General features: G+C 42.9%; 5 protein-coding genes and 3 long non-coding RNA genes across 57 annotated transcripts in view; 5 read left to right on the top strand and 3 right to left on the bottom strand.

The window, feature by feature from the left end:
* The window catches only part of FMNL2 (formin like 2), a 151,613-nt gene extending 127,349 nt beyond the window's left edge, over window positions 1–24,264 (bottom strand). For all 4 annotated transcript variants that reach the window (XM_080400058.1, XM_080400060.1, XM_080400061.1 and 1 more), the window contains exon 1: window positions 24,128–24,264. In XM_080400058.1, coding sequence (XP_080256184.1) covers window positions 24,128–24,244 — 117 coding nt within the window. In that variant the 5' untranslated portion in view covers window positions 24,245–24,264. The remainder of the gene's footprint in view (window positions 1–24,127) is intronic.
* A 766-nt stretch (window positions 24,265–25,030) lies between these two features.
* On the top strand, window positions 25,031–28,326 carry LOC308068827. The gene is made up of 2 exons (XR_013930148.1): window positions 25,031–25,169; window positions 25,288–28,326. It is a non-coding gene; the product is annotated as an uncharacterized lncRNA (long non-coding RNA).
* Window positions 28,327–47,472: 19,146 nt separating this feature from the next.
* STAM2 (signal transducing adaptor molecule 2) lies at window positions 47,473–75,056 on the top strand. 5 transcript variants are annotated; one of them, XM_080400072.1, is made up of 14 exons: window positions 47,476–47,799; window positions 56,603–56,687; window positions 59,637–59,712; window positions 59,933–60,028; window positions 62,845–62,991; window positions 64,655–64,724; window positions 65,468–65,654; window positions 66,502–66,596; window positions 67,339–67,421; window positions 67,591–67,678; window positions 68,492–68,546; window positions 69,220–69,373; window positions 70,886–71,055; window positions 71,290–75,056. In XM_080400072.1, the coding sequence occupies exons 1-14, from the start codon at window positions 47,760–47,762 to the stop codon at window positions 71,519–71,521; spliced, it is 1,578 nt and encodes a 525-aa protein (XP_080256198.1). In that variant the 5' UTR covers window positions 47,476–47,759; the 3' UTR covers window positions 71,522–75,056. The 5 variants fall into 5 exon arrangements, with proteins under 5 accessions (XP_080256200.1, XP_080256198.1, XP_080256202.1 ...); XM_080400073.1 differs by lacking the exon at window positions 47,476–47,799 and adding an exon at window positions 47,891–49,251; XM_080400074.1 differs by lacking the exon at window positions 59,933–60,028 and having other exon boundaries at window positions 47,473–47,799.
* An 85-nt stretch (window positions 75,057–75,141) lies between these two features.
* On the top strand, window positions 75,142–186,757 carry CACNB4 (calcium voltage-gated channel auxiliary subunit beta 4). Of its 6 annotated transcripts, XR_013930145.1 has the most exons (16): window positions 75,142–77,796; window positions 77,878–77,961; window positions 154,445–154,564; window positions 154,903–155,025; window positions 158,977–159,107; window positions 161,510–161,586; window positions 161,958–161,977; window positions 162,078–162,158; window positions 164,308–164,366; window positions 167,822–167,931; window positions 169,519–169,670; window positions 172,672–172,767; window positions 179,040–179,225; window positions 179,848–179,913; window positions 180,575–180,627; window positions 183,200–183,213. XR_013930145.1 is itself a non-coding variant. In XM_080400086.1 (15 exons), exons 1-14 carry the CDS (start codon window positions 77,788–77,790, stop codon window positions 180,623–180,625), a joined length of 1,299 nt encoding a protein of 432 aa, XP_080256212.1. In that variant the 5' UTR covers window positions 75,142–77,787; the 3' UTR covers window positions 180,626–180,627; window positions 183,200–183,335. The 6 variants fall into 6 exon arrangements, 4 of the variants coding, with proteins under 4 accessions (XP_080256212.1, XP_080256210.1, XP_080256211.1 ...); XR_013930144.1 differs by lacking the exon at window positions 180,575–180,627 and having other exon boundaries at window positions 183,200–183,254; XM_080400086.1 differs by lacking the exon at window positions 179,848–179,913 and having other exon boundaries at window positions 183,200–183,335.
* LOC308068830 lies at window positions 162,821–173,637 on the bottom strand. The gene is made up of 2 exons (XR_013930151.1): window positions 173,312–173,637; window positions 162,821–167,548 (listed from the first exon to the last, which is right to left on the bottom strand). It is a non-coding gene; the product is annotated as an uncharacterized lncRNA (long non-coding RNA).
* LOC308068826 lies at window positions 186,223–194,174 on the bottom strand. Of its 2 annotated transcripts, none has more exons than XR_013930146.1 (2): window positions 191,271–194,174; window positions 186,223–191,029 (listed from the first exon to the last, which is right to left on the bottom strand). It is a non-coding gene; the product is annotated as an uncharacterized lncRNA (long non-coding RNA). The 2 variants fall into 2 exon arrangements; XR_013930147.1 differs by having other exon boundaries at window positions 186,223–190,996.
* Window positions 194,175–194,302: 128 nt separating this feature from the next.
* ARL5A (ARF like GTPase 5A) lies at window positions 194,303–212,415 on the top strand. 3 transcript variants are annotated; one of them, XM_080400108.1, is made up of 7 exons: window positions 194,305–194,579; window positions 195,169–195,274; window positions 196,476–196,536; window positions 199,465–199,612; window positions 200,775–200,858; window positions 203,554–203,705; window positions 204,221–212,415. In XM_080400108.1, the coding sequence occupies exons 4-7, from the start codon at window positions 199,469–199,471 to the stop codon at window positions 204,267–204,269; spliced, it is 429 nt and encodes a 142-aa protein (XP_080256234.1). In that variant the 5' UTR covers window positions 194,305–194,579; window positions 195,169–195,274; window positions 196,476–196,536; window positions 199,465–199,468; the 3' UTR covers window positions 204,270–212,415. The 3 variants fall into 3 exon arrangements, with proteins under 3 accessions (XP_080256233.1, XP_080256234.1, XP_080256235.1); XM_080400107.1 differs by lacking the exon at window positions 195,169–195,274 and having other exon boundaries at window positions 194,303–194,579; XM_080400109.1 differs by lacking the exons at window positions 194,305–194,579; window positions 195,169–195,274; window positions 196,476–196,536 and adding an exon at window positions 198,913–199,163.
* Window positions 212,416–229,600: 17,185 nt separating this feature from the next.
* NEB (nebulin) overlaps window positions 229,601–285,893 on the top strand; it is a 134,089-nt gene continuing 77,796 nt past the window's right edge. For 23 of the 35 annotated variants that reach the window (XM_080400034.1, XM_080400010.1, XM_080400011.1 and 20 more), the window contains exons 1-59: window positions 229,601–231,756; window positions 232,469–232,575; window positions 233,100–233,165; window positions 237,641–237,685; window positions 240,208–240,411; window positions 241,282–241,389; window positions 242,820–242,924; window positions 243,256–243,360; window positions 243,464–243,568; window positions 244,306–244,410; window positions 246,179–246,283; window positions 246,479–246,586; window positions 247,347–247,463; window positions 248,117–248,218; window positions 248,301–248,408; window positions 248,492–248,596; window positions 249,257–249,355; window positions 249,812–249,916; window positions 250,014–250,121; window positions 250,796–251,107; window positions 251,244–251,450; window positions 252,103–252,207; window positions 252,576–252,683; window positions 253,479–253,790; window positions 254,977–255,183; window positions 255,425–255,529; window positions 256,579–256,686; window positions 257,574–257,885; window positions 259,379–259,585; window positions 260,534–260,638; window positions 260,802–260,909; window positions 261,301–261,612; window positions 262,343–262,549; window positions 264,071–264,175; window positions 264,879–264,986; window positions 266,474–266,785; window positions 266,930–267,136; window positions 267,611–267,715; window positions 268,613–268,720; window positions 269,522–269,833; window positions 270,027–270,230; window positions 270,695–270,799; window positions 271,628–271,735; window positions 272,110–272,421; window positions 273,095–273,298; window positions 273,670–273,774; window positions 273,869–273,976; window positions 275,113–275,424; window positions 276,455–276,658; window positions 277,030–277,134; window positions 277,229–277,336; window positions 278,418–278,729; window positions 279,769–279,972; window positions 280,344–280,448; window positions 280,543–280,650; window positions 283,869–284,180; window positions 284,850–285,053; window positions 285,425–285,529; window positions 285,624–285,731. In XM_080400034.1, coding sequence (XP_080256160.1) covers window positions 233,133–233,165; window positions 237,641–237,685; window positions 240,208–240,411; window positions 241,282–241,389; window positions 242,820–242,924; window positions 243,256–243,360; window positions 243,464–243,568; window positions 244,306–244,410; window positions 246,179–246,283; window positions 246,479–246,586; window positions 247,347–247,463; window positions 248,117–248,218; window positions 248,301–248,408; window positions 248,492–248,596; window positions 249,257–249,355; window positions 249,812–249,916; window positions 250,014–250,121; window positions 250,796–251,107; window positions 251,244–251,450; window positions 252,103–252,207; window positions 252,576–252,683; window positions 253,479–253,790; window positions 254,977–255,183; window positions 255,425–255,529; window positions 256,579–256,686; window positions 257,574–257,885; window positions 259,379–259,585; window positions 260,534–260,638; window positions 260,802–260,909; window positions 261,301–261,612; window positions 262,343–262,549; window positions 264,071–264,175; window positions 264,879–264,986; window positions 266,474–266,785; window positions 266,930–267,136; window positions 267,611–267,715; window positions 268,613–268,720; window positions 269,522–269,833; window positions 270,027–270,230; window positions 270,695–270,799; window positions 271,628–271,735; window positions 272,110–272,421; window positions 273,095–273,298; window positions 273,670–273,774; window positions 273,869–273,976; window positions 275,113–275,424; window positions 276,455–276,658; window positions 277,030–277,134; window positions 277,229–277,336; window positions 278,418–278,729; window positions 279,769–279,972; window positions 280,344–280,448; window positions 280,543–280,650; window positions 283,869–284,180; window positions 284,850–285,053; window positions 285,425–285,529; window positions 285,624–285,731 — 9,072 coding nt within the window. In that variant the 5' untranslated portion in view covers window positions 229,601–231,756; window positions 232,469–232,575; window positions 233,100–233,132. The remainder of the gene's footprint in view (window positions 231,757–232,468; window positions 232,576–233,099; window positions 233,166–237,640; window positions 237,686–240,207; window positions 240,412–241,281; window positions 241,390–242,819; window positions 242,925–243,255; window positions 243,361–243,463; window positions 243,569–244,305; window positions 244,411–246,178; window positions 246,284–246,478; window positions 246,587–247,346; window positions 247,464–248,116; window positions 248,219–248,300; window positions 248,409–248,491; window positions 248,597–249,256; window positions 249,356–249,811; window positions 249,917–250,013; window positions 250,122–250,795; window positions 251,108–251,243; window positions 251,451–252,102; window positions 252,208–252,575; window positions 252,684–253,478; window positions 253,791–254,976; window positions 255,184–255,424; window positions 255,530–256,578; window positions 256,687–257,573; window positions 257,886–259,378; window positions 259,586–260,533; window positions 260,639–260,801; window positions 260,910–261,300; window positions 261,613–262,342; window positions 262,550–264,070; window positions 264,176–264,878; window positions 264,987–266,473; window positions 266,786–266,929; window positions 267,137–267,610; window positions 267,716–268,612; window positions 268,721–269,521; window positions 269,834–270,026; window positions 270,231–270,694; window positions 270,800–271,627; window positions 271,736–272,109; window positions 272,422–273,094; window positions 273,299–273,669; window positions 273,775–273,868; window positions 273,977–275,112; window positions 275,425–276,454; window positions 276,659–277,029; window positions 277,135–277,228; window positions 277,337–278,417; window positions 278,730–279,768; window positions 279,973–280,343; window positions 280,449–280,542; window positions 280,651–283,868; window positions 284,181–284,849; window positions 285,054–285,424; window positions 285,530–285,623; window positions 285,732–285,893) is intronic. The other 12 variants (XM_080400036.1, XM_080400035.1, XM_080400028.1 and 9 more) reach the window with 2 other exon arrangements.

Genomic DNA, 285,893 nt, shown 5'->3' with positions numbered 1-285,893 from the left:
AAAAAGGCCATTGTCTTCAACGGCTGTTTGTTAACTTGCTGTCATGTGTGTCTTTCAGGTCCTTTTTGTGCAGATAGACTCATTTATTAAGTGCATCCAAAAACACTTCTGCAGTACAAGTTACTCACAGGTTCGGTGTAGAAAGACTCAACACCAACTTGTTTCAGCTCAGTCCATTTTGCTTTACAAAAGCAGCTGAGAGACAGCCAGTATCTCAGTGCAGCCAGAGGAGGGCTTGCAACAGAGGAAGATTTAGAGAGGGCTCAATGAACAGATGGCCAGTGAGAAATAAGGCCTAATTAGGGTGAAATTTTTGTCCTAAAGTGTTAATGGATGAAGCACAGCAAAATATGCACCAGACTACAGAAACTCTTTGAACTAGGGTGCTTTCACAGTAAGTATCACTAATACACTGCCTACCAAAAAGATGCCTACCCACATTGTGCTCCAGTTGAGTGAAATTACTTCGATTATCCCTCTTTGCGCAGAAAACCTGAACTGCAATTAATTTACTTTATGAGAACGCCCCATTTTCCTGATTAACACCTTCCACGTACAACAATAAGCATCTCTCAGTACAGCCCCTCTCACTGTGCTCCACCGGGCAATTTCCACAAACAAGCCAAACCAGATAAAGCTTCATATTGGTGAAGGTGTGGGTAGCATTTAAAATAATGTCTTTTCACTGCATCTCATCCATCTTCAACCCCTAATTTTTCTTAAGTTGCCCTTAACCACTTGTGTCCCATCTCCCCTAACAACTGCTTTCAGAGACAAGACTGCGGTGCTAACTCCTTGCTGTACAGCTGAGTCTAGGCAATGACTGCCAAAAATTACGAAGAAAGATTTATTACTGTGCAGAGTCGATAAACAGTTCTCAGTAAGGATCATTTTGCACTGATAAGCCTAGGTTTGGGTTTGCTGTCGAGAAAGTTTAAGAAATTGCAATGTCAAAATGAATTTAATATATTTTAATATGGTTTAGCCTACATTCAAAACATTTGCTAGAACGATTTTCATGAGAACATCCATTCAATTGTCTTAACTAACCACCTCTACCAGTATTCTCAACTAATGCCATAATAGAAGTACCAGTCAATCAACTCTGAATTATGTATGCTTGTATTTATGCCTGTATCCCTACATCAGTCAAGGTCTGTCAAAGCACGCTACCTGAAAGGCCAGGTGTTGTTAGACACCTGGGTAAGAGCCAAAAGCATCAGGCAAACAAATGGGAGGGCTGACAGAGCCTAGAAACATCCTAGCATGCCCTATATTAATGAGCAGAAAGATTATTATTGCTGCTTTTGAGCTGTCAAATGTCATTAATGCTACTGCCTTCAAAGAAATTTACGGAGGTTTATGGTAAGAAAGCTAGCAGGGAAGAGTACTGCTGGGAGTGTTGTGCTGCTTAGCTAAAATATTACTGATTTCTCGAAGTTTTAATCTTTTGGAAATCATGGAGAAGAGAAGCCCCTGTTCAGAAAATACACGGAGAAAACACAAAGCACTGTTTATCTATTTGGGATTCAATCGTATCATCTCGCTGGACGTGTAAACTGCATATTGCCTCACAATTGTATTGCTCTCAGACAGCTGTTTGGTACTACAGTATTCATCACCAAGCATCCATGGCATTAGCTCAACAATGCAGCCTCCAAAGCAATAAAAAGACCATTTTTATTTTCCATAGTCCAGGAGTTAACCCCAGCTGAGAAATAAAGACAAGCAGCATGATTCATTTCAAACATCTGTGGGCCAGAGCCACGCTTCTTTACATTAAGCTGTGTTTAAGTTGGTTTCCAACCAGGTCTCTTGGCAAAAGGGGAATGACAGCCAGCCCCAGCACTTCATCCGGCGGGAACGGCGCAGCTGAGAACAGTTTGCCTCGCTGCATTGTTCCTTGCTAACTCCCAACACATTGCCAGTCATGCTGCAGCCCACTGATGCCTTTCTGCAACACGCTCCGCTATGAAAATACAGGCTAAGGCATTTCTATAAGCCGATAAAATATATTGCATTTTCTGCCCAGACAAACTTGCAAGAAGCCAAGCAAGTCACAAGTGTCCCTTCATGTGTGGTTGCTCCTTCCCCTGGCCAGGGTGTCATGGAGCAAAGTGAGCCTGAGTGCTCCAGGCTACTCCAAGACTCCACAGCTGACTGTGCTATAAATAACCCTCGCGCTGAATTACTGGAACAACTAAATTTTAATTGGGTAAGCCAGGAAATTACTAGAAAATCATCTTCATTTTTATACGTAAGCTACTTAAGGGACATGCAAGTAAACCTGCAGAATACTGAACAGAGACAACCAGGGGATAATATTATCTGGGAGCAAAAAAACTGGACTGAGACAGATGAGGATTAAGATAAAAACTAGCTCTTCTAGCTCTGCCCAGATGAAAGGAGTCAGACGCAACATAAAAAACTGCAGAAGGAATAACAAGCTGTGAGCCTCACAGCTGGGCATAAGGACGCGACAAGTACAGGACAAACTAGTCTGGAGTAGAGAGGGAATGGACCACTGGAAGGCAGGTGGCCAGTCAGTCAAAGGAAGAGAATATACAACATAAAGGAGCATTCTCAGAGACTGTGATGGGCTCACCAACCACCTCAGATCAAATGAGACTGAAGATTGGGGAGTTTAATTCATCAAATCTCAGACTACAGTTTGAGCAAAGCATAAAGGAAGAACAAAAGTCTGTAAAACTGTTGGGATGTAGAAAATGAAGAGATGAGAGATGCCAAATGCAATGGCAAAACCAAGTTACTTCATCACAAGGAAAGATTTTACAAAGCTAGAGATGGGCAGACAGCATCAAAACACATACAGTTCAGGAGTCCTACTCATTTTAAAAGGTTAAGAAAAACTGTGTTCTCCTGGCAAGAGAGAGGCAAGGCAGGTATGGACCGTGACACACCAGGTGGAAAAGGAAGAGGGAGATACCCTTCCATAATCACCAAAGAAATCGGAAGAAGGGGTATGTATCTAAGACCAGCATACCTGAGAAATTCAGCCAAAGGAACAGACAAAAGCAAATCCTTTCTTAGACTTCTCAAACTGTAAAATAAACTGCTAAAGTTGTTGTTGTGAGAGATGAACAACATGAGTATTAAATAACACATAGTAGGTCCACTTACTCATAGGTTACTTATGGTTTGGAAACAATTGAATTCCCTATTTTTCTTGGTTTTAAGAGCTTTGGAATAACCTGAGAAGCAGTTAAGGAGGAAAAAGATACCGCACTGATGCACACTCATACCGGTAATGATAATCACTACTGGATAATTTCACGGAGAAATGTGCTATGTAATTAAACAGCTTCTCCCTCACACACAGTGTGTTCCTCAATGCTCCCTTGCCCCCTGGCTAGCGAATATTTATCCCCTGCTCTTGCACTGGGAAATAAGCCCACAGCTGGGGACTGGAAAGGGCCGGCGACGGGCTGTCCCTCAGCCCCTCCGGGACCAGCACAGTTAGCAAAGGACAAGCGCTGCCCCGTGCTTGTTCCCATTTTCTCAGCCCCTGTGCTGATGCTTACCGAGTCAGCCAGCACCTCAGGTCAGAAACAAGCACTGGGCCGGGATCTACCCAGCAGTGTCCTGAGATGCTCAGCACCCTGCTTTTGTGGCGGCCCATCTCCCTGCCTGCCCCGATCGCAATGCTCCTGCCCCAGAAGCCCAGGGGTGAGCCCCCGCGCCCCGGCAGGCTGGCACATGGCGGGGGTCGCACGCCCTGCCAGCGGTGCAGCTGGCGGCACGCTGCCTGCACAGCCCAGAGCAGACCCCACACAGAGGTCTGGACCCCTAAGGTGGGGTTTACCTGCAGCCCAGCTCCTGCACGCAGCAAAGCTAAGACAGCTCATTTGTTCTCTGGACTAAATATTAAAATCCTAATGAAAATTAATAACGCCATTAAATTACAAAAGCACATGAAAAATGCAGAACTACCTGGTCATATCTGTATTTAGCAGCAATCTCTCCAGTCCTTCCTAGCACAACACGTAATGCTTACACCCAGCCTGCAGTTCCTCTCACCCACATTTTGCAGCATTTCAAGTGCACACAACCTAGTAAAGAGCACCTGATGATGAGACTTGCTCTTCCCTAGCTCCCTTTAGCTCCCTGTATTAAGACAGCCTGGTTTCACTCCCAGCTCCTTCCCCAGGACCAGACCTCTTTTCCTAGATCACCTCCTAGAAAACAGATTGCAGAACTCTCCTCTAAAAAGCAACATTTAATATAAAGGCTTTTCATTTACTACCCAGCATTTTTTTTTTCCAGGCATCTGTCCCTCACGAATGTAAACAACTAGCTGCACCTTTGGTGGACTTCCAGCTCTAATATTCATCTGTTAAAATGAAAAAAACACTCTACCTGGAAATCTGGAACTCACTCTTAATTTTAAGTTTTCAGAGACAAAATCTCATTTGGTCTGGTGAGCTACATGCCTGACTTGGGGCAGTGTAATTTTCTGACCATCCCAAATGTCTTGCATGTTACTGTCAAATTACCAAATCCTACAAACTTACTGCATTTTTTAGCATCTACATTCAAATGTAGAACTAGAATAGGACAATGCTTTGTTTCTCCCTGGATTTCTACTCCAAACGATTATCAAACTTCCTCTAGCAGAATGTTAGAGTGCCAGCTCTCAGTCTTTATTTGGAAAGCAGCTGATCCATTAGCTGTCAATTAGCATAAATTCTTCTGTTGGAAGTACCGTCTCCATTGCACTCAACCCTCCTAACTCATTTCAAGGATACCAAGAAGAAAATGAACACACAAAGAAAGCTCTGGTTTTTCTATTACTCAATTCATCTTACACATAAATACTGGTAATGGAGTTTATTAAATTTCATTTGAGGTTTTCCTGGCTTCCCGATTCATAAATTAACAAAATACTTGATGTTTAAAAGAACAGCTTTTGAGGATTCAGCATGTGAACTCTGATAACAACATATCTTCAGCTGTAATGCAGTCCTGAGGAAACGTGAAGTTCACACACAAAGCAAAAAAGTACCCATGTAATCCAAGTTACTGCCCCCATTACACTGAACGCCGGTATGATGTATATGCCAGTACATTAACTTTTCTAATAAGATGGCCAGAAACTCTGATTCTAAGTAATTTAATCTAAAATTCCTGTATAAGTAAATGGTTTCACCATTATTTAGAAATCTCTTCTACTGGTAACTGCTTCTTAGTATTAAATGCCCTTGGACCATGCGCCCAGAGTGCTCTCCCACAGAATTTTCTCCTGCATTTTTTTCCAACTATGAAATCTTACTAAGAGTGTGACCACTGTACACAGCATTCCAGTAATACTTACGATTGGAGCAGCAATGGACTTGCTACACAACCTGTCAATTTGCTTCTGAAGTGAGAACCCTTGTTCCAAAGACCCTCAGTTTTGCTTTCGCTTCTATGAATTACAGCAGCATACTTCAATGAGAAGCCAGAATGGCAAGTCTGTCATTTCCACCCCAAGTCAGCTGGCCCCTGCTTTACAGAACACTGCGATGACATTTATACCATACGTCATCAAAATGGAAGCACAAGCAGGCAGGAGGCTGTTAGGGATGCACAGAGTGTGCATGCGCTTCAACTCCTTATTTTTAACAGAAAACACCATCCTGGCACAGAAACTCCTCCAGCAGCAGCGGTTAGGTCAGCTATTCCCAGGCCCACCAGTGCCTCTCCCATACACTAGCCTGCCCAGTCTCCTACACACAGCCCTGGCAATACAATACTGATTTCACTATCAATATGAACTAACAGAGGAAAAAAACAAAACCAACACGCTGCAATTTACCAAACCCACCAGCCCTTATATGAATCAACGCAAGTTCTTGGCATAAGAGTCGCAGGCACCAAGTCACAGTGAAGCCTCGATGGCTCATGATGCAGCACGGACTATAGTACGGAGGAGGGCAACAGCTCGGGCTGGCAGCAGTAAGAGTGTTTGCATGATCTCAGCACAGTTTCTGCTTTGTCACTGCTTGCACAGGCAGGACACCCAGCCTGAAAAACTGCATTCACCGTTACCAGACTGTCTTGGTACCAGACTGGTACTGAAACGGACCCCGAACACCAGCTGGTACCAAGGTCACTGCATCCTGGCAGCCTTTTAGCATCTTCTGCTCACACCATCCAGCTAACTCCCCACCTGCCTTCCAGGACAGCAGAGGAAAAGCAGGGGCAAAACCCCACACGCCGTTATCTGTGAGCAGGGCAAATCAGCTGCAAGGCAGAGCCAAGCGCCAGGGGACATGTAAGACTGAAACAGAGCTCCTGTATCCCCATGTAGAATTATACTCCCTGGTACATAAGCTTCAAAATAAAAGGCTGGGTTTTTTTTTACTTCCATGCCCCTAAAATAATATCTGCTTTTACCTGGCTCTCAGTGTCTGTTTAGAAAGAAAGAGAAAAACCCATGCTGTGGGCTTATTCTTTGGATTATTATAATATTACAGTCTTTAGAAAGAAGGCTTAAATCAACTACACTCAGGCAGGGCACACTGAAAGCTTACTGGGTAAAGAGAATTTCTCATCATCTGGAATTCGTGCACCAGGTTTTTAGAACAGTTATGCTGTTTCTGACACATCCCATGCTGACCACAGATGCTCTGTTGAGGTGGGACACCATTCCTGAACACTCAGGGCTACACACTGAAGAAAACTTATGTCAACTTTGACTGGTTTAGCATCAGAAAAAATACAGGATAAACAGGTTTTCCAGATGATTTAACCAGTACAAAACAGAACAGTACAAAACTCTATAGGTCCTACATTGTGTATGACTAAGTGAAATGGTTATTCATGTAACATAACCTCTGCACAATACGGTGCTACCACAAGCAACGGACTCTGGGAAATCTTTGGAAAAGATGTTGCCTATTAAAATGAAAATTTTATATTTTCATATAATCTGAGGTTTTAAGCATTTAACAGAAAGAAGGAACTAGATGATCTTTAAGGTCTCTTCCAATCCAAACCATTCTATGATTCTAAATAAGAGAATCCAGTGGAAAACGCAATACAAGGAAGTCTGTCCATAAAGGTTTGTAAGTATGGTTATTGTTTTATCTAAAGTAAAATAAAACCTTTTCATTTTACAGAAGCTCATATATAATACGCTATATTCAGAAATAAATATGTGCTATTCCTATTATGTAAGGAGATATATTGTAAAAAGCCAGGAGTTAGTTTCACTCCTAAATTTCCAATTGAATTTGTACAAGTCCATCTTGCTAGGCTAACACTATGATTTATTATTCTGTCCTTCTTGCCAGCTTATCTCCAGATGCTTTTAACTGTGACAAGCAACGACTTTTTCATTGAAGTCTCTATATTGAGTTTGTTTCAGGCTCAATGTTCAACCCAAGGCTTTTGCATCTCTTACAAGAGCCAGGCCAGGAAACGGGAGCAGTTTTATCCACATTAGGAGTGCTTTAGGGATAGCAGAGGGAACAGCCCTGACATAAACCCTTCAGACAAAACCTGACGGTAGGAGGAAAGGGAAAAAGGGGGAATTGGTCCTTTACCTGACCCTACCAGACAAGAAGGGCAGCAATGCTTGCCACCATTTGTGTGGGATGGAGGGACTTGTGCTGGCTGTCAGCCAGCCATCTGTGACACCCCCTGCTCCCCACTCCAGGCTTGGGGTATTTCAGAATCCTCCTAGTATACATTTCTAGTGCACATCTGCTCTAATTTAGGAATGCAGACTGTTGTAGATTAAGAATAAGAAAATACAAGACCAAATTCAGCCCTCAGCTGCATCTGTAAAGCTCTCCGAAAGAACCATGGCTATTAAATTCATCTCATGCATCCAGACAAGAGAACAAAAACTGTTAGTCCCATCTTGTAACGTAGATAATTACCACACTTGCAAGGAAGCCTGTATTTTTGACTGAGAAGGAGGAGAAGACCACTTCTGCAGTCCATCAATTCCTCCTAAATTTGCCAGATTAGGACAAAAGATTAGATTTGCATCTACAGACACACAACCACCAACAGTCCCCACCAACCTAGACGCAAAGACTTCCGGCAAGTTTGTGCCTTTTGCTGCTGTTGCTCCTTGCTCCCAGCATGACCAGACAGCATAATTTTAAATAAACCAAGAGCCCAATTTTCATGCCTCCAGCACAGTCATGTATCCCTCTGGAAGTGCAATAGCCTTTAACACAAGCAAAATCAGGCCCCTTGAACGTACTGAAAAGCATCTTTGAGAAACATCAGTGACATTCAAATTAAAACCGATATCCACCAGATGTTACAAACAAGCCATACGTTTCAGAGGGCAAATACCATCAGATCAGGGGAATGACATTTGCTTCGTCTGACCTTGTTTACACATTGAGTGCTCAGATACATACAATCCCCCAGCAATTTAAAAAAACAAACAAACAAAAAAAAAAAAAACACACACCACACACCTCATCAGCATAGAGATGATGAACATCATCTCTGAGCAAGTTGACCTCATCCGTGGCAATGCCAGCCAGGAAGGCAAGGGTGTCCTCCCTGCTGGAGGCCAAGGCTGTCCCCTCTCCTTGCCGCTCTCCCCTGCACCCCACCTGATGTGACACCGCCTGATAACCACCACCCAGCCCCATCCGACCTCTGCTCAGACCTGCACCCAGCAGGGCAGGAGGAAGCATTCAGGAGACACAAATCTTCCTTTTAAGACAAATATATGTCAGCGTTAGCCTATATCCACGTCTGGTCACTTGCAGGGGACCCGAGGGACAATTTTAACACCTGAATAAGCCTGCGGGATACAGCCCTGCACCGGGCAGAGCCCACAGCCATACAAATGCTCCTACTCTCTGGGGAGGGAGCAGCAATGACAGGCAATTACCCTAAAAAAATGGCTTGTCTTTTGATTTCTTATTTGGCTGAAACACTTGATGACATTTTCCAGAGATCATAATGAGACATAAAAAGTAGAAAAAAAGACATCACAGTTACATGAGATTTGCAAAATTGTATGCTGCACTAACGCACACCATGAAGACAATGTGCAAACACCATCAGGTTCTCACGACAAAAACACACAGACAGCGCTCAAAAAGCTTAGCTGTTCTGTAAGCTACAGGCTGCTCCTATCAAAAATAAACAAGGATGACGAGTCAAAAAATAATCTTAGTGTGATAAATACGTGCTATAATAGATCACATCACTTATCACAGGACATGCATCCTCAGCTGACAGACAAGATAACTGCATTGGTGAAGACACAGTTAAACACCACTTCCTTAAATTGCGGCAACCCCTGAAAAGGAGCAATGGTTCCCACCGCCACACCAGCCTCCTGTGCATCTCAGGGTGCCCAACAAGGGAGAGTTGCTTCAGCAAGTCAGGGGACAGCAAACCCAAGCTTTCCCCGCCACCCCCAAGCTTTATCATTATGATGAATTTTTATTATACGTTGTCAAATTGTTCCCTGCTGCTCAAACGCACAGTATGCAAGATCCCTCCCTCCATCCATGACCAAGCACAAAAACAAGACAGAAACAACACAGTTCAGCCTCCTACTAATGCCAAAAATTTTAAACTGTGTTCCCTAATGAAGCGTACTTGCTCATGGCATGTTGATATTTCTTCAGCCGCATTCCCTCCCACAAAGTTAGAAATGCCCTCAAGACAACTGAGGGGAGACAGAGCAGGCTGCTCTCTAAGTTAGTTCCTCAGCTGCATTTGAAGTGTCCTGTTGATGTAAAATCTATGCCTGCAATGAAGCTAGGGTGCCCTTTGCTTTTCTAATAAACATACCAAATGTGCCCACTTGCCGCCCAGCTCCTGCTAACTTTTCCATGCAAGACCACAACACTTCCCACATCACTGCATGGATCCACAAACAAAGCACAGCAACCCAAAGCCAAGTCTGTATTTAGGCCAGCGCTCATGAAAGTACTAAAATGCCTTTAAGGTTCCCACACGAGTAATAAGTAATGCTTGCAACCCCTCCAAGAGCCCTGCAGGGTCTCTCCTGCTCCACAAGTCTGGCAGTTCACCAGAAGCGAAGGCCACCCCACCAGACAGCACTGCCTGGTAGCCAGAAGATGTCACCTGGTAAAACTGGAGTGCAAGATGCAAACATGAAGAGTTTAAGTTTTCCATCATTTTTAAAAGTCTCTGTCCTGCCCTGGCAGTTATTGTGGCAGTAACAGCGATGCCAACCACCACCTTCGCTGAGGACCAAACTGCTCTCAGCTGTGCACAACTTCTCAGAAATCCCTGCGGGAGCACAGATATCTCCAAGGATGGCGTCTGGCCAGAAAAAAACATAAATCTACTGATCTGCTCTCCTTTAACCACTGTCTAATGCCTTTATTATTATTATTATAGCACACTGAGATGCTGCAATAGCTGCTGATCCCTGCTCCTGTGAGGAAAGGGAAAGTTTCAACCCAAAAATTGCTCATCAAGGGAATAAGCAGAAAACTAAAAACCTCTACTAATTGAAAGAGGAGGAAGCAGCCCACAGCCAGGCCCCCAGCTCCTTGAGTAAGTAGCAGCAACTTAGAAACCAAAATTAGGTCATTATTGAGCCTTGGAGAGTCAGCATATACAGCTTCCACAGAGAAGGGCAGACACGTCCACGGCATCACACAGCACAAGGTCAGCCACGCTAGAAGCTCAGCAGGATAACAGCAGCCACATTCAAGGCCTTCATCACTGTTTTGGCTATGCTGCTTTACAGCTCAGCAAAAGACACCCTGTTTCCCACTAGCACCTCTGTGAGAGAAGTTCTGGCTGCAGTAAACCTGTGGTGCTCATGGTTCACCAGCGCGTTAAAACACGGCTCTCCCACCAGCCCCACCGGGAAGGGCATGACTGGGCAGATGCTACACGTGCATCACTGATGCAGCAGAGTCCCACGAGAAATACCTTCTTAACAAGTAATTCCTAAACACACCATTTCTGAAGACAGAATAAATCCAAATAGGAACTTCTCCAGCATTAAGAGGAGGTGGTTTTCTCCTCAGATGTCTTTTCTGCAAGTAGAATTCCAAATGCGGAATACGCTTTGGCTCAGCAGTAGCAACTGGGAGAATGTACCCAAATAAGCCTGTAGGTTACCTTAAAAATATTTTACAACCGGTATTCTTTTTTCTGTTTTAATGCATCTATACACTTCTTTATGTATACTGCCTGGTTTATTTCAATACAAGAACCATGCTTTGCACCAGAAACACAAGGAATACTCCGGTCTACACGGGCTATCACACCTCAAGGAACACCGCTTCCTCAGAGCACTGAAAACAATTTTAACAATCTACCAAATGCCTTACAAGTGCATCTGGGTAGTTTCCACTCCACTTGCTAAACAGTAGGAATAATTCACTTTTAACAAAGATTTGCCATCAGAAGTAAAATAAACATTAGCAAAACCAAACAATAGCTTTGAGCTTTCTGAGTAAAAGTCCTTTTCCCTTTCGGTTGTGCAACCTTTTATCTCTGAGCCAGCCAAGAATTCACTGCCAGAGAAGAATTTCATGCTTAATCAACTTTTGCCTCTCTCACATTTGTAGGTGTCTGATCTCCTCATCGTAACTGAAAATGTAGCATGCTCACGACACATTGAGTGCCCCTGTAATTACTGCAGTATCTGAGGATGCAGGAGTGGTAACAGCACGTGAAAACTGCGATGTGGTTTTCCTACCCTGCTCTTTGAAACAACAAATTCATTTGCATCACACTTGCTGATGAAGGATCCTGCTGCTGCTGAACACGGGAGGATTCGGCTCATGTAAACTCTTGCACAATTTCTTTCATATTCTAATTGAAGCACTTAATCTTCTGCCAAAATCCTTCTTTAATACAGAGAAAGCCCACCTGCCTTCTGGTCTGAAAAACAGTCTGGATTTACAGGCGTATGGCACAGCTTTTCCTGGAAAACATCTCTGCTGCTCACATACCAAGCAACCCTACAGAGAGCTGGACAACTGTGATAACGATACGGTACCAACGATCTGCTGTACAAAGCTTTTGCAGACTCGCTGTATGCGAGAGAGAAGCCTCGCTCAGGAGGAAAGGTCAGTCATGTCATTTCGTTCTAATCTGTACGAAGTCTGAGACATGGCTTCCTAAACTCCTCTTTCTCCCATTCTTTTGCCATTTGATCCGAGTCAGATGAATCTCTTACTTTTCATTAATGTATTCAGCATGGTAAACACACACAAGGCAAATACTGTTGACTATCTATTCCACGTATTATAGGTTCTCATATAAAAGGATTTACAAAAAAAACAACACACATCTTCCCACAGTGTTTTGTATACATCATTCATCTGCTCAGACATCTCTACATTAAAGAAGAAAAGTCTTTTTTCTACCGATAGAAAACACAGAATTAATTTCCAAATCAAGATGATTCTTCAGACCCTCATGACCTTACTTCATCCTTGTTTTCTCCTGAAACAAGCTCCATCACAGCTTTGATACTGCCCTTACTTCTCCAAAAGAAAAGTCTTCTGGGTGGCACTGGTGCTGCAGAACTTCGCAGGGCGCGCTGAGCAGACTGCAGGGCCAACCAGCTTTTTCAGACTGAAGCATCTGTGGATAATACCACCTCTCCCACCATCATCGGGACTCACAGGCCAATTATCTTTGAAATACACCTTCTGGTCATCATAAAGAGATATTTCAATTGATGCACATGTGCATACACAAAGAGGGACAAAAGCCTCATCTCACCTCCAGAATACAATAGAAAATTAAAAACTAGAAGACAAGGTGAGAAGCAAACAAAACCATTAACTCTGTCCCAGCCCAAACCCGTACAAATATAGATTTCTTAAATACATCAAGGAGAAAAGATGCCCTGAAACACCAGAAAATAAACTAAAATGCTGCTCTTCAGCTTCTGTGTAACTGAGCTAGACAAATGAAAGACTTTAAAGGAAAGCTGACATCGATCTGCAAAGGTGACTTCAAAGAGCCAAATGCCAGCTGCCAGGTCCCAGATCCCCACGCTAGCTGGAGAGACACAGCAGGCTTCCCAATGTGTCAAACACATGTTCACAGGGGGAGGCAGTCAGCATTCCCATTTTCTTTTCCCAGGGGTTACAGCAAATGCTGGGATGTTGGGAGACTTTATTTCTAATCTCTATCCTATTGCTCAGTTTGGGGGGGCTCACAGCAATTCAGGCTTCCTTTTCCAAAAGGCAATGAGTGTAACTCGCACGCCTCATCTTCCTCTGCAGCACTGCAAGGCTTGTGAAAGATTCATAGATAAAAAAATGGCAAAAAGTACAAAAGTTCTTGTTTTATTTACCAAAAAGAATACTGTACATTTGCCACACTTAGATATTCATTTACATGATCAAGAGAACAGATATTTGTACTTGAAGCTTTGACATAGAGCGGAACTGCGTTTTCGCAGACACACTCCCTGTGCGCTGGGAGAGGATCGCTGAGAAGACATGACAACTCCTAGACTATTTTAAGAAACTGCAATTTTTAGAAAACAAGATTCACAACCATTCATCAGAGTTACCTAGTAAGCTAGATGCTATCACAAAAGGATTAGAATTATTACCAAACACTTCCTGGCTCAATACATGGTGCACTTTAATAATTATCACTAAGTCAAACTGACTAACTCAGTTTACCTGAAGAGTGTGGCTGGCCATCAAGCAGCACCTTATGGAAATGCAACAGAAAATGACCTACGCTAGGGGTGGCATGCCAAGCAACCCCACAGCCCTCATCACCGTGACTACACCATGCAATGGTTTGCTTACCACCAGCTCCCCCAGGGTAAAACTGTGTATGCCGTATTTTGTTTTGAGGCAGGCATGCTACTGGGCATATGACGGTGGAACGCAATTAGTTAGATTTGCAGTATTAGGCTTACTATGTCTGAGAGAAGAGACAAAAATAAACATTGACCTAACGTATCTGTGAGAGTGTACAGATAGACAGAGGCCCTCATAGACATATGCAACATCAAAGCTCCTATTTGACCATGCTTTAAGTTAAATATTTGTGATAGTTAATTTATTTGCTCTTCTGTATTTGTAAGGCTGAGAAAGCCCTCTGAAGCACTCCCAAAGACACTAAATGATTGGAAACGTTTGTCAGAAAACTGTATAAGTTCTGCCAAGTTATCTCCATTGCTTCACAGACCCTTTCGATAACGGTGCCACCTACCTCTGCCGCAACAGCTGGCTTGCAAACTGCCGGAGGTAGACAAGCGTTATTCATTTGCCTCTCTGATGAGATGGAAAGCAGGACAAGAGGAGTCAGCAGAGGGACATGCCAGAGCATTAGATGGATGAACAACCAGAATTTCTGGATTGAACAATTTGCTGCTTCATTTTAATTACTGGCTTCTGAAAGACTCCAGAAACTTTGCCAATTTGTGCAACCCTCTATTCTTCGCTTTTGGCCTCAACGGTACAGTCATTTTGCAGACAAACAAGTAACAGATGTACAATCTATATTCACCCCAAGTCCTTTTATAGTAAAATGATTTCTGGCCAAATAATGTATATTAAAAAAAAACCACACACACACACACCAAACCACAAAACAAAACACTAGCTCTTGTATTTTAAGATATCTCCCAAAACACCCAAACACACACTAAAAAACCTAAGATGACTTATTCAAATGTTCTGGGAGGCCTCAAGAATCTTCTGTCCGGGAGCAACTTCTGCCTTCAGCCAACATCCGCACAGGGGAGAGCGGCCAGAGCAGACCACAAACATCAGAGAAGGCAAGGGCAGCTCTGCAGGCTCCTGCCCCCATCACTAAGCACTTCTGCCCGCTGGACCAGGACACAACTTCTGGAAGGGCAGGAGCCACAGTTAACACTGTGGTCTCTGTGTTGTTCAGGCAACACGACGAGAGAAGTCCTATCTCTTAAGGATTTTCCCGAGGACCCTTCCGACACGGGAGTTTTCTCTGGGGCACAGACCAGGCTGCACAGGCTGCCACCACCCGAGCGGTCCCAGCACACCGCAGGACAGTTCCCAGGAAAATGGCCACAGGGTGTCCATGGGGAGGTGTCCTCACTTGCCTCTCCAACACTTCAGTCGGGAAGCTGCTGGGCACGTTTCCAGCTCATGATAAAGTACACACAGTTGCTCTTGAGAGTTGCAATGCAGAGTCCTGGAGGTCCACGCATCGCACAGCACTCGTCTGAGGACCATTCATTTCCAATACAATACGTCTATTATGCTGCTCTATGAATATCCTCCCCAAATATATGTTTAACGCTGCCCAGTTACAGAAGACAAACACTTGTTTTGTTAGAGATCCCATGGTAAATTGGAAACCAACACATCAAATTTCTACAGTATGTTAGTTATAACAGAGTAGAGCAAGTTACATATTATCCAAGCCTTTATGCAACAAAACACTTGTGAAAGGCAGCGCAACACTATTTTAGGAAGTGACAAAGCCCGGGACAAACTAAAGCTTATGTTTTCCAATAGATCCATATACCATGTTCTGCATCTTGAGTTATTAGAACTACAATGCAGATGATCAAGGTCAAAACAACCAGTGCAAGGGAAACAGTATTTAGTTAAAACAGGGGTGCACATCACGCACCTTCTGCCACCCACAGATCTGGGAGCCCTTTACAGAAGTAATTGGGAAGATGGCATTTCTCAGCAACGATGCTGCATGGGTAAAAGCACAGCCCTTCAGCATATAAAGTCCAAGCACTAAAAACCTGCTTGTTTTACTACGCTGACCCTTCAGAATTGAAATTAGCAGGATGTGATAAATGGGCAATTACTGCTTTTTAAGCAACAGCAGCTGAAAGTGCTTTTACCTAACTAGCAGGCTGCGGTCTTTGGTTGCAGTGATGCTGCAGCTCATAACTGCTGGAGGCCCGGACTAGATTTTATAATTTTTTTTAACATAATCACAAATCAAATGGAATGAGTTGGTGTCACTTATTTCCCATACCAAATTCCCAAATGGACACTTTCAAACAAACAAAGAAGAAAACAAACAATAATTCAGCTCAGTTTGTCTAAAATGCGGCTGCACACTGCTCGCTGCAGAAGTCTTCCAGCGGTTGGAACGGCTGCTTCACTGCTGCCTGGCAGCACATTTCAAACTGTTCCTCTCAGAACCGGCAACTTACAGTTTGCTCCTCAGCTAGTTTCAACTTCTAATATTCTAGATACCAAAGAAAATCATGTTTACCTCTCCCAGTTGTGAGATAACCCTGCTGAGCAGGACATGCTCCATCCACAAGCACTCCCAGGGGACCAACCACCATCCTGCAAAGCCTGTCGGATACAGTCGTGCCTCCTGCCCTCACGCACACCTCCCGAGGACACAGCACCCAGAAGGGACCAGGAAAAACAACCGCTTCTCTTGTGGTTTTCTTTATGGCTTCCTGCGCTGGGAAGTATTTTGATTGTGATCATCATGTGCTTAATTCAAACTCAAGAAGCAGCCCAGATGCTTAAAAATAAGCTGGTACCGAAGAGTGTTGATGCATTAGCATGTTTTGCATAATTCATTTCATCATGTTGTGGAGAGCTCTCCAGTTGCCGCTTCATGCAAGGTCACGATGGCAGCATTTGCATGTGCTCCTCCATGGCTCCTTCCGAGCAGCCGGGCATCAGCCTTCCCTGCCCAACCGAATCAAGCTGAGAAGGAGGTCTGCAAGCCAGGCTGCAGGGCTGCTGCTGCTACTGCCAGCCCTGTTCCACCATCTCTCCTGGAAAGCCACCCTTGAAAACTACAAGCAGGACAAAGATCTTCGCATTTTTTTAAACAATTCTAAATTTGCAGTTCCTGTTATCTAAGAACACCATGTGGTAGTACCCTGTTAGCACCTTGATTTAAAAGGAGCTCAAAAAGTTGACAACACCCTTTCACACGAAGCTTTGGACTTGTGCCTAACCAGATGTGCTCGCCGACATCTGCCACACACATCCCCTCACACGCCAGAGCACACCAGCGAGCCATGGTGGAAACGGCACTAAGCTCCACTGAGGTCGTCACTCGAGTCCTGACAACAACTTGTGCAGCAGAATTTGCACCAAAACCCAGGACACCGATTTAACTTCCCCACGCTACAAGTCAGCACTGGGCAGTGCTGATGTGGGACCATTTCATCTGGATGTCAGTGGCAATGGTGCCACTTGAGGACAAACCCTTCCCCAGGACCCTTCCCTGGCCACTTCTCGCTCAGGAAGTTGCTGCCCAAAAGCAAGTGTCACACGCTGCAGGAAGACCAGTAGTTGGGTCAGCAAAGAAAAGCAAAAGCAAAACTGCAATGAATCACAGGGATTTTCCACTTCTAAAAATGAACAGTAGGCTGTATTCATTCTCACTTCTCTGTTACCAAGTTGGAAGAAGAACAGCTACAACACTGAAAAACGAGCAGAAATGCTGAAAGCTCAAGATTAAAAATGTATTTGGGGGTAAAGGCAGGAACTGGCACTAGGTTTGCCTTTGGTAACATCCCAGAGACCAAACAAAAGATCAGAAAGTGAATGTCAAAGCTTGGCTTTACTTTAGGATGTATTCCAAGCAACAAATAATGAGGGGAAAACCCATCTATTCCTGTAGGGTCTTTCACTCCCTTAGCTCAGAACTGACAGACCAAGATGACAGATTTAAAACACCTTTTCCAACACACTAGGAAAAAAAAAAAATCTTGTATTCAGCAGATGCCAGGCTCAAAATGACAAGGAAAGACTGCCTGGGCCCTGTTAAAAAGAGAGGCGGTGCTGATCCGCGACAAAGCAGCAGACCAGTCCCTTTTGCAACTGTAAGGAGCACCCAGCACCCAAAACCCCACCTGAGACAAATACTCCCCTTCCGAAGTAGCCATACAAGCACAGAACATGGGTTGATAATTAGCATGCATACCTTGAGATAGCTGCTTTATTTCAAAAAAGATTTGGACTCTTTAAAAAGTTGCCTGAATAATTTACAATCTTTGTCAAATGATGCAAAAATACAATAAAAATAGCAAGTACCACCATGTACTTTCAAACAAACGCATGGGGGAAAATCAAATGTTTTTGATTCCTTTCGTGTTTCTGCTGAGTTTTGCTATTGGGGGTGTGTGTAAAAAAGAAAAGATTTCTGTAGACTTTAGCACCTTTTCACACAGCAGGAGAAGCTAAAGCAATTTTTTCTTTTTTCAATTCAAGATTAAAGGCACACTCCAGTGGCTCTAAGTCATTCAATCATCAATAAAAAACAACTCAACAGCTAGTGTTTTATTTAAGATCACCTTGTAAACTTTGAATTCCATTTTGCACCTCTCTCAGATTCTTTCCCTAGCATCACCCACTACACCCAGTACCACAGAAAAGACCATCTAACACCTCGGGGCCAAGCTCTGTGTGACCTTGATTGTGAAGACAAAACCACACCTTTATCTTGCACACAAGGTTAAGGAAGTTGTTAAGAGATGCTTAATAAAGCTTCAGGGCACTGGAGGAAAGATGATGGTGCAGGTTAAGGGTAAGGGCAGGGGGTCTGCTAGCTCATGCTCGGCTGGAGGAACGTAGTGCCCACAGAAGCATCTCCCTGTGAGCCCAAGGGTCGCTGCAGACAAGCCAACAGTCTCAGGACACTGGCACAGCCATGGCAAGGACCTTACCCCACCAGGAGCTAACCCCACCAGCACTGCGCAGAGGCCCGGCCCCTCCCCAGAAGAAACATGGGACGTGGGCCACCATGTGCGGTGGCTGCGGGGTCCTCCCCGAGCCCAGCACCGCACAGGAGCTGCGGGTGGGAAGCAGGGTCTGTACGGCAAGAAAACACTGCCCACACCTAAAGTGGAAAAAAACCAAAACAAAACAACGATCCTGCCAGGCTCATGGATGTGTACATTTCTCACCCCGCTGTGTTTTCCACCTTAAGAAGTTGATTGACCTGTTGTTATTCACCTTAGACAAAAGCAGGGAGTAATTTGGAAGGAAACATGACACGATGATGGGTTTATACAGCACACAGCACAAAGCAGATTAGGAAACCTCTCTGCCATCATTACCGTAACTGGGTTTGCACATTCAGGCTTTCACACCCACCCAAGCTGCCCGGCCGAGCACCCCCCGCAGCACCCCTTTCCCGGGACAGCCCCGCCGGGACAGGCAGAGGCGAGGCACAGGTTCAGCCCCACCGGGGGCAAACAGCTAGCCCTGTCACCTGGGTCTTGTGACAAAAAGCCCACCACTTTCTCTCAGGCTATTCAGAGCTTATGAACAAGTGACACACACAGTTTGACAGAATGGGTTCATACCTCCATCATTATCGCCCAATAAATTAAGGGGATTATTTTGTATGGAAAAATGGTACACAGAAAAATACATGTACCTACATCAGCTTAGCCATTTTTTAAGTCTTCCAGGTTTGCAGGATCTGAAATTAATTTTAGGAACGTGACTAACTAGCTGCTAGCTAAATATCCACCACAGTACCCTTGTATTCCACTCACCAAAAAAAAAAAAAAAAAAAAATCAGTTTTACAAAAATACTCTTCTGTAACATCTAGATGGAAAAACTTACAAATGCCATCTACCGATGTACAAGGCAACTTGATGGATGTGTCACCACCAAGTACTACTTCACTCTGTAAATTTAACCTGTCAGAAATATATATATTTAACAACATGATTTATTAGATTGTTTCTTCAAGCAAAAGGTGTCATTGCTTGAATCATTTAAACAAGACCTCAAGGAAAGAGCCCAGTGGCAGAACCGTGTCAGAGATGAGGCCTGAAGAACACACAGAAGGACTTTTCAGTATCTGAATTTTTGAAATCTTTCCCTGAGGTGGTTCCTAAATCTAATCTAGTGTCTCTCAGCTTCCACAGTACTGCTTTCTATTTCCACACAAGTCATGCCTATCGGGAGTACAGGGTCTCAACTGAAATTAGACCCAAGAGAGTTCTGTTAAATTTAGGAATTACAACCAGGAACCCAGTGCCCCACCAAAGTGAGGGAACGAATACTACCTCGCAGGTAACTCCTGCAACCACATCAAGCTCTTTAATCTGCAGACTCTAAACCATATATATTATAAAACAATGCATAATGTATTTGATAGATGATTAGGAAGAGGAATGGAAAACAGCTGGGAAATGTTACAGAGTTTTCACACTGAGCTTTCAAATTCTTTAGCAATAGACACTAAAAGTCCCTTGACTGGTATGGAAAATGATGCTTGGACAAAATCCACTGTGAAGAAGGAAATTCTACCGGAACGAAGAAGTTCCTGTTAGCAAAGCCTTGGGTTCATTCAACAGAAACAGAGCTGATGCCCTGCCTCCAGGCAGGTACTACCACGTTAAACTGAGGATGGAGCACAGCAGGGCCAGGAGTGGGATGGCAGAAAGACCTCCTCCTTCCACACTCCCCTCACCCTTCAGACCCTTCCCTCCATCCTAAAGGAGCGGGCACAGAAGACTCCTTTGTAAAATGAAACAACACTTGGTGGGGGTAAGAGGATATTTCCTGTTAACCTCACCGCAGATTTGTAATCCAGCAGTCAAATTATGTCAATCACAGCTCATTAGGCAACAATTTACCCTGCCAACTCTGTCCTGGCTGCTTCCTACAAACCACGTGTCATTTGCAAACGTGCAACCCCGTTACCAGTTCAGAGAAAGACCACCCTGCTGCAGGCGCTGGACGCCTGGCTTTTACCACCACACCTCCAAACGCACGGCTCGCTGCACTGGATGGCGGTGCCATAATGTCTACAGACCCATTCGGGGCACTTGGTTTGTGGCTGCACTTGCACACGCTGAACAATGGTTTCCTATGCAATAAACTAGGGTTTGTTACCAGAATTCATAATTCACGCACACTTGTCCCATGTGTCCATTCGATAAAGCCAGGGAAAAAATCCAACACAGCTGAGGAGGAAAAGTGAGCATGTTGGGGAAAGGACAACGGTGGGAGGTTCCTGCAGACAGGCAACCGAGCCGAGGGGCTGTGCCAGGGCTGGCAAGCTCCGAGTCAGCGCAAGAGCTGGAATCCACCTCTCGGTATATCCAGCACCCGCCACCAGCAAACTGGGAGCTCGGTGGCAGTAACACACCACCACTTCCCTGAACTTTACACTCTTGCATAAACTTGAAACCAAGGGAATTATTTCCCACGTCCTACCAAAAGGGGAGGACTCACATCAGTTTGAGAGGATGAAAAAAAAAATGTTTAGCTTGCAGACAGAAACCTGGATCTCCCTTGGGTTATCCTCCACCTTTTTCTCCTCAAAGTCTATCCCATCAAATATGATGCCTTCCTGAAACAGACAGACCCCAGCCCTCGCTAGCAGAGACGCATATGAATCTCAATACAACAAACAAGCCAGAGAAGCACATTTACTACAGCAATCCCAAAACCAGCACCAGAAGACACAGACTCACTAGGAAAATCCTCTCATGTTATTTGCCCAGCAGACCAAGAGGTGTGACACACACAGACCCAGCATTGCTGTCCTTCACCTCAGTCAGGCACTGCCACAGGCAAGCTCAGCGCATCCTCAGTAATGCCAATGGCACAGTTACAGACTGGAGGAGCCTATTAGTTACACTGGAGAGCTTCACCAAAAAAGCATGACCTGGAGCACTTCCCATCATCTCCTGCAATTTATGCACCTCAGACCTCAAAGAGCGAGGCTAACCAAGGAGGCAGCAAGGTGACTCTATGTTTGGAGTGGACAAAGTACTTCACCAGAGACCTTCCTCAAGACTACATCTGCTAACAACCCAGCAAATGAGAGCTAGCACACATGGGCATCTCCTCCAGGCGCACCGCCGCTCATCCATCTCCTTGCTGAAGGGACCACAAAGATCTTGTGGAAGATCAGGAGACTATATTTGAAGTGGAAAAAATAAAACAAGGCAATGTCATGGCACTTGTGGAAAAAAACGTGGGCAACCTGCACTCTCCTCACGGACGTGCACTTGTTTTAGAGGGCTATGGCTCACTGTGCTGGTTCTGTACAAGGTGAGAAGAAAAAAATACTTTTGTGAGGCTGCACAGGAGGAATGTTTCCCACACAGCCCCACTCTTTACATACAGAAACAGAAACGAACCGCTCGGCGTGATGACTGTATACCCCCACACACAGCTGCAACTCAAGCAAGCTGCATGTTCATCAACACCAAAAACAGTCTTGGAAACTTCATTAGCGATATGAAGATTGCTGTTGTCAACAAAAGCCCCTCGGGACCTCACCAGGGCTCTCAGACTGTGTGAGCAATGCTTGTGCCAGGCTAATTTCTTAAGACAGCATGCAAAGAAGGTGAGATTTAGTCCTTTAACCTTCAGCATCTCCTCCTTCATATGCCCATCTCCTGACTAATCCTCTCACCCTACAGAAAACATTCCTCATCTTTTTTTTCCCCAGCCACCATTCCTTTCTCATTAATCCCTGCTGTTCTACTGCCTACCCCGTTCTGGGGTCTGACCAGTGGCACAGTCATCTTCCCCTCAGAGCCACAGAGAAAACAAAGTAATAACAGCCTAGGAGTTTATTCTGTCATAAACCGGCCAGATATTTCCTGGAAGCTGCAGCAAACACCAACCATCCCCGGCTGGCTTGGAGAACAGGCTGAAGGCAATTTTGGGCTGTTACGGGCCCCATCTTACAGCTCCTCCCAATGGGAGCGGACCATCCGGCACCCTCTCCTCCCTCCAGCAAAGCTACAGCACTCGTCCTCTGACCCTTAATTTAAGTCAGTCTTCTAAAAACCGATGCCACCTCCTTCTTTCAAGCACTTCAAGAAACTACAGGCACAGCCCTGTTATCTCCCATATTTATACTATACGCACCTAACTCGCTCTCCTTTCCCAAAGTGACATCCCTTCCTTTTACTGATCCAATCAATCAGTCCTAACACAAAACCACTGATTTTCTCCCACCGACCACGCGCACACATTAAGCCAGGCACCCTTCTGGTAGGTTAGGATGAATCATGACTCGATTCCGAGCCACGCACTGCGTGCGGGGATATCTCCCAGCTGTAGAGAGACCATGGGTTTCCCCGACGAGAGCAGTGTGCGATCGGGCTTTTTCCATTCTGCCTAATCATCGTAACATCGCACTTGTCATTTGGCTCGTCAGTGGGGGTTCCTGACTGAATAGGCTTATTCTTTTCTTAGACATGATAATCTAATTGGGTCTAACCAGAAATAATCCCCAACACACACCACTTTGCGAATCCTCGCTCAGCACCAAGAGTATTTCAGATACTGGGGGGGCTGCGCTAGTATCCGATCGGGAATTACTCTGGCCTCGCGGCTCTCGCATGGCACGGCAGGCACCGCAGGCATGGCGCGCACATGGGGCTCACGCCTGCTCCCCCCTGAGCCCCTGGCTTTCACATAAACGTTGCTCAGAAGTCAGAGGGAGCCGGAAGAACGGAGGGGTCGCGATGCCCGGCGCGCACCCCGCGGCCACCCGAGGGAAGCAGGCTGTCTGCCCCAGCGCTGCCCTTCCCTGGGAAGTCCTCCCGGGAAGGCGATCCCAAGCACGGAGCGCTCCTCAGGTGAGGGGACGGGAGCGGGACACCAACCGGAGCCCGGCCCCGGCCCCAGCCCAGCGCACCCGCCGGCCGGGGCCCGGGGGGCGCCGCCTCGCAGCCGGCCGGGGGGCGCCGGCCCGGGCTCCTGGGAGCCGCCAGGCCGAGGCCAGGCCGCCGCAGGGCTCCCGCCGCCAGCTTCTCGCCACCGGCGGCTCCTCGCAGGTTCGCCCGCCAGGAGGGGCAGCCCCGCGGCGGGGGAGACCCGCCCGGGCTCGGGCGAAAGCGGCTCTTCGGGGGATCCCGAGACAAAGAGCCGCAGCCGGCGCACACGCCTGCCCCCGCTCCGCTCCCCGCGCTCCGCCGCCCCGTCCCGCCACCCCGGCCGGGCCGCGAGGTGCGGGCGGCACCGCCCCGCCGAGCCCACCTGTGCCGCCGGCCCGGCCCGGCCCCGCCGAGAGGGAGCGCGGCGGGGCAGCTCCCTCCCGCGCTCCCAACTTTTCCGCGGCCGCCGCCGCCCCGCACGCCCCCGGCCGGGCGCGGGGCCCCGCAGCTCCCCCGGCCCCTCGGCGCAGGCCGGCGGGCAGAACGCGGCGCCCCCTCCCCGGCGGCCCGACCCGCTCCCCACAGACAATGGGGCCGGCACTCACCAGGACGACGGCGAAGCGCTCCTCCAGCTCGCCGGGCTCGGGCATGGGCAGCTTGAGGGGCACGCTGTGCGCCCTGAACTCCGTCTGCTGCGAGTCCACGCTCCCCGCGTTGCCCATGGCGGCGGCGGCAGCGGCGGCGGCGGCCCCTCCGCGCTGCCTCCGCGCTCCGCGCCAGGCGGGCTCCGCGCCCCGCGGTCGCCCTCTAGCACCGACGGCGGAACGCCGCGCCGCCGCCCGTCATGGCTCGCCGCCCTCCCCCCGGGGCGGGCTCGCTCCGGCTCCAGCTCCGGCTCCGGCTGCGGCTCGGCGGCGGCTCCCCCGCATGCCGCCCCGCCGCCCGCACAAAGCCCCGCTCCGCCCCCGGCCCGAGGCGCGCTGGGACTCGTAGTCCCGCCGCCGCCCGGGGCAGGGAGGGCCGGGGCCGGTCGCCGACCCGCGGGGGCGGGGGCGACCCCCCTCGGCGTCCATTTTACCTCAGCGGGCGGCGCCGGCCCCCGCGGCCAGCCCCGGACCCCCGCCTCCCCCCGCGGGAGCAGCCCGGCCCGGCGTGCGGTGGGGCGCAGGGCCCGGCGCTCCGGCCGCCTCGGGCGGTGGCCGCAGCCTGTCCGGGGACCCTCCGCGCGTCGGGGCCCGGCGCCTTCGAGCCCGCGGAGGCGCCTCCGGCCCCGCTGAGGGGCTCCGGGGGGCGTCGCCTGCCACCGGGCTGCACCCGCTGAGGTGGGGGCAGCGGGCCGATAAATGGCCGTGGGTGCGGGGTGACACCACCCGAACGGATCCACAGGCGAGGCCTTGCTGTAATCAGGGAGCATCCTTCTCCCGAGTGCCTCAAAGCTGCCTGCTGTTCGGGTGTTATTTTCCACTTTTGATCATTCCCTGCAAGTCTTCTCCAGCGCTGCCTTCCGGCATCGTGGTGGCCAAACCAGACCCTGGCCGTGCTTTCCCCTGGGCCACTGTGCAGGGACGGTGTTGGATACCCCAGCCCCAGCAGCGTGGTGCCTCGGCACCTCCTCCGGATCGTGGGCAATTCCCTCGGCTCCAGAAGGTATTGACCCATTTGGTGGCTGGGCTGTATTATGCTTACATCTCTTTTATTCTGCAGCCTAAGAGCCCTGCTGATCCATATCCCGCTGTCTTATTTTAACATTTGATTATCCTTCCAGGAAAGAAGGAGTTCCACTCAGCTATCACCTTTGCGACAACACTCCTGCTGCCATTTCTCCTCCTGGTCATCGCTGCCTTCACTCCATCCTTGCTTTGGCACCCCAGCGCAGGGCTGTGCACACACCGCTCTGGGGCTCCATGTTGTGCCAGCTCACCATTACAGATAAAATTGCAAACATCGTTAAAGGCTTTCAGTGATTATCTGTGAAGTTCTGCCTTTTGCTGCCAGCTAGTTCAAGAAATTCAGTAAATCTCTTGAATCAAGCTACACGACGATTTGTTGATGCTGTTGCCTGGCGGCCCACAGTAAATGTACTGGTGTGCCCTGCGATGGGACTTGGCCACATCCATACCTATCTGCTGGGATGTGGGAGTATTTCTGGCTTAGCCTGGTAGGACATGGTAAGTGTCCACATGGAGATTAATTTGGGGGGGTGGGGAGCAATAGGCATTGTTGTTTAGAAAATGAGCATGTCTTAATTTACGTTATGTAGGATGAGAGTTGCGCTAGAGGCATGGCTTCCGAAGCTGCCACAAAAGCAATGCGTGGGGAGTCATGTGCTGTGACATACACAATCCTGCTGTCAAAACCCAGTGTCTAAGTGACAGTAAGCTTTTCTCTCTGTGTGCTCTAAACCCGCTACTAATTAAATGTTCTCATTCTAATCTTAAAAAGACATCATATATACAGGACTGGGATGGTGAGCGACACACCCTGTCCTGGCTTACACCCCCCCACCAGAGCACCTTGCCCACAGAGCATCAGCCAGTGCAGGACTTGGTCTGGGAGCCTGAGCAATGCTGAAAGTGAGGATTCTGCTCCATGGGTGCCAGGGAGGATGTTACCCGAGAGGCAGGTCAGAATTTCGTACAACTGCCTCATTAAAAGCCTAAAATTTTTGCAGTTTTAAAACCTTAGACAGTTCTTGGGAGTTAATAACAATGTTGATAGTGAAAGGAATAGTAAGAGATACTTTGCCTGATGTCTTTTATCTAAGACTATCACAATTCTTTGAAATATTAATTAGTTAATTAAGCTTCACAACACTGCTGTGAGATAAGAGAGCATTAGACTATCACAGATAACAGATGAGGGTCAGGGTACAGGATGCTGAAGACAGTCTCTGCCCAAGGATCCTTCACTCTCCCGGCAGCAGATTGCCAGCTGTGCTGGGTGCTGACCAGTCCCAGGCTCATGTCCCAGAGCAGGACCTCATAGACACCCCAGAGGGGTCCCAGGTGCCTGAAGCTGAGCACTGCAAATCAGAAATGAACCCTCAGCTCCCTTTCAAACCCAGCAGAAAACATGGTGCTTCAGCATCCCGGATACAGCAGTTGTGTGGTGTAGGAAAGTGTTACTTTTGCCTTATATTGCATACGGGAAAGTGAATATGACACAGTTTTGCACATAAGCCTGAGTGTTGCTGTTAATTACCTACAACAACAAACTTGTGCCAGTATCAGGAGTCCCAGTGTTTTCCCAGTCGATAACTCCCACCATGGAAGCACTCAAGAGCCTTAGTTTTCTGAATCAGGGGGAAATCATCTTAACATTTTTAAAATCCCTCTGGACAAAAGGAGACATTTGGGGACTGGGAGCTGCTGCTAGCCACACATACCTGGGAAAGCTTAGGATAATTGCAGGGCAAACTGGATTCTTTGGCTTACATTTAGGCAAGAAGCCAAAGGCAGCTCTAAATCGTGCTATAAGTTTAAAACCAGACTTCCAAAATTTGTAATGAAACTAACCATCCATGCGTACGGTGACTGTTTAACATCAATGCAGTAAGTGCAAAGCAAAGGAATTCTTTTAGGAGAACAAGACAATTTTTGAGTAATTTGTTGTAGTCTGTAACTGGGATGTCGACATTTGCAAATGTCAAAATCAGCGTGGCAGCATTGCTAAATAAAAAAGCTGCTTAGCTGGCTCACACTTAAATTAAAGAAATTACTCCAGGATAAAAATTAATAAACAAGACCTTCGTTTTTACATGTGTTTATTTAAACTAAATAACCAGCTACACAATGTGTAATTTACGAAGCTGATCCCAGGCACCTGGGCGATTCACAATGGGTGATGCCACCAGGGAAGGCATTGTCTGCGCCGGGGTTAATGGCCATACCAGCCTGGCAAGGGCTCTGTGCCTGGTCATGTGTGGAATGTCACTGGAGAATGAGACACATACTTCCCAGCCTTCACTGAAGCTAAGTGGTACTGCCGTTTGTCACCAAAATCTCTGCCTTAAAACAAAGCTGGAAGTTTGGGGCCGAGACTTTCTTAAATTCCCCCGAACCAGTGTCTACTTAGCTATCCATGGAAGAAACTTGGAAGGGAAAGGAAGAGTGGTTTATGAAACCTCATTTTCCCCCAGTGCTCAGCATTTCCAGATAGACCCTGAGCTGACATTTCAGTGAAGTTCCAGGTGATCTGATAGAATGCTCTCAAAGCTGGCGGGTCAGCAGCAGGCTTTCATAACTAGCTAGACCCTAGCTCAGCAGTGGAAAGGTGGTATTCATTCATGATAAAGATGTAGTGCAACCATAAACTCCATTGTGAGAGCTGAGCAGCGTACACTTAAGAAGAGATTATTGATTGCAACACATGAACAGCTGACCTTGACTAGAAGACTACAGAGGATTTTTTTCTGTAATAAATGAAAAAAAGAAAAAAAGAAAGGCTGCTTTCTGAGAACAGTCTTCTCAAAGAAAATCAGCTTCTGCAGGGATTTCCTGATGATGGGAAATAAAGACTTGATAGTCTTTATCCTCATGCACATCCACTGTTAAAGAAGAGGCAGTTTCACTTCGTTTCATCATGTTTTACCCAGTACAACGTATCTGCTATCTGCTCCAGTGCCTGTTAGTCTTTTATTTATAGCAATTTCCTACAAATACAAGAAACATGCCTTATCTAGCCTCAACAGATTGTGGAAATAAGTTGCAAAATAATGGTCAGGCCTGTTGGCATTAGTGTTACTGTAGGTTATCTTAGAACAGCATGTATTTTTTTGAGAATTAAATACAAATCTAAAAACCACCTGGAACCTGAAAAGTTTGCCATCATTCTGAAGGACCTTACCAATTGCCATATCGACATCTTTTCTGCAGCCACCTGTACATCAGCACATAAAGCCTTGTCAGCTTTGATCCTGCTTTCTACCACACAGGTGGGCATGGCCACCTGCCTCCTCTCTCTTTTCACGCCTGTGTCCACATCCTCATTGCACAATTGCTGTTTCTGCATCTTGTGCTGAGATCTGAGCTTGTGATAACAGATGGAAATGCTCAGTCCCGGTACATTGAGTTATTAGGTTCATATCTCGTTAGCCCTCTGATTTTTCTCTGTCTGCTAGAAATTAAATTGTTAACTTGGAATCTGATTTACTTGCAGCAGTTATGCTCTGGTTTAACTGTGCTGATGTCCTCGGCCTTACTTCCAACACTTGTTTGTGCAGATCAGATGCAGCTTCATCAAAGCAAACTGTGATGTCAACAGCAATGAGATCAGCCCTAGTTTCTGCTCAGGACCACTCCTCTACCAGCAGCAAGCACTAAATATCATGCCTGGATCTCCTGCCAGAGGGTGCATAGGGTTACGCCCGCTTAATCCAAGACCAATCGATCCTTTCAGTCTTGTTGCTCCTTTCTGAGGTGTGGGGACGCCTCCCAGCCCGTGGTACTGGACTGACGGGCCTGAGGCCAGGCTGTGTGCGAGCCCAGCACCGAGCATGCAATGGCACACAGCAACACGCAAGAGGGTTAAGTGCAACCCCGACAGTACCTACGTGCGCTTTTTCTCAGCTTTGAGGAGAAGTAACACATGGAAATATTTAGCACAGCAGTTTTGCACCTTTCTTCTGACTTTTGAGTTGTTCCTTAAAATTATATAGGCTTAATTGGGAAGCGAGGGCCGTGTGTGCGAGGGCAGCGTGGCACCAGGAGCGCGGGTCAGGGCTCAGCAGTGAGAGCGCTCGCTAGTCCGGGGAGTGTGATTTTCAGAGGAAGCTGAGCAGATATGTTTAGCAGAAAAGCTGCAGTAATGCCAAACAGCCTCGTTTCTGCCACTGCTGCTTTACTGACCTAGATTTCTAAGAGGTGAAGTAAGGCCCCCAAACTCATTTGCCGTTTCGGTGGGGCCCACAGCTGGTTTCTGTCCATAACTAGGCTGAGGGCAGAGCTGCAGAGTCATCCGTCCCACCTGGTGGACTCAAGGGTAGGGCTTGGACCACAGGTGTCAACTGATGGCTTCAGGCCTGATGCTGTCCTTAAGCACTCACACCTGGTCCTCATCCTGGTCCTGGTCCCAGCTGCTGCCATCTGTTAAAACCAGTGGGCAGCCAGTGGCAGGGTGGTCTTTTTTTTTTTTTTTTTTTCTTCTTTCTTTCTTTTTCTTTCTTCCTTCTTCCCTCCTCCTTTTCCCTTTTCTCCCCTGTGTGAGGGAAAGGGCAAGCAGGCTGTGACCCCTTCCCTCTCCTGTGGAGGGAAGCCTCATAGGAAAAGCATGTGCAGGATCACAAGACAGCGATGAAGGTCTGATTTTTGCAGCAGCTCTTTCTTGAGTCCTGTCTCACAGCACCTTCCCCCTTTGCAAACACCCAGTGGCTGCAGAGGCTGAGAGCTGCATTTGAGGGTCTTGCCCGCGGACCCAGGTGCCCTCGGTGGTGAACCTTGGGGAAGGATGCACACAGGACCCCCACCTTCCCCTGTCTATAGTCCGGCACAGAGCAGCAGCTCTCTGTCCCAGGTCAGCACTGGGGCTCCTGGAAAAACACCTCCAGCAAGCCTGGCTCCCTCAGCCTCCAAGCAAGCAGCCCAGGAGGGTGCTGCAGGCCACTCCACTCCCCCGGCTGGATCATGACCCCGGGGCAGTGCAGGAGCCTGATCATTTTTAAAGGTGAGGCCATGCTGTTTCAGCGAAACTGGGATTGCTCTCCTCAGCTGAGTGCAAACCTGCCTGGCTCTATGAGCAAACCTGCTGAGGACCCAGTCCAATTTATTTTCAGCAAAGCTCAGATGATTCTTCTTCTCTGGACAGCTAGTCTGGATGATTTGCTACTGTTTGGAGAAAAAATCGGTTACAGAAAATGGCATGAGCATTTGTTCTGTGGGATGGAGTACAGAGCGTGTCTGCTTTTAAAACACATCCCCAAGAGAGGCACTTGCAAACACAGGGTGCTTGCTCATCTGTTACACTTCTTCAAGAAATTATTGCAACTTAAGGCTAAATTTTCCTGCGCACTGAAAACCATGTATCTGTGTACATCAGAGAAGGTCCCAGGACGTGCTGTGACTGGGAGATGCTCAGACGGCACCCATGAGGTTTGCTGCTGGGCTGGGCTGCCTGATGGAGGGGGTGAGCTGTTGAGGGGGGGCCTGGATGCTGGCCAGGGGCTCACAGCCTGCAAACCCACTCACATTAAAGCCCATGGCAAGCCAACCCAGCTGAGTTAAGGAGACAGGGGGTCTGCTGAGCATGAGGAGCCCAGCTGGCACACAACCCACACACCCTGCCTCCTCCATCTCCTCGCCCCCCACCTCCTCCCAACATGCTGTAAATAACGAGTGTCGCACTTTAAAGCGGGGTGCGAAGGCTGGGGTGCAGACTCCCCCAGGCAGAGCACGAGCCCGCGAAGGCGTGCACCCGGGGCTGGGGGGCTCCTGGCATGCCTCGGCGCCCCGGCCAGCATCGGGAGCCCCCACTTGCAGCACCTGCCCACCCGGGCCGGGCTGGGGGAAGAGCCTGTGATGGTGATGCTCCAGAGCAAGGCGAGGGATCTCAGCGTTCGGTCTGATGCCATCTCGCTCACGAGAAAATGTAAGACAAGTGTTATTTTCTGGGATGATGCACCCTGGCCGGGAGCTCATTCATGATTTATTGGCAGGAAGGCAAGCAGACAAAACACAACTTCTGAATTCCCAGAAAGGCAAAGATTTGTAAATACTAATGAAACTGAGATAATGGAGCAGAAAATAATGGGAGGGAATGAGTCAATATTTAATAAAGCTTATATCTGAGTGTAAAGCAGCACTTTCCGAACTCGGAGGCAGAGGCCAGACTCGATGTGTATGTGTGCCTGTCTCAGCTTTAAACTGGCTGTCAAAACCATAGCTAGGACAGGAGGATCAGAATAATTTTTTAAGACGGGGGCATTTTCTAACATTCGTGGACTGTCGTTATTAACTGCAAAAAGATTTGTCTCTCTCTTTTTCTTTCCTCCCCCTGCCCCGGAGCAGTTATCGGTGTGTGGAACAGTGGGGCTGTAGCTCAGTCGGTTCCTCAGCCCTCAGCTGGCTCGTCGCTCCCAACGACAGCCATAGGACAATGCCGGCCATTGTACCCGCGCAGGAGAAAACCTCGGTGTGCTGCCATGCAGGCTTTGGACACAAATGCTGCACAAGTTTCCTTTGTTTTTCCCACCAAAAGCTCTTGACAAAGAACTCCTGAGGATGGTTAGGCAAGAGGAATAAAATTAATTTAATTTTTTCAGCTGATAGAAGCTGTTTAGAGGCCTTAAATGGGTTTCAGAACTCATGAGAAAAATACGAATTTCAATTTACAGGACTGATTAATAACATTTGTCTTCCAGCAAGGCAGGGGGAGGGGGAGGATTTGCAAGAGCTGGAGTTGTGCAGTCACTGGAAACACCTTTTCCAGACCTTGTGTTTTAAAGCACATTTTCTAACCTCACCAGCTCTCTCTTCATCGATGTCTCCCTGCAGCTGAAGCTCCCAGCAGCACTGAGCTGCCCTCACCAGCCCCCACCTCAGCTCCCTCCTCCCCATGTAGTCGGGGCACCCGGGGGGCTCCACGGACACAAGGGCAATGTCGTCCGAGCGGCACTGTGACCCTTTTTTTGCTTTGGTTTTAAATTTAAGGATCCTTCTGCGTTCCCCAAGCGAAAGAGGTGCCTGCCTCCATGTCCGCAGTCCCCGACAGCTGGAGGACAGTGCGGGGGATGAGCTCTGGTCTCCGCTGCTCGCTCTAACCAGGCCACCACGTGGAGATGGGGTACGGGGGGTCTGAATGTAGCTGTGTCCTGTGAGGTCCCACCTGGTCCCACAGTGCGTGGGGGGTCATTAGGAGGATAACTGGCATCAGAGGCTTCACAGGTCTGATTTGCACTAAACTGGCGTGACTGTCTTTGCTTTTCTAAGGGCCTGTTTGTACCGTGGATACTGGTTTGAGATTGATCAGCCTCAGCTGATAGTTCTTCGGGGGAGCAACAAGCACTGCCAGGCGAGCTCAGGTACACAGATGTGGAGTTGCTCAGCTGCCCGGTGAGCTTGCTGGGAGCTGGACACTTGGACACGTTCTTGCTTGGCTCCTGACCCATGGCTGGCAGGCAGGCAGGGGCACGACAGCCTGGGATGTGGGCAGGTCCGTTTCCCTCCAGGTCCCACAGTGCCAGGTTTTGTTCCGACGTGAAATTAAACAAAAGGTCACCAAGGCAGGTCTTCCCAGAGAACAAAAATTTCCCCTTTCCAGCCAACTCTAAACATCTCCATTTCTGTTACAAGACAAGGATAACAGGAGTTCACACTGAATTATTTACCGCCTCAGCGAAACAGGGGACTGAAGGCAGACAGGCTCGCTTTGGCTGATCCCAGACATGAGTGAAATGATGTTAGATGCAGGGAGCGTGAAGAAGACTTGCTGCATCTTTAATAGCTTTTTTAAGAAATCAGCTGTGAGGGTTTGGAGATACTAGCTGACAAGCTTTCCAAAGCCCCACCACTTTCTGGCACACTGTACAGCTACGTCTGATGGTTACAGCTGTGCAGCTGTGGTAGCACTGCCAGGGGTACCAGCATAGCCTTGGAAAGGTGCATCCCAAATCCTCCTGCATCTGGAGAAATGCTTGCCATGTCGGTTGGCCGGGGTTCAGGGACAGCCTCAGGGCATCCCCTACCTCAGGGCCCTTCTCTGTGCATGTGGCTGCACCCAGCTGGCACCAAGACACCTGCTTCGGTGAGCTTGGAAAAGCGTGGTGATGGAGCAGTTCCCCCAGCTCACACCCGACCTGTGTCAGAGCAAAGCAAGGACCGAAGGCTGAAGCATGGCTCTGGGGCCCATGGCGCGCTCTCCCCTGCTCCCTGCACAGCTGTGCCGCCAGAAGGATTGCACCTCGTCCTTGACTGTCTGCACTTTCGGCTGACAAGGCGGAGGAGCTCCAGGCACCAGCTCCCTGGGGATGAAGCCATATGACAGAGAATGCAGGTTTCCAAGTTGTTGGTCACATAATTAAAGCACATTTCCCAGAAAACAGGACGGGGTGACAAAAGTGAGCCTCTTGTTTGCATGGCACAAAACTCAGGCTGAAGCGAGACGTGCGTATGTGCGTGCCTGTTTATTTTGTAAGGCACGTGCCTGCATATGCATGCATGTTAGAACTACAACCTTTTTAATGTTTCAAAGGAAATGAAGCTGTTGCTAGAGAAAATATTTACAGATGGATAGCAGTCGCTACATCCTTTTGGCTGGTGCTTGAATGCTTGCATTGCAAATCATACCATTCAGCCACAAAACCAGGCCAAGCTAGTAATTATTGTTTGTGATATGAAACGGGAATTGAGTGTGACCAGTGGCCATGCAAAGTGCTAAGATGTGTGTCAGAGAAAATGCTTATTCGGAAGGATTTTAAACAGTGTCCTGAAATGGACTGCAACAACGTTATCTAAAAGCCGTTTAACGGAGCACTTTTCCATACATGATTGCTATCTGATTCCTGCCGACTCAGCTCCTCTTTGTTTTGCTTCTCCTTGCTAGCTAGAACAGAGATGCTGCAGTGCACGACTGGGTGGGTGACCTCAGTCTCAATGCCAAATGGATGACTAAAATGAACACAGAAAATACAATCCATTGTCTTCTCCCTGAAATGCCAGCTTTGTTCCACGTGGAGCTGCTGGCTTATTGGTATAACCCCTTCGATGCTGCAGTGAGATTTATACTCTGCAGTCCCTGCCCTATGATTAATTTAGATTTAAAAAAAAAAAAAAAAGATGGTGTCATAAAAAGGCTTATTTTGCACCTGGGAAATGGCAGATCAAGTGGGATGACAGGGTGGTGCAATGCCACGCGCTGAAAGCAACTCATCCTCCCTGCGCAGGGTATTCACAGTTCAGTGCACATCCACCAAAAATCAGGTGTTTTCATCTCTGATGGTGGCTTAATCTGTGGGCATGGGCTGAAGAAATTTTTTTAACATGTTCAAAATTATAATCTTGACAATTGCTGAGCCTGGTCACCCCCAGAAAGCAGCCAGAGGAGAAGCATATCAGGTATTTTACCCACAGTCTCAGTACCAGATCACTTAACTGCATCGAGATGCTCTCAGCTCTCTCCTTGGTGAGCTCAGTCCCAGCAGCACCAGTGAACCCCACACAGCGCTCAGCGCCCCAGATTTAAGCACTTAAAACATTTTTGGAGGGTGAGGGAGAAAACGCTCCCTCCCTCCCGCAGCCAGCCCCTCTGGTATCAGGTCTCTGCAGCCAACATAAGCAGCAGACCTGGACCCTGCCCCACCACAGGCTACGCAGGTTTGTTTTGGGGGGCAGAACGGTAGGATCTGATTAAAACTGCACCTGTGGGCTGGTTTTAGAAGGGGTAGGATGTAGCACAGGTAACAGCCTGGTCTGTGCTGCGATGTACAGTTCAGACAGGGATGTCTTTGGCCATAACCCAGGGTTAGTTGCTGTACGTTTGCACAACAGGGGAGACCCTTCTAGTTACATGTTCTTCTCTGTGTCCACTTAATTGTCAGGCATCAACAAAAGCTCCATTTCTTGCTAAACATAGCAGGTGATATTTACATCCCATGTGGGTTGCTGTGATTTCCCAGCTGGTTGGAAGCTCCTCCAGCTCCATCGCTTGGAGAAGCACAAGTGTACCTCCTGCAGTCAGATGCCGCTTGTAAGGATGGAGCTGTGGTCCTCGCTTGAATCATGTGAAATCCCTTTCTTGCTTATCTGCAAGCTTGGGAACATTATTGTCGGTTTGCTGTTGAATTTTCCAAGTGCTTTAACACGCTTCTAGCGAGATTGGTACGGGGTCCCAGAGAGACGTTTACAACTGCCTTTTAAATGAGTGTGATGTGGGCAACGTGAGGGGGCACTAAGCACAGGGGTGATGATCTGTACGTCCCTCTCGCGAAGGCTCGTGCAGCACTCAGTTACCAGATATGCCAGATAAAAGGTCTTTAGATAAGCTGTCGCTGTGTTGACAGGGACAAGCCCTGGATTAAAAGCAAGGAAGACACAAACGCTACAGGGCAGGGGAATCCTGCTCCTGGGGTGGGCTTCCAGTGCATCACTGTCTGTCAGTCCAGTGCTGCCGTGTTCAGGACAGACATCTCTATGCCCCTTGCCCCTGCAGCTCATCCCCTTGCTTCTAGAGATTGCCCACCAGCGGGCTAAAAGCAGCAGCATTTTTTGTGCACCTCGATCCCTGAGGGCTAGGCAGGGAGTTTGCCGCTGCTCACCCACCCAGCTGCTCCCAGCCAGCGCCATCCCTGCCCCCTGGCCATGCCAACCCATCCAGGCTCCTGTTTGGGAAAAACAGGCAAATAAACAACCAACCCACATGAGAATCCACCCTGGCCAACTCCTCATGTCCTCTCTCTGTGAAAAGTGGGTTCAGAAGAGTCAATGGTTTTTCATGATGTGGGTGTGATTAATGAACTTAATCACAGGATACTTTGATCCATCTCTTGTTTTTAAGGGATAGTCAAAAACAAGAAGAACTGCTACCCTTTGTGCTTTTGTAATTTTGTTAATCGTGGAAACCAGTGAGACTTTTGCGTAGTCAGCTCTTGCATGCATTATAAAATATATTTGCAAAACACAACAACACTCGCTTTTATATTCTGCAGCCAGTGAGCATATCCCAGTTGGCAGAAAGCTCAAAGGAAATTTATGAAGACCCAAAAATCTTGCTGGAATTTAATTAAACTTTAATCTTGGTAACAGCCATACATATCTGCTTGTACAGTGTCCTCTGCAAGCAAAGCTGCCTCACTGTTTATGTCTTCAGGTTTTCTCGATTCAGTTCACTGGCCACTTGTCATCAGGCCTGCTCACGTCTTCCCACACAACCCAGCTGGAGACCATCCCGCTGGAGCAAGTCCCCTTCCCCCAGGACCTTCCCTCCCTTCTTGTGCACAAACGCAACGGGGAGAAGCTGCCCCTTTGCATACACGTGTCCAAAGGCCGTGCTCATGAACGGGTGCCAACGAGCAGGCAAAGTCCACAGCTGGGGAACAGCCATTTTTAGTTAATTTTCATGTTGGTGGCGCTGGTGCAGGGGTTGTGTGGGCTGGCCACTGAGGGGGCTGCCGAGGGGCCACGTGTGCCACCCACCGGTGCCGCCGTCCCCATGGCCGCTGGGAATGGGTGGCACAGCACCTGCGTGGCTGCTCCATCACCAGCCCATCGCTTGTCCTTGGCCTCACCACCGCCTCTCGACCGCAACGTTGAGAGCCTTTCAGCATCTTCCGAGTGCAGCACACCCAAGCCCAGGGATCCGCTCCCTGCAGGCAGCCGGCGCCGCTGCATGGGCCAGTGTGCTGAGAACCAGCAAGACATCTGGGTGAACTCCAGCCGAGGTTAGCAGGGACACGGCGATGCCCGTAGAAATCAGACAGAATGTTTATGTAAAGGTAGGAAATTTAGACTGAATTTAAAAATTAAACTTTTTTAATTAGTAAATGCTTTACCGAGGAACAATTTCCATTGCCGAGTACATGATTCCTCATTGCTTGAGGGATTTAAAACCAGACTACTCTCTGCTCCAAAAAAGTGCTATAAGCAACAGTTCTTTGCTTATAATGAACTGGAAATACTGGCAAGTCTCCATCTCCTTCAAGTATTTTCTGAGATGTAACAGATGTAGAATGCAGTCAGTGACATTCCTCCAGCTTTTTTAACTGAGTTTTCTTTCCTCTAAAATACATCAGAAGCCGCAGTGGTTAAAGTCTGTTCCCTCTGACCCAGCCGATCCCCAGCACAGGCATCCCCGGTGATGGAGCAGCTCTTCCCAAAGCGTGCTGGTGGTGGCCAGCGGTGGACCATGGCACCGCCGTCCTTGTGGGCTCTGGGAGGTGGCACAGGTGGGACCTGCCTGGTCCCCAGATCCCTGTCCTGTCATGATCCCATCAACCCCCCCCTCCCTCTGAAACAAGGTAAACCTCATTGCCTGAACCGTCAATCACACAAATTACTCTGGCACATTAGCGCTAGCATTAATGAAGCTACTAGAAAACCCCACTGCAGTAGTGGAGTCCTTCCAGCACCCTTCTGTAATACATTAACATCAATAATTGCAATCATAAGGGTAAAAGTAATAATACTAATGGCTCAAAACACACGCAGCCGTTCACACTCCTATGCCAAGGCCTTACAGCAGGCTTTGATAGGCCCTTGTTTCTGAGCTGGAGGCAGGAGCAATGGAGCCATGCGAGGCGTTATGGCATTTTCTCATGAGCTCCGCTGCCATGTACCGCTGCAACTCGCTGACGCAGTTCAGTGAGTAGACAGGGCCAGATCCTACCCAGAGTGTAAGCCTGGAGTAGTTCACCTAAAGCCCACAGTGGGACTTTGAAGTAGCGGGAGTGCAAATGAAAGAGGACTTGCAGTGCTTTGACCACAGAGCTATTTCACGTGCAGCCTTCGGACCAGATGACGTGCGTTTTTGGGCAGTTCTAAGCGCCTGCTAGACCCCGCACAGCCCAGCAGGCACTGGCGCCGGTGCTCCTCCCCAGCCAAACCGGCCGGACCCACCCCATGTCCCATGGTAAACGTCATGCAAGTCTATTTCTGGAGCAGCAATGAAATAACATCTTTTTAAACATTCAGAAAACTTGTGTGACACGGTATTTCAGCTCATTTACTCTTTGTACTCATTTTCCTAGATTCTGGCAAGGGAGAACAGTTTGGGTTTCAACACGAGTAAGAGAAGGGAGGTACAAGAGAAGGTATTCAAATGCCCCATCCAGTATTTGATGGGGAAATGCAGGGAGTCAGAAGTGGTTAAACAGGAATTATTTGACAACACCAGCATGTCTAGATCAGGCATTTACACATCCACAAGTTTCTCTTATAATGACAGTATGGGGAAATCTTCTCCCCCTCCCCCTGGCCTGGCTCCACTGCAGCCGCAGGACCGCAGCAGGCAAACCCTCACCTGGCTGGCCCTGGCAAAGCAGGGTTATGCCACCAGAAATGATGCTTTTTCTGTTAATTAATTAAAAATAATAAAATCTAACTCTGTTAATTAAATAACTCCCAATTAAATCACTATCTCATGGAAACTGGGCTGGCTATGCCACTGGGCTGTTTCACGTACATTTCTCCTACGTACATAGCCCAGCATGGATTTATTTAGAGACAAAGGCCGAACACAGGTGGGACTGCATGAATGCGTTTTCCTGGAGTTGCTCACTGGCTGGAGACTGGAACAGGGAGAATGCAGGATAGCTCAATAAACAGGAAATTGAGTCTCTCGTAAGAAAAGATTTGTGATTTATAGAATTATAACAGAATCACCTTAGGGTTTAATGTTACAAAACACAGTCAAATGTTTTTAAAAACCAATTAATTAGTCCCGGTATCCGGAGGAGGTCTCAGACTGGGAGGATGTGCTTTGGTCACAGCCAGGACAGGTGACGCTCATCCCCGGTTTGTGGTTTTTTTGGATTTCCAGGAGCATTCCATAGACGGCATGGTAGGCTGTAGCATATCAAATGATTTGGGGAAGGGAAATTTACGATTGTTGCCCTGTCCTTTTTCTATATTAAAAATAAAAAATAATCAGCTGGTCCTGAGGTCAGTGACTCTGGTTCAGAAACAGGGGAGTGAGCAACCAGCCTGCTCAGATGCAGCACCCCGGGTGAGCCTCTGCTCCGGCAAGGTGAGCAAACCAGCGGCATCGCAGCTCTGCTGCATTTTTAAGTCAGCACTGTGGTTGCCCATGAGCAAGTTCAAAGCTGTAACCTTTTTTGATGACATAAACAAAACAGGCAGCAGCAGCCTTAGCAGCCTTTCTATTATTTAAACAAGTCCTCAAATCCCTTGGCCCTCTTCCTTTTTCTTTCTTTTTTTTTTTTTTCTTTTTTAACAAATGCCAGAAGCCTTTTCTGTAAAAAAATGAAAATCACTGGTGGCCAAGCCACCAGATTTGTGCTTTTGGTTCATGTCCTAATGGGGTGTTAGCGTTGGCTGCTGCTTTGGAAGTGGCAGATGGCCGTCCACGCTGTTTATTTTGCATTTTCCCCCACCCAGCCGCAGCATCCGCCTGTGCGCAGTGTCCCTTGCCACGGGTGGCCCGTTTTGCCTTGCCAACTCATTGCTGCATAGCGAGTGCCCAACACCGACTGCAGTGCAACTATTGAACAGGAAATATGACAATGGCTCTTATCAGGATTCATTAATTACATTGAGCTGTAATGATGTTGCCTTCCGTTAAAATATTAACTAGTGTGACCTGCACCGCACGGAGAAGAGCCTGTTTCTGGAAGGGAGTTCTGCTGCCTGCCATCCACCTGAGCGCCCACGGAGAACCTCAGCTTGCGTGGAGGCTCCCCATCCCCTGCCGGCGGCCCCCCGAGGAGCGCCCATGGGCAGTGGCCCCCCGCAGGCACACTGGACTCCTGTTGACTGCAAAAGGTTTCCTCTACGTGCTGCAAGGAGCCTCCAAAACGCTCTGCAGGGAAATGCTCTACCTGGGGATTTGGTCTACTCGGGGTTGTGGGGAACTTGTGCCTTTGCAGGGAGAAAAACTCCCGAAGCATCGGCCCTCGGAAGGGACACGTGTCCTTGAAGGAATAGGGAGGCTGAGGTCAAGGGCTTCCTGGGACAGGGGAGCCGGGGTGATTGAGCCAGCAGCTTATGGCCATGGAGCCATGCATGGGTCACAGCACCGCAGCCCGGTGGGGGCTGCAGGGCAGGCGGAGCCCCCCCAGCTGCCCCCCGGCTGCGGCAGCTCCCCTCGGGCAGGCTGCGCAGAGCCTGGGCTGGGGGGGCTGGGCAGGAGGAGCCCCCCCAGCCTGCCCGGCACCCTCCCGGCACAGCAGCTCTCCCTCACGGGCCGCAGCAGCCGCCCGTGCAGCAGCGGGTGCCCGCTGGCCCCAGCCCTGGCGCTGGGCACCGCTGGGCAGAGCCCGGCCCCGGCCCCTCGCCACCCGCCCGTAAGGTCTCTGTGCGCCCCGACAAGGTCCCCTCCCCGCCTGCCCCTGCCCCGGCTGGGCAGCCCCCGCTCCCGCAGCCGCCCCGCACGCGCCGCCCGCTCCAGCACCTTCGTGGCCTCCGACCCGCCCTCCCAGTAGCTCCGGGGGGACAGCTGAACCGGGCAGCCCAGAAGGTCCAGCCCATGTGCCCACAGCTGCTTCTGGTTAATTATTCATCAGCTGGATCTGTTTGTAAAATAGCCCATGAATAACTCATAACTTCTCCGAAACGTCCACCGTTTTCTGAGCACGGTCCGTGGCTGGCAGGGGCTGCCGACCTGCAGATTTCGGCTTTCTGACTGCAAGTGGAAAAAGGAGTGAAGACGTGGGATCCCCGCCCAGCTTGCCCAATTGTTTGAATTAGCTGTTTCAGTGAGTGGCCCCACAACAAACACGTTTGCGTAGTTTCTGTGACATAAAGGAACAAAGTCAAATGGAGCTGAACAGATTCCCATATTTCAGTTAATATTTACAGGAAGCTTTTGTTCTAACGCCATGCGAATACAGCACAAATAGAGAAACAAAAGAGGGAAGAGGCCAGCTAAAAAAATGAATTTTCCATTTTTAAAACTTAGAAAATAAATTCAGAAAGCCTTTTCTCAATTTATGATAAAATGCTAGCTGGGTTTACAGCAACAGAGGGAATTCTGCATTTTGAGCTCCCAGTATGGGTGATGGAAACTTCCCAGACCACTTGTGTGATCTTGCCCTCCTCGGTGTCTCCTTGAATTTAAAATTATTTGTTTATGAGGTTAAAAACAGTTTGGCAGCTATCTTGGACTCATACATCCTTTTTCATCTGAAGATCTCAGAGTAGTTTATAAACATGAACCAAGCCACAAAACACCCATGCAGGGCCTACCCTATCATACTTGTCCAACAAGTGTGTTATCAACAACAGAGCTCGCACAGGTTTGCACAGGAGAGGACATTTCCTTGCAACCTGGGGAATTTCCTTTCAGTCAGACTGTGGCAGATTCCAAATACATACAGAAAAAGCAAGACAGGAAAACTGAAGGAAGTATTTTCTTAAAAACACCGTTAAAACGGTGAATTCAGGCAATCTTCCCCATTGCAGAGAACTGCACATGCAGCATCACTGATCCTGAGGCAGAAGCATCCTGGCACCACATCTGGGTACCAGGGCGATCCTCTGTCCTCACATGCAGAAGTACAACAGGATCCTGCTGCAAGTGGGACATGTGCCTGGGAGTGAACCATGTTTCTGCTCCCGATCACTTCCAAAGGCACCGTTAACTGGAGGTTAACCCTGGAGGAAGCACCCCAAAAGGCAAGCTGCCAGAGGGGGCAGGGAGCAGGGCTCCCCTGGCATCCCCCCTGCGAGGCTGGCCACTAGCTCGGTCCTAGCCAATGCCCCTGGCTGGGGAAAGGCATGCACCAGCCTCTCCGCTGTCACGCTCCTTCTGCCAGTCTGAGGAGCAGCTCTTTTCTTTGAGTCTTCCTCCCTGGAAGTGCCTCTCGATCCGCCCTCCAGCCCAGCTACAGATTGTCAGCTGCCTCTGCTTTCAAACGTACCATAGGTGCTGGGATTGGGGTGAGGGCTGTGCTGTTCTTTATTTAATTATCTCCCACCTTAATTGCCTTGTCATTAGGAAGAACCTGGTATTTGATACCATTTAGGAGAGGAAAAGAGCTGATGGGGCAACAGTTTAAAATAGTACAGGATGTCTCATGTTCCAGGTAAAACTCAGAATTGCCAACAGTATTATAGATGGCTCTGCCACAGAGAAAAGCCCTTACCCGGCGAAGGAGTGGGGGCCGTGCTGATGGTGTCACTGCCATCATCGCTGCAGTCCCGGCTGCGGGGACACAACTGTTTCACACACACCCCAGCACAGCCCGGCTCTAGCAGACTATGCTGAGGTCACGCTCAGGATCCTGCTGATACGAGTTAGTCTGGATTTGTAAATCATATCTGAAGGACATAATCCAGGGCTTAATTTACTGATTTCTCTTACTTCCTACTCCGTCGCCTTTTCTGACACATTTAATTCCAACCCATGTTGCTCATTACCTGCAGGGGTTAATTTTGTCAGGCTTGCTAATGTGTCTCATGACCTCCTGGGTCTCTTGACTTGGTTCTGTTTTGATTTGTTCTGTTTTTCTGTTGGGAGAACCAAAACAAGACTGGCAGCACAAACCGGACAAGTTTTGTAATTTGAAATCAGCTGAATGCTGAGCATACATTAACTGTACACGGTGGTGTAGGTGTCTCTGACACAATGGCTGTCTGGGCTGTAGCTGTGGTGCTCTGTCCTCTCCCCTCCTTGAACATCTATACAGGTGGCCGTATGTATTCAGAACTAATTAAAAACATACATTTGCATATTCTAGATTGTCTTGTTAAATTATACACTTCAAGGCACAGTATGTCTGGATACTCAGTCTTGTGTTAGGATGAGCATCCCAAAATAATGTGCAGCCTTCTTACCCTGCACTGAGTTCTATTTGCAGCCACACCCCTGAAAACCGTGAGCCATAAGGCATTCTTAAAAATTATGTGTTTTGGGATATGTCAGTAGTGAAGGAGTACAAAGAGTCACCCCAGTACACTGAATGCAACCCCAGTGACGGAGATGCAGACAGATCCAAATCTGGTCCCTGGTTCTACAGAAAGAATTGCTTACATGCTGTCTGGGTGCATGCTGTTACCGGATAACAAGATGCAAAGCAGCGTACCGGCATTTTTCATTCAGAGCATAAATGCTCCCAGTGAAAGGACATTGAACTTTGGAGCTCATGAGAGGAAGCATCTGATCCGAAATTTGGCTTGCACTGTGAAACAATTGGGATTGCCCGACAGCCGCATTCCTCCCTGGCGTACATTTATCCAGACAAGGGGACATGGCTCGGAGGCCATATGGTGCCAAAGTGAGGCAAATTTGTTGACAAAACCTGGGACTCTGGTTTAGTTTCTACCGCCATATGGGATGGGCACAGGAACTCCCACATGACCCATCACTGAACAAAACCACTTCTTGGAGGCAAATTCACTGGGTCACTGCAGCACTTACCCTGCACGCCCAAACACCAATTTCCTGGCTGGAGGGGACGAGTAGGTGGGAAAGATGGTCCAAGAACGAGCCTAGTCCACCTGCCTCTGATGTGCTGCCATGAAAGAACAACAAATGGGCAGAGCTGCTTCACCACCGTGAGCCCGGGCTCAGAGGTGCTCTGCCACAGCGAGCCCAGCACAGAGGAGGAGGTGATGCCCCAGCTCCACACGTTCTTGTCTGAGCTCCCACCTCGCACAGACACTACAGGCACTGTGTGTTCACGTACCACTGCAGAGAGCTGTAAGCACCCCCAGAAGCCTACACCACTGGAAGAGCATCTCCCAAAGACTCGTGAACCAAGGCCTTGGAGAGCACTAAACATGTCTCTGTAGAGTTTCCTATTGGAAATCTGGAGCCAAGAGCCGTGGCTCCAGGAGCCACAACACTCTCATACAAAAAGCTACACTGGGGCCAAGCAGCATACAAAGAAGCATCTAAGGGTCACACCTTCTGGCTGCTCCAGAAGGAGCTACCCATCCTGCTGGCACAGCCCTGCCCTGGCTGAGGCTATTTTTTGGAAGGAGATGCTAAAAGCCCAGAACAAGGTCCATTAACCAGGTCCTTATTGTCTCTACGCATTTGGGAGACCGCTGGATTTAGATGCTGGGTGAGTGCATGAAAGAAGTGGGGACAAGTGAGATGCATCTGTTTTGGCTGTCTAATCACTCTCCCTCTTTCTCCTCCATGGCAGCTAACGTAAGAAAGAGGAATCCCACCATGTAACAACAGGTACAAGAAAATAAAATCTATGATTAGAAAAATAAATGTATTCCAGTTAACATCAACTCGTTTCCAAGTGTGCTGCAATAGCCATGCTTGAAAAAGCGTCTGAGATGCTTCTATGAGGAAACTTGAGTGCCTGAGCTGAATAACAACAGCCAAAGAAAACTTAACAATAATGAATCAAAGTCTTTAAACAGCAAGAGTATGTTCCATTTAAGTGGCATCAGGCTGTGCGTGCAGTAAAATTTGTTATTAAAAACGCTCAAGCTTTTCCATCCTTCTTTAATGCAGTATCGTTTCTCATGCAAGGGCATGATGGATACAAAGTCTGTTCATCTGCTGAGCAGAGCCATAAAAGCACAGAATATTAACCCTTTAAAAAGCATGCTCCTCACCAACTTCCTGCATCACAAGCATCACCTAACAGTAAAATCAGAAGAACCAAGGGGAAGAGAGTCCTCATGTACATCTTGAAATGCTTTATACAGAATTATTTTCAGCATTTCTGTTTTATCAGTTTCTCTGTCTGCATGACTCCTACACAGAACACCAGAGGAGAGAGACCATTACAAAAAGAGGAAAAAAAATATTTCAGTAAACCACAAAGTAAACTAGAGGGCAGCTGGAGAAATAAAAGAGAATCCAGTCAGATGCAAAACAAAGCTACAAGCCTTGGCAAGCTGCTTCTGTGCAGTAGGAAAAAGCTTCCTGAGAGTTACCCAAGATTTCTAAAAGCAAACACTGTGGACAATATAAATTGTCCTTTAAAACATCTGTTACAAAAGCTAAGGTTTGAGATTAAATATTATGACAACACATCATTACTGAAGTAAGGGGGAAAGCTCAGAGTTGGCCCCTCTGGTGCATGACAGGGGCGTAAGGAAGGGGAAACATCAAATTCCTGCAAAGCCCCATTGAGCCATCAGTGATACGGGCACCAAAGCCTGCAGGTCATCCTAACGATGGTAAAGTACCTGAGCCATGGGCACACAGGCTGCTCAGTACTTGGGGATAAACAGATTGCCAGATCTGGAGTCTGGAAAAACAGGCCTAGAAATAACTTCTTTTTTAATAGTTGTTTTTCCATCCTCCTCTCTAGCGCTTCCTAGGAGTTCTCCTGGAGTTCTCCTTAACAAGTGAGTAGTTTGTAACTGCATGACTCGGGATAAGTGGTAGTGCCCTAATCCTTTCTTTTCTGTTCCCAGGTCTTGTTATTGCTGTGGATTTTATCATTTATTGTGGGATTTAGGCTTTTCCATTGGGAAATATCCCATGGCTTTGATTGTTGTGTCACCTAGAGCAGAAGTTCTGTAGATGTTTCTGGACTCTATGCTCCACATGACTGCTTGAACCTGGGGGGCTTATGCTCAGCAGATGGTCCTTTCCAGTTCTTCATTTCTAGGAGGCACAGCAGATCTCAGGTGCACTGTCCCACCATGACCAGGTAAAAAATGGAGCAAACGTACATGAAAAGGTATGACATCTGATTCAACACTAAGGTGACAAAAGGGACATTATAGGATCTGAAAAACTGGAGAACATAACCATTCATTTCCATGTGCAGCTGCTGCGATTATCGCACCACATGTGATACCACGGAGTTAATAAAAGAGAAAACTCATTGTCTTGAATTATACAGAACTCATTATAATTTTCTATTTCAGCCAGACATTAGTGTTTACTGCATTTCTGCACAAACTGATTCATCCTTCCTTTTTTAAAGCAATTAAAAAAATTAGTGCCATTTTTATTCATCCTGATTCATTAAGTGAAATTACAAGTTTCAATGTAATTAGGAAATTTAAGACCGAGGGAAAGGCACCCCATTTTGCCTTAAAAATCTGACACAAAGGGTTCATTTCTAGCAGTCAGTTCAGCATGGGCAATGATGGCCATGAAAGCGAGACAAGGGTGCCACCTTCAGACTGCTTCAAACTCTGGAAAATGGGAATAAAATGGAAACTCCATCGGAGGTGAGGCGGACATAACACCGGGGCAAGCGAACTGCTGATGCAATTTCATGATCAAACAAAACCAGCACATTTGATAATACTGTGCCATCACAGATCCCAGATGATTTAAAATAAATGCTTCTGATATACAAAACGTGCTATAATTTTTGAAGAAACAAGAATTTAATTTCTAATATAGAATCCAAAATGGCTTACAAAAGACGCTGAAAAATATTATTTACACATTTAAGTGAAACTCATGTATCTTTAAGTTTTATACTTGTGTATCAAGAGATGAAAAAAGAAATGTGGCCCCATAAATTTGAGATGAGTGGTCAGGAAAGTATCACTGAATCATACAGAAAGCTTTCAGGAATCTCAAAGTCCTACCCTTCGAATAGCGATGCAGCCACTGTCATGCTGCTGTGCCTCACTTTTCCATGAGTTCTCTTGATGAAGAGGTCAAAAATAGCCTCTGACTAATGTGCTGACACCACCGTGGTGATGACTAAGCCTCACGACTACACCAAGACTCGGCTCCACAACGTATGACTGTGCATATTCCAAAAAGCACACGATGCTGGGGATGAAACCACTGACTCACACCCCGGGGCTGGCATAAGCTCACTTGAAGCCACATTACTCCTCAGAGAAGGGAGGCACACAGGGCCGCGGCCTCGGGCGCCCAGGTTCCTGCGAACAGGGGCTACGGAGCCGGGGCTGGGGGTGCCCAGAAAAGGGCTTTTTGGGGAGCTTCTCCTCCTGGCTACACAGCCGGCAGAAGGCTGCACAGTTTCTCCTCCCTCAGGACGGGGCATACCCCCTCAGCCATACACCCCAAAAGCCGTACAGCCCCAAGCACGCCTCCGCCAGCCACCATCGCCTCCGCCAGCATCGCCTCAGGCACCATCGCCTCAGGCGCAGCCCCCGCGCCGCCACACACCCGCGGCCGGGCGCCGGCCTTCCGCCCTCCTCACCCCCACCGAGGCGACAAAACCCGTGCCCTCAGGCAGCTTTTACAGTCGAGTTCTGACACCGGGGGAGGGAAACATCGAGCGACCGCGACCGCACGGGGAAAACCGGAGGGACGAGAAGCAGTTCCCGGCCGGCGGCCGCCGCCGCAAGATGGCGCCTCCCGTGACGTCCCAGGCAGCGACCGCGCCGGAGAGGCGGCAACGGGGCGGGGCCTCCGCCCCCGCGAGGCCCCCGGCCCGCCGGGCTGCCCGAGCGAGCGCCTGCCGCTGCCGCTGCCGCCGCCGCTGCCCGCCCCGCTCCCCACCGCCCCGCCGGGCAGCACCGGCGCCCTTCCGCGCCCCCCGCCTGGCCGGCGCCTCGTTGCGGTGCTGCCGCGGCGTTTCCTCCGCCCCGCGGCCCGGCGCGCCGGGCAGCTGCGGGGGGGCCTGAGGCGGCGGCGGTCGGGCGGCGGCGGTGGGTCGGGCGGCCGCTGGCCGGGGCGTCAGTGCTGAGGGCGGGCGGCTGAGCGGGCGGGCGGGCTGCCGACATGCCGCTCTTCGCTCCCAACCCCTTCGAGCAGGACGTGGGTGAGCGAGCGGGGCGCGGGGAGGCGGGGCGGCGGCTGGGCCTGGCTGGCCGGCAGGGCCGGGGGCGGCGGGGCGGCGGCCTCCTCCTGCCCCCTCTCCTCTCCCCACCTCCGCCTGCCCGCGGCGGGCGCTGGGCTCCCGAGGAGAGGGGGTCACGGCGGCCGGGCGGGGGCGCGGTGCCCAGCCGGCTCGGGGGGCGGCCGGCCCGCCTGAGCTGGGGTCACGGAGTCGCGCCTGGGGTGACATTTCCCATCACAAAGGCATGGGGCGCCTTGGGAGTTGGTGCCATCGACGGCATGAAGGCGATGACTCGGTTGTTTTGTTTTGTGTTTCTGCTTTGGCTTATCCTTTCTCGAGCACCAAACTTGCTCAGTGTGTTGCTTTTTCAGGGTTTTTTTGTTGGTTTGTTTTTTTTAAACACTATCTATTCTGAGTCGAAGCACTGGGAAAAGCAATTAAATTAAGCTAGATACTAGAGTCAGATTTACATTTACATTGTTACACCGGAATTTTAGGTAAGAGAAGAATTCAGCGTTCTTGGGATTTTTGTCAAAGCCGGGATGTAAGCAGGTGGAAGAGGCTGTTGTGAGCTCTTCTGTTACCACACCGTCTCTTCTTTGTTGAATATAACTAGTACTGTTTTCTTAACGTGGCTGCAAAGTTTGTGTAATAAAAGCATTCCCTTTCCCCTCACAACTGAGGGGTTTGTAATGTTGACCTATGATTGAAATGAAAGTAGAAACTTGCCAGACCAGCTGCGCATAGCCCAGTTATTTCAAATACCTTGTGAAGTTTTACATGTGTTTTGCCTGACTTAGCTTGCACATGGCTCTAAATAATGTCTTTGCACAAGTGAAGATTTTTTTGAACAGGGAACGATCACAACTCTGCAGGATTCTTGGGCAAACCTAAATGTTTTAGTCCTGTAGTGTTTCAAAAGTGGCAGTCTGTTCGCTCGCAGTTTCTTAAACTTCGTTGTACATATACTGAGTGTAACTGCACTTACTACGGTTAAACAAGTGCAGTGGAGTAGGAACTTTGTAATTATTGAGGCTAAATCTTACAGTCCCTTGCTAGGAAAACTTTGTGTTTGCCATTAGGAGCTTTTTAAAAAATTACTATTCTGTTGTAAATTAGACCACCCAGAATATCAGGTTACCAAGTGTGGATAGTCTGTATTTTAACTTGCAGTATTTACGTGATAGTTTTTAAATATGCATGCCAGGATTTAACTTTTTTACATTTTGTTTTCTTTTTCATTTGAAAAAGGAAGTTACATACCAAGAAACCAGTCAAGCCCAGCTGATGGCCTCATGCTACTGGAAAGGAGAGATCCCTTCCCGTGGCCCCATCCACCCAGCTGGGTTTTCTTTGATTCACCATTGAGCTGATTCGGTTCTTTTTAGCAGAAAACTGGTTTGCCAGAAGAAAGTATTTGGATCGTCTATGAAGGTGCTGAGTTTGAAAGTTCAATGACTTGAATCAGCTCAACAAAGGCTGTGAAATGATAGTGAAAAGAGGAAGCAGGGCACCCCTGAAAAAGTTAATGGGAAGAACAGGACCCCGCTTTTGTTAGCAGCAAGCAGTGAGGTTGATTCAGCTTGCCTTTCAAGCTGTACATCTAGTACTGGTCTTTACTTGGGTCATGTTTAGAAAATGTAGGTAAACGCGTTTTTGATTTGCCACAGCTGGTTTTGCTTTCTTAGTTCTCAGCCCCTATGTTTACCTTTTTACAGAGCTGTGTGGAGTCTGAAGTCCTTGGCATCTGCTTTGGTGGCTTTGTATATAGTTGCAGTGTCCCAAGATTAACCTATGGAATGGTGTTTTAGAGGCATGTGGTTTCTTTCATCTGTTTTTCTTATTGAGCAGATACCCCAAAACTTCAGTTCTTTAGTGTTAGAAGCTTTTTAATTTCCTGTCTAAATCTGTTCATGGTTTAGTTCATGTGCACTTGCTGTTTTCCCAGCGTTATCCTTCCTCTTAAACAACCTTCATTTCTTAAGTAGTTGCTCCTTCAATCGAGAACAAGCCTATTCCCTTTCATCTTTTATTTAGTTAGCCTTCTTTCATAAGATTGTTGACATGATCAAGGCAGTAGGAAGTATTTTTCTGTGTAGTTTGACTGGCATCCAGAATTGTGCACCGTATTGCAGGTTGCTGATAGCTTGTATGATAACACTTCATGTTTCCGTGTGCTTTGCTGAAATGTTTACCTGGCGTGTTTTATTCTAGGGTTGTATTTGCCTTCTTGTGGCTGCTTTACCTTGGTGGCCTGTGTCCTCTTGTGCTAAACTTGGTGTACTCGTCATTCTCCTCTTGTTTACAACTGCTGAGCACTTAGTTTGTAGGAGAATCTTTTATTGGCTCTGAATTTGTGTTTTGTTCTACTGTTACCTTTTCTACCTAATTCAGTCCTCAAAGGTTTACATTTCCCCTCATGTGTTGCTTTCGCTTGTGCATTTACTAATGATACCTTCCAACTGTCTGCTAGCTTCCCTGTAAGACCCTTGGCTTTGCTGTCGGTACCAGCCAGAATGTATCAATATTGATTGCAAAACTGATTTTTGAGGCATTCAGGGAATAAAGCACTGTAATGAGGGTGGGGAGATTTTATGTTACTTGTAGAGTGATCCAAGAACTGTAGCTAATAAGTCACATGTGGCATCCTATGGAATGTTTCTGTGCAATCTGAATAGACCATTGATGCTAGATTAGTCTTTAGTAAGATGTCCTTGCCCAGAAGAGTAGCTGCTTTCTGTTATAAGTCACCATGTTTCCCCTTCATTTCTCAGTCTGTAATAATTCTTGTCTTCAGTGTTTGGTCTAAAGTCCTGCAAATATTTGAGGATAAGCTAATTGGGGTGGGTTTTTTTGGATGTTGCTTGGGTGTTTCTTTTTTTGAAATGTAGGGACACATTTTCCAGTACTCAATCTGTGGCTTTGCCTTGATTTGACCAATTGAAATTCCTAAATTCTGAGCCTGAAATTTTATGGCATTTCTTTCTCAGTTTTGAGATCATTACTGGTCTGCTCCCCCGGCCTGCCCTGATTATTATTTTTTTAATATATTGGAGCCTTACTTTTTGTTTGTTTGGGTTTTTTTTGTTGTTTTTAATTATATTATGAGGGATGCTTTATAATATGTGACTATTGGTAACTTCAGTTTTGGTGCATTCTAGGCTCTGGTGTACAAGTCTCTGTTAAACCCTACCTAGTCTTTTCAGTGGTTTTCTTGTAGTTTGCAGGTTGTCTGGAATTGTTTGATTTTCAGGTTATTGGCCAATTGAATCAATGAAACCTAATGTCAGACTCGCATTTTAAGCAAAAATTGTAGCCTGAAAAGCCTTTTCAGTGAACTGGATTTACAGTGCAAAAATTACTTTAATATTCTATTTTTGGTCCCATTTTGTTAGAACATTATATAATTGTTAAGGCTAAGTGTTATAGTGCCTTGCCAGTAAAAATTTCTGTTTGCCATTAGGAGCTTTTTAGAAAATCATTATTATGGTATTATTATTTGTGGGGGATCATTATTATTATGGAATCATTACAGGTAGGGTGGCCTTTTCAGCAAGGACCAAGTGGACCATGCAGTGTTACTGGAAATGCAAGTCATATGACTACAGTGTCATCATGCCTACAATCCTTAATTAAATCAAAGCTACAATTTTCTAATTGGGTTATACAAAGGCAAGGCAAACAAACAAAGGTGCATGGCGTTAAATTTCTGGGTTTCATCCATATGGTTCTGCTTTATCTTCTGTGAAACAACAATCTGGAATAGTCCTCAATTTTTTTAGTTCTTCACTTTTCATATATGAACTTTGTTTTTACATACTTAGAATGGCTTTGTGTAAGAGTGGGAATATTTATGTGCAGACAAGATTTTATTTCACATAGCTTCGGTGGGCAGAGCAGTCGTTAGAAAATCTTTTATTTTAGTGATGACAGTCTTTAGCAAATGCCATATCAAATTGAAAAGTTCCTTGTGCTAAATCAGCACTTAAGTGCTTGTTTTCTCTAACTTCAAAATTGACACAAGTGGAAAAAAAAGTTCTAGTATTTCTAGGGTTTTTAACTGACATGTTATTTGGCATTATTGGCAAGCCTGGCTCAAGGGAGTTCAGGGCTGAAATAACAAGTTTGAAGGTCGTGTGTGCTAGACAGCATAGAGGTAGAGCTGTTGTCAGGTCAGGATTGCTGATTTCGATGTGTCAGTGTCAAATGCTAATGCTGTAAGTTAAATGGGATATAGGTTTCCAGCAGAAGCAGTCAGTGAGGCACTTGTGTAACAGCATGATACACTTTTGGTAGGAATCAAAGTGTCACATTGGTTACTTTGGCAGAGATTTCTGCAGAACTTTTGGGGTGTATTCTTGGGGAGTTTAGGGGGCTGTGAGGTTCTCTCAGTTCCTTTTCTTTCTTTTAATGTTCATATAGATAGTTTAAGATTCCCCTTCTTGCCCTTGCAGTTGTCCTTGTGTTCTGCCATTGTGAGTGTAGATTCTAACATGTCTGCAGAATTGTCAGTGTTGTATTAGAAGTGAACTGTGTTTGCTTTTGTTTTTGCAAACCTGAGGGAATCCAGTGCTGGTTGTGCATGGTGGAAAATGCAGCAGGCCCAGAGAGAGGTGCTGGGAGAACACTGCAGGGTATGGCGGCGGCAAGCTCTGCATGGTGATTCCAGGCTTATAAGAGTGAACATGTGTTACAACACTTCATTATGAATGCAGATCTCGGACACTTTGGCATTATGCCAGGATCTTTAGAAACTGAAGACGTTTGAAAAGATGTAAACAGGGAGGCTTTTGAGGATTGCCATGTGTTTCCCAGTTGCATAGCATTAGGCCCCCCCCCCTTTCCCCCCTTGTCTTTTGGTCGTATTTCTGTGTATTACCCATCCCTTTCTTCTGAAAGAGGGGAAATGTGCAGTTAGGCTGGCAAGGGTGATGCTCTGCTCACCTTTTTGATGTTGTGTGGTAGAGGGATGGTCCTGAAAAACTTGACTTAAGCATGCAGTGGTAAAGCATTACTTTCTCTTCTGGAAGAGGTGGTGACAGTGTTTTAAGGCAGTAGCTTGACAAGCATTTCTTCTTTTGGCAGTAATACCAGTAAACAGTTCCCATCCCCTTCCCAGCTGCTCATTTTACTGGTATCTCCTTTCTTGTGTTGGCATAGTTTTTTGTACAGCTGGATGGCAAGTCGGATCAGGGAACTGATCCAGTTAAAAATGATTAATTGTGTTTTTAATTCTTTGTGGGTTTTTAAAAATATACCAAGCAGCAATAAAAAGAAACTAATTTTGCTTTTATCGTGATTTCTGTAACAGTAAGCTCAAGTCTAGTGTTTGTTCATTAATTGGAGGACTACAGAGTATAAGTCATAGCATTTTTTGCAAGTTTATATTCTCTTGGCACTGAAAAGATCTTGGAGAATGCATCCCTCCTACATCTGTTTCTTCTGATCAAAGTCCATGTCTCAGCATCTGTGAAGTAGTTATCCTTCAAGATTATTTTTCAGCTGGAGCTCATGTTAAGCAAAAAAACAGATGCTGTTAAATTTGTCATGCTGGCAGGGAAGGAAACCTCAAAAGTTGTAGGAGTTTGCCATAGGGCAGCCTTCATATTCTCACCGGGACCACATCTGCTCCCAGAGGGCCACATGGGTACAAGAGGAGGGAGTTTTCATTTGACAGGCCTCCATGTACAAACGTGCTGGCTGGGTGAGAGCGTGGAAAGCACAGGAGCCATGAGTAAGCAGCGCTAAGCGTCACATAGTAGCTATGCTGCTCTTCAGGGTGTAGAAGGTGTGGAGTTGAAAATTTCTTGGTGAAGCCTGGTAAACATCAAGCCTTCCTGTTGACAGTGGAAGAGTGGATCAGATTAGCATGGGACATCTATCATGGCAGGCAGAGCTGACTGTGATTTCCTCTGAGGGTTCAGGGAAACTTCAGTGTATCCTCTGGCAAGTGTTTTTGAGTCTTTTGTAGAGGACAGAAGTGACACTGGTGTCTACATAACAAATACCTTAAGGGGAGGAGAGGTGTTGATGGGTCGCAACGGGCTGAAGAAGCTGAAGGCCCACAGAGCTGCACCACTGCACTTGTTTTACCCTGTTCCTTACCCGGCACTCTTTGTGGGTGAGCCATTTTTTTGGCTTCGCATGACAGCAGGTACAAAGCGAGGTGCTTGGTTTTGCAGTGTTTACGCTGCAGGGTCAGTTTATGAGCTTGCATTTGACTGGCTTGTAAACAAGGTAATTTTAAATTGCCTACATATTTTTATGTTTGAGCATCTATTCCGGTTTGTTTCTTTGCTGTGATATTTTAGAAGAGAGTGCTTTTTACTAGCGAATCAGACAGGCGTGCCTTCTCAATGCATTTTATGTGTATTTTGTGGATGCATTTAAATTTTTTTCAATAGCTTCTCCAAATGTATATTGCCTGATTTGATTTGTTTCCCATTTTAAAAGGAGAGTAGTGGAGGGAAAGAGAAGGGAGTGTGGGAAGAGGAAAGTTTGGAGGGCTGGTGTGCAGTTCTGGAGTGTATGAAACGAGAAACAGAGCTGACATGTATGGCAGTACCTGTTCTCAGGCTTGCCCCACTAGTTGTGCCAACCTGTATCGAAGCACTCCAGCATCCCAGCTGAGCTTGTGTCCCCCCCAGTCAGTGGGTGTTGCTGAGAGCTGAAAGAGCCCAAGTGCAGCATTGGTCATTGCTGTTTGGGGCGTTTTATGGTTCTGCAGACTTGGGTGTGAAACACAACCTTGATTTTTTTCTTGATTTCCATGCCTTTTTGTTGACCTACCACCATTTCTTACTGTTTACTGTTAGAGGCTTCCTCTCTGCTTGTGGAAGAGGGGGACTTATGGAAAAAGGCATCTCTAAAATATTCCAGGAATTTCGGGGGGGAGACAGGTTTCAGATCAGGGTGACAGCAGGCAATGCTATTAAATATTGTGCCTGGTCTGTTTTACAGGCATTAGTGCTATTTGTCATTGGAGGACTGGCTTTGTATGCATAACTGATGGCTACTGTCATTTGATGAGACGGATTAATTTGACTGACAAGTTTTGATGAGAGGATTCACACCACTGGGGATGGAGATGTGCACGGCAATGCTTTTTGAAAAGCAGGTTTAGCTGGCAGAACTTCATAGGAAACACCAGGCTGAAGTTGTGTGCACCAAACACTGTGTTATGCTGTTCTTATGTGGCTGTTGAGTACTTAGGGTTCATGTATCCAGGAAATGTGCATATAGGGGTTGTTTTGGTTTGATTTTTTTTTTAATAAATTGAACATTAAACTGTTTCAAATTGTAGATGCTAATTTGTTTTCAAGAACAAGCAATGAGTTTTGTGTTAGTGTCCTAAAAATATTGATGCACTTAAGAGAAAATTTAATGTTTGTGTCCTTTCTGGGTAAGTTTTTAAGAAGGCTTGTGTTGTAGGAACATACACAATATTTGCTTCCTCTAAGTAGTTAGTCTAGCTTGCAAAGATAACCTGTGGCCAAAATTGCAAGCTTCCGTTACTCCTCCTTGGTCTGCTTTTACATCTGTAACAAAAGGTATTTACAGTCACTGTTGACTGCTAAGCTTGTGTTTTCTTTGTGGAAGCCATTCTGCTGAGCCAGCCTGAGTATTGTTAAAACTTTTGACTGCAAAACTAAGTAGTGAAACTGGTTATCAGGGAAGATGCTTAATTATACACATGAAATTGGGTTTATCCTGCAGTACTGTTGCTGTCAGCAAACCTTGTAATTTTGAAACAGCTGCTATCACAGAGCACCATCACATTAATAGTGAGTGACCATTATGTTCTGCTTTAATCTGCTAAATAGTCTTTAAAATGCTCCGTCCCAAAGGGATTTAGTGGCTTCTCTTACTGAAATAAAATTCTGTAGAAGTACTGATTATGGTATCACCGTGATTATGAAGTGCATTCTGATGGGTTTAATATGTAACGTAAAAATCTAAAAGCTCTTATCTTTGAATTTACTTAAAATATTAAACTAGCAGGTTAAATCCTAAAGCAGCAAATGCAATGAATAAATTATTTAATTTGCTGTTTATAAGCTATTTTAATTGGACTGTGATATTTACATGTGATTAAAATAACATGACTAATAAAAGCTTCAAAGGAAAGCACAAATAAATAACATTAAACCTTATCAGTTACTATATAGAGTGATATGCTGCAAATATTGATAAGGGATATGTTCTTTTGATAGAACAGTCTGGTTTGTATTGCCTCCTTCTGTGTGTGTTATTAATCATTCCATGCCATTTATTTTTCTCAACGCTTGCTATGGCGTTTAGATTTTCTCGAAAATGTCACAGAAAAAAAAATACTTTGTGTGTTGAATGAGGCTAGGGCTTTCCTTTAGTCCTAAAGATATCTTTTTGTTTGTTTGTTTCCCTTGGAACACGTGAAATATTTAATGGCATGCAAACCTTAGCGGACCTTAAGCAAACTCTAAACTAGGGCTATGACTTCAACTTGGAGTAACTAAACAAACTGTATAGAAGCAGTTTCTTTTTCATAATTTACAGCGTTACATTTAAAGAGTTGTTTCTATTTTTTGGACTTCTAAAAACTTATCATACCTGTTAGTCCAGTGCTGAAAACTGTACATAACACTTTCCAAGATGGCAAGAATTAGTGCTGACCTGTAGAAGACGCTGCCTGTTGGTACTTTGTATGTGGAGTCTCCTTTTTTTAGTATGTCTGAGAAGGTGTCTGTGGACTACATTCTAAACTTAATAGGATATTACACTTAATCAATTTTGTTTTTCTTTATAGAAAAAGCTACAAATGAATGTAACACCAGTGAGGACTGGGGTCTTATTATGGATATATGTGACAAGGTTGGCAGTACTCCTAATGGGTAAGCTGTATCTCAGCATTACAACATGTAATTTCATGTTCATGTGAAGAATAGTGTTTCCGAGAGAACATGTCTCAAAATGCTCATCGTAGTCAGCCACGCAAAAAGTGCTACCAATCTGACACTTCTGCAAGCTCTACAAATACATGTAGATGGCTGTAAAAATCTGAAAGAAATGTTCCAACAGGGTTTCTAGTAGAACAATTTGTATATGCTGAGTGCATTCCAATTTTTATGGAGTTTTGCACAGTAGACCAAGTTATTCATATTTAACGATCTTGCATAAATTTTGAGAAGCAACTATGCCAGTAGGAAAAAGTGAACTAGTTTCTTTGTAGAAAATTATCTAGCTAGGACAGTTAGCTATTTACAATAAGGAATTTATCTGTGTTTATTCATTAGGAACAATGGGACTGATGGAGGAGAAAAGGGGAAAAAAATGGAGATCAAACTGTAGATCAGTTTGAATCAGTCTAGCCTAAGCAGTAATACTGAAACATAAGTGGTAGTTCAGCGATCCCATAATGGCCGAAAGTATTTGCTGAATTCTAAAGTAATCTTTTTGAGTGATAACATGTTCTAAATTTTAAAGTAAACCTGAATTAGTGCATAGGTTGAATTCTTAAGTGATCTTAAAATTTCTATCGGTTATATGTAATTTTTAAGATTACTACACTGCACTGTATGTGCATGCTTTGGGTTTTTTTATTAATTACCTTTCACAGGGAATAAGAGCAAATCCATTCATTCTGGAATTCTTTAGTCTTGGAAAAAGTGTAGAATGTCCTTTGAGTCCTTTATTAAAAATCTATTTTTTTCTTTAGTTACAAAAGACTTTTTTTAGAGGGAACTGTTTTAAATCTGCTTGGTTTGGGGGAGGAGAAACTGTAAAAAAAAGTTAGTGTTTTTTTCCCCCGATTAGACATGCAAAATATATAACTATATGTATAAGAAGTACATCATTAAATCTTAATATATATTTTTGTATCTACAATAAAATCCTAAATTCAGAATTCTAAATGCCAGTACCGCTAGCTATTTTACTTCAGTTTTGTGTAGTTTTCTTCCCTCCTGCCTTTCACCAAGAGCCATCTTTCTGAAAATAATAAATAGTTGCCTACCCTTAAATAAATACATAGCTTAGCAACAATATGTTGACTTTGCTTGTACATGAACTTTTTTGTTTGTACATGAACTTTTTTGTTTGTACATGAACTATGACCAAACATACTCATTATTAGGACTAAACCCATATGTTCTAGCTATGTGTACATCACCAAGTAACTCAGTACAGTAAGGCTGGAGTTGTAAACCAGAGCAGTTGGTACTGAAACCATCCATCCAGTTTGCAGTTCAGGGTGTTTGGGGTTGTTTTTCCACCTTCAGAACGGGTCTAATCTCTTCTCTTAAACTTAATATCCACACCAGGTGCAAATTTGTCTGTGGATCCTGTCACTCCTCTTATTCTCATGGCTCCTTGAGAGATTGGAGCACTTTTGCTATGCATAGAGGAGCTTCTGGCTTAGTTTCATCCGAAAGGCAAGAAATGTGCATGCATAAAACTCCACTGTGAACTAAATACGCAGCAGGTGGGAATGGTTAGAAAGATTGTTTCAGAACCAGACTAGTGCTCTAAACCAAAATGTGAATATAGGTGCAGCTTATTATCTTAATAGAATGGTATAAAATATTTCTCACTACTGTACACATAACACATTGGAAAAGACATCTTTTGAAACAAACCAAAACCTTGACAGAAACATCTTTTTTAGTGTTAACAGTGAAAGTTTTGGTTTCATTTCTGCACAGGCTTTTCTTTTAAGCTTTGCGTAAGGTTGCAATTCCGTGACAACTTTAAATTAACGGGAGAGAGAATTTGTGTTGAGAGGGTTGTCAAATATTTCCTCCAGCCCCTTGTGTGATGGATTCCTGGTGAATCTGATCTTGGCAGTGATCTGGCCGAAAACTAACATGCTCAGTCAGATCGTTCCTTGATCTGGGCACTGCATGGCTGCTAAAGCCTCCGTGAGGAAGGGAAGGGGGCTGCATTGCTCTAGGGAGGGACAGTAGGTGACTGTTCCACTGCTTTAATCAGTGACTTTCACTTGTGCCTGCGTAAAGCAACCAAGGAGCCAGAGCCTCAGTGGTGAAGAGCACAGGTTGTTTGAGCTGAGTTCCCTGGGTGACGTGGAGAAATGCAGCCTTGCGGAGGCATTTCTGTGCTTTGGTAATATAGCAGCTGAGGTGTACTGCAAGTGAGATTAGTTGCAAAGATCTCACATTAGGTCTTTATACAGAGATTTCATGTTTTTAGGGGGTTCAGATTAATAGTGTTAATGAAGACTTATATGCATCAGCCTGTGTAGCTCATGCATGCCATTAATGCTCATTTAATGTATGAAAAGCCTTAGTAGATTAACATTTAGAATGCTAATAATTGTTCTGTGCTGCTCAGATTTTGCTGAAACAAATTATAAAAATCTTTGTGTCCTGAGAGTCTCGAAAATGGGATTGAAGAGCTGACAACCTGTGTGCACGATTTTTAAATTAAATCTATAAAGACCCTTCACAGTAGCCAGTAAAATAACCGTTTATTTAATCATCACTGCTCCTCATTCTTTCTTTTTATGTAGACATTTCTTTCATTGTCTGTTTCAAATCCATTTCCTCAACTTAATGGCAATTGCTCCCTTTATGACCTGTCAGCAGTTTTATGGAAATTAATACAAAATTCCAGTGTAAAAATGGGGTCTGTGCCAGTCCAGTATGCATAGAACAACAAACAAGTTAAATACTTCCAGCTAGCTCTGGGAAGACTTTATGTTAGGTTACATTTTTGTCAATCGACCCAGTTTTGTTTGCTTACCCAGCTTGAGTATCTGGTATCATTCATTCCACAGATTATGTCAGTCACAGTTATCACTAATAGTTTCCTTGTTCCTTTTTCAGAGCAAAGGATTGCCTTAAAGCCATCATGAAGAGAGTAAATCATAAAGTTCCCCATGTGGCTTTGCAAGCACTTACAGTGAGTAGACTATCATTATTTTGGAAAAACTTTGTATTTTTTATGTAATGCAGCTATTAAATGTGTACTGATCTAGTAATACTTTTATGTATCTTCAATAGAAGTCAGTCAGGGTGTGCATGCTGCACAGCAGATTAAATTTAACTCTTTTATGTATGCTTTTATTTTGGATTATTTTCATTGTTGTCATAAATTTTCACAATTGTATTTCTGTTGTCAGCTTTTAGGAGCCTGTGTATCAAACTGTGGAAAAATATTTCACTTAGAAGTATGTTCTCGTGATTTTGCTAGTGAAGCTCGAGGTATAATAAATAAGGTAATGTTTTATAACCTTAAGTACCGGGGGAGGATTATTTTGGTAACTTTGCTGTGTCTCAGCATAGGAAAGAATTGGCAAAACTAATGTTCTAGTTAATCGGCATTTTCTAGTCTTCGTGCAGTTGCACATACTGCCAGCTGTTTGTCTTATCACTGAAATTTGTGTACTGCAATTTTTACTGTGAGAAAATAAAGTATTAAAGAAGTGACAGGCTGATAATACCTACTTCAGGTTTTTACAAAATGACATAAGCAGTTTTAATTAAAATCTGTGACTCTTCTTAAGCTAAATTAATTCGATAATGGTGAAGGCAGCTTTTCTTGAAGATATTTTTTTATTTGGCTCGAGTGAAATTCATAGGCTGAAGTACAAAGGGAAAACTGTGAGAAAGTTAAATTACATTTTTACAAGGAAAAGGGGAAAGTCTTGACACAACTTTCTTAGTTTCTAGGGATTCTCAGAACGTTGAATGAGGAAGTAAGCAAGAAAGGAAGACCTGAATGGTTAGGGTCAAGCAGCTGATGGGATCTAAATCTGGATGTAATGAATTGAATAAGCAGAAAGAGATTTCCCTTAATTACTGTACCAGTTGAAGACAAAAATGGCTAATGGGTTGAAAAGAAGTTAGTTGTCAAATATATGGGAGGCCGGGAATCATCAGAGGTTGAGCAAAGCAATTAAGGAAACTAATAAAATTGCTGGGAAGCAAAATGAGTTCACAGCTCTTCTGTTTCTTGCTTTGTGTGGAAAAATAGGTCTTAAAGTCCTCCCCTTTGTTCTCATTAGCCACGGTCCATTCTGAAACAGAACATTGACCTTCATGGTCTGACAGCACTTGTGGATGTAAAAGGAAACCTTTAATCCCACTGAAGAATGGTCTACTGGAGTATAATTTATTTTGTTGTTGGGAAATACTTACGTTTTACTCATGTCCCTGGCCCACTTGGAGGAATAATCTTCAGAGGGCAGATAAAATTGTACTTTCTCCCTTTTCTCCAAAAGAAAATTAGTTCAGACAAGTGTAACAAATGTCTTTGTGCTGATACTGAGCCCATCCAGCTACATCTCTCCTTTCAATTAAATGCATGGTTGAGCCCAAACTTGTCAGCGTTCTTACTGTTCAACATATGTTTACGTGCAAGGCACAGGCTTACAGTGTGATCTGAACTACACTCAAATGAGAAATCTTGCCCTTGCATTTGTGCAGTCCCAGGCTCTTATCCAGACAAGCCAAGTGAAACAGATGTAGGTGAGCCCAGCAACCCCAGAATCATTTTTCACCAGCAAGTATCCCCAGGTTGGTTAGTTTGGGTGCTCTGGGTTCAAACTGTAGTCCTTCTCGTGAACTGTCAACAAAATCAGAAAGTGGATGGAGCCTGAGGTGCCTCAGTCGGTGTTTTATCCTCGTAACGTTGACATGACCTTCACATACATTGGCTGCTTTTCTGAATAGTGGCTCTTTTTGCTCCAGTGAATTTTGTAAGTCTACATAATCACAGGATTAACAGCAGCTGATGTCTAACATTTCTGAGGGATACTCCGAAGGGTATTCTTTAGCCATACAGTAGAATAATACTTGATTCTGGCCTGCTTTTCTGGAGGTGTATTATCACTTTGGGTGGAGTTGTTAGCACCTAAAATTTGCAGTGCCGAATGAAATCGGTGATCCTGTGTAGATTTAGAGTAGCTGTACATCCTGTGGATGAGGATGGAGGAAGGGGAGCTGTAGAGTCTCTTTCATGTGGGAGGCTGGAGAAAACTGTGGGAGCCAGAGGAGCTGCAGGCAGAGCGTGAACTTGATCTTGGTTTGCCCTCATTCCAAGCAGATATCTTCATTTACCAATCTGTGTCCCTGCACCTCCGTTCCTAATTCAGGAGCTGAGTGTGTAAACTGTTCCATGAGCTGGGTGGCACTGTACGTAAGGTGTACCTTTTTGTGAGAGAATCTGAAACAAGGAGACATACCTATATACATACATACAGAGATGGTTCGAAGATCAGGTTTTTGTGAGATCCTGTCACCTGAGAAGTCAACAGGGAGAAATGGGTTTCTGGCATCTGAGGAGAGGACAGCAGAAGTCATAAAAGATAGGGAAGGTATGTTGTCTCGTAGGGAAAGATGGTATCTCATATTAAACCAACTTAATGTGGTTGGATGGCAAGTAACAATACAAATTAGAAGTAGTGAAGAGAAAGTTGAAATAAAATGGAGGGTAACTAACAGGTGCAGAAGGGTTGAGATAAGCATGGCAAATAACCTGAATTTCTCCAAAACTACTGAGGTGGAAACATGGCTAACTTGGCTAACATTTGAAAAGTCAGAAAGTTTGTCAGTCTTTTTCCTTAACCGTTCCTTAATCACCCGCTATTGACTCCACTAAAATAGCAGCAGGTGAACTGCCTGCAAGATCTAAGCTTTAGCTGTGCAAGAGAATTTGCCTCAGAGGATTGCTGTATGTGTTGAAAGAGCCCAGATTTAGAATAACTGGTTGTTTGCTAGGATCAGGGAAATCAGAACTACCTGCAGTCGGTTGCTGCTTTGGGATAATGGTGTTGAAATCTGCTATGCCAGCTTTCCAACAAAAGGATGATGCTCCAGAAGCTAAGCGTGTTATCTGTAGTAGCAGAATCAGTGTATAAAAGACCATATAATCTAGGCTCTGTTTTCCTTTATTTTTTTTTATCAGGACATTTAATAATTATTAAGGGTGTTTATAGTAAAATGGTTTTGGTAACATAATTTTACTGAGAGGGAACAATTCCTGTTCGTTTTGAGGTACGAGCATCTCTTTCCATGCAATTTTGTCTTCTAGGCTCATCCGAAAGTATGTGAAAAGCTAAAAACTCTAATGGTGGAGTGGTCGGAAGAATTTCAGAAAGACCCACAGTGTAGCTTAATATCTGCAACTATTAAAGCTTTAAAAGAAGAAGGTGTAACTTTTCCTGCAGCAGGATCGCAGGTAAAAGCGGATTTGGAATACATGGTACTGTTAGGTTCACTGGTCCTGGCGGCGAACAAAGGAAAAGTGTTCAGACAAAATCTTTTGTGCTTTCGATCAGAGGAGAGTAGGATCCTTTTTTGGGTTTGGTTGCCTCCTTATGCTGAGGTTCACCTCTGTTCATTTTGATTTTTTGTGTCCTTGGCTTCCTAAGAAAAATATAACAGACTAAAGGCTGTTTCATGATGCCCTTATGAGTTGTTTCATTTTAGATCCTTTCTTTACTTCCAATAATTTTTAAAGCTTCATTGAGCAGTCACCACCTTAACTCAAAGCAATTCTACGCCCACGCTTTGTACATGGTGTTTCATGGTTCTGATTGCTGACTCGGAGCGCATAACCTTCATTTTTCTTCAAAGAGCCTCACAGAACAGGGTAATATTTGGAATGGAGACATTTGTGAAGGAGATCTGTACCATGCCTTCCTTTTCCAAGCCTCCATTTCTTGTTCATGCAGCTACCTGCCCACATCGGGAATTGTTTCTGCTCTGCAGTAGGTGGGGTGCTCCAGCCCCTAACCCTCACCCTTTGTATTTTACTTCAGGTAGCATATTATGCTTAATCTTATAGCTGGCAGATATGATGACAGGTGGTTGGGGTTTTTTTCTACACTTCATTATTGATGCTTCTAAATATTTTCATGTTAATTACAAGTCAAGTGAAGATCAGTCCTGAAAATGAGAACTACAGCTTCTATTACGTATTCCTTAAATGAAGTTTACTTTTCTCTGTATTAAACACAGAGGGGATTTTTACTTTTACAGTCTTTCCTTCCTCCACAAAGATGTTTTCACTTCTAAATCTAGGATATGTGTTAAAACATATGGAAGAAACACGGAAGATCTAGAGTACTGGCAACCAGTTATGCTTCCTTTCCTACAAATACATATGAAATGATATCTTGATGTTTTTACATCAAGCAAAGCTGAGATCTGTTAGTATTTGGTGCACTTGTAGGATTGTTTTCTAGGACCATTGATAAGTTCTAGACATGGCTACTGTCTGAAACTTCATTCCCGCTATGTGCGGGAAGACTTCCCTGTCAAAATGAAAACTCTTGATTTTACTATGCTGTGAGGAGACTTGTATTATTTAAGCCAGCAGCTCCCAACTTGGTACATTTGCTCTTCTTTCCCATTGTCCCACCAGCAGAGAGATAGGGTGGCTTTTTGCTCTGATATGGAGAGAGATCTCCCTCTTCATTAAGTCCAGCTGCTGCCTAATAGCTTGGATCTTTGCAGCAGATGTAGGACTCCGAAGAGCTTTTCTTCCCTTTGAAAGGGAGGGGTGGAGGACAAAGGTGGAAAGGGTAGTCATTTAAATGAGTAGCCTCACTTCAGTAAATGAGGCTAAAATCATTGTTTAAAGGAGATCAGTTATTTAAAAATAGGTCTGATTATTTATTTTACTTTGTTTCTTACTGAAAACAAAATAAAATATGCCTGAGATTCTGAAGAGTGCTTATTTTTTCTTCTAGAAGGTCATCGTGATTCAGTAATGAAATGCTACAATAAGGCAGCTAACCAGGAACAACTTAACACTAATTTTTTTTTAAGTATATAATTATAGAGCTTGCTTTTTCATTTTTAACCTGAAAAAAAATCTGCTGTTAATACTTTTGCAGGCTTCCACAAATGCTGCTAAGAATGGTTCATCGTTAAGTAAAAACAAAGAAGATGAAGATATAGCTAAAGGTAAATGGCTAGTCACAGGCCTGGGTTAGACTTGTGTCCTGGAAGTTTTGTTAAAATGCACAGAAATAGGAAGTTGTACTCTCTTCTGCTGCATCAAACTGAAAGTAAGGGCACAGCAGGTTGGGAATTAGTATACTGTATCATTCCAGGTGTTTTCCTCATGGATGAGGATTTGGGGTAAAATACATTCTTCCCCATCACATAGCCATTAGCTTTGTTTTGTGACTGCTTTCTCTCCAGTGAGTTTGGTCTTCTCCCTTCTGCAGCCACATGCTTTATTTTAGCCTATATCTTGATGTTTTTTTTTTAAAAAAAAATCAGAACATATAAATGTTTGTTTTCTCTCACCTCTTTCTTGGATATAGTTACTGTTGTTCAGATATCATAGTGAAGAATTTATGAGTATTTCTGATCGTGCTAATGATGCTACTGACATTAGTAGTGTGTGCACCGCTTCTAGTGGGCTGTACCATGAAAAGCAGAGTTTTTTTTTAATGATTCATAACTTGTGCATGATTATGTTTTGTCTTTTTAATCTTGTTGCTGCGCAGAGTAAAGCTGTTGAAACACGAAATGTGGCTAGTAGTTTGGAGCAAAGATTTTAAACTTAAAATATTAGAGAAGCAGATACAGACCATGTTTATAATATAGCAGTATTTTTCTTTTTTTATTAGGAAAGCAAACTGCCTTTGTATACAGGGATAAAATATACAAACTTTTTTTTTCCCCTCCCCTAATTGTAGCTATCGAATTGTCTTTGCAAGAGCAGAAGCAGCAACAATTGGAAACTAAATCCTTGTACCCATCTGCAGAAATTCAGCAAAACAATCAGAACTCGAGGAAGGTGCGAGCTCTGTATGACTTTGAAGCTGTCGAGGACAATGAGCTCACCTTTAAAAGTGGAGAAATTATTTTTGTATTGGATGACAGGTATAATATACTCAAGATGAAGGTGCCTTTATTCCACTACTGTGTTTTCTTAGGATAGCAAATTTTTCCTGTGATGCTTTTTCCCCACATAAATGTATATTGTCACTCTGGCCTCCCTCAAATCCCTTTATTTTCCGCCATTCTTTCCATACTCCCAAGTTTTTGACCTCAAGTCATTTTTGATGCAGGGAGAACCTTGCTCTATTACATTGGGTATTTCATGCTGTGGTGTAGGTCCACTTTGTAGTTTTTAAGATAAGCGTTAGCTGGTTATAACATGTGCCATAAGAATGTGCGTACACATCACAGTCCTAAATTCTGGCTGCTTTGAGAAACTGTTAAATCTCTGGCTATCAAGCATCATGTTTGCTAAGAATAAAACTGAAGAAAAAATACTTAAAATATTTTTTGTTGTTATCACCGTTGCCTCAATGATATCCGAGAAGCAGTACTTCTTCCCTGCTAATGCTGTTCTCATTTAATAGAGTTTGACAGCTCAGTTATCTCTAATGTTAATCCCCACTTGTGTACTACTTCTAAACTTTTAGAAAAAGCTATAACGGGCTGTGATCTAATCAGTCAAAAGAATTGAAGAGTTGTGTTAATTTTTGAGTGATTGCTACTGAATGATTTTACTTCCTTCAATCCCTCCTCCCCACCCCTCTGCCCCAGCTCCTGTCTTTGGCTTTGTGGGTAATCTCTACAAATGTTCTCCATTGCCTTTGTTACTGGATACATGGGGAAGCAGTGTAGCGGCTCTCACAGGTTTTCTGTCAAAAGCCCAAAATATGTCACTGACACTAAACGTTGATATTCAGAGTTTTGTAATACATCTTTGTTTCCCCAGTGACACCAATTGGTGGAAAGGTGAAAATCATAGAGGCATAGGACTGTTTCCATCTAATTTTGTGACTTCTGACTTAAATGTGGAAACCGAGTCAGGTAAGTGAGCTACTAAACGCTGACAGATAATTTTAGAAAGGTGGGCTTACGGTGGAACTACTAATTAGTCCATCAGCAAAATAATTTTCTGAAATCAGCCCAGGGAAAGAATTCAGAGACATCCTGCCCTTGTTTCAAGCAAGTGAGCAAGCAAGCGTATACCACTGCTGTAACTCAATTTAGCAATTTCTGTCTTCTGATTCTCCTCTTAAGTTGTTACCTTTTCCTGTTCGAGAAATTCCATTCAATTTACCGTAATTCTTTGTCAGTAACATACTACATATGAATCCAGTCACTTGCCATTTAAAAAGTCAAAGTCTCTTTTCAGATGTCAGACCTAGTATGGAGTAACATTCATACCTGTATCAGTGGTTTGTAAGAATCACATTGTTAGCTTTATTCATGCTCATGATACCAAAATAAATCTTAATACTTACGACTTGACTGAAAGTAACCACACATGTGTTGGAGGTGGTTTTAGATGCTAATATGACTCAGGAGTCTTTCCCTTGCTGGGCCTAGGTTCATAATCAGGCTAACAGCCCAAAGGAAGCAGCTTGTCAGAACATTTTCTAGGCAAACCCGTTTTCCCTTCTGCAGCAGCTAGGTGTATCACTGCTTAAACTACTTATTCAAATTTCTCTCTCGTTTAAAGAACTGATGGAAGGCAAGGAGAAAATTTGTATTTTAAGGTAGCATAGTAACACAGCTACAGAAAAGAAACTAATGTTTGTTCTTTCAGCAACTGTGGATAAAAATTCTGTTCCTGAGGATGCTACAGAAGAAATTAAGAAAGCAGAACCTGAACCAGTTTATATAGATGAGGTATGCAGTCACTTTCAATATAAAATAATTGCTGAATACATTGGTTGAAACATTCTTTTGTTACTGAATGTTAGCAGATGATCCTTTTTATATTAACTTTTTAAATTTGAAAATAGAAACAGTCTCTGCCGTGCTTCAGAGATAACTGTTCTTAATCTTTACCTTTCAGGATAAGATGGATAAAACACTGCAGGTACTTCAGAGTATAGATCCGACAGATTTAAAACTTGATTCTCCAGATCTTCTAGACTCAGAAGGTACTTGGAGCACTAAGTTAGCTAGTTGTTTTATTTCTTCTGACAAGTACATTTTGTGGATTAAGCTGGTAATTAATTTGCATTTATTTTAAGCTTAGAGAACCTGTGGTCTGTACTAATAGTGTGTTGTATAATAGCTTACTTCACAGTGAGAGCATGGGGCTATATGTATAACTAAATTTTCTAATAGTTGCCAAGCCAACTCCCATGTTTAGCAGAATAATTTACATAACTTCCAGTTAGTGTAAAATCCCTGATCTTTGCAGGATCCGTCCACCTATCAAAACTCTGCTTGAAATAAGCAATTAATTTTATGTCAAAATTTCTCCAAGGTACTGCTGACTAGGAGGAAGTTAGTTGAGTTTGATTAAAGGCCAGTTAGTTCAAGGTGTGTAATAACAATTGAGCGTACATTAAAAAAGCGATGTTCCTAGAATGGAGAAAGTGAAAGCAAAGTTCTACAGTACCGCAGATCTAGACAGATTCATAGGCAGTTTAGACTGGATATTCCAGTAGGAGATGAAAGTCATAGATCTTGCACAGCACAAGCAAGAACGCAAAATTTTCCCTGTGTTTTAGCAGTAGTCGTTCATTTGAGAGGGTAGAGGGGGAAAAAGCAGAGAAGATGACAAGGCAGAATAACCGAAGTATTTTTTCTGTCTATTTGGGCTGGAGGAATGGGACACATGTGATAATTAGGTGCGCTCTCCAATTTTGTGTGCTGTTTTAGTGTACTTGGATAAAGTATTTTTTGACTGTTTAAACTTTTAATTGGGCAAGAGACTAACTACCTTGACACTTTTGTCTTCACAGATATTTGTCAACAGATGGGTCCAATGATAGATGAAAAACTAGAAGAGATAGATAGGTGAGCCGTAACATGTAGCTTCTGCATTGTTTACTTTGATTTAATTTAAATTGTGCAGTTCTGGGTTTTTTGGTTTTGTGTTTTTTTTTACTTTTATCTCCCAAGCTAGAAAATCGTGCAAGAAAGAAATTTTGACAACTCTGTTCTGACAACGCTTAGGGCTGAGGTCCCAGTGTGTGTAATAAGGTTTGATTGCTGCTCTCCAAAATTCACTGCATAAGTTGCTGGATGCCTTTTGTAGTAGCATGTTTTAAGTGTAGCCTTTTGCAATCTGTCTAGAGCTTAGTGCTCTCAGGCTGCTGCTGACTGTCCTCCATGACAGAAAACACTATTCAATGCTGTCTTAACCTCTTCCCCCTCAGACTCCTAGGGATATCTGAGGTTGAAAAGAAAAGGTAACTAACACCTGTGGAGCTGCTTGCATTATTGCAGCTGGGGAAGAACAGTTGTTCACCATTTGGACTCTCCTTCCAGTCCCATTGGTGTAAGAGAATGGCGTAAGGAACAGAATGGCAATTTTACAATGTAGATGTGCAAGAAATTGATCATCTACCTTTATAATTTTTTTCCCTTGCATAGTCAACACTGTTTAATGAACCACTCTTCTTTTTTTACTATGTTAACATTAGATGTTAGAGAAACTTAGTGTTTGCGTATATTTGTTTTGAAACAGAAAACATTCAGAATTATCTGAATTGAATGTGAAAGTTCTAGAAGCTCTGGAGCTTTATAACAAATTGATGAATGAAGCACCGATGTATTCGGCCTACTCAAAACTCCACCATCCTGCACAATACCCACCTACATCTTCTGGTGTTTCAGTGCAGGTCAGTATCCCTTTCTGGAAATAGGGACTTTCCTAATATAGATTTCTATTTAAAAAGATGACAGCAAAAACGAAGTGTATGCTTTCTTGCTAGCCTACGAACAATCTGATATTGCCTGGTGACTTCTTACAGCCTTTAGAATAAAATATCATTTATGCACTGGAACAGGGTACTTCAATTTGCAGTTACCTGCTTGTACAATAAGGTACACTTGTTAATTTTGCTCCGCTTAGCAGAAAGATACTGTATTGAAAATACTAAAAGATTCCTCTCCTAGTTAATTTTCTACAGTTAGAAATGTGTGGTTCAGCAGCTTGGTGGATATTCTCGCTGTGAGTCATGTCCTCGGTCTAAAAGTAAAATGTTACCTTCTTATAACAAGGATGTGAGTGAACTTTAATATTAGTGCATTAATCATGAGTGCAGTGTACTTTTTCTAAACATAGAAACTCTAGTCTGATTTTAGTTCTTCCTCCCCCCTTAAGAAATGAACACGTTGTGTTAGGGGGTATAGTTGCTCAAAACTGTTCTACAGTATCTCTAATGTACCATATTGATGTTTTAAGAAAACAAAAATGGAGGAAAAGAGAGAAAGATTCTTTTTGGAGAAAGCACAGAATGGGTGTTTTTACTTTAAGTGAATTTTACTTTAATGTTAATTGTTCAGTGGGAAAAGAATAGTTGCCATAGCAACTGCTAGATCTGAATATATGTCAGTTAAAAGTAATTCTGTGTCCTTAACTCCTGGCAAGGATGGAAAATTTATTATATTTGGAGGTTAAAAAGTAATTTAAGCCAAAAGGCAAGTGAAGTTTACTATTTCTTCCAAGATGCATGCTTCCGGTGGTGAAAAATACAAGATAATGGTAACCTTGCTGATCTTAGCATAGTTACTTGGTACAAACCTGTCTGTTCCTCAGTGTCCATATACTACCTGAAGTCCAAAACCAATGAGCAGCATAGGCTTCTGTAGGCTGAGTGTTATAACAGCTGTTCTACCTGAATTTTGAGTAAAGACTTGCATTACTGTAAACCAGAATTAACAAGAAACTCAAGTTTTTGCTTTCCTTTTGTGTTATAATCTTAGAATAGTCTTATGTTTCAATTTCCAAAATGTGTGAAATAACAAATCTCATGTGGCGCCCATGTCCTTACTCATATCTGTGCGTCAAAATACGCAAGGATTGAACATTTACAAAGAAGAGGCAAATGGGAGAGAAAGAAATAAGGTTTCTGGGAAGGGCTGAGGTCTTGTACGTGATATAAAAGGTTCTTCTTTTGAATATTAAGCACTGATCTCGTTAGCAGTGCATTTGTGAAGAAGGTTCTTTATTTGTGAAATAAAGGATGCCTATTTAAAACATGTTATGAAAAATTAGTTGATGTCCATTCAGCCTTTGAACCCTAACATACTTGTTTATTGTAGTGGTATTCTGTGCCACGTTTGCTGCTACTTAATTGAAAATAAAAGGTATAAAATTACATTCTTTTTTAATTTTGTTTTATTTACAGTCATACCCTGTACAGGCACCTAGTGGAAACTACATGATCCAGGGTGTTCACCAAGTCACCATTTCCCCAGGTTATAGCCTAGGACCTGATCAGATGGGGCCGTTGAGGTCTCTGCCTCAAAGTATAAATTCTTCTGGAGCAACTCAGCCAGCTCAAGCTGCCTATTTAAGGTATTGCCTCAGCAAACTGTTAAATCACCCTTCTTCCTGGTGCTAATTTTACTACTTTGTCTAGAGGTTGGTTGTGTGTTCTTGGGATATTTATGATGGCATGTAACACTGTTTGATTGTTTTGAAAATATACAGATTGCTTTTGGACTAAGCAATATTCTTCTTTGCAAGCCTACTTATCAGATAAATAGATAGGAACTTGTCAGAATTAGATTTGGTTTTGTTTTGTTACAGCCCAGGACCAGATTCTGTGTTAAACCAGACATACGTGAACCAGAACCCTGGCCTTCAGTCAGCTGCCAGCACAGCTGCTTACACCCAGCAGCAGATGGGAATGTCAGTGGATATGTCAGCTTACCAGAATAACACATCGAGTTTGCCTCAAGGACCAGGTTATCCTGTGGCAGTTCCTGCTCATTCCGTTCTACAGCAACAAACAAATTACCATCAACAGCCTCTCCTTTAAAAACAAACCAGCTCGTATTTCTGAATTAATGAATAAATGTTGCCTGACCTAATGATTTTTATGAATACCTGTCATGGATATCAAAATACGTTTTCCTTTTAAATAACCCAACTTACTGCATTAGGGTGATGCGGAGTAAAAATATGCATCAGATCTGATTGTTAAGCATTTGCATAAAGATAACTTGAACTAGATTAGCTGATGGTTTAAAATAGTTTCAGATTACTTTGAGCCCTTATTTCGGTGCTTTCAAGAGACGCCACTTGTGAATCTTAAGTTAAAAGACTGTCCAGAATAATTTTATTTGAAATGTGTTTCTTGAGGAAAACTTGAGGATGCCTAATCATTGTTAATGTGTTGCTCTCATTATGCATTGCCTCCTCTGGTATCTTGCTATAATCTTCCTATCCAAGTGGCTTTAAAGAATCTCTGCAGATTTAGACCACTTTCCCTCTGCGCTGCTGTAGTGAGCTTTGCAATAGGATGTGCGCTGCGTGATTGTAACAACTGCATGAGTTCAGCAGATGAGAGCTGGAAGAGAAAACTATTTGATATTTGTGACAGCGAGGACCATGTACCTACAGAAATAGGAGAAATCAGATTTTTTTACAGTGCTGCCTGCTAGTTTTGTGGTAACTGCGGAGAACTTCTGTTGTGTTTTTCTTGAAGGAAACAGGTGGGGTTTTGCTAGAACTCGCTTCAGTCTTTTGGCAGAGGTGGTACTGCAAGCACACGTCTCCTTCCAAGAGCAGGCAAGGGGTGCTCCCAGCTGACTGTGTGGGCACTCTGTGGATACAAGGTGCTGAGCCAGAAACTTGTACAGAATCTCTTATCTTTTCCTTTTTGGATGTATTTAGAAGTGAAGGAGTATTGTAGTTCCTTGTGGTAAAGGAAGGGGGCTCAAGAATGTTTGAAGCTTCATAAGACTGAGAATCTGCCTTGTTCCCTTTCCAAGGGGGAGCCGAGTGGAACAGGAACCATCTTTATGGGACCAAGGAGTTCTTCCCTCTCTTGGATTTCCTTTCTCTGCCACCATGCCTAAATAAATGCCGATTGCAGTCAGAGAAACTCTTAAGCCATTTGGAAAAGGTGTATTTAATGCACTACTATAGGCAGAATACATGAGCTTTGTGAGTGGGATTGTGCTCCTCGTTTAATACAAGGAGTGGTTGTGTACTGAAAATGGCAGATGTGTCTTCAGAAAAGGAATTGCCTTGGAACTGTGGAAGTGTAGCATTTGGTGGCCAAGAAAAAGAAACTGAAGAATTTCTTCCCTGATGCACTTTTTTAATGGGTGGGGTTTGTACAAGTGGAGCAGATGAGCTGAATTACCTTTCAGGAATGTGGGATTTCTTTCTTTTATTGTTTCAACCTCTGGAAAAAATCGCATCATTTCCCTCCTTTTACCTGCTCACTTTAGCATAATCATATTTATACCTACTTTAACAATTTTATGATGAGTAATAATCTTTAGATTGGGAAAATAATGGAAGCAAATTGCTGATAAAAACATCTTGATTAAATGCATGAAACTCCCAGATGTCTGAATAAGTATGTTTGGTGTATAAATTTTCTACCAAATTGGAGCTATCAGACTGTAGACTGTTGTTGAGTAATAAAAAGCACTCTTCACTCAGCACCACCTCCATTTCTTTTCCATTTTATTTAATTATTTAGTGTCATGACCTTACTCATTTGCAGCCTTATGCTTATGCAATGAGGTGTACAGTACCTGCTCTTTAAAGCATTTTTTAATTTAAATTTGTGCAATTGGAAGGAAGCTTTTGTCTTTCCTTTTGACATGACTTTAATTTGTCCTTATGCTTCCCTTTGAAGTAGCTTAGCGTAAATAACACATGTTGCAATACTGAAGTACTTTGATAACTTGTTCCTTGTGTTCTTTAAGGAATAGAATTAATTTCAATGCTGCTGTTCAAAATTCTTATTGTTTGGAGATTTTTTTTAAGAGTTTACTTTGTTCCAAGTTGGTGTGTAGTCAAACTAAACCTTGCTTATATCATTTATGTAGATTCTCCATGTTTGCTAGGAAATTGAGGTTGAGGTAGGTATTTTTATGGGATTCGAAACTTTGGTCCAGCAGAAATATTGAGTATCTTAAATTGAGATAGCTAAACAGATGTGATTTGATTATATTCAGTTAATTATTAAATATAAATAATGTACATACTCATTTGTCTGAGATTTTTCTATGCAGCTACATATATGCATACTGTTTAAGCCTGAAATTTTATAAAAGCAGGATTTGTCATTGTCATCTCTTATATTCGTAATTCTGTGATATGCAACTTGTAGATAGTGTAAAATAATTTAATTATTATTAAAATAGTGTACTGAGAGGGTTTTGGTGTTAATAGGATCTGGTTTTTCTCATCATACTTCTATACATTATCATATTTATTTTTAAGGCCTGATTGTAACTGAACATGCTGCCAAAGGATTTATCTAACTTCAGATTTCTACATTAGGTTTCTACCTACTGTTTTATATCAGGAATCAACGGTAGAGAACTTCTGCTTTTTCATATAAACTCTTAATGGTTAACATAGAAATTTGTGCAACTTTATAATGAGAATTATATTGTAATACATTTGTTTCATGGGCGTTGAAAATATCAGTACTAGATAATTTTTCATCTGGTATGAGTTGGCAACCTATTATGTCTAAGTTATAGTCAGCTGAAAGCAACAATTGAATTTGTCTAATATCACCATGCAGAGACATGTTTTGAGAAATTGTGGTCTTTCATCCAGCCTTGATGTGACAAACACATTGTCTGTTTAATTTGATAAAGAAATTGCAAATGTAAGAAAATGACATTGTTTCTGTAACAAGTAAACCTTAAAAATAATATTCTGTGTTCGTTTTACTTCAGATTTTGTTTGTAGATGTTCATGGACTTGTGGAACAGTAATTCTTCTGAAGGCTGTCCTTTAGAGAGGAGAGCTGAGCAGGATGTGGCTGCAGCTGCAATCTCTTACATGAATTATTTTCTGATAGGAAGGTATTTTTTTCCTTATTTTTATCTATGCATCTTTTCTAAGAAATAATAGGCACTACTCTTGCTTACATTGAACACTGTGATGTATCTGTTGAATGAATGACTTGTTAGAATTTATGGCTCTTACATTAAATTTTATATGAAGCTGACTCAAACTGTTTTGAATTGGTGAAGATGGAAAATGAAGGGAAGGAAATGCTGCTGGGGCAGGGTCTGAGCACGGCTGAGCCTTCACAGTTCTGCTCCCTTCACCATAACGTCTTCTGGTCGGCTAGCGAGCAGTCCGGCTCCCAGCAAGCAGCACGCCTGAGCTTCCAATTCAGATCAAGGTTCTGCTTCTTTTTGGTTTGGGGTTGAAGGTGACTGGTTAGTGGATTATCACAGTTCTTACAGAAAATTATCTTAAAGAGTTTGCAGTATTAAAAATAGGGGGTCTGTTCTACTGGACTATCCATTTGGCCTCCTGTCTGCGATATGTGTGCATTGCCTTGTGAGAATAAACCAGTGTTTAACACACACGGGTGAACGGTCTGCTGTTTGCTATGTATTTATGTCCTTGCCACAACTACAAGGCAAAAGCTACATGAGTTGGGCGAATGTCGCTGCTGTAGCCCTCCTGGGCTTCCCCTTCCCTGTCCCTCTCAGCCTTGCTCCCTGGTCCTGGGCTAGCACCTGGCCACTAGCCCAGCTGCCACCAGCTCATCCTGTTCCCACACACCATCGGCAAAGCCAGCACTCTGGGAGAGACCGTTGTTCCCCCATAGCTACTGGGAGGGCGGGTCGGAGGCCACGAAGGTGCTGGAGCGGGCGGCGCGTGCGGGGCGGCTGCGGGAGCGGGGGCTGCCCAGCCGGGGCAGGGGCAGGCGGGGAGGGGACCTTGTCGGGGCGCACAGAGACCTTACGGGCAGGTGGCGAGGGGCTGGGGCCGGGCTCTGCCCAGCGGTGCCCAGCGCCAGGGCTGGGGCCAGCGGGCACCCGCTGCGGCACGGGCGGCTCCTGTGACCCGTGAGGGAGAGCTGCTGTGCCGGGAGGGTGCCGGGCAGGCTGGGGGGGCTCCTCCTGCCCAGCCCCCCCAGCCCAGGCTCTGTGCAGCCTGCCCGAGGGGAGCTGCCGCAGCCGGGGGGTGGCTGGGGGGGCTCCGCCTGCCCTGCAGCCCCCACCGGGCTGCGGTTCTGCACTTTGCTGTTGCTGAGCTCTTCTAATCGGGAACCAGCGCTCTATCGCCATGAGTTGACTGTAAGCTTGGCTCGCCAGGTTAGCAAGAGTGCTGCTACATGGTGGGTGTTAACTGTTGGGGAATTGAAGAGAATAATCTTACATAAAATGATAATACACTTTGCCAAAAATGATAAGGAAAGCAAATATACTGCACTTGAAATATTGCATATCTTAACTAAGAGCCACGATTGCTTACGGCTTATTATAGGTTTTCACAAAAACTCTAAATAAATTATCTAGCAAGAGATTTCTGGCTCATCCAAAATAAGAAATTCTTGTGCTTCAATGATACAGTCTGCTAATGCTGTGAATGGACGCCAAAAAAATGTGTGCAAGGAGCCGAACGTACCAGAGCACAACTCCACTAATCGTTGTTTAGGCATAAATCACTACATTTCATCCTTTATTTACAGCCCTTTGCTGACCCTTGCAGGGTGATATCAAGTCACTTCAGGCTGTAAATCTAAATTTTATAAAGCCAAAACATAGACTGAATGACTGGCAAATCTGTGCTTGTGTTTCAAATCTTGACCCAAACGTGACTGGGTCTTCCTGAAGTGAGATGATGATGTGTTAGGTTTCTGGACAGAATCTTAACTTGGGAAGTCAGCCATGTACTTGGCCATGCTTAGATTAATGTTTAAAGAAAAGTACCCTCCCTGGTACCAATTTAATGATGAAACTGAATTTAAAAATAATCTAATTTAGACTACAGCATTCATGACCCACATTCATCTGTGACAAAGAAACCAGGCAGCCTAATTTCATCCAAGGGATTAAAAAAAATTCACAGTTTGTGTCTACAGCGAGAGAGAAGGGGATGTTTGCTCTGCTGTGCTTTGGACCTTCACCAGAGGGGGGTGTGTGTGCGTGTGCAGAGCTTGCTGGTGTAAAAGTGAGATAATTTTGAAGATGCACACGTTTCTCCTCTTACTCATTTCAGTGGGAGGTGTAATGTGCAAGTTGGTAAAGCACAGGGGTGGGAAGCAGGAAATCCAGGTCCTGCTTCCAATTCTTCCCCAAATTTCCTCTTTAAGTTCAAGCAAACCATTTAATCTCCCAATTTATCCTGTTTTCTCCCATACCCTGGAGATTACAGCATACCCTGGTAGCAGATGGAAGTTAATGCTGATCAATACCTGGATGTGTTGGGCAGCACTGTGGTTTACGTGGTTGTGGCAGTTGTGGCTCGGTTTCAGCTTGTAAAGTTTAAACTGGGCTCAGAGGCCGGTACTTGCCCATCCCATCTCCTGTCTGTCATGGTGTTGGGTGGGATACAGCAGGAGCATCCTGGGTGATCAATACTCGGATGTGTTGAGTGGCACTGTGGTTTATGTGGTCATGGCAGCTGTGGCTCGGTTTCAGCTTGCAGAGGTTAAACTGGGCTCGGAGGCCGGCTTGCCCATCACATTTCCAGCCTGCCATGGTCTTGTGTGCGATGCAGCGGGAGCGTCCTAGGTGGGATGCAGCAAGCCGGGATGGTGGACACGGGTCACTAGTGCTGAAAACTGATGGCCGCAGCAGGAGCGGTGACGATTATCGGTAGTTTGCTGTTGTTTCTGAGAATCGGACTCCTGGTCTACCCGTGACGGCCAGGCTCTGCCGGACCCCCTCCCGCCACAGGGCGAGCGGGGCCCGGGCGCGCCGCCCGCTGCAGCTCCGGGCTGGGACGGCTCTCGCTCGGATTCTCCCGCCCTCCGGCTGCGGGACGCCCGCGGGGCGGGGGGAACCCGCACCCCCACACCCTCTCAGGCAGCACGCGTGGCCCGGCCCCGTCCCGCCCCGGGGGCCGCCCGCCGCCTCCCCGGCCCCCCAGGCCCGCCCCCCGGCCGCCCTCGCCCTTCCCGCCGCCGCTTCGCTCGGCGGCAGCCGGCCCGTCGTGCCCGCCCAGCCAGCCCGCGCCGAAGGAGCGGCCGGCGCCGAGGGAGCGCTGAGGGGGCGCTGAGGGGAGCGGCCGGCGCCGAGGGAACGCTGAGGGGAGCGGCCGGCGCGGAGGGAGCCGCCGGTGCTGAGGGGAGCTCCGGCCGCCATGGCCGCGGTGGGTGCAGCGCGGGGGCGGACGGGCGCGGCGCCGGGGCGGCGGCGGGCGCGACTCTGATGTCTCGGCCTCCCCGGGCAGGTGGCGAGGGGCACGGCGACGCGGCGCAGCCGGCTGAAGCGCTCGGACGGCAGCACCACCTCCACCAGCTTCATCCTGCGGCAGGTGAGGGGCGGCGGCCGGGCCGCGGCCTCCCATCCCCCGGGCCGGCCGGGGCGCGGCGTGGGGGGGTGCCTGCGGGGTCCTTAATTACTATATTTTAATAAACCACCGCGTTCCGTGGGGTTGGCTGCCCGGTGGCAGGGTGCGTGGCTGCCTGAAGCCGGGGGAGTTTGGGTGCAGGTCAGCGCTGGGCTTGGGGTGGCCAACCCGGAGACCCTCCGGCTGAGGAGACAGGCCTAAGAAATCCGGCTGAGGTCAGGATTTGTTCCTATAAACGCACATGCTGTGCTCGCCTTTAGTCCCCGAGCTGCCCTGTACACGTTGGGCTGATTTTCTAGTTATTCCCCGTAACGCTGAGGGCAAGAAACACACTTTCCTTAAAGCACAGAAGCTGCAATTTTAGGGACCACACTTCAGGATTCCTGGATTAAAAGTGATGCTAAAGGTGTCAAGAGCATTGGCACCTCCGTTTGGGGCTTCGGGCTCATCAGTGCTAATTATACAGCAGCCCTGCTTCCCCTGGCACCGCAGGAGCTGCGTTAGCTGGTGAGATGGAACCTCCTGTTAATAGTTACCCTCTCCTCTTCTATTTCCAGTCTTACGCTCTTGCCTGCCAGCTGTCCCTTGGGAAAATAAAGGCACACAACCCCTGTCTCCCTGAAGCATCGCTTTCTCGCCTTAAAGATGCTTCTCAGAGTAAATGTTACTAATTTCCTTTAAAAGTAAAGGAGGTGGAATGTTTCTTGGAGCATGAACCTGTATCTCCCCCCCCCCCCCCCCCCCGTGACTTCATTAGAAATTTAAGGAAGCACAAGGAAAGCGAACCGAGCCCTTGACAAATTCAGGGATGCTAGGCATGCGTGGAAGTGTAGTTTGCTCGGGATGTGGAAGTTGTGAGGTCTGTCTGTCAGGGAAAGGTATTTAAATAACCCAGGGAAGTTTTATGTTGTGTTGTGGTGTCTGCTTATCACTGGTCCATCCCATAGCAGAGGCGCAGTGGTGTCACACTGGCATCCCCCTTTCCAGCACCGGCAGAATGACATGTGAGAGTCACAGTAAGGTTCTGATGTTTAATGGGATCTCAGCCATGTAAATTAGAGTTGAAATAAGGACAAATAAATATAAAGGTCATTTGAACCCACGTTAGCTTGTCGTGGTGGTTGAGGAGCCTTGTTGGAGATGTCCTGAAGAGTCTTTCAGCTTATCAGAAGTGTTGTTTCAAGAGGTGGATTTTGTGCCACACTCATGCAGAAGCTGAGGCCTTGTGCTTCAGGCAAACGGAGGGTGATCAGCGTCACCCGGAGCGCGCCGTGTCTGAGGGAGTGAGGGTGTGATGTGGGATTTTGAAAACCTTGTGCTTGGAAGCGCTTGCACCAGCACCCGGGGGGAGAGCTGCTGCTTGTGTGGAAGAACCTGGCTCCTCAAGCAGACGCACAGGGTGTCGTAGCCGAGTTACACAGATGGCATCACACGCCTTGTTCGTGTGCAAAACATGCGGAAACATTTCCTGCACTTTGTGCTTTTTTCTGTCCTGTGTCTCGGGATGTGATGTGCTCGGCAAGTGCAGCGTGCTTCAGTGTCTGTTCGTCTGTTGTCTTTTTGTGGGGAGGAAGATGGGGAGATTTGCTTTTACTTCTGACACCACCCCTCTGCCCCGAGGAGGCGCTTTGTGCTTGGTGACACATTTGAGGGACGCTGCCAAGTAATAATGGGGAGACTGGGTAGTGGGGTGTTTTTCCTTCTGTCACAGTCACAGACCTGCGAGTCCCACTGCGGGGACCTGGCTGCATATCCACGCCAGCACCGGTGCTCTGTCAGCTCCAGCATCTCTCTGCTCTGCCCCGGCAGAGGATGATGCTGTGTGGCTGAAGCTACCACATCAGTCTAATTTCAGCTCCGTGTAGTACACAGCAAAAATAATTGATCCATATCAGAACTTGCTTATCCCAAATGGGAAGGGAGCAAAGTGCTGTCGCTTTCTGAGATGACTACCTTGACACCTTTTGAACAGACAAGTGCGGTAGCTCTGGTCAGGAGGTTGGTGAAAAGGTTTCATTTGAATTGTACGAGCTGAGCAACAAAAACAACTCTGGGATTGCCTCCCCCAGCCCTCGCTGGGGCCAAGTGTGGTGAGGCTGAGCTGGAGGCGTGATGGGGCAAGAGTCTTGCTGCTCCTTCCTGCAGATTTCATGTGGTGTCCCTCGCCACAGGGTGGTTCAGCTCCTCAGGATTATTTCCTTTGCACAACTGCTTCTGCTGCTACTTTGGTACTAGGATGAGACAATTTATTCAACATTTGTAGTTAGTGGGGTTTTTTTGAGAATGGAGATTTCAGCTCTGCAGAGGCAGAGCAGCCCCAGCTGCCCAGTGTTGCTGTCCTCTCCTCCTGCTGTGAAGTTTTCCCTAACAGCAGTCAGGCTTTAGAAGCCTAAGTGGAAAAAAAAGTCGTGATAGCAGGGATTAACTTCAGGTAACATTGTGGTGGTTGTAGGTATAACTTTAAAAAACCAGAAATTCTGCCAGTAAGATTTGCAGTAAATGCCCTCAAATAATTTAAATCTTTTGTAGATATTGTATACATTAAGAATTGTGCACCAACTTCTTGCTCAAGTCCAAAATACCAATGGAAATTTCATCATTGGTTTCTGCTAGTGTCAGGAGAGGCACAGGTCCCCTAACTTTGAATTCTTTACTTGACTTGTCATTACGTTGCATCTAATTTTTGGGTTCAATCCATTCATCAATCTCATTTAGTAAGGGAATAATGTTTGGGCGAGCTTTTGAATTTGAATTTTTGTCAACACTGCATGGTGACAAGCAAAGAGAATCCATCATGCTGAGTCCCATGTGTGTGTCAGCAAAGGCAGAACTACCAATTCCAGCATTGCCAGCGTGGGCAGCGAGCAGTGCCCGTAACTGCCTCTTGCTGTGAGAAATGCTGCACTGGCAGACGTGGATGGAGTGGTGTGCAAGTGGGAGCAGGTAGGTATGTGCTGAGAAGCAATGGGCTGGTATATGTATAAAAACCACACCTACCCAGTGAATAAGATCACTCATGTCCCAAAGTGACCTGGGGTGCAGGAGATTCCCAGGTTGTTGGATGGGCATCTCTATCTCCAGCGGCACAGCCAAGGCTGAGAATAAACCTGTGCTGAAGCTGTTAAGTGCAGTGTTTGAGCAAGGAATGGGTGTACAGCATTGTTCCTCTTGCGTGGCAGGTGCTGCTCAATTATATTTAAGAACCCCCTTAAGGGACAGAAGTCAATTGTAAGACAGTAAGTGGGTCATCTGAAAACATATGCTTATAATTTTGCAAAATACTGTCATAATAATTAATTGTTTTTGCTGGAAGATTTTGTGTTTCCACCACTTATTTTGACATGGTGTGACTTGTGAGTGTACGCAATTTATTTTTATCCTTTGACTTCTGGTAGCATCAGTTTTATTGGCTGTGATTTTTAATGGCATTTATTTCACTGAAAAAAGTTAAGTGACCCGTGAAGAATGAGAACAGTCACCCAAAGGTTGTGTTAGAGTTAGAGCATCACTTTGTCAGAAGAAATTGCCACAGTGGCAGCTTTTTACTGCAGGTGCTCCCAGGTGGGTCTGCAGGGCCAGGGATGTGGCTGTAGGTGTGTGTACTAGAGGTTATTCAAACCTCTTATGCATATGCTAACACAGTTTCAGGAGGCAAAACAACACACGGTGTGTCTGTGTAACGGCATGGGGATCCCCAGGGGAAGATCAACACCTGAGAGAGGGATTTTTACCCTTGGAGGTGGGTTGGCAAAGGTCTAAGCAGGGGTCCTGTGGTGCTGGAGTGTCACAAATGAGTGGGTTAGGTTCAGTTGCTTAAAGAATCACTGCCAAAGGTTATCAGCAAAACAGTTTTAAGAGGAGGTGGACATTCAGCCTCCCTTCCTCCTCCTCCTCTTTCTGGATCTGGCCGGGTGTCTCCCCGTGGCGATGCCTGCCTGCCTGCTCTAACAGGCTGCGACTTGTCTGCTTGGGTGCCGGACTGCCTCGCTCTGTAACGTTACTGTAACTTACATGCTAATGGTGAAATACAGAGTTACCTGCTTTTTGCTGTCAGCGGGGCCTTGTCATAAAATCATCTTGAAACACTCATAGCAATCAGTGGAAATCCTTTCTAGCTCATGTCAGCGACTTCAACTAAAGCCACTGAGTTTACCTGTTCAGTCCAAGCACAATTAACTTTATATGAAATTATATTTAGACATGCAGTTTATTTCTGGCAGATTTTTGCTGCTTATATTTAGAGGTAGTTGAAGTCAATTTTCTTTTAAGACATAGTTACACCTAGTGATGCATCTCTGGCAATGCTTGTGCTTCCCCCTCTTAAATATTATTTTTTCGTATGTAATACTGAAAGGAAAACCAGCATTTTCTGTTATTAGACCAGCTTTCAAGCTGTAACAACACTTTAAAAAGTTGGTGACATTCCGACAAAAAATAATTTACAATCTTTCAAAATAATTTTGTTGCCTTGTTTTCTTTTTGTGTGTGTGTGTGGAGATGGGATTGTGGTGTCCTTCCTGCAAGACCGAGCAGTGTACTCTAGCTGGACGTTGGCATCTGCCTTCAGGTATCTCCTTGTTAAGTCAAGGAAGAAGGTCAGATCTGGGAAGCTTTCAGGGTGTCTGAGTTTTGTTTGTCATTTACAGAGCCTGAAAACCTTTCCCTTGGCACGCGTGACATAGAGCTGCCCAGTTGCCATCTCACATGTGCCTTTCTAGATGTAAAGCACACGAAGCTGCTCATCGGCTCTGGCATATGTTAGCTTAATTACGTGCACCGAAATTTTCAAGAGCAATGCCTGGCCTGAAGTACAGGTTTGAGTTTTATAGTTGATTTTTTTTTTCTGACTGTCCTGTAAAGTAATGATCTGAATTAGGGGGGATCAGTATTTGGTCTTTGGTCGTCAGTGATGTACATAGGCAGCTTCAGTGGCCATCTCTTAACAAACTTTTTAATGTGCATTTGATTTCTTCCTCCAGTTCTGCATTTTTTTGTCTTAAAGTAATTTTCCTTAAAATGAAATGAGACCTTGGTTGATGACCTTGAGACTTTGGTCTTCAGTAATACAGGTTTGCTGGTATGCAGGAGGTGGATGATGCCGAATCGTGTGAGCCCTTCCAACCTGGGTATGCAGTGAACCAGGCATTTCTCAAAATCAATTTCTGATTAGATTGATAAAATAGATATCTGCAAAGCAGCAGATTAGAATTTCAGTAATTTGCCAGGATGAGCTCAATTCTATGATGAGTCATTAATTTCTAAAATACTTACTGTCATAGAATATGATTATTCCTTAGAGGACTGAATCGTTTCTTTTCTTTATACAGCATTTCAGAACTGTTAAAGCATTTGACAGGTGAATAAAAGATTCAGCCCTTTCTCCGAAGAAACCTTCTCTGCACGGCAGAGTGGCATTGTTTTAACTCGCCTTTCTTCTTCGATCCATGTATTTAGCTTATACAGCAGTTGCTTCTTTCAAGTTAAACCACACTTAAGACCAGTTTACTTTGTAAATCTACGTATTTAGGTTAAATCAATAAGGTGAAGAAAGGCAAGTGGAACTGAAATCATGTCTCTGGAGTGTCTTGCTGGAGAACGCCAACAGCCCCTTGACTTTTTGGGCTGGTTTTCAGTTTTCTCTTGTGTACAGCAACAGGGAGGAAGTTTACAAAAGGTACTATGAGCTTTGGGAGAAATGGTTGTTTTCCACTGATGTCATCGTGGCCTGAATTTCACTTCCAAATCACAGAGTTGATTTTTGAAGATGGCCTGCATCTGGAGGACAGTGATGAGGCCACCCCTTGTGTCCACATAGGCTGTGTGCTGCATAGGGGCCGTGTCCAGGTCCCTGTGGGAGCCTGTGGGCAGTCCTGGGCAGTGCAGCCTGGCACTGGGATGGCCTGAGCCACCGCAGTGGGATTTGCCTGTGATACATTGGAGAGTTTTCATGGAGTTGTCTCCTGCCAACTGGAGAGAGACATCTGACCAATGGGCCCAGCTAGGTTTGAAAGAGAAGTTCTGTGGTGACCCTTGGTAGGGCTCATAATGACAGCTGCGATTAGGAGAAGCAATGAAGGCTGTCAAATAGAACCATGCTTTGCTACTGCTACACGTGTTTTTGTGATGGAGGGTGCTATATCTGAGCAGCTTCAGCACTAGTGAGCCCAATGGTTAGGCGACTTCTAGATGACATTCCTCCATAACTTCCTACGGGATGCTGCCTATGCGGATTAAGTCAGTGTCATGGGATGCACAGCCGATAGCTTTTTGGAGTTGTCTTCTGATTTGGCTTGAGAGGCTGATGGACTTGGAGCATGCTCCGCATTCTTGGCTTTGCTGTTGGTAACAGCTGGTGGCACGTGGCTGTCACATGTACATGTGCACATCTGCCTTCCTGAGAGCTGCCTTCTATCTAATGGTGTTGCTTTGATCCCGGTGCCCCAGAATCCTGCCTTGGTTGGGTTTCTCCGTGCATGGTTGGGAGGAGGAGGAGATGGGTGAAGGACAAGCCTCACAAGGTTGAAATAACAGTAGAAGGAAATGTAAATTTTTATTATTTTTTTTATTTTAAGACAAAGAGTAGAAAAGTTGGCTTTTCTTCTTAATTCTTCATCTCTTCATCTGACCATGAAGAAGCCAACAGACTTCTGCGAGTTTTTTTTCTTCATCTGGAAAGCGAGTGTGGCTGTCTGTGTCATCGGGAAGCTTAATTAAATGTTTCTTAATGTACTAATTGAATCTCAAATTACATTCCCACTTAATGTTCTGTTAGAAAAGGAAAAAGATTTGTGGCTGTTTGCAAGCAAATAATGATCATGATTGCATTCTTAAAAAAAAAGTGCATCCCCCAGTTGTTCTTCTGTTTGTGTTTGGAGCCATCTATCAACCTTTTAGGCAGGTTCACTGGATTATATCCGTAATAAGCTGTTGTCCTCAGTGCTCCATGAGCGTGGCCAGTGCAGCACGTGGAAGTGGAACATGATTCATCTCCTCAGCGTGCCAGCACTCGTAGTGCCGCAGTCTCTGCTAGTGGATACTGGTGCACAATAACAGTTAATAAGATTGTCAGAAATCTGGTAGGTGACAGCTAACTAAATTAGCAGGATACCCTGTGTGTTTTTGATGGAGTTATTGGCGCGGATTCATAAAAGTCTGAGCCTTTGAAATTCTCACTTTAAAAATTTTATGTCCTGTTCTTCAGCAGATGTGCTGACCGGCTTATTGTCTCCATGGTAACAAGGTTTCGTTTTTAAAATAGCCTCAAGTCACAAAAGAGAAGTCAGATATTAATAGCATAAGCAGCGTAGGTACAAATAAAAAATAGGATTTGGCTATTCCTCATCCAAAATTTCTGGTATTTGGGAGTTGTCTGTCTCTTTGTACATACTGTGGGTGTTTGTTTAAATGTGTTTTTCTAGTGTGACCTATAAAATTAATTCTCTTTATTCATCTAATGATATTATAATGAAATATTTACATGATTACGGAAATACTTAGAATACTAGCATAACACCAAATGCATAATGTTTAATAGGTAACCATTAAAAAACCTATCTTTACAAACATGTACAGTACAAATGCAAGGTGCTCTTACTGTCCCCCTTTTGTCATGGGGAGCCAGGAGGCACAAGTGCTACGTGACTTGATAAAACCTGTGTTAGATCTGGGGCTGGAGCACCCTGTGCAGCTCCGTTCCCACCTCCCATCCCCTGCCACCTTCTCACAGGCTCACCACTAGTTTGGTGGGGGTTTTTTACCCCCAGTATTTTTGCTGTACAGTAGTGGAATGTGCAGAACTCCAGTTGTGTGATTATAGTGTAACGCCACATGCTAGAGCCGGTTTAGCAGCACTGGGGAGATCAAGCCATGCACAGGCTCTGCCTGCGTTCACTCTCGCACAGTTTCTATGGACACCAATGGTTTGTGTCAAATGCAATCTCAGCACCATTGTCTGTGCTGAATATGGAGGAAGCAGAGATGATTATACGGGACTCCAAATGTGTATTTGCTAAAATACGTTCTGTTGCTTTGAAAAGAATACAGTAGAGACAGAAATAGCTTCCCCCTAAAGTTCTTAGGCCTTGGGTGACCCACAGAGTTGGAAAAAATAGCTTAACTCCTTTCTATTTGTTTCAGGGTTATATGGGAAAGCCTAAAGTGTATAATCTTCAAAATCCTACTTTAAAATATAATAAAGCAGAGCTCTGGCAAAATAAAATTTCAATCGGAACTTCTTCAGCCACTTACAATGTTAAAAAGATCTCCTGTTAAAGACAGGTTTCGGCTAACAGTCAAACGTTAGAAAAACAGTCAGAAGGTGATTTTGATAATCGATGTCAGATAATTTGGCAATTGAGCAAAGATGTCCAAAACATGTTTAGAGAGTCTGAGTAACAACCTGTCCCTTGTCTGTTGGCTGCTTGTAACAAGGTCTGCAGCTGTCCCTGGTGCTTTGGGGCAAAGTGGGATGGATAATAGCTAGGACTCGCGTGCCTTCCCCTATCCCTCTGATCCAAAAGGGAAACTTTCTCAAAACATAGGGAGGAAGGACGGCCTTTGCAAGTCATCTGTGATGTGTACAAATAAAGTGCATTTTTGCCACTGACTTTGTGACCTTACCCTAATCGCATGGCTTGTAAAAAGAGTGCTGCTGTTCCTGGACAGCTGTCAGGAGTGCTGGAGTCTGCATTCCCATGGGTCACTTCTCCGGTGTGAGTGGTCGCACACCAATCTCTGTGGTTTCTGCTTTTTGCAAAGCAACTTGCATGTGTTTTCTTGTGGGATCTGGGCTTTAGCACATTAAAAGCTTTAAGGCACTAGGGTAAAAATACATCTGAGTAGTTACACTCCAGTCACATTCCCTCTTAATAATAAACCCTCTTTACACTCTGTTTCCTTGACACTTTTTACTATGAGCATCCCAGTTTGGGGGAAAACCTTTTTTTGTTCTAAGTAAGAGATTTTATGTCCTTAAATAAGGGTCACTTCTGAATACTGGATTCTGACAGCTTTGTGTTGCTTGGGTCTGGGTTATGACATCTTTTCTTGCACAGGATAGGTAATATTCTAGCTGTAATCTTCATTTGGGTTTACTTGTCTTCTGTTTCTGCTTTCATTTGTATTTTTAGGAGAATAGTCATTCTCCGAACTGATGGTTTCAGTGCTTAACTAGCGACTCTTTTCCCCAGCTTACGTAATGTATCATTTTTCCATTTATATGTACGGACAGCAGGAACTGTCCCTATGTCTCAATATAACTTTAGGTTAATACACTTAATGCATTTTGATATCCCTTGCAAAATTTGATATCCTGCTTCAGATAATGTAGTAAAACACTATAGGTCACAATTTTGAAAACATCTTTTGAAAACGCTTGTTTCGTTGGAAGTCAAGAGAATTGTTTTATTGGGGTAATCTGGTAGCTTCTACCAGTGATATTCCACTAATTTTGCACACTTCACCTGTAGAAAGATTTCACGTAGTTTATCCTCTGGGAGGAAGAAGAGGCAGCGAGCTGCATGGGGCAGCTCTGTCAACAGATTCCCGTTGGATATGGAAAAATGTGTCCTGCTGAAGCACTCCTCTTGTGGTGATTATTTTGTGGGGGAATTGTCTTTCAGCTGAAGTTGTAGAGGCCAGAATTTTCTGGCAAAACAGTGGATTCTGTTTATGTAATGCTTACAAAAAATTAGTTCTTTATTATTATAAGCATTTCACAAAGAAAATGCATCTTCAGGGTTTTCTTTGTGGCCGTCAGCTTACCTCCTAACGGCTGTTTTGGGGACATTCCCAGTATTGCCGACTGTCTCTCATGTGGCACTTTGGTTTTGTTTCTTGTGCTTTTCATGGAGAGCTGCTCTCATCACTCCTTGGGTGGGGCTGCATCACATAGTCTTGTGAACTAAACCAGGCTTATACCTGAATTACCATTGGCAGGAGAGACTTGTAAGGGCACTCATCTGTATGCTGAAAGAGGAGGTGGCACTTCTGGTGTGGTTTTGGGACGCCCAGTTGTTTCGCGGTGCACTCTGCAGTAGTGGGGCACAACAGGCGGGAGTCACTTGCATGGGTGTTTGGTCCCACGTTGGACATCCCAAGTTGTCACAGCCGAAAGCATCCAAGGACAGCATGCTGTGGCAGGTAGGGGGTAGGATCTGGGCACCTGTGGAAAACCATCACCCTGCTGGCAGCCCCATGGGATCTCCTGGGTGATCTAAACCAACCTTAGACACCTGAGTTTGAGCAGGAGAATCCCATCCACCATGTTATGGAGGAAAACCTGTGTTAAGCTACTTGTTTGTGACATCAATAAACCTTGATAACTACAGGCTCTTTCCAAAGGGAAAGGCAGATTATGATTTTCCAACCAAATGATATCTTTGATTTGGTTTTTCCTTTCCCAAATTCTTGTGGTGAGGTATATTGTTCACTTCTACCATATGGGTTCAGTGGTACCTTGTCTTGTACAAGACCCTTTTGGTGACCACCCTTCATACATAAATGTTCTGCTCTGATTTTTGTGAAGTGTTTTTGGAGACCTTTATGACAAAGGCACTATGTACCTTGAAGTTCTTGAGTGTAAGTTTTGTGTTAGGAATTAGTTGAAATAAAATTCTGCTGAAACTGGGCTGCAAGTTCATCTCTGTATGTTATGGCCATGTTTGTGATCATGTTTAGAAATGAAGGACCTATCTATAAATAATGCAGAAACAAAGTGGTTATACCTAGAAATGGGAATCCCTTTCCCCTGCCTCCCCCAGGTAATACAACAAGTTGGATACTCCTGAGCCCCTTGGCATTAGATTCTGCAGGGCCAGCCAGCAGCACAGCACCGCAACAAAAGGGATGGTTTCTTCTTAAATAGAGAAAATGTGGAGGACTGAAAGGAAACATAGTCCAACCTCAGTTCTTAGTGTAGACTGGTTGGCCTGATCTGCTGTGCCTGGAGGGGTGTTTGCTCCTTGGGTGATCTCTTCTTAGCAATTGAGACTGATTTTCCCATTAGGAGACACTTCATAAGCTGGTGAAGTTCCCCCCCCCCCTCGCCCCCGCCTTTTATTCATCTTAGAGTGATAAAAATTACCTTGGCCCTAGGCATTCCTTAGGCCTTAATGACTAGTTTGGGCTAATGTCTTGAGATATATTAAACATCCAGCCAATCATTGATTTTCAGAGTGCCTGGTTGCAATTATAGTTTAAATATTATTCTCCTGTTTTGGCTTTGATCACCTTGGCCATTAGCAGCATCTTCACGTCCTTCTCCCCGCTCCCTACACATAGGGATCATGGGGAGAAAGCCACGGGGTGATAACATGAGCTGCTCCAATGCGCTGGCTGTGGATATAGGAGATGTGTGACCTGGGGGCGTTAGATGGGGGAGCTGGTGGTGAAGGTGCTGAACGGCAGCAGTAATGAAGCTTACCTTCATGTTTCTGCAGACTGATAGGAGGGGAGGGGATCCAGGACTGCTGAATGTAACCTACTTTGTTAGAGAAAAAGGTCAGGTCAGAGAAATGAAGTATGAGATGGGGTTAAAAAGGCATTGGGAAGGTGAAAGAAGAGGAGATGGGAGAGTCAGGACCGAAGTTAGAGCACAGGTTGTGTAGGAAGGATGTGTATGAAATGAAGAGAGGATTGAGCAGGTTTGGAAGTGAAATTCTGGAGGTGCAGGTAAATGGGCATCACCATGTGCCAGAGCAGACCTTTGCATGGGGTTTTCCTGCCACATTCACCCTTTTTTAACCAATATCCCTCTTCTGCTGTTGTTTTGCCTCCCATTGCTGAGTTGCTGTCCTTCCATGGCTTTCAGTCACAGTGCTGCTGCGTTGCATCCTGCAGTTTGTGGCCCTGTTTCTCTTCTCTGTCCTCTTCCAACTGCTGTTGGTGTTGTCGTCCTCTTCCGAGAACTCCCTCTGGTCATTGGCCTTGGCTTGTCTGTCTCCATTCTCGCTCTGTGTGCGCCTTGTTCTGCCGTGCTGCATTTCATCAGCTGCCTTGTTACCCAGTTCTGTACAAGGCAAAAAACACAGGAAGAAGCAAAATCACAAATTATTACTTAAGTAATCATTTATGTATGACAAAGGACAGTATGTGGGATTATTTTTTTTTGTTTGCTTTTTTCCCTAGGTATGTTGTTACTCTCTTTATCTAACATTCTGCATGTCATATCTTAGACTTCTCTCTTAAAACTGACAGTGGACATAGCATGTTGTGACTCGCTCTGCGGCTAATGAGAGCTGCCCAGTATACAGGATGGCAGCCATCAAATCAGCCGAGTGATGTGAAGAGATAAAAGAGTTTAAATTTTTTTTTAAATGACACCTCCCCCACTCAAAACCAACAAAAACCCGGGGCAGAGAAAAAGACGAGAGGAAGTAGAAAATGGGGGGGGGGGGGGGGGGGGGGGGGGGGAAGGAGAGACTAAGAAAGAAGAGGAAGAGTATGTCTCTAGCTGGTTTGCAGAACAAAGACTATATGAACAGAAAATGTTAGTAATGGCTTGCCAGAGTGGGTGACTCTTGGGTAGCTGTCAGCTTCTATGACTTTATTCTCCCCTCTTCATAGGTGTTCTGGAAGGAAGGCCTCTTTTCCTTTAGGCAGCAGTGTCATAGCCACGCTATGTCTTAGCCACTCACTTGTCATAGCCATGCTAGCTGGTACTATAGCAGGTTCTGATGTTTTCATCCCTTTTTTTTCTTTCTCTTCTTTTTTCTGTGCACCACTTTTCTTTTTCTTTCTCCCTGTAGAGTTGGGGAGAGGACTGGTGGAAATACAGGCAACAAGGAGGCAGAAGGAAGGCCAGAGTTCTCTGCTACATCTCTGCCCCATGATAGCCTTCTTAAGGACAGTCTTAATGTCAAACTTCTGCTGCTCTCATTTTTCTGAGATATTTTTCCAGGCCTGGGATGTACTTTGTAAGGCTTCTGCAAGGCACTGGGATTTGTTCTGGCAGTCTTGACTTCAGCACACGTGGTCCTGTTTTCTCTGTGGTGATGACAAGTTTACTCAGGGACCAAACCTTCAGAAAGCTAAGTTTACTTGGCCCAAAAGCCTTACCAAAATCAACCCTCCCCAAACAGTACATGCCTTTATTTGCATGCCAGCCTTCTCAGACACTCATCCAGATTCCCCACAGGGAATCTCTTGGGGTGACAAAAAAAGCCTCACACTCCTCTGGGGTCTGTTCCTCTGGGCTGTGGTTCCATGTTGGCTCACTGTGCCAGGTGTTTGGCTGGAGCAGAAGCCTCCTTTCTTCTCAGGTAAAGATGGTAATTTGGTTTTGCTTCAGGCTGTTTGTCTTGTCAAGTGTCTCTTGTTCAAGGTAAAATTAACATAAGTAATTTTCTGTGGGAGTGACACCCCAGAGGATTAGGTGCTGCTGCTGCTCCAGCATTGAGGATTTGCATTAATTATTCTGTATGAACTTCAGCTCTTGAAGGGAGGTCACCACTCGGCCAGGAATAAGGTCTTATTTAGCACAGAAAGAGATGTTATGGAACAACATGAAGGTGGAATAATTTGTACAAAATTATTGCAATAATCCTAGAGTCCTGGCCTGTTCCAGCCATATACTGCCCTGGCTCAGTCCTGGCATGAAGGATCCAAGGGTGAGCTGTGTGACTTGCAGTAGGCTGCATGGCAGAATGGTGAGTTGCAGAAGGTGATGTAAGACAGAAGGACAACTGTTGTTCTTTGTATTACCCTTTTTGCAATTCTTTTTTTTTTTTTTTTATTTAAGGGAAAGCTTGAATTTCCAATCCTAATGTTGAGCCCCCAAACACCAGCCTCAAAGGAGACTGATTGGAAAAGGCTGCTTTATTCTTACTATGTAGTCAGGAGGTAGATAGCGTTTGCTGTCAAACAGACGATTTTCAGAGCCCAAAAGTACATTAAAAAAATAATGATGTAAGCATTGCTGAGCAGAGCACACCCATCTGTTTGACTGAATATCCAGGCCCTCCTTCTTATGATTTTTGTAATGAACTTGCTTCTCATGGTAAATGCTGAAATTTACATAGGCTGATTTTTGTCTTCTGAAGAGTGCTACCAAGAGTAGCATGCACACGGTGTGTCCCTGCTATGCAGTGTTTCTCTTTCATCCTTATCTGTTTCTCTTTCCGTTCATTTCTAATGCACCATCTTCTTGTCCTATGTCATGGTACAAATGTATTACTGATGTCCCCAGTGCATCGCTTGATGCAAGCTTTATTTCTTGTTAGTGCCCACCTTCTTGTTGAACAATTCAAACACAGTTAATTTTCCCTTCTCCCCATCTTTGCTTGGAGGAAAGACTGGTGGACTCAGCAGAGGCTGTGCTGCTTGGACGGCAAGGCAGCGGCCGTGCATTTTGCACTCCATTCAGTCAACTTTGTAACTGCTCATAACAAGAGTTGTGTATCAGATGCGTGTGGGTTTTATTCTTGTTCGAAGCAAAGGTGTTTTATTTATTCATTTAATGCACTTAAGGAGTTTTCTGCTTTAGACCATCAACAAGTAATTGAGCAGCTTACATCCCTCCATGACAAATCTGATATTTTAAACTTACGCATAATCTTGTACTTTTAGAAAGACTTCTGTTAACTGTGGTCATTGAAGATAAGCTAACTGCAAAGTCATCACACAGCCAAACTCTCACCAGAAAATGGTACCTTTTCCACTTCTCTGGACCACATCTATGTGTCAAACTTGCAATTCTTTCACCTGTAAATACTTTACCTTCCCTTTTGCAGATGATACTGTTTTCTGTGATGGTTAAATGAGAGGTTACCGCTTACATGCAGGAAAAACAGAAGTGTGATGAATTACAAGTCAGTGTAATTTATGCAGAAGCAGTGTGGGGGAAATTGCAGCCCACTCTTGTTCCACATAAATTATGCATGTACCTCCTTGAAAATAGCTACAGAGGGTGTTCAGATTTCTTTGGCTAATGAATCATGCCCTAAATTTCTACAGTACATACATTGACTCAAATGTCTCCCTTTTGCCCCACCTTTATTTTTAGATAATCTGTAAACTTTTGCTGAACATGCAGTTCCGGATGTTTCTTTATTTTCCTTAAAACAGACCTGTTCTTTGAAGACCCTGTTTTGAAAAGGGGCTCCTAAATTTACTACTTCTCCTAGAGCCCTCCCACATGAGACTTTGCATCTTATGCTTTGGAGATCTCTGAAGAGATCCCTCGGCTGCTATAATAAGGATATATGTTAATAAATATGTGCTTATTAAGGTGCAGCCTGCTCTTGCATGCAGTCATCTCCCTGCAAACCATGGCTGTAGATGTCTTTGGAGCTGTAGTCTTCAAGCCTAGGTCATGGGCAACACAAAACCTTTCAACCCGAGTGCAGAAACAAAGAAGTTGGAAACAATTAATGAAGAAGGCAAAGCATTATGCTGTCCACCGTGTAATATTTGCTTGGTGTAATATATAACTATAGTATTTATTTGGCCATAAGCTAGGGAAGCTTGGGGATGGTTAGAGGAGTGCTGCGTGATAGCCCTAGCCACATAGCGAGGAGTAGTAACTGGGGAGCAGCAGGGCTGTGGTCTGAACTTCTTCACCTTGGGAGCAGTTGCAAAGCCGGAGCTCCCTCTACAAGACAGCAGTGGTAAGAGCACCGACGAGCAAGAAGCAATTTTGGAAGGGCTTCTAGAAGAAAAGTGCTTTGGGGAGGATTTGTAAGATGAAGAATGGTGATTTGGAACATGAGAAGATGGAACAGCTTTGGACCTAAAATCAGCTTGCTACAAGGATACAGAATGTTATGGAAAGAACAAGTCAAAGAGAAGTGTGATTTTTCATTATAATAAAGGTGTGGGTGGACCAGTGTAGGCAAGCCTGGGAGAGGGGGTGGCGTGAGGCTTCGGCTGGAGTGGAGGAGCAGAGATGTAAGGGAGAAGAGGTTTTAGTGGTGAGGAAGGTGGGGGCAGTCATGGAAGACCATTTTGATTTTGCCATGGGTGCAGAAAAAGGAATTTCAAGATGCTAAAGAGAGATACTTGGTATATTTTATTGTCATATGCTAGAAGCCTGCCTAGGCTATATATAGTTTATTTCATATGTACTTTCTTGAGGATTTATCTGTGTTTTTTCTCCCTGTTTTACATTATCTTTTAGGCACAATTATTTATCTGCCTTTGATGTGTCTAAGTATACAGGGATTACGTATTTGGGGCGAAATCTTTCTTGCATCTCTCCTACTCTTGCCGAAATCAGTCAGTCTTCCATGTGCAAAGCAAGCAGGATTGCATGAGCTAATAACACAAGCAGATTTTTTTCCCTTGTCTGCCATTGTCAGTAAATTGAGCTTTGTTGCCTCTACATGCCTGCGTTTTGATAAACGAAGAAAAACCATTTGTGGGAATGGCACCAAAGTCCATTTGGTTCCCAACAGAAAAATGAAATATGATTGGCCTGGGGCAATGAGGTGTGACATCAGTTGGCTGTTCATATTTCAAAAGTGATGTGGTTAGAACAAGTAGTTTTCATATAGTCTGGTCTTCTAGGTAACACTAGGCTGATTAACTCTTCCATTGATGATCTGTATGATAAATACAGATCTAGGTCTTGCAACTTGACTTCTAAGGGCTCCATGTGGATGGACAATATCCCGTTTTACTAGATAGTGAGAATAATTATGTTCTGGATTTGTTCAGCACTGTCTTTCAGGTGAGGAACTCCTTGCCACAGGATGCTGCGGATGCAAAAAAAAACCCAAAATAAGATGAAATCGAAAAGGAAGTGGACAGACAAGCAGGAGAGAAATCTTTTTGCAGGGTATCAAGTACTTGGCTGTAATTCCTGGCTCTGGCATGGAGCCAAATCCCTGGCGCTCAGAGCACAGGGTGGCTTGATTGCCCTCTTCGTACACTCTCCCTGGAAGGGCAGTGGTGGTCACCAGTACAGGCAGTGGACTGGGACAGGCAGATCTTTGGTCTGGCCAAAGGTGGCTTTTCTTCCCTGTGTAAGAAAGACATTTCTTGATAAACCAAGTAAACTGTATTTCATACCTCTCTTCTCTGGGCATATATTTGGAGCTTTTATTATTTCTGTAGTTTATTTCTGGATTTCTTCAAGTTTTTAACGTCCTTCTCCCAATGTGGATAATAGAAGATGACATATTCAGCAATGATGTCAACAATGCCCTAAGCAAAGTCATGGCATGTCTCCCCTGTGGCTACTTGATGCGCCTGTTCTGTTAGGGTTTTTTCTGTGGCTGTTTTGGTTGTGTTCAGGCCCCTAAGGGCTGCATTTCCCAGTGTTGTGGGGCTGCTTATTCAGCCTTTTACTCCCCAATTCCTGCTCATCAGTGTCACTCCATTTTAGAGTCTGTCTCTGGTCTTACATAGGCAAATACTACTTGAAGGCATATAGTCCCGTTGCCTGCTCTTACAAAAACATATGCTTGGAAACTGCATTGCCCCTGTGCTTGATACTCACATTAAGCAATTTTATGGAAGTTTACACATAATAGAACTTTATAATATTTTTGTCACAACTTGTGTTTAGTACGAAGAGAAGATGTATGGCCATCGTTAATGAAGAGGGTGCTAAAAAAGTGAAGTTATGTGGGGTCTGTTCCAACTTGAGGTATGTGTGCACAGTGAAAGGCAAGGTGAAGGCTCAGAATGCGAGGAGAAGAGGGCTCCATGGGTTGGGAGGAGGTGAACGTGCTCTGGACTTGCACCGTCCCATGGCTGCAGCATCTCTCCGTGCAAGCATTTCAGTAACTTTGAACAACGATGTTGCTGAGATCTATCGATTAACCGTTTTCTCATCTCTTTAATATTAGACTCTATTGATTTTTGGATAGAGAAGCCCTTTTACTAGAATGTCAGGCAGATCTCAATCAAGTATCAATATATCTGAAAGAAAATGTCATCAACCTGTTTTTACATGTTGTTTGATAAAAACCATTCAAAGTCTGTTTTATTTTCAGTGAAGTTATGATTTACATTATTGTGCTATTGTCTTGAATTCTTCAGTGATTGTGTTGCACCTCAGGATTCTCTTTAGTATGTTTTGGATACTATCCCTTTGTATACACAATGCTACCTTTCTCCTAGTCCTTAGAAAGTTCCTCAGTATTTGAACACTTTAAAAGAAAAAAGAATCAGTCAACCTTTAGCGACACAGAGAACCCTTTAGCCAATTCTACTAATATTTTTGGGTGAAAATCATCTTTTTCAACTACCTAAAAAGTAAAAGGTGTTGTTTCACTCCTTTCCTAGTTATTAGCAGAGGAAGAAAAAGGATTTATTACTGTGCAGTGTGAATGTATCATACCACATACCTCTATGTACAAGACAGTAGTTTTTATTAAATATTCATATCTTTTCTGCCTTAGGGCTCTGTTGCACCACAACATCACCATTGCCACTTTTACTATTATTAAAACTACACATCAAGTTGTTTTTATAGTGTGTTTAGATTTCTGTTCTCAATGTATGTTTAAATTTCTCTTAAACCTGAGTTGGCCAGTTTGTACCTTTGCCCTTCCTTACAGCCCGCAGTTCTGTGCAGGTTCCTTCTACTGTTGGTTTCACAGTTTCCCATCTGCTTTGCTTCCAGTTGCTGCTCCCACTCCCCAGCCTCTCCAGCCTGAGCTGGATCTCCAGCCCAGGGTGCAGTTTGGGTGGTTTCAGGCTCGAGCGTTCCCCACTCCTCACCTTTCACATGTTTTTGTTCTTACTTTATTCTTGCTTGATCCCAGGTCTGGAGGGGAAGCTGCTGGGGTGCAGCAAGCATCTGCTCCTGGCTGGGGCTGTGCTGGGTTTGCACAGCAAGCAGGAGGGCATGGCCACTCACGGGATGCCAGCCATCGCTGTTTCACTTCCACATCCAGCACAGTCTTTGTCAGATATGTAAGTACTCAAGTTCAGGCCCTAGAAGTATGCTAATCTAACTGCTAATGAGCAGTGAGAATGCTTTGTGTTTATTTACAGCATTAATTCAATGGATTTTTTGAAGTTCAGCTAAATATGGCTTTTAGAGGTGGATAACATTGCTGTACGCAGTAGTTTCAAGCCATATTTTTTGCTCCTTCAGTTCTATTATTAGAAAACTTACTTGCTACAATGTATTTCAATACGAATGCAAAAAAAGCACTGTACAGATGGTTACTGACTCTCGTGTATCCCCTTTCAGGACTGTGCCCATTAATAAGTTCTGCTGTGTTCACCTACACGTTACTGTTTTGTAGGAGGAAAAATCCTTTGTACCTAAAAAGCAACTTTTGTTTTGTACCTAAAAAGCAACTTTTTAGTGTTGAACAAACTTGTTTTATTCCTATGGAAACAAAATGCTGTGCAAAGAAAAAAGCCACAAAATTTCAGAACGTTATTGGAGATTTGTGACCATCTGGAGGGAGATGCCACATAGCGAGATGGCTGTGCGTTCACACAACAGGAGTAAGGCGCAGATGCTGCTGCTCCTTAAACAGCAGCTCCCAAGGGGTTTGGCTGCTCCCTCCTGGGTCTGCATCCCTGACTTGCCAGAGTGCTTCTGTGCCCTGGGTAGCATCGGGGGCCACTGATGTACTGGAGGGCTAGCCCACCTCTGGAGCTGGGAGTGCTCACTGATGGCAACAGATGCTTCACCTAGCTCTGATTCAGCATCTTCACAAAATCATTTAATCACAGGACGGTTTGGGTTGGAAGGGACCTTAAAGCCCACCCAGTTCCCAGCCCTGCCCCGGGCAGGGACACCCCCCCCCAGCCCAGGCTGCTCCCAGCCCCATCCAGCCTGGCCTGGAGCACTGCCAGGGATGGGGCACCCACAGCTGCTCTGGGCAGCCTGGCCCACCGCCTCGCCGCCCTCACGGGGAGAGGTTCTTCCTGATATCTGACCTGCATCTGCCCTCTCTGTGCTCAAAGCCACCCCCGTGCCCTGTCACACGTGCCCCTGTAAGAAGCCCCCCCCCAGCTTTCCTGCCGGCCCCTTCAGGCGCTGGGAGCTGCTCTAAGGCCCCCCCGGAGCCTGCTCTTCTCCAGGCTGAACAGCCCCAGCTCTCCCAGCCCGGCTTCCCGGGAGAGGGGCTCCAGCCCCTGCCCATCTCCGTGGCCCCCGCTGGGCTCGCTCCCACAGCTCCGTGCCCCCCTTATGCCGGGTCCCAGAGCTGGAGGCAGCGCTGCGGGGGGGTCTCAGCAGAGCGGGGCAGAGGGGCAGAGCCCCCTCCCTCGCCCTGCCGGCCCTGCTGGGGGGGCAGCCCAGGCACGGCCGGGGCTCTGGCTGCGAGCGCCCATGGCTGGGTCGCGCTGAGCTTCTCGCCCACCGACACCCCCAGGTCCTCCTCCGCAGGGCTGCTTTCAGCCCACTCTCTGCCCAGCCTGTAATTGTGCTTGGGATCTTCCAGGACCAAACATCCCTGGCTTTGCTTTGTCACACTTGTCTTGGTGCTGCATTTGCTGTTGGTATTTCTTTATAGTGGCAGCAGAATTATTGTTGTTACTTGACCCAAAATCCAGTGGCATCCAGCTGATCCAGCAGCTCGGCTTGGAAGATTGCAACTCCAGCTTCCCTTTAGAAGTTTTTGGCATTTCTAATAGACTGTGTCACTCCTTATACTCTTGGTTATTGTCTTCCACCAGCTGTCTACTGTACAGGACTTAATTAACCAACTTACCCACATGGTGGGTATGTGCTCAGGCTGCAGTGGCCAGTGCTCCGTGCTGCATTACAAGGTGTGTAACTTACTGTATGGCCGTGCTGGAGTCCCTGCTGCTCTTCCCAACCTCCTTATGCATTATCTTGCCGTGGTTGATCCAAGTCGAACTTGTCTGCGCCCTGTTGTGATTACAGGGAGGCAGCTGCCTGCAGGAGTCGCCTCCTGGGGCATAAGCAGACCATTAGGTCTTCTGTGCACAAGGAGGAGTGGACACAAATGACCTTGCTTTTCTGATAGGTAGCCAGCAGTAATAATCTTCAAAAATGTGAGATTTTGATGGAAATAAATGCTGTGTCTTCCCAGTAATAGAGGCTAGGACCTTTTGGGCTGTTGAGGCAGAATCACAGGGTGAAAGCTTGGGGCGGGGGGGGAGGATGCTGGCTTATATCATGCATCGGCTATTGCTGTGGTTGTGTTCCCGTCCTCAAAACATCAACTTCTGGTTAGGCTTCAAAAAGGCTTTTGTTGTTGTTGCTGATTTTTATCATGTGTGGTGCCAGAAGCTGGAAGACTGGCTGAAGCTGGGTGCTGTCAACAGCAGATCCGCTCAGGTCCCTGAGCTGTGGCTGGCCTCAGCTGGCAGTTAGTTTGCGCTGATGCTGTCTGGCATTTTTTTTGGTTCTTCCACCCTAATGCTGTCAGTTGAGGTATTTTGTAAGGATAGAAAACACTGAAGTTCATGGGAATGAAGTATCTGATCCTAGAAAAAACAGGAGCAGTGCTTCAGATAAGAGTTTTAGACCTCTGTTATTTAGACCTCTATTAGCCATCTATTCACTTACATAGAAAGTCATTAATTATTAAGCTTACTAAATTTTAAAAGCCTCTTTTCACAAAATTCTTGCTTAGTATTTCAGACAAGATTAACCTGGCAAATCCAGGCTCATCTGGTGGTTGCACTTTTTGATAAGTAAATATCAATATAGTTACTAAGGGTAACTGGGTCAGTCGCCACTGCACAGGACGGGTGGCTCATATTGTCATGGCAGTGTCAAGATGAAGATAAAGATCCTCTTGACTTACTGAAAGGTGTTTTTCATCGCTTATCAAAGACACAATTCCCATTTCTTTATAATCTCAGATAAAGTCGTATAAAAATACTTTTCTAGCAGAATTGCATGGAGGAAAATGTGCCAGGTGTCTCCCCGCAGTGTGTGACAGCAGAAGCAGTGGGCTAAACCCCCTGCAGTTCTGGTAAGAGTCACAGGGCGGCGCTGTTAGTTTAAGGCTTGCTGTAATCCTTTAATCCCTGAGCACCAAGTTTGGCGTCCTGAAGTCTTTATGTCCTTTTCGGAATTTAAATGTGGTCTTTACGTGTTTCATAGTCTTCAGCAAAAACCTTGGCTCAGGCACAAACATCACAAGCCCAATGTAATTAATTTCCAAAAAGTTGCTTCTGCTGATTTTGGGGGAATAATTTGCAGTGCTGGATGTCTGATAAAATGCCTAGGTTTTCTCAGGAGAGAGGAGTTAGCTGGAGCTACAAGGAGTGCTGCTTGCAGGAATTTCTGATTGTTGTAGCCCAGGTAAGAAAGATACACATTCTCACTCTTGCTTTGAATTTACATTTGTAGAATCACAGAGCACTTTGGGTTGGAAGGGTCTCGCTCCCACAGCTCGTGTCCTTCTTATGTTGGGGGCCACTTCTGTTGTAGGTGTGGAACTTGAAGGATGCACGAGACAAAGTGAACAAGCAACAATTACTAAGTGTGTATTGACTTCTTAAATGAAAGATTTCACATGCCAAAAGGGGAATGTTTGTGGATAACTGGCTAGCTGAAAAAGGTCTCATAGACATAGTCCAGCTGGCTGGACAAAAATGCACATCGCTCTCAGCTTATCTCAAGTAAAGCAAAAGTTACACAGTAACAGGAAGATCGCGGTGGGAAAAGAATGTTGCAGGTGGGAACAGATAACTACAGAAGAGAAACTAGGGGGAGGCTTGATATTTAGGCAACTAACCAATAATGAGCTTAACTTTTGTAATATGTATGAGCTAATTATAACAAGGCATAAAAGGTGACTGTAAGGTACAATAAATGAAGTCTGCTGATCACTCATATTAAGTGACTGTGTCTTCCCTCCGTCACGACAAATGTTGATCATAATTTCTGGGCAGGATTCACAGCACTTTGTGGCTGTATGAACTGAGATGCAGAAACCCCCAAATATATGAAAAACTATACCAGCCTCCAAAACTGCTCCTTTATAGCCACATGCATGTTTCCATGTGAGAAACGCTTTGGCCATTGCCAAGCCAGGCTTTCAGCACACAGAGCTCCCAGCTCTCATAATTTATGAATACTCACACTGCAGCCATCGCCTGTCTCTTCTGACTGAGTTTCTACCCCTGCAGCTCTATTGGGGATCCTAATGAGAAGGAGTTTGCTTTTTTAGCATCTCAGTGAATGCATGCAAATGACTAATAGGTGCAGTTAACTGTGTATGAGCGGGGTGGATTTTTACCCATACACAAAATGGTATATAGGGGCTATTCATATGTAATGGCTTCATATATGATTTATGTTATAAAAGAAATGGTCGAGATATTTTAATGAGACGTCTTGGATTGGCAGTGGAAACTGTAAGAGACAGTAAGGTCACGCAACCATTTGATGTTTGCCTAGGCTGGGCACTAGGCTAGACCTCTTCCCCGTGCCTGTGCTCATCCTGTGCCCATTTCCTCCTAGGCTGTTGGGTAGAAACTCATTGGTAGAAACATTGGTACACAAATGGAAAAGTTTCTGTCCTCTTGAGCCACTCGGGTGGACTCTTCTACTTTTCTTTATTCTCCCTATTAAGTCTTTTTCCTGGAAAGAGCATTTTCTTGCGAGGTACTCACTGTTTACAACAGACCATCACGTAAGCTGGGGTCTGTTTTCTAGGTGCCTACCAGAGCTGATGCTACTTAAACGCAAGTGAGTAAGGAGCCTGATTCTGATGAGTGTTGTGTATCTCCCAGACAAGAGACAGGTTTGATTTTGTTTGTTTGTTGGTTTCCCCCACCTTCTCTCATCTGCACTCTGTTGTCTTCCCATAGGTACTGGGGAAACATACAAACACACCCCCCCCCCCCCCCCCCCCCCGGTTGGATAAATACATTTTAAAAGGTGAAGACAGATAAACATTGGCTCTGTGTGCTCTTTGAAATGTGTCCTCTGAAGGGGAGATGCATAAAAAAATGTTTTCTGTGATGAATTAGCATTCTTCGGGCATGCAGGAAGAATTGCTTCTTCAGGTCCACGTTTAGGACTCCGTTGACATGCGTGCCTGTGTATATCTTTCTCAGCCCCAAGCAAGTGTAGCCCCCTTGCCTTCGTGCTGAGGGCTCCTCGCAGCCTGTCCCAGCGTTGTTTGCCATCTCTCGTTCACAGCCCAGAGGCGCACTCCTACTGAGATGTCCAGTGCTCTACAGCTAATGCTAGCACCGTGTTTTGGCAGCTGTCTCATGCTTTTAACCTCCTAAAGCTTCACTTGCAAAAACCTGCAATGTTTAAGCCACTGATGAATGGGAACTGAGGAATAACCTTCTCTGTATGCATGTCCCAAGCATTTGGGTTTTGTTTGTCTATTTACACCGCAAACAACCACTGTCTTATTTTGATGGGCTTTACTCAAAAGTGCTTATTGATTTCTTTCCGCCGCCTTACAGTATCTGCATGGAGCATGTTGGTGCTGGGCTGACACAGTTTCATAAAAATATTTGTCCTGAGAGTAAAGGATGGGAATTACAGCACACATTTTTAGGAGATGAAAATTACATGCTATCAGACCACAAATATACACCAAATTTACCGTTAAACCTCTGCCTCTGAAGCTCATAAAAGCAAGGGGCTGGAATGCAGCACTTGTTTTGCCTGGTTTGTTTAGCTCACGACAGTGTGATATGCTGATGTGCTTAGATATATAAATACCTACTGGGCAATGTGGTGGGGAGCTGTAATGTATGGAGGCACTGCTGAAATTTGGGTTATGTAAATTCAAACCAGATTTTTATTTCTTATTTCTTTAAGCTATGAGCTTTTGGCTTTTCTTGCAGATTACCAATTCATTTCTTTACAATTTAAAGACAGCCAGATTTGCTAACGCAAACGACCCTGCATCTGCTGTTTTGGCAATACAAAATTGCGAGAAATCTGATAAAAACAGAACTTGAGAGGTGTACTTTTCCCAGTAGACTGCAGGCCCATCCCTTGATGTGCTGCGCTGAAAGCTCTTTGACAGGGAAAAGGAGGTTATTCCCACCATGTGCTTTGCATTTCTGCCTTATTTTCACCCTGGAAGCTGAAGTAAAAGCACATTGCTGTGGCTGAATCACAGCTTTCACCCCACAAGATTTTCCATGTCTAGGTATCTAATACTGACCAGGTGTTTTTGTTGTGGGTTTTAATTTTTTATTTTTATTTGTTAGATCCGATCTTGCTTGGCCATGGATAATGCACATAGAAACTAGCAGAGGGAAAGGTCTCCTGATGTCTTCTGCATGATGACTTTATAGATTTATAATTAAATACAAAAATCTATGCCCTTACTGGCCTGGGTCATATCATGGCCTTGAAGCCTCAGAGTAATGCTGTGGCTCAAATTCAGTAATTTATTGCTTTGGGCACTAACTAGTCCTTTCAATAAAAGGTTATTCAATTGGGAATTCATGAGCTCTGTTGAGAAGTGCTTTCCAGCTGTGCGTGTGTGTATGTTTTTAGTGCAGCCCGTAGCATTTCCAGCATCTGCTGGGAGCGTGGGCTGGGGCTGTCTCCTCTCTGGGTCCTGGACTGGTAGAACTGGGTAGGCTGGCAGGGGGTCTTGAAGATGGCTCATCCTTTGTTTTTGTCTTCTTGGAACCCCATACACAGTATGCTGATGTGCAAATCTCTCTGCTTTCTCCTCCGATGTCGTAGAGCATAGGGAAAGTCTTGAAGATACTCTAAAGATGGAATTGTTTTGAGTCATGAAAACACTAATAAACACTCCTACACGCTTGCAGTACTCAGGCTCAGTTGTTCTAAATAATTATAATTGCTTTAATTCATCATATTTTGTGATGGCTCGTTCATTAAATCATGAGCTTCATGAAAGCTCCAGCTACTGAGTCGATCTGGTAGAAATAGTAAGATAGTATTTAGCTGTTTGCACAAAATTATGCAGCAATTATGACGAAACAAATTCATTCCAGATTCTGCTGATTACCATGGTAACTCACATTCAAAATAGCAGTATAAGACCACTTAGCATAAGAAAAACAGGGTTTTATCCCTTATTAGCTGATGCATACTATAGATTCTGATAAAGAAATCCTTAAAATGGAGGCGCTTCCCTTTTTAATTGCAGTCATGTTGTAGTACTGTGAATCCTCCTAGGAAAAGGCGAAGACTGATCTTGCTAGGAGCATCTCTCTCACAGGATAGCTAACCTTTTGCTTTGCATAACACATGCTAGATATTTTTGACTTTTCTGACTAACGGCAATTAGTAAGGGAGGACAAGTCGCTGTTAAAGTCAGAATTCCCAGGTTAGCAAGGCAGCCTATTTTTAGGTGCATCTTGAAGGCACAGCTATTAAGTTCTATGCAGTACTTCCTGTAGCTCCAGTTTTTAGCTCTGGACTCAGAGAAACTTGAGCTGTGTGATTGATTGGGCTAAATGGATCTCACACCGGTATAATCTGTGAGGGTCTGACAGATCCAAGAATTTAGGAATAGAGTATTGACTCTCAGAAATAAAGTTGACTTCAGTTGTTTTCAAAATAGCTGGTTTGGATTCACTTTACGCCTGTGCATATGGTGTATATTTTTTTTCAAGTGGTTTGCAGCTGTGATTTTTTTCTTTTTTGAAGGCAGTTTTCTCCAGTTGTGTTGGCTAGAAGCTTTTGAATTAAAGCTGGGATTTTAATTTTTTTTTAAATAGTCTTCTTTCTCCAGAAATTGAAGCGTTAAGGAAAGCATTCAGTGTTATAGCACTCATGGTAAAACTGAAAGACTCTCTCATCCTGTACTTTTTTCGTGTATGTAATTGGTGTAATAATAAGAACTTTCTGCTCTGAGTCATTCCCCAGTGTAACTGCAGAGGAAGGTATCAGGGCATCCTGATCATGCCTTGCTGGCTTTTTGGTTAAGAGCATGAGCCTGGCCTAGACAGACCCAACAGAGAATGATGTTATCTGCAGGAGAGCTGCTGGTGGGGGGGAGGCAGCTCTGGTGTGTAAGGTTTCGGCAGGGGCTTTGGGGATGCCACCGCAGAAGGTGACACAGAAAACCATTCCCACAGTGGGTCCCAAGTCCCTGTGGTGGAGAGGCAGGCAGGGAATGGGGAGAGGCTGGTAGCACTGAACCTGTAAATAAACAAGGTTTTCATGCTGCAAAGCAACTGGAGGCTTCCCTGACAAAACAGCTGTAACAGATGTGGCTCTTCAAAAGTGTGGAAGCGAAAGAAGTGGTAGGGCTGGGGATGTCCCATGAGGTAGAGGAGGGTGCGTGGAGGAGGCCCGGGAGGCAGGCTGCAGGGAGCGGGCTCAGTCAGAGCACTAAAGCTGAGCCCTGGGAGGAGAGGAGCCTGAATGCAGCGGAACTACCCAGCGCTTTAAAACAGATGGTGAAAAACTGAATTGTTCTAGCAGGAGGAGAATGGGAAGGATATTATTTTACTGGTGACTGCAGGAGATGAATTTAGTGGGTGTATACTTGTGTATTTTTATTTATCTGTTTGTTTGCGATCAGTGAAGCGTAACAGGAATGCATTCTTTCTCTCATGTCCTCCAATTCTTTATTTGCCAGTACATTCACAAGCTGTACAGAGGGTGGGTTTACGCACAGTTCTGTTTGAGATGGTGGATGCCCAGGAAATACTCAGTGAGGCTGTGGAAATGTAGTTGTAAGAACATAAGCTGTGAAGCCTTTGAAAATTCACTTTTGTGTCATGTCTCTGAGACTTGAGGCAGAACTGAAACTCAGGTTCAGGGTGTTTTCAGTCTGCCTAAAACACTGATGTGGAAGCTGATTTGTCTGTACTTCCTAACTGAAACCACGACACACATGGTGCTCTTACGAAGATATTCTTGAAATGCTTTCCTCCCCTGGATCTGTTTAATGAAGAACACAGGGCAAGTGTAAAGCTGTTTTTCCTATGATACACTTAGAGCGGTGCCATTTCCTCATTCTACAAGGTTATTTTAAGTGATTTGTATTGCTTTGTACTAGCAGAAGCAAGTTAGCAATGTAGTGTTCTCGCAAAGACTACAGCTTTTAATTTTTTGGGTTACTGGACCAAATCCAGCCTAGACCGGTAAGCATGTTTGTCTTGCTCACGTGTATATTCAGTGGCCTGTTGGAAATGCCGAAAATCAGAGTCTGGGTCTCTAGAGCTGGTAACTACTGCACCTACCAACAACTGACACTTGTTTCATGGGTTGAACTTCAAGTCTCCGCGGAAACCAAAGACAGCTCATTTGAAACGAGAAGACGGCACAGTACACATGAAACATACCTGTGTCTCAAATGGCCATAATGTGCTTATTCCATTCATTAAATGTATTTAAGGGGCTTATGGATGGGTTGCCTATACTGTAAATTACCTGTGAAGGTGATAGTAGCACATGACAGTACTTTTGGGCTGTTTGCTATTTGTTGTTGGCAAACTATGCCTGTGAGTCTTGCTACAACAAAAGCTTTCTCTGGAAATAGCTTCTCAATTTCTTAAAATTGATGGTTTAGTCTGCATTATGGGCATTAGGAAGAGGGATGAAAATTTGGGGAGCTAGTGTCTGTTAATGCTCAGAGGGGAGAGGAAAAACTGTCTGCAGGTAAAACGAATATTCTCATTACCCCTACATCACTGGTCGTTCAAGACAAAGGCATTCAAACGTCTCTTTTACAATCTGCATAGCATTAAAGACATTCATTATTTTAAGAAAATGTTCTCATGAATGTATCAGACCCATCAAGCTTCACCTATTGAGCTAGGTATTCATAGTTCAGAGTGTAATCCACCTCTCTGCTATTCTTTTGTCACCTATGCCCTTACCACCTACTTTCCCACCCCCTAGATTTAGGTGGGTTCTTCAAATGATGAATAAAACCAAATTAGCTGCATGAAGAAGAATTCAGGGCTTTCAAATTCAGTGGGGAGAGCAGGCACGCATGTGTGTGGGAAGGAATGAGTCCACTGACAAAAGGAGCTGTTAAATCTTTAATGCTTGCTTCCTGCTCCTATGAAAAGTATTGAAGACATTTAATAAAAAGTCTTTTATTTTTTTCCCCATGACTGAGTCTGTAAGGCTGCTGTCCTGAACTTGGGTTAAATTCCTCATCTATAAGATGCTGTGCATAAACACCTGTGTGAAGGACTGTTCTCTGTTCTGGAAGTGGTGGTGGTTAGCTATGTTGCTGTGGTAATCTATGCCTGCACAGAATTTTACTTATAACATATTTTTAATGTTGCTGCTTCCGGCACATCTGGAAAGCAATTACATCTTATTACCGTCAACAAGTCATAGCAGTGCCTCCCCCGTGCAGTGAGAAGATGCATAAATGATACGCACTCAAGCAGTGGAGCAGGACTAGTGTGCATCTTCCCGGGACAGGGATGTGTCCAGGCAGCTAGCAAAAGTGGAAACATAGCAAGTCATTTTGAGGAGCAGCTGTGGAGGGATTTAGGAAGATCCAACTGTGTTGGAATACTAATACAGAAATACAAGGAGTGTCACACACAAAAGCGGCTAAAGAAGCAGGAAAATGCTGATTCAGTGTTCTCTCATTGTATATCTGTGGCTTTTGTGCTCAAAGCCATGCAGTGCTTCAGCCTTTGTTTCAATCAATTCATCTCTCTGATTAATCATCAGAGTAAGCAGTGGGCCCTTCTACAATTTTCCATTAGGCAGGGTTAGTGCTATTTATTTATTTTTCATGGTGGACTTTCCCTGTTTCATCTTCTTGTAATGCATACCATGCTGTGTCTTCAAATTTCAGTTACTCTGCAAGTTTTTAGTGATTTCTGCTTTGTGTTTTTTGGTTGGGGATGATAGTTGCGTCTTTCCCTATCACTTCCCCCTGCCTTCAGCAGTGCCCTACTTCCATCCCACCTGGATCTAGGCTGGAACCCCTTGGCAGAGTTATGGTCCAGGCTGAGTGGGAAGCAAAAGGAGTTCAGCTTGCGTGCGGGAATGATGCTGTATCATTGAGAAGGGGGTGAAAGCAACGTGTGGAGTGGTGGGGAACTGGTGTGAGCGTGGAGGTCCCTTCACCTGGACTGCCCACCTTCATGTGTGATACCTCAGGTCAAGTCAGGAGCTGGTAGGAGTTGATGGAGAGGAGTCATAACTAAAGACTCCGAATCTTCCAGTGGAGCAGAGCTTTGAGGCATACAGTCAGTCTGAAATGGATGATCAGAAAGACAGTGGTGTTTGCTGGATGCAAGGCAAGGTAGCTTTTGGGTGGGATACTCCTGAGGTGGGTATCTGATAATTTCAGGCTGTGTGTAGACTCTTAGTGGCTGCTGTAGCCTGTATTGCATCGTGGTCCCCAGATGTCTGCGTTAAAAATGGTCAGAGTGAGCAACAGCTGGTGAGTCCAGGAAGTGGTGCAGCTGGGGAGGAAGGGACGGGGAAACTGGTGATGTCTGGGTGGATTTTGTTTTGAGGTGGAGTTGACCTGATGGTAGGAAACACGGCTTGGACCAGGAACTGAGAAGCGCTTCTTTGTCCTGTAGAATAGCCCCAGCCCCAGAGCTTCGTTCAGGAGGACTACTCTGTGGCTTGGGACTCGCTGCTGCCATGGTCCCTTGCTGGGGCTAGCTGCACCGCTCCACCACGCTCCTGTTTTGCCCCAAGGCTGGGGACTCTGGAGGCTCACCCGGTCAGGCACCAGGTGTTGAACCACACCATGGCTACCCTGGGCGAACTCCAATCTGGGAGCACTGCCTGTGTGAACCAGAGACCTTGGGAGTCCAGACCTGCATCCAGTAAAACCAGTGGGCTTTTCAGGTTCTTGGTAAAAACTTCTTGTTGTAATCTTGAAATCCTCCTGTTCGTTGGCCAGCCACCACCACACTACCTGTTAGGACAGAGGACTAACTGAAAGGGATCTTGGCAGGTTATGAATGTGGGCAGAAAATAAAATGCTAATCGGCTGAAAAAATACAGTCTGATGGAGAGTAATCTTAAGCATACATTGAACAGATGGATGTGAGAAAAACAAGGCTAGAAGTCATCTCACAAAAGTGAATGAGAATGAGAAACGTGCATTACGTTTCTCAGAAACACGTCTTTTGTTAAAGCATGTAAGTGCCATTTTAATGCTGCATATCTTGTCTCTTTATTAAAATAATTAGAGAAATGGAGAAAGTTTCAGCAGCATTTTTACTAGTGTACTGCCTGTGTTATACTAAGGGAATAACTTTCTCCAGTAACCTTTGCTCAGGTACTTTAAAGTGGATGAAGGCAACTGTTTCCAAAAATCAGAGGAGAAAAACCTCTGAACTGAGCTCCCTAATGGTAGCTGTCAGCTGCATTTTAATGGTGAAGCTGATTAACCTCTGGAGCAAAGGGAAGCTGTGGACTGTCCTTTTCTTGCTGTCTTCAAACTAAGGCCAAATGCCTCCCTGGGGACTTCTGTTCACCTAGCATATATTATTTTTCCTAATATGAATTTGTAGTTCTCAGTTAAGGGCTGTGGTGTGTAGGTGAAATTCTTTGATCTGTGACTTACAAGAGGTCAAACTCAACCACTGTCTACGCTGAACTTCTGCATGAGTCCTCTCTTGTTTCTTGGCTGAAGCGGACGTTGGGTACAGCAGCGTACCACTGCCGCTTGTAACGGGGCCGTGTTTCCAGATTCACGCTCCAAATGTGAAGGAGCTGCATTCATTGATGCAGTGCCAAGGAGAATTTGAATGATAAAATAGTGAAACCAAAATGTGCCTTTCTTCCTTCCAGATTTGCTCTGTGTCCAGCCAATTCAACTTCAGTCAAGGGCAACAGAAGTGACTTCAGAGTATCCCGGGCCCAGCTAGGTTTGGGAAGCTGTCCTGAAACCACAGGTTTCCAAGGGCCAAATTCTGATTGTACAAGTCATGTTGGAGGTTAATGAAAGCTCCTCATATATACCTTCCATCTCCAGAACAGTACTCCGTAATCTTACTCTGCTATTTTTATTCTGCTGAACCAAGAGGTGGCAGCAATATTCACTACTAAAACATTTGATATGTTTTACTGTAGTATAATGTTTAATAGCAGTAATGAGAGTTCATGTCCTAATTTTATTTCTAGTCTGAACTGGAATAAAACCAATTTTTCATCATTGCACCAACGTGTCTGAAAATAATGCTTATAAATTTCTAGTCTAGACCTAAAAGGTTGGGTTACCTTTGGCTGCGCAGGGGTCAGTGCTGGGGAAAGTTATAACTACCACATTTGAGTAGAGTGGATATGAGTCTAATCTGGTATTCTACCCATCACAGCAGCTAATGGCAGATAATTTTGGAGAATAAAATGCCGTGGAAAACATGTATAGAATAAGCTGTCAACAATATTAGGTCTCTTCCTAACCCTGTCCATGCAAAGGGATCAAGGCTGAAAGCAAAGCCTGACTATATCCCTTCAAATTTTGCTAAGCAGAACGTGTAGAGCTACAGCAGTTGTAGTGTTCAAATAAATGCCCAGTCCTTTTTTAAGGATAAGCTTACAAGTTGTTGGTTCCATTGTTTATTTTAATAGAGTCTGGAATTTTTCTACTGTTTGGATAAATATGTCCTTTTATAAGTTTTGATTTTTATCACCTTTTAATTCTGAATTCCCTCTTCTGGATGTTGAATTAAATTCTGAGAACACAGGGTTCTGATCTGCTTCCCTATTGCTTGTAATGATTATAGGCAGGGATGGCAGAGCTTCCATTATTTATTATTCTCAACACTTCCAATTATAATACTCTGTTTTCTGCTTGTAACTCTGTCAAGCTTAGCTGTTCAAGCTGAATTGTTCTGTGCTTGCTCTCAAATGACTTCATTTTGTGTGAGAACACTGCTATTGCAACAGACACCTTTTTTTTGGACCTTAGCAAATACTAGGCCCTAAATATTGATCCTTCTCCATTTATTGCTACTGTTTGCTGTCTCATAGGCAATTTTAGATCTAGGACAGAACTTTCCTCTCAGCAGTCTATTTAGGGTTTGGGTTTTTTTAAGTAGTCTCTGTAAGGATGTTGTCAAAGGCTGGAATAAACTAATCATTCTGTTCTTTTTTTATGCATGACTGCAGGGTGTGAGAGATTAGGGAAAATTCATGTCTAACAACTGCATGAAAGAGTCAGAGAAAAAAATACTCGTTGTCATAGAAGTGTTCAGAGCATCAGAAATTACCTGATCTCATCAAGCTTCTAAACTGTTCCTGAGCTTTCACAGAATTACATCCTAACGCCATGTGCATTGATGCATCATTTCAAACTGGGAGTTTTGAAGGTTTACCAACAGGTTCAAACCTCTTTGCCTAAAAGCTGAGAAACAGAATCTATTCTGTGCTATTTTAGTAGCTCCTCATGCATCAAACCCCTTTCACACAGAGCTTTTCATACCTGTAGCATGAAGATGGGCTCTGCTTCTGCAAGGATTTTTATAATTACAATTGTTCTCTTTTGTAAGGAAAAGGCAGAAGGTATTTATAGTCATTTCTAACTACCTCAGGTTTGTAAAAGGACTCACACAGGGTTGCTGGCGTGTGGAGTATTTTGAGATGCTGAATGAATTACGTGAGAGTTGCAGGTGTTTATCACCCTAAGCGGAGCACAGATGACTCAGTTCATCCCAGATTTCCACCTGATTTTGCTAGAGGATGGCGGTGCCCAAGGGTCCCTGAACTCTTGTCCTGTCCCAAGTCACTGCTGTACCTGGATCTGTTGGTGCAGACCCCACCTGGCATGAGGTCTCCCTGCAATGAGAGCAGACTGTGGAAGGAAGAGGGGTGATGTTTTGGCTGCTCGGTGTCTGTTTTCAGCCATCCTACCTAGCACAAAGTGGCTGTTGGCAAGCTTAACTAAGGCCCTTACTCCTCCTCCTGGAAATGATGCTAATTTGTTTCCTTCAAGAAGGAGAAACAATTACTAATGGAAGGGATTGAACTTCTCAAATGGAGACATGTTAGGAATATGGTTTAGGATTCTTTTACTGGCTTACCTGTTCCAGGAGAGTCCCGTAATGATGATGAACAGTCATAATTTTCAAGATTTTTTGCACAGATTTTGTGTTCTGCTTCTGGCTAGTGAGAGTATCACAAAGTCATCGTTTCATCAGGTAGATCAGAAAAGGTCTCCCAGAGGCTTTACAGGCAAGAACTCAACTTACTTAAATATATAGAGCCAAATCCTTGAATCTTGTTTTTCTCAACTCGATTCCCAGCTATCCTGACTAAATGTTTAAAGAAATCAGGATAAGTGGTTCCTCATTCACTGATCTGTTGTTTCTGGATCAGTTTCTCCACTTGGATGGGTGTCATGGAAATCTGCTGAAATGAACTGAAGATTTTCCTATAGTGCCTTGCTGTGAAATTTGAAGTGCTGTGTAGCAGTGTATGGTAATTGGATTATAAAGCATAGGAAAATGCAATAAAATCAACAGGCTAGTCAAGCCATCCCTATAAAATCCCAAGGAGAAGCCGCAAACTATAGATAAGTATGTGTCACATTTGCCTAGTTTTATTTGTTTATTTCTTCCTTTAACCTCTTAACAAGAACAACAAATTCTTCTTAGCAGTAGGACTTCAAAGCTATTTGTCTGACCCCTTCTCAGACACCCTTTGTCCTAGTCTAAGTTACCTTAAACACAGAATGGAAATTATTAGTTTATCTGAAGGGAGGGGGGGGGGAATCTCTAGTGAGATCATGTTTTTTACAGAAGCTGACACTTCATTTTACCTTGCAGTGCTGTCTTCATCCAGCTCCAGCTGTTCAGTCAAGGCTTCATTTTCTCTAAAGGACTGTTACTGAATAGTTGTAATTTATCAAAAATATATTTCAAGCAACTTGTTAATGAACATTTAGCTGATAATACTACAAATATTTGAGTAACGCTGACCAGCAGCTTTCTGGACTCTGTGTCTTCTATGAGATTGGAAAATCTTTCTGCTTATTGCTCTGTAGCCTCAGTGACATCCTCTATCTCAGAAGTCTGGGATTTTGATGAGCTCACTTAGGATAGCAGCGTATTACTGCCACCAACTAATATACTCTTTTGTTACAATGGGTACCAGGTGATGCTGAAGATCTGGATATGATCCATATGCAGAGTGCATAAAGTTAAACGACTGTGGTTGCATGTGATGTATGCCATGGCCATACGCTCCAGTGCTCCTTCCCCCATTACAGGCTCACTGCAACTTTGCTTTTCTCAGCCCCACGTGGATGATTGTTGCTCTCGTGTGCATGTCTGTGTGTGTTTCAGTACTGATGAGGCTTTCCAGAATGCAGTGGTGACTTTCACTACTTGGGTAAAATAGCACTGGCTTCCCATAAACTTTGTAATTGGCTTTTATTGATAGTTTCCCATCATTTCATCAGTTGCAGTCTAAAGTGATATGCAGAAACACTCAGCATCAGTGCTTACAGCAGTTAAGGAGATTGATTAACATTCATAAGAGGAACTTAAAATAAGAAATAAAACAAATGCTTAATCCTTTGGCCCAGATGGTTTTTGGCATGGAAGATAAAAATGTGTATCTTCTCTAAAAACAGAGCCCCCCTTATCTTCCTTCCAACAGAGAAATATGGCACAGTTCCAGCCATAAAAACCACTGTGCCTTTTCAGGTTGGTAGTGTGAGTTGGTATTTTGGACCTTCAGCCAGTAGCATCCTGGTGGATGCTGAGAGCTGCTGATCGATGGGAATTTTGCTGGAGGGGGATCTCTTGTGTGTTCAGTGTCTGAATATCACCATGACTGCTCAGCTGCCCACGTATTGGTGTAGGTACTTCATTTCAAGTTCCAAATCTTTAAAAGGGAGACCCATGTTAATACAGTGGTATTGCTATGGGCTATGTCTTGCAACATTTTGCAGGTAATTTTGGATTTGCTTCGCTCAATACTGTGCACCAGTGGAAGCCACAATTAGAATTGGTTTGAGTTACTAAAACCTCAGAGCACATTCATACCTGCCTCAGGAGGTGGAAATAATCTACTCTTCTTTATCAAAACCACTCTGGAAGGCCATAGCTGTGGTTCCAAGTTCCCCACAGCTCAGCTTCTTGCAAATCTCCATAGTGCCTGCAGGAAAGAGAAATTTCACAACTAGTTAAATATAGAGGATACCTACAAATGTAGCCCAGTTACCTCTCATTGTAGGTGCTTTAAAGCAAGAGAAAGTGACAATGAAGTCTTCACACTTTCTTTTAATTATAGCAGCCTTTATAGAAGTGTCAGATAAATGTGTTTTAGAATAGGTGGCACCTCACTTCCTCCAGAAGAACTGTCAAATTAGACCCTACCAGACTAATTTATTACTTGAAATTCAAAGAATTAAAGCATGCCATCCGGTAGTCTCTTTGAATAAAATGTTTAAATGCACAGAATCCTCTTTGCCATGACATATCCCAAGCAGCACAATACTTCGATCTTTTGAAATATAAATGCATACTTACTCATCTGATAGCTTTGAGGACTGCTGAATACCGCGAATGTAATCCAGTTCTCGTTGCTCATGAGGTGCTGGAAAACAGGGTTAGTGGGGATCTCAAGAGGTTACTTATTTGTGCCTCCACTCCAAGGCAGAAGCGGTTGTTACTGAACCAGATGCTTATCTAACCTGTATTATAAAAGAGGAGAGAGAGAGAAAGAAATTGCTTTAGACAGAGAAGGGATAAGCCATTGGACTATGCCAAATAACTTAGAAGAGTGAGGAGCTGGACTCCTTCCAACTGATGGAAGCAAGGTCTGCCTTAGGTGGATTACTGGAGAATGCTGACGATCCTTTTCTTTTATATTAATGAAATACATACTTGGGCTGTTTTGCTGCTTTCAACAAAGGCATCATTATATGGGGGACAGCAATTTTCTGCAATGGGTCCCAAAATTCAGGCAATGGAAGATCAAAAACAACACTTAGGTTTCATATGAAATATAGTGATGAAGGCTGTGGGTTTTGGAGTCTTCTGTGGGCTTAAAACTGCTAGAAGGAGTGGGTTCATATCCAGATGTGGTATTAATGTCACCACTAATGCTTTTTTTTTAATATGCCCTTGCCTGCTGCAGGGATACTGTCTCATTACCCGTAAGTAATGTTTTAAATCCAAGATAAGAACCTTACTGTCAGAGCAGGAAGAGGCCATAAAGAACTTCTGACCTTCTTCACTGAGTTGGTGTTGGGTTTTTGTTGCTTCAAGGTTAATTTCCACATTGATCTTTCTCTCCTCCACAGTAGCAGGAAGAGAGGCATTGAGGCCTGCGGTCCTGCTGCGCAACTTGCAGTGTAACAACGAAATCCCAGGTGAAAGTGAAATCTGTTAAAGTATGTAGAAGAGAGAACTTGCTGACTTACATTCTGGCTTTGCGCACTGCAGTGCTGAGGCATTTACTTGACTTGGCAATCTAGTTACTGCGCTTTTATTCAAGTAGCACTTTAGTGTGTTTATGCAAATAGTTCATTGCTACATCTCCTGAAAGAACCATATGAGTGCTGTCATTTGATTGTGTAATCGTTAGGTTGGGCTTTAAATAAAACTTCCTCTGGTTCTGTATGATATCCATGCCCTGGCAAAAACAGTATTCCTACATTTGGGTAGCTCAGAAGTGCCTAAACAGTTGATATACTGGAATATACGGATGCATGTCTCAAGGAGACTTCCTTTGTACTTCAGAAAGGGTTGGTTCTAATAAAAAAAAAGAGAGTATGAATGATCTGTAGTGGGATCAGAGGATTTGGAGGAAGCCAGGTATTTCAGAGGTCTGTGGGATGCTCAGTCTTCTGACTTCCAATCCCTTCTCTTGCCCCCACCTCTCTGCCCCCAGCCTAATAGGGTGCAATAAAGCATTTAGTTGAGGCCAGAAGAAAATGTGTTAGTCTGTGTTACATCCCCAGTGACTCAGAGGTCATTAGAAGTCTTAGAAGACTCTTTCCAAATGCGGATATTCTCGTAGGTAGCCACCTGGAAACAGCTGCTACAGGTAGCGCTATCTTAACGTACATGCTCACAAGTTCATTTTCCAATTCCCAAGATGAAAAGGAAGCACAGAAAACCAGTTTCCTCAGTGTAACAGGTCTGAGACCAAAGACTTTCAGGGAGTTGTGATTATGCTACAGTATGTATTTGCCTGTGAGGGGATGCTCAGTGCACAGGCAATCTGAAGTCTGTCAGGCACATGTCCAGAGACTCCTGGCTCCCTGAACAGCCCTGCTGGCAAAGCAAGGGTTGCTGTTAACAGGGAGTGGGGTAATTGCCTTTCTTTTCATGAGACCACTTTCACTTTGGCTGCTACTGAGTGTGGGAAGGGAACAAGACTGACTTGTCGTTATCTGCTTGCTGGCTGTTGTTTCCCATTCCGCTGCGAGTCCAGCACACATTTTTGGCAAGCCTGTTCTTTTAACTTCAGACTTCTTATGAAGCCTGTGAAAGGTCCTGAGAAGGAGGAGGCTTCTAATTACCCAGCAATAACAATTCATGGCCCTTAAGGGGATTCCAAATAATAGCTCGGTTGTTAAGCCACCTGAACTCATGTTATGTGTCTTCAGTGATGGGACAGCCTGTTTTTTGACAGATGACAGATCCTATAGGAACTAGATTGTTTTGTGGCCTTTGTTTACATCTCCTTCAAAATTTACGCCCTTGGGAACATGTGGAGTTGTGGGCTGAGATCAGAGGACAACATATGCACCCTGCAAACAATATTGCAGTAAATCCACATGAAAGCTACTTCACAGCGGTCCTGCCAACATCATCAGAGGGTGGCCATCCTCGGTGAGGAGTATCCCACATGCTTATAAAGATTGCAACGCACCATGATTAAATCCTAGTAAAATTAGAGACCAGACTGCTTGAAAATGCCTGTTTACCAGTCTTTGAAGATTAACATCACAAACGAATGATACAAACAAAATGTATAATACAGGAACTGACACCATTTAGAAAAAATATTTTAAAGGGTTAGACCTTAAAAAGACTCAATTCAGCTCATTTACCCCTTACATGTTTTCACTGGGTCTCTCACAGCTATGTGTGCGCACACACACAAACCGATGAGTTTTTGGATGTTAGCTACTTTAGTGTTAGCCAAGTGCAGACTGAAGATGACAGGTACCAGAGTCTTTCTCTGTGGCCTGAGGCAGTGGAATTCCCTGCCTAATAATATCAGATCGTCTGCATTCTCTTTCAGAAACAGGCCAGGGATGATTTTGATCTCTCAGAACCTTCAGTTAATGTGTGACCCTCATCTTTTATTCTAGTGGGGTTTTTTTGTTTGCTTGAACCACTCCTTGGGAAGCTCACCTAAAAAAGATGAAACTTTTAACTGTCTCTGCTGCTGTGCTCTTTACATTTTGCCTATGCTAAGCTATCCTGTAAATTGAAACCAAAGAGATTTGGCTTTCTGGAAGCTGATAAGAGATGACCACCCAGATATATCCAGCATAACAGTGTCCTTCATTGTAAAACTGTAACGTGCTTTCACTGAATAATGCCCCATACTTTGCAGTCATGGGTAGAGATACTTGTGTTAGAGATAACAGTGGAACAGCGATGGCTTGTCACTGAAATAAATTTTGAGTTGTTTTTCTTGGCCTGTATATCCTCTCCTCTGCAAACCTTCCTTGCACCCTGTTTCAGAGCTCCATCCAGCCTCCTGTTCCCTCAATGTATTTTGAGAGCCTGATTACTTTTCAGACAACTTCTGAAGAGTCAGACGTCTTCTTCGCTTGCTTTGGTGTGCTACCTCTGTTGGTTTCTGCTGCATGTTTCTTGGATAAATTACCTCATAATATTCAAAACAGTCTTTGATTTAGAGTTCCTCTATACTACAGGTATTTATATTTCTGCATTTTAGGCACGTGGCTGGGAAAAAAAACATATAAATCCAGGGGTTCCTGCATTTTTTTGGCTCTTCTCATAAGTTTTTCCCAACATAGACAAGTAAAAGGGGTGTTAGATGTGTGTGTTTGGGTTGACTGAGGTTTGTTCTTTCGCAGGGGGAGCAGTTCAGGTCTCCCCCAGCCCATCCCTTGTGCTGGTAGCAGGGTGGTGTAGCTGGTGGGCAGGGTGGGCAGGACAAGCGCTGGTGGCCCAGTGGAGGTGTTGGGGGGCAGGACTGCTGCGCCTGCTCACAGCCCTTTGAGCAAACTGGGAACAAGTACCTTCAGGTTGCTTAAGGGGGATTCAGAGCCCCAGCTCTTACTAAACAGCTTAAGTGCTGTATTTTGGGCACCTAAGCTGAATGCTTGAAGTAGATTTTGCGACTGTCCCTTATGTTTAGATCTTTTTCAAGTACAAGCCCTATTTAATGACCTGTGTGTATTTTTATAGCATGTTTTAGGGGCCTTTCAGGTTGAGTCATTAAATACATATTTTTAATAACTTCTGTGTCTTAAAAGGACAGTGTGAAATGTAAGTATTGGAAACCAAAGAGTGATTCCTCTGACTTCTGAATTAAATTATTTTATTACAAATTTACGTGGAGTTCAGACGTTTTTTCTTCTTGTGATTTCATGGCCTTCTTTTACTTTGAGCTGACAAATGATTGTGATGTTGCACATAGAAATTCCTTCTTGTTTTAAATTTTAATAGTCTCCCACCAACAATGTATTTATTTCTTTAAATTTGTAACAGCACAGATCTTCAAGGTGGGGAGAGGAAGGGACCTGCTCCGTAGCACAGGCCCTAAAAATTGATCCATTAATGCCTGTATAGGGGGTTTAATGAGAATTTTAAAGACAGTCTTAGAAGCTGAAATCCTCCTCCATCTGAACAGCCTTGCTCAGACCACCATGAAGTGCGCCAAAACATGCTTGCTGTGTTCTTCGGCCCCAGAGTGTCTGGAAGGATGACCCTCGGGTAGGAGGAACTGCTGCTCAGTCTCTGGGGCTGTTCCACACTTGGTTGAGATGGCCAGGAAGAGCAAGTTAGCATCAGTTGTAGAGGTAGTTTCCATCATCTGAGCAACTGTTCTGCCAGGAGCGGTCTGACAGAAGTGCTGTCTGTTTGAAATAGGCCACTGAAAATCCATCAGAGATTCATTATTAACTACTCCTTGCTCTATTTTGTTTGTTGGCTTGACACTGGCAATGAGCTCATTGGACGGGGCTAGAGATGGAGTTGGTGGTTTTTGGAAGAGCTCATAGACTGAGGACTTGATCCCGGAAAGCACTTCAAGAGACCTAAACTTTAACTATCCGATTCTTCTCTTGATCATCAGTGGGACTATGCTTCCTCTAGATGTAATACTTAAGGTCTTTCAAACCAGGAGGTTATATGGACAGAAGCAAGGAATGCGTGGAGGACATAGGGGTAGAGGTAAATTGGGAGTAAGATATAAAACTTTGGGGAATCTTTGATATTGTTTTGAAATTCAAAAACAGATTTCTAAAACGGCTCCTACTGGAGCGCCGATGCTGAAGTTCCTGGTTCCAAGAATTGTATATATGGGGAAAGTAAGACCTTCAGCTTTGCTTCACATGTCTTTTAGACACTTTGCAAGTGATCAGCAGTAACTTTGCAGAACTAAATTAAGCCTTTGGAAGGAACAGTAGATGAAGCACATGGAAAAGACGAAGTGTTTGTGACTGGAGAGATGTCAGACCAGATTGCACTGAAGCTGAGATTTAAAATAATTGTTTTAATAAGAATAAGAAGTAAATTATGAATAATTTCTGTGTAATTATTTTTTTTTAATTCTTTATTTACTTTTTTAATCACGTAGGGCTGTACACAGCACAAGTTCTGATGTTCCGGGAAGGAGAAGCATTTGGTGCTTAAGCATACGAGATGGGAAGTCAGGAGACGTGCAGGTGAAGGGCTGGCTTTGCAGTTCCCTTGCTCTGTGACTGACTCCCTTAGTCCATTAGCTTCTCTGGATGTGGTTTCTTCACCCGTGGAATGAGGTTTGCCCATCTCACCAGCATACTGTGAGGTACAGCTGCGCGTGGCTGATACCCCACGGAAGCAAGCCCGAAATGAGGGGTGGAACCAGGAACTTCAGCATCGGCGCTCCAGTAGGAGCCGTTTTAGAAACCTGTTTTTGAATTTCATTGTAAATAAGGCCCAAACTTGGATTCTTTTAATTCTTATCGTTTAGGGTTTGGCTTGCTTGTTTCCACACCTTGCGGGGAGTCTGCGGGAGGGGTGTTTCTCCTCAGGAATGAGCCGCTGTGCTCCGGGCTCTTGAAGAAGTGAGGCTGTGCGAAAGGAAGGAAAGGAAGAAGTGCCCCCGGTACCTGCGCCGCCTCGCTCCCCCTCAGGCCCCGCGGCGAGAGGCGGCCGGGCGGCAGGCAGCCCGAGGGCCGTGGCCGGGCGCCCCGAGGCGGATGCCGAGGCGGCGGCAGGGGGCAGCGGTGCTGGGGGCCGCCCGCTCGGCGGCGGCGGTAGCGGCGCGGCACAGCCAATGGCGGCGCGGCGCTGGCGCGGCGCAGCCAATGGGGCGCGGCGGCGCGGGGAGCGGGCCGCGGGGGGGGCTGCGGGGCGGCGCGGCGGCGGCAGGGCACCTGCGGCGGCGGTGGGCGCGGGAGGCGGCGCCGCGCGGCTGGGGCGTCCGCAGCGCTGAGAGGGCAGGCTCGGCCCCGCCGCCGCAGAGGCCTCCCGCCGCCGCTCGCCCTCCCCCGCGGCGCCTCGCAGCGCCGGTTCCGCACCCAGAGAGGCGCCCGGCGTCAGCGGACCTCCATGTACGACAATTTGTACCTGCATGGATTTGAAGACTCGGAGGCGGTGAGTGCCAAGGGGGGCGGCCCCGCGCCCCCCAGGCTCCGTTACCGGAGGTGGCGTGCGCCGGCCGGAGCCACCCGAAGTGCTCCCTCCGTTACATAATTCGCGGGGGAGCGGCTGTATTTTGGGGTCCCGGCAGAGCTTGCCATCGGTCAGCCGCGCCTGTGCTCCCGCAGCCGTGGGCAGGCGCGCCCCGGGGCGGGCAGCGCCGGCTCCCGCTCCCCTGGGTGCAGCGGCGTGGCGTGGAGCGCTGCTGCCGGCAGCGCTGGTGTCTGACGGAACGGCGGCGCAAGTTGCCGGGCTGCCGCCGGTGTCGGCCGTACCCTGGGCAGCGTCAGCGGGGCGCGTTCGGTGTGTTAACAAAGCGGCCGTGCAGGTGCCGCGGTGGCCGAGGCATCGCCCCGGGGTGACGGCGTCTGTCTTGGCCAAAAGCAGCCGGGACAGGTTGGTCTTGTTCGTTGGGAAACGATTATCCCGTCGCCTGCCCCCAGCCTGGAGCAGCCTTGCTGGGAGGCTGGTGACATCCCTCACAAAATGGTTCTCTGGCAGCACGGAGGGTGCCCCGTTACCGTGGCCGGAGCTTGACGCCCAGGATCAGAAGCGGTGGCGGCGGTTGTCCCAGTGGCTTTTCCTTCCGGCCGCAGCTGTGCAGGAGCCCCGTGGGGCAGAATTACTCGGGGCGAGGGAAACTGCTGGGATTGCCACGGCAATAAACACACTGTTCCATATTAAACAGGGATCTGTTACATAAGGCGTTGTGGCCAGCTCGTAAAATACACAGATTGTAACATAAAATAGAGTGTACGTCAATGCAGACGTATGTATCGTATGATGTGGTATCCCCAGGAGAATGGACAAGGTCCCGTATCGCTTCAGGGGAGGCTTGTTTCCTCGCCTGACAATGAGGTCGTGTTGGTCTAGGACTGGGAAGTGTAATCTGTGTACATGTTGCCTCATACGAGCAACTTGGTTTAGAATCTGTTTACTTCAGAGGGAGGGGAACCGCAACTGTGCAGAATTGAAATTCAGTACTATGCAGTAAACTGTGCTGAGAGGAAACAGTGTGTATTTGAATCCTTCAGCACTATGTATTTGCGTTATTTCAAAACTCTACTGCTTTGGGTCAGTTCAGAAATTACTGCCTTTTTAGTATGTGTATGTTAATTTGTGTTGTGTGTTTTCTCTCACTGCTGCTTACAAGCTGCTGTGCCAAGTGCATATGAGTGTGTTGGTTCCTTTAGGGCTGTGTTTTAGGATCCAGCTGGATGTTTCTGTAAACCAGGCGTTTGTAAGGCAGAGCATGAATTCTTCAGAACTGGTCTCAGTTCTGAATCTGACTTGTGCTGGCATAGTGTCTTTCAGCAAAGTATTAATATGCGCTGAAGAAGACAAATTAAAAGTATATTAGCATGGCTGAGAACTCTTAACTTGCTGGAATAGTGGTTGCGGTAGAATAGATGCTTCATCTATAAAAGCCAGATTTTAAAGTTTACTAGAGAATGCAGATAAATGTCTAGTGGGATTTGGGGGTGCTTCTGAGATGCTTAACTCCACGTATTTCAGGAAAGCCCTGCTGATTTCTTCCAAGAACATTATTTGGGAAAAGCAGTTCTCATGATAGAAGACCAGAGACCTACCTGTTACATAAAGATCTGTGTTAGGCTTTGTACTGTAAGAATCGTGTTAGTAAACAGACGAGAGGAATGGTTTAGCTGTCCACTTTGAAGGACTGGGATGAAGAATTTGTTTCCAGGTTCCTTAATACTCAGTGTAACTAGTTCATGATAATGTTGCTTACAGCTTTTGTAATTTTACAGTCTCTCAGTACTTGAGAATGTTTTTGATAGACTTCTGGAATCGTGAGAATATGTGAGAATCTCAGCTTTCATTAACAAAAAACCCCTCAAAACCCAGACCATCAAACCCTAAAAGCAATCTAGATCTCATGGTCATATGGAAAAGCTAGAGGCCATAAACCCCAAAGGCTTAGACACAACGCAGATAAAATCCCCCAAGTGTTTGTTTGCTTTATGCTTCTGAACCCTTAAAACATTACACCTTATTATTGTTTTGGATTCTGGCTCATGAATTGAGAATCCTTGCTGAGACAACAATATTCTGGCAAACAGGTAGCCTGATGGGTCATATGAATATTATTTCCAAGCCAGAGAGAGCCAACGCAATAGAATTAATACAGTGAAAAACCAATCAAGGGTAGAACACTGGTTCCCTGTGGTTAAGAGAAAATAACTGTGAGCGTACAAAGATTAAAGAAAAGGCCTCTGTATTGTTCTGGGGTTTAGGACCTGGAAGGCTTAGCCCAGGTGCTGTGCAGCTAGTGAACTGAAGGAACTACGAGCTTGTATACTGTATGTTCTCTTTCATTCCCTGAAGCGCAGGGAGATGTGATCGAGGACTTGTGCTATTTGCCATGCTTCTAGCATAAAATAAACCATATCAAGATGAGTCATTCTGGTACAGTAACATCTTCCTAAAGTAGGCATTTGCCCTTATAAAACCCATACAGCCTAATATTCATGGCAAGAAATAAGAGGTAACATATCATTATATTTTTTATCCCAGCTTTCATGACTTTGTAAGTGGACCAGGTTCACTCTGTCTTTTCTCTGATGGAAATCCTGGTGCAAGCACGTCTGAAGTAGAAGAAAGCTGTTGCAACCTGGTGGGCTAAGCAGTGTTGGCTCAGGTCTGTCTCAGCCCCTGGCTGGGCAGGCAGCTGCTCTGGGGTGCGCCTGGCCAGTGCGGCTGCTGAGCGTGCTTTAGGCACTCTCCCAGGCAGGGCTTCCGTGGAGATGTGGTAGGAGCTAAAGCTGTGCCTAGCTCTAATGACAGAGCCAAAATGAAAATCCACTCACCCTCCTTCCTTGGGATTTGTCCCTGCAATGTAAAGATATTAGCTAGCAGACTGCTTTGTCAGGGTGTATCTGTTCCTTATTGATGAAAGCAGAGAGAAGAGCAGCAGTTGTGATCGAGGGTTAACCTTTGTTGATCTTTGACAGACTGAAATAGATGTGTGTTGCCGAGTGCCTCTGAACTGCTTCAAACTAACCTAGTGGTGTTACAGTTAGAAATCAGCTGAATGGCACAGGACTTCAGATATCCATTATAAGGCTTTTTTCAGTAATAAACCTGTACCCATTGTAAGTCCTGTGTGTACCTTTCAAATTTAATTTGTGTTGGAGGAAAAGATGAACCCTCAGTGTATGGTACTTACACAGAGGCACATGCTTGCTGTTGGAAAAGAAAGGGAAACTGAGGTAGCTACTGAATTTATGCCTAATATCTTCTGGTAGATAATATACAGATTAACTGATTAAGAGGACACTGTAGAAGTATGCAGGTGAAATTTTCCTTTTAAAACCTGGAACAAACGTGACGATTTTTAACAGTGAACAGATAGCTACGTTATTTTTGTAATTGAAGCTAGTATTATAGGGTGTTAGTATGTGTGTGTATGTATAAAATATATGCGAACTACATATTTTTATTTATGTATATATAAAGAAATGAGTGTGTGCATGGGTATTACAATCCATTACCAGCTGTGATGATTAATGTGAAGTAGATGATGCACTAGCTAGTGTGAGGCTTTTTGGAGGAGGAAAATTACACTGTTGAAGCTGAAGAAAAACCTACCAGTGATTGTAGACAAAAATTAGTTGCCACGTTGAAAAAAAAAAAAAGAGGTGCAGAGATACGGAAGCAGACAACTTTTGCAGGCACCAGTACCCTTGTAATGAACCACAAAAACTGCAGGCTTTCAGGTGATGGAAGGTGCATGACCCTAGAGAGAACGATCTTCCCAGTGAAGATTTTTGCCTTTTTTGTTAGCCTGCCCTGTGATTTTGGGAGTTTTGAGGGCTTTGTTTTAGTGCTCTGGGTAGTTCTAAACAGTCACCCTTTTGGAATGAAAGCTTGTTTGCCTTGCAGAGAAGTATGTCTTGCACTCTTGATAAGAGAATAAGACATAAAACCCCATTAGCACAGGGGACTTAACACAGCGAGGTCCGTTGGGTAAGCAAATAATACTGTTTCACCTTCACAGCTGTGAGCTAACAGGTGTATGTCTGTTTGTGGCAGGGAAAGATCTGAATGCTGCTTGATATGTCAGTCCAGAATTTCCCAGTGCTTTTTGGTTTCAGTAAAGACTCCATCTTTTTCAGAAACAAACTTCAATGAAACTTTCTCTTAAGAAATTGCTTTTTCTGTAAAATTACATTTTCCATTAAAACACTATCTAATTGAAAAATTCTCTCCATGAATTAGCAACAACTACCTCTAATGCGGAGTCCTTCCCAGCCCCAGCAAATGATCAGGAATGACACCCACTGTAAGTAAGTGTCAGCCTTTTTGCACCTGCAGAACTATCCGACTGATCCCTTTTAGATTGCTTGTTCATATCTATATCTCCAAAGCAGTCATTTCAGAGCAACACCTGAGCATGTGAAATGGTTTTCTGCACTTCTCACAAGGTGTAAGTTTAATGGTTGTCAACATGTGAGAGGCTTTATCTTGTGTACTTGAATCAGTTATCAGAGCTGTTGGAAATAGCTGCCTTTTAGAAGTTCAGTTGGTTTTGCATCAGGAAAAAGAGCGAAGAGGGTCCAAGGGGTGGCCTGGCACAGGATTAGCCGGGGCTTGGTGTGGGCAGAGCTGGGGAGCCAACTTGGGCGAGAAGCCCCTGTTGCATGGCTGTGGTGGTGCCTGTGTGGGAGCGAGGGTGCTGTGCAGCGTCACTGCTCAGTGGGAGCCGGTGACAGCCTGCAGCACTCGCTCCATGTGCCTTTCTGCTTAATAATGCCAGTGTTTCTCGTTCCAGCCATCTTCTTCCTCCTTGGTTTCATGTCATTTAAGGTGACGTTCAATTTATGCCTTCATCTTCTGCCTGTCTTTTTTGATTGGATTTCTGTGTGGTACCTCCCTGATCTCTAAAGGAGGAGGAAAGGTGGTCTTTTCTTGCCCTATACAGCTCTGTTGTAGTAGGTCTTTTTGTTAACTGTGTTTACCTCTTTGCTTTTTCTCCAGCATAGTCTCCTGCTCCTAAGCCATATGTGCACCTTCTTTTCATGCCTTTTCTTAGCTGTTTAGCCTGCATCTAACCCTGCTCTGGTTTCCCTTGGGCTCTTCTCGTCCCTGCGTCTGCAGCCAGCTGTCTACTGCTGATGCTAAAGGGGACTTAGTATGCCAGGCAAGCGGGACTTTTTTTTTTTAATGGTTTGTAAGCCAGGGTGGTGTGTTTCAATCAAAGATACTATACAAGTTCAGAGTCTATCACCAAGCTTTAGATAAACGCTTTTGGTGGGACTCATGCCCAGATCCACAAAAGCATTTTAGATTATGAAAGTCCTTTGGTGTTTATAGGAACTAAACACTGGTGAGACTGACCCTGGTAGCTAATGTTCACACAGTTTGCCAAAAAAAGGGCAGCGAGAAGGACTGTGCATGCAGAAGCTTTCCTGAACTCTGTAGCAGTTTCTACACCCCTGGCGTATCAGGGCTGTAGCAGGGAGTTGAGAAATTGTGGCTGGCAGTGCAATATATAGCATATCATTACAGCATATAGCATTATCGTACTGGCAATATGTGTGGTGACAGATACGAATTTCATCAGCATGGCTTTAGGTCATACATTAGGGTAGAAGGCTCTGCTTGGAGTCCAGTGTATTGTTAACCAGTGGTACAAATTGTGGTGGTACCACATCTTGATGACAGCATGTGTATGCTGCAGGAGCCAGAAAGGAGACCGCTGTGATGCAGGGCAATATTCATTCCACTATACAAAAGTTTGATGTGACGTCTGTGTAAAATCCATGCTGATCTGTAGGTTTTGTCTCCAGTTATTGCATATAATTGAGAGCATTGCTGAGAATTTTTAGGAAAGAGGTGATTGGAATAGGAGGAAAATGCAATTAATTCACCACACAAATGGTCAGTGTCAGTATTTTGAGAATAGTGTACTCCACTCCCTTTCTCTAGTTCATTGACATTACTCTTCACAGTAGTCATTCCTTCTGTTGCTAGTGTACACTTTTTCTCAGGGCAGCTAAGACAAGAACATCTCTGGGTGCTGCTCAAGTAGAAAAATGTGATCATAGAAAACCAAACCATGTCAGGGAAGCTCATATTCAAATATTGATTGGATTTCTGCATGGTACCTCTCTGATCTCTAAAGGAGAAGGAAAGGTGGCCTTTGCTTGCTTTATACACCTTCTCAGTTGTCATAGGTTGAGAATGGGATATAAATGAATTGTGTATTTTTCATCCTGTCTCTTTGGTGATTATTCTACAAAACTCTTCCAGTTAGTGTAATTTTAAAGGCTTGTGCTTTGCATTCCATTTACTTACAAAGTATTCTGCAGCATTGCTTGCAGTAACTGTAGATCCGTGCAGAAGCTGCAGCCCAAAACGTTTGGTCCACTGTTTATATAGCGAATACATTTAGAGTGGCAGCTGGTGTATCGTGGCTTCTTACCCCTCTCAAAGGGAAATGACAGCCTGACGGACTGTCCTTGGGAAGGGGTAGTCATAGGCCTTCACTTGCACTCTCTTCTGAAATTCATTCTTTGCCTGCAGTATTTGTCACCTTTCTGCTATCCCAGAGCCAGTTACTGTAGCGAGTTTTGTTATAGCCAGTTGGTTTGATAGAACATAGCTGTCCTGCAGGCAGCTGAGACCAAGCAGGAGGCTTCATGCAGCTGTCAAATAAAATCTGAGACTTTCAGTGGGGTTAGAGGGGTTTTGGTGGTTATTAGGTATATCGTTTCCACAGGTCTCGTCTGAAATTTTCAGGCTGAATATTGAAAGTTGGTAGTCTAGATCAGATTCTCGAGATCTGATTGTCATTTTATATGGATTGATGGATTTAACAGGCAGGGATGAAGGCTGCAAGTGAGAGTCAACACATTTTTCTTTTTTTTCCCAGCATGCTTGCCAGCAGGATTCTCTGGTGGTGGAAAGCCTGGTGATACACGCACTCTTTACAGTGCACAGAGGAGTTTCCATTTCCATACTTGCAAAATCTTTGATTGGTTTATAGGTAAAATTAATTATAGGGTAAGACTGCAGAGGGAACATGCCGAGTACCCAGTCGTACAGACCGTCTGTGAGACGCTGAGTTTTCCTTGTGGTTGGTGACAAGAAGGGAAGTGAGATGAAGACTGCTGAAGCTGCCCTTCTTTGGGAGATTTGCTTTTATAAAACAGTGGGTGGGTGGTCTTGTAAGACCATCAGTTGTGGGGCTGGTCATCAGTAGGAGGCAGTTGGATTTCCTTTCTGTTACTCCTCTGAGAGACCATGGATGTGTACGTGAACTGAGAGAACAGCGTTTGCAGTGCCATTCATTTGTTGGTAACACTCAGCTTCTCTTCAAGCATAGCTGTTCTTTCTTTTTCATTTGAATTAGTTAACTTTTCAAATGTTTAATCCAAAAAGGGTGAGTAATGTCATCAGGACCTAGTCATTCCAGGATCATTTGCCTAACTTCTACCAGTTATCTACTTGCTGTTTGTTTATGTAGGATTTTTAGTTTCAAATGTGAAGTCTGTCTTGACTGGGAACATAGTTGACAATTTCTGGTAAAAAGAGATTATCCTCTGCCCATTATGTTTCCTCAATTCTCACTGAGATTTGGCTTTTATATGATCAAAGCGTTTGTGTGTTTTTGACAGTTTCAAATCTCTTTTCATTTCTATTACTTCTTAATAGATTGCCTCAACTAAAGAATCATCATCTGCCTAACAATTTTCTTTTGTATAGAGGGCTGTCTGACAGGAGTTGCAAAGTTAGCTTGTTTTCTGTTCTGAGGTTTGCTTGGGTGTTTTTGCTTAGGTTTTTCCTCCTAAAATTCCCAAAGTCCTACTACTACCACAACATCAGCTATTCTCATCATGTCTAATGTTTTGTGCTTACATGAAAATGGTTTTCTGTCTTACTCAGATCCTCTGTTCGTTAAATATGATGTTGTGATTTGATAGTATGGTAGTCAAATAAAACTTTCAGTAAGAATCGTAAATAATTTTTACAATTTACTGCCTGCTGTTTGCATAGAGGTATTTTTTTCAGCAAAAATACATTAAAATGGAGGGGAAAAAAGCTTTGAGTCATCTAAACAATAGAAACGATGAGGAATAGCTAACTGTGTTTTCAATTTCAACTGCAAGTAAGAGCTCACTTGATGGGGATAGTGTGTTTTTAGTAATATTGTTTGTTCATATAAAGGACTAAAGTGTGTAATTAACTATGGTTTTACTCCTGCTTTTGGATTCCTTCTGGTGAACTCTTGAATGACCACGGAGTGCAGCCAAAATGACAAGGGCTTCTCACAAATGTGCTGATCCTGGATTGTAGATTGCTTTAAAAATTTGCCAGTGCTTAAGAAAATGCTGCTGCTGGGAAGCATAAACAGCTCTCCCTGGGATCAAGGGCATGTGAGGGAGGAGTGTGGCTCTTGGTGCTGAAGGAACACATCATAGGAATAATAAATAACAAGGGAAGAAGCTTAACCTAGGATTTGTTGTTGTCATGGGTTGCTTCCCTATCTCCCTAAAACACATTCAGCATGCGAGATACTGAGCTGTTAGATTTTTTCCATTGAGGATGTATTTACAGAGATAGTGGAGCCTGTTTTTAAAAGTCAGCAACTTACACAAATGCAGATTATTTTACAAACAGGACAAGCCTGAACACTGTTCGTGGTCATTTGGAATCCAGTAATTAATTTCAAAATATCATTTAGCTGGCTGAATGCTGAGTTCTGTAGGGATCACAGGTGGTGTCAATATTTGCTTGCAAACTTTCATCACATCGTGATTTGTATTTTTCAACAGTACTTTGTTGCTGGTTTTCATGCCAACAGCGTACTGATTTCAGTTCTTGAGTGGCTCATTTTGCCATGTCCCTTCCTTCTTTCCGTGTCTTGAACATTTACTTATATTCAGGTGCAGTAAGTTTGTGCTTCTGCATGGAGCACAGTGAGGAGGGTAACAGCCTGTTAATAGGTAGGTTTCCTCTTTCAGGAGGGGTCTGTTGCTAGTGGGCATCTTGATTCTCTTCACTCACGACATCTTTCAGGTCATGGACCCGTGCATGCCAAATGAGTTTAGCTGCCTGCCAGTCACACCTGATGTAGCATCATCTATATATGAAGCTGTTTGGGAGCATGGCTTGGAGGGAACTTTTCACTGTTTGTTTCATAAACCAAAGAAAAGAAGGATTGGACTGTAGCTCCCTTGCCCCATTAAAGCTTACTGGCTCATGTGCTGGTGCACTGGTTTTGCTCTGCATTACTGGACATCGGAAGGGACTTCTTCTCTGGAGAAGGCACAAGAGAGCGGTTCTTGAGAAATGAGAGGAGAAGTGGACAGCTGGGTGGGTTAGAGGGAAGTGCCTCCAAGCACAGGTAGGCAGTGTAGTTTAGCATGTGGTGAATAACTTTGAGGCCCCCTCCTCCTTGGTCCTTCATCTTTCACTACCTTCCCTTCCTCTTAGGCTCTGTCTTTCCTTAAATTGGCTCGGCTCCTAACATACTCACTTTGAACAGATGATGGGTTTGTGTCTATATATACACATACATATGTGTATATATATGTACATATGGGGGGGTTGGCTCAGGAGGTCCCTTTCAACCTCAGCTATTCTGTTGCTCTATGAAAGTTGAAGGAGGACTTCCAGAGCAGAAAGGGAGGTGAGAAGGTGGCAGGGTGTGTGTGTCCAGCTGCAAGTTCTGATGACTCTGTCTTGTTCTCACCTATCTATCTTTGTCTAGCCCATGGTGCTGATCAGGTAAACTTGATTTTTGATTTGGAGGATTACCCATACGTCCAGAGTTAGCCAAGCTTTCCCACCCAGCACAGAGAGCTGGAGGAAGTCAGCAGTGCCTGATTTTGTGCATGCACAATGCGAGATGTTAATCTGCATTTTCTGTTTCTCTAAAGCTAGCCTTGTCAGAACGGGTTTTAAGAAAAGGGCTCAGAGCAGCAATGGTGGGCTACAGGGTCTACTGTGCTTCACAGGTCTGTGAGGATTTTAGTTTTCACAAGGGCATGGAAAAGCCAGAAAACCCTGGAGGAGGGTGATAAGGGCTCCTCTTCTGTTTTTTTTGGGGGGGTTTATTTTCCTAAAAAGTCGAGTAGTACAAAGGCTATGTAAGTTACAGAGATGGAGCAATTTGGCTGTGCTGTTTCACCAGCATGGGGAATGCAGCCTGGCAGTGATTTGATTTATTACAGCAACATGGAAGAAATCATGAGGAAAAAATACTCCCTATCATCTTGCTGAGTACTGAAGTGGTGAAGTGCGCGTTTGAATGAGCTGTTAACACTTCATATAAAACTTTACAAGCCTTTCTATTTTGAGAAAATTCTGCTTATACCAAATACATTTTCTCTGTGAGTCCTCTCTTGTTGTTTTTTTCTGTGCTGGGACATTTCCCTGCAAATCAACTCTCTCGCTGCTCAGCTGATTTGCTCTTTCTGCTTCCTCCCGTGGGCTGTTTGTCCTTGGTACAATGGCATGACAGTTAGTGATTGCATTATCATAAATGTCAAGTTTTCATTGAGAATGTATTGCTGTAGATGCTGTACTAGGTGCTCTTAGAGTGTATGAGGCAGGGGGATTATTATATTTTTTGTTAATAGCCATGTCCATTAAGGCCATAAATGAGCCCTTTGCAGCTCTTACTGCTGTGGGACAAGCTATAGGGTGAAGTGGTCAAGGTATCCTCCCGTTCCCCCTTCCTGCTTACAGACCTGGGTAATCTGAAAAGCTCTGGCATATTAGTTTAAACTAAGCTTTTTCAGAACCTTTCATCCTTTGATCTCCTACTGTAGCAACCCTGTAAATAAAATAATTTTCTAATGGTTACCCCCCCCCCCCCTTTCTGTTTCTTTACAAACTTCTCCTTTCCATGCAGGGTTTCTTGACAATATTTTTAAGCCACAGTCTTTCTGTGATTGGAGTATCCGCTGAAGAATGTATCTCTCTTTTTGCCTGGAAAAATCATGTATTCCAAAAAATCATCAGTTAATCTCTGCTAAGGTGTGTAGGTCTTGAGTTACCACGATAAAATTTTATTTTGCAGAACAATTAGTGGTGCTCTCATCAGGTTCTGACAAAACAAGCCTCGGCATCGTTCTTTGGCAGAGAAGGTTAAATTATGACCAATGCAGAGAAAACCTCACCAAGGAAAAAAATCTGATGGCAGCTAGCTCTTCCTTGCAAAGGCTGCTTCTCTGTCAAACCTAGCAGCAGCTCCTGGCACCAAGGGCTCTGTCCTAAACAGCATGATGAAAGCTCAAGAATAAACCCACTGCACTCCAGGAATGACAGATACCACAGAAATATGTCTCCAAGTGACACCAAGCTAGGAAGAGAAGTACCTGTGATTCAGCAGGCTGTAATTGTACTCATCCTGCCTCCACCCAGGCAGTCCTTGCTGTTGACTCAAGCTAGATTAATGAAAGGTTTGTCCAGTGTGGGGATGCAGCTGCGCTACTGAGCATGATCTGCAGCGTGATCTTATGACTGTGAGCATGTTCTGTGACTTAAATGCTGGTGCTACACCTAGAAGAACTTGTCCTGCTTCCAGCTGCCTCCTGGTGTACACTCTCCCTTGCTGATAAGCAGAAATCTGTCTGCTGCTGTGCATGGTACCCCCTTACCGGACTGCAGTGTCAGATGCTCTGTGGACTCTGGCACCAGGACTAATGTATGGAATGCCAGACCCTCTCCTTGGTGTTCTAGTACAGCCTTTGAGAACTGGGGGGCTGGTCTTCGCACGTGCAGAAGGAAGTTTCAGCCCCTGGGAAAAAGGTCTCTCCACAACTGTTTTCATGTCTGAATACCAGAATGGGCCAGATCCGCAGGACATGCAAGTTTTCTTCCTAATGAGGATCTCTTCTTTGTCCTGCTGAATGGCACCCACGCTGTCACTGTATGACTGTATAGTATTTCAGGATTTCCAGGCAAGACTGCCAAGACCCAGAGGTGGAACGTGATGCGTTCCTGCCGTGTGTCTCAGGCCTCCCAACCAGCCAGGGCTACCTTCTGAGCTACTGAAAGACTGTTTGACCTAGCCAGAAGCAAGCAAGTGGCAAGCACTAGTTGCTGTAGGTCAGTGCTGCAAGGAGAGTAAACCGGCAGGAGCCCCATGTGTGGTGGTCTCTTTACCCTCCAGATGCCTTGATCAACTTTGTTCATCTTAGATTTATTTATTTTTTTTTAATCTTGCAAAGTTACTATCACCACTTCGTTTCCTCGTAACGGAGTGTCAGGAGACGAGGGAATTGATCTGGCTGTGCAAGAAAGCTGCTTAGCAGAGATACCTGATGTCATTTTATGTGTGTACCTACTGGTGAATCGGGAACGATAGCAGTCTCTCACCTCACAGGAGCCCTTGTTCTTTAAGCAAAATGACCTTACTGATATGCAGATGTACTAAAAGTGTACTTGCTGAAGTGCCTGTTAAAAAAAGTGGGCAAAATCATTTTGAAGTGTTACTTGTTTTCAAAGTTTCTGACAAGATAAGAGAGGCAACTTCATCCCCATTCTAGTGCTTATTCTAGTTAAAATGTTCTCAAGACCTTTTTTGCACATCATAGAACAGGAATATTGGAACTCTGCATTTTTTATTGATCTCTTATTAGAAAATGAACAGGATATTGACAGATGGAAAAACAGACAAATGAATTATACTTTGCCTCCCTACGTTTTTCCATGCTAATTACTGTTGTCTGTTACTTTTTACTTGCTGTCCTAAGGAGTAGAGTGGTAGGAAGTGTTTTAGTACATTGTTGAATAGCTATTGTGTTACACCCTAGAGTGGATTTGTTTCAGGATGCATTAAGTAATCCTTCCCTTTAATAGATTAGGTCTGCTATATGTAAACATACAGTATGAGTGGGAGTGTAAGAGGAAGAGTCACAGACTGGAATATTTCCTGTTGTACATTTGAAATTCATAGAGTTGTGGTGGATAATAAAAGTTGTTTTGCTGAATGGAATTAAGAAGTTGATTTAGGCTTTGAAACTTGCCATTGAATGACACTTTTTGTGCTGGTGCTGGCACTAGTTACACATATGCTGAAGATGTCTTACTGATAATAATATTTAAGAACCGTCTTAAATTTTCAGCTCCACTGCTCTGTTCTGAATGTCACAGACAAATGTTTCCTTTTTGGTTTGGCTTGGAAGGGACCTTAAAGATCACCTAGTTAGTTTGTTGGCTTAGAATTAAATTTGCACCTTTCCATTTAATTGCAAAATCTTTCTTTCTTATTTTTGAACAAGAGGTGTCCACTACTACCCTCCTAGCTCATTCAGGTACTGTATAGGCTTACATTGTGCAGGAATTGGTACACAGGGTTTTGAATGACGTAGTGTGTCCTGTCCCCCTCCATCCTCATCCCATTTCCCCCAGCAATTCCTTGAGAAAGCAATTTCCCTGTTACTTTGGTATCTCTCTGTCCAAACATGTCCTTGATGTGTTTGGTTATTCCTCTTGCTCTTTCTGAGCCTCTCATTTTCCGAGATGTTTTTTTGAAAAAGGGAGGTTGTAGCTGGTGCTGTATGTACTCTGCAGATAAAAGTGCACCCGCATGGGAGAATTGTTCAATTGACAACTTCAAAGTGACATATATTTCAGTGTATTTCATGTGTGAAGCACTGTGCTTCATGAAAGAGGTGTTATGCCTCCCAGTGACTGGACTATATACATTTGGAAGATGGAAAAAAAAAAAGTTTGCATACTGCGGAAAAAAACACTTGCAGGATGAAGGCTTTCCTGAATACATTGTTACTACTTGAGAGTTGTCCAGAAGAAGATTACTACATCCAGTACTTCCTCCTGTGAACAGTTTCAGGTTCAAAATACTCAGATTAATCCTTAGCCATTGGTTTTAAACATTTTAAGACCATGATGTCTTAGGTCTTTGACTACATCAGTGTGTGTCCCCTGGTGATGACCAAGTTTAGTTATAGTCATGATATCTAAAGGATGATTGTGACAGTAATTTTATTATGTAATATGCTCAATACTTAAATCTGTTTCTAAAATGCTTGGCTGTAACAAACAAAACCACCATACTTCCATAGATGACTTGTCTGCAGAAGGAAGCTTCCGTTTGTAAGATTTTTTTGTTCCACGTTCTCTGCATGCAAGTGGGAAAATACACTCAAAAGAATGTAACTTTGCACAGATATTTTGTATCTTTCTTCATAAGCAAGAATTTAAATTATAAAAGATGTGAGATCTATTTCGCATCAGAATTGAATATTTCACATTCCTCAATTAACAACAAAAAAATTAATAAATCTAGGCTACCTTTCTGAATGGCCTGACCTCTTAACAGATACAGAAATCCTAGTCTGTATCCTTAGAATAACAACAACGATGTAAATAAATAAAAACACTGCAGTGTTGTTTTGCTGAAAACTGATCTGTGAAGAGGTATGTCCGAAACCATTACAGCCTGCTTTTCAGGCTGATTTTGCTGAACATTTTCAAACCTATCTGGCCTAAATAGAAATTACTTATACCCATTTACTCTGAAATTTGGGGGCAGAACTGAACTGAGGGGTAAAACCAAAAGGAGAGCCTAGGTTTCAGTGAAGCTAGACTAATGTATTTGAGGGAATTGCAGGCCAGAAGTCCTGATTCTTGCTCATTTCTTCCAGCCATTAAATAATTCCTCCCTTCGGTTGTATTGTGTCTTAATCCAACTGCAGTTGCTGCATTACTTACAAAAAAAAAAAAAAAAAAAAAAAGCTACTTCCCGGCAGCTGGAAGATCAACCAGCTTTCCCCCATCAAACCCTTTCAGGAAGGAAATCAGCAAAGTGGTTTCCCAAGTGGCTGCCTGCCTGCCTGCCTGGGTACATGCTGCAGTCTCTGGAGATTGTAGAGGCATATGGGTTTTTTGGTTATTTTGCGTTCATTTTATTTTGCTCCTTTCTTCTAGAGCAAGTCCCTCTCTGCCTTTGCTCTGAATTGCAACAGTGCTGCTGACACAGAGCCTGGCTGTGAGAGGTTTTGCCAGAGAGGAGCTACAGCTGCCAGGAGGAACAAGCCAGATCCTGCTCTTCTCCATTATTTTCTCTTTCAGCAGCTGCTGTTATCGTTCCTCCTGTCAGATCACAGGGAGCTGGCCAAGCTGCTTGAGCAGCACCGTATGGGTTGCTACCTGAGTAGGAAGAGGAGTCGCTCCTCCCTAAGGCTCAGCACTTTTTTCCCTTTCACTTGTTTGGTATCTCTTACTAATTTAGTAATTTATTCATGTTTCGGTAGTGTGGCGGCTTGCACAGCTCTTTTCCAGCTTTGAGGCCGACATAAGAGCTGCGACATAGAGATACGGAAGGGGCTGTGTTAGGGGCTGCAACTAGAGAGCAATACAGATACAAATGTCAACAAGAAACAGCTTGAATCCTGGCTGTGCCTGTGATGACAGTGTGCTCGCTCTGCAGTTCCCTGCCCGCAGCATGTCCTGACAAGATATGCAGTGGAGTAGGAACTTAATAGGAACCCAGGACTCCCAGGCCCTGTTTCTGGAGAGGGAGATACATGAAGTGTGCCTCCAAGGAGAGGGGGAGAGTCCAGGGTTTTGTACTCTTCACTCTACTGGTAGAGCTGGGTAAAAATCCTCCTTTAGGGATGGAAGGTGTGAGTACCCCGTGTGAAAGTGCTCAGCTCCTCCGTATATGCATGGAAGCACAGCCTGCACTGGCTGGCGTGCCCAAGCTGGGGACAGAGCAGGCTCGCTGCCCCCTCCCCGGCCCTGGCTCAGGGAGGCTTGGCTGTGCTTAGTGCCTGTGCATCTGTAAGGCCGAGGGAGAACTGGGGCGTACGTGGCCTCTGCCACTGCCAGTTGCCACTGGCAGCCTCTTTCTCCGAAGACAGCGCTGTGCTGGCTTGTCCCTTCAGCAGGGAGGACTGGCCGTGCTCCCGGGGGGCTCATCAGTTCTGTGGCTCTGTGAGTTGGAAGACATCGCTGGAGCATGGTGTGAGGCCTCTCCCCCACCCCTGCACTCGTCCTCCACCTGCTTGCTGTCTCCACAGCCTTCCCACTTGCTGCCAAGCCGCGGGGAGGGATGCTGGGCGCAGGAAGAAGCACTGGTTTGATAACAGAGTACAACACTGTGCCCTCCACATGGAACCGATGGCGCACAAGAGGATTTACAGAATGGACTGGGGGAGAACTCTTTAGTAATTGAATTCTCCTGCAGGTTTTGTGCTGCGGAAAGTAGGATAGACGCAGCAGCCACTGCAGCTGAACACAGACCTGATCCCAGAGGAGCGTTCAACCCTATAGCTTCCAGGGAGCGAGCTCCTGGCATGGATAACGATCTGCAAATGCACATAAAGAATGAAATACAAAACATGTAGTTAATGCTAAAATGCACTAAAGAAAATGTGAGCCTTTGCTTCCTGCCAGCGGTGCAGGGCACTGGGACTTGTAGTGAATTATTCTGGAGCATGGAGATCTCTTGGTGATCTGTCTTCTGCAGTGGGTGCCATGAATGCATTAATACTTGCATAAGCTATGCTTGGGTGTATGTCCACCCCCAGATCTCTTCTGTTATAGGAGGTGAATATTATAGGTATTGTTTATGTATATTTAGATGAACATCGTGTTATCATGACATGGAAATACTTTATTTTAGGAGCTGCCGTGGAAGTTGGGGGCATGAGCCGTTTGTCTACCCAAGAACCAAGCCCTGGGGTTTTTGCTTTGTTTAGCCCAGGACAGAAAGGGAATTTGGGAAGTTGCTAAAGTCCAGCTGACCGGCTTTTGATTTACATCCTTCCCCTTGTCCTTCTCTTTCTTTGGAAGTGCAAGGAATGGTTTTGCATCTGACTTCAGTGAGACGCTTTCCTACCCAATGGGAACTGACTCGGCATAATATCAGTGTAAGGGTGGTTGGGGGAAGCAACCATCTTCCTTCTTTGGACTTAGTTCCTTACTCGTGACTTTTGTATTCTGGTTGATGATCTTTGAATGTTTTTCTTTCTTTCTGCTGGGTATTTTTCCATACCTTTGACTAGGCTTTGACTTCACTCTAGCATCATTCCCGTTCCCTGCCTTTTTGGTTATATACAGTGCAGATTTATAGGGCACTATCAGAACCCTTGACAGCAATGCTTTTTTTTTGTTTGTTTTTGTTTTTCCTCAACAGGTATACCTCTTTTAGAATCTCCAAAAATAATGGCAAAAGCTTTAGACCAAAATAAGGATTTTCAATCTCATCAGATTTTTGACAGATTCCACTCCTGACAAGAGGTTGTTTTTTTTTTTCTTTCTTTCTTTCAGCAATGAACAATATCCAGGTGCTTAAGGTTTTCCTGTTTACTGCTTCTGTAGATTGGTGTTACTGATGCGTGTGAGAATTTTGATAGAGAAAGAGGGGTTTTGCACAGAATGAGATTTTCACTGTCTTTCTCAGTTACTGCTTTTGCCAAATTGAAGAGATAGTGATTATAATAGTGACTTCTAAAGGTTTTTTTTCTTGATTGGAATGCTTACTGGATGCTAGTAAGAAGGAATATTAAGCTATTGTTTCTCCTAAGCCATTTAATTAAGAATCCATTTTGAGAGAATGCTGGAGGCAGTTGTTAAAAAAAGGATTTTTGTCTTTAAATTTCTGATTTTTAACTCTAAACTGTCAAATACGCTTGTACTATGTAAAATTGAAATAGTTTGTTATAAGCTCATGGTAGTCCTAAGAATTTGGGAAAATATGTTCAGACCATGCTACGTACCAAAAAAAATATTTATGGTGCCTGGAGTTTAGATGTAGCCTAAGGTTTTGGCTGTTCCCTCTTCCTGGATTTGCATTTCTACCTAGCATAATTTAGTACATTTCCATTTTCGCAACAGGGAATATATGGAGAGACTATTTAGCCAGCGGCATCCCAAGATTTTTGAAGAATCTTTGATGTTTGTTCCTGCTTCTGATCTCCCAAAAAGTAAACTGTCTTTTGTTTGTTTGTCCTGTGTTTTGTTGGTCCTTCCTACAAACCACCTGAGAATATGTGATAATAACAAGGACCTCTTTAAACACTGGTGTGTTGTCAACGTGAGCTAACACCCAAATCAGAACAGATACAGTAACACTCAACAAATATGGGTTTTTTTGTAGCAGTGGTAAAAAACCCCTAGTTTGTTGGGGGCACCTGTGCTCCATCGTTACTCAGCAGTGCTGTCAGAGCTGCAGGAATAGGTCAGAGCTGCTGTAATTGCACATGCTGAATATCCAGCCCTGTCACTGAAATCCCAGCCAGTCAGTGGGCAGCAGAGTACAGACTGTAACAACCTGAGGTCCTATAAAGTCCTTGGAGTCCCGGATTGATTACAGCAATTAAGTTGCATAAAGTGTTGCTCAAATATTACCTCAGTAGGTGATAGCAAGATGCTCTTTCACTTGTATTTTGCTCTCAGCACGTACAGTTTTTAAATTGCAAGGTTTGGGGGAAAGGAGTTGCTATTTACAGAGCGCACAATACTTAGGAAATTAAGGCTTTTTCTTACTAAGATACTTCTAGCAGTATATAATAGCTTATTGTGAGTTCAGCAGCCGTGTGATTTTGGAATTTGGTCTTTGCTGCAAGAAAAATAGTAAGAGATCATGGCAGCTGAAAGATGGTTCTCTGGGGGGAAAAAAGAGAGGAAAGCACAGAAGGAAAAGAAGAGTGGAAAGCATGGAAAGAAAAAACAGTAAAATGCTGTCTTTGTAAGCCTCATTTATTAGTGTTTAAAGCTGTTTCTAAGCCTCCAAGTTTGGAAGCTTTTGGAAGGAAGAAGCTAATTAAAAACACAATACAACACAACATACTAAACCTTAGCCCAAACCCTATCAGTTGCTTGGTTAAATTAAGCAGCATGAAATTCATTTCAACAATACCGTAACAGCATGTCACAATTCTTTCCCATTCGCTACACAGCGTGAATATTTTAAACAAAGTAATTTTCCTATAATTACATTGAAGATGTAATTCTGTTTTGGTTTTTTGTGCCCTGGTGAGACCCTTAGCAAAATCTGTGAGAGGTGGGCAAAAGCAAAGCGGATGGGATGACTTCAGAGGAAGTCATTGCCACCTAAATATAACTTGTCACAGCAGATAGCTGCAGTCCTCTGTGTAATAAATGGAGTTTGGCTGCCCACCAGGTTTCTTCAGCAGAGGATTATGAAGCATGTGCTATCTGGAATTTGACTTTCGTGAGTTGGGGGCCCGGTACAGAGCTGGAATACTTGGTATCCTACAGACCTGCAAGGCTTGTTTGTGTCTTTCGAACTAGTGGGTAAATTGCAAAGCCAGCCACCCATCTGCTGGAGCACTGTGGTGAGTGTGTGGTTTTACCAAACCAGCTTTAGGTCAAATTGTGGGACAGTTCAGCATGTTCTAAACCGCTTCTGTTTAAAAAATAACTAGAAATATTCTGGGTTATTTTGGTTGTATAAAACCTGATGGTGTGGGAAGTGGTGACACCATGCTAGAAGAAAATCAGGACACTGTAATCATAAAAGTCCTTAAAAGGATGTATGCTCTTTAATTTAACTGTTTGGATTAGGAAAAGCATGCAGTGAAAACAGACAGGTGGCTAGGATCTTCTCAACAATGAGGTCTCGAGGAAAATTCCACTTCTTTCTTCACACTTAAAATACTTTGAAGATTATTGTATTGAACGTTCCTGCTTTGGGGGCTGAAGTCTTCTGCCTATGTTTGCAACCCAAGGAGAGATGCACTGTTTTTTTTGGAAAGTTGAGAAAAATCATTTTAGCCAATGAGTGAAAGGAATTACTGAAATCTTTCATTTGACACTTTCCACCCTTTCCAGTAATGCCAAGTCAGCATAAGTGTGTTGTGCAGAAGCGGTGGAAAGGAGGGAGGTGATGGCAAGGGTCCTTGCTCCAGCTGTTGCCTCTTAGCCATTTGGCAATGTCAGTGAGTCCCTTCCACACAAACCATATTGCGAGGGCAGCAGTTTGAAAACAGCGTCAATCTGGCTCATCCTGCCTACTTTGTTTCTGTGCCATCAACTTTTGCACTTGAGTGCCGTTTATAAAATAAGGGCCCTTACGCACACAATCTGTGAAATAGAAACCGGAGGTCACAGCACATACTGAGAAGAATGAATGTCTGATGTCCACGTGCTGCTGAACAGTCCTCCAGAGGAAATAAACTTAGCTGTTATATCTGAGCTCTCTAATTTTTCTTTTTTCTAAAGGAATCGGCTGAAATACCACCCATCCTCAGGCACAGAACGTACAAGTAACAGATTACTGCTTGGTCACTTCCAGCTCCCTCTATGAATTAGCTTTTCAGAAACAGATCACTGTCTGTTCACCAGCAGAAAAATAGAGGCAGAGGTAGAAAATATATTTCAAATACTTTAAATTTTGGGGCTTTTTCGCTTCCAGGGAGCAGTTTGAAGAGTGTTGGATAGTTCTTGCTTGCTTATTAAGCGATCAAAAACTTAAACTCTAATATGTACTACTTTCTTTGTTGGTAAAAACAAGGCTTCTAGGTAAAAGTCAGCTGTGTCCAGAACTCCTAGCTTGATATGTGCCATTGACTGAATGAAACTCATCCTTGGTAAAAGGTTGGCGGAAGGTTTATCCATGTATAAACCTCACACAGAGCAGGTTTTCAGGCTTGAGGTGTTCTATGGGCTTACTCTAAATGTCATCCAGTGGAAGGTAGGTGAGGTGGAGAGGTGGAGAAGGAAAGAGACTTAGAGATGGAAGGACAAAAAGGCAACTGTCACATCAAATTGGTGAACTTGGTGAACTGTAAGAGATTGCTGAAGGCCAGTTAGGGAGGGAGAGGAGGTGGGTCTGCTTGGGAATTGTCTGTGGGAGGTGAAAACCGGCTCATGAATGTAAGACTACATTTGTGGCTTCTCAGCTGTATTTACTTTTGCATATTGGTATATTGGAAAGTTTCAAGCTGGATTAGTAGCCTGGTAGGTTGGTGGGAAATACTGTTGAAATACTCCACATGCCTGTTACAGCATTTAGATTTAATCTATCTGCTTGGCAAATATAAATTAAGTAATTACAACGGTGTTACCTTACAAACACCTGCTTGTTCTGGCAAGTAGGAAGTCTCTCGTCCCGTTGTATGTGTACACCCTTCAGTCCTCTTAGTGGCCCCTGTGTCCAGTGGTTGGTGTTGCTGTGTTTGGGGTTAGGTACAGAATTCTTTATTCAGGGAAAACAGGCTAGGGCTGGGTATTCTTAAAGCAATGACTAGTATGTTTTATTGTTACTCCCCTGTGGGCTTTTTATAAAGATCCAAAACCAAATCTCACAGAAGTCCTGTAGAGGCAAATAAATGATGATCTCTAGAGACCCTTGCTACAGAAGCATTGTTACTGGCCTGTTGACAAACTTACATTGTCATTAAAAAAACCCACCCAAAAAGCAGGCAAATGATGTTGGCCTTATCACCAGGTGTTTCCTTGCCCCCATGAAGTCTCAAGGTTTGATTTTTGGGGTGGTGTTTCCTGTACCTGACTTCAGAAATGGGCCTAAACCTGCGGTGATGATGACATATTCATTCTTCCGTTCACTGTAAAAGAATAAATGCCGATTTATAGGCATGCCAAAACCCCCATGATGCCTTTATTCAAAGGTAAAATAAGCATATCTGAGAGCAGTCCCAGGCCAGGGTGCGAGCAGGCACAGTGCAGCGCAGGGCAGCCCGGTTTTCACAAGGGCAAGTGGTGGTATGAGTGCACCGGGGGAAGAGAACAGAGCTAAGCTAGATGAAGACAAAGGAGAAATGGGGATAAACTTGAACAGAGCGAAGTAAGCAGAGAAATGGGAGCTAATCCTTTTCAGATTGCCAAGTGAAATGTCTGTGATGCTGTAAAAAGGAACTAGATGTGGGTGTGATTTAAAAATATATAAAAAAAGTGGTCCACCCATTTTGACAAGAAAGCTTCATCACAGCCAGCATAGGAAAGCACCCATAATATTTTCAGACCTGCTGCTTCTCTGTCCTGCATGTCTCTGCTCCAGGACATTGCACTTGGAGCAAAAGAGTTTTCAGAGAATAATGTAAAGAGGCAGAGGGAGGGGCTGGGGTCTTAGGGAGTGACATAGAAATACACCATATTATTTCAAGACTTCCTAGCTGAAGACTTTATGTCTGAGGAAACGTTGTGGTAGACCACATACGGTAAACACAGATGCTTATGTAGTTGGTAGTATGATTAAATTTGGGGGCAATATTTGTCTTTTTTTTTCTTTTTTTTTTTCTCCCCCTGAACACTTATGGAACATTCTCAACTTCCTAACGTGTTACTGGGGACAGATGCAAAGCATCATCTTTCCAGGAGAGCTCATTCAGAGTAACAGGTGCAATTTTATTAGCTGGTGTATTATCAGGTGTCATAAAAACCAATAGTAGTAGCTTCCCCAGAGCCCTTGGGAAGATCATTCAATACATTCAAGAGCCAAAGTAATTAGAAAAAATAAAGCAGTGTCTCTATACTGTTGTAGCTTTAGTTTGGTGCCTTTTATCACTGAAAAATACACCTTTTTTCTCTCCTGGGTCTTCTGAATAGCTTTTATGAAAAAGAGGGACCAGCTGCAGAGACTGAAGCAAAATTCAGACTAGAGGTGTTCAGCTGTTGATTCAATCACAGGTCTAAGCACAAGCAATTGGAATAAAACACAAATCAGAGCATTTCCAGACAGATCTTTGCTCTTCTGTGGTTCAATAAAAAACTGAAAGGTTTGTGTATTGTTCAAACTTTATGATTCAGACACATTCTGGAGAAAAGCAATCTGAGCCTGTAGCCATTTATCTGGCTGGGATCCTCACCTTTGTTTGCTTGGAACTGCAGAAAAGGTGCTGTGGGTGTCACTTTGGGGGGGCAAATCTGAATTTAAACTCTTTTTGGAGTGGGGGATAAAACTCTTCACCCCATTCATTCTTCACTTCTATTTTATTCAGAAATAGAAAGTATTAATTTTGAAGGAGGGGTAGAAAAAGGAGAAGCAGATCCTCATGTCTATCATTCAGTTCTACTGTGAATAGTATAGGCAGATAGATTGCAGATTCTGGCAGCCTCCTGTTGCCAAAATTTCATGTTGGAGATGTCCCAGAGACAACCTTTGTTTCTTCCCTTGGGACAGAGTGCTCCCAGGCTTGGTGCTGCAGGAGAGCCAGCAGAGCTCACCCTGGAGCCCTGTGATTCCACCACAGTTAAGAGCAGCTGTGGCAGGGGGGGGACTCACACCAGAACTGAACGAGGTTTCCCAGGAGGGGTTGTAACTCCCAGCGAGGTGGTGCTGGGACACAGCTCAGGTGAGTCCTTGCACAGGTGCTTGCAGTGACTTAGGTTACATGGCAGTAGTTGGAGGGACCTGATGCGCTTTGCTGAGTAAAGAGGATGGGTCTAGGCATGTGCTTAGTTGCTTTGTTGAATAACAGGCAGAAGTGATGCGCCGGCTAAGAACCATTCTTGTAAAAGAGACTGGGTAACACTTGGTATCCTCTGCTGTTTTATGCAGTTGTTGCCAGCAGAGCTGAGGTAGCTGGAGCAGTTTGACTAGTGCCACAATGCATTCAATAACTTACTAATTTTATAATATTTTATAAATAAAATATATGTATATATAATATATATGTATTTATAAATAAAAGTATAATAACTTACTAATACGAATGTGTAAATGCATTTTTATGGTCAAGAGAATGCAAGCACTGATGGACAAACTAGTGAAACATTTCATTCGTCTTTGTATTTCAAGTAGTTAATGCTTTTGCCACTAAAACATCTAAACTTTGTCGTGACTGGTTAGCATTTGAAGTTCTGACAAAGGCAAAACAACTTCAGAGTTTACAGTTATTTATAACATAAGAAATTACATCTGTCAAAATATGAAAAGGAACAGTTCAGAACAACTAACGTGTTCAATAACCACTGTCTTGGGCTTTGTTAGTCTGCTTTAAATTGTAGACCTTTTCCATGTGAATGTATACCTGTAGTGCATGTCAGGCAAAATCTTACATGTCTTGCATGTTCATTTGAAAATTACAGAAAAAGATGTAGTGTTTTGGCATTAAATGTATATATTACTAGTACTTCTTTTTAAAACCACATTTCTTAGATGTAAAAACACAATCTGTGCTGAACTGAAGGCAGCTTGAGAAAGGACATGTGACTGCAAGATTTTAAATCCAGGGAAAAAGAGAGATCGTGAAACGAAATGTTAGAACAATTGCCCTATTTTCTAATAATTAGTATTCACAAAGAAAAAACATGTTCTAACTACCTAGTAATTTCCAAATTGCTGAGACACCTAATGAGTTGTCTTAAATAAATTTACCAAACGTATAGAAGGAAATAATTACTGAGCATTTAATTCTGGAATCACAACTCAATGCGAAATGGTTATGCAGCTGGCTTGTGTGTGTCTTGGTTATTCAGCAAGAAAATGATTTGGTTGGGAACTGAACCTTGTCCTGTTTGGACTTTCAATGGCACATTGACATTGTCTCTTAGATGTGAATTTGTGAAAAAGTCCTCCTAAAATGCTTTGCTACAGCTCTACTGGACCTTGTTATTTAACATTACAATAGCTGTAACAGACTTTGTAATTCTAGAGGGATATTAATAATTGCAGAGGATATTAAAAGCAAAATAGGGGCTGTGCTTCCAGTGTAATCTTTGCGCCTCATTCTGCAAAGCCTTTACACGTGGGAATAACCCCTCTGGTTTCATTAGTGCAAAGGGTTGCTCCTCCTGCCTTGAGCTCCCCCAGAAGTCTCACTCCAGCGCTTAGGATAGGAACTCTGCAGTATTTTACTGGGGTTGTTCTAGCACATGCAGATTTTTCTGGCCCTGACTTTGATTACAGCACAGTATGGTTTTCATGCCAAATGAATAGATACCTACTGTTTTGTATTTGCCTCTTAATTACATCACCTGCCCAGTAATTAAATTTAGCTGGCCACCCTGAGCGCTGAGACCAGGTTAGCACCAACTGTGATCAACAGTAGAGGCCACTGTTATTTAAAATGCGGGGGGTTGATTCCTATTTTAATGTAAAAAAATGTTAGTACTTATTCTCTATAGCACCTGTCTTTGTGCCATATTTATAGTAGTAACCTCTGGGAGTTAAACCTGGATTTTCAGTCAGTGGGAACAATAAAGATACTGTGAGTAGCTTGTGTAGAGAATAATCTTGTGCAGAGGGACTGCACAATGCACACGGAACTGTGAGATGGTTTATGTTGGGTCTTGGAGTGAGCTGTGTCTGCAAAGAATAGGTCTGTTTAAAAAAAAAAAAAAAAAAAAAGCATAACTCCTTGAATACATGTGGCATATGGCAGCATATGGCCCTGCAGCCATCGCTGTGCCTATTTGTTCTCCCTTTGCTTTGTGAAGAACTTTGTCAAGTTTCTGGGAACTTGTTAAGGAGGTATATAGCCTCCTGTGTGATGTGCGTTGACCTCAATTTTCGCTGAAAGTTGCAGAGGCCCGAGGACGCTTGGTCTTGTTTCAAGTCAAGGCTCCGGTTCTTGATGAGTACATCTTGTGTGAGAGGGAGGCAGAGGATGGGCTAGTGTAACCTTCCTGCTAATGCAGTCAGTCTTCCTTTCTGGGTGGCTGCTTCGGGTTTTGGCTACTTCCACTGTCAGTGTGAAGAGACCTCAGCCCCACTAGGCACACAGAGCTATGGTCTGGAGTCAAATAGGCTTTAAGATACACCTTTTTTTTTTTTTGGAGCAGTGCTGATGTCCTGAATCACACTGAAGTTTGAGCAGGCTGTCATTGCTTATTATTAAAGATGGGAGCGTAAATGGTTACATGGGATTTTATTATTCTTTTTTTAAGTGAATGAATGAATAGAACAATGACTGCAATGGAAGAGAAGTGACAAAGCAATGAAGAAAGCCAATCTAATAATAGTAACCATAACAATTAGTTGCTTAAACCTGGCAATGTATGGCAAATAGAAGGAGCCACCTCTCTGATGGGGTTATATTGACCTTTCACGTGTGTGCCCTGTTCTAGTAGTAAAGAAGAATCTTCTGCCATTATTTCCATGCACATACATACCAAGTTCAGATGTATTCTATATAAGCAGTTTTAAAGACCTGTATCACAATGTAACTTGAAATATTATCTCTAAATACATATCCTGAAAAACAGCCAGCGATTTTCGTCATGTGGAAAAGATCACTCTTGTGGGCAAGACATGGTTGCCAAAGACGGGCTTTGCCTGTGTAGGTCAGTGCTGTGGGTAAGAGGGGACTGTGAATAGGCAGGGACGGCTGCTCCTGGCTTGGACGAGGTGCCCAAGATGTTTTTAATGCTCTGGACTGAGCCTCCTCCTCTGGCCAGGAGCAGCGGGCTCAGCACAGAGTCATCTGCACCAGGGGTTTTGAGACCTCAGCTTTCTGTTCCGCTTTGGTAGGATGGAATCTTGGGATTTCATCTATGTGGCAGGAAGAGTGCTTCCTGCCTGCTCTTGTACTAAGTACTGTTGGTTACAGTTCTCATGCAGATGACTTGTTATCATGAGACAAACTTGATGCAGGTAGAGGAAAAATGGTACTGGTTTGGAATGAACCCTTCCCTCTTTTGCTGCTCAGGTAGACAGTAATTGTGCCTGGTGTGGGTTGGAATGTGGTTTGGCTTGAGAGGAAAGGTTACTTTACTGTTTTCTGTGTTTCAGTCTAAAACAGAATTTCTTGGGAAATGAACAAAGTATTTGGAAGCAAGCCCTTCTTCTAGCAGCCTAGCTGTGCGTGTAACCGTGTGGCATCCTAGCACCCCACCAGTCCCTTCCAGAGGCACCATATTTCAGGTGCAGGTCTCTGATCAGAGGTTTCAGCAGCTGGAGGAACCACAAGCACTATAGTGCCCAGTTAATCCTGAATGGCTCTATTCAATGGGAAGAAATACTTCCTGATTCTTGCAAAGCAAAGATCCTAAAAACTTTCAATCCTTATGATAGTATTTAATCTGGCCGAAGTGACTAGCAGTAGCCAGTCTCTCCATGTTTCCATGTCTTAGCCAAGAAGTGGAATTTCAGCTCCTCTGCGTGCAAGTTTAGTGTGTCCTGGCAGTGCTGTAACAGCACCTAACGTCCTAATCATGGTACTTCTCTGCCCTTGTTGGAATTGGAGATAGGGGAGAGATGTGTAAGTTACAGTGTCCACCTCTATAAAAGGACATTTGAATGAGCTTGGATATTGAAGGACATGTCAAGATTGCACCTAGAAGTCTGCTTTTGATGCTTTGATTCTTGGCAACATAGTTCACTAAAAAACCAAAACCAGCCACGAAAGCACCACCGAAAGGCAGCTGCACTGTACTGTCCGTCTCCTGCAGGGTAGGCAGGAGTCTGCAGTTCCTCCCAGAACCTGTGTGGTTCTTACTCTGCCATACAGCGTCAACATAATGCAGCAGAATCAACGTGGAACAAAGTGCAACATAAGACAAGTTTCCATAGCTGTCTGTCTGTCAGTAAATGTAAATTTTTCTTTTACTAATTATTACGTAAGTTGCGGGCTTCCTGTGCAGCAGGGCTTCTGTGCACTAGCCCTCGGTTAGGATTTTGCTGGCTGTCCCCAACCTTGCAGAGATAGAAATGTGACAATCCAGGCTGAGCATGAAAAATGGTATGTAGGAGAAAGTTGCGTTGTGCTTTACAAGGCCGTGTTTGTCTGTTTTCCAGTATAAAACAGCTAAACAATGATGAGCAATCATATTGCTCTCTTAAACCTCCATTGTGCTGTATGTGTGCTCACACACTTTGATGTCTGCTAGAAATCTTTTAGTTGAGGTCCTGACCGATTAAAAAGCATTGGAGTGACCCCTGGTTCAGCTCTCTGGTCTGCTGTGTAACCTCTGTGTTCAGCATCAGGACAGGATCTTTAGGATTTTTGCCGCCTTTGCAGGAGGTGAAACTGCCTTGAGCATCCAAAAACCTGTGGGAAAGCTTGAGGGTCCCAAGTGGGTTTCCTGTTGTGGGGAGGAACTAAGAGGAGGCACAGGAGGAGAGGCAGGCAGGGGTGAGGGCAGGAGTGATCTTTTTTTCCCTGAAGTGTTTCATGCTGTCCCTAGCTCTGATATTCAAACGCCAGCAAACCATTCAAAATAATTGGCTGCCTCGAGGTGTGCTGCCAGTCCTGATACTTTGTCATTTTAAAGCTCCATGGATTTTCAAAGTGAATTCTCTGTTATTGCAAAGACATTTTTCATGTTCTCAGCTGAAAACAACGTGTGCATGTGAATGCAGCTGCTAGGGCTTTCCTCTTCAGTGGCATGTATGCTTTAGTAAGCATAGTGATTGCCATGTGTGCTCAATGTCTGCTTATTCCTAGATGGAGAGATGCACTCAAAATGCCCATAGCTAGTCCTTGGTTAATGGATAAGGCAGAAGCTTTTTCGCTGAGCAGGGCATGTTTTCAGAAATGCTTTCTGGGTTGTGATGGACTCTGCAGCACCCTAAATCTTTTCAAGAGAGACTGCATGTCATCTGGCTTATTGGAGCTTCTAATGGATTGATGCTTTAATTGCACAAGCTATATGACAGAGCATTACAAGTTATGGCTGGATAGAGAGCAATTCAGATCTGTGTATTTATGGCAGTTGGGAAAAAAATTATTTGCAACCTCACTGAAGTCTTTATTTTTTTTCCCCCTTTTGAAACCATAACAGCTAAAAGTTGGTATTTTCTTCTGCTCTTTTCTTCAGCAAGCAGGAAGGCTGTTTGTAGCATCAGGAAGACAATGCATGTGAACTTTTCCTTTCTGAATAGCCCGGGGCAGAGAAACACCACGTTTGCTAGGGATATTGTGTTACCCTTTCCAGTCATCCAGCCACCTCGGCACATATTGTTCAGCAGTCGCAAGTGTAAGACCAGTCAGTGAGCAAGAGGAACTGATGATTTACCATTATTTTGTAGTTGCTGAATAAACAGATCCACTGTTCTTTCTGTTTTACCCTTTTTCCCTAGCGTTTTTGGGATTGCTTCAAAACTCAGTGTTTTTATCAAAGCTGAATTATACTAATTGATGAGGGAGGAAAATGAATGAGGGAGAAAATAAATAATAAATTGCAAGAAAAATTAATTCACAGAAGTGCAGAAGTAAAAAGGCTGTGAAATAAGAAACGAGTCTTTCATTGCCTTGAAAAATATAATTACCTAGCAAAGCCTGTTTGCCTTGAAATTGTCAGATCTGGTGTGCATTTGAACTCATTGCATATGCTTCCACTTCAAAAAGTTTCTCTCTCTCCCAGGGGGTCGTGAGTTTGAGGATGAATGACAGTTAGCATGATAATTGGTCCTTGAATATTATGCACAAATGTGAAACCGTGGACATAAGCAGTATGCCCCAAATTATCAGCTTGCTGCTCTAAGCAGTATGAAAATAAAGAAATTAAGGAGTGTTCTTGATAAAGTTCTGGTGTACAGAAGAAGATAGGGAACGCCCTCTTTCCTCTTCTCTTACTTCTGTAAGACTACTAATGTAATTCAGTTTTCGTTATGTGGTTAGGCAGTCAGTTATACTTTCCCAGCTGTGACAAGAGCATGGGTGCATCGTAGTGTTTAGCATTTTTACATCTATTGCAGTTCCAACAAATACGAGCTGTCAGTCCAGAACTTCATTGCATTTGGTGCTGTACAGGCATGAGTATTTGTGTTGGCTTTGTTGCACAATATTCTGTCAATATTGCTATCAATATTCTGATCTTCAGTCAAAAAATTTAAACAGAACCAAAAATTAACTAAAATTGATGCTTTTGTCTGTGCACAGTTTTTAAAAGTAGTTAAAAGCTGGGCTTCTGAGAATATGACAAGAGTTATTTTTAATTTATGGACTGGTGGTGTTACAGTAGTTCCCAGAAGCCTTAATCAGCTTCTGAGTCCCATTTTGTGAGTAGAAGTCACTGCTGCCAAGAGTCCAGTGTAACTACAAATGCATCTTGGCTGGTGAATGCAGAGTGCAGAGATCACGGGTGGTGTTAGCTGAAGCGTGAGAGATGACCGGGAAGTCGGTGAGATGACTTGCAAGGGTAAGTGTGCGTACCCGGTAGGACTGTGTAGCCCTGTGCCGTGTGGGGCAGCAATTGAGCCGAGGAAAGTAAACCTTAATCTTGGTTGATTTGGTCTTCTGCTCTGAGCAGATGTGGGCACTCAACATGCCTTGGCCCATGCTTACTGTATGTAACAGAATGCCAGTTTTCATTGCTTACCCTGGACTGCTTTTTCTGTCCATCTTGCCGCTGTTTGCAGAACTGTGCCTTGTTTTCAGTGTGATGCTGCAGTTCAGCATCATGTGAGTCACAATCCTGGGGCTGCATCTTTCAGATAAGCCACTTGCTATTTGGCATAACTTGCAAGAGAACGGATCATGCGGATGTGATTGTACCAATCCGTATCATTTGGCATACAGGCAGTGATTAGCATTGAAGAGCAGACTGGGGTAGCCTTGCAGTATCAATCAGCTGCTTTGGTTAGGACTACTTTGTTCTGACAGCATTAAATAAGTCAGCGTTAAAACATACACCACTAAAAGCCAGTATGGAAAACTGCATCCAGCGTAGGTATCTGTTTCTATGAAATTCCCTTGCAGAGCTACACTTAATCGTATACAGGGGACTTGAATAAATAGATAGATATGAGCCTGTGCACGTTTTGTGCACCATTTCCCTACACAGATAATTTCTGTAGTCCACTTACGTGCGTGATGCTGCTATCTGTCCTGTCGGTGATGTGTTCTGTGCTTTGTTCTCATACACCTTTCAGTCCGTAGAAAATTAAGGGGGAAATGACACGGTCATAGAGCATGTGAGTGAGGAGCAGTGCCTGCTGCTCTCGATGGCAGCAGTAGTGGCTTTGTCTTAGCCTGGAGGCATGCCAGGATGTGGTGTCTTCTTGTTGCAGTGTATTATGCCAGGTAGGGCTAAAAACTTGGAAAGAAGCACATTCCTACTGTCATATATTATTTGTATTTATTATTATGCCTTTTGATTTACAATTTGGTGAGTGTGATTACTTTTCCTTCTTCCTTTCTGCTGTTATTGAAGCTTTATTGTCTTAAGTAAAAATGTGATGATCAGCACTTATAAAGCATTTTGTATCTTCAGAGTGTTTAGAACAACAAATGATAAGCTGTTCTTCTCTACCACAAAGTTGGTCTGTCTTTGCAGCTCCTGGTCTGGATGTTTTTTTGGTGGGGGGGTTGTTTGGGCTTTTTTTCCTGTCTTTTTTTATGGCTTTGAACAGTGCAGGCTGTGGTATGAAGGACAGGCTATTATTTTAGGACAAGAATATTTGACCACGTAAATTCAGTCTCCCACTTACAGACTTCAGTTGCTGAAGAGACATAGGTTGGAACAGTAGACTAGGCAGGTGGTCTTCTGCTACCAATTTTGCCTAGGTGCAATGACTTGGCGTGCTTTGCACTCTTGCTTTTGACCAGGGAAGACATGTTCTTTTGCCTCTGTTGGTGACGCATTTGGTAGCTGAAGTTTTAATCTTGCCACCGAGATGGGGAGAGAAGGGTAACTGGCAGCCAGTGAGGAGAGCCAGAGGTGTCTTTGGCGCATGCCTAGCCAAGTGCTGTGGCTGCTGAGTTCCCTGGTCTCTGCTACATCCCGAAGGAAGCAGAAGGAAGAGCAGCGTGTCTAGCTTTTGAGCTAGGAAAAGCTGTGCTGCTGCCAGCAGCTACTGCTGGTTTGCAGCCTGTTGACGTTAGGCTGGTTCCAGCTTGGGACCTCGAACACGTGTGCCTCTGCAGGCACCCGGCTGCTGAGAGGCACCTTGCCCTTTCCAGCTCACCTTGGGCTGCGGGGTGCAGGCTGGCCAGCTGGCCTGGCAAGGAATTTTTCTGGTCTGTTAAATCATAGCTGTGTGTTAGCTCCTGTTAGGCAAATCCTGTTCTTGACATAGAGGAAATTTGCCCTCCCTAGTGACAGTGCCATGCTTATGGCCAAGTTGTGAGTATGTAGCAAGAAGAGAGCATATGCTCATCAGTGGTTCGTTGCCAGAAGTTTTGTAATGGATATGTGTTCACATCAATATTTAAGAATATGGAGTATTGTATGGAGTATTACCATAGTAACTTCTATGGTAGATTACATAGAATATGTGTCCCTATGCTGCAGGATATAAATTAAAGGGAAAAAAAATTTGAAAGGCATAATGCTGGAGAATAGCTCTCTTGTAACATGTATAGAGTTACAGCTTTTGGAGCTGTATAGAGATATAAATGCATAGATATATATGTCTTCAATTTGTGGCTAGAAATGTGATGATGTTAACAGAAATTATTTGTTACATTGGTTATATAGTATGATACAGCATATGTAGTCCAGTGCGTTACTCCTTTCCCTTATTTAAAAACAGAAATTGTGTCTCTTAGCAGTGGTCAAATATTGCTGTATATTCCTCCTACTGAGTACGGTACTGGGGCCAGATTGTTCTGCAGCTCTGTGTTATCCTGATACTTTTGAAGTTCTCTCTTTTTTTTTAATCGTGTTTTTGTGTAGTTATTTTTCCTAAGACATGCAAAATATGTAGGTTAAAAAGTTAGACTACAGTGTGAATTGTATGCAGCTCTTTACACTAAACTCGATAGGCTGACTTCCATAGCAGCCCTTAACAGCCCAGCCGAACGGTGTGATACAGACCCTGGGGAGTGCGTGGCTGCCGCATCACCTGCAGCCGGTGCGGGGCATTGGGCTGGGGAGGGTGAACCGCAGACCTCTCCCCTGTTGGGAGCAGACTAATGACCCAAACACAAATGAGTCAAATCCTGTATTGAACAGAACAGGATTCTGCAAGGCTGGAATCTGACTTAAGCAAAGGCTGTCCTTCAGCAGACAGATTTACTCATTTACTAGGAAAAATTCCATTTGCTTGGGAAGTGGCTCAGTAGGGAATGTGTATTTCCCATTCACCGTTTGCCCTCAGTGGAAATACCCAGCTGTGCACACCTCCATCAGCAGTGCTCCTTGAAGTCTAGGTGTGAATCCTGGTTTTGCTAAGCTTCTTGGTCAAGAGTGTGTTTGAGGTTTTGGAGAGAGGGGGCTTGGTATGAGATTCATAATGAATAGACGCTGCCTTTACCTCACCTTACTTGTTTTGCAAAGTTGAACCCCTGTCTTTCAGTTGGCTCCATGCAGACGTAAAGATCAGCATTGCAGGATGCTGGAGGCAGGATGCTGGAGGCAGGTTGCTTTATGAAAGGCAGAGAAGAGCCACTGTGTACTTCAGATGTTGCCAGGCATCCTGAATGGTGTCCTGGACAAAAAAATCTAACTGTGGCAGTACCTTACTTCCTCCCTTATAGCCTGTTGCTTTCTGCTGCTGCTTGTACATGCTGTTTTGATTTCGTATCATTGTAGAGCTTTTGTGTTGCCCTGTTGAGTAGCTTTTAATAATGTGACTTTTGCCACTTTTTCCCTCTTGAAGCACAGAACAAAGCTTTATGTGAGTGGCACCCACAGCGGGGAGGGAAGTGCTTACACAATGGTACTGTATTTACAGGGAGGGGTGATTCTAACCCAACTTTAATACCTTAATTATGTTTAATGTGACCTAGCCCTTGACAATCTTGAATGGCAGGATTTAAATATAAAGATTTCTGAATGGTGCCCACAACTGAGCTGTACTTCACTGTCTCAGTAAGAAAGTGAAGAAATTATGTGAAAGTGGAGAGAGGCTTTTCTTTTGTCTTTGGCTTAGTGCACCTGATTGGTTTATTTCTTTGCACATAAAAGTTCTGCACATTTATTATGCTAGCAACAATATGTAAAATCCACTCAAAGAAATTAAGAAACAAATATTTTAAATGTATTTTATGACTGACTGGGGAGGGAGTTTCTATTTCTTACAGATGTTTTCTTAGTGACATAAATTTAATTTCAGGGCTCAGCAGATTCGTACACAAGCAGACCCTCAGACTCTGATGTCTCTTTGGAAGAAGATAGGGAAGCAATCCGCCAAGAAAGAGAACAACAAGCAGCTATACAACTTGAAAGGGCAAAGGTGTGTTCTTTTCAGCTTTAATAATAACTAAGTTACGTGGTATTTATCTTTTGTGTAGTGTTAAAATTCACCCTCGTGGTTTATAATGATGGTGCTATCTTTTGAAATAGTTTGGCAATTGAGTCAAGTTATCTGCAGACAAGTTGTTTGGGGGAATAGAGTTTATTGTTGTATAAATGGGGATCTTCTCTAGGGAGCTGAACTCTGCTGGTTTGTGTGAAGTTATTAGGTTTGAATTTTGGTTTTGGCAAATGTTCTCTGCTAGGTTTTTGGGAATTTGATACAATTCTTGATTCAGAAAAGTGTCCGCTGTTTGTGATGTGTGTTTCTATTTGTAGTCCAAACCAGTAGCATTTGCTGTTAAGACTAATGTGAGTTACTGTGGAGCTCTGGATGAAGATGTTCCTGTCCCAAGCACTGCCATCTCTTTTGATGCCAAGGACTTCCTACACATTAAAGAGGTAAAACCCAGAAGCAACAAAAGGGAATGTAAAAGGGAATATTTTTACATGCCAAGGACTATGATTTGAACAGCCGAGGCTGAGCCATACCGGATTAAAAAGAGAGCCGAGAGCTGAGTGGAGGCAGGATAGCACAGCACATCTGTCTTGATTGGTGATCGTGTGGTGGTATTTCAGCCTTTTTATAGTTCCAGCACCCTGGGGTGGTTATCTTGCACTTTTTTAACGCTTGATTTTTCCAACTTGTTGGCTTGTCATGTCACAGGAAGGAAATAACATCTTTCTATGTTTTAAATACCCTTCAACATGGTAGATTCAGATTCATCAAATGAATTTTGTGATGAATCAGAGATTACTGATCCATCACATCTTTCCAATATTCTTTTCATGATAGAATATTGATCAGAAAGTGGAGTAGCACCAGGTTACACCAGGTCTCCATGAAGCACCAGGTAGGCTTGTAAGAGAGGAAATAAGACTTAAAATAATACAATAAGAAAAATAAAAAAGAGGACAGATAGAAAAATAAGGAAAAAGGAATAGGAATAAAAAGGGCCCCAAGTATGGCTTTGGTAGAGAAAAATACATTTTACTGCATGTTGAGCATATTTTCTGCAATTCTTTATCTGAAGCTAGTCCTTCAAATTTGCATAAACCCCCGTTGTTTTGTAGCTTTGTACACAGGCTTGCAGTTTGCAAGAACATTTTTTCATCTGCATTCTGGGTTTATTTTAGATTCTTCAGTACTCATTTGTCTCTTGCCTTGAACATGTGTCCGTCATTGCTTCAGAGCACTGATCTCCCTTAGACTGAGCACATTTAAGGGGAAAACACCTGCTTCTGCACCTCTAGAGGCAGAGATTCATGGTAGAACGGGGGGGGGGGGGGGGGGTTTGCTTTGAATTCTTTCTCCCTGAGGGGGACACAGGAGAGGCAGTTGATTCCCTTGTTCCATTTTCTCAATTTGCTGCAAACAGATGGAAATTTGATTTGGATTTTTGTTTGTTTGGGTTTTGTGTGTGTTTCATTTTTTTTTAGTATTTGTGTGGAACAATGCTTGAATGCCTGCTGAGGGAGTGGAGCACTGAGTCTGGATCTGCCTGTCTCTGCATGCAGATGTGATTGCCCCTCTTCATCATTCCCCAAGAATGTGTTATGTCCAACACCACACCTGAACTCCCTTGATGCATGCCACTTTCTAAACCCGCTTCCCGTCAGGAAAAGCTCCTTTGCTAACTCCCAATGTTGAATGCAGACAGCTTCATCCATTACAGCATTCAGATCACTTTCTTAGCTACGTTCCCCAGTGTTTTCCCACCCACATCAGAAATGTACCCCTACCTGACATACTGTCTTTATAGCGTACCTTGTCCTGTGTAACCATTCAGGTAACTCTGTGCATCACCACTAAAAGAAGTATTTGAACTTGGCTTTCCTGGGATGTGGCTACCTTTATTGTCAGGCCAGGGATTGAATTTAATCTACTAAGCTCCTATCGTGCTGCCCTGTACATTTTTCTAGAGAAGTATGCAAAGTCCATGGCTTGGCATTCTGAGAGTTTTCTTCCGAGAACTAAATGGCCAGGATCACATTGCTGCTAAACTGTAAGCCATCTAGCTTACTGGTATTTGTCAGCTCTGCTAAGGGTTTACCATAGTTCCTTTGTTAATGCTGAAACCTTCAGCTTGCCTGAAGCTGTAGCTCAGTAGATTTCAGGAATGGTTGCCCATGCTGGAGTCTGTCTGCATATGGAGAAAGGCTTTGCAGAATTTGTTTTTCAACAATCTGACAGGCTTGCTTGGACTAGAACAAGCATGGTTCCAGATTTTAGAATAGTGCTAAACTAGGTAAGAAGTAAGATCACCCTGCTGACAGGATGAAACATCAGCAGTAACTGAGGAGTAGCTATATTGAGAATGTGTCCTGTATGTCTCATCTGTCTCCTACAAGACTATCCATTATGTGCTTACTTAAAAGATGAACTGGCAACAATTACTGACAATGCAGAAGAAATCATGGGCATGGCAACCAATAGGAATGAACTGTAGTCCTCCCACATGCTGAATGGAAAGAATAACATATGGGAGGTAATGACCTAATGCAAATAGCCCTGCATTCCTTGCTGCATCATTATTATTCGTATTGTTCAGATATTCTCAGCATAATGCTGATTCTGATCTGATGTCTAGAGGCATCACTCAGAGGTCCATGACCTGCTAATGGAAGAAAGATTCCCATGTTCAAGCTGTACACTTAGAACCAAAATAGAACTGGCAATGCTTGTGGGACTCGGGTTTTACAGTAGTTGATATCCATTGATTGATTTCACTGATTTACAACAGCATAATGCTAACTCCTGAAGTATTTGTCTGTTTTAAAAAATGTAAATAGTTCTGTCAACTTAAGCAGAAGCAGCATATTTAAAGTTAAGCTTTGCTTGCTGATGTTGTCTGAATGGCGGTCATAACAGCATGAAGAGTGGATACTTAAAAAGTTGAAAGGATAATGCAATGGAACCTCTTACATAAATGACAGCTAGGTAAAGAGGACAAGTTTGCATGATGAGGGTATAAGGATTACATCGCCCTTATCTGAGTATGTTAATATTTGTGTGTGTGTATGGGTTCATAAAAAAGCTGATGTATTTTTCAAAGATGTTGAGGCTCTGCATGTTTCGGAGACTTCAGTTAGGCACTGTTGTGCATTTGACAACTAGGACATGGTATTCATGTGTTCCACAAGAACTTAAGTGCTTGAGAATATGGAGCCAAGAGAACTGATCATTTTTAAGATGAGATTTCTGTGGTAACTTTTTCCTCAAGGCATGCAGAGGAAATTGGTACACTCGTGCTGGTCTTAATGACTCAAAAGTCAGTTGTGAAAAGTAATGTATCTTTTGAACACTGAGGTGCCTAATGAAGCATAGCAGAGTATAAGATTTTCAGATACTTTTCTTCAAAAGCGCTGCTGGCAACCAGCTACAACAATTCCTTTTCCACTACAATATCCACCATGATACCGCTTTTCATCTTTCCATCATTAAAGTTAGGCCAGACTTTCAATAATGCAGAGAAATGTATGCTGCTAAAGGTTAATGATAAAATTAAATTTTATACTTTCAGGTATACGTTAAAGTTTCATCCTAAAGGTGAATTTTTCTTCAACTTCATAAATTTAAATGTGTATACTTCCAAAGAGTTTGGCTGCTTCTAGGCAGTGGTATATAAAAGCCTTATTTGTATAGATGTGTTACAACTTTGGTTAGAGCTCTACTGTAGTGTTAACCAGATGTGGCTTTGGTTTGTTGCTGGAGCTGTAAGCTTTCTGTCTTGTTCTAGGATAGGTTGGTCTTTTTTTCAGTTTCTAGAATGGTTTTGTAGAGTTTTTCCGCCACACAAAGTTTTCACAAAGGGATAACACATGAATAATGTCCATACCTGGACCTGGAAACGAGGAAGGAAAAATGGCAGCAGTGGTGGTGGTGATCTTTGGTGTAGGTCATTAATTTTACAAGGAACTGATAATGATGGTTTTGATTGTGATATGAAGGTGTTATTTTTGTTTGACTGCTTTATATGCCTTCTATGAGGTAGTTTAGTGGCCGTCGTTCACGAGAAATTGGTTTGTCTCATTAAATCGCTATCAGGCTCAGCACCTTAGTTGGTGATAACAGAGGAAAAGTCACAGCAGGATGTGTTAGGGCAGTTAAGAAATAAGCCAGTGCTGCCACAGATAACACCACTTTCCACTGTCTGGCTGCAAAGACGACATCAACCTTCCAAAATACTGCCTAGCACCTTTTCACTTCACACGGATTGTCCAGCATTCAGATGTCAGCGTGAGTCTGGTTTCGTTGACCAGTATGGAGTTACAGATTGTGGGTAACAAATTAAGGGAATTTTGGACAATGGAGCATTTTGAACTGAAGCCAGTAACCTTTCTGTGTTCCAGAAATATAATAATGACTGGTGGATAGGAAGGCTGGTTAAGGAGGGCTGCGAGATTGGCTTTATTCCAAGCCCACTTAGACTGGAGAACATCCGCATTCAACAGGAGCAGAAGCGAGGACGTTTCCATGGAGGGTGAGAATGCTGTAACCTTTTAAAATAATTTAAAATAATTTCTGACACCGGCCAATATTTTCAAAGGTCACTGGATTCTTTTTTATTGCAGTGCCTCTGGAGGAGTGTTTGAGTTGGGATTCCAAATGGAAATAAGTATTTGCAGAGAATAGATGTGTTAGATGTTGATGATAAGAAGCAAGAAAAAAGATGCGTATTGACTTTAGGAAAGATCAGTGGTATGGTATGAGTGGTAATGACAGAAGTTTCTGAAGGGCTAGAGAGTTCTATATCCCCCATGGGTTTAAGTCAACTTGGTGCTCAAAGACTGCCAGATTTTTTTCCCCAACTGTTTGCTCTTTAGGTTATGGCATTTTTCTTCTTGTTTTTTCTTTTTCTCCATTTTGCCCAAACTCAGACTTTTCAAACTTTTTAAGATGAACTTTGTCATTTGACTTCCTTTATTCTTCATCTTCCCGCCTAACCGTTCTGTGTCTCCATGCTGCTAGAGCAGGAGATTGCAAGTCCCTGGAAAAATAAAATTTGGCCACAGGTCTAGGAATTAAAACTGATTTCTCATAATCTCAGTTCAGACACTGAAGTCACTCTTCTATTGGCTGAATACACAAAATACTTTTTTTTAAAAAATAAAATACTTTACTACTTACACATTATTCCCACTAATTGAAAATGAAATTTAAATGTTCACACAGATAATAAGGAGAACAAGACCTTTAGTACTTCAGAGTAAAGAGACATTAGCCAATTGAGTCTGGATCTAATAGATAGCAGTAAGAGGAGCATAATTTAGCCTGTATAGTACTGTCAGGGAATTGGCATACTAATATACTTATCAAGGTCAGGAATCATTTCAAGTATCAACCATTTGGGGAAATGTTTTTAGAGTGATTGAACAGCATTAACTGTGCTTTTTCCAGATTGCTTTTATAATATTTGAAATAGCTTCAGAGGAATCCAGTATATCTCAATGTACAGAAAGAAGATTATCTAATTCAGAGAGATGGACGCTAACAGAGTATTTAGGATACTGTTTCAGATACAGCATGTTAGAAAAATTCTCTGCTTGTGTGAATGGGCATGACTCCACTGAATCACCAATTCTTCCAAAGATTTTGTCTAATTTCACCCACGGAGAATATTAGGAATGAAATCAAGTGTGAAAGAGACAGAGGAAATATCATAAAGGATATCTATTAAGATTTTAAGTAGACTACACTAGCACACCTGGATTTGTGTGATAGAATTGAAAGTAATGTAAAATGACAAAACAGTTTATTTTTGAGCCCCTTTGTTAGATAAAGTCATATGGTATTTATACCTTAAGATTTATTTAAAAGCTCTGACTAGCTGTGACACTAAGGCTCTATGTGATGAAGAATTCTAGTTTTGTCTAAGTAAGGCAGTAAAAAGTCATCTATAAAGAGGGTTTCTGGAGTCTAGTGTATGTTTGCAAAGGGTTTGTCCAGTCCAGGAGTAAACAATCCCTGCTCTGGAGAGCATGTGGCAAGAAAGCAAGGACAAAATACTGATGGGGACTAGTATCCTCTTGCTGTTCTGTATGTAATGAAAAATCCTAAATGCTGTGCTAAAGATTTGGATTGTAACATGGGACTATGTCACCTGCAGTAAACGAGTTGCTTGAACAGTCCTCTCTGCCCTGAGCTCTCCTTCCCTCCTTACATCTCCTCAGCAGCTTGTGCAATGAGCTGAACCAGAGACCTGATTTACCTGAACATCTTCCCCCTCCCCAAACCAGTTTGCTGTTCCAGTCTGCTGCCGGTTTGCTGCACAAGCAGTTGTGCTGGGTGCATCACACAGGGGGAGGAGGGCAGGGCACAGGGGCAGAGCTGCCTGGCTGGAAGCAGGGACGTACAGCGAGTGGAAGAAGGAGCTACTTAAAGCACTGTTGCTACACAACAGAAGCTATTAACACTGTCAGCGAAGATCCCAGACCTCCCGAGAGATGTGTCTGGCTAGTCACACATGCTGGTAGAGACCCAGCAAGACAGAGTGATGTGGGGGGGATCTTGTGCAGAGCTGGGCTGTGCACTGGGTTTAGCAGATGGCTCTTACTAGAGCAGCTGTGTTTCCCAGCCTAGGGGCAGATCACAGAAAAGCTTTGCTCAGTCTGTAGTGGACCCTGCTCTCCCCTTGTAGCCTGTATGTAGCTCTTCCAGATGTGGAGGTCTGCTTAATTACAGACACTTTGGTTTCCCCATGTCCCTGCTTGGTACTCTTCACCTCTCACTTCAGAGGCAGCTTTCTTGCAGCATGAATGTGGGTGAAGACTCTCCTTTACTGTGTGATTTCTCGTGGGGCAATTTCTCATAGCTGCTGCCTAAAGCCTCACACATTTGCATCTCTGGTGCTTGGTGTTAATGGGGCTCTTTCTGGTACCATAGGAAATCAAGTGGAAATTCTTCTTCAAGTCTTGGAGAAATGGTTTCTGGCACATTTCGAGCCACACCTACTTCCACGGGTAAGAGAGAATTTTATTTAAGGAAACTCTTGCTATTTCTAATACTTCTATTTTAAAAGCTGTATCTGAAAAATGCAGGTTTTCCCCCTTTGCTGACTTAAGACATTTAACAGAAAAGGGTTTGCATGCGGAGGTGGAGAAAGACATCTATTTCTAGACATGCGTAGTTGCTAAGGGACTGGGGAAAAAATCCTGGGGAAAGTGGCAGCTGCCCCAGAATGGAATGAATGACCAGTTTAAACAGGGCTGACCAAAAAGGGAGGTACACTGAGAGAAATCAAAAGTGTGATGACAAAGGGGTTTTTGTGTGCAAGTGTTATTGTTGTTATACACAATGTGTGTTTTAACTAAGTTCTCATTTGGTCTTTTAGCAAAACAGAAACAAAAAGTGGTAAGTACTACTTTTGTATCAATCTATTTAATTCTAATACAGGATTTTTATATGGATCTTCTTTTGATTAATGATCTGAAGGATTGTTTTCTTTTTCTAGACAGAACACATTCCCCCGTATGATGTAGTGCCATCAATGAGACCTGTTGTCTTGGTGGGTCCATCACTGAAAGGCTATGAGGTACGTATGCCAGGTATTTGCAACTAGTATTTTCTTATCTATAATCTTCCTTAGCACATTCGGTGTGTGTAGTCCAGTGCAACTGTTCATGATAATTTGAAGTGATCTTAGATTAAATAATTGTCAAAAAATGTTGTATAAGATATATACAAAAAATGTATAAAGTGCATAGGTAGCATTTCACACAGTTTGGGTGAAGTACCAGCTGAATTTTCTTCTGCTTTGCAACAGTATCTGTTATTTGTGATGTCCCAGCTGAAGGGCAGGTAACGTACTAGCGTTCTCTTTGCAGTTTTACTGCTTCAAACACAGTGCACAGCTGTTACTTTCAGTACAGTTATTCTTGATTAAATCAAGTAAGAAAAAGAATTTGTCTGCTACAAGAAAAAGTTGGAGCAGTCGACTAGTTAGACTTCTGTGTACATGTAAAATTTTAGTCAAGCTAGCACATGCTTTGAACTTTATTAGCAAAAATTTTGAAGCAGCTTCCCCACTGTTGCCTTTTTTCACTTCTAAAAACTTTACATCTTCCCATGGAACTCAGTGTTGGCCCATGAAGTAGTTGGACTATTGCGTTGTGTTCAGTTTTGTTCTCCAACACCTGAAAGTGGATGTGGGAACCAATGATTTTTATTTCAGCATGTGTTCTTGACAGTTGGTTGTTTTTTTTTAATTATGATCAGTTTATTGAAATATATACGTAAAGAAATCTTTAACCCTTCCAAATTATTTGCCTTTGTTCAATGTGGAAGTAGGAATGATAACATGTGCAGATGAAGAGGACACCTATTTTTCAAGGCTGCTGCAGATTCAAATAAGCATTTAACACGTGCTAAATGAGCATAGGCTTGTCGCAGGGCATTTTAGTGAACTTAACCATCTGTTACGTGTTTTGCTGAATTAGGAACTAAATGAACATGAACGTAATATCAACAATACGCTTCATTTAGCTTAATGTTGTTAATACCTTATAGGATATTATTAAACATATTGGAACGGTTCTTTTTGGAAGATTACAGCATGGTACGATTATGAGCATAATGCAGTGTTCTTGCATATTTTTTTTTAAGAATGATTGAAAGTATAGTTTAGCAAAGGAGATACTTCATGTTCTACTCTCTGCCTTTTAATTTTATGGTGATGTTTCTTGACAGGAGTAAATTTCATTCATTGACTTCCATGGTGCTGCACCACAGATTAATTTGCCTAGGGAGTCTCAAGTTTGGAGGGGAGAGAGGGTGTTTGTTAGTACATACCTCTACTTATGCAGTCTTGCCTTTGTTTAAGAAAGTAATACTAAACATGACATCTTGAACATATAAAGGTGTATAAATGGTAACAATTAGAATATTAATTTCAATTACAAATAAGTGGTGTACATAACAGAAACACATTGATATTACTTTGCAACCTTTGTGAGAAAATTCTGTTGACCATTTTTTTTCTGACTGAATTCTGAAGGAACCATTCTGAAAGATAACCTAGGAGAAATAAACTGCCAGAGGCCTGGGGGCTTTGATTAAGTTCCTGTCTAGACTGGCAGGTAATAGGTGTCAGCCTGAGTTGTCCTGAAAAGGACAAGGAGCTCAATCAATACAGTAGATGACAGCTGTTCGGGCTGAGCATCTCTCAGATGCTTTACCACATACAGGAATGGAAGCATCCATTTTTTCTGCTGTACACCTCTCTGAGAATAGTTTTTCTCTTCTGTTAGAACAGTCACCCAATACAATAAATCTCTGAATTTTTAAGCCAGTTCTAATAATGTTACTATAGGAAAAAAAAAAAGATGATCTCTTCAGCCCAAGTAGTCCCATATGCTTCCAACATGTTTTGTAGCCTGTTGAGAAGGGTATTGCTACAGAGATGGTGAGGTGTGTTCTGTTATGCCTCAATGCAAGTCAAGACAAGAGCAGAAAGAGTGACAGCTCTCACATCCTCCGTTCTGCATTTTGGAGAATGAGTCAGAAAACTTGCAAGTATTTATTACAAAGTGTGCTGCCAAGAGCGTGAAAATTAAATAATTGCTACCTATAAAAGGTATTGATTGTTGGCAGTATCCTTACCTTCTACATACCTCTTTTCTTACTTTTGACTTCTTTTTCTCCCTGTCAATCTTCCCTGTTCAATCTTCCTCACTTCTGCAAAGGTGACAGACATGATGCAGAAAGCTCTCTTTGACTTCCTGAAGCACAGGTTTGATGGGAGGTGAGAAATACTGTCCTTTTCATGCTTTTTTTCCCCTCCATGTGTTACTAACATCTTAGTGATTTATTTTTCTTTTTAATGCAAGAAGATTGATGCATGTTCAAAACTGATTTACTGGTTTGTATCAGCACTGAGATATGCAGCCAGCTGTGAGGTAGAACACAGCTAACGTATTACTAGGAGTGCATGTATCGTTGTATCTGCTATGTCTGTAGCTGGACCAGCTCAGCCAGCCGCTGAAGTGTGCAAACTTCAAAAACGAAGTGTCTCTTGATGTTGTTTTGAAGTTGCTCTGTTTGTGCTAGGTTCATTCCTGCACTTTTTGTGCAGTTCCAGGCTCCTTTACAGCAGGATGTTGTCTAAATAAAGCTAATCACACCCTAGCCCTAAAATAAGTATTAGAAACAGCAGATTTCAACAGGGTGCAGTAACAGTGCTGCAAACCAACACCTAAGAAAAATCAACTCTTAAAATGTTCTCGGTAGTCAAAAGTACTTAAAAAGGCAGCTTGAAGCAGGAAATGCTGAGAACTAAAATACAGAAAAAAGTGTTTCAGAACTTCAAAAATTGTAAGGAGGGTTCATCTTGTTCAGCTATTCACAGAGAATATTTCCTGATGAGCTGTGAGAAGGATAATTTGGATTTCTTTGCTAGGAACATGGGCTTGGTCCGTGGCATCTCCTCCTTTCAACTGGAACTCATCAGTAGTCGTAGGTGTGTGCTTCATCCTTGGGATGTTCTGCCTTTCCTTCATCCTGGTTTATTCTGTATATTCTAACTGTGAAAAGGAGCTTATACTGTGCCAGCTAGTATATAGCAGTAAGTCATTTGAAAATACCTAAAACATTGGCAATAGGGCAGTGAAAATCATAGTGTCTGTTGTTTAGAAGAGGCACAGTAAGGTTTATGGTCAAGATACTTGTTGGGATGCAGTGAGGAGACGACAGTGCTGAACTAACCCATAAACAGCTTAGACAAAACACGTGATGATCAACTTCTGTGCAAAATATCTCATCTCCTCCCCTGTTTTTAATTGCCCAGCTCAAGTGATTCTAGCAGATCCTACAAACCTAGTGATTGATTTAAAACCTGACAGATGAAGCACTGTATGTGGCAGCCTGCAGTTAAATTTGTCATGTTTCCGAGCTGTTGATGCATCCTGTAAGTGCCTCCTCTCCCCACTCCTGAGCACTGTGACTGCGCTGGTTCCGCTACAGGTGCCCGTTTGCATTAGGTGTAGGTACAGAACCACAGCATATATTCTCTTCCAGCCGCTGACATATGTCTGTCAGCTTTGCATATGCTGGTGGTAACTGAGAGTCATTAGTTTTGGTAGGAAACCATGGCAACTGGAAGTGATAAGTCACCTCCAGTTGCCACGACGTGATTGCTATGACTGTATCCTTTATGAGGTATATTTTTATACCCTGTATGAGAATGTGCTCAGCAGAGGCCTGATCCACGAAGATCAGCACTGCCTGAATACAGAGAAGAAAATGTAAAGCACACCTAGACACATGCACCCATGTAGGCTGCTTAATCTGACAGGAGGCAGGACTGCTCCTTGCCTTGCTCTTCTGTCTCCTCCCTCACCATGCCTTTGGTCTGCACAGGGGGGAGAAGGGAGGGATTCTGCCTGGAGCGAGGTATTTTTTGGAAATCCTATTGCTACTAGCAATATTGGCAACTAGATGAAGTAGAAGTATGAAATTTCAGCATTGAAAAAGTTAAATGCCACAAGCAATCTGATACAATTGAATTTAGCCCTGAGTAACTTGAAAGAAAAGCTGCTGCTCTGTCCTCCTGCCAGCTTTCATAGCTTTGCAGTCTTTCTGCTCCCTGCTTTTCATTTTCTTTCTTCCCATCTCTTCTGCAATTTTGTGACTGGTCCACAGTACCAAGAAAGGAAATGACTGTCCAAGGAGAAGCATTTCAGAAGACCTCAGTGAGACCTGAACTAGCAGGACTCCTTCCCTACCTCTTAATACACTTGGCTTCTGTCAGCTGCTTCTTTTGCAACTGCAACATCCTCTTCTGGCCAGTGAACTAAAGGTGAAGCTCGCAGGCTGTGTGGTGCAGGCCTGCTGAAAGGAGTCTGCTAGAGCTTGGCTGGCACAGCGCATTCAGGGAATGCCTGCTGCAGGGCTCCAGCGACATCGTTTTCTAAATGCATCGTGTTTAATCACTGTTGCATAGACCAAGCCTGACTCTGTACGACACGTAAACAAAACATAGTAAAAGCACGTTTTTTTTCTTAACATCTTTCAGCAACAGTGATACTTAGAATTACTTCTTACCTAGAAAGAATGAAATGCTTTATATATCTGGCACAGTAGGTGAGCGTTTGTGGTCCTTCCTCTGTTACATGTCTCTCATTCCAGCCGTCTAGATTCAGAGATCTAATAGCTCCCTGAGCCAGAGGTGTGATCTGGACCACCATGTTTCATCGTCACCTCTAGACCCACTATCCATTAATTTCTCCCATTTATTTTTTGTACTCACTTACACTTTTGGTCTCCACTGTATTTTCTGGCAATAAAACTATTCATATATTATGTAGAAAAATACTTGCACTTCTTTTCCACCCCTCCATCTGATAATTTCAGTTAGACATGCTTAAATCTTACATTCTGCAGAATAGCTGCTAGTCATTTCCAGCTTGTTGCTTTTCAATATTCATGGCTTTTCAGCTCATCACAGTCTGCCTAAATGGATTTTATATGACGTGATTGTGTGGTGTTTGTTTTATAACCTTTTGTCTCTTGTCAGCTCACTGACAGATCAAGTAAAAAAACCACCTTCCTTAAGTTAAAGAGGAGGCTTTAGCAGTGCAGATGGCTGTGGCTCAACTTACTTTTCTCCTATTCAACCACGAGCCGAGTCATTTAGCCCATCAGCACAGCTCCCTGTCTGGAGAAGCAGTGTGTGTTGGAGGACCAGTCTCCCAAAGCAAGCAGCTCTATGCAGTGACTCACAGACACTCACGTAGGAGTGATGTGGTCTGCTCAGATGTCCAAACAGGGCCCTTCCTTACCTCTCACCAGTGTCAGGTTCAATCGATGGTTCGACTGGCTGGGAAGAGAAGTGCTGTTCCTGTTACGGCTCTTGTTCTGTATGCCTCGAGACTCACGTAACTTCTGGTATTTATGGTACTGTGTGAATTCGTGTAGGAGATGAGTGAGCTGGGGAGGAGAAAAGTTAATTAATACATTAAGTAGAATAGCAGAAACTATATGCCAGAGTCTACAGTAGTGTAAGGAATAGAAAATCCTTCAAGGTTATGCAGCATTTCTCTTTTGTTTTTCTTTAATGATGACATAACTCAGCTATAAAACATGTCTGAGTGGTGTTTTATTGTATTTGCACTTTGGAATGGAATGTAGCTGTTAATCACGCACAGTGCACTGAAAATTTGACTACTGTGTTTTTGTTCTGTCCTGTGTTCTTACTCATAGGATATCAATAACTAGAGTGACAGCTGACATTTCTCTTGCTAAGAGGTCTGTTCTAAATAATCCCAGCAAGAGGGCAATAATTGAGCGGTCAAATACAAGATCCAGTTTAGGTAAGACATTGACACAGATGTTATTCTGAACATGGTTACACACCATGGAAAGTGACAGGATTTCAGCCTTCAAGATGTCATCAGTTCTGCCATTGTAGATGTGTCTGTAGCGTTATAATGTGTAATTCTGAATTTCACGTACTCAAATGGGAGACAAATTTTTCTTGACTGCAGAGGGGCAACAGCACAATGTACTGTGCTAGCCTCGTGCTAAGCAATTACCTGGGCTAGACCATAACGGCTCTTTGCAAAAGATGAGTTGGGGGCCTGCAGGCAGGGTGTGGGCGCAGTGTTGTTTCCTCCTAAGGTGAGTTGGCCTCACAGCTCCCTCTCCTCAGCTCTGTGATTTTAATTCCACATCACAAAGCGCCAAAGACCTTTCACCTTGCCCAGCCAAGACAGAAATATGTTGTTCCTGACCCTGGGACTGGTTTTATATTTAACGTTGAACAGTTATAGCTTAATTTTGCTGTCTAGCCATGAGACTCGGTCATCACACCCTCTCCTCACCATGTCATGACTGCTGGGTTACCCTGGCCCGATGAATTTGTATTTCTTTCACAAGGCTGGAAATTTGTATGTAGTTACGATAACCTGGTCTCTGGGACACCATGCTAGGAGGAGTTGGTTTTCAGTCTTCTCAGGAAAAAGAGGCTCTTAAACCCAATTCTCTGACATCCTGAGTGGCTGTTTGAACTAGAGGTATAGGTTGTAGGGTGCTTCACTGCCGGTTGGCGTTCTGGTACAGGAGTAGGCACCCCAAAATTAAGTTCTGCAAAGGTGACCACTAAATCTTCTTGTGCCTGTGAACATGTGTTGCTCTGTGGAACAGCTCTTGGGCAAATTAAATGCATGTGAGTTGCTGACATACAGCTCTTTTGTGCTTTGGTAGTGTAACTTACAGGCTTCAATTTGTGCTGAGTTTATCTATTTAAAATTCATCATGTGCATATGAATGATTAAGAAGGATCAGAACAATGAATATCAGAAATAAATTTACATGAAAATAAATCTCTTTTTCTTCAGACAAAAGTCATTTGGTGTGAACGTTGCCATTAGTGTCTTTTGAAATAATACCCTGTCAGTTATTTAACATAAACAATTTTTTGTGGTTATAGAATTAGGAGGTCGCAGTTCTGCTTTTCACACAGACTCTTGTTTAAGTTAAATCAGAATTATAATCTGAGAATAAAAAAAGTTTTAAGAGACATCCATACATCACTTGCCATCTAAAATGAAAAAAATCATATTACTCCTACACTATTTAACAGATTTAGAAAATATGCTTAAGTCTATTTTGTGTTAATAGAAACATGCATTTAATTATACCCAGTGTTTAAATACACTAATACTACAAAGGAACATAGTATGTGTGTATTTTCAGGCAACAGAATTGTCTCAAAGTTAATATTTATTTAAAAAAATTGCCTTGAGTAATAGGTTATTTCATGGAAGTTACATTAATTCACATATGGAGTTCATTTACTGAATGTATATATTCTGTGAAAATAAATGGGTGATGATATTTTTGTCTAAGCAATGTGCTGGGGTTGAATGGCTTTCACCTGTTTTGTTTTCCTTTACTAGCTGAAGTACAGAGTGAAATTGAAAGAATCTTTGAGCTGGCAAGGTCCTTACAACTGGTTGTCCTAGATGCAGACACTATCAATCACCCTGCACAACTTATCAAGACATCTTTAGCACCAATTATTGTCCATGTTAAAGTGTCGTCTCCAAAGGTAATGTATCTCACCCTTAAAATATGGGCATTTGAGAGGGACCTGGAGGGCAGTGTGGTATCTCTTTACTATGAAAGGAAGAAATTAAGAGCTGAAGAGTAAAAAAAAGTTAAATTTTTAAATCAAGGGCTTGAGAAGGGAATGTCTGATGCAATTTCTTTTTTCTGCCCTAAACCTTAACCTAGCTTTAGGCTGAGCCCTGGGTGAGGCACCCACTGACTTGGTAGACAAAAAAATTCCTGATGAGCAAATTTTTTCTGCAGCTTTCAGTTCCCCTTGGCAGTCCCTTTGCAGCTTCCCTACCCCAACACACCTGTAGTTCTCTAGACAACCTGGGTTGTCTCTCTACAAGCCCTAAGTTTAGGCTGAGCTTCAGAGAAGGCACCCAGCCCTTTGCCCACATCCCAGACAGTTAATGATGATAGTCTGTTGATCACAAACCCTGTGTGAGGCTTCCTCCTGGAGCATGTTGATACACCATCCGCAGCTGGGTCTGGACCAGTATGGCCAGGCTGCTGGCCAGCTCCTGCCATGGAGTGTGAATGTGACTGTAGCTCAGGAGTGCAGCATGGACCCCATCCCAACCATGGCTGTCAGTGCAGAAGGGGGCCTGGAGTCATGACGGAGGCTTTGGGTCTCATGGAATCAGCACAGCGATGGTGGGATGCTGCACCTGCTGGAGTCACCACCGTGGCACATCAGAGGTGTCTGCAGAGAGCCAGGCACCAGCTGGCAGAGCGCTGTGTGCAGGTGACCAGCAAAGGATGGGGGAGGGTCTGCTAGACCTTCTGCTGGGTGGGAAAATGGAAGAACTGGACAGAGTTGAGAAGGTCCAGGACAGCCTTGGCTGCAGCAACCATGAGATAGTGGAATTTCAGATCCCGAGAGAAGTGAGCCGTGCAAGTAACAGAATAGCAGACCTGGAGCCTAGAACTGGCTTGTGCAGGGACCTGTTCAGCAGAATCCTGTAAAAGACTTGTCTTGAATAACAAAGAAGCTCAGGAGAGCTGTTGTGATCTTCATGGACAGCTTCCCCCAAGCACCAGAATGCTCTATTCCTGTGTTGAGCTGGGTGGGAGAGCAGTGTGGATGAACAGGGAACAGCCCGAGCTTAAACACAAAAAGAAGGCACACAGAAGATGGATGCAGGGACAGGTGTCCTGGGAGGAATACATCTGGGGGGAAGTTCAGAAAGCCAGAGTTCAGCTGGAGCGAGAACTAGGAAGAGATCTTAAGGGTAACAAAAAGGGCTTCTGTAAGAACATGGCAAGCAGAAGGAAAGCCAGGAAAAGCGCGGGCCCGCTGCAGCGTGGCAGGGATTCACAGTAGCAGAAGGATGATGCGGAGACCACCTAACTAACTGGACATGTGCAAGACCAAGGGACCAGATGGGATTCCCTTGCAGGAGCAGTCCCGTTCCATCGCAGAGCTGCTCTTTATTACCTTTTAAAGCTCATAGCGATCTGGGAAGGTTCCTGATAACTGGTTAAAGGCAGATGTCACATCCATTCTCAAGAAGGATGAGAAGCTGTTTCTGGGGAACTACAGACCGGTCAGTCTCACCTCAGCCCCTGGGAAAGTTACAGAGCGAATTCTCTGGGAAGCTGTTTCCAGCCACATGCAGGACAAGAAGGGGGTTGGGAGCAGCCAGCAGGGATTTACCCAGGGCAGATCACGCCTGACCAGCCTGTCTGTCTTCCGTCGTGAGATTATGACCCCAGTGGACAAAGGAAGAGCAGTGACTGTTGTTAGCCTTTACTTTAGCAAGGCTTTGATGTCCTCTGCATGTAGTATCCTCATGGGCGGATTGGTGAGATATGCTCTGGATAAGCGTGGACTGTAAGAGACGTGGCAGACTGGATGGACTGCCACGTTCAGGGTGCTGATCAGAGGTACAAAATCCAGCTGGCAGCTGGCGACCAGTGAATGTCACTCAGGGATCTGTAACGGGGCCGGAACAGTTCAACATTTTTGTTAACGTACAAGGTTGTGGACAGTACCTACTTCTGGGGCAGGTTAATGTGCCAGAGGGCAGTGCTGTCATCTGGAGGGACCTTGGCCGGCTGGAGAAAGGGACTGTCAGGAACCTCTTGAAGCTCAGCAAAGGCAAATAACAAGTCCTGCCCCTGGGCTGGAGTAGCCCCCTGGGCTGGAGTAGCCCCCTGCCCCTGGCCAGGCTGAGGGTCTGGGTGGATTGCAGTTAAACGGGGTGAGTACTGTGCTCTTGCAGCGGAGAATCAGCTGCATGTTGGGCTGTGCAAGCAAAGCTGCGTCAGTCCTGGCTCAGAGAGGTGCTAGGGTCTCCTTGGAAATGTTCAAAACTCAGCCGGACAGGGATCCGAGCGTGCTGATCCAGCTGGCCTTGCTTGAGTGAGGGGTTGGCACAGAGGCCTCTAGAGGTCCTTCCGACTCAGAAAATACTGTTCTATCAACCTGTAATTTTCTTCGAAATTTTACAAAGAACTAATTTAGGATTCCTGACTTTTTGGCCCATTAAATTCTGGTAATGAACATAGTGGAAGAAAAAAGAAGAAAAAAATAGTAATATGACCTGTGTGTGTAAAATGCCTTCTGTACCCAAAACGCACCTCAGAACAGATTACAGCATTATCGCTACACAGCATAGCATGCTGCTACTGTTGTGCCACAGTCAACCCAGCAATCCAGTGTAGTTCTGTGTATATATATTTTTGTGGTCCTCTGGAAGATTACATTTGTCAAAAATAACCTATTACTTCAAGCAGAACCAAACAAAATCACCATTTGGCACTGCATTTGAAATACTTGCAAAGGATCAAACGTGATGCAGAGGAAACTGTGCACAGCTTTCAGGGAGGTTATCAGAAAGGTTTGTGCTTATATTCAAGGACAATGTTTTATCTATTTTGTTGAACATAATGGAGAGCTTCTGAACTTGGTAATCCTCCAGTGGGGTGTCAGTCTGAGCTTTATGGAGATAAAAAATTCTTAAAACTCACATTTTCCTCTTTTCCTCTGTCAGGTTTTGCAGCGACTGATTAAATCTAGAGGAAAGTCACAAAGTAAACACTTGAATGTTCAGTTGGTGGCAGCTGATAAACTTGCACAATGTCCACCAGTAAGTACGGAAGAAAGGCTAAAGAACTTGTGATACGTGGAGTTTTAAAGATTTCTGCTGTGCTGGTCCATGATTATAGCCGAGTTCATACGTTATCACTTCACTTTATGGTGATTCAGATAGCCCTGCAATTGCAACTCTCGATCAGCTTTTATTGCTAAGAAACAAGTTGTTTAATACCTTCATCCTGATTCCTGTGCTGGGTTTATTATGATCTTTGGCAAGGTGACAGGTCAAAAATGACGTGTAGGGTAAAACTGGTCTACTAGCACATCAGCAAATGACATCATTTGTGGAGCAGTGCTATTTTAAGGTCCCGAAGGGCCGAAGTCTTAGACTTCTGGTTTGAGAGGAGGTTGCAGAGGGCTTACTTTGGGCTGCATAATGAGTGCAGACCCGATGTCTGTATGGTGTGAGTCATGTGCCTGCATGTATGTGATCCCTGAGCCTCCTGACACAGATGCACCTCCAAACCATGCCAGTTACCTCATCAGAGCACAGTCACTGCTCACCAACTGTTCTATCAAAGGTACTGATTACTCACCTCAAATAACCGGCTGCTGGTCCTGGACAGCTGAATAGGCAGGCAGGTGTTGGCAGAAGAGCTGTACAGGTGTTTAGACAGGGCAGCTCAAACATGCTTCTATTTTTGAAAACCACGCCTGGTTTCTGTAACAGTAAAAGCCATGCAGTGGAAACAAACTCAGATGTGGTTTTTCTTTTTTCTTTTTTTTTTTTTTTTAAATTTTTTTGCACAGTGTAATAGCTGTGCGTAACATTGGAGTAGTAACGCAGAGGCTGCTACCAGGGGAAGGGTCAGACAGTCCAGCCTGGCTTGCCAATTGCCCATCTTTTTCATGCCAAAGAACTGTGAGTAGAAACTGCACTGATTCAGAGAAATTCAGAATAGACAGTGGGAAGGTTTCCACAATCATACTCTCTGGTTTAAAATAGGTAAAGCGCTGATGAAAGAAATGTCTAGGAACAATCTAGGAAGAAAGCTGGGAGTTGAGATCAGCAGGATGAATGCCTGACCCTAATGGTCAGATAATGCTTCTAGAAGACTTTGCCTTGTGTTATGTAGGCCCTAAAGAGATTGCCTCCATTTCAGATGGCTTCTGTTCTCAATTCATATGAAAGTAACAAAGTTCAGGCAGCTTTTGTTCTGGAGTAGTGATTCACAAGGATTTATTTCCATAAAACTTAATGTGGTTTTGTATGCTTCTTAAGATATCAGACTTTACAGTCTCCTCCGCTCTTGTCCTCACCGGCCATAAAAAGATAATTCAGGTATTTCTGGGCACTTCTCCTAAATTATAGTGATAGGTGTTGCTTTTTAACTGTTCCTGTTGGTAGGAATTGAGGCTGAGCTACATCTTCAGGCCAGTGCTCTCATGCCACTCATGTCCCAGAGCTGCTGTGGTGGGAACAGTGGCACTCCATCCAGCAGAAAGGAAGACCTCCAGAGAACTTTCTCTTTGTCTCTCCTCTTGCCCACTGGTTGACATTTTGGTGTATGTTCAGGCTAGATTTGCACTGAAATGTTTGAAAGCACAGAAAAAAGGTAACAGGCTCGACTGAGATGTCTGATTTCCTTAACTAAATGTGGAACAGTTTAATAATGTGTCCAGAATGAGTGATCTGATGCACATTTGTCCTATGCCTGATACAGAGCAAGAATTTAAATAATCCAGAAAAGTGCTGGTGTGTGTATGTGTGCAGGGGTGTATCTCTATTTCTCTAGTTAAATACATCTTTTGCAGTGCCCACTGTGTCCCCGACAGCTTGCTGTTTCCCTGGCAGGTGTGGATTTTGCATCCATCCTCCTGCTGTCCCTCTTGCCCCATCAGCACCACTTGCAGGTGCCCAGCATACAAAAGTGGTAGATGCCGACTGCATATCCATCCAGCTGGTTGTGTTACTGCAGAGACCTGTAAGCTTCTGGTTACAGTAACTGTAGATGACTTTGCTCACTGTCTCATCTGTGTTTTCCATTTTGAGCAGCACTGAAAGATGTTCAAGCCATCTCGAGTTCTTCTGGAGAGCTCAGCTATATTATGTTTCTCACATGTAATTTTCTACTCAGTTGTTATCTCTTCAAATGATGATGGAGATCTCCTGTGAGCCGTTCAGGGTCCGTTAACTAAAATAAAGTTGTAGGCTTTTCTGTAGTACAAAATCATTTCTATAAAAGCATGTAACTTCCTGACTCTTAACGTGTGTGAGCCAAGTTAAATGGGAGTTGCACCTGCACCTGTTTGAATATGGCTTGTGGTATTTACACCGAGCTGTTACCGAGCTTACACACGGAACAGTCCACTGCACATCCTTCACATTTGAAAGGTATATTTATTTTTCCACCTGCACAGAGAAGCCTGTGCATGTTTCACAGCTTTGTTTGCTCTTTACACAGTGATTACCTCTTACTCCACTTAGGTTTGCTCACTTCAGTTGAAATGAGGCAAGTAGCTGCATTGATTGAAATAAACAGCATGCAGCGTCAGCATGCGTGTTGTAGCTTGTTCCTTGTGTCGTGGCACTTAAGATTGACCATCTGCAGGATCTAGTAAACTCTGCCTTAACACCCAGTCCTGTAATTCTGTTTTGTTGCCTTAGGCAACAAAGCGAGACCCCCACCTGGGTAAGAAAACAGTTTCCAAAGCTGAGTGCCCAGATTTCAAACATGTAACCGTACTTGCTCAGAGGCTGCCTTCCACTCTGACTTGCACAACAGCCTTCTGCAGAAACCGTCTGATCGGTTTTGCGCTGTTTGATTTCAAGAACATTACTGCTGACTTGGAGCACTCAAAGGGAGATGACAGTCTTGGTAAAGTTTAAAGAACCAGGTTGATCCATGATTTAATTAAGTAAAAGTATACTGCTAAGACCAAAGACACCGCTTTCTGTCCCCTGCACTGTGACCTGCTTCATGTGTTTTGCAGCTCAAATACCTGCAAGAGGAGTATTTGTTTAAAGTGAAGACACTTTAAAACCTCACTTTTTTTCATTTGCTGAGAGCCAGCCTTAAGTAATCAGATGGTGCTGTATGTCTAGACATTTTAAAAATAGCTGTCTTTTTTGGCATATTTAAGTTCAGGAACTGCTTTCATTATTAATTCCTTGCTAATCTTTCACTGATGCTGCTCAAGCCAGTACTTAGCGTGCCTATCACTGCATGACTCTGTTAAGCAGGAATGTTATATGGCTCAAAGAAACACGAACTGTACTACCCATACAGCGTTAAACATGCTAGTTATATACAGTTTGTTATGGTTTGTTTATTTTTTTTGGAACTCCTGGATTCATGCCAATGCAAGAGAGTCTATTTGGCATAACCTAAAAAATACCAGAAATTAGCAGAACTAAAATGCATTGGTTTTATTAAAAATAGTCAGTACACCAGATATGTCTACAAGTTCAAATTCCTTCTCCTTCTCGAGTCTGTCTCCATGCTTGCAGTTGTGTCTGGGGCATCTTTTCCCCCAGAGCCTGGGCTCACCTTCCCTGACCTCAGAGGGTAAGGGTGCATTTTGGGATTGCCCTTAGCTGTACTAACTCTGGGCTATGCCTGAGGCTCAGTCCCTCTTACACTCCCTCTCCTGAACATTCCTGTGGGTGAGGAGGATGCCTCTGTAGTCATGATTTTTATTTTGTGCTGATAACATAAATATGCTGATAATGCACCTAAAACGTTTCACGTATTTTGGTTATACAGTAAACCAAAATAAATAGCAGAGGACAGTGGCAACTAATTTTATCTTCTCAGGAAAGACCACTGCTCTGATGTATATCACTTAAGAAATACTAGTATATAGAAGTGCTGGTATGATAGCAATTTTACACGTGTTGTAAGAAATTGCAGTGAATAAAATGCATTGTAAGGTAAGCTGCGAAGAAATTGCTTTAATCCATGACCCTTACAAACAAGGATCTCCTTACAAGATTCTTTCCTCCCAAATACATAGAAATAGAGCAAACGCAGCTTAGCTATGAGCAGAACTGTTAAATGCAAGAAAAAACCTGAGTGCTGTCTCTGTAATTTATTTCCCCTGTAAAACACTGTAGAGCCCTGGAATGAGGATCCTGCCAGCGTTACAGCTTTACCAGGTGACCTTCAAATGACAGCCTGAGAGGCTCACTATTACCAGTCCTGGTGTTATTTTACCATTAACTGTTAAAAAGTTGACAGTTTTACTGCAACTGTTAGAAGTTCTTCTTCCCTAAATTCAATTTAATTGAGATCACTGTCAAAATACCACATGAAGCTACAGACAGTCACAGACCCGGGTGGTTTAGGTGTGTTAGCTGGAGTTTTAACTCTGCATTTCTCCGAAGAAAGGAAGCCATCGGCAGCAGTGTTGGCGTTCCCGTCTCTGATCTCTTTGACCTCGCCTTGCAGCGCATTTAGTTCTGCCAGTACAGCGTTTTGTGAGCTCTCTGAATTAACCGATCCAGGCTAAAAAGAAATTTGACAGTTCCCAAGTTTAGCAAGGGAGGAGGTTGGAGGGTGTTAGAAATTGGTCTGCGTACTGCTAAAATCCCGTACAGCTGAAAATATGCCTTGAGACAGAAGCGCCTTGCAACCTGCAAAGCTGAGGTTTGGATAGACAGCCGGAGCTGCCCTCAAATCATGGCTGGCTATGCGAAGAGTGAGCAGTGCAGGAAAACTGCTTACCAGTCTCAGACCAGAAAATGACAATATTCATCTTTTATTTAAGAAGAAACGTGTATTCTAAGTGTAATGTTTTAATATTTTCCAAAGCAAAGTAGTATGTCAGCAAATCACATTGTTCTGTTGCATAACTTAACTATGAATTACTAACTTCTTCCACAAATGATGAGGTGAGTGATACAATGGGATATATAGTGTTCCAACATGTGTTTAAATAGCAAAGGAGGGTGTAAAGGGTATAGATAAATAAAGGAGCAAAACAGGCAGCAGTCATCACTGAATTTGACTAAAGGATGTAGTGTTAGGAGATTTCTTAGAAGAAAACTCTGTGCTGGTAGAGGAGGAAAAAACATTTCTCAACCATGCCAGTAAGAGAGAATAAATTAAAAAATAAATAAAATGACTTTAGTATTAATAAGTTCTGGACCAGACTTTTGAGCAGAAGGTAGTTGCGTGATGAAAGTTTATGATAAATTTACCATGCTGTTTTGTATCTTATTCTAGAGATGTCAGCTCTATGTATATTGGACAGATCTATAAATATGCATGGCGGAAAAGCAGCCTGTGCTTTGCATCGATTACTCTTAACACCTGCAACGCCTGCACTTTTTTTTTTTTCATTTCCTGTGCTATTTTCACAATATTTTTTTTCCACTAAGGTGTGAGTTAAGATTAGAGATGAGGTACGAAATTTCACTGCTGAAAATATGTTTCTCTTGAGGGGACTCAGTTTATGGTGGTTTATGACCAGCTGTTTGTTATCGGCACTTGTCACGCTGATCATCTAAAGGCATTGCAGGGTGTCCCTTAGCCTTCTTGGGTAGCGCAGAAGCCGGCTTTGAAAGTGGCTTTGGATCCTTCCCCGTTCAGCGGTGAATAGCCGCTCTGCGGACTGCGTGCCGGGCAGCTCTGAGGAAGCACCAGAACCTGGTCACTAGCAGTCAGGTACCCGTCCTCTGCTGAGCAGATGAGTAGGGAAAAACGCCGTACCATGGTCTCGCAGGTTTGAGAGCAGATAGGTGAGACTATCCAGATAGGCGTAAATGAAGGTGGTTTAAAGAGAGTGCACGGAGAGAGTCTCTGAAGAATTCCCAGCTGCAGGTACTTGACCGGCTGGGTGTCCTGCAGCAGCCTTTGTGAAGCAGAAACACTGCTGCTAACGCAACCGCACGCTGCGTCCGCTGAAGTGGAAATGGGTTTAGGGGCATCGTCACACTGGAAGTGTGTTCACAGTTGGGGTAAGGGAAGCATGCGTGAGTCCCTGGGTCCAAAACCAATGCAAAGCACCGCTGCGTTACCTGACATCTGGCTTCAGTTCTGTCGCAGAGCAAAACACGTAATTCATTAAAGGAGGCTTGTGCCTGTGAGCATGGTAGGGCTTGCGCAACATCTAGGGAACCTTGCTGAAAGGATGCAGTGACTTCTGAGAGGTTTGGCTTTTGATCACCTTATGAACCCACTTGTGTAATTTTCTTTTGCAATCACATGCTCAGATTCTGACTTACTGAATTTTAAAGGATTAGTGTGATGAGAACTGTTTAACATCTCTTTCTTTTCATCTGTAACATTGTAATGAACCAAACTTTGTTGTTGTGATCAGGAAATGTTTGATGTAATTTTGGATGAAAATCAGCTTGAAGATGCTTGCGAACACTTGGCAGAATATCTTGAGGCATACTGGCGTGCTACTCACACCACCAGTAGCACACCCATGACTCCTCTCCTTGGGCGAAATTTAGGATCCACTGCACTTTCACCATATCCTGCTGCAATCTCTGGATTACAGGTATGAAAACACATTTCAGCCCCAAACACCAGTGCAGATCAGGTGGGTTTTTTAAATCTATGGGGAAGGTAGTGTAATATGTTTTATATAGCCTAACGTAGATTTGCTTCATTCGTTGTTACTCGCTGTTTGGCCACTGCCAGCAGGGAGGAGGCAAGCTAAGGCCCATAATCAAATGGAGGAGTTAGTCAGCTGAGTGCTGAAGCACTGTGACTGCTCTTGCTTTAATGGGAAATGAAATGGCCATAAATTTTCTGGCAAGGAGTGAGTACCTGAGGAAGAGTTAAATGACACTGTCAAGTGGTATTACAGCCATATTAGAAAACGGCCTTTTTTAAATTTGCAAAAAAAGTCATTGCAAATGAGACCCTGTCAGATTGAGAGGCAGCGTGTGCAGCATGTCACAGCAGCTGAGCCAACAGCTACTGTATTTAGGAATGCAGAACAGTGTCTGTGATGATCCCTTTTATTTCTACCCTCATAACTTCACAAAACATTCACTTTTGGGTGAAAAACTTCCATGCTTGTCTCTTGTATCAGCAAAATGCCTTCACCTTTTTGAGTGTGAATGAAATATTTTTTTTTACCCATTGAAAAAAATTCTGACCATTTTTTTCCACAGGGATAGCTCAAAAACGGCTGAACTTTGAAACTTCAAACGTGGCATGTAAATAGTCCTTAATGAGAAGTACGTGCTTTACTAAGTTTGAAAACAGAAAATGTTTTTTTGATTAACAGTTATGAATGCTTGAGAAGATCAGGATTGCAGTGAACTGCAGTCTGAAAGCTTCGGAAGGAGTTCTGTGTGTGTGTGACTTTCTAGGAGTGTGCACTTTCTAATGTGTGTCGAAAGTAGAACTGAGCAAATTACATTTAATCAGTACTTCACCTGACAAATTTAACCTCTATTCTGCTTGTAGAGTATCTGGAAGCAGGTAACAATTGTGAAGGAAATGATGCATTGTTTAGTGTTTTCAATTAACATAAAGCTGTTTTTTCCGTGAGTGAATTGCACTTCACTGAAGGTGCATGATACTCGATACTCACATTTCTAATGCTGTGCTTGATTTTATTAGGATCAGTAAGTCACCGTTTCCTGACTGGCTGAATGCACAAGCACTGTTCTGTTACTAATAACATGCACATGTGAACTGTTGTTTCCATTTTCACTTGCCTTAAAATTTCAGTTCTCCATCCCTTCATGACAATAAAATGCCATCTGCAGAACTTTCATCTCTTCAGTTTCATTTTGAAAACTGGGTGTATCCACAGAATTTTTTTCAGGCATTTATTTCTCTCTGATCAATGGACACCAGCAGTAACTGTGAAATGTTGCTCCATTTACTTAGGGAAAACTCACACTGAAGATGAAAATCACCCCTGTGCAGTGGGCTGGCTGAAGGTATGCATCACTTAATCCCCACTTCACCCTAATTGTGAAGGCTTAGGTGGGACTTGAATGGTGCTAGTTCTCTGCAGAGGGGTAAATTTCTCCCTGAGCGAATGATGCCCAGCTAGAGGCTGCAGGATCTGGCTTTCAGTGCCGCTTACGTGTTCGGGCCCGTTTACAGGGTTCCGATGTTTTACGTGGTTATCTCGCAGTAAAGACTTCCATCGTCTGAAGTGCTTATCCACCTAGAGGTTTTAGACTAATTCAAGGCCTCAGAAGGATTTGCGTCAGTTTTAACCGTAATGATGTGGTATGGTAATTATAAAGCACTCACGCAAATCCTAGGAATTAATCTAGCTTAGGTGCTTATGATATGTTAAGAATTTATACTACTTATGACCTTGTGACTCCTTTTCGCCTGATACCATGGGAAACCGAATACCCAAAGCCCAGAGCCTCGTGTAACAGCCACACCTGAGAACGATACAGATTTGCTGGGATGATCTGTACACGCTTCACCTAATCAGGACTTAGGAGTATCCCTTTTTTACTTGGTTGTGGCTTGGACTTTACCGAGAATTGAAGCTCCCAATGTAACTTAAGTCTTTGGACTTCCTGAAGGTCATCAGGCTGAAGTTAAATGGCATAGATGCAGAAGAGTCACAGTAAAAGGGAGGGTGTATGCCGCAGCACGCTCCGACTGTGTCCCATGGCACTGTGTGGTGTGTCTGCCAGAGCCAGTGACTGCCTGGTCCTTGGTCGTGACCTTGCTTGGAAGGGGAAGATGTCAGTGTTGAGCTGGGTATGCTTGCAGTCCTCAGCAGGAAGGGTAAATTCTGTCATTGCTAACTCCTAGGGGGGCCGTTCGTTTGCCTTTGTGTCTAATCCCTGGTTAGCTCTAAACCTGCATAGTTTAGTCTGATTTCAGCAAATGGACTTAATTCCTGTAGTTCCAAGTTTTGGGGATATGTGTTTCTTAGGCTCCAGGGGATTTGCATTTTAAGTCCATTACTGAAAAAAACGTAACGCAGCTTAGCATTCCAGTTGCACTGCAGGATCAAAAGTTATTTGACCAGCATGTAACCACACCAGCTCTGTCCCACGCTTGCACCTCTGAGGAGGTAAACAGCAGGATCAGAATGACTGCACAATCGAGGCAGGGAAACGGGAAGGTTTCTAGAAAGGAGCAGGCTGCAGCCAGAGAGATAAATTACTACAGTGGAGACAGAGGCTCCGAGCACAGAAAGTTAAAAGTTGCAGCTGATGAGGTGATTATATACCAAAATCACATGCCTAGGTCGTATAAATATGAGGAGTACCATTTGTGAAGAAAATACGTGGACTTTGACATAGAATCACTACTAAAACATGATTTGCTATAAGGAAAACGTGGGGATAATGTGGCAGAAGTTTCCTTCTGGTAGCCAAGCATGTGAATTTGCAGAAGGGCACCTTTCCTGTACCAGCTCCTTACGTGGGAATTCTCAGTACCCTTGGGAGCACCAACGGCAGAAGGAGCTGCAGCCTTGTACCTGCTCTGCTGCAAACGTACCCCATCGGCACAGTCTTGCCCCGTGCAGACGAGCCTTTTGTGATAAATGATTCAGCTGAACAGTTGCCGTACAGAGAGGGCGTAGCAGTAGAGGGGAGGTGTTACAGCACAGAGAGCATCGGTCACATCTCAGGTCAGAGAGGAGCAGACGGGGCAGGGAATCCCAGGCTGCAAGGGCGCAGCCGTCGCGGCAGCCTTCTCTTGGCAGGTCCAGGATCAGGAGAACGACACTGGGTGTGTAATCTAGAGAAAGCAGTGACTGAGCTTGTTCTGAGAGAAGGCTATACTCTTGAGAGGTTTAAATGGGATGACAGCAAACAAAATATTTTTTTTAGGCTGTTTCTTCATTGGGCCAGTTTGCTGGCAAAAAACGTGAACTAATTTTGTTCATGTGACAAATGTAGCACATTATGGGGATGTGAGGATAGCAAAGGCTAAACCTTTGAATTAATAAATTATCTTAAAAAAGGACTTTCTGTCAACATATTTAAAATATTTATGCTTTAGTTGAAAGAATTTGTTAACATCTAATCATTTCAGCCATCCCTTAGCTGCCTGGTTAGCAGTCCATCATTTGGTCATACGAAGGTTTTTAAATAGGGCTCAGAGCTGCACCTATTAAAAACAAACAAACAAACAAAACCCCCACAACAAACATCCTCAGATGTTTTCTAAAGCCTCATAAATCAATGCTCAAAATTTTCTAAGAATAGAAGCATGAATGTTATGTTCATGATCAGAGAAAAGTGATAAATGCTGACTACATCAGCTCACTTTTCATGCTAAATGGCCTGTAATATTTGACAAGGTGAATTCCGCAAGGCACACACTGTAATACGGCGTTTGGTCTGCTTTCAGCTCTAGGAACCAGGCTGTCCTTGTAACCCATTCCTGTAGCATACAGACTTTAATGTAAAAGGAATAGCAGAAAAGTGGATGGATACTGACAGACCTCAGAATAAGTCTCAAAACAAGCTAAAAATTGTAAAATACTTTGTCTGTATTAATGCATGGATTCTTTGGCACTCGCAGAGCCAGCGTATGAGGCACAGCAGCCATTCTGCAGAGAACTCTCCAATTGAGCGACGAAGTCTAATGACCTCAGATGAAAATTACCACAATGAAAGGGCTCGGAAGAGCAGGAACCGCTTGTCTTCCAGTTCCCAACACAGCCGAGATCACTATCCTCTAGTGGAAGAAGAATACTCTGACTCATACCAGGACACTTACAAACCCCATAGGAACCGAGGATCCCCTGGAGGATATAGCCATGATTCACGACATAGGCTTTGAGTTCAAGAACCTGGGGAAAAATAGTATTCATCAGTTGATAACTTGCCATAATGTAGCTAGGAAAAAAAAAAAAAATCATCTTAATTTGGCAGATGTAACGCGGTTATACTGAAGTTGCACTCTGCTCTCATTTGATGTTAAGTAGGGGGCAAAAAAAAAGTTACCATGCCCTTACATTTATGCCCAATCATATAGATTGTTTTTTGGATATATTTTTTTTTTTAGTACAGCATTTGCCATTTATAGCCATACTTTTTCTTGTCATTAGATATTAGACACATCCATTTGTAATTTAGGGTACTTATCAAGGCACTTATAAAATAATTTCCGGTGCTGGAAATTCCAAATGACCAGTTCCAGTTGGAACCAATTTATAAACCAATTCCTGTTGGAATTCGGGTGAATTGACTGGAAAGTCGACTTGAGCATGTTGCAATCAGTTGGGAAAAAAAAAGAAAAACAACAAATGAAAAATCTGAAAATTACAATCCACTAGAAGCCAGAAAGTCAGCTACAGTATTTGTTTGCTGGAAGCTCAATTTACATTTCAAGTTAGAATAAAAGGATTTATTCTAACTACTTATTTCCAGAATGGCTTTTTCAGACAAACCAAATGTAAACTATTGAGAGTGCCAAATATCACAAATTATTGCAGCAGTTACAGAATCCTTTCCAGTTTGAAATTATTTTTAGACTTGGCATGAATGTTGCAGCAAAATGATTTCTTTCGTTTAGCCAGTACTGACATTTTTGTTGCGGTGAGCAATGATGAACTATGGCAGGATAAGGGGAAACAGAAACAGGGAAATTAACAAACTTAAGGATAGTTTGTGTGGTTAGAGGTTGAGAATTGTCGTCTTTTTTTTTTATTTTTATTTCTTGTTTACCTAAATACAGCTAGTAGTCCCAAAATGGAACATGAGTGTATAGATACGTTGTATTTTTTCTCCCATTTTTAGTATTCTGCATTTTTAAATGGAAAACAATACACTCTTCTTACCCAGTGTGTAGAGCACCTACATTCCAGTACATCTGAGTACCTACCTGTATGTTACATCCTTCAAAATCCATATTTGAATGTCTGAAAATTCCAGCATCGCACAAGAACTCTCCAGAAGATCAGTTTAAATTTCACTGATCTGAGGGAAGGGAGTGGAGTTAAATATTCATAAATGATGAACATTTAAAATAACATATTGGTCAGAACTAGCTTGCAATAAAACTGGAGTATCAGAAAAAAATTGCTCACAGTAAAGTTGTAGAGCTGATGTTGTTGATTCAAAGAACTATGATAAATATTGGAAGATACTGCTGCCTTACTTCCTAACAATCACTTCAGTTTCTTTGAATAGATAAATTTATGTGATCAGACCTTATGTCTTACATGATTGGTGAAGCCTTAGATCCAGTATGATTGAAAAAATTTACCATAATTGACCATTTTGTACAACCCACTGATATCTTGAAGCAGACTCCTGAAATTCCCCACTGCGTGCATTTTCTAAAACTGACAGAACTACGCTGAACATGCATATTTTTTTTATGCAGGTTCATGTCAAAACCATGTTTTTCAAAAATGAGGATCATTAACTTTTATATTTGCTTATTTTCTTCCCAAAGCCTGCTAAACATAGGCTTTAAAAGCATGTAGCACTAAATGAATTTCCTGAATATTACAGTTTCTTCTACTTTCTGGACCAGTTAGCAAAGATCACTGGTATTTTCCACTACCATTGAGTCTGGTTATCTTCTTGACGTTAACAATGAGAAAAGTAATTCATCTCATACCTGGTACAGCCAAAAATTTTGTACATCTCTAGCAGCATTAAAAGATTGCAGATGCATGATTAATTTTTGAAACAACTTCACTGGCTAAAAGGCAGCCTTCAGCACCACTAGATGATTGGAATGGGCCATTTACCAAGAAAAAAAGAAGATACCTGCATCCATTGGAGTAACAGAGTTAAGAATGGGTATGACAGACCTGATCCTGTTAGATTTTCTCAGGCTGAATGTCTGCAGATTCCAAAAGAGCGTTTAGGCTGAGAAAGCACGGCAAGATCTGGTCTGGGAATGGTGGCTTCAGCTGCCTTCTCTTAATATTTTCTGCTATAGCACAGTGGAGCATTCTCCAGTAATTTTTACAAATCTTTGTTACATGTACAGCACACATACCTGCATGAGAAAGAAGGCATTAGGCAAAACATTTTTTTCTATAAGCTTTAATAAGTTTCTTGTTTGTGTGCATTAAAGTATTAATTGCAAAGGATGCACTGAGATGTATAAACCTAGATTAGACAGCTGTTTATCTTTATTCTGTAGTAGCGTTAGGGATCAGATCATTTAACTGCTTGAAGATATTTGCATTTTAATGGCAGATAGCTGCGAAGCACCTACATATATTTTCTAGTAAACAAAGTTACTGCTTTATCATTTCCTAGACAAAAATGTCATTTATTTCGAGAGCCTTTTGGAGCCTTGTTTTTAAGTCTTCCATGTCACGCTAGTAAAGGGAAAGATCTACACAACGCGTATGCACAAATTCCATCACCTGCAACATCTGAAGTGCCAAAACTTTGTTTGTTCTAATAAAAACAAGCTTGTGAGGGAAGTCATGTATTGTCTTGAAAGAACACATCAAGGTCCTTTATTATGTGGGTTTACGTTTACTTTACTACTGTATGTAATTAGTTTACCCTCTCCTCTCCCACTGCCCATTCCATTTTAATATAAGAAACCAGTTAGAAGTGATCCAGCAGGTCTCCTTGCTTGCTGTTTTTTTTATTCTTTGAAGATAGATACATCTTTAAGTACAAATATACTAAACATGCTAATAGATCATTAATTTATTCTAGATACAAGCTATGGGAACGCTTTATTTTACAAAGTAAATTATTTTTAGGAAACACGGTAATCCGTAAAAGCTGCAATGTTGATCAGGACATGTTAACTCATAGTATTTGTATTAGAACTTCAGCAATGCTAGCCAGCTGTATTGTGATTTATTATGCAATGGCGCTATATAAAATTGTGAAGTTCATGTATTCCTGAATGAATACGAGTAAGACTAATTTTCCAGTCCTTGTACCATTTCTTCTGGTTATTAAAATATTATTAAAGATCAGAGTTCTGTTCCTAAGCTCTGGCTTATACAGAGGATTTTAGAAATGTTTATACATGGATTTTTTTTTCAGAGGTTTTTGTTGTTGTTACCCAATTTTTCATTAGGACACTTTTGATTAGTGACAATTTAGCCAATAAAGGTGATAACAACAGTCTCAATATCTAAAGACAATATATGTCAGTGCTTTCATATGTTTGTGAATGAATTAACAAAGCATTTTAAAAATCTTGAAGCCACTTTAAAGACAATTAATTGTTAAACCGTTAAGTTAAAATACTTTCTTTTTGGCAAGCTGTGTGTAACAGATGCGCAGCTTCTTTTACTAGTTCCGTAGATTAACACTGATCCCATGGGATGTGCACCTCACAACAGCTGACGTTTTCTAACTGGATGTATTACAAAATTAAGTTTAAAGGAATGCAACTAAAGCTGTTCTATATCAAATTGTAGTTTATAAACAGTGGCCAAATTATCAGTTCTGCTTGAGAACTGGTAGTGCGGAGTGGCCCAACACCCAGATTATCCTGAGGAATCATCTTGCCATGGAGATCGGGGGGACCGTGATTTTGTGCTTGATAAGCAAGAGCAATTTCTGAAGCAAGTGCTGCTACCTCTTGCTGATCACGCCGTTTCTCAGCTGCTGGGCGCTCGGCCTGCTGCTGGTACCGCGCGGTTCTGACCTGACGGAGGGACCCAGGTGAACGAAGCGTGCCGGGGGCTGGGGCGGCTCCGCGCGCCGCGGATGGTACTCACCGCGTTAGAGCTGGGTGTGCTGCAAGGAGGAGAGAAACGGTTTCTGGAGTTTCCCCAGGTGTGAAAGCTGCTTCTGAAGTTGGTATTGGGGGGTTAACCTTTTGTATTCCTGGCTTTTCAAGTGACTGTTAATGCATACTTAAGAGCGAAAAAGGAGGAAAGGTGGCAGTAGGCAAGGGGGTGGTCGTTCCTCTGGATGTGCCCAGGCTGTAACTTCGAGCTACCTTTGACTGCAAATCTTCCGAATTCAGTTTGGTCTCAATACCATACTCCGGAACATGCCAGAATCTCCTATCTTTACTGACATTGCCAGTCTCAAAATAATATTGCTAATACTGCTACTTTATAGCAGAGTGGTTTCAGTAAGTTAGGGCTTTCATTAGTCATTTTTTCTTTAAGAACGTATTAAATGTGTCCTCTGCCGTACTTTGTTTTACAAGTTCAGTGCTTCTGAAGCCTGTCCCTGATTCCATGCTCATCTTTTTTTTTTTTTTTTTTTAAAGAAAATTATTGGAGACCACAAACTAAATAATCAGATGCATACTTTGTAAGGTTCCATATATACAAATGTGGTTTCACTCCTAAAAAAGTGTATTTTAAAATTGAGTTATATTACCCCAGTTGGTATTAATACAAGTTTGTATACGTGGGATTCGGCTACCATGTTATTTTGTTGCAGTTACCGCTCATTCCTTCCAGTAGTAGTTCTACAAAGAGTAACAAGACCACAAGATACTGTAATGTCACCAGTTTTAACTCTGGGGAAATTAAGTACCCACTGTCTTTAAAATTATGCCAAAAGATAATATATTATTTGAAGAGTACTCATTCAAATAACTTTTGTTAGATTGTTATTCGAGTCCGGTTTATTTTATATAGAAAAATAAAAGTATGTCTTAAAAAATAAAGGGATATTTTAATAATGTGTAAAGTATATGTAAGGAATTAACTTGGACAAAGAGCTGAAAATGCTACTTAGTATTGAAATTTGTGTTGAGATCTATTATTTGTGGAATCCATTTAAGAGGTCAAGAGAAATATTGTAAGTGAATCAATATAGAGAATTCTAGGAGAAGGTAGAAGTAATTTTAAAATGTTAGTAAGAGTGTGTCATTCCTCTATTCCTTTGAAAGTGGTGAAACTGGGAGGAGCATGGGGCTTGGTCTTGGTGACGTTCAGTAGATCTGCCTTTTCCCCTCCCATTTCTTGGCAATGAGTTACTCTCTGGACTAGATCCTACAAACACCTTCCTACTGGACACAGTGTTTCCCACTGTCCTCTCCAGAGCCAGTATTTGCAAGGTCCGACCATAAACGTCACATTCTGGTTATCATATGCCTTATCAGTGTTTCCTGAAAAACAAAATGTAATTAAATTTAACACCACAGTCCCCTTTGATATTAATTCTACTCTGTATAAGCAGTAGAAAATCAATATAGTGAGAAAATATATTGTACATACAGAATAATATATTTTGCCAATGGTGTAAAAACAGAGCAAGGAAAAAGAAGCACATTTGTAATAGCACAAATTTACAGTAATTCCACTATTGCATTTGGCATTGTATTTTTGAAAAAGAGGGGTAGATTTTTTGATCCAGCATCAGTGGACTTATGGCAGTTTTGATCAGTTTAACTTGCTCTCTAATACTTCAGCGGTTTATTTCGAAGCCTCGCCTTTTGCCTGTGTGATTGATTTTTCAATAACTTGCATTCCTTCCATATTAATCAATGAAAAAAAAAAAAAAGAGTACCTTTTAAAATTAGAAAGTCCACTGCATTCATTTCTGCTAATTTCCTCCTCAAAGCTGAAATTACATTAATTAATTCTGATTTTGGCCAGTGTATAGATTTTGGCATATGATTGATGAATATACCACAAACACACTAGTAGCCCAAGGTCAGGAATGTAATACTCCAGTGAGTTCCTTCTTGGGGCTGCAGAGGTACGTGCTCTCGTGCACGGGACGGGAGCTGGGGCAGAGGAGAATGTTCCAGCCTGAGAGCTGCGGACGAGTCTACCCAAAACTTACACTGATGCTGCTGAGCAGGTAAAACATAAGGGAGAGTAAGGCTAAGGGATGCAGCTATAGGCCCAAGGTGTATTTACGTTTGAAACACGCCCGATTCCTTTCTCATGCCGAGAGACAGAAAGCAAGCGATGTTGTACCGGAACAGCAGAGGAAGAGAATCGAGCAAAATGCAAATTGTGTGCACGCATGAGAAATAGAGGGGTGAAGAACGAAGATGAAAACAGTCATTCAAACTGCAGTTTGTGGACCTTGGGCTTCTCAGATCCCAGAAAATCGCCAGACGCTCACCCAGACTGGTTCCCAGTGATAGCTTGGTGGCGTGACCTCCAGCCTCACTGGGAGCCAGTTCAGAGTCACACTGGTAAAGATATTACTGCCTTTGCTAAAGAAAAAAAGAAAATACCCACAAATTCGTGTTCTCTGCTGATTTTCCCCTTTCTGTTTTTACTTCTATAGATACTGTATGTGTAGCGTTCTACAAGGCATGCTGGGTAAAATATACTATGCAAATGTGTACAGTGTTGCATGCTTTGCTCTCCCTCTGCTTTTAGTGGCTTTCAAAGGAAAAAAAAAAAGTGGTGGTATTTTTGTGATCAGAAACATTTAAAAAAGAAAATGCAGACTGCATGCTGATAGTATCCTCATTTCTATGGATTTGTTTTATGGAATTTAGATGTACAAAAATGAACCGCATTACAATAACTTTTCTACAATAAATGAAAAAAACTACAAACCATTTAAAAGTCTTTTAAGTCTCTTTGTATACTGCACTCAGGATTGGCAAAAAGCTCACAAGAGTCACTTGATAAAACTGTTCAGAACATTGCGGTGTTTGTATTGTTTGCCAACAGCTTTTGGCAGCGGCTTCACGTGTTAGCATTTTTAGTAAAAATTAATGAGATTCTGAAGAGGGAGATGCATCTGGTCTGTGAAGTAAATGATGTTTATTTTTAAATCTATCTGCTCTTAAATAGCTGCAACTCCGAAGTGCGTAAATACATGTAATATCTCACTATTCCATCAAGAAGTAAAATACTTTCAGCCAACTGCTCAGCTGAAGGAGTCTCATGAATGGTAATGGTCTTTGGATCTGGTCCTCAGTAGGATCTCATACTAATGTCAAGTTGGTTCCTAGACAGAAACAAGTATCAGAATGACGTGAGGTATTAAGGATTGAATAATTAAAAAAAAAAATGAAATACTGATTATAGTATCCTGAGAAGAAGAAAGCAGTGAAAGATGCTGCCTCTAGCAGAGTTCCATGCTACCTTTTCCAAAGAGTGAGTAACAGCAAGCAGCAGCCTGGCAGAGTCACCAGAGTCCCTGGAAGTACAGTGCTCCCAGCCTCCGTACGGCAGCAGGGGAGCAAACCAGCTACACGGCAGTGCAGCGTTGTACTGAGCCCCACCAGACTCGTCAGGGTGTTGTGCCATGGGGCTCCCTGCTATCGCTGCCCTTCTCTTTGGGCTGGTGCTGCTGGAGGGGAGAGTGGTGGTGGCCGTCGGCAGGGCTGTGGCACGTTTCACCCGTTGGGACGTTCCTCTCGCATCTGTCTGGGCCTGGCAGTGCCCGCGATAAGCAGCCGCACCGTGGGCTCGCTTCCTCAGCGCTCCTGTCAGGAGCCTGCCTTCGGAGGACAGGAAGACACTTCCCAGGTAAGCTGCATGTTAGGTGTGTATTAACATTGGCTCTTGGATATCTGATGTACACGCAGGGCTTTTAAAATTGTTTAATTGAATTATCTTGTCTAAGTGTTCAAAATCAGATGGAAGCATGCAAGCTTTAATCGAAGCTGTTAATAAAAAGCTTAAAGTCTTTCAAATAAATATAACTGAGCAAAAACGTATTCTTTTGTTTGTTTTCTTATGATCTTGGAAGTTAAAAGTTCGTAAGCCACTTACCTTCTCACTGTGTTCGGATTTCTTCTGTATCGAAGTATTCTCCCCTCCAGCGGTGAAATCCTACCGTCAGGAGGTGACGTGCTTCTGCAGCAACAGAAATGCTGAGATGACCCCACATTCTGCGTTACAGTTGCCTGAAACAAAACGTATGCGACCCACAAAAGGCTTCTCAGAGTTCCAGGAGGAAATTGTATGACTGCATTGATGATAAGCCACGGCAATTCAGGCGCTTTCTCAGAAAGCTTCCGGCAGCGATGGGAAGCCCAGCAGTGAGTGTTGGCCTGTAAAAAAGCAGCAGTGCAATACAGGTGAAACCTGGCTGCCGAGCAGATGTCTTAATAATTCAACTAACAGAGGAAAGCCAGAGAAGAGATCCTAACACTAGCTTCCTAGCGCTGAAATACACCGTCTGTTCATTTATCCTGTAAAGATGTCACTCCGGTTTTGCAGCTGTTTGGTGGAGACAAGTTGGTGGCCATCAGGGGTGTTCCGTGGCAGAACCAAGGGTCGCTGGCTGTACGGTCCAGCATGGCCTGACGTGGCTCCAGCAGGTGCTGGCTGTAGGTTTCTAGAAGCTGCTTCAGTAAGTCACAAGGTTTAACAGAACAAAACAAAAAACCAACCAACCAAAAACCACCCACAAAACTATATAAAAACCAACCAACCAAAAACCACCCACAAAACTATGCTAGGGGTGGGGGGTGGGGGGGTAACCTCAGTGCTCTGCTATTTAAAGAATCAAAATAAATGCTTTAATTGAATGTTGCTACCCTCTCATGTAGTTGTGCAGCCTACCTAAACCTGGAACAAGCCTGCAGCGTTCAGGCTCACTCTGTTAACACCAGCAAAACAGAGAATAGAAATGAATGGTATTCATCTGAAATTCTCAGCTGAGGTATGGCAGAAAGGGAGATAATTGACAGCTAATGAATAATTAATTCCATTGCAGGCTGAATGCTGTGGAACTTGTGGAAAGTGTATCACATGGGAGGACCTGCTTCATTCACCTGCCGGTCACACGCCATCCCGGTGACGCAGCTCTAACACAGGGGCGACAGTTCCTGCTGGGTACCTTGATTTCCCTTTTGCCTTCCCCCATCAGCTTCTCCAAAGCTGCGGCGCTCCGCTGGCAGACCGCCCTGCTTGTCTGAAGAGGAGTACAGGAATCTTGGTAACTCCAGCAGCCGAACAGTACAGAAGGGTATTTGTGCATTGCACAAATATGATACGTCACAGCTATATGATATGATATGATATATCACAGCTATATGATATGATATGATACATCACAGCTGCTTTTCCAAAGTCACGCTGATTGTCATGTCTGAGGTTTAAAAGCAGCAATAAAACTCAAACAGTGGACCAAAACCATAAATGGTCAACAACTTTCATATTAAAGATATTTTTTTTTCCACAGACTGCCGGTGACAAAGGTTTCACAGACTAGCCAGAAGGTGTCTGGGCTAATTGTGTTTTCCCTGTCATATTAGGTAGCTGATACTGCATCACTATTGTTAAGGCTGGAAAAGTTGTAAAGCATGAATACATTATATCTAGCTCTTTTAAACCTGGATGACAACAGATCCATTACTAGTGCAGTGCATGGTTTATTTTTATCATATGAAAGTTGTGACATGCCAGTTTATTATCTTTTTTTTCTTCAACTGTTAAGGATCATATATTTCCCTTCTAAGCAACAGAAAGCATGAAAGCCTACAGACACATAAACTCAAGAGCTTACTACTGGTCTTGCTACTTTGACTATGGCCCAATATTGCAGCAGAGAAAGTAAAAGCAAGAAGCTGCTGTCAGAATAAAAGCTGCTAGAAGAAGCAAAAAACTGAAATAAGAAACATGTCCTATGGGAAGGGGGCCAGACACCATGTGGAAAGATGAAGGTAGAACTGAGCGAGTAGCTGTGCCAGTGTGCAAAGGAGCAGGGGGAAAACAGAGCCCGTGGTAAGCGCCTACATGGACAGGAAAGAGGATGTGGGGCGGGTGAGAGGGCATGATGGAATGCGCAGAAAAGCCAGTAGTAACACGTACGGTCGGTGGCAGGAGGTTGCATTGTGTAATGCTGACAGTTTATATTGTGTAATGCTGATGGTTCTCAGGAACATGAGTGTGTCCAGAGGATTTTAAGGACAGAGAGGCTTTTCCATCCCAAGTAAGGCATCCCATCCCAAGAGGAGCTTCTCCATCTCCAGAGGGAGGCTCTCCATCCCATGCGGGGACCGTGGATGCCAAGGCTGGCTCAGCTGCCACCTGGCCAGCTTTCCATGGGGAGGAGCTCACTGGGACGGCTGTGGCAGGGAGCAAAGCCTTCGAACGCCAACCTCTCGGCGAGACGCCTTCTCAACTTCAAATCCAGACGTTCCACCCGTTTCACTCTTTGACACCCTCTCCCCTAAAGTTACTTTTTCAGAGAAGCGCAGCCGTGGGTGTTCCTTACCATGCCTGCCAGCGGTGTTTAAAACCACGACGTGCCCAACACTGGGGAACGCACCCGCGGCTGCCTTGGCATGCCGGACCCCAGTTACAAACCCTGGCGGCGAGAACGCCCTCGGCGGGGGCGAGCCACCGCCGGCGCGGCCCGCCGGCACAACGCGGCCTTAGCGCGGCTGCAGAGGGGCCCGGGGCCGAGGGGGCAGCGCGGGGGCCCGGGGCCGAGGCGGCGGCCGCGCCACAGCTCCGCGGGTCACCGCTGGTGGTGGAATTGGCCAGGGCCGGGCCAAACGAGGGCAACCCCCGTGCCCTGGCTCCGGCCTAACACGGAGCGTCTGAACCTGTTTGCTAACGGCTTAAAAACAAACGCACAAAAAAGCCCAAACCCCAAACGCTTGCGGCTTTACGCGCGCGGCGGCAGGTTTGAGCGCCCGACTGCCCGCGCCCCAGCCGCTGGAGAACGCAGGAAACGCCGCGGGCGGGGGGGCCGCCTCAGGCGGGGCCGCGTAATGGCGGCAGCGCCCGCCCCGCCCCTGACGCCGCAGCCGCGCCCGCCCCGTCCCTACGGTGGCCGCGGGGAGGCCGGCGGCGGCGCGTTGCTCTCGCGCTCCGCGGCCGGCCCGGGCAGGCGGCGAGGCGAGCGCGGCGGGGCGGCGGCGATGTCCGAGCGGCTCCAGGCCCGGCGAGGCCCCAGCCCGCCCTTCCGCCGGCAGAGCGGGCGCCGGGCCGGGCCCTGAGCCGCCCGCGGCCCGGGAGCGGGGTTAGCCCCGCGCCAGGCGCTGAGGAGCCGGCGAGGCCCGGAGCTGCCCCGGCTGAGGATGGGGATCCTCTTCACCAGGATATGGAGGCTGTTCAACCACCAGGGTGAGGGCCGGCGGCCGGGCCGGAGCGCGGGGCCTGAGGGCCGTGGCCGGCGGGGCGAGGGGCCGGTCCCGGGGCCGCGGCGGGGGCTGGCGGCGGGGGCGGGGGGGCGCTGCCTCGGCCCGGGCCGCGGGGGGCGGCCGGGAGGCTCGGGGCGGGGTGGGGGGCCGCGTTTAACCCTTTATTCCTCTTTATTCCCTCCCTGGGTGGCTGGGGAGCGCGCTCCCCGGCAGGGGGGTGCCGTGCACCGGCGGGCGGCGTAGCGCGGAGTTTCGTCTTCAGGCGCCTTAACGCCTCAGCGCCGCCGCGACGGGGCCGAGTGCGCCCGGCGGCGGCTGAGGCGATACCCGCGGTGTCGGGCCCTCGGTATCGGGCAAATCCCCGGCGAGGGAGCGAATGTTATTTATAACTTCCCTTGTTAAGGCCCGTCGCCCTGCGGGAAGGGCTGCGGGGGCTGTAACTCGTAACGCGTTTGCAGGGGCTTTAGGTCTGGTTTGGATGGGCTGGGGCGCTCACGCCTGCACGTCGCACGCCCCGAGCGTGTGCCCGTTAACGTCGAGCGCAAATACAACAACGTGTTTTTGTCTTGTAGCGTCCAGCCCAAGGTTCTGTGTAGCTTCTGTTGCACCTGATTTCCTAACATCCATACGCTGGCAGCGTCACACCAGAAACAAAAGTTCCTAGTTATGTGGGGTCAGGTAAGCAGACATTTTTACAATATTGTGCAGTTATGCAAAGTTATTAAAACTGGAGTTTGTATTTGATGGTATGTAAGACAACTCTGCAAAACCACACAATATTGATAAAATTAAAACCGAGAACACCCCGCTTACCTGACCCCTGTCCCTTCCCACTCTCCTCCGTGACAGATCAATGCAAGTGTACTTTGCGAGCAGAAGGAATTGATCCCTGGTCATCTGAAGCTTGGGCAGGTTTATAATGGCTTTTTGTTGCCCTTGCGGACCGCTGGGGAGGGGGGGAAGGAAGCCCCTTCGCACAAAGCTTTTACTTGCGTGAATAGTCCCGTTGAGGCCATGGTTATTTGTGCAAGTCAAAGTTGTGTAACCTAGCTGAGAGCAGGCAGCGCTCGCTGGCCCTGTAATCATAAATTTGAATGTGCCTGACAAGACCCGCTGTAGAATTCAAATTCAATTTTGTGATGTATAGGAAAGAAGGTGCTAAATAGAAACAATAATGGATTCAGGCATTGAGCTCCAAAATGTGTTCGTGTATGTGTCAGAGTAGTTTTGTGTAGCACTCCTTGGTTCATCTAAAACTAAGTGGGTGAATGCGTACTGTAAAATACTCGTCAGCAAAACTGTTCGCTGGGTTCCAAGCCTGCTGAAGGGAAAAGAGGACACTGAGGGAGACAGGTGGATTGCCCTGCTGACGGCGCAGATCAGCATCGTCGTGGTTTTTCACAGCTCTTTGCAAAGAGATGAAGGTGTTGCAGGCCATAATAAAAGTGCGGCCTTGGAAATGAACATTTAACATGTGTAAGCATGTGTTCTGGAGAGCTGCTGTGGTTGGGGGGAATAGAGAATACAGTCTGTTACAATCCACAAAAATGTGTGGAAGCTTGGGAGAAAATTCCAGCGTGAGATTGTGCTAGCACTTCAGAGAAGGAAAAGTCCACATGTAATCTCTCAGAAATCGTTCCTGTAGATGTGTAGATGGGGAAAAATGGACAGTTGCTTACCTACTCGGAACAGCACATGGGTTTGTACACCACCACAGACAAACGAGCAAAAGCTCTTTGCCTGTGAAACGCGGCACCTGAAGTTTGGCAGTATTTGCTTAGGGAATCAGTCTAAAACGCAACGCTAACCTTGTTTCATAACACAGTTATCGTGATGGCAAAGTTAACTATGTGGCTTACTAGTGATATTTTTATTTCAGAGCACAAGGTAATCATTGTTGGCCTGGATAATGCAGGAAAAACGACCATTCTTTATCAATTGTAAGTATGAACTACAGAGATGTCTCATGTATCGCAAGGTGTGCATCGTATATATTACTCTGACTTGTGGCTGCTTTCCTTGTTAGTTTTTCCTTTGAGAGCATTACACTGAAGATTGAAGTGTAGGTGGCGGTGGGTCAGAGTGTGTGTTTAGAGTTTGGGAAGGTCTCTGTTTTGCCTGGTATATCAATAAGGTTTTGTCCAGAGCTTTTGTTTATCAGATTATGTTGCTATTACCACTTAATCACAACTGCCTTTGGTGTCACCGTGTAGACTGTTTGCCAGCTCCATAAAATATGATTACATTGAGGGTTAGCCACAGGACCGTGCTGCTGAACTGATCCACGCTGCGGCATGTAAATACCAAACAAATTGTTTGGTGAGTGGCAAAGTGGAGCCTGACCTCTCCCTGCCATGACTCGTGTCCTGTCTCCCAAGACATACTTTCGTGTCATTTGTGGTATGGGATGAAGGAGGAAGGCTGAGCGCTGGCTGAACCCAGGACAGCACAGCTCCATCGGTGGCAGCCCATGCTGTCATGCAGCTTCTGCCTTTAGTAGTGGCATCAACTTGTGTTTGTATTGCATTAACCCTGCGACTGGTGTACATGAAACTTGTGTGAGCCTTGTATCTCTGGTCCTCAGCTGCATTTTGATAAAAGGGTGTGAATTTGTCTGCAGGCTCAGAAGCTTCTAGGTGGGACAGGCGACTCAAGGTCTGTTTGTAACAGAAACAGATTTGCAGTTTCTCACATGAAGTAGTCTGGTATTAGGAAGTGTTCCTGAGTGAGTATCAGATATAATTCCTGTTAAGTGATATGGCTGTACTGGTCTAACCCTACACTTGAAATACGCTTTATTAAAATGTTTGGGTTTTGTCAAATTGTGATCTGCTTTTGCCTTTCTGAAATATGAAACTTGGGCAGCATTTCCAGCCTCTTATGCCCTAGCACACTCGGCAGAGAAAGTGAAAAGATGGAATTGGTTGTTGTTATTTAAATCGAGAGTGAGAGATTTTAAAAAGCATAAATAGAATGAAGAATATTTTTTAAGACTAGTAACTGCGGCAGCTGAGGGCCATCCTTGGTGTATTTTAATGCTGCCTGTGTCTTTCCACTTCCTTCACATATGTCTCATGATTCTTCTTATCTTATTTCTGCAGTCTCAGTGTTTTCTTTTCCCTTTTGTACAGTGGATCTCTGTATGCCTCCTTTTCTTTCATACCCTTTTTAGCTCCACAGGACTTCCCCTTCTCTCTTCTTGTATTCCCCTTCCCCTCTTCGCCGCTGTGTGAGAGCTGTCCCCTGTTCGTCCTGCTTGACTGCTGAAACCCTGCCTCCATCTGTGCATATCCCATTTTTCCTCTGCACGTTTCTTAGTGGTAGATAAGTGTTCTGAGCATGAATTAACTCGTTGAACCCTTTTTGTGTGAGATGGATAGAGATAACTAGTGGGACGGCTAGCGTTGGTTAGTGTACTGGTTGTTTCTTTGTATCAGAGAGAGTCACAGCAGACATTGGAGTGGTGATTCTTCTGACAGATTGCAGCAGCTCCACAGACATTTCATTTTGCCCTGTTCTTCTACTCGGATGTCTTCCCTCCCCTTGGGTAGCACTGGGATTTTGTGATCCAGTGTTCTAGAAATGCCATTAAGCTTCACGCTCACCTTGTTTCACTGGGGAGGAGGAAAAAACCCACTTATCGTATTGCAAACTGTGAGGTGCTGGCAGCTAGAATGTGAAAGGCTGCAGGTGCAGCCAAGGAAAGGGGTCTCGTGATAAGTCTCTTCCAAGCCAGAACTCTGCCGAAGCCTGTTCTTTAAATATGGGATCGGCCACAGGCATTTTCTTATGTCAGTGTTACCCTTAATTTGGTTTTATGGTTTGTTCTTCTAATCAGTCTCTTGTATAGTTGCCTTCAAATGTGTGTGGTGAGAAGGTTGCTTGTTATATGCTGCTAAGACACGGGGTAACTGGGATTCCTTTCCAGAACACAGGACCATCCCTTTATCTCCTTGGTTCTCTGTATCAAGTAGTATTCCAGTTATAAGTCTCAAATTGCTGTCACTGTAACTAAAAGCTCTGCTAAAGCTTAAAAAAATGTTCATATAAAATGAAAAAACATCAAGATTATCAGAAGAATTATGTTCTTTGCAAATGGTTGACATTTTTGTTGAAGCTACTTTTAATTTTTTTTGCATATCCCGCACAGTAAATAATTTGAACTTGAGGAATATCCAGAGAACACATTTGGTTATCGCTATTGATGTGAAACTGGTGGTCTTAATGACAAAGTTGCACTACACCTCTAAACCAATATATTTCAAATACTTAATGTCTGCGCTTGTTTCCAAAAAGCAGTGTTACTGGACATAAAGCAACCGAATTGTGAAGAAAGTGTGCTCTCAGGGGCCTGCACTGGAAGGAGAGCAAGATGTAGTGTATTTGGTGCAGCTGGATGATGAGTTGTTTTTCTGCAGCTTCGGAAATCTTGTGGCTTAACCACATTCTTGAAGCAAAACAACTGCTCTCTCCCATGCGTGCCAAAATCGGCCTGGAAAAAGAAAAGCTGACTGCTTAAAACAGCTTCTGAAGCAGATATTCTCTCAGCTTTATGATTTAATTAATGGTAATACAGTTTTGTTCATGAATGCTCTCTCAGCTGTATAATTCAATTATTACATAGTTTACAGAGTTCTTTTTTATTGCTATTTTTATTTTTACTTGCCTTCTGCTGTCAGACCTTGCCTCCATTCGCTGCATACGGAGTGTTTGCTTTAATTGTCCCACTAAGCTTTCTATCTCGGAGTAACCATCAGGTTTGGGTTTGATGGCAGGAGGTCAGTTTGGAGTCTGGAGGTGCTTGATGTAACGCAGTTAATATGCCGGTTTTTGCAGTTCCTCACCAAGTCGCTCTCTTCCCCCCGCAGCTCGATGAACGAGGTGGTGCATACCTCACCCACCATAGGCAGTAACGTGGAGGAGATCGTGGTGAACAACACGCGCTTTCTCATGTGGGATATTGGAGGGCAGGAGTCTCTCCGGTCCTCGTGGAACACCTACTATACGAACACAGAGGTGAGAGTGAAGGCCTTGCTGCAAGACACCGTGCAACCACTGCTGGCAGAGGGGGTGCAGCGTGCCGGAGATCTGCACCGGCCACGCTTCCAGAGGGCTGTATTAACTGTGCTTTGAATGTTACCGTAGCTACTGCAGGGTACTCCTCTGTGGATTTTTTTGAAGTCTCCTCTTTAGCAGGCTGTTGTAAGACTTGCTTTTATATTTTTTATCCAAGATGCATAATATGGAGTTGCCATTAAAAACAGCTTTTTCATAAGGATTCTGTGTCTGGGGATCTGCGGCCTTAGGGCAAGTGCTCACTTTGTCTTGGTGTTACAGATCCCCAGGTTTACAGGTCCCCTCCTGTGGACCGTGGCTGCTCTGTCTCTGTAGCAGGTACTCTTAAAACCTGTCTTACCCCTCAGGAGTAAGACTGAAAGCCCAAAAGTTTTCTTTCAAGACTGCAGGAGCGCCGTCTTGCAAGCTCACATGCTCAATTTACTTAAGCACCCCCAGTAATTTTAAGAACTTTTTAGCGATGAAGTTGCAGCACATACACTGAACTTGAGTAAATAATGATTTAAATCAGTGTTTCCTGTGTGTTATCAAATGTGGTTTTAAAAAAGGGTTGTTTTTTTTTAATAATCAGATTTGTTCTCCTGTGCTTCCTTGTGTAAGATGCTATGATGCATATCTGTGTGTATGCTTTTGAAATATTGAGCTCATGGGTGGTTGTTTTTTTAAAATCCCTTGCAAATATTTATTTGTGTATTAGTATTTGAAGTAGACGGAGAAAGCTGATACAGTTTACCTTTTTAAGGCTGCAAGAAATTACTTGAGAGATCAGCTTGCTGCCTCGGTTATACTAAGCAAAGAACAAAACCGGATTTGGGATTACAGAGTAACACTTGCTTTCAGTATAAATTTTTCACTTGAAAATGGAAAACAAAAAGTCAAAAGATGTGTCAGAGCTATACAAACCACGGCATAAGTTGTAATCCATACCAGTGCTGCGGGTAATCGTGCTCTGGCTGGGGGAGGTGTGTCTGGAATAGGATGATATCTGATAATGCAGCTAACTGTCTGGATAATGCCATGGGAACAGTAATCTGTCCTGCTGAAAAATGTGTGGCTGGAAAGATAGTTTGTTCTCCAACTAACAACTCTTCACTTCTTAAAGTTTGTGATAGTTGTTGTGGACAGCACAGACAGAGAGAGAATTTCTGTGACTAAAGAAGAACTGTATAAAATGTTAGCACACGAGGTGAGTAGACCCTGTTTTTTCTTTGGTTTAATATTTATTGTGGATAAGATCTGGATGTTACGTGTTAAGGGAAGCAGATGTGCATGCTCTTTGTGAAAGCTCCCCCTTACCCTGCAGACAGACCAGAATGGCAGGAGGCCTCTCCAGTGAAGCCCAAGGCAAAGAGCAGCAGTCGCGCTTCCCCAGCTGCGGGTACTACTGTATCAGAGCTGTCTTGTTCCTGCCAGAGGCTCTGTCTTTTGTGAAGCTCCCAATAAAGCTGTAAATTCATGCCGAATTACTGTAGAGAACTCCCACAAAAGTAGCTTTTCAACTTGTGAGTGCTACATTGAAACAGAAGTTAAGACCTATAAATGACTTTTGTGAGTTTTATACTTCAATTCATGTTAATACCTGAATGAGGTTGTTTTAAAAAACATTATTTCCTCCAACAACTTAATTACTATTTTTGATAGCTTCATGGTTGCTTGATGTTTTCTGTTTCCACAGTGAAACAGATACAGCCTTAATAATACGTCTTGCAGCAGCCAGCTATAAGACTGAAGAAATGGCCTGCCGTTGGCTATCGGGGCCGGCATTCTCTGTGCACTTGGAATTGCAGAATGAGAGTATAATTTGCTGACTTGTCAAGACCCTCTTTAAAACTGAGCCCAGCATCAGGTCTAAAACTGAACTGTCTGGGTCTGAGTCATAAGTATTGGACTGACGTATAAGACAAGGAGTTACCTACTGCATGACCTGAACGTCCCGAAGTCTTTAACCTACCCATGCAGTGCAGCGGGACCGGAGCCTGATTTTTGCTGAATCTTCAAAAAAAGCAAAAAAAAAAAAAAAAAGGTTTTATATAAACTTGACTGCTGCTGCTGAGATCAAACTCAGCAAACTGAGAATGCAAACTGGATCAGTTTATATGAGATGACACCGAGATTCCAAATTGAAGTGTCAGAATACAAAGATGTGTGCATAATTAATGGCATTATATCCTCAAAATATTACACCCGTATTTAAACTGTAGCCACTGTTCGGTAGACTGCAGGAAGGGGGAAGACTGCGTGTGTATTTCCCTTGAGTGATCATAGTAATCTAAAGCATTTGAGAAAAAACAAGTGCTTTGCTTAGTGTCTTGAATTTCTAATTTTTGGTATTTAAATTAAAGTTGTGTTTAATAAAATAAATTCTAATAAAGTAGGTCTGGCTTTCTTGGTTGTGGTGGGATGTTAAATGTGGCGTGGAAGGACTGTTGCCATTGGGTCTGCTGCTGTCAGAATTTCAGAGATGTACTCTTCAGTCTGTTGCTGTCGCTAAACAAAATCTGCGTCTTCTGGTTCGTAATCTGTAAAGGAAGATGCAGAAGTTATTAACGGACTGAATTTGAAATGAGAAAAGTCTGGAGCTTCAAGCAGCATGAATGCCCTTGCTTTGTGTTGGGAGACTATTTCTGTGCTCCGAAAGCATCCGTGTAACTGTAAATGTGCCCATTGTTTCACAACAGGATGTTTTCAGTGTATTCTGCTAACTCTCTAGGTGCTGTGACGTTTGAAGAGAACAGTGATGGTTATAAGCTGAAATGAAAGTCAAATATTTATTTAGAATAGCTTTTCCTTGCAGTCCTTGGAAATCTTTTCTTTCTGCTAAGCAGTTCAATTGAATTTCTGTTAAGGCAAAATTGAGTTGCCCAGGTCAGTTCCAATTATTTTCTGGACCAGTAGATTGTTTGGGAATTAATTTTACTGCTTGTAAAAATTAGTGTGTCTGATAGGTATTTAAGTGAACGAGTAGTCTTGGCTTCCTGGGAAGACCTTTTTACTTTCGGAGGGAAAGATTTTCAGTAATACATGCCTGTACTAGTTTAATTCCAAGCAGCCCAAGATAAAATAAACTTGCCCCTAGAGTTGCTCTTCTCCAAATTGTTAGTACTGATGCTTTAAAGTTTACATGGGCCTTATGAAGAAGTTTATTGTAATGTCCTTGTTCGTGTAGATGTCCATCCTTTGATTCTAAAGCAGTGTAAGTGCCGACTTTCTACAAATTCTGTGTATCTTCTAAGTAAAATATTACCGCAGCTTGCTCTATGCTGTCTGTGGCACATTAATGCTTCTTAACAGGCAGCATTTCCCTTGCAGAGGGCTGCTGTGCCGGCAGAGCATCCTTCTGGCCCTGGCGTGCCACGGTGTCAGCACACTTGGCATGGCTTTACCAGCGCTTAGAAAGTTCTGGTGGGGTAACCCAACCTTGCCCTGTGCACACAGCCTACTAATTTGGTACTATAAAATCAGTCTTAACCGTTTGCTAATACGTAAGCGCGGTGTGTAGGTAAAAGCTGTGCTCAGGAGGAGGTGCTTGATTTGGATACGCAGGCAGGAGTGAGCTGTAAGGCCGGGGTTAAACGGGAGGCCTTGGCTGTTGGAGGCGTGTGGCTTTGTTGCAGCCGCACACATACAGAGGTACAGGGACCTCTGAGCCTCGCGGCATGCAGCAGAACAGCCAGTGTGGTTTTACAGCTCGTCCTAAGCAAAAATGGGACGTTCAGTTTGCTGGATCAAAGGATTTTCTGAAGTTACATGTCAGTCAGCCTGCAGCGTTTTATAGTTGAGGTTTTTTTGCTAGGGCTTAAGGTTCTTTACTCTGGTACCACCTCTTTTGCTTCCAAGGGCTGATTTGTGATCAGCATCTTTTTTTTCTTCTTTCTCCCTAGGACTTAAAAAAAGCTGGTTTGCTGATCTTTGCTAACAAGCAAGATGTTAAAGAGTGTATGACAGTAGCTGAAATATCTCAGTTTCTGAAACTGACTTCAATTAAGGATCATCAGTGGCACATTCAGGCCTGCTGTGCTCTAACTGGAGAGGGGTAAGAGTTGCTCTTGTCTGTCAGAGGGGAATCTTGAATTATTTTGGTATTTTTATTGCAGGGTTTGGTTTTAATACATATTCCTCCCCTGTCTAATAGTTGTAAAGATTTTTGGGCTCAGAACGTACCAGCTTGTGATCGGTGTGATCTCAAAACCAGCTTTCACATCTAATCCACAGTCTCCCCTCACAGTGATAAAACTTAATATGTTTTGGGCCTAATGAGGGCAGGGATGGAAATGACCTAAAATCTGTTCTGGTTTATTAAGAATAATCATAATTAGAGATAACTTCAGTGCATTTCTTGAAGTGCTGGGATCTGAAGTCTCTCACCCGTAGATTGCGTAAGATGATCTAGGAAATGCTGTGGTCAGAGTGGATTGTTTCTGGAAGTTACTCCTTCAGTCAGAATAACGGAGTTCTTAGGAAGACTTTAAATTGGTGCCATGGCATTATCTTTGAAGCTGTCCTGGGAAGTGGCTGTATTCCTTAAAAAATTATCTCTTTTGTTTGCAGACTGTGCCAAGGACTCGAATGGATGATGTCAAGACTTAAGATCAGATGATTTTTAATGACCTCTTTGCACAGACATTGCTTAAAAAGAGCTGCACCCATGATTACCTTCACAGTGGCAGAATTAATGGGTTAGATGTATTTATACTGAACTGATCTCAACTTTATTTTCTACATAGATGCACACACACATACGTGTATATAAATTAAGACCATTCAGCAAGATGAAAGATGCAGTTGGTGGCTCCAGCTTGGTTTTCAGTTTGCTTTCCTCTGAAGATGCTGTGTTTAAAAGCTGTGATCAACCTTCATTTCAAGATACAGCCACTCAGAACAGTCCAATGTTGAGCATGTTGAAGATGAAGTGAGAGGAAGGAGCTTTTAATTTTGGGTTCTATTATTCCATTGTAGTCCTCTCTAGTCGAAGATGTTGGCTTCATTATTCCAGTAAATTAGCAAGCAAATCAACGACATAGATACCAACTTTCCAGTATTTTTAAGGTTACCGATGTTACAAATGCAAAAATATTTTCCTGTATGTGTACTGTACATATTTGTGTATATTTATACCTCAATTTTAGGTTAATTGCAATCTGTTCAGACCAGTGTGTAAAGCTGAATCAGTATGTTGACAGTAGTACTAATATTTGACGTAGCCAACACATCACAACTTCTTTTCCTTTGTTATCTGTATGGCTGTAACATCCATCAGGCAGTTGGCTCACCAGAACTTTATAAAACAAACTTCTCTCTTAAGACCACTGCTTGTTTTTTCACGTGATTTTTCAATTAGGGAGGATGCCATAACGGACTGGGGCACGGGGATCGAGCTTTGAGTTACAGTGTCGGCAAACAGTAAAAGCTTGCCAAAGAGTTTAGAATGAAACAGATTTTCTTCTTTTTGTTGTTGTAGTCATCATTTGATTAGGTGATTCCAAAAAGTGCATGTCATGCTGTCCTGTGGTACTCCTTCTCTTTTTTTTTTTTTCTGTACTGTTCACTCTACGATTTGAGTCCAGTAGAAGTACCTTTAGCTGTCATAAAAGGAAAAATGTCATCTTTTTTTTTCTTAACCAAAGAAGAGGCACAAAAGTGTATTTAAAAGTCCCACTGGAATCTTACAAAACACATCATACTCTGTATTAAGTGTTTTCCAGAGGAAGGCACGCTTCTTTTTGATAGCTTAAAAATGTATATATCTCTCTATATATGCAATGGGTGGAACTGGGATGGGGAGCAGAACAGATTACACTACTTGCAAAGCTCTAAGTGACCCCTCGATCGTGTTCCCACAGAAGTTTCAGGGCAGTATTTCTTGACAATAGAACTCCCTTGCATGACCCCCAGGTGAGCTAGAACGAGGTGTCAGAACACTATGTGATTTATCTTTTCTTACTGTAGGACCTAACAGGTGGGTGTCCCACCTCGCACAGAAGCTGTTCCCAGTTACCATTTTAAAGGATACAGGTTTTTCAACGGGACGAGAGTGAGAGTTGTATGGTTTGAAACGTCAGTATTGTGAAAGCGTACGTAGCCTCAATCATAGGCTCTTATGTTGGAGATGTGTGTTTGGGGAGTAGAGCAAAATGAAACAAAACTTTGTTTAAAATGTCCTTTCCTTTCTTACCTCCTACATCTGATAAGGATGGAAAAGACATTTTAAAGGAAAAGCCTCTAGTTTGAACTTTTTAAGGTGCTTATCTTTGGTTATGGGTTAATCCATTCAGCCCACCTGCCTTCCCATTTGCCTGCTTTGCTAGGGATCATGTTGTGAATTTGTGGAGAAAAGAAGTGCGGCAGTTTCAAAACCCTGTATTTAACAAAGGCAGGTAAAGAATTTAACTTTTTAATACATTTTTTGGTATCTCTTTATGATGCTCACTGGATAGGGAATCTGCTGTCTTTGTTAAACATTTTAATGTGTACATGCATACATTTATAGTGCATGCACATAGATACTGGTATTTAACTGGTGTATTGCAAAATGTATAAATGTTTGAAGAAATAACAATTTAATGCAAAGACTTTCTCAGTTTATCTGATAGTATCTTCAAGAAATGAGCTCTGTGCACACTTGCATATGAAATGGAATTGTACGTTTTCTAGTCTTAAAAAAGAAAAAGCAGACTTGCTTATAAACCTCAGTGTTTGGTTTTTGAGTCTTATGTCTTCCCTTTCATCCTTTGAAAATATTTTGCTTTAGTATTGTTAAATACTGCGTGGTTTTGCCTGAACCTGCACAGGCTGCGTGTGTTGGGTTTTTGTTTGTTTTTAAGGACATGAGTTTTTCCTGCTAATGAAAAAAAGAAAATATCATGGAGCAGTATTCTGGTATCTGCTACTTGCTGAAATTTGCTGCTTACTCCCTCGCTTCAATTAGTAGGACTTAGTATGGCTGTATCATGAAAGTGTGGTGGTTTTCTCCAGGTACGGCTTGTGTTACAACCAGACATCTAATGTTTACACATAAGTAAACTTAGGCTTACTCCTTCTCCCTCTCGGTACCCTGGCCGCTTCCACTTTCTGTGGCATCTGAGATACCGGGCAACCAGGTCACTGCATCTTCATTTCAGGAGTGGCAACAGACCCTAGCAGGGAGCTGGGAATAGCTGCACATGTGAAGACTGCCTGTTAAAACAATGTCTTTTGTGCTCTAAAGTGTTGATAATTCAAAAGTCAAATTGTTGTCTGTGTGTTGGATGGTGAACGATCCAGCCTTAACCTGGCTGCAGAAAAAGGTGCGTGTCACATCATGTGTAATGATGAGTTTTTCTGTCTCTTCTTGTGATCCGACGTGCCGATGTGCTCTTCAGTAGCTAGAATTCTGTGGGGGCCGGTGCTTCCCGATGGCGCCGTGTGCCTGCAGCTTTCTTGGCCGGGGCTTAGGAATCAAGGGAGGACGCACCTTCATTTTAAATGCTGGATTTGCAGTCTCCATAACAATGATGGATCTTGCCTGTAGTAGCCGGGCACCTTTTTGTCACCCCGTTGTAAACAGAGGTGACTGTTTCGAGTTCTCACCTTGTGGGGTTGGTGCGATCATGCTTTTAAGCCCAGCAGTGCATAGCGAAAGCGGAATAATGTCATCCAGGTGCTGCAGCGAGAGGTTTTGTAGGAAAGTTTGTTTGCCTGAAGGGTATTTGTGAGAACAAGTGTGTGTGATGTCATATTGCTGAGATGAACGTGAGAAGTATGTACCCTCATGGTAGCGTTGTGGCTGTGATGGTCCTTCCCTGTACACCTTGCCTTTTGTGTAAAGTTGGAAATGTTTTTAAATTTAGTCACCTGGTAGAGCTGGAGAAGGGCAGGCAAACTTTTGAACACACAAACCCTTTTTGTATGTGCTGCTTGTTTACGGCTTTTTCCTTTTCCCTGTAGGCCAATTCACATTTTTCTCACAGCTTTGTCCATAGAAAAGCAAGTGAACTTTGCATCAATGCTGCTTTCAACTTCATTTGGTTATTCTTTGGAATTGATTGTCTTAACACGAGTCATGCCCTGGATTTGTATTGCTTTTGTGTTTTTGCCCTCTGTGTGTTGTGTTGCCTTGCCTTTGTTCTTCATGAAATTAATTCTTAGGATGTTATACAGAACGGGGGGGGTGGGGGGGTGGGGCTTTAAGAAATGGTTATTTAAGTTCATGCTGCAGAAAGCCATTTTACTGGCAAAAACATAGCAGTAAGTCATATTTCAATAATATTGAAAATGTTTCTTTTGCTTTAGCAGACAATAAACCTGGTAAGTCATCTCTATAATATGCTGTCTCTGTGATTTGAAAATTATGCAGGTTTTTAATTGCGAGGAAAGGTGGAATATAGAACTTGGAAAATATGAACAGGGATCTACTTAGCTTCATTTTTTTATTTATTTTTTTTTATTGCCAGGGAGGCTTAACAGCTGTTTTCCTATGCATTATATAGTGTGTTCCTAGGTATAGGTGTTCATGTGTGAATGCTAAACGTATCCGATGGGCACCTTCTACAGTCTATGCAGCTCAAGTGCCTGTAACTTAATTCAGTGATCAATTTTTTTCCTCCTCTGTGACAATTTCCATTTTCCTTAAAATAGATCTATTTCTATAAAAGCATTTAAATGTGTGTAAATGAGTGTTTTTTCTTCTCCCTACACATCAGTTTTAACGTGATTTATAATTAATTTGTTACAGTTTCTTTCTGTCCTCTACATTTCAAGCACTTTTTCCATCAGACATCCCATAGCTAGCTTGCTTTGTGAAGGGAGATACTAAATTTGTCCTTGCATCAGATTGGTTAGCTGAAATTCTTTTCAAGGAGCTCTGTTTAAATAACTTAATCCAAGAATACTTGGCCTTGTAAGCATCCTCATGTAAGTAGTTCCTTTTTAGTTGGCTAATAAAACATTAACTTTGCGGCTGTCAGACTAATTATGTCTGGAAAAATAGTTTTCAGCTAATTCAAATGAATGTAGTACTAAGCCTTTAAATGGCACATCACTGAGCATTACAGGACGAGTTTGATGTCATGAAAAATGGCACTAAGAAAGAAAAATGTCATCGCATATAGTTGTGATATGTATTATAAATACAAATGTGACTTGAATATAATTGTTGCAGTGAATATATTAAATGTACAAACCCAAGAAATTATAAGTGGTTGCCACTGTAACTTTTTTTACATTGTGATTTAGAATCATAAGCAGAAATTATATTCTTGCCTTACTAGGATTTTACTGGTGAATTTTTATATTGTACAGAGACTTTTTTTGAAAGTGTTCTTCACGTCAGATGGTAGCCTTTATTCATAACAGGATCGAACTCATAGGCCAGATTTCTTGTGAGCAAGGACATAAGTTGCTGGGCTTTTTTTAAGCTTTTCCTATCTGTAAATTTAGAAAACTTAGCTGATGCTGGATCAAGTTAGAGAATGCTGCTTTACCTAGAAGGCTGTAAATCATTCTTTGTAAATCATCAGCTTGGTGTTACTCTTGTCTGAATGCTTACTGCATCAAACTCTGGGGAGGGTAGAAGATGTGGCCGAGAAAGATGTATTGTCTGCAAAGAGATTCAAAGATTAAAAAAACCCAACAAAACAAACAAAAACCAACAAAAAACAAAAACCAAAACCCCCTCTGACTGGAAAGGCTGAGCACTTTTTTTGGCTAATAAATTGAAGAATTGGTAGCATATGACAAAGGAATGGTAACCATCCCGTTTAACCTGTGTCTATATTATGTTTTTATGAACGTTTTCAGCATGTCCTCAGCTTTCTTATGTTCTTTTCCAAAACCTCTAAACCTCTAATCCTGTAGCCGCAGTCCTGTACTCGGCCCGTATGTGCTGCTCTAAATCTGAGTCTGCCCTCCTGGCTCTCCCGGGAGGCTGAGCGGGTGTCAGAGGGAGCCGAGCTCTTTGCCCTCCGACTGGACCAAGTAATGGATTACAATACTGTCCTGCGACACTAAACCTATAATTCGTGAAGTATAAAGTAAACTTACCAGATTAGTGTACTAACGATGTAGTTACAGTAAAGTATATTATCTGTTTTTTACAAATGCAGAGTAACACCCGTATGTATATGCATTAATCATATGAGCAGGGTCATATTTCTTTTTGATCACTTGTATTTTGTACTTCTCTTTCAAAAAAGTTTGTCTTCTTTCTGAAAGATATGCATAAAGTAATGTGGCTAACAGCGATAACTGCAATAAAATGTCATTCCAGAATATACAAAGTTACTGCTTCACATTAATCCCAAGACTTGTGAGGGCTGGTATTTCTTGGCTTGAGCCCTTCTGTGTCTGAAACTTAATGCATGTTTATTAAAGTAATTTAGCTAAAACTTTTTATAAAGCTATTTATTATAATAAAGTTCAATTATGATTCTGTTATGATTATTATGATCATCATATGAATCAATTATGATTCAGGAAAAGGGACTTTTCCTGAAATTTTATCAGAACATGCCTTTAATTGTTTCCCCCTTGCCTCTCTCTGTCCATCCTGGGTTTTAAAGTCTGATTTTCACTGAAGGGAACTCATTCAGTTCTTTTAATTCTTGTTGAAGAAGGGAAAGAATCACAAATTTGGTCTAGAATTGTTGTTGGGAGGGAGGAGCTGTGTACAAGTATATAGACACATTTACAGGTCATGTCAGAATTGCTAATTCTTGAAAACCTACCAGTATTTATTATTTGAAAATGAAAGCACTTGTCAGCATTGTACTGTTTGCATTTAAACATTCTGCATGTCTGTGTTGCGGTGAAACTTCTCAAGCAAAAGTGTGATTTCTGACATAGCCTGTGGGGTTCTCCAGGCGTTCCTGGGGTGAAATGCGCTGTTCAGCCGAACCTCTGATTTAATTTTAATGGCTTTGTATTGGGAGATATTTTGGCATTTGGGACAAGCTTGGTAATAAGTATGTGTGTGTTAGTTTCAAATCAAATGGAAATTGCAGTTAATGGTGAAATGCTTTTTTCTTCTAGAAAATGCGGGATTCCAGCAGTGTACTGCTCCTGTGCATTCATGTACTGCATGCTGGTACTTGCAGCTGTGTGATTGGGGGGGTTACAGGCAACTGCTTAGAAAGCAAGAGAGGTGAAACCAAAGCTGGGTTAAAAAAAAAAAAAAATTATCATTGTACAGTACTAAAGGTATGTTGCCAGTCAGCTCTGCGACCCGAACAGTCTCGTTCCATATGTGTTAAGTTTGGACTTTGGCTTTATTTCTAACTGTGCAATATTTGTATCCGTGTGGTAATCTTGGAGAGTAACCTTTCCGTGAAGTAACGCATGGGCAGGTGATGTTTTTAATGGAGTTTTGAGGAATAAGTCAGTGTCAGCCCCTTCGTTCCGATGGCGGAAGAGATGGCAAAATGCTTTTTCTGCACTCTTTATCCTTCTGCATCCGATTTTAGCTGTGTCTAGCTGAAGTCTTTTTCCTGTGTGACACACTTCTGGCATTTGGGGGGGCTTTGTCCCCACCTCCTGCCTGGCGCTGGCCGCTGTGTCCGTGTTGCATGCTGCGTTACTCCTCCTCCGCGTTTTTTGCTGGAGGGTGAAGGGACCGTGGTGAGTTACCTCCAAAGCCACGCCCGCTCTTGGGCTGTGCCCTGCATGTTTCTTTTCCTCTTAACTTTGTTATTCCTTAACTTTACTACAACTTTTCTGAAAATTGCTCTTGTTTTTCTTTTGAATCCAATTAAATATCAGGTGATTTTTTTATTAAAAAAAAAAAAAAGGCATCATTATCACATGCTTATTTTTGCCGGTTTAGTACAGGGTTCCTCAGGCAGCGTGCCTGTTGCCTGCCTTGTGTTCCCCTTGCTGCTGTCTAACCTTAGTTTGTAGATCACCACATTGGTCCATTAAAAATACATAAATAAGTATTTCTGAAGGTTTTTATTCCAGTATGTTTTTATCATTAAATACCTTTATGCTTTTTAATTGTGCACAAAAAAACATTTGCCTCTGCCAAACTCCGACTGTTTTACTTCTGCATCCAACAACTGAAAATCTTGAGCAGAGCAGACCTGCCAAAGGGAGCCTTGGCTTAGTCATTTACACCCAGTGTGTGAAACTGTAAATAGACTTTAACAGAAAATGCCATTGCTTTTTGGCTTTTTTTCTTGGATGTATGAAATTTAGGGGCTGCTATGTTCTCTTTAATTTTTTATTATTTTTTTAATTAAAACATAGTACTTTTTTGATCTTATTACCACTTTTAAAATCACAGGTCATGTCACTACTCTGTTGTTGTACAGTATATGTTGATTTATCTCTGAATGTGGTTCTTCAATATGAGGTTGAATTAGATGCAAAACTAAAGAACAGTCAACATCTTGAGTTAATTCTTGTTACTAACTTTTTTGTTCTGTCTTGCTTTCTGCCCTGATTCTTCAGAATTGGAAGGCTTTTTTTTGCTTTTTTTTTTCCTTCTCCAGATAGAAGTGTATATGTGTATATATATGTAGGCAAACTTTTGGGGTCATAGGAAGAGATGCAGATCGTGGAATAGTAGCAGTGACAATTGTCTAAATTTTTTGTACATAAATAAAGATTTAGTATAAGTGCTGGTACTGTTGAAGACTCACTTCTGAGGTCCTTGTACTGTTGAATCCTAACGGACACTCTGTTATTACCTGTATGTACAGCTTTGAAACATGAATTAATGGATGCATATGAAAGCTGTGTAAACAACTAATAAACCTAACTGTTTGTATTAAGTGGGCCAGATAATCAATTTTTTCCTTTTAGACTCACCATACCATTTTCAAAGTGAGCTTGAGAATTTGTTTTTCAAGGTCATAGGTATATTATAATAATTTTGAATTTGTTTAGCGTAATACGTTTTTTGCCAGTGTGGCTGCAACTGTTCACGGTAGTACCTGAGTGTTGTTTTTAAGCTCATGGGTAATGATGACATGGGTATATGTTTGGTCTCACCCTGCTGCGGCAGTGGCTGGTCAGCCGGGGAGATGCTGACCTCCAGAGCATTGGGCTCGCACGACATGAGGTTGTGCAAGTCCATGAGTGTTCCCTTACTGTTGTGATGTGGATTTTCATGTGCTTTTAGAAAATATGTAGTTGTATACAGTGTACTGAACAACCGCTAATCCATTTGCTTTGTTGGTTGAGAAGTGTTTATTTGGGGGGGAAAGGCTTTAAATATATTTGACAAGGTGTTTCAGTACAGGTAGCACATTTCTATATGCTATGCTTCTATCGGTATGTGTCAAATCTCTTCTGCTCCGAAATGCCAAAGGTGGCTGTGCTGTTTAACGCTGCGGTGAACAGGCTAGCTGATGAAGGCAAGTCTTGAACTTTACTTGATGTGTGAATCTTTGTAAGGATTTCCAGATTTCTGGATTTTTCATCCAGACTCATAAACAAGTCTCAACAAACAAAGTGAGGAGAACTATTAGTTCCTTAAGAGGTGTTAATGTAATAAGGGAACGCTGCTTTCCAAAGTGCATTTTTAAACTAAATTTCCTCTCTCCGCAGAGCGGCTCTTGCACATGTCAACCAGGTGCATAACAGAAATCAGAACTGCTCTGACTTAACAAAGTAATAAATTGTCACCGATCCTTGTATCGTGATGGTACTTGTTCATGACTAGCAGTGTGCAAGATGCCACAAAGGAGCCCACAGCACAGTTCCTCTGTGCACCGATCAGTCGTGGAGGGTCTTTCTGCTGTGCAGGGAAAGGTTTCATGTTAGTAACTGTGGGCTGTGAGGTGATAAGACCACTAAGACCCTCTTTTACAGGACCTGATACCCATGCACCTTCCTCTTTTGCTCCACTGATGGCCTCTGGACCTTGGCATAGAATGTGAACCTGTGCTTAACTACGCAAGAGACAAAAGTGGTTAAAACAACTGATTTTACACAAAATGCATTAGCCACTAGCTCTGAAGCTTTTCACCTGCAGACAGAAGCGCACAGGTTTTGAGTAATTTTTGAAGTTACCTCTTTCATATTCTTTTTTAATATAGGTAAGGTGTGGAGATAAAGTGGCATTCAACTGGTCTGATATGGACGGTTTTGATACAAGATCTGTTTCGGGCTTTTTGTGGTTCTGGCATTGGCAACCCCAGTCCAGCTGCAGATGGTGAATCCCAGCGTCGCTTGCCCTGTGGATACCTTGTACGAAGAATCCTTTAGTGATCTGTGCACTGATACACTGCAGTAGCCAAACCCTGTCTATATCAGCGGTGGACTATTCCTTAAAGGTAAACACATGCAGAGAGGAACAAGCCCCTGTTTGCCATCCTATGGACAAGAGCAGCCTGAATCCAGGCAGAACCGTTCTTCCTCTGTGTATTTAGACCATTCATTCTTACCTTTCCTGGTGCATTTAAGGAGAATCCTGCAATAATGCAAAAAATGTGCATATTGGTAAGTTAATGACTCTTAACTGAGGTAAGGTGGGAAAATCCCATTCTTACATAGGATTTTTGCTGCCAGCCAGCAGTGACACCCACTATGTCACGCTGAGCCCAGCGAAGGAGTGAGAGGTCCAGGACAGCAGGCAGCTGGGGCAGGGAGAGGGGGAAGGCATTTGGACGGTATCTGGGCTTCAGCTAATTTGAGATTTAAAATTAAACCTTATTTCTGATTTTCTGAAAGCAAGTGGTGCCTCTGGATTTTGACCAACAGGTTTATCTTCCCCCTTCCTCCTTGCGGCCCTCGGGGAGAGACAGCTCAACTTTGCAGGCTGAATAATTTTTTTCAAAAGCTGTCTGTGCCTGCTAGTGTAATACAGAATACATGATGTGGTAGAGATTTATAGAGGCAAAGTGAATAAAACTATTGTTTTTCTGGTTTTCAGTGGTGGGCACAGATTTACTGAGGGGACTATGGTTCCCTTCCCACATCGGCAGCAGATGGTAAGGCCTATATATTCCCGTTCACACAGCACATTTGGACCCATCTGCACCCCACAAACAAACGATGGCATGACTGGAGCAGCTCCAGAAAGATTATAATTATCTTTACTTTTCTGCCAGTCAAGCCTTGATCCAAAATCGGAACTATTACCCATTTCTGAGCGCAGATTGTGGCTCGGGAGCCAGTGTTTGCATCCTGCCCATTGCTCCCCTTTTGAAGCTGCTGCAAAGGATTTCTTGCTCCAGCTCCACGTTGGGCTGCTCCCTTCCAGAGAGGCCAGGTGGGGGCAGGATCCTCCTGTTTATTAGCAAATACTTCAAACAAAAAGCTTTTTTTTTTTTTTTTAACGGGTGTTAAAAAAAAAACAACCATATATCTTGCTATACCTGGGGTGATCAAACTTTTTTAAGCCTGCATTTCCAGCAAAAGAAATCCCCTTCCCCTCTTCCTCCCATGCAGCACCACAAATGCTTGCATGGGGCTTGGGGACCTAATTGTCATAAACTCTTGTAACATTTGGAGTAACTTACAGCAAAACCAGTGTGGTACAGATGGCTCAAACAGCTTTTTTTTTGGCACTGGCAAGGGGTAGATAGAGGTGGTGAGGAGCAGACAGAGGGCAGGGTGGACATAGGACTGAAGGAGCTGGAGTTGTTGGGAGGGTCAGTGTTCCTTTGTGGTGCTAGTGCTGGTTTAGCGCCCAATGCTAAAGCCAACTGCTTTCATATATGGCATAATTTTGACTAATTTAGGTGATGCTTGTGCCTGGATAGTGGCTTGCTGCTTAACTGAGGCACAGGCTGAGTGGCCCCACTCTTGCATAGCATTGCACTCAGCATCTGGAGCTGTTTAGCCTGGAGGACAGGAGGCTGGGGGGGACCTGATCACTCCCTGGAAGGAGGCTGTAGCGAGGTGGGGTCGCGCTCTTCTTCCAAGTAATAAGTGACAGGACAAGAGGAAACGGCCTCAAATTGTGCAAGGGCAGGTTTAGATTGGACATTAGGAAAAATTTCTTCACTGAAAGGTTTGTCCAGCACTGGCACAGGCTGCCCAGGGAGGTGGTGGAGTCCCCATCCCTGGACATGTTTAAAAGACGTGTAGCTGTGGCACTGAGGGACATGGTTTAGTGGTGGGCTTGGCAGTCCTGAGTTAGCAGTTGGGCTTGACGGTCTTAAAGGTCTTTTCCAACCCAAATGATTCTGTGGTTCTATATTGTTTTGGGCAAACAAGAAAAAACTTCCTATGTAGAGCTAGGAATGTGTTACCCTGATGTTTTAATGTCTAATCTCAATATAACAGTTGTTAGTCCAGTTACAGTGACGAGACCAGACAAGCTTGGAGGCTGAGCCTCTGCACGGTCAGGTGGCTAGAAAGCCCGCAGCCTCTTTTGTTGTGGCAATGTCCTATTTATTAGTCTACAACAGGTAGTATTAACAGCTGCAACCAGCAGTGGCAAATCAGGGATCCGGCTGAGGCTGTCATTGAGGTAGTTACTGGGCAGAGGGCAAGGCCTGAAGTCACTGGCATGATACAGATTGTCATAGACTTCCACAGAAACAAGATCTGAATACTTGCGTTGATTCACCCACTGGTAGCGAGGAACCCAAAGTACAGAGCTGCAGAGGGTATTAGGAGGGGAAGGAAATCCTATGTACGTGTGAAATTTCAAGACCTCGTTTTTATTTTTAAAATCTGAGGCAGCTGAGCAAAATACCTCCATCTGCTTCAGGTCTCTCTTTTTCAGGGTTCATAGGCATAAAAAAAAAAAAAATGTGAATTTGGTGGAATTAAGGAAAAAGTGGTAGAATTAAGGAAAAAGTCTTGGGACAAGCCCTGTTGTTTAGGTGAGGCTTGCAGTTGATTTGGGGCCAGGGGTGAGGGATGGAGGACTCCCAAGAAGCCATGGAAATGGGATGGTGTCACTCGTGGCCGCTGCATGTCCCGCTGTGTATGGAGCTGTGTTGCAGCAGGGAGCTGACTCAAAGACCTGGGGAGCCGCACTGTGTGCCCTGCCTGGGGGGTCCCTGTGGCAAGAAGAGACCTCTTCCCCAGTGAGCTGCTAGGTTGTCACTCCATGTCCCCATGTGCAAGCCTGTCTGAACAGATCCCCTGTTATGCAGAATGAGGGGAGGGGAATAGGACTGGATTACAGGAGATGTGGTTTTGAGTAATACAATCTGTGTGGGTAGGATGTGTCACATAAACTGCCTTATTTCCCAAACTGTGGCATGTATAAACTTACCTTCCTTTGTGCTGAACTGTTACTAAGCCTCGCTTGGGCAAATGCTGTTGGTTTCCTTAGTAACTGGGTCCCTCAGAGGAAAAAGCAGAAAGTGTCTGGGATGACAGTGGTGTGTGGCAAGTGGCACAACAAATTGTACCAAGTCTGGTCCCGCTGCTGGTAAGTCTGGAGCAGCTGGTCCCCAAGGCAGTGGCCAGGTGATGCTGGGCAGAAGACTTGCTCGTGCTCGACTCAGGGGGGCTGTGCCTGTCCATGTCCCTAGGAAAGCCCCAGTCTCCCTGGTTTAGGCTGGGGCTGGCGTTCAAGGGGGTGATGTAGCTGCAGCTGATGGGCATCCGTGTCTTAAGTGGTTTGGTCAGTTCTCATTGTGCAAACACACACCTGTAAAATGTCATTAAGCTGTCATTTAGTTCTTGTGACCAAACCAGGGGCAGAGTCTGAGAATTGTCTCAGAAACAGATCCAAATGCAGCATTTGGACTGAATCCACCATAAAGCCTTGGTGTTCACTTCTGTATTTAAAGTAAATCCAGAGCCATCTCAGAGCCCCCCCCTCCTCCCTGCCACCTATGCTTCCTGACGAACCACCCCTTGCACCAGGCACAAGGCTTCTCCCACACAGCAGCTTGTGTGTCGCTGTGCCTCAGCACGTGCTCCTGGGCACTGCCCTCGAGTGGGAGCCAGTGGGGCTTCCTCTTGTCCCAGCCCCGTGGATCGGGACTAGGTCTGATGTGGATTTAATGCATTTTTTAATGGCTGTGTCCCTGTGTCATTAAGCATAAGGGTGGCCTTTATCATAAGGGTTAACACCTCAATATCTTTGCAGTAAGTTTCTTGTAGTGCTGCACTGTTCAGAGGATTTAGGTTTTAGCAAGCTCTTAATGCAAAGTCTGTTGCAAAAAAAAAAAAAAAAAAAAAAAAAAAGCAAAAACCCTGATGGAGCTGAGTGTCGCTGTGGGTTTTATTGCGAGGTGCTGCTGTGTGTGAAGTGCTTGCACAAGCTGACAGCTCTGGAACTGGAGTCAAAGGCCACGTTCTCCATTAAACGTGAGATGAGCTTGTGAGGCAAAAGCTGTAATGCTGTGTCACGGATAACGTGGTGGCCGCCTGTGTGCCATGGGTGCTCTGCCCTAGCCCACTGCTGCTGCCTCAGCCCCACCTTCTGCAGGACACTAGCCTCAGAAATCTCTGTAGGCAACACAGCATGGAAACAAACAAAGAGCAGTGGATTAGGAGTCTTAAAATCCTACTTTAAAAAAACCAATAAATTTAAATTTGTCTCAACATGCCTATCCACCTGAATTAGAAAATTGTAACTAAATTTAAGCCATGCAACAAAGCCATAAAACTATTTTTTTGCTGCAGTCATTGGTTACAGGCTGGATCTTATTTTTTGGGTCAAATTGATAGATAAGCTGAATCCTTAGTCTAGTATATTAAAAGGAAAGGTGGTGTATAAGTTCAGTACATCAAAGGTACCGTGGAAGGAATAACAGATTGCAAGGCCCTGAGCAGAGGGAAGAAGTTGCAGCTGTACTTGAAGAGCAACAACTGGAAGTATCAATTATTAAACATGGGAAAATATTTTTTAGCTTACCAGTGGCTCTGAAGAACACCACAGCCCCCCTTTCACAAGCAGTGGGGTGGCTCTGCAGTCCTGTGGTGGCGAGTGAAGAGGCTCCTGGCAACTCCACACTTTATTCATCCCCTCAGTCAGGCAGTAGGCAAGGTCCTTGTTTCATGCTCGCTGTGCATCTTCTATATGCACACAACATGATTTATTACCTTCTGTAACAAGGAAGTGCTGTAACAGCTTGGGAAAGCGGGTGACTGCTTCTCCTGAGCAAGTACTTTATTTGCTGTGCCATTTGTTATGCCTGAAGGTGTTCCCAAGGAATGAAACCCATTGCTGGTACTGCGGAGTTGCGCCTGTTCCTGCAGCTTTTCCTACTGCTGGGCAACAGCAACACTTTTTCTTGCTTCTGAGTTTGAAAATGACATTTCAGCTGCTCAGGCTAGTGCCACAGGATGCGGCCCATGCCCTTTGCTGAGGGAGGGACATACAGGTTTCTCAGTAGTGCTCACCCTGGGGCACCCCCCTGTGCCCCAGCCCAGCTCCAGCTCTCTGCCCCTGCACTGTCCCGGGCAGGACATCATGTTTGCCTGCGTTCAACTTGCTGGGGTTCCTGCCAGCACCTCGTTGTGGGAACAGCTCTGTCCTGCAGCAGTTGCTCCCCCAGGCAGATACTGCCCATGAATTTGGGCTATGTGGTACTCAGCTTCATCTGCACCTAAAAGAAGAGTTGCTTTGAACCTCTGCCTGTAGTTTGGATTTGAGCCTGTAGTTTCACAGAAACAGAGTGTTTCTGTATCTGGAAAACCTTTCAAGTCACCGCTACTGGTCTTCCCTCAGAAAATGATGCTTTTGAAGCCACTGTCTTAAGGAAGAAGCTGTAGCAGCCAATATTTTGATCATCTGGAGTAGATTGTAACGTGTATTGAATTTTAAATTTACCTAGCTTGAAATTCAACAAAACCAGCTTTTTAGTCTTTTTGGTATTCATGTATAAAACCAGTTTATTCTGATTTTACATGAATGAAAGTAAAAGCACAATAACTTCCCTAAACTCCTACCTTAATCTATTTAAACTTAAGCTTTGAGTTGCATGGGCTTGCTTTTCAGTTCAGCTGCGTTCTCAGCTTTTTGTCTTTCTGTTAAGCATTCAGGGTGGAAATCTTGCTCATGCTGGAGTTTTTGCAACTGATTTTAAAAGCTCCTGGGTTTTGCTCTAGAGCTGAAGCCTAATGGATTTCAGCGGGCTCTGTATTACAAAAACAGAGTTATCCCTGTCTTGTCTCTCCTGTGCCAGTCGTGTTTTTCTAGACTATCGTCTTTCCTCTAAACCGTCAATTGAATGTGCTGCTAAAAACTCGGTCACCTCCTAGCCCAAATGAATTCTGATAATGTCACGGAACAATTTAGTGATCTGTTTCAGAGACCAGTAACGCCTTGCTCAAGTCAGTTTTTTTATATATTAGGATGAGCTTTTATCAATGACAGCCGCACAGCAGTAACACGGGGATTTTGCTGGCCTCCTGCTGTGTCTGTGATGCTTCCTGCACACCTGGCTGCTCCTCACCTGTGCCCCTGCCCTCTGTTATCACCTGGGAACCTCTCCTGTCTTGGTCAGCTCACTGCAGCATCCATCACCTGAATCATTTCAGCAGTCAGCTTTAGCACGTGAACCCAGAGGCAGGAGTGATGGCACGTGGAGAGAACAGGTAATTGCCTTTGGTGTCTGAATAAGGAGCCCAGAAGAGAAACACCTTAAACCATTGTCACCACTGCAAGGTAAATATTATAGTGCTAAAATAAGTTGCCAATGTGAGAGTTAGACATTTGGGGCCCAGGTTCCTAACAACACATAGCTGCTTAACTCCAATGAATTGCACTGGCAATGAGATAAACAACATTTAAAACCCGAGATAAGAATGGAGGCCTTACCGGGAGATGAATGTCATTGTTGATAGCCTGATGGAGATCCTGAAGGTGCTGCACCTGTGAAAGTCTATTGTTAGTCTTGATTTATCTTGTTTCTGCTTTTGAAAAAACATCTTTCTTCTGTGAATTTGAGATCAACACATTTTCTGGTATTTTTAAATGGTGAAGGAGATAGGTTGTTTTTAAAGACATTTTTGCTGGCTTTCAACGGGCATTGTCATTGTAGGAACGGCTCCATTCAAACCTGAAAATGGTTTCTCTGCTTTTCAGTGGCAAAGCCAAAAAAATTCACCAAACTAAAGAAACAAAAATATTTGTTCCATGTTTGTTGCTCAGAAATCTGTGGATTAAAAACACTTCTGCAAGAGTTAGGTTGCATTTGAATCTTCACTGTATATTTCAGCAAGATATTCTCGACAGTGTACTTCCAACACTCTCGACCTGCTGTGGGCCAGATGCAGCCCAAGACTGGCTGCAGAGGAGGAGGGCTGCAGAGCTGCCTGCGCTCTGCTGATTGAATGGGAGTTACTGTCTCAGAGTTGTCTGATTTCCAGTGACCTGGTATTTAGATTTTTATTAATGTCCTTTGCTGATGAAGCATTGGGACATGTCCTGTCCTGATGAAAGAGCTGACCATAAGCCAACTAAAACCAAAGATGATGTACTGTAATGAAAGATAAGATGAGAGGAGATGGCCTGAAGTTGTGTTGGGGAGGTTTAGATCGGTTATTGGATTGAATGGAGCTTGGAGCAACCTAGGCTAGTGGGAGGTGTCCCATGGAAGGGGGGTGGAACAAGAAGGGTTAAGGTCCCTTCCAACCCAAACCATTCTGTGATTAGGAAAAATTTTTTCACTAAAAGGGTTGTCCAGCACTGGCACAGGCTGCCCAGGGAGGTGGTGGAGTCCCCATCCCTGGGAGGATTTAAAAGACATGTAGATGCGGCGCTGAGGACACAGTTTAGTGGTGGGCTTGGCGGTGCTGAGTTAACAGTTAGGCTTGATCTTAAAGGTCTTTTCCAACCTCAATGATTCTATGAAAGCATTTGAACTTGATGTAACCCCATGCCTGTGTAAGACCATTATGCTTAATTTTCAGATTGTGAATGACTGTGTTAAACCATCCCATCCTTCAACAACCCCAAGTATCATACGCTGAAAACGTGCTCCAGTATAGCAAGATCTGTCACAAGACATCCTCGAATTCAAGGTAAGTTGTTTTCTTCCCTGAAAACCAGGGTGTCCCATGCAGCACCAATGCTAACGTGCCCTGCCTTGTGGTGACAAGTGCATGCTTAGCAGCTTGGCCTGGCAGCTGTGGGCTGTTGACTTGCTGAAGGCCACTGTGCTCAGGGCATCTTTGCCATAGCCAGGGTGATTCTGCAGCTGCTTCTGTCCATCCACCGTCACTATGTTGCTTTATAAAAAGCCCCATGAAGTCATGAGTAGCTCAGCCTCCCATGGAATCGTTTTCAAGGAAATGAGCTGAGAGTCTGCCAGACTCATTGAAATGAAAACTATTTAACAGTGAAACTTTTCTTCCCCCTTGCTCCTTTATTGTAAAGAAAAAAAATGCATCAAGAAGCCTGAGTAATTTTTTGACAGTTGAATGAGACAACATGAAAGTGTCCATACGCGAGACTAAGTGAGACTGTACTCCATGTGTGTACGTGAGTGGGGAGGGCCTGGGGGGCTCAGAGGGCAGGTACAGCCCTTTGGGCATGGGGATGAGCAGTAAGACCGTGGCTTACCTCGACGTAAGACTGGAGAATAAGGGCTTATAGTTTTGATCCTGACGGCATGATACCCAGTGCTGAAAATGCTGTGAAATGTAAGGGTGAAGAAAAGAAAGAATTTCCAAGAGGCTGAATTTCAGTTTTCCTGGTCGTCTGTTTTTGTTCTATCCTTGATGTGAGTTACTCAGGTGAGAGCCCCATTTATGTTGCTGAGGGAGTGTCAATGTGAGGACTCAGTTTTTTAGCTTATAAGCTCCTGCAAATTACACCACTGAGGATACTGCTCTTAGGACAGAATGGCGTAATATCAGATGAGTCAGGGCGATATTATTTATGATGTTATCATTCCTTATTGCAATTAAATGTTGCTTTATTGACTTCAGTAATGAAGTGGTTACCTCATTGTCTAGTGCCACTGCAGACCCAAGCAGTAGGAGCAACGGCAGATTCCATCTGGCTGCTTAGTGCTGTTAATAATAGTCTAGAGAAGAATTTCTCATGGTGGTTGTTGTGTTAATGACCTTTGTGTTGTATTAATGACCTTTCATGGAGCATTCTGGCACTGGGAACTGCTTCTGCAAAGTATTACTGGCCATAACTAGTGAGTAGACTTAATATTTGATGGACTACTGCAGATTGTATTTCAGGATATGAGATATCATTTAAGCAATGTGTTAGGCATGCTAAGCATGTTGCAGTCTTCCCCCCCACCCTCATTTTAGAGTTGAGGGTGTTAGTAACCTTTCATATAAATATGTTCCATTTACATCAGCAAAGTAAAAGAGAAATTACACAAAACATCTCTCAGACACAGGTTACCATTTGCTGAAGTCCATAGTAACATTGAAATTTAGACACATGCACTTTAGCCCATTAGCACCCTTCAGGTCAAAAAGACTACAAATGCATGAATTGTATATTAATGGGAAGATTTAGTTGTTATGGTATTTCTTGAGTATACTCTTTGAGCTTTGATGTAAATCTTGACCTTCTTTTATGGCAGTTTTTGCGATCTTGCCCTTGGACAATTCTTTTAGATGCTTATGTCTCTTCTGAATTGCATGGCTGCTTTTCCATTTACTGTGGGAACTAGTTTTACAAGAGGAGTCATAGGGGTTCAGAGGGGTCCAGAGGGAGAGGCGTCAAGTGGCAGTGCATCATGCCATTTTATAGAAGTTTTACAAATAAACCCTGCACTAACCTGAAAAACTCTTTGGATTGGTGAGATGCCATAATGAAGACTGATAGTAGCACTTTTCTTTTGCCCAAGAAAAATAAATTTAAAATGATTGTTATCTCAATCACACCTTTTCTATTCATAGTTTGCTCCCTTTTGGAAGAAAACATGTCCTTGATGGAAAAAAAAAAAAAGTATGGTGCCTTAAGTAGTAAATATTTGATATATTCCCTCTGTTCTTACATATGGTGTGAACACCTTTCAGTAATACCGGTGCAATTGCTGTTGAACTGAAAAAGGCAGCAGAGGTGATTTCAGAATTAAGGGGCTGATCGAAGTTTTTGCAGAAGGCAAAGAGTGTGTTCAGCCCTGTCCCTTCATCCCAAGTGATTTATGACAGGGAACACCTTTATGTTATAGCTGTGTTTATCCACATTTATTGGTTGCTGTTGGGGTGATATGGAAAGTTGGCAATGCTGTTCAAAGCCACATGAAACTCTCTTGCTGCCAAGCTTGGTTAGAAATTCTAGACTTAATGTGAAGACTTATTAAATGATCCGAATGTGGACTGGGATATAAATGAACCTGGACTGGCTTATGATTTCTCAATAAATTGTTTCAGCTCATTTTCATAAGAAACCACAACAATTGTACCTCTAAATTCACTCTTATTGTCTAGTGCCACTGCAGAGCAGTGAGTTCAGTGAAAAGCTGGGGGAAGAATGCATGTATATTGAAACTAATAGTTAGGTATGAAAAGTTGAAGCGAAATTAAATTGGCATGTTGTGAGAGAATTGGACCATGTCATAATGGCCCACAGCATTTTGACTGCTGAGGTGGGACAATTCTTGTGTGTGCATCTGAGGTAGACCAAGAAAACTGAAAATCATGAGTTACAGATAAAAGAGTTGTGTGCTGTATCTAAGCTTATCCCATAAGGTGATGTTAGGAAATCTGATCAATACAGTCAGAGCTGGTTTTGTATTCTTGAAGAAATCTTCCTTTGGTGTATCTTCTTTCTGCTATGTGAAAAACCCTGTTGCTGTCTCAGGAACATTAGTAGGAGAGATAAATTAAGCTGTTTGACATCATCTTGTTGATAAATGTTTTCTTTTAAGTCTCAAAGGGCCTAAGTAAAGAACAGTGGAGGCTGTAACAGATGCTGTCATGTGAGGAGAACTACCCTTCATGCCAATGACCAGAGTCAGTGGGGAAAAAAATAAAAACCAAAACAAGGCTTGTACTGACTGTTAATTATTTGTAAATATCTTGTGGAAATATAAGGTATCTTTTTATTTTATGTCTGTGATTTTATGTCTTCAGTGTTGTTCTTTAAAAAAATCTTATACTAATTTTTATGTTTCTACAACTAATTGGAAAGTTAGGTTGAGATGCATATGTTCATCTGATTTCTCTTTGCTTTGTCATACCTTGTAATGAAAAAAAATATGAATATTTGGCATCTTGTTCATATTCTTTCAGTTTTGGTTTGCTTGTGTTTCTTTTCCCCCTTTGAATCCTTTTTTGATTCAATGTTTGAAATATCCTGGTTGGACACTAACAGAGGTGTCCATGTGAGATTCACATGAATGGACAAAGCAAGCAAATATTCTGTGGAAGAGTAGTAGTTGGTATGTGGCTTTGAGGAGGTATACCTGCAGCAAGCAAACAACATGTCAATGTATATTTTTCCTTTGAGTTCAAATAGTATTCTATCTGAAGAAGTATGGGGCAGTGATTCTGAATGCTGCTTGAATGTGTGTTACCTAGATGTAAGATTTGGGGGGAAGTGCTTTTTTTCCTAATGCTGTTGTATATGAAAAACTTCATTCCTATACGAAAAACTTCAGTCCTATATCCAAGGACGATCAAGCATTGGGTTAATGTTTATTTGGATTTTATTTTGTGGCTTGCACCTGTCAGAAAAAGAGTGATTGCCATCTTACTAAGAGTGTGAGGAGGGATAGTAAACAGAAGCTTGTCATGTAGACAGATTTCCTAACCAATTTGATCAGTGAGATGACAGTTCCTTCTCTGTCCAGAAACTTAGGAAGCGTGAAATGAATTTTGATTTTATAGCAGTATTCCTGTCTTTCCTCCTCTTCCAGCAAAGTCTTTTTGACTCATGACTGTATACTAAGCCGTTGGTTTACATACCGTACAGCTCCTATCTTGTGCTGCTACTTACCCTGTGTTAACCCGTCAGCATCAAAAAATAAACATGAAAGCAAGACACTGTAGATGAGGAACATGGCACGAGGAGCATACTCATGGCATTTTGATTGCATTGCTTTTCAATATATTATTTCTTATGATCTAATTTTCTATTAATACTTTAAGAAAGAGAATAAGCAGTGGGAAAGTAAAAAGTAAAGTTCATCTTGTTAGAACATGTATCCTTTCCTAAACCCCCACACTTATATGGTATTTCCATTTAAAAACCCAATGTTTGCAAATATTCATCTCAGTTGGCTGGATAACCTAACAAGAATAGGAAAAGGTATCTGTGGTATAATACAATGACCTTATTACTTTTCCAAATACACAGGCATTGACTCTAGCATGTCTGATTCCAGAGAACAGGATCAAGGGAAGGAGCGTTTTTACAGTTTGCTTTTTTTCAGATTTCCAGTGAGTTAATTAGCTGTTAACGAACTAGGAGGCCATTTGTCATTAGACACTGACTTGCCTCCAGTTTTCAGGAATCATCACAAAACAGTGAGTCTATGACATTGTCATATTCAGGTTCTCAAATGCTTCGCGGCTTTGGGACACCGGGACACAGACATGGTGGTTCAGGCTCGGCCAGTCACTGCAGTTCTAGATAGCTTTGTAGCCTATGCACAGTGACTCAGTGCCAACAGTTCACAGTCTACCATGCCCAGACTGTGAGTGTTCCTCCTCAGTGCTATGCAGCTTGTCAGTTCCAAGGATTATCTGTAGTTTAAACAGTTAAGTTACCTGTTAGATGGAAATTTTCATTCCTGAGCCAAGACACAATCACTGACAACGCATGTGCTCCTAGCTTGTTTTCATGCAGAAGAAAAAGGGTTGGCTTAATGTACTGCCAGCTGTTATACTGTAAACAGAGGTCTCAGAGAAATTTATATATATATATATATAAATGTAATTCTAAGGCAATTGCTTGCATTTGTCTAACCAAACCCTTTACTTCATATTATTTGGTAAAAAAAAATTCCCCACTTGCTACAACATTTCTATACCTCCGACCAAAAATTGCCTGACCCCACTGCAGAGGTCCCAGGCAGTGGATCCTCACAGTTAAGCCATCCTGCAGGTAAGCTGTCCCAACGGGCGAGCCTGGCTGACTGTGGCTGTGGATGCTAGCTCTGCACCAGGTAAAGTACTTCTAGAACAGCCTCTATTCTTGAGTCACCTCTGTCAACAACACATCAAAAACACCCTATTCATTTTGGAGGCCTTGAGCAGATTTTGAACAGCCAGGCATCCACTCATGCCTCACACACCTCATGGCTTCATGTGCTAATAAATCTTCTTAGTAGTTTCAAAACAATTACAAGAGGGAGATGCTTGACCATGTGTCTGCAGTATAAACTGCACCTGAATTCTTTTCAAAAGGAAAACACATTGTTACATACTCCACATTTCATATCATCATCTGTCAGTTTTGCACCTGCAGCTTATAAAGAGAAAGCTTAGCTGGACCATTAAAAAATGCACAAGTTCAACTTGTGTAAGCTTTTCTTTTCCTTGAATATAGCTGAAGTTCTTGTGATGTGGCTTTTGCATACTTCTAAAATGATATGCCACTTTTACCACACGGTAATTAGTAGGAAGAAAAATAAGGCAAATACTGAGAAATAAAGACATCGTCCCAGGATAGCATGCTTTTTCCTTTGCTTGTACACTTAAACCCATGTCTTAGTTACTATGCTGCATGACAGTTACAGAAATTGCAGAGATGTATGGTATGTATTCAAAGTGCAGATATTTCATTGCTCAATCAATGCTATACTGCCAACCAATGTGACATACAGATTCAGTACTGAGTTCCTGAAAATGGTTTCCTCAGATGCTTCTAGCACTGTAGCAAGTCAAATCCACTGAGATTCCCTAAACTGGGAGAATGCCTCCTTAGCTATCTCAGTCCTGATATCGACCAGTAACTTCACACTTGATTTCATCATCGAGTCCACTTGGGATCTAAGAACCATGTATAATCAAGACTGTACGGGGTGTCAATATGATAAATGTCCCTTGGGGAAAAATACAAGATAATACTCTACTACAATGTTCATGCAGGCATTAGTGTCTTTAAAATGTGCTGGCAATGGTAGCACACGTACTTGTGCCTTGATGTGATTACTGCAGCTTGTTGATAGGTTGTGATTCATTCCCCACCTAGTTAGGAAGGCATAATAAATACTGGATAACAGTAAGAACAGCATGGTGAGGGAAAAGCCTTACCTAACTCCCTTTTTCATTGTTAGTGGAGTTTCTATGACTTGCATTTTCTACACCTGTTTCCTCTATTGTTTGTATCCCTGGAGTGCAAATACAAATATAGCTTGTGGGCCTCCCGACAGGCTGGTAGCAGCTTATCTAACAGGAATTACTTTATTTTTAGGGCTCTGAAGCTTATGTTGTGCTCTTCGGTTAATGCTTTCCTCCCAGACTAAATGGCTTTCACGTTTAAGGCTTCTTGGTTGCTACAGCATTTTTCTGTCTTACAGACTGCAACATACATTTCATAGAGTCTCCAGTGCATTTTTAGATTATTGATGGAGACTGCACTCTAAAGGAAAATTTTGGACACATGATTAGCTTAGGTGAGAGCCTTATAAATGCTAAAGTACAAGGTGGTTTTTTTTTCTTTCCAGCTTTCCTGCACAAAATCTGGTAGGCACAAAGGCAAAATAAATGAGAAGTAACATAATAATGGTGGTTAAAAATAGACACAATGACACACGTATGTAATAAAATATGTCCCTTTTCAGTGATATGATGCTTGTTAAGTCTGGGTGGCCTGCTGATTACCTCAGGAGGTTAAATATAGTACCCATGATGTCTGTAAGTTTATCCACACAAAGGGCAAGACACAGAGAAGCCTGTGTAATTTTCAGTCAAACAGAGGCAAGGATGGATTAAGAAGTCTTTTGAGTCTTGAAGTCATCTCCTTCAAGAAGTAACTGCAGACGTGCAACTCAATTATATGTGCTGCCTGGGTTTCATGATGGGATATCTGGCCTTGGCTTATTAGAATTCTTCCAAACTCTTACCTCGGGACCTAGAAAGTGATGCACTATAAAAGAAATACAAGGGAATGAATGATTGAGACAATGCACAAGTGTCACTAACCTGCAAGGAGGTTGTAGAAACCTAGAATATCTGTAACAGTTCTGTGTTCTGGGGGAGGTTACAGAGTGGCTGCCCTCTAGTCCTTACATACTGATCCTTTGTATTGATCAGGCTCCAGAATAAGTTTACATATTTTTCATAGGTGGAAGACTGCCTTGCAAAATAAACTAGATGCAGTTCTAAAAAAAAAAAACCAAACCAGTGAGTTTTTGTATGTGAATGCTGTGTGGGTTAGGGGAGTGAGTATATGTAGGCCGCTACTTCATAGTTCTTGTATTATATACCTTCTAAATAAATCTAGAGAAGGTCACATGTTATTTCCTTCCTTTCCCCCTGCCCTGAGTGATTTAACTTAATATTTAAAGTAGTACAAGAAAATATTTTCTTCTTCAAAATTTTTGGCCATTTAAATGCAAAACAATGTCTTCTGCTACCTTAGTCATCTTGCACCATTCTGTCTTTTTAGTTCAGAACTGCTGAGCACATGCATATTTATGTACTGTGGATAAAACAATCTGGTATCGTGTGTTAACCTGTATCAGAACGGCCAGGCTGTCACCTACAGCAGAATTTTCCTAATGTCTTTGAAATATTTGAAATATTTGAAAGTCAAGTTGGCATTCTCAGAATATTCCATCAAATGGTGACTTGAAATCTGAGTCACAGACACAAATTTTCACAATAAAGCAGTTAAAAAAAAAAAACATTAAAGGAATGTTAACCGTTAGTATTCCATTTATCTCATGCATGTTCTAATTCAGCATGCAATACTTGCTGGTATTTCACTATGAATATATATCGTTGACATTTTAACAGTCCTGAGAAGTGAATATTAAATATAACAATGCATGTAGCAGTTTATTTCCACAGTGAAGACCAGTGTATAGACATATGTGTGCATGTGTTTGGGTATTAATATGAATATACAAATGACAACTTATAGATATATTAGGTGTGTAAAGATCCATTTATTGGTATGTGTTGTGCCTTAATTAAGTGACACTTAATTAAGTGTCAACTTAAGCTTGACCTAAAGAGCACTCTCCTCCCCTATTTGTGTTCTGATGTCAGAACATAAATCCTATGTTCTGTGCAATATTCATTTTAGCAATAATACTTTTGGTTCCTAAACCCCTTCTGTAACTTTGATGGGTTATTCCATGCTTCATTTCCAGCCCTGAGCTGTTTAGCTAAAGATCTGCTATGTTTCACACCAAAGACAGCTGCATTTTGGTAGCAGAAAAAGTGGTACTTGCATCCTCCATGTAATTTTGGCCTTGTTTAGTGTCTTTCTAATTGAGATATATTGAGCAGCACTGTAAAGGATTTTGAAGGTGATGTTTTAGCGACCTTGGAGTTGTAGAGTGTATCACCAAGGGAGAGATTGTTTGCAGGAACTTGCAAGAGAACAGCACAGAAAATTGAATCCCCTTTGAAAATGCTTGCTAATTTTGTCAGAATAGCCATCATGACAGGGGAATACAAGCTTCTGTTGATCTGGTAAACCCGATTTAAATCAGGTGATTAGAATGAGGATATAATAATATCCAGTATTGTAGCAGTGACTATGGAGGAATGCCATTTACAGGAAGAGCAATGTAAAGTACAACTGTTAAGTCTGAAAAAGAGGCCATGAACCCAAACTTGCTGAAAAGAACCAAGAAGGGGCTGGCATGACACTAATTTTGGCATCAACGGAGACTGAGCTGGAAATGACAATAAGGAATTACATGTCTAACAAAAAAAAAAAAAAACCACCACCAAATTGCCCGTTCAGTACATAAAGGTTTGTCATCACTTATATAGATGTCACATTATCAACTGAAAAGCAGTACTTCGGAGAAAAATGACTCTGAGTTATTTCTGGAATGCACACATAGAGAATGCAGACTGGGGAGCAGAAGGTTAAGCTGACATTGCTCTCATGAGACTCCATCAATGTGCTATATTCATTTCTGGGCATCTTCAAAAGATGTTAAGAAACTGAAGAATTTTTAAATAAACAGAAACAAGATTAAAAGGGGCAGGATTGCCTAGTAAAGCAAAATGCTAAGTAATTGAAAGCATATAGCTTGCCTGAAGGAGAAAGAGAAGGATCTACAGCTCTCTGCAGAGTATAAAATGCTTGGCAGTAGTGAATGAGATATAATATTTCATCTGGGTATAAATATTAACTGCTGGAAAGAGTTAAGGAACAAGATGATGTCTGTCAAGGGCTCCTGACAATCATTTATTGAATTATGTGATAAAGTATATGAGAAGGGGTCATTGTGGATATTGGCTTTTAAGTGCACCTCCTTGAAGAAGTAAAGCTAATCCTATACTGTGAGTCAACTAGATGACCTAAGAGGTCACTTCTGTTATCATCACCATGATTCTACTTCATACATTAAATAATTCTTGACTTTCCAAAACACTTTGTGCATTAGAATTGCTCCCCTGTCACTTAATCTGCTTATTACGTGTTCTTAGTCTTTCTTCAACCAGGCATATTGTCTGTTAATCGGGTTCCTTGCAAGTTTTTTTCCTTGCAAGTAATCAGTTTTCACATGTTCCTGGGTCCATGTGTTCAGCTATGTAACATTTCATAAGAAGCGATAAAACTATCGACTTGTGATTTGCATCAAGTTAAGCTGAATAAGCACTTCAGGTATACATAAGGGATGAAATTAAAGACAGACTTACACTAAAAATGTAGTTCAAAGTCCAGACTCCCCTCTCCTCTCTCTGAAGTTCAGAGGTTCTTGAATTTGGATAGTTTTGATTCAGATACAGTAAAGTAATGAATGTGTCTCTGTCAATTCAAATTCATTATTATTATCAATGCTGAAAGAAGAAAATGTGCATGTTTTTTTCCTTTTGAGCGCTCCCTTGGATTTGCCAAGGGACCCATTTCAGCAGAGACCTGGTGACGTTCAGTCAAGCTCTGGTGTGTTTTGGGTTTCCTCAGGAGCACAGAAGTGCCCAGCTCCCTTTTCCTTCATGTTGCTGAGAACAGGTGGCCTCCTCTGGGGTCACCAAGTATATTTAGGGCTGAAACTCGAGCAGGCTGGAACCAGATTGGCTGTGATAGCCACATGCGTAATTAGGAGCTGATGAACCAGGCTTGCTCTCACCCAGTGCTGCTCAGGAGGGAAGACTGGAGAGGCTTTGCTCCTAAGGATATTTACTAGGTGTTGCTGGTAAGAACATTTTAATGACATTAGACTTCTTTTCCTTAGAATAGGGTCTTGAGCTGTTTCCTGAATCTGTACTTTTTTGGGAGTGGTTATTGTGCCTTGCCCATGGAAGTCAGATTTTCTGTCTGTATGACTAGTAGCAAATTGCAGTAAGAAGAAAGGACCTGGAACTGTGTTTTGTAACTGAAGGTTACAATAGTGATAGTCTGTACAGATTGTATCCTTATATGCAATCCCTCCTTCTTAGGTTTATTCATAGACTTTGGCCTACTTTTTCACACAACATGCCACTTGTTAATTGAGTTATTTTAATTTATTTTAGAGTTAAAATTCTGGTTTAACAAACTGATAATTTTTTTTTTGGTAATTTTTCTCAACACATTGGAACTAAAAAGGGACAGTATTCAATGTTCCTATATTTAACCTGCATTACTAGACTTCACTTGCCTCAGAAGGAATTGCAGTTTAGCCAGCTAAACAAAACCACCCTGTCATTTGGTAGTATTAGCTTACACGGCAAATATCTTTGGACTCGGGAGCAGCTGTTCCAAAGCCTCATCCCGTACCAACATTAGAAACTGGGCTATAGTCTCTGCTGGAAAATTGTAGCTTTGCTTCACAGCAAAATCATTGTGCTAATTAATTCATTTAAAGGTTTTGACAGTAATCTGTACTTTGTAATTCAGCCAACTGTATGGATTTTCATATTTTCCAGGTCTGAAGAAATAGAGAGAAAAAAGCCACAAGAGCTAAAAAAACCCAACACCAGAGCATCTATATAAGCTAATGCTGGGAAGACAGAAATTACCTCATTAACCTAAGGTCACTTAAACAAAATATTTACAATTTTTTTTCTATATTATGCTTTTACATATAAATGAATATAGTAAAATATATAGATAAAGCTCTCATTCAAGCAGAGGCTTGAATAATGTAATGAGATAGTATAGGCCAGTCACAAAGAAAAGAAAAATTCAGCATTTTGTTGTAATGAAAAAAATCAAATCATTCTTCAAGAAATCTCTTCCTCTGGTTTTTTTTCCTCCATTAAATTCTAGTATTGGTGTTACAACTGTTAGAATAAAGAATTTGTACAAAGTCATAATTTTTATCAGTGTGTTTGAAACTTAATCCAATACTTTCCCATAATAGTCAAACTAATGCCATATCCCAACTGTAGTTCTCTCTTGTTGAAGTTCTTTCACTGATTAGCCAATAACGTTCTAATAATCTGTTTACTAGCTAAGATACCAGGTGCTTTTATGAACTTGTTTAGTAGCTTTTCATGGTACTTTCAGTCTTGGGCTAATGCTGTATATTCACACTTCCATTTGCTGCGTGACCAGTGAGTGGAGGAGAGACAGAAGAATACCCTCAAAATGGAGGAAGAAGAATATGAGGAAGTTGTTGAGGTAAGATGAAAATCTGAGAGCAGAAATACTTGTTTCCTGCCTTGTGAATGAATGTATTCATCACTTCAGTGAGACGTTGCTCATGAACATAGATGGTTGCTTGCTGTTTCCTGCCTGAATTGGGTATGATTAAGTATCTATTAAATGGTTTGATCAGTGAAAAACAACAACAAAGTTGTTCTCAGTGGAGCAAAGTTTCCTGGGTTCCTGTCATAATCTCCCTGTTTAAATAAGAATTGTAACCATCCCACACCTGCATCGTGAGGTTTTGTGATTACTCTTCTGTGTAATTATAGATGTAGTGGGCCATCTTGTTTCCCTCCTGGCTTGCCCTCCATCATCCAATCCATGCTAGAGAGGATGACTTTCAAAGCCACTTTCTAGCCTTGTCTCTGTGCCCACTGCAATGCAGAAATGCAGCAGTTTTGTGCTACCAAGGTACCGTTAACCGATTTAGCCTTGGAAGTTGCAGAGATGGAGTTAGATTTAAACCTGTAGCCATCTGTGGAGTTGCATCAAGGGTTAATTTGCTGATAGGTCATTTAAATTTACAGTTATATGCCTAAATATTTCGTCTCGGCAATTTGATTAAAAGAATCCCCAGGAACTGGGAAACCTACAGCTTGCTATTATGAGTGAGCGCCACTGGAATAATGATTTTGCTGTTGAAACAGTACACAAGGTTAACAAACAGTGTGGTCTTAGCTGTTGCATTGTTGCTATGCTGAAATGAAAGTATGTGTTATGAAATAAGCGATTATAACAAATTGCTCAGTGTTTGAGGAAAAGAAGATGACATGACAAGTGTAGACACCCCACAACCCATTATCTCCACGATGGACCCTTGATTTCAGGCAGTGGGGCAGCACCGAGCCCTGACTGCTGACTTGGAAAATTTCAAATAGTGAGTAAAGCAAAGTCAAATGGTTTGCCGGTAGAAATATTTAAACATGGTTTGGAAAATAAGCATTACCATTCATAAAGTGCATTTTATAGTGCATTGTACCACCTAGTTACAAAGACACCAGTCCTTCATTAAGTTTCCTATCACTGTTACTTGTAATTGCCTTTATACTCCCTAAGAGTTACATGCCCTCTGTAACAAAATGTGTATTTGTTTGCTGTTGAGGTTTACTTGCTGCTGGAATTAAGGTATGTTGGGCTTTTTTTGTCTACACAGCTCTGTTTCAATCTTTGTTTTTAATTTTCAATGACCACCTCCTTGTAACCACATCCCAGGACAGACAGAGATGGTACTTCTTCAGTAGCTTCCCTCAAGATTTTCACAGAGAGAAGTTAAATAAAACAGGAATGGTAGCATCTGGTACAAATCTACAGCAGCTTAAGCCTTTCCAGAGTTTTCTTAACTAGAATTCCACTTCTAAATGAATTGCCTATTTTAAATGGTAGGAGTTGTATCAGAAATTTTTCTTCTGAAAAAGTAGAAAATTATTGCTGAATAATGAACGGCTGAGAAAACACTGATGATTTTAAGATACTATTTTATTCTTTCCCTGGAGTTATTTGCCTGCAATTATTGTAGCCTTTTGTGATGTGCAAAGCCCCACAGTGAATGGCACAAACCTTGGCTGCCGAGTTACCTGGGGGTCTGCGGAGGGTGGGTCAAACGCGTAGGGCCTGTGAGCAGAAACCGCCTCAGAACAGCTCAGATTGAGACAGTTTGAAAAGTATGTGCTAATTACATGAGCCTATTTTTGAGGAACAACTTTAGCATAAATTTTAATGAAAATTTTTTTAGGACTTGATTCAAAGGGTTTTCTCTTCCCACAGTTTTGGTGCATGACCCTAAGAAAGTAATTCCTGAGGAGATTTTCAAAGATAAAACTCACATTTTGCATTTTCTCCTTTCTGGAAGTCAGTGGCAAGCTGAGCACCTACCTTTTCAGTAAGATCGCTGTTGTTCACTACAGCGGATGGAGCGCCAGCTTTACATGTGAGGAGTTTTTTCCCTCATGAAGCAGCGAGGGGAGATGGAGGGCGAAGCCTGGGCGCCCGCGGCTCCCCTCAGCGCGGCCGCCATCTGCCGCGGGGCGGCGCCGCCGTGCGGCCGCCATTTGCCGTGTGGCGGCGAGCGGCGCCTGAGGGAGGGCGGGCAAGTGGCCCACGGCAAGTGGCGAGCGTGGCGGCGGCGGCCTCCGCGTTTGGCTCACGGTCGGGTCGGAGGCGACCCAGGGAAAGGCAAGCTGCCAGCGGGGGAGCGCTGAAGCTCGGGACGTAGCCCTTGTTGCCTCTCCAGTGGGAGATGGGTTCCAGTCAGGTCGCTCAGCTGCGCTGCAGCTTGCTGAAGGAAGAGGTGAGCAGGCTTCGCGCCACGGGAAGTGAGGAAGAGGTTGCAGCACCTTCCAGGAAAAGCAAGAGGCTGAGCCATGCGTGGCAAGGAAGGAATGGTGACCATGGTTAAATGGGTGATGGAGGGTGGCCATGAGGATGGAGAAGCCAGGAAGCTCATGGTTTCCAGCAACAGGAGGAAGGTTTGTGCTCCATCTGCAGATCTGCCACTTCAGAGTAGATGTAGCACCCTAGAAACTTCTTTAGGTAGCTGGAGAAAGCTTCACAGGCACAGCCCTTGTGCTTATGGATGGCTTTAACCACTCCGGTATCTGCTGGAAGGGTCTATGGCTGGGCATGAGCAATCTAGGAGTTTTCTGGGAAGTGTTGAAAATAAATTTCTTGATGCAATTGATTTCTGAACTAACCAGGAGAGATGCTCTGTCAAACGCGTGACAAACAAGAAAGAATTAGTGGGAGATGCAAAGGTCAGGGGCAGCCATGGCTGCAGTGACCATGAGACTGGAGGTGAAGATACAGAGAGGAGTGAGCAAGATAAAAAGAATTACAATTGCGGACTTCAGAAGAGCAGATTTGGCCCTATTCAGGGACCTACTTGGGAAGAGGCCATGGGAAGAAGCCCTGGATGGCAAAGGGGCCCAGGGGAACTAGGCAATCCTCAAGAACAGTTTTTTTGGAGCACAAGAATGGTTCAGTCCAATGTGCAGCAGTCAAACATAGCAGAAGGCTGGTATGGATGCACAGGGAGCTCCTGACAGAGCTCAAATGCATAAAAAAAAGTATACTGAAGGTGGAAGCAGGAGCCGGCCACTTGGGAAGAACATAAATACACAAGACATTATAAACTCTATTCTTACATGTATGGGCAAAGTTCAGCTGTAGTTGAAGCTAGCAAGAGAACTGAAGAACAGCAAGAAAAGTTTCTGCAAGTACCATCAGCATAAAGAGGAAAGCTAAGAGAGTGTGGGACCATAGTTCAGTGGGCAGGGAAGCTAGTGACAAGGAACAGGCAAAATGGCAAGGTACTTGAAGCCTTTTTGGCCTTAGGTTTGGTAAGGCTGATAAGGTTTCTCATATGGTCTTTCACATCTCCAAGCTCCCTAGCAGAGACATGGGAGTGAACTAGTAGCCATAGCAGAGGAAGACAGACTTAAGGATGACTTAATGCCCTGGGATACCGTACATAGTTTCGTTAGATGCAAGGGGATGGATCCACAGGTGCTGAGGGAATGGACTGATGACATTGCAAGGCTGCTATCATCTTTAAAAGCTCGTAGTGATGCAAGGATGTTCCTGGCAACTGGAAAAAGACAGATGTCATACCTATCTTCAAGAAATGCAAGAAAGAAGATCCAAGGAACTACAGGCTGGTCCCTCTCACTTCAGTCCTTGGGAAGGCTATTGGAGCAAAGCCTTTTAGAAGCTGTTTCTAAATGCATGGAAGATATGAAGGTCATGGGGAACAGTGAACATTGATTTATCAAGGGCAAATCATGGCTGACCAAATTCGTTGCTTTTGATAATGAGTCCACTGCTGTTATGGACAAGGGGAGACCAGTGAATGTTGCATACCTTGACTACTTTAGGAAGATTTCTGAATCAGTCCCCCATAGTTGTCTTATTAACAAATTTATTAGTTGTGGAATAGATAAGTGGACAGTATAGTAGGTGGGAAGTTGACTGGGCTGCTGAGCTCAGAATCATGATCCATAGTACAAAGTCTAGCTGGCAACCAGCAATTATTGGTGTCCTTCAAGGATCTGTAGGTAGGAACAACTCGGAGGACAGCCTTAGAGGGAGAAACCTAGCACAGTCAATGTGTTACTAAACACTTGGAAAATCCTGGTTTTTTGAGTGCCGATTCTTTCTTCTAGTGTGGTCATCATTGTCTTCCCTCTTGTGGGTAAAATTAGATAATGATCCTTCCTTAATAACTTGAGAGGATGATTAATTGAGGAATGTATGGGAAAAATTCAATCATTAATGCAAGAATTGAAACAGATTGTCGGAATTACCAAGGGTGCAAATGTGACTCCATCGGTACTTAGGAACCACAGTCCTGTTTCTCCAGAAGTATGTTTTTAAAGCAGCTTAACAGAACCTACATTTTGCTATTCTGTATGATCTGGCCTAACAATGATATTTTTTTTCTCTTTTTCTAATAGTACTACATTGAAGAGACAATAATTGAAGAGGGTGAACCAGTTGAGGTAAAGGCCCCGGTGTTGTTACTTGCATTAATTACATATGCATGTAATTAATGCATAATGCTAAATTAATAGCCTTTTGTATTCTGAGGACTAATTTTTCATATTAAACACACAAATATCAGTGAACAGTTGCTTCTTAATACTTTGTTTCCTCCGCAAGGCCCTATTGTGGGATGTTTTAAAGGACTGCTAGCTTGTTCTGAGTATCCTATACATATATAATAGTTGCCATTAGAAGGAGTTGTGGATGTGTCCATCAGAAAAGGGCTGTGTGAATGTCTGTCCTGCCCTGTATCATGCCGACAGTCTTCCATTTGCTCTTGTTCAGCAGCTGTTTGCACAGGAGCTGACAAAATGAAGCAGCAGGTTACGTTAATAACAAGAAACACAGGCAGAAATATTAATTGGGTAACACTGAGAAAATCCAGACGTTAGTGTTAAGGTTGAACAGAATTATGGAGGATGTGAATGTGACTAGACAGGTACATATGAACAACAGGCACATACGTGTGTTATACTTAACATTGTTATGAAGAGAAATATAAAAAGATTCTGCCTTAAACCAGTTTACATGTGTCAGTTCTTTTCCCTTTACCTTGTGTAATTTCACTGGAAAACAGTGGCTTGCAGATTTTTTTCCTGTCACTAGTAACGAATATTTGAGTCACCAAGGTGTTATTACCATAATTTGTAACTCTACTTATAATATAGATATAATGCAACTGTCTGCTATGTTACCATGAAATATTCTTGATGGTATAGGCTTAAGTGGAAACAAAAGCTTCATGTTTCTCTTTGTGAGTGTGTTTCCTTCCAAAGGATCTGTTCCCAAACTCTTCTTGTATTTTTAATTTAATAAAATATGATTTGATTAATACTGTTTGAGCAGGTAGTCAAGGGCTACAATTTTGAAGGAAGATTGCCATCTTACTATTTTTAAGATGAATTCATCCACTGCGTTCATCAGGTGTTCAAACATTTGTACCCAGACTGGATTTAAAGGGAGCGATAACATGACTGATTACTTCTGTGTATGATTTGCGTCAGTTTTTGAAAACTGTATTGTGGAATAAAGAAGTACGTATGAGTACAAATGTCTTTCTAGCTGATGTGATTACACCTCTTCCCATCAGCTGTGAATATAGTCTAATGCATTAGCATCATGTGGTCCTATGGGTTATATGAAAATAAAAGCATTTTTCTGCACAAAATGCTGTATTTTTAGAATCAAGCCTCTCCAAGTTTGAGAAACATATTACAACTTTTTATAAAAGCACATTCCTTCACTGTTTTGTTACAGAGCTAACAGCAGGTAGTGCTGTTCACAGTGTTGGCCCAGATGTGTTTCAAACTCTCCAGTGCTTTCAATGCCAAAACTTTGATGAACACTTGTATGTTTGAAAAGTGTTGTAAGAGAGAAATTTGTGGAGGTGCTGAAGTCTCTAATAACATCTTGGGACAGCATTAGTGAAACACAATTAATGTTCATATAGTAAACAAACCTTTTGTGACTTAGGATTTGTATATTTCTCAATTTAATGCTTGGTGCGTTTTCTGGTCTGTCTCATACTAATGCAAATAGCAATCAGAAATCTGAGCTTCATGCATTCCGTTTTAAAGGTGCTTCTTTTTTTAAGGCTAATTGATATGAAATAAAACTTCACACTTATTCAGGTGATTTTGCAGTACATTTTAAAGCTGTAATTATTTTTAAATGTTCTTAATTAGAATCTTAGTATTGAAATTATCGCTTGCAGCATGAATATGTTGATAACCAAGTACTTAAGCTATTTGAATTAATTAAGAGCGTTATTTCCAATGGATTCTTGATCAATTGATTATATAAGTTTCTCAGCTGTGTCTCTGCCATGGTTGTGATCTGGCTATGCGAAAATGTAGTTTAGCAGAAAAGGTGGATTCTAGGTGTTTGTTCAGTCAGCTAGTGCACAGTGTACTTTCTACAAGATCCCAAAGATTTGGTCTTGTCTGCCTTCCTTTCCTTTTGCAAGAAGAAGATAATCTTTTTGAATGACTGTATGCACCTTTGACCTGCTTTCACACCTTTCAGTGACATCATTAGGAGGAAGCCTTGGCTGTGCAACATGTGTCTTCCACACAACTTCAGGTCTTCCACACAACTTCAGCACTGGGAACATTTCTACACTTTGGTTTTAGTAGCTGATGGTCCCATCTAAGAACTCCCCTGATGCTGGTGAAAGCTATGCGTATAGAACAGATGCAACAGGAGTCCCACTCTTCCAGCTCCTCTGGAGAATAATTACATGAACTTGGTACAGAAATCAGCCAGTCAGTTAACCCCTCGTGGTTTTGTTTTTCCGTTGGGTAATGTATAGTATGTGTACTGGGTAGTCCCAGTAGGAGAAGTGTCACTGATTTTCTGTCTTGCAGGTGGTTCCTGGATAAAAGCGGAGCATTTTTTTACTAGATAGGAAAGGTGAAAAATGCTTGTAATGAACTTTTATAGTTATAAAGCAAGACGTTATCTTTTTCATTATTCCCAGGTGGTCACTGAAATCACTGAGACAATTAGCACAGACTTCACAGGTCCTAAAACTACCACCTATACTGTTGAGCATGAAAAACCTTCTGTTGAGGATGCAGCACCTCCAGTCAGAAAGAAGACAATACGGACAAAAGTGGACCCATCTAAGTTTTTGACACCTTATCTGCAACACAGTAAAAAAATGAAGGACCTATTCAGTGAGGTAAATTGTGTTCCTTAGGAAAGAAAAGATATGGGACAAACTTGAAAAATATTTAATAGGTGATATTGCGAACCTTTATGCTACTATTTTGTCTCCTGTACTTCATTTAATGATGTGTATTAATGTTATTTGTCTGAAAGAATCCTTTGAATTAGGCCCTTTCTTGCCCGTTTCCTGCTTAAGTGCATTAGGTAATCATTAGGCACAAAAAGTGGATTGAGGCAGGTGGCTGTCAGAGATGTTGTTAATAGGACTCTTGCATTGTCTGACTTGAATTTCCAAGTGAAGGAAGATAATAGAGACTAATGTCTATCCGATAGCAAATCTCAATATTTTTTAGAACAGTATATTTCCCTATATATCCAAGAAAAATCCTTATGCACAATATATAGCAACAAGCACCAACCTGAATTCCTGGTGTGGCATACCAAATTCCAGTAGACTGATACTGTACGATGTTGTGAAAAGGGTAAATGACTGCTCTGCACAGATGTAGAAATTATCAGATCCCTTCTCCTAAATTTTTATCTACACTACCTACGAGCATTCACTGTTAAAAGGCTATGTGAGGTCATAGGTCTAGGACTGCTACCGTCAGGCACACATTTTCCTTATCTTTGGTCACTGAAACAACTGTAAAATTATCAATACTAAGCTCCTAAGGAGAATATAATCACTTAGGGGTGATCTAAACCAGGCTAAAGTTAGAAATGGATTTTTTCTTGTGTCAGATGGAGGAAGGTCAGTTGGCTAAAATAAGCATAACTGCAAATGTAATTGAGTGCTGAAAACAGTAATTGCTCCATACATTTCTGTGATACCGGAGCTGTAGGATATGTCTTAATTATATTTGTCATTACTTTCTTTCAGAACAAATACAAAGAAAAATTTATAAAAGAAAAAGGAAAGCCATATGCTTCTACAACTGATACCCCAGAAATTCGGAGAATCAAGAAAGTGCAAGACCAGCTTAGTGAGGTAAGTAACAATTGCATAAGAAAAAATATTTATTGAGTAGTAAAGGAGAAAATTAAGTCACAATTTTAAATGTTAGATAAGAAGTGATAATTTTTTATGGTATTGTGATAAGGCAATCTGAATTTAGCAGGAACTTTATCAGATTACAAGAGCAAGTAATACAGAGTATATGACAGAATTGAATTCTATGATGTAGGTTGGAATTTTGGCTTTTCAGGAAGGGAGATGTGATGGTTCCTTTCTAGCTGAATAATAGCCCTGCTTCATTGTGCCTAAAGGGGTTTGAGAATTTCTGATCAGAAGTTACAGGCACAGGAGATGATGGTGATACCACTGAAATTAAAGATTCCAAACACTTTGTCCTGCAGTCATCATTAATGATGTGCCTGATGAATTTTTGTTGAGGTTGTGTACTAGGTAAATAACCCTAGAATTTTGTTTTAAAATGTTTTTAAACATTTTTGTTTTTATAAAGCAGCTTAAAATCTGTTGCCTAAAGACATCCTGGAAAAAAGATGCTTAGATTTTCCAAGTGTTGCAAAATGAACTTCTGTACATCTGGTCATTTACTTTGGGATTTTCCAAGATGTGTTGTCCCTTCTGTGTGAATCCCACTCTTAGTGATCTGCCTTTGAAAGCTAGCGTAAGTGCACTTGCCTCACAGATGCAGTGCCTCTAGTCCTGGAAGCTAGCTCATCCTCCCCTCTTTCTTTTAAGCAGCTCTAGTCTACTTTCCAACAATGCACCTCACAGCTTCAGGGAAACTGAAATCCACCTACAAAAGCTTCTTAATTCTTGGTACAGTAAATGAGGAGAGTTGAGTCCCTAAGAATGAGAACCTCTAAAGCTGAGAGGGTAGTCACCTAAACTAACCTAACCAGTGTTAAGGAGAAGAGTGCATTAAATTCTGCTCCACTCCTGACTCAGGATACACTGAGGAATGTGATGCAGCTATCTATGCACTAATGCTAACTGAGCCTACTGTCAAGCTGGGAGCAGTTATAACTGCATTAGGATCATTTTGTGCCCAAGCTCCTGGTTTGCCATGGTGATGTGGCTGTATTGGTTTTGGAACTACAGCTAGTGTTTACATGGCGATGGGCTGTGAAATTGAGATATACTGCATAGCATGAGGATCTATCTCATCATACAGGGTGGAAGTACTCTTAGAAAGAACTCTGTGATTACAGAAGGGCACTACCTCTAACTTCTCTTGAAACCATCTCGAAGCTGCATTTATTTCTAAATCCATTTGTTTCTATAGCCTTCATTTCTAAAGAGCAACTAGTCCTAAATACTTTATTAAATTCAGGTTTTGAACGTTTACAGTATGAAGTGTCAAAATGTCAATACCCAGCTTTTTTTTCAAAAAAAAAAGTAGGTCAGTTTTTGGTGAAGGAATAAATGTGTTTTCTTGTGCATTGATCTAGGTTAAATACCGCATGGCCGGTGAAGCTGCCAGAACTATTTGCCATGTTGATGAAAAGGCCAAGGATATAGAACATGCAAAGAAGGTGTCACAGCAAGTGAGCAAGGTGAGCAAGTTCTGATTTTCTGGAAGCCTTGTCAACATTAGCAGATCATGATGTTGCTGATATGAACAAGTTCTGAGCACAGAGCACTAAATCAATGTTTATAGAATGGTTTAGAAGTGCAGGGAGAGATAGCAGAGAAGTTGAGAGGACAAGTGTGTGCATGCATATATATATATATAAAAAAAAATCTTAAATGTTTCCAGTTGATGTCTTCAAATGTCACTGGTTTGAGACTTTCACTTTCAAAATATCTTTAAAGCAGGTATTTTACTCACAAAAATAAATATTTTACTAATGATAGTGTAACTGACATGCTGATCTTTCTTTCCAGGTATTATATAAACAGAACTGGGAGGAGAATAAGGACAAGTACCTGCTGCCTCCAGATGCTCCAGAGCTTGTTAATGCAATAAAAAACACAGCAATGTTCAGTAAGGTAAGAAAAAAAAAATATCGCAGATCTAGGCAGCTGAAGTGCAAGAAGCATTCCAAGTCAGAGATTAATTCATAATGAGTATTCTGGCATTTCTGGTTTTCAGAAACTCTATACTGAAGACTGGGAAGGAGACAAAACATTATTCTATCCATACAATGACAGTCCGGAGCTCAGAAGGGTGGCACAGGCTCAAAAGACTCTGAGTGATGTAAGTATCAAAGCCTAATTGACAGTTGGGTCACTCTTACAATTTAACTTGGTGGATTTCCACGTTATAAAAACCTCATAATGGAACAGAAAATACAAATGCATAGGTATGCACTGATAGTTAGCTCTGATAATAGTGCTATTTCAATAGAAAAATACGTACTGTATATTCAAGTATAAATGTGTTGCAAATTTGATGCCGGATTACGAATGAATGAAATAATTTTTATTGAAGATCTTCTAAGGTAATCAGTAAGAAGACCTCGAGTATCTCTAAAAATATGTGGAGAAACTCTGAGGGCTGGCTGTAAGCCCAGTTCACTCTTGTGGGTCTACAAATCTGTCTTTCTGAAACAGTGATAAGAAAAGTGGGGAACTTGTCTGGCTGTATGGATTTGCTGATACTTAGATACGTAGAACTCCCCAACCAAGAATTTCAGGTCTCTCTTAAGATTTCAGTGAATTTTGCAGATGTCCAGAAGTTCTCTAGTCCATGTTTACCAGGAGCAACAGAGTAATATACTTGAAGATCTCCCCAGGGAACTGATTCTTTTTCACTGTCTCTTGATAAGAGACTTCTCAGTAGTCCTCCAGAATACATTGATTGAAAGAGTTTATACTGCAGTAGCTGTAGACAGAACTACTTTCTTTAATGTTGGTGTTAGCAGAGTTAAGAGTAAATGCTTTGATGCTTAAGTTGGTAGTTACTGTAAATGTTTACTTCTTTCATATTTTCAGATTGTCTACAAAAAAGGACATGATGAACGAAAATCTAAATATACTTCTCTGCCAGATCCACCTGATGTAGAACAAGCCAAGAAAGTGACAAGGCAGCTGAGCGATGTGAGTAGAATGCAGTGTTCTTTCTGTAGAAACCTCAATTTTGGAGTTAGAGAGGCAAAAAGGCTCTTAAAGGAAGTGAAATCAAAATAAAAGACCAGAACTCATATGAAGGCCTCTTTGATTTCCAGTGGTAGAAGTAAGTTCCTTTTTTCCTCAAGCGTCTCGGAGAAAATCCTGCCCAGTCACAGCAGAAAGGCAAAACTTTATTCTTGTCAGTGAATTTAGTTTTTACAAAACATTTCTGCTTCTACCATACACACATTACTTGCTATTCTCCGGCTTTTTTTTTCTGTCTCCTGCTTTACAACAACCATTTTGCTATTCTCTTAAATGTAAACAATGACATGTAAATACATATCTGGCTTTGGAGAGAGTTACTTGCATACAAGGAATAACTCTATTTAGCTGAAAAGTTACCTAGGTCAACTGTGCAGAATACATTCTAAATGTTCATTTCAGTGTCAAACCATTGTACATGTACATATCCCAAGCATTCCTAGGTTCATGGATGCCAATCAGTGGAAGCGTCTGACAACTTAGATCACCATTTCCTGATTTGCATTCCAAATTAACAAGTAACATGCAACATTAAATTAAATTAAAACTGTGTGGCATTATTAACAAAGACTCTGGCACCAGTCCTTGTCAATGGATTTTAGGCATACTTAGAATAAAACACAGCTGAGGAATGCAGGAAGTGAATTGAAATACAGGAAGACCAACTTTTGCTGAAGAAACTGGAACTATGTTGCATAATCTTGTCAGCAGAAGTAGGATTTTAACTCAATTCAGAATTTAGCTATTATGAAGAGGACAGCCGTTGTTTTATTGCTGTGTGTTGAAAATTACCTAATGTTTAAAATTAGAGAGTCACAGTATTTACTTATGGTTGCAAAACCACTAAGAAAGTATTGTAGTGAACCCATTTGGGAAGTGAAAGAAGGTACTATATCATTTAGGGAAAAATTCTTTAATCTTATTGTTCCATAGCTCAGTTGTCATCAAGAAAATTTTTAGACATGTTAAAAGCAAGTTCAGTATCATAATTCTTTGAAATGAATAAATTAGTAAACTATATAGGTATCTCCAAAGCAATAAAATGTAGACATTTTAAAGGTTATTTTTGACATGTATGTTCTTTTATCAATGTGGTACCAATTAAAAGGGCATTGGAGATGTTGTATTTTTTGTCCTAAGCAATGCTACTGTGGCTGAAAATGCCAAAACTCAGGAAGATGTTTTGTTATTAGACAGGCAGGATCTGTCTGTTTAAACAGTTAATAGTTGATTCCTGTGTGCTTGCATAGTTTAATAGAAATCACATATACCAAGAAATCCATGTATTAAAAGGGTTTGCTTTATAACAAGTTTCAGCAGCAATAACAATAAATTCTGGCTTAACCAAAAGGTGATACTACTTTCCAATATTATGTGACCAATAAGAAAACAGAACTCAAGGAATATGTTAGTGATGTGTCATAGAGAGATTTTCTTATTCCTAACTGTCTTCTAGAAGAGATGATGTTTTTAGAAGAGATCACCTATTTGTCTTTTTTTGGTCAGGGAAGGTACTAAGAGAAATAACTGATTGCTGAAGTGATCAGGCCAAATCATATTTGAGGTGTTGTTGACAATAACTGATGAAGTGGTTATAAGGCAGATGTAAAATGTGAAGCAACTTTAAAAAGAAGACTTTTGAAAACAAATCTGTCAAGTGAAAATTGAGCTGTATCTTGGGGATTGAATTTTTAAAATTATTTTGTTACAGATTGTTTACCACAAGGACTATAAAGACAATATAAAAGGCAAATGGAGTCAAACTCCATGCTATGATGTTGCAATTGCGAAAATGAATGCAGAAAATATAAGTATGGTAAGTGAATTCTTCAGAAAGTCTTGAAAAGAACAGCTTTATCCTCTGTTTATGTTAACATGGAAAATACTGCTTAATTTTGCCTGCTCCATTTGTGGTATTTCTCTTTTCCTAAATAAGCTACTTCATGGATGTCTGATTTATAATGTAAGTGCATTTGATACATTGTTATCTGTTTGTCTCTGTTCCTAACAGAGAAAATACCAGGAAGACTTTGAAAGTGTAAAAGACCAAATCTACTTTATGCAGACTGAAACTCCAGAGTATGAAGCTAATAAGCGAGTGTCAGATAATGTCAGTAAGGTATGTTATGTGTGCTCCTATTTGTTTAGCTTGAGTATAGTTCTCAAGCCAGGCCAGTTTATGCTGAAACTGTTTTGTCAAGTGTCAAAAATGTTTTCTTACATGTAAAAGATGTATTCTTGTGTGCTTGCCCCTAGGAAGCTTTTAACAACTCCTAGCCATGCTTATGATCGTCCACAATGAAGTAGAATTTGCTTTCAGTGAAGTAGAATTTGCTTCATTGTTTGTTCTGATTATGTTACGTGTCTGATTTTTAGTTGAAACAAATCAATACTGTTTATTGAGACCAGTTAAGCTAGCTGAATTTGGCTCTGTATTTTCCTGTTTATTTGTCCTTGCTCAGTGTATCTCAGTGTTGTGCTGACCTGTCTTTTGTTCAAAATACAGAATTTGTCTGGCTTCTGCATATTCTGCAATAGTATATGCATCAGCAAGGGCAATCTTATGCCATTAATTTTAAAAATGTGACTATTCTGAGGTATCAACTGATAGTTGAAAAATGCCAATGTTTGGAGAGGGAATTTAGAGGTGAGAACATCTGCTAAATAGCTCTCGCTTATCTTGTGACCCTGCCTCCCATCTCATCATGCATACACTCCTGTGGTCTGAGTGTCTTTTATGGTCCTTTGCCATTATGAGTAATAAGTAAAAAACAGGTGAAATTTTCGTGAAAACTTCAAGTTGATACAGGTTAGCGAGCGTTTGGCTTTTAATACTGATTTTTAAAACCTCACTCTTATTCTTTTTACTTTTTTTAAAGGTAAAATACAGAGCAGACTATGAAAAGAACAAAGCTATTGCAGATTATAATGTGCTTCCTGCTACAGAGAACCCATTGCTGAGGCAGTTAAAAGCTGCAGGAAATGCGCTGAGTGATGTAAGTATTATCAAAGTACAGCTGGATTATTTCAGTCATGTACTGACCAAATTCAGTTCTTCACAAGGCTTCTCCTTTGGATCTCTTAGTATATTCAGTTATATAGACCAACATTTGTTGTGAGATACCACTAACCGGAATGGTGTAGATAAGGAATCATTTCTCCACAGCAGAGTGTAACAATAGCTGTGGGATGTTATAGGGATAGCTAATTATTTTAAGGTTCATTTAGATCCCCATGGAAAATGGGTCACAAGATGACAGTTTTTCCCTTACTGCTTTAAGGAACTTCATCTGATGTCAATAATGATTAAATATGTGGTATTCATATTTATTATATACTGGTTACTGACTGTAATGACTTTCTTGATTTGTCTCTTCTTGCTGTTTTCATCTGTATGTGAAGAGATTGCATATTTCTCAGTGCCAGAAGTTCAAAAACCATCAGTCAGACCTTTCTGTCTTCCCTCACAAACCTAATAGTCACTAAAAAAAGTTTTTTTAAAAAAATCATTGGGAATAAGGTATCATCTGTTTTTCAGTCTTCTGGGAAAGCTTTTCTTCGCAATCATTTCACAATTCTACTCGTGATTTTTAAGTGAGTGAGTTGCAGTGAAATCCACTGCATTATCTGACGTTATTTTCTTTTGCAGAAATTATACAAAGAAGCCTATGAACAATCAAAAGGAACCAGCATGAATTACTGTGACACACCAAAGTTCCAGACTGATACTCTTCTGAAGAATTTTAGTGATGTATGTATTTCATTTATGTTACATTGTTCAGTACTGATACTCTTGATTACTTTTGTTTATCAACTTGTGATTATATTTCCAGGCAAAATATAAAGATGCATATCAAAAGAATATTTTAGGACACTATTTGGGCAGCTTTGAGGACCCACATCATACACACTGCATGCAAGTTGAAGCTATGAAGAGTGATGTAAGTGTGGTGATCATTCTGTTTTCACCATTTCAGAGAAAGCTCAATTATGGTTTCTTACTGAATGTTGATTTTATTCCTAGAAAAATTACAAAGCAGATTATGAGGAGGAAAAGACAAAATGCTACTTCCCTCAGACCATAACTCCAGAGTATGAAGCTATTAAGAAGTTAGAGCAGTGTAAAGATGTAAGTACAGGACAGTAGGGGTTATCAAGTGACCAACTACATGCAGAGTATCTGCTTCTGAGGCATGTAGAAATTTAGTGATTCCTGTTAACTTCGATGATTTTGAATTTGGCCATATTAGCATGTGTGCCTTTTGAAAACCATATTCATCTGTATTTTAGAGCCTTTTGTGACATCTAGTGATCAAGACAGATACAGCACAATCTGTTTTTTAACAAGTGAAAACATAAAATGAAGAATGAGTCTCAAGCATTTACCTGCTTAAATCAACATATTTTTACATTAATAATTTAAAAGTACTTTAGTTACTTCGGTAATACTAATTTTATTTACTTACTCAATACTTGGAAAATACTTCAAGCATATATTTGCATAAAAGATACTAAAATGCAGATACTATAATGTGTATAATATATACTATACATTATAATATTTATATACCTCTTAAAATATTTTATGTTCATACTTTAAAAATAATTCAAAAAATTATTTGCTCTCTGATGATGTTAAAAAGTAACGTGAGAACCATTGTGACAACAGTGTTTATCTGCGTGCATGCCATAATTGCTAACTATCCCCGGTAACACTACATTGCTATGTCTTACAAAGTAATTTGGCTTATATGCAATTTCTGCAAGTATGTTTATTGTCTTCCTTCAGCACACCTACAAAAAGCATCCTGATCAAACCAAATTTACTCAAGTGACTGACTCTCCAGTACAGAAGCAAGCGGAGATCAACAGCAAACAACTGAGTGATGTAAGTGAACTTAGAAAACATGTTACTGTACTCTGACATTATCAATTACTGCACTGTGGCCACCTTCACTTTATCATCCTATTTTATGAGGACTCCTGAAATGTGTAGGTGGACTATGTGCATACACACACACACAAGCACAAAACCAGTTGTGTGTATTCGCAGTTCTGTTCCAGTGGAGCATCACTTGGAAATCAGATTTCTTTTAGTTTTTCAATTGGCTGTTCACGTCAATTTTTAGTATGTATGTTTGTAATTTTGTTTATCTCCATCATTCTTAATGTATTCATCACACCAGTTAAATCAGCAGAGTTTAGAACATTCACTTGGCAAGGACTAGGATTTAATCTGTGTTTGTGAGGTAACACAAGATCTTTAAGTTGTGTCACTCAGCATTATTAAGCATTTACAACCTATAAATACTGGGCTGCTAAATTTCTTTATTTTTCTTTGCAGATAATATATAAGTCCAAAGGTCAGGAGATTATTCACAAGTACCACCTCCCTCCAGATGTGCCCCAGCTTATACAGGCTAAAGTTAATGCCTACAATATTAGTGATGTAAGTATATTTTGAATCTAGAGTTTTTGATTGAACTTACTATATGAAGCTTCTGTTAGCTAGAAACCGATCATTCAAAATACATCTTGTCTTCTAGAACTATTACAAAATGGGATTGGAAGAATTAAAATCAAAGGGCTATGATCTAAAAAGTGATGCTATTCCTATCCAAGCTGCCAAATCTGCTAGGCGGGCTGCCAGTGATGTAAGTATATCCTTATTAAAAGAACTGTTTACTTCAAAAGAGTTTACTTACAAAATGTTTGCAATCATGCTTATTAAGGATATTTGAAGGATAATTCTAATTGCCTTTTTTGTGTCTGTTACTAGATATATTTAAACAGTTATTTTTATTGGTGTTCCGTTGCTTCACTAATGCATTTGTATAATTACATTTAGAAAAGACTGATTCATTATGTAATTCTCTGTGAATAAATAGGCTGTCTTGCACTTCAGTATGGTTAAGGGAGATCATGAGGAGTAGGTCAGTAGTGACAGCTCCATGAACAGTGGACCCCTGAATTCTCTCTGTCCTTAGTTATCGGCCTGGTTGTAAATGAGATGGAAGACTCTAGGACATCACTCTAGGTTTTGGGTGGATTCTTGGGGATGGCCTCGCAGAAGTCCCTTAGTATTTTAAGACTCCTTTCCCCCTTATGATCAGTACAAGTGAAATAATGTTACTTTGAAAGCTAACTGATTCATGTAGCAGTGAAGTGTAAAGAGATATGTGTCTAGTTTTATTAAGATGAATGGTCACTGACTTAAATGTGAGGGATACTCTGTAGAAAACAAAGGGTAGTCTTTACTTTTAGTTTACTTATTGATAAATTACTACACTTAAGATATTATTCTCTGTGTTCTATTATATTCCAACAGGTTAACTATAAAAAAGACTATGAACTTGCCAAGGGTAAACTCGTTGGCTTCAAGAGCCTCCAAGATGATCCCAAACTCGTTCATTATATGAAGGTAGCCAAGATGCAGTCTGACCGAGAGTACAAGAAAGATTATGAGAAAACAAAAACTAAGTACAACATTCCAATGGATATGGTCAATGTTGTTGGTGCCAAGAAGGCTCAAGAAATTGCCAGCAATACTAATTACAAGAACCTCCTACACCACTATACTTATTTGCCAGATGCAATGAATGTGGAGCTGACAAAAAATATGATGGAAATTCAGAGTGATGTAAGTAAAACCTCCTGAGAACAGATATTTTTTTTTGAGATGCCTAAGCAAAAACCATGAAAACTCAGGAGAGGTCCCTGAATTGTTTTTTTTCTAATTCCTAACTTTTCAAACGTTGTTTTCACTTCTTTATTAGAATGCATACAAAGCAGAATATAACAACTGGATGAAAGGCATTGGTTGGATCCCCATTGGCTCACTAGAAGTAGAAAAAGCTAAAAAAGCTGGAGATGCCTTGAATGAAAAGAAATATCGTCAGCACCCAGACACCATTAAATTTACAAGTGTGGTAGACTCTCCGGTAATGGTCCAAGCCAAACAGAATTCAGTTCAACTCAATGATGTAAGTAGAGGAAAAAAATGGGTGTTATAGTAAAGTAGAGATGTATCCACTGAAGAGTTGAGCATTTTATTTGAAAATTTTTAAAGTGCTATTAGCCTAAAGTGTTTCTCTGTTGTCATTGTTTTGTACTCTGATTTTGCCTAAGTAATTTCCTGGTCTAAGTCTGCAAATGCCTGTGGAAATCATGTGGCTCTTTCAGTTCACATCAGCTGATCCTGTCCATTTATATTTTGAGTATATTTGAAATACATTTGATTTAAGAAATGTGAATTTTCGGGTTGGTTATTGATGTTTTACCACCTACAATAATGAATGGATTAGAGAATATTTGATGAATCACAATATGCCCTTCATTATAAACCAGCAAGCTTTATTTTATGTTACACTCTCCTACCATCCCTTATTATCCCACTCTTTCCAAAATGGGGTTTTATGTCCATTAAAGAGCTTTATTTTACTGAGTAAAAACCGCATAGAGCTTTTAGGATGTGTTCCTTCTATCAATAAGATCAATTCTGTATGAAAAGTGCAGCCTCAATCTTTATGAGATAGATGACCATGTACCTTCATTTTCAAAATCAAATATATACAGTGAGCTGGGGCTAGCTATACAAGGACAGATGAATTTATTTCTGTATTATGTATTTTACAGAAACTATACAGATCTTCTGGAGAGGAAGTTAAACATAAATATACTCTTACCCCAGATGTCCCACAGTTTATCCAAGCTAGATACAATGCAGCTAACGTCAGTGATGTAAGTGACTTCTTTACAATATGCTTTACACATTGTTAATGAATTTTTGAGTAATATGTTACGGATACACTCATATTGCAGATTCCTTTCAGTGATCTTCAGATCAATATAATCAACTTGTATCGCTATAGTTTTTCATTCTTGGCGTCATTTGAATTTCCAACCAGATACCATTTAATCATGTGATTATTTAATCAATTTAGTTAATAGATAAATCTGTTCTCATGAATGAAAACTGATAAATGTGTATGATCCCCACTGCATCTGCTTATAAAGAAGTACCTGGAGTAGCTTAGGAGTAGCTTTGACTTGCATATGGTTCATGTGATGACTAGGTTCTCTAGAATAATATGGCTTATCTTTTTTAGGTGTATTATAAACAAGACTATCATGATCTAATAGCTAAAGGAAACAATGTGTCACTTGATGCTATTCCAATTACTCAAGCCAAGGCTTCAAGAAACATTGCTAGTGATGTAAGTATCTATTCCAGGTATGCTTTTCTTAGGCATTAAGTAAAAATGTTTTCTGTTACAGGCCATATGGTAGACCTCATATGTTGCACAACTCTCACTAGAGTCTGTATTATGAGAAAGATTCTTAGTCTTTCCCAAAGGTTTGGTTTGTGCAGAACTTACTTCATGGTCATCTTGTTTGCTTTAGATAGGCAAATGCTATTGCACTGTGTTCTTAACCCACTTTTTGCAGAAGAAATGAAGTCAGTAGTTCTGGCTATCATTTTGTGATGTATTTCTGGAAAATACACTACTTCTTACAGACCACGAGGCAATATGTGCTAAGGGTTCTTTTGGCTATACAGTGGAGCATGCCTTACACATGAATCAGATAGACTTGTAGTGGAAATTGTATAAAGTGGGATATGTTTCAGTGGTTTCATGTAACTAGAGGAAGCTGTCCAGTCACACTGCCTTTGTTGGCTATTGCTTTTGCCTCAATTATGCTGGTATTTTTAATATACGTTTCCACGTGGGAATGCTTAGGAAAAATTCTCCCTTCCGTACAGGAGAAGCTAATGTTGATAAATCTTATTGTGGTGTGTATAACCTGTTGTGTACAGGCTTAGATGGTGGAGCAAGAAAAACTAAAGTAAGAACAGTTGCTAGGTGTACCATTTAGAAGAGTTTGTCTTTCTGAACTGTTTGAAGCTTTTTTTTCCAGTGGAGGTCATGAGAGCTTTTCTTTTCTTTTTCATTACTGTGGACATCAGTAGCCATGCCACAGTACATTTGATCTCTTTCCTCTGTTTCTAGTATAAATATAAAGAAGCATATGAAAAGGCTAAAGGAAAACAGTTTGGCTTCAGAAGCCTGCAAGATGACCCTAAGCTTGTCCACTACATGAATGTAGCAAAGATTCAGTCTGAGCGTGAGTACAAGAAAGACTACGAGAAGACCAAGACTAACTATCATACACCTCCTGACATGTACAGTATCCAGGCTGCTAAACAGTCTCAGGATATAGCTTCTAATGCCCACTACAAAAATTTGATCCATCACTACACTTACCTGCCAGATGCCATGGATGTTGAGCTTGCAAAGAACATGATGCAAATTCAGAGTGATGTAAGTATTTCAGTGACTGCAATTTCATGGATGTTTTCCTGCACTCTGTGAAAATAAAATGTGATTTTATATTCAGGGAAAATTGCCATTACTGTATGGGAATGGTCTGGTGTTTTTATGTCTTGGGGAAGATCATTATCAGTTGTTGGTGGCATTTAGAAATATCAAATTCCGGGTGAGTTCAGCTCAACAGGATTTTGATGTTGGCAAATCGGTGAAGGGCAGGCTTCTGGAATATTGAATCTGAATGTACTTTTCACATTTCCTCAGGAAACTTTATTTTGCAACTAACAATTTCATTTTATGCTTTAAGACTTATCTTAAGTTGTCTTGCTTTCTCTTCACAAGATAGATATGATAGTGTAGTTGGACTATTATTAACTATTTAGGATGAGGGAGTGGAAACAATGTAACTATTGATATTATTAGAAATACATTCTGGAGATCTCTAGCATAGGAGATCTCTCCTGGGACCTTCTCAGTCCTTCTTGCAGATACAGAATTTCAAACAGTTGCCTGGGCAATACATGGTTGCACTCTGCACACCTTTGTGTATGGATCCCTGTGGAGGACCACTCATTTTAGAGTTAAAACACAGAAAGGCCTTAAAAATGAGTGTCCACAATATCCTTGCATTTAGGCTGTGCATTAATCCTGTCTGAATGTTTATACGGGATAACCTTCTGCATATCTTGTAGCCAGGATAAATTTTTCATTTGCAGTCTGTGAATTCTGCATATTTTACTGTAGGAGGAACCATAGGAAAAAAAACAAAACCTGAGCCTCTGCTCTGTGAACTTTTGTACAAGGCAAATCTCACAGGGTCTGCTGAAACGCAGAACAAATTAAATCATGTTAAATGGTCACTATGTAGTCGTTTAGAAGTTATTAAGAATTGAAAGTTCATGAAATTTTTCACATGCGTAAAAAAAAAAAAAGATTAGTAAATACTGCAGGGATGTTACAGTTTAAAAGAAATTAATAATGAATCAAAAATACAATAGCTTATTTTCTTCCTTATAAAATCACAGGGAAACATAAGAAATACCTGTTGTTCCCTTCAAGAATTTATAAATATTTCCTGCTAATGTAGAACACATTAGCTAGAATATGTGACTATTGTTTTAAACAGAATTATTCCAGTTCTGTGGGAAAATCTTGACCCATGAGGCTTTATCTCTTTCAGAATGCATACAAAGAAGAGTATAACAGCTGGTTCAAGGGTATTGGATGGAGTCCTCTCGGTTCTCTGGATGTTGAAAAAGCTAAAAAGGCTGGAGATGCATTAAATGAAAAGAAATACCGTCAGCACCCAGACACCATCAAATTTACAAGTATACCAGATTCAATACCAATGGTTTTAGCTCAGCACAACACCAAGCAACTGAGTGATGTAAGAAATGTTTCGTTATTAATGCAATATAGTGATTTTATTTTTTTACCATATTTATGATTTATACGTTATGTCTGATAGTCCATCTAAATAAAAGTTAAATTTTAAACCTGTAAAAATAGTAAAATTGCAGTTTGATGGTAAGAATTAAGAATTGTTGCATTGTTTCTGTTTGTGAACAGTAGTATTACCTTACCTACTTTGTACTTGTCAACAAGTATTTGTTTATTTTTCCTTGCAGGTAACATATAAGCAAGAGGGTGAAAAAGTAAAACACAAATACACCCTGGATCCTGATGTTCCTCAGTTTATTCAAGCCAGGGTCAACGCCTTCAATTTGAGTGATGTGAGCATATAACCAATAGTTTGTTCAATAATATATTTATTTGTCATTTACTTATAGCATGAATACATGAAAATTATTTTTGCTATTGATATTGAATATATAAATGCACAAGCTCTGAATTCAGCTAAACTTTAACTTCTAGAAGTCAATGAGTTTCGTGCTTGTTAAGCAGATTTCTAAATTGTCTGAGCACCCATGAATGTAAATGCATTTCAGTGCTTTATTGCCAGACTCCTTGGCTAGACTGAATGGGAAAACCAGCATGACTTATTGTTCAGATTCCTATAGGTCTGGAGAGTTATGTTATCTACTTTTATGTAAAACACATTGCCTAGGCAAGCAGTACAAGTTTTCGTGTTCCTTCCTGCTGCTGGGCTTACAAAGGAAATTAACTCATCCAGTGGAATGATAGCAATGCCTTTTTCTGCCACTCAGCTACTACTCTGCCTACTTTCCATCACTTCTTGTATCCATCCAGCACCATAAAGATCTCCACTGATCGATTTAATTGCCTGCTCAATATTAGAGTTTTTGGTGGCATTATCAGGCCTCCAGCAACTAGGTAAAAGCTGACATGTCCTTTAACAGCTTTGAAATACTGTCAGTCTATGGAGATGTTAACTGCTAACAAAAGATCAGCCAGACTGCTTTCTTCAGTTGCTTAAGACCACAAAGCCTGATTTTGAAGCTAACAGGAGAAATTTCTGAAGGTTCAGTCAAATGAAAAAGGGGTTTGCTTAAGCAAGGGCAAAAATGCCACTGATAGTTGTTCTGTATAAAAACTGCAAAAAAAGCTTATGGAGTTAATGATTTAGCTAGATGAATTAAACTGGTTATCTTGAAGGACTCTCCTATCTTTGTAGTATGTTTATTTATCATAATATTACTGTAGTTTGTGTACAGGTTAAAATTTTTCCTTGCAGTTGCATAGAATAAACTGAATATTGTGATTCCTATAACAATAATAAAAGTATGGGCTTAAACAACTTTGATAAAATTGCTAAAATTCCTAATATTGCAAACTCATACCTTTTTTTTTTACCTATAAGGCTAACTACAAAGCAGACTGGAAAAAAACCATCGCCAAAGGATATGATCTGAAACCAGACGCCATTCCTATTATTGCTGCTAAAGCTTCTCGAAATATTGCGAGTGATGTAAGTATAATTTACATAAAGTGGAATACATACATCTACTTACAGCTCTCTGTAGCATATTGTGCTATATAATGGCATAGAGACACCTAACTGTGAGAAATGAAACTCTTATGATACTGTGAAATAACAATTCAGATGTTTACATGAACCTCTGAAAAAAACCTGTTTCTTTGGAAATGCATCGTAATGTATGTGAATGCTGGTGAGCTGGGTTTTTTTGTATGGGCTTCAATTATTCACCAGCTTATTTGAAAGTTAATTTGTTATAATTTACCTATGCTGTATTGATGGAGGCCTGTACTTCTACTTGTCTAGTACTCCTGGAGCTGTACAGAAATGTGGCTGTTTTCAGGCAGCTGTGTCAACTGCAACAGCAAAGTGTGGTGTGCCATCTGACACAAGCCAGGAAAGGAGATCTGGAACACAGAAATAAATACACTAACTTTAGCAATATGCTGCAAATGGCTTCCATTCCCCACTTAAACATGCCTCCTTCCAATAGCTGAATATTGGGATATCTAGTTGGTAGTCTTGGGCTTTTCAGTAATATATTATTATGCTAGTCTTTTAATTGAAAGCTGAATGTTCCTGGGACTTAGAGGTCTGTGGAAGTAAAATACAATATGGCAGGGGCAATGCCAAGGGAAGGCATGTAACTGCATATCTAGATTTATACAGAGGTATACCAGAGGTCAAGACAAGCTGGGAAATCCAGCAATCCTCTCTTCTTTTTTGACCTGAATAATCCTATGCTGTCTGAAAAACAATTTACAAGTGTGTAAGATGAACTGCAGTTGTTAAAATACTGAATTTCAAAGTATTAAAATTATTAAAAGTATGTTTTCTCTTTCCAAAGTTGGTAAGGTTTTATTTTCCTTTGTCTCTAGTACAAGTACAAGGAATCATATGAGAAAGATAAAGGCAAACAGGTTGGATATCGTAGCCTGCAGGATGACCCTAAACTTGTTCATTACATGAATGTGGCCAAAATACAATCAGATCGTGAATACAGGAAAGATTACGAAGTGAACAAGACCAGATATCATACTCCTTTGGATATGTTCAGCGTGATGGCTGCCAAGAAAGCCCAGGAAGCAATCACAGATACTGGCTATAAACAACCAATTCACAATTATACACTCTTACCTGATTCTATGAATCTGGAGCTATCAAGAAATGTGATGCAGCTTCAGAGTGACGTATGTAATGATTAATCAGCTCATTTTTACCTTCCCGTAGTGAGTGTGTTACACTATTAACCTTTTAAGGCTAAAAAATGAACTATATTGGATTAACAGTAGATTAAGATGTAAATGTCTGGTCTGGAACCCTGTATTTTCCTAAAGGTTATCAGAATTATGTGTAGCTGATAAGTTCTAGGGAACTTGCCTAGCAAGTAACAACTTGCTCTGGATCTCTACATGTTTGTCTAATTCTCAGCAAATGAACATGTTTTTCTAATTTGTGTATTTTTGTGGTTGGATTTCTAATTACAATGTGTTGTTACTGTGATTATTATTTGTATTGTCAGAAATCGTAGGTTATGTACAGGGTCTAAATTCTGACTATATTTTATTTGTTTACTTAAAATATCTATTATGTATGATTTTATTATATCTAGGGATTTAAGGTTTATTTATTTTGTTCACTTTTCCTTCCTGCCTTTGTGTTCCAACAGATGCATATGCCATGCATGAGAAGGATTCATAAAAACACTTTGTAGTTTCCATTGTTTTGTGACTTGTTTCCATTTTTTTCACTAGTGTAACTTTAACATCTGCTTGTTTATCAGAAAGCGTTTCATTTAATCTGCTTTATTTAACAGTGTTCTGACAAATCTGAAATTCCCAAAAACATTAATAATCTGTTTGAAAGTGTTCTTCAGATTCTAAACATTGTTTGGAGAGGGTAATGTGCATGTTCCCATGTACCAACAGGTAGAGGATATGACCTTTAGACACTGTTCTTTTCAAACACAGATAATCTCAAGGGGTTTTTTGCTTCCCCATTGTACTTTTACCTAGCCTTGCTGAGTTGGCTGAGCTTGTTTGGCTGTCTAACTCAGGATGTTTGCAAGGAAAGAAGCGTGATACTTGACAAATTTTTCCCTGTATAAACATGCTTTGAAAGTATGTGGTCTTTTTCTCAGACTCTAATATTCTCCCTGTTGCTTCTAACACTGCAGCTCAGGAAGAGGTTTTATTTTCAGAGCATTTTTGTACCTTTATCTGTTCTAAAAGCCATGTTATATAGTATGATTGAATAGGAATGGTGTATATTCAAGATTGTGCAGAACCAGGCCGTTAAACAGAAGTTGTTGATACCAATTCTCTCAACTAATTCTACTGCCAACTGAGTCTACTAACAAACAAGAGTGTCATTTAAAAAATTATTACATTTTTGTCAGATTTTCATATTTACCACTCAAAGTTTGTTCTAATGTCTGTGCATTTGGTTTGTAGTGTAAGTTCTGCACATTGGTTTAATGAAAAGATTTTCTTTATCCCTAACTCATCAATAGTTGTTAATTTTATGCTGAATTTGGAAAACAATAGCAGTTGTAACAGGCTTTTCTAAATTTTCCTTCAAAAATGAATGAACAGGAGAAGTTTCAAGGCTTTACCTGTTTTTATGTATTTAGGCATTCTGATTTTCCTTGTCTCACTGTTTTTCATTGTTTATTTTTTAAAAGAATCTGTACAAAGCAGACTTTAACAACTGGTTGAGAGGAGTTGGCTGGGTACCAATTCAGTCACTGGATGTAGAAAAGGCCAAAAAAGCTACAGAGATTCTCAGTGAGAAGAAGTATCGCCAGCACCCAGACAAACTGAAGTACACTATCACAACGGATGCAATGGAACAAGTGTTAGCTAAGCAAAATGCAAAGACCATGAATAAGGTGAGAATTTGTTCAGGTGATTATGACTGAGCTGAAGACTGGGGTCTTTGTATTACAAAATTGTGGGGCAGGTGCATTCCCACTGAAGACACTGGCATTTCAAATGGTGTAGTGGTTTGCTTGGTTAAGACTGGACACTACAAGATGATGGAAGCCTCAGACTGTATTCATAATTAAAGGAGTTTCATTTTCTGTTTATAAAGGTTAAAGATTTATCTTCTGAGTTTATTATTGAGCGTATCTTCTCCAGATTTATAGGGCTTTGGTAACCTTTGCTCTTTTTCTGCAGGAAGTTGTATTCATGATCAGTGAGCTGAAAAAACCCTGAAACTGTCAATTTTGGACAAGTTTCCTTGAAAAGTGGTGTTCTTTAAATTTGTTCCTAGTTATCTGGGACACCACTCATAGAATGGTTTGTGTTGGATAGGACCTTAAATATCCTGTGGTTCCAAGCCCCCTGCCATGGACAGGGACATTTCCCACCAGCCCAGGCTGCTCCCGGCCCCATCCAGCCTGGCCTGGAGCACTGCCAGGGATGGGGCACCCACAGCTGCTCTGGGCAGCCTGGCCCACCGCCTCGCCGCCCTCACAGGGGAGAATTTATTTCTAATATCTTATTCCTTATTCCATGTTTGCCATGGAAAGAGGGTGTATGAAAAAAAAATTATGCATTCTATTAAAGCAGAGAAGAATGCACACTGAAAAATTTCAGTTTCAGTATTTATTAGTTATCAAAACATACTTTGCACATTTCTCAAATGAAGTGCTAAAGAAAGAGGAGGAATATTATATTGCCACTTGGGAATTGCATTTGTGAAGATTATTTGTAGTCTTTATGGAACTTGACTGTATGGTAAAATATTTATTGCAAATAAGAAAAACAAAACCAAGCTCTTATTATATCAATGCAACATTTTTTCAATGCTAAATATTACTTTGTACTTGCAGAGGCTCTACACCGATAAATGGAACAAGGAGAAAACCAGCATTCATGTTATGCCAGATACTCCAGAAATTCTGCAATCTAGAGTGAACCAGATCACAATGAGTAATGTGAGTTACTGTGCTTACAGTGGGCATTCAGTGTCTGTTGCATGGATCAAAAATTAGTGTAATTTTAATGTCTTTTTTGAAAACACTGAAATTCAGATGTAGGGTACTTCAGAAGTTCTGCTTTTATAATAGAGTACCTATTCTCTTTTACATCTTAAATTAGAAACTTTACAAAGCTGGATGGGAGGAAGAAAAGAAGAAAGGTTATGACATGCAGCCAGATGCTATTCCAATAAAAGCAGCCAAAGCCTCCAGAGATATTGCAAGTGATGTAAGTTTGATTGTGTGACAGTACTTAAAGTAGCTACAAAGACAGAACGTTTTCAAAGTGCTGTTATGCACAAATCTGTTTGGTTTTTTTTTTTCAAGCATCTTGAGTTGTCTAGGTTTTAGTTATATGCTTAATGGGATAAACCTTTGCAGTACTTGCTCTCCAGTGGAATAACACTGAATTGTGCTGTTTTGCTCTTTGTTCAGCAAGCTGTTGAGCTTCATGTACCTGTATTCAGTGGGCTATTTTGTAAGACTGAGTATGTTTAAATGACTAAATCTGAGATTTTGTGATGAAAAGGAACAAATATTTTCTGTTTTCAGAGATAAAATTGAGCTTAATAGTGCATTTTTTTTGATTTAAGTTTTTGCTGTTTTTTTCCGGCTTTCAGTATAAATACAAACTAGCCTATGAAAAAGCGAAAGGAAAGCATATTGGGTTCCGTAGCCTTGAAGACGACCCCAAGCTGGTGCACTTCATGCATGTGGCTAAGATGCAATCTGATCGTGAATACAAAAAAGGTTATGAGAAGGCAAAGACTAATTTCCATACTCCAGTTGACATGCTCAGTGTTGTGGCAGCCAAGAAAGCACAGGAAGTGGCTACAAATGCAAACTACAAAAGCTTGATCCATACCTACAATGTTTTGCCTGATGCTATGAGTCTTGAATTAGCGAGAAACATGATGCAGATACAAAGTGATGTAAGTCATTCTTCAGCCTTTGCATTGCGAATACAATGATGCTTAGTTTATGAAAACTTACTGTAAGATAAATAGTACTATTTCCTTAGTGAAAATATATACTAAAATGTAGTAAATTAAATGAGACCTTCAATGGTAGCCACTGTATTGTTCTAAGATTCTGAAATATTAAATTATGCCTATAGCTAAAGAATTTGGGCTCAGAAATAAGTAATTTTATGTATAACGTAGAATGGATATTTACTGCTTACCTGTCCCATCAGACTCTTCAGAAGCAATACTTGTGTGCAGGCCAAGACAGGAAAAGCTTTGCTTTTCATTAATAGTTTTATCTTGTACTTCCAAAAAAGATATCTTTTCAGAAGGAGGGGAAAACAGCTAAGTAGCCATATTCTCAGGTTTTTTGGGATGTTTAACCTCTAGAGAAGAGAGCCCTTTTTTCTCAATATAGTGACCCAAAATAATCCCCCCCCTTCTTCAGGAGGGCCTTAGCGTGTGAGTAATCTATATACATCATAAAGAGGATCTGAACATTGTATAAAAGGTGGTGTAATAAAATATCACTGTAACAAATGCATTTCTATATAAACCTTGAATGCATCCTGATGCCATTTGTTTCTTTTTAGAATAAGTGCATTAGAAACCTAATATTCATTTAACACAGAAAGAAATGTCACAATTTACAGACTTTTTCATGCATCTGGTCATTTTCTTTTCTTTCTGCCTCCAGAATCAATACAGAGCAGAATATGATGAAAGTATGAAGGGTATTGGATGGATGCCACTGGGATCCCTGGAAGCTGAGAAAAACAAAAAAGCAATGGAAATTGTTAGTGAAAAGAAGTATCGCCAGCATCCAGACAAACTGAAGTATTCTGTTCCTATGGATTCTATGAACATGGTCTTAGCTTTAAATAATGCTAAAATCATGGATGAGGTAAAAAAGTGTTCATCAAAATTAATTTAAGTTTGCAGAAATAAAAACCAAACTATAGTTAATGTAATAGTCAACCTTACTGCATGCATAGCTTTGAAAATTGTCAGTTTTGGCAGCTAATGAATATGCTTGTGTGTAAGACCTTTGATATACCTGAAAGTAAATCATGACCCTAATATTTCTAAGTTCTAAGAAATACATATGGATACAGACCTAAGGGTCACATCTTATTAATACAGTTTACCCAAGATAAATGAGTATAGACTTCTAGCAGTTTAAATCTGTAGGCTAAAAATACTTGAGCAATTCCTTTCACAAATAGGATTCAAACTTTTAATTGTATAGTCTGCTACTTCTGATGCCTGTTATGTTAACGTGAAATTGTTATATGCTATGAATGCTTTTATAATGAGAGATTTATTTTCTGATTCTCCTGCTGAACTGATGTAATCCACTGGTGTTCTTTAGAAATGTCTGGACTTCATGTACATTATAGTTATGGGACCATTAGAATCTTATATGCACTTGCCTTAGCTCTGTTTCCTCTAAGAAAAGCTCTGTTGCCTCTCTCAACTGAGACTTATTTTCCAGGAGATAAACTAATTATCTTCCACCTCCAACAATGTTTTCTGTGTACCTTTTTATTTGTTGGTTAACCCCTGTAGGTGGCTAAGCATCACACAGCTCACTTCCTTCCCTCTAGCACAGTGAGATGTGGGAAGAGGAAGGGCAGAGTAAAAACAAAAAAAACTTGTGGGTCAAGGTAAAAAATGTTTAATAAGCAAAGGAGAAGTGGAAAAAGAGAGAAAGAAAACAAAACTAAGTGATGCAAAGGCAATCACTTGCCACCTCCACCTGGGTAGACTGATGCCCAGCCAGTTCCCTAGCAAAAGAAAAGAAAACAAACCCCACAACTTCCCTAAACCCGCTCCTCTCCCTTTTTATTTGCTGAGCATGATGTTATATGGCGTGGGATATCTCTTTAGTTAGTTGGGTTCACCTGCTTGGTTATGTCCCCTCCCAGTCTCTTGTACGCCCCCCCAGTCTATTCACTTTGGGGGCAGAGAAAGCCTTGATACTCCACAAATACTGTTCAGCAACAGCTAAAACATTAGTGTGTGACCAGCATTGTTTTAGTCACAAATCTAAACCACAGCACTGTTTGAGCTGCTGTGAAGAGGATTACCTTCATCCCAGCCAGACCTGTTACATTTTGGAACCTATTGTTTTCTGCTGCTCGATGTGCTTGAATACACTGCTGGGCAAAGGACAAGCAGTAAAATACTGCAGCAAGATTTTTATTTCTCCCACTTTTATTTTGATCTCAGACAATTAACTTCATAAGAGCTATTCCTGATTCACACTGCTTTTAAGTCCTAAAATAAAAAGACAAATGCTCCTACCATGTTAGTAGTCACATAACTGTAAATAAAGTTTATATTTCACATAGGAAATACTGTTTAAAATTGTTTTATTTAATCTTTTGGTTATATTGACATCTCTTTTTTTCAATCCTTCCAGCACAAGTACAAACAAGCATGGGAAGAAGACAAAAAGAAAGTTCATATCACACCAGATATTCCACAGATTGCTTTAGCAAAAGTTAATGCATTTAATTTAAGTGATGTGAGTACTGTTTGTAAGATTATGACTTTGCTCTCAGTTTTTCTTATTAGGAATAAGTGAGATGACAACTTACAAAAGTCTCCCTAATTCTTACTTTGCTAACCTGTAGTAATTTCATAAAAAGCTATTAATTTTCCTTTTCCCTGCTTTCCTCCCCAAAATTAAATACCAAACGTTGCCAGTAAAGAGCCATAGTATTTAGAGTCAGATCATGAATTCATCATGTAGGTCATTAAAATATAATAGTTACTAACAAAATAGTAGTTTGAGTACTATCCATGTTTGTTACTGTATTTGTTAATCTATTTCCCCATGCACAGAGTTTTGTACTGGTTTCATAATTCTTGCAGATTGAACCTATTTTTTTGGTAAGAGATGGTATTATAGGCAGTTTTTCAGTAGCTGGTTGTTTAATCTGCATATGCTAAATAAAACATTGTTTGTAATTGCACACATCTTTAATGTGCACATAAATAGATCTATTTAGCTCTTTTTTTTAAAAGCTGATACCCTTATAGATGTAACTTTTCATCAATGTTTATGCATGTGGGAAACAAATTTATTGCAATTTCTTGCTCTTTTGTTATAGGTTATTGTTACTGATTATAGTGCAGTCCAGCTGCATTGATGTATGAATACTAGGATTGAAGTTAATTTTGTGGTTTACTTTTTTAAAGGATGTTTCTTTTATTTCTTTTCACAGAAAATGTACAGACTTTCATTTGAAGAATCTAGGAAGAAAGGATATGATCTCAGAGCTGATGCTATTCCTATTAAAGCTGCCAAAGCTTCTAGGGATATTGCGAGTGATGTAAGTTCTTGAAAGAATAAATAATCAATTTCAGATATTGCAGAACATCAATTTCTTGACACAATTCAATTTTATATGCCAAATATATATATTCTCTTGCTCATAAATAATTCTGACATTGATCTATATTCTAGCAGGAATAAATAGCAATTTCTTCATTAGAAAGGTACAAAAATATATAAGGGACTGTTAGTGGAGAAAGAAGGTAGTTCTTTTCTCAATGCAATGGTGCTTGGATACTTTATGAATGTATGCTGTATATTTGTAGTTTAGACAGAATGTCAGAGATCATTCTTAGAAATATTTGAAAATACGAGATTATTTTTACTGCTGTGGAACAGTTGTCTTTATTCCTTTGCTGAAAGTCTCATTAAATTTCTTGGTGCAGAAAATACAAACTCCTGTAATCAGGACTGTTCTGATATCCTTTGTGTATCAGTAGTGATGAGGGATTTGCTACAGCAGGGGCAAATCCAGCCTGAGAGGGGTGAAGTTAGTGCCTAAGGACATGTTTAGCCCACCTTTCTTTTTTTTTTTATAACCTACGGGATGTTGCAGCCACTGCAAAGTCAATTTGCTCTGCCACTGCTCTAAGTCTTAGGGGAAGATAGTTCTGTTTGGAGTTCTCTCCCAGCAGTAAGCAGTGAAGGAATTGATACTTGGTCTGTGTAGTTCATTGTCCATGGTTGATTAGAGATTGAGGAAGACATTAAGAATTTGAACTATTGGTTTTATTAAACAAAAAAATACAAAAGATCTTGGGGAGTGTCTTGAATTTTTTTAATCATTTGAACAAGTGAACCTAATGGAAGTGATGATTAAATCTTTGATGTTGTGGTTAGTCTTCAGATATGAACTCAAGTATTTTGAGTATGGTGCAGACTACCATGGAAATAGTTACCTAAGCAAAATACTGGAAAAAGGATAGGATAGTAACAGAGCTATGTGGGTTAATGTACCTTGGTTCTAGTGTTTGTGATACCCATGCTAGCTCTAAGATAAGCTATCTCTAAACTATAGTGTGAAAAAAAATAAAAGTGCACTTTTTCCAAAGAACTGTCTTCAGTGAACCAGGTCTTATGTGTTCCTTTGCCTTGTGCTTCCTGTCAGTGTGTTTCATATTTGCATTGTATCATTTAATATTAAATTAGAAGGCAATTGAACGCCAGGTTACATGGAACCTTATGCAGGAGCAGAATAAACTATTGTAAGGAAATTTCATTTATTAAGAAAGTGTTTTAAATGTACTGCTTTTAAAAGGGATGCTAGGCATTTGTTTTGCCTTAGAGTGCACCCTAAGAGTAATTGGACAAAGCTACCACCTCTATATGATTTGTGATGTTTTCTTAACAATATAAAAATCTTATTTTAATATAAGTTGGGGGGGGGGTGTGTTTGCGTGTGTGTGTGTGTTCCTTACAAGATAGATATTGCTTATTAAACAAATGAAGTAGAATTAAAAGTCTCCATCTCTGTTTTCTTTACAGTATAAATACAAATTAGGTTATGAACAAGACAAGGGAAAACTTGTAGGCTTCCGCAGCCTTCAGGATGATCCCAAACTTGTCCATTATATGCAAGTGGCTAAGATGCAGTCTGATCGTGAATACAAGAAAGCTTATGAAATGAGCAAGACACATTACCAAACACCTTCTGATGCACTCAGCATCGTGGCAGCTAAGGAGGCACAAGATCGTGTAACCAATACTAACTACAAACGACTGATCCATCAATACATACTTCTACCAGATGCAATGAATTTAGAACTGTGCAGAAACATGAATCAGATACAAAGTGATGTAAGTTTATGTTTTATTTCTGACATTCACAGCTGTGACTTTTTTCCCTGTTTTTTCATTATGACTGTGTTTTGGAAACAGCAGAATTCTTTTGTATGAGACATTTGTAAATTGTAATCTTTCCTTTTGTATTCTGTTCGGCAGAATGAGTACAAGCAGGATTACAATGAGTGGTTCAAGGGTATTGGTTGGAGTCCTGCTGGTTCTCTGGATGTGGAGAAATCTAAGAAAGCCACAGAAATTGCAAGTGATAGGAAATACCGCCAGCATCCCAGCATGTTCCCCTTTACAAAAGAGAATGATTCCATGGACATGGTCCTTGCAAAGCAGAACGCAAATGTAATGAACAAAGTGAGTACTTATAGGGAAAATTAGGCAGACATTTCATATAATCCATTTCAATAAACAGTCTATAAGTCTCTGTCACCACCTTTATGTAGCAGTGTTTCCCTGGGAAAAAACAACTGTCACTTACAGGTTCCTCTTTTTAAATTTCTTTTCTTAATGAAACACTCAGTTACTGATAAATAGCATTGATTAAATAAATCTTTTCTCATTTATCTCATTGCTACCTCTCCAACCTCTATCCTTCTCATTCTTATATGCAAATTACTAGCCCTTTATAATTGGATTCATTAGAAGCAGGACTGGATCCTAATTAATCTGATTCTGGATTAGGTCATTACATAGTAAAATAAATCTCAGTCAACACCTTCATCTTTTTACCCATCCATATCCAAAGTGTGCAAATGGAAAGGTGAAAACACCAAAAGAGCCATCTTTTGTCATTTCTATTAACAGATCTCGTGTTACTTTTTTCAATAGCGTGCTTATACTCAAGCTTGGGAGAAGGATAAAATTCAGGTTCATGTGATGCCAGATACACCAGATATTCTACAGGCAAAACAGAACAAGGCGAACTACAGTCAGGTAGAGTTCTTTAATACTTCCTATTACATTTTAAATTAATATCTACTTTCTTCAAATTTTAAGGTGCCTCCTTTTTCAAAATAAGTAATCAATTTGTGTCAGTTAGAAGAAACAGAATGGGCAATATAGAACGGAGACAAGAATTTTTATGTGAGTAACATTTTCAGAGTAGTAATAAGTACTGTCTTCAGGCTAGCAAAATAACCACCTAAATTACATTATAGTGTATGGGAAGTATAAGTCCTGGTTTTGAAATCTGTATGTGTGTGGTCCATACTCTATGCTTACCATAGAAATGATGCTAAAAGTTCCTTACTATAAAATTACAAGTTTGCTGTGTATATTTTTAACTTAACATATGGGAAAAGAAACACGTGCACTGATTGAACCTTTTCTGTCAGCTTTCAAATATGAGAAAGTGACAATTGTGCCAGCATAAAATACTTGGGTTTTGCTTTGCACGATTGCTCAGAGGCAAATTTTTGACTTGCAAGTGCTGGTACTTAAAATCAACTGTGCACAAACTGAATTGACTATTAAATGGCTACATTAGAGCCTTATTAATTAAAATTTTGTTAAACCAACTGAAAAGTTTTCAGTTATCTCAGGTGTATATATTTGAAATTCCCCAAATATGTTTCATATCCCCAAGATAAGTTATGGTAGGAAGCTGCTGCAGTAAAGGAAAACTATTTAGTCACTAACCTAAGACTTGGAAGACCTGCTTTCCTTGCTTATCAGTTTCTCAGTTTTCAGTTCCCATTCTAGTAGCCCTTCTCTCGTAACTGAAGCCTGCGAGGTGACCAGAATTTGGTATTATGGGTCATTAGCATATCTAAATGGAAGGTTACTTACATATTGCTAAGACTTTTTAATCAATAATGTTTTCAATTTTAGAAACTATACAAACTTGGCTGGGAAGAAATGATAAAGAAAGGCTATGACCTCACACCTGAAGCCATGTCTGTGAAAGCTGCCAAAGCTTCAAGGGACATTGCAAGTGATGTAAGAGACATTTCTAATTCACTATGACATACACTTTATCTAGTTGCTATAACTTACAGAGTTGCATTAGATTGAGATACACCTCTCTGCTAAGGTGTGTCTTGGAGTAAAAAGCAAAATTGCTTACAAAAGTCTTTCCACATCTATTCCTGTCAGTTAAGAAGGATTGCTCTAGTATCTTTACAATTCCAAAGATTGTGGTCTATCTGTGAAGTGGATAGTCACACAAAGATAGGAGATGTCTGCTTTTTTGGATGTTACATTTTCAGAGCAGCAGTAAATTTGGTTCAGTTAGCTGATCCAGTGCTTATACTGAGAAGTCCTCTTCACAACTCTGAAATAGACGCGTGATACATGAATTGCTGTTATAATTTTGTATGAATACAACTTCTGTATTTATAGAAGAGATTTTATTAACCATTAGGAAATGTTTTCAGTGCTTAAGCATCTGCATTTTTCATTGCTGATTATTTTATTCATCAAAATATTTCAGTGTGTCAGCCTTTGGGAGTTCTGAACAGTGTGACTATATGAATGCAATGGCACAGGAGACCATTCTTATAGCCACGCACTCCTCCTCTCCAGGGACTCTGTTCATTCCCAAGGAGAGCATTCACTGACACCAAGTGATACACATTGATCAAGGGACTACTCAAACTTGAGATTCTGCAACAAGTTGCTTATTTAGTTGGTAACGACACTAAGACATTGACTGAGAGAATATACTGATATGTTGCTTACATATTTTATCATTGTCTGTTTTTTACTGTAATTTCAATAATGCAATTTTTATAATTTTAGTACAAGTACAAAGAAGGTTACCGCAAGCAGCAGGGACATCACATTGGATTCCGCAGCTTACAAGATGATCCTAAGATGTTGTGGTCTATGCAAGTAGCGAAGATGCAGAGTGAAAGGGAGTACAAGAAAGATTTTGAGAAGTGGAAGACAAAGTTTAATATGCCTGTGGATATGTTAGGCTTCCTTCTGGCTAAGAAATGTCAGGAACTGGTTAGTGATGTAGACTACAAACAAGTGCCACACCGCTGGACTTGTCTGCCAGACCAGGTTGATGTCACCCAGGCAAAGAGGGTCTACGAACTACAGAGTGATGTAAGCTTTCTCTGTATTTAAATTACTTCTTTTTAAGAAGATATTTACTGCTTATTGTAAAGTATCTTTAATAACTGTCTTTTGATGTCAGTATAGATCAGATTGAAGCTAAAATACCAGTTAGTCTTTTAATACGATTTAATATATGAACAGGGAAATAATCTTATATGGTTTTGATTTTTCTCCTGAACAGAATCAGTATAAGTCAGATCTACTATGGCTTAGAGGTCTTGGATGGAGTCCACTGGGATCTTTGGAATCTGAAAAGAACAAGAAAGCTTCTGAAATACTGAGTGAAAAGAAGTACCGGCAGCACCCAGATACTATTAAGTTTACAAGTATCCCAGATGCCATGGATATTGTTTTAGCAAAATCTAATGCTAAAAATAGAAGTGATGTAAGTTGCCTCTAGAGACAGAACATGTGTTTCAATAAATGAATACCTTAGTATACATTTGTTAAAAAGATCTCTGTATCAGAACATGTGGTTAAAATATACAAATATCAGATGTTTTAAATCAGTGCCTTACTGTTCAATAAGCCTTGTTCAGAAGATTAAGATCTTTAGTACTGTATAACTTACTCAGTAATAACTGCAAATAAGACCCTTACTATGTAGTATGTAAACGTATTGTCATGACGCTGTTTCCTTGATGTTCCATGGATGTGAAGAAGAAAAAAAGGTGGTATTTCAGTAAGAAGCTGTTGTATTATTTGGTTTTAATACCTTCAATTGTTTACATCACTCATGCTTGCATAGTACATCTTTGCTTTGCTATTGTAGAGAAAAGGTAAATTGAATTTACTGCTGTGTATGTGAGCCTTTTATCAGACAAGGTATTTTTGTTTGTTTCTTTTCAGATACTCTATAGAGAAGCTTGGAACAAGGACAAGACTCAGGTTCACATCATGCCTGATACTCCTGAAATTTTGCTGGCTAAATCAAACTTAATTAACACAAGTGATGTAAGTGTGTCTCTACAATGTTTATTTTATGGAATTTGGAATTACCTGTTGTGCTTTTACTTTAAAAAGCAATAAAGTAATTCTGCAATTCTAACAGCTGTAAGCACAACTGTGATCTATTCCTGTGAAAATTGTTATGCACTGGGAAGCCCAAGTGGAATTGTTAAAATATAAAGTGGAATTGGCGTTGCTAGAATATAATAAATACTAAGAAAATATTCAATACAAGTTAGCAGTTTTCTCTTTCATCCCTACTGAATACATTAATATTGTAGATATGTGTTCAGTACTTTTTGGTAAGCCTGTCATTCCTGTTTAAATGTCTGATTATACTGAACTGCCTCTTTAGAGTTACATAGGATTAATGTAATTTACATTAAATTCCTGGTTATAATGAAACCAATACAGACTACATGCAAATGTAAAGAGATGTTAACAGCTCTATCATAAAAACTCAAGATGACAGAAAATAATTGCAATTGAAATTGGGATGGAGAGAATTGTGGGGTTGTATTATTCACTGCTTTGAGGACTCTATGAACCATTCAAATTAATATATTAAGTAAAAGAAAATTGTGATCTCTGAATGAGTTAATCAGAAAACATACAGATAGTAATTTTTAAATATTTTACATTATCAGTTACAAAATACACCTTATTAAAAATACACGCTATTAAAAAACAAGCTTGGGAATTTATATTGGTGAATGAAACTGTTTGGAATCTCATGCTTTATTTTCAGTAGTAGAGGGGAGGAAAGTTTGAAGTATTGAAAAACTCTCTACAGTGCTTTATTTGCAATAATTACTTTGAATCTTTCTCCAACAGAAACTTTACAAGTTAGGATATGAAGAGCTAAAAAGGAAAGGCTATGATCTTCCTCCAGATGCTATACCCCTCAAGTCAGCAAAGGCATCCAGAGATATAGCTAGTGAAGTAAGTTTTACAGGGTTAAAATAATAGTGGGGCATACAGCTGGTACACACTTTGGGATAAAGATATTTATATTTAGAACCAGGAGAGGTCTAAAATTTTAACAGACTTATATTGCTGCCCTCCAAAGGTTCTGTAATTCTTAATAATGTAAATTTAATTAATTAAGTACAATCACATACAATATAATGGTATATAACCATATTTCACATACAGAAGATCTTAGTATATTTTAATAGAAACAATAAATTTCTTGGAAAAACAAAGAAATAATTCAAATATAGTAGATATTGAAGTATTAACCACTATATTAATTACAAAGAAATGTAAACTGCAGTTAGAAAGAGGTGATAATGATTGTTTATGTATTCAATTAGTACCAGTACAAAACTGCATACCGAAAGCAGCTTGGTCACCATATCGGAGCCCGTAACATAGAGGATGATCCGAAGATGATGTGGTCAATGCACGTAGCCAAGATCCAGAGTGACAGGGAGTACAAGAAAGCCTTTGAGAAGTCAAAGACACACTTTAGTAGCCCAGTGGACATGCTGGGAATTGTGTTGGCCAAGAAATGTCAGGAGCTGGTCAGCGACGTTGATTACAAGCACCCTCTGCATCGGTGGACCTGTCTGCCGGACCAGAACGATGTTGTACAAGCCAAGAGGGTATACGACCTTCAGAGTGATGTAAGTTGTTCATTACTGGCTGTGTGAAAAGCAGAAGCCTCTCTTGTATTCTCTTCCATTGTTGGAGAGAACATCAAGATGAGGAGCATAATTCTAGGCTGACTCTGTGAGACTGGGATTGTGTTGTGGCCGTATTGTCTTGCTGCCAGTTGGTATCATGGATGGGCAGGGATGAATTTTGTGTGGGTTCATGCTCTATGGTCTCAGAAGAGTCCTGTCTTGCCTTGAGCATTCTCGGGGAAGAGCTGCGGGAGGTGGCTAGAGTTATGTGTGGCAAGGGAAGGGGGAAGGCAGCCAAGTATTGCGTTTTGGAGGACCAGCAATGGGCAAAGGCAGGCCATGTGAGAAAACAGAGTCAAGAGAGTTAGGTGATGAGGTATAAGGCTCCTCCCATGCCTCTGCCAGCTGGAGATTTCCAAATGGGGTAGGTCTTTCCTGGGCAGACAAAGAAGATGGAGGTGGAGGGTTTGTGGGTGGTTTTGCGGCTGCTTGTGGTGCTGTAGTCATGAGGAACCAGGCCGTGGGGAGCTGAGCTTAGTGGGAGCCCCTTTTGTGGTGGCTGGTGGGTTGATGCAGGGGAATGTGTTTTGGTAGGCTGAGGTTGCCTTGGTAGGAGGAGTGGCTGCATGGAGCAAGGAGGCTGCTGAGCTGCTTTGTGTCTCTGTCCTTTCAGAACGTGTACAAGTCTGACCTTCTGTGGCTGAGGGGCATTGGCTGGTCCCCAAGTGGTTCGCTGGACGATGAGAAGAATAAGAGGGCGAGCCTCATCCTGAGTGACAAGAAGTATCGGCAGCACCCGGACACCATCAAGTTCACCAGCATCCCTGACTCGATGCCTATGGTTCTGGCAAAGCACAACTCTGAGATTATGAATCAAGTGAGATATCCTTGTGTTTGCAGCCTGAAGGGAACGCGTGCATTTCCCAGGACGCTGGGCTCTCTCTTTCCAGGGCCTGGGTTTTGCAAGGGGGATATTGCATCCTCTTGCGTCAGGGATATGTATTCTCGGTTTAGATCAATTTCAGTTTTGTGCGGTTGGGGCAGTAGCTGGATGCATTGGAGTTGGGGTGGTGGTGGTGCAGGGAAAGGTGAATCATTAGAAAGTTTTGTGTGAAGAAAAGGTGTTTCTGAGTCGGTGCAAAGTAGAGGCCCCTTGCTTCAGTGCCCTGAGGCGGTTAGCTCCTTGAGCTTGTGTTGCCCAGTGCTTGTGTGATCATATTTGCTCATGTATGTGCGTGTTTTTTTCAGCGCTTGTACACATCAGCCTGGGAGAAAGATAAAACCAGCATTCACATTATGCCGGATACACCTGGTATTTTGCTAGCCCAGCAGAACAAAGTGAACTTCAGTGAGGTAGGTGGTTGAGTTTGGCTTCAGTGTCCGTGCCTGGACACGGCTGTGCCCGGGAAGAAGTGTTGTTTGAGGGGAGTGCTTGTTTTTCTTTCAGAAACTGTACAAGCTTGCGATGGAGGAGGAGAAGAAAAAGGGCTATGACATGCGGGCAGATGCCATTCCTATCAAGTCTGCTAAAGCTTCCAGAGACATTGCAAGTGATGTGAGTACAGGGGACCCTCGGCGGCACACCCTCTGAGAGAGTTTCCTCGCGCTTGCAGTTGAAGCCCAGGGTTTGCATCCTCAGCCAAATGGAGGCAACACAGCCCTTACCTGTCATTGCCATTCAGCTGGCCTGTAGTTGGTTCTGGAGGGTCTTCCCGCAGCTGCCCCTGCACGTTATGGGTGTGCAGTGGTGTGGAGGGAATGTGTAGGTGGTGTGGAGGGAGTAGCTGTTGGAGCTGGGTGCTGGACATAATTGAAAGCGGCATTGTCCTGGGGTTGTGGCAGCACCTCCTCGTGCAGGACACTACTTTGGATGCCGTGTGGTGGCCTCAGGACTGCCAGTTTGCACTCCCCTGCCATTGCAGCTACACAGCTGAGCTGGACATTACAAGAGAAACCCAAAGCCAGTTTTTTGGTACAACAGGGGCATTTATTATTGCTGGAGAATGGTCATTCCTGTCCCCTGCAGTATCTTATCAGGGCTTACCCCTTCAGGAGCTAATTTTCCTCTCCTATATGTGATTCCCTTGTTCAGGTTTGTTCCCTTGCTGTAAGGAGATGAGGTCTATCTGACCTCAGTCTTACCTGACATTTCATAAAGAGGTGGGGAAAAACTGTCATGTTTCCCCTTTTCACTTCCCAAGCTCAGCTGTAGGGCTGCAGCTGAGGACACACACTGGGCTGGGGGAATAAGACATCCTGAGGAATGTGTCAGCTGCTGCAGTCTGTGTGGGTGGGTGCAATCAGGGATGTGCAGGATGAGGCCCAGGATACTGCTGGAGTAGTCTGGTGGTTTTCCTGAGTTTTGCCTCCCAACTGCAGAGCTGGCTTCTCAGTGTGGGTGCTCAGGTTGTGTGGAGAGCCTGTCTGCTGGCTTACATTGCTCCTGGATCGCGAGCTGGCTTGGTTGGAGCTGCCGTGTGGCCCTCCGTGTGCCTCCTGTGTCCCAGTGTAGGCGTGGGGTGGGAGGGAGGTGTAGGACACAGTAGGGATATGCTGCGCTTAGATGCTTCTTGATGTGGTGATCTTGCCAGGCCCTGTTAGCAAAGCCCTTGCTCACAGTTGCTGCTACAGAATAGCATGAGAAGGGAGAAGGGCTGGTCTGAAACTTACTGAGCCTCTTCAACCCTGCAGTACAAGTACAAAGAAGGCTATCGCAAGCAGCTGGGCCACCATATCGGAGCCCGTAACATAGAGGATGATCCGAAGATGATGTGGTCAATGCACGTAGCCAAGATCCAGAGTGACAGGGAGTACAAGAAAGCCTTTGAGAAGTCAAAGACACACTTTAGTAGCCCAGTGGACATGCTGGGAATTGTGTTGGCCAAGAAATGTCAGGAGCTGGTCAGCGACGTTGATTACAAGCACCCTCTGCATCGGTGGACCTGTCTGCCGGACCAGAACGATGTTGTACAAGCCAAGAGGGTATACGACCTTCAGAGTGATGTAAGTTGTTCATTACTGGCTGTGTGAAAAGCAGAAGCCTCTCTTGTGTTCTGTAATGTTGTTGGAGAATATCCATGTGGGGAGCATACTTCTGGGCTGATTCTGTGTAACTGTGTTCTGACTATACTGTCTTGTTGTATCATAGAATCACAGAATAGTTTTGATTGGTAAGGACCTTCAATATCCTGTAGTTCCAATCCCTTGCCCTGAGCAAAGACACCTCCCATCAGCCCAAGTTTCTCCAGCCCCATCCAGCCTGGCCTTGAGCAATGCCAGTGATGGGGCACCCACATCTGCTCTGGGCAGCCTGTGCCAGTGCTTCACTATTGCCACAGTAAAGAATTTCTTCCTATATATTTGAAATATCTGCCCTCTTTCAGCTTAAAGCAATTACCGATGTGTTGATATTGAAAAGATTTTTTTTAATTTCAGGCTTTCTCATGCAGGTCTCTTTAATTTTACAGTTCAAGAAAGGTTCTAGATATTGAGCCTTTTTTTTTTGCTGAGATTTTGTCGTGAACAGTCAGGGATGAAGTTTTTGTGGGTTCATGCTCTATGGTCTCAGAAGAGTCCTGTCTTGCCTTGAGCATTCTTGGGGGAGAGCTGCGGGAGGTGGCTAGAGTTATGTGTGGCGGGGGAGGGGGAAGGCAGCCAAGTATTGCATTTTGGAGGACCAGCAATGGGCAAAGGCAGGCCATGTGAGAAAACAGAGTCAAGAGAGTTAGGTGATGAGGTATAAGGCTCCTCCCATGCCTCTGCCAGCTGGAGATTTCCAAATGGGGTAGGTCTTTCCTGGGCAGACAAAGAAGATGGAGGTGGAGGGTTTGTGGGTGGTTTTGCGGCTGCTTGTGGTGCTGTAGTCATGAGGAGCCAGGCCGTGGGGAGCTGAGCTTAGTGGGAGCCCCTTTTGTGGTGGCTGGTGGGTTGATGCAGGGGAATGTGTTTTGGTAGGCTGAGGTTGCCTTGGTAGGAGGAGTGGCTGCATGGAGCAAGGAGGCTGCTGAGCTGCTTTGTGTCTCTGTCCTTTCAGAACGTGTACAAGTCTGACCTTCTGTGGCTGAGGGGCATTGGCTGGTCCCCAAGTGGTTCGCTGGACGATGAGAAGAATAAGAGGGCGAGCCTCATCCTGAGTGACAAGAAGTATCGGCAGCACCCGGACACCATCAAGTTCACCAGCATCCCTGACTCGATGCCTATGGTTCTGGCAAAGCACAACTCTGAGATTATGAATCAAGTGAGATATCCTTGTGTTTGCAGCCTGAAGGGAACGCGTGCATTTCCCAGGACGCTGGGCTCTCTCTTTCCAGGGCCTGGGTTTTGCAAGGGGGATATTGCATCCTCTTGCGTCAGGGATATGTATTCTCGGTTTAGATCAATTTCAGTTTTGTGCGGTTGGGGCAGTAGCTGGATGCATTGGAGTTGGGGTGGTGGTGGTGCGGGGAAAGGTGAATCATTAGAAAGTTTTGTGTGAAGTAAAGGTGTTTCTGAGTCGGTGCAAAGTAGAGGCTCCTTGCTTCAGCGCCCTGAGGCGGTTAGCTCCTTGAGCTTGTGTTGCCCGGTGCTTGTGTGATCATATTTGCTCATGTATGTGCGTGGTTTTTTCAGCGCTTGTACACATCAGCCTGGGAGAAAGATAAAACCAGCATTCACATTATGCCGGATACACCTGGTATTTTGCTAGCCCAGCAGAACAAAGTGAACTTCAGTGAGGTAGGTGGTTGAGTTTGGCTTCAGTGTCCGTGCCTGGACACGGCTGTGCCCGGGAAGAAGTGTTGTTTGAGGGGAGTGCTTGTTTTTCTTTCAGAAACTGTACAAGCTTGCGATGGAGGAGGAGAAGAAAAAGGGCTATGACATGCGGGCAGATGCCATTCCTATCAAGTCTGCTAAAGCTTCCAGAGACATTGCAAGTGATGTGAGTACAGGGGACCCTCGGCGGCACACCCTCTGAGAGAGTTTCCTCGCGCTTGCAGTTGAAGCCCAGGGTTTGCATCCTCAGCCAAATGGAGGCAACACAGCCCTTACCTGTCATTGCCATTCAGCTGGCCTGTAGTTGGTTCTGGAGGGTCTTCCCGCAGCTGCCCCTGCACATTATGAGTGTGCAGTGGTGTGGAGGGAATGTGTAGGTGGTGTGGAGGGAGTAGCTGTTGGAGCTGGGTGCTGGACATAATTGAAAGCGGCATTGTCCTGGGGTTGTGGCAGCACCTCCTCGTGCAGGACACTACTTTGGATGCCGTGTGGTGGCCTCAGGACTGCCAGTTTGCACTCCCCTGCCATTGCAGCTACACAGCTGAGCTGGACATTACAAGAGAAACCCAAAGCCAGTTTTTTGGTACAACAGGGGCATTTATTATTGCTGGAGAATGGTCATTCCTGTCCCCTGCAGTATCTTATCAGGGCTTACCCCTTCAGGAGCTAATTTTCCTCTCCTATATGTGATTCCCTTGTTCAGGTTTGTTCTCTTGCTGTAAGGAGATGAGGTCTATCTGACCTCAGTCTTACCTGACATTTCATAAAGAGGCGGGGAAAAACTGTCATGTTTCCCCTTTTCACTTCCCAAGCTCAGGAGTGTGTCAGCTGCTGCAGTCTGTGTGGGTGGGTGCAATCAGGGATGTGCAGGATGAGGCCCAGGTTACTGCTGGAGTAGTCTGGTGGTTTTCCTGAGTTTTGCCTCCCAACTGCAGAGCTGGCTTCTCAGTGTGGGTGCTCAGGTTGTGTGAAGAGCCTGTCTGCTGGCTTACATTGCTCCTGGATCCCGAGCTGGCTTGGTTGGAGCTGCCGTGTGGCCCTCCGTGTGCCTCCTGTGTCCCAGTGTAGGCGTGGGGTGGGAGGGAGGTGTAGGACACAGTAGGGATATGCTGCGCTTAGATGCTTCTTGATGTGGTGATCTTGCCAGGCCCTGTTAGCAAAGCCCTTGCTCACAGTTGCTGCTACAGAATAGCATGAGAAGGGAGAAGGGCTGGTCTGAAACTTACTGAGCCTCTTCAACCCTGCAGTACAAGTACAAAGAAGGCTATCGCAAGCAGCTGGGCCACCATATCGGAGCCCGTAACATAGAGGATGATCCGAAGATGATGTGGTCAATGCACGTAGCCAAGATCCAGAGTGACAGGGAGTACAAGAAAGCCTTTGAGAAGACCAAGACACATTTTAGTAGCCCAGTGGACATGCTGGGAATTGTGTTGGCCAAGAAATGTCAGGAGCTGGTCAGCGACATTGATTACAAGCACCCTCTGCATCGGTGGACCTGTCTGCCGGACCAGAACGATGTTGTACAAGCCAAGAGGGTATACGACCTTCAGAGTGATGTAAGTTGTTCATTACTGGCTGTGTGAAAAGCAGAAGCCTCTCTTGTGTTCTGTAATGTTGTTGGAGAATATCCATGTGGGGAGCATACTTCTGGGCTGATTCTGTGTAACTGTGTTCTGACTATACTGTCTTGTTGTATCATAGAATCACAGAATAGTTTTGATTGGTAAGGACCTTCAATATCCTGTAGTTCCAATCCCTTGCCCTAAGCAAAGACACCTCCCATCAGCCCAAGTTTCTCCAGCCCCATCCAGCCTGGCCTTGAGCAATGCCAGTGATGGGGCACCCACATCTGCTCTGGGCAGCCTGTGCCAGTGCTTCACAATTGCCACAGTAAAGAATTTCTTCCTAATATATTTGAAATATCTGCCCTCTTTCAGCTTAAAGCAATTACCGATGTGTTGATATTGAAAAGATTTTTTTTTATTTCAGGCTTTCTCATGCAGGTCTCTTTAATTTCTCATTTTACAGTTCAAGAAAGGTTCTAGATATTGAGCCTTTTTTTTTTTGCTGAGATTTTGTCGTGAACAGTCAGGGATGAAGTTTTTGTGGGTTCATGCTCTATGGTCTCAGAAGAGTCCTGTCTTGCCTTGAGCATTCTTGGGGGAGAGCTGCGGGAGGTGGCTAGAGTTATGTGTGGCGGGGGAGGGGGAAGGCAGCCAAGTATTGCGTTTTGGAGGACCAGCAATGGGCAAAGGCAGGCCATGTGAGAAAACAGAGTCAAGAGAGTTAGGTGATGAGGTATAAGGCTCCTCCCATGCCTCTGCCAGCTGGAGATTTCCAAATGGGGTAGGTCTTTCCTGGGCAGACAAAGAAGATGGAGGTGGAGGGTTTGTGGGTGGTTTTGCGGCTGCTTGTGGTGCTGTAGTCATGAGGAGCCAGGCCGTGGGGAGCTGAGCTTAGTGGGAGCCCCTTTTGTGGTGGCTGGTGGGTTGATGCAGGGGAATGTGTTTTGGTAGGCTGAGGTTGCCTTGGTAGGAGGAGTGGCTGCATGGAGCAAGGAGGCTGCTGAGCTGCTTTGTGTCTCTGTCCTTTCAGAACGTGTACAAGTCTGACCTTCTGTGGCTGAGGGGCATTGGCTGGTCCCCAAGTGGTTCGCTGGATGATGAGAAGAATAAGAGGGCGAGCCTCATCCTGAGTGACAAGAAGTATCGGCAGCACCCGGACACCATCAAGTTCACCAGCATCCCTGACTCGATGCCTATGGTTCTGGCAAAGCACAACTCTGAGATTATGAATCAAGTGAGATATCCTTGTGTTTGCAGCCTGAAGGGAACGCGTGCATTTCCCAGGACGCTGGGCTCTCTCTTTCCAGGGCCTGGGTTTTGCAAGGGGGATATTGCATCCTCTTGCGTCAGGGATATGTATTCTCGGTTTAGATCAATTTCAGTTTTGTGCGGTTGGGGCAGTAGCTGGATGCATTGGAGTTGGGGTGGTGGTGGTGCGGGGAAAGGTGAATCATTAGAAAGTTTTGTGTGAAGTAAAGGTGTTTCTGAGTCGGTGCAAAGTAGAGGCCCCTTGCTTCAGTGCCCTGAGGCGGTTAGCTCCTTGAGGTTGTGTTGCCCGGTGCTTGTGTGATCATATTTGCTCATGTATGTGCGTGTTTTTTTCAGCGCTTGTACACATCAGCCTGGGAGAAAGATAAAACCAGCATTCACATTATGCCGGATACACCTGGTATTTTGCTAGCCCAGCAGAACAAAGTGAACTTCAGTGAGGTAGGTGGTTGAGTTTGGCTTCAGTGTCCGTGCCTGGACACGGCTGTGCCCGGGAAGAAGTGTTGTTTGAGGGGAGTGCTTGTTTTTCTTTCAGAAACTGTACAAGCTTGCGATGGAGGAGGAGAAGAAAAAGGGCTATGACATGCGGGCAGATGCCATTCCTATCAAGTCTGCTAAAGCTTCCAGAGACATTGCAAGTGATGTAAGTACACAGGAGTCCTTGGTGGCACAGTCTCCTCAGTCTTACTTGATATTTCAGAAAGGCAGGGAAAAATGTCGTTGCACCAAGAATCATGGAATGGTTTGGATTGGAAGGGATCTTAAAGATCATTGAATTCCCATCCCTCAGCCATGGACAGGGTCAGCTTCTGGTAGACCAGGTTTCTCCAAGCCCCATCCAACCTGGTCTTGAGCACTTCCAGGGATGGGGCACCTACAACTGCTCTGGGTAACCTGTGCCAGTGCCTCACCACCCTCACAGGGATGAATTTCTTTCTAATATCTAATCTATATCTGCCCTCTTTTAGTTTAAAACCATTATCCCACATCACTACGCTCTCTGATAGTCTTCCTCCCTATCTTTCATGTAGGCCCCTTTAGGTATTGGAAGGCTGATATAAGTTCTCCACAGAGCCTTTTCTCCTTTAGGTTTAACAACCCTTACTCTCTCAGCCTGCCTTCATTGGAGAGGTGCTCCAGCTCTCTGATCATGCTCGTGGGCCTTTTCTGGACCCACTCAAGCAGGTCCATGTTTTTCTTATGCTGGCAGCCCCAGAGCTGGACGTAGTGCTCCATGTGGGTTCTCACAAGAGCAGGGCAGAGGGGAGAATCTCCTCTCTGGACCTGGTAGCCACATTTCTTTTGATGCAGCCCAGGATACGGTTGGCTTGATGGCCTAAGCACACATTGTTGTCTCATATTGATTTTTATATCCACCAATACTCCCAAGTCCTTCCCTGCAGCATTGCTGTCTATTCACTCCTTCTCAGCATGTAGTATCCATGTTTGGGGTTGCCTCATCCCAGGTGCAGGACCTTGCACTTGGCCTTGTTGAACTTCATGTGGTTTGCACAGGCCCACCTCTGAGTCCTGTCAAGGTCCCCCTGGATGGCATTCCTTCCCTCTAGAGTATCAGCGCCAACACTTAGCCTTGTGTCATCCACAGACTTTCTGAGGGTGCATTCAATCACACTGTCTGTGTCCCCAGCAAAGATGTTAAATAATACTCATCGCAGTATGGACCCCTGCGGAACACCACTCATCACTGGTCTCTACCCAGACATCAAGCCATTCGTCACAACTCTTCTGAGTGCTATCATCCAGGCAATTCCTTATCCACTGAGTGGTCCACCTGTCAAATCCACATCTCTCCATTTTAGTGACAAGGATGTTGTGTGGGACAGTATCAAATGCTTTGCAAAAGTCTTGGTAGATGATGTCAGTTGCTTTTCCCTTATCTACTCATGCTGTAACCCTGTCGTAGAAGGCCACCAAATTTGTCAGGTACTATTTGCCCTTAGTGAAGCCATGTTGGCTGTCACTAGTAACCTCACTGTTTTCTGTGTGCCTTCACATAGTTTCCAGGAGGGTCTGCTCCATGATCTTGCTGGGGACAGAGGTGAGACTGACTGGCATGTAGTTCCCTATCTATTCCTTTTTTTTCCATTTCTAAAATGGGGGTGATGAGTCCCCTTTTCCAGTCACCGGGAACTTCGCCAGTCTGCCATAACTTCTCAGATATGATGGATTGTGGCTTGCAACTTCATCCACTAGTTCCCTCAGCACCACTGGATGCATCTCATGAGGTCTCGTGGACCTGTGCACATTCAGACTCCTTAGATGGTCTTGAAACCTGGTCTTCTTCTACGGTGGCCAGTACTTCATTCTCCTAGTCTCTGCCTTTGGATTCAGTGAATTGGGCAATGTGGCTAGAGCACCTGGCAGTGAAGACAGAGGCAAAGACATTGCTGAGTACCTCAGCCTTCTTCAAGTCAGTTGTAGCAAGGTCTCCTGTTTTGCTCATTATGGGGGTACAGTTTCTTTCATCATCCTTTTTGGCCTGTGTACCTGAAGAAACCCTTCTTGTTATTTTTTTTTCATGTCCCTAGCCAAGTTCAGCTCTAACTGTCCCTTGGCTTTTCTGATCCCCTCCCTGCACTCCCAGGCCATATCCCTATAATCTCCCCAGGATGTGTATCACTGCCTCCATTGCCTATGCATTTTGCTTTTGTGTTTCAGTCTGGCTAAGAGGTCTTGACTTAGCCAACCTGGCCTCCTGCCTCCCCTGCCTGACTTCCTGCATGTTGAGATTGAGAGTTTTTACATCCAAAGAAAAATGCCTTTAAATACCTCCCAGGTCTCATGTACTTCTTTATCTCTGGGGACAGTTTCCCAAGGGTTCCTACTCACTAGTACCCTAAACAGCTGAAAGTTTGTCTTTTTAATGTTAACAGTACTAACTCAGCTTTTTACCTGTCCCGTTCCCTTCAGGATTGATTAAATCTACCAGGGCATGATTGCTGCAGCCCAAGTTACCTCCAGTCTTGACCTCTTAAATAAGTCTTCCTCATTAGTGAGAAACAGGTCCAGCAGTGCGTCTCCTCTGGTCAGCACTCCATCACATCCACTAGGAAGTTGTCCTGCATGTGCTCCAGTAGTTCCCTGGACTACTTGAAGTTTGCTGTACTGCATTTTCAGCAGATGTCTGGGTGGTTGAAATCCCCTATTGGGATCATGGCCTGTGAATGTGATGCTTCCTGCAGATGAAGAAAGAACTCTTCTTCAAACACCTCTCCTTGCTTAGGAGGCCTGTAGTACATAGCAAGCAAAAAGTTTTCTTTGTTTGCTTAGTCTCAAATTTTCACCCATAAGCTCTCAAAATGCACATTACTGAAAAACTGTCATGTTTCCCCTTGTCATTTCGCAAGCTCAGTGGCTGTAGGGCTGCAGCTGAGGACACACACTGGGCTGGGGGAATAAGACATCCTGAGGAGTGTGTCAGCTGCTGCAGTCTGTGTGGGTGGGTGCAATCAGGGATGTGCAGGATGAGGCCCAGGATACTGCTGGAGTAGTCTGGTGGTTTTCCTGAGTTTTGCCTCCCAACTGCAGAGCTGGCTTCTCAGTGTGGGTGCTCAGGTTGTGTGAAGAGCCTGTCTGCTGGCTTACATTGCTCCTGGATCCTGAGCTGGCTTGGTTGGAGCTGCCGTGTGGCCCTCCGTGTGCCTCCTGTGTCCCAGTGTAGGCGTGGGGTGGGAGGGAGGTGTAGGACACAGTAGGGATATGCTGCGCTTAGATGCTTCTTGATGTGGTGATCTTGCCAGGCCCTGTTAGCAAAGCCCTTGCTCACAGTTGCTGCTACAGAATAGCATGAGAAGGGAGAAGGGCTGGTCTGAAACTTACTGAGCCTCTTCAACCCTGCAGTACAAGTACAAAGAAGGCTATCGCAAGCAGCTGGGCCACCATATCGGAGCCCGTAACATAGAGGATGATCCGAAGATGATGTGGTCAATGCACGTAGCCAAGATCCAGAGTGACAGGGAGTACAAGAAAGCCTTTGAGAAGACCAAGACACATTTTAGTAGCCCAGTGGACATGCTGGGAATTGTGTTGGCCAAGAAATGTCAGGAGCTGGTCAGCGACATTGATTACAAGCACCCTCTGCATCGGTGGACCTGTCTGCCGGACCAGAACGATGTTGTACAAGCCAGAAAGGTGTACGACCTTCAGAGTGATGTAAGTTGTTCATTACTGGCTGTGTGAAAAGCAGAAGCCTCTCTTGTATTCTCTTCCATTGTTGGAGAGAACAAGATGAGGAGCATAATTCTAGGCTGACTCTGTGAGACTGGGATTGTGTTGTGGCCGTATTGTCTTGCTGCCAGTTGGTATCGTGGATGGGCAGGGATGAAGTTTTTGTGGGTTCATGCTCTATGGTCTCAGAAGAGTCCTGTCTTGCCTTGAGCATTCTTGGGGGAGAGCTGCGGGAGGTGGCTAGAGTTATGTGTGGCGGGGGAGGGGGAAGGCAGCCAAGTATTGCATTTTGGAGGACCAGCAATGGGCAAAGGCAGGCCATGTGAGAAAACAGAGTCAAGAGAGTTAGGTGATGAGGTATAAGGCTCCTCCCATGCCTCTGCCAGCTGGAGATTTCCAAATGGGGTAGGTCTTTCCTGGGCAGACAAAGAAGATGGAGGTGGAGGGTTTGTGGGTGGTTTTGCGGCTGCTTGTGGTGCTGTAGTCATGAGGAGCCAGGCCGTGGGGAGCTGAGCTTAGTGGGAGCCCCTTTTGTGGTGGCTGGTGGGTTGATGCAGGGGAATGTGTTTTGGTAGGCTGAGGTTGCCTTGGTAGGAGGAGTGGCTGCATGGAGCAAGGAGGCTGCTGAGCTGCTTTGTGTCTCTGTCCTTTCAGAACGTGTACAAGTCTGACCTTCTGTGGCTGAGGGGCATTGGCTGGTCCCCAAGTGGTTCGCTGGACGATGAGAAGAATAAGAGGGCGAGCCTCATCCTGAGTGACAAGAAGTATCGGCAGCACCCGGACACCATCAAGTTCACCAGCATCCCTGACTCGATGCCTATGGTTCTGGCAAAGCACAACTCTGAGATTATGAATCAAGTGAGATATCCTTGTGTTTGCAGCCTGAAGGGAACGCGTGCATTTCCCAGGACGCTGGGCTCTCTCTTTCCAGGGCCTGGGTTTTGCAAGGGGGATATTGCATCCTCTTGCGTCAGGGATATGTATTCTCGGTTTAGATCAATTTCAGTTTTGTGCGGTTGGGGCAGTAGCTGGATGCATTGGAGTTGGGGTGGTGGTGGTGCGGGGAAAGGTGAATCATTAGAAAGTTTTGTGTGAAGTAAAGGTGTTTCTGAGTCGGTGCAAAGTAGAGGCCCCTTGCTTCAGTGCCCTGAGGCGGTTAGCTCCTTGAGGTTGTGTTGCCCGGTGCTTGTGTGATCATATTTGCTCATGTATGTGCGTGTTTTTTTCAGCGCTTGTACACATCAGCCTGGGAGAAAGATAAAACCAGCATTCACATTATGCCGGATACACCTGGTATTTTGCTAGCCCAGCAGAACAAAGTGAACTTCAGTGAGGTAGGTGGTTGAGTTTGGCTTCAGTGTCCGTGCCTGGACACGGCTGTGCCCGGGAAGAAGTGTTGTTTGAGGGGAGTGCTTGTTTTTCTTTCAGAAACTGTACAAGCTTGCGATGGAGGAGGAGAAGAAAAAGGGCTATGACATGCGGGCAGATGCCATTCCTATCAAGTCTGCTAAAGCTTCCAGAGACATTGCAAGTGATGTGAGTACAGGGGACCCTCAGCGGCACACCCTCTGAGAGAGTTTCCTCGCGCTTGCAGTTGAAGCCCAGGGTTTGCATCCTCAGCCAAATGGAGGCAACACAGCCCTTACCTGTCATTGCCATTCAGCTGGCCTGTAGTTGGTTCTGGAGGGTCTTCCCGCA

Source organism: Falco punctatus (genome assembly GCF_963210335.1).
Source record: "Falco punctatus genome assembly, chromosome: 8".
NCBI classification, from domain to species: Eukaryota; Metazoa; Chordata; class Aves; order Falconiformes; family Falconidae; genus Falco; species Falco punctatus.
The sequence above is the reverse complement of the archived record's forward strand: the minus strand, read 5'-3'. Positions and strand labels throughout refer to the sequence as shown.

Bases quoted from the DNA above. Each gene is read 5' to 3' on its own strand.
- STAM2 (XM_080400072.1), top strand. From the start codon at position 47,760: ATGCCGCTCTTCGCTCCCAACCCCTTCGAGCAGGACGTGG. The intron at 56,688-59,636 runs GTAAGCTGTATC...TTCCTTTTTCAG, and splicing joins GTTGGCAGTACTCCTAATGG to AGCAAAGGATTGCCTTAAAG. The intron at 62,992-64,654 runs GTAAAAGCGGAT...ATACTTTTGCAG, and splicing joins TTCCTGCAGCAGGATCGCAG to GCTTCCACAAATGCTGCTAA.
- CACNB4 (XM_080400084.1), top strand. The intron at 155,026-158,976 runs GTAAAACCCAGA...TCTGTGTTCCAG, and splicing joins ACTTCCTACACATTAAAGAG to AAATATAATAATGACTGGTG. The intron at 179,226-183,199 runs GTATGAAAACAC...TGGCACTCGCAG, and splicing joins CTGCAATCTCTGGATTACAG to AGCCAGCGTATGAGGCACAG.
- ARL5A (XM_080400107.1), top strand. From the start codon at position 194,534: ATGGGGATCCTCTTCACCAGGATATGGAGGCTGTTCAACCACCAGG. The intron at 194,580-196,475 runs GTGAGGGCCGGC...TTTTTATTTCAG, and splicing joins GAGGCTGTTCAACCACCAGG to AGCACAAGGTAATCATTGTT. The intron at 203,706-204,220 runs GTAAGAGTTGCT...TTTTGTTTGCAG, and splicing joins TGTGCTCTAACTGGAGAGGG to ACTGTGCCAAGGACTCGAAT.